Here is a 271,420-nt window from a genome sequence, read left to right on the forward strand (position 1 = left end):
CTGCCAATAAGCTCATCAAAGAGATGGTGCAGGAGGTGATGGCTGGCCTGGTGTACAGGGGTAGAAGGGATGGGGTGTGGAGCTAGGCCACCACACAGGAGCTGTGCGTGTGTGTACATATGATGTCCTATAGTGGCCCAGCAGGACAGCTGCCACAGTAAAGAATTGACAGGTGCTCAGAGGCTGATATTTAGAGGGAAGTAGCCTGGGAGAACCTGCTATCTATGCATGAGTTTCTGAGGGGCTGTTATTTGTTAGTAATGAGGCCCAAGAATTAGTGGCATGTATCTGTAATCTTGGAACTCCAGAGGCTGAAGCAGGAGGATCCTGAGGTTGAGGCTAGTCTGGCCCACATAGCAAGACCCTGTCAGAAAAAAAAAGGGAGGGAAGAAAAAAGAAATGTAAGAGCCAGCAAGATGGCTCTACAGGTATAGATATCCGCTGCTAACCTGAGCTGGATCCCGGAGAACCCACATGGTGGAAGGGAAGAATCAGTTTTCACAAGTGCCCTTACTTCCAAGTGCACACCATGGCACATGTACACACACACACACACACACACACACACACACACACGTAAACATTTTTCAAAAGTACTTTGGGAATGTATTGGGGCTTGAGACCAAAACTTAGTGTAGAATGCTTGCCAGCATGCATGAGGTCCTGGTGGCTGTCCTCTGTATCCCCCAAACATATGTAAGTATGGGTGTGTATGTTTAAATGTGCATACACAGAGAGCAAAACACAGATGTTAATATGTTTGTTTTTTTGTTTTTTTTTGAGACAGGGTTTCTCTGTGTAGCCCTGGCTGTCCTGGAACTCACCCTGTAGATCAGGCTGGCCTCGAACTCAGAAATCTGCCTGCCTCTGCCTCCCAAAGTGCTGGGATTAAAGGCGTGCGCCACCACGCCCGGCTCTGTTAATATGTTTAATGTGTAAGCTAGCATATGTTAGAAGTGTATACTGAAACTTAATAAGGCCAAGGCTGGCTCACCTTCGATCCCAGCACTTGGGAGGCTGAGGCAGGAGGAATTCCCGTGAGTTTAGGCTGGCCTGGTCTACAGCGAGTTCCGAGACAGAGCTATGTAGAAAGAGACTGTCTCAAGACAGAAAAATTTCAAAAGGTGTTGAGGATGGGCAAGGTGGCTCACACCTCTAATCCCAACACTGGGGAGGCTAAGACAGGGGGATGGCCTTGATTTGAACTCCAGGCCAGCCTGAGCTACAGAATGAAACTTTGTCAGAAACCAAACCCCGATCTCTGGTTAGCACTCAGATGCACAGGCAGAAGCAGCCAAATGTAACAGCTCTCTAGGCTAAGGATTGACCGCAGGAAAAGAAACGATCAAGGCCACATGGCAGGTTCCTCTGAGGCAGGAGACTGCCCACCTGTAACCCTGTGTAGCAGGATCATCAGGTGATGGGTTTTTCCTTGAAAATGATCCAGAAATGTGAACGTTTACATGAAATCTCCCAGCTCGCTAATGACAGCAGCAAAGAAACTTTCCACGTTTTAATAGTGTGTGCCCCACCGAGACTGCTAGCTCATCTTCCTCGGAGGCAAGATCTAGTTGTGCTGGTTGGTGGGGCTCAGCCTGGGCCCAGCTTGACTGTCAGGGCCTTCTCTGCATCCTGTGCAGCAGGAGAGGGCGTGTCACGGCCTGGACTGCTCATTTCAGGGAGGTCTTAAAGGGCTAAGCGATGTGAGGCTGCCAAGCACAAGCCTACCTCCTGCAGCACAAGGACACTGGGGAGCAGAAAGAACGGGGCTGCCTCCTACAGATGCCTTTAAAGGCCTGGACCCACACACTGGCCAGGCAGGCACCTGCAGACAAGGAGGGACTCCATACTTGTTTCTGGGTTGTGAGTGCTGACCGAGGATGGGCAAGTGTCTTCAGGAGTCAGAAACTAGGAGGGGAGAAATGCGAGCCATGGTCACGAGTCTAGAAGCTGGTGATGTGACTGAGGACCACCTCTAGAGACTTGAGCCTGTGCAGTGGCCTAGACTGAGGACTCTGGCAGAAGTTCGGTAGGGAGTGGCATAATAGTGAGACACTGCTTCCTGAAGAGTACTTGTCCTGCATGGCAAGCTATCAGCAGGACTTGGCCAAACAGAGCTGCCCATCCAGCCCTCTTCCCAGACTCGGGTGCCATTACCTCCCGAGGTCTGAGACGGCCTTTGGCCATCTGCTGCTCTATAGGACCAGAAGCGGATGGAAAAGATCTCCAAGCGGGTGAATGCCATCGAGGAGGTCAACAACAATGTGAAGTTGCTGACAGAGATGGTGATGAGCCACAGCCAGGGTGCTGCATCCAGCAGCAGTGAGGACCTCATGAAGGTGCTCCTGCTCCCACCCACCCCAGCTCACTCCCAGCTCACTCCCAGCCCACCCCATCTTACCCCCGGCCCACCCCAGCTCACACCCAGCCCATCCAACCCACCCCAGCCCACCCCAACCCACTCATAACCCACTCATAACCCTTGTCTACTCATCCTGTTCCACCCAGGAACTGTACCAGCGCTGTGAGCGCATGCGACCCACACTCTTCCGACTGGCCAGTGACACGGAAGACAATGATGAGGCCTTAGGTGAGCCCCAGGCAACTGCCAAGATGAGGCCCAGCCCTGTCTTACCTCCTCCCACTTCCAGGCCCCGCTAGACACCCACATGGAAGGAACTACCATGAGGTGCCCCCCTTTCTCCGGCTCTCATCTGAGAAGGCCACAGAAAGCAGACTGCTCTTGGAAACCCCTGAACAGGTCCTGTGCAGGCATCTTATCTGCCCAGGAGGGAGAACTCTCCCCCCATCTCCTAAGCAGAATGACGAGCTCAGGTCACAGCCCCAGTGTATCACATCACCCCTTCCCAGTCACTCAGGCCTCTCTGTCTCTACTCCCTGCCTGGCTCTCCCTGGACATTCTGGGTACATTTCCACCTCCAAGCCTTTACAGCAGCCTGGCTGTCTGGACCCACATTTGGAGTGGGATGCCTGACCCCTTTACATACTTTTGGGTCGGGTGTGGAGGGCTCCTCTGCCCTATCCGGAGGCCCCGCCACTTCTAACCCCCCTCTCCTCGCCTTCCTGTTCCAGCTGAGATCCTGCAGGCTAATGACAATCTCACCCAGGTGATCAACCTGTACAAGCAGCTGGTCCGGGGCGAGGAGGTCAACGGTGATGCCACAGCCAGCTCCATTCCTGGTATGGAGAGAGCAGGAGGGCTCTGGGGGGCCCAGGTGCGGGGCGGCATGACCTTCAGTGTGACCACGAAGGTCAAGCCTGAAGCTGTGGGGAAGGGAGCCCAAGTTTGTCATGAAATAGAAGGAAGACACTTCCTCGCATGAATCTGGACCCAGATGTGTGGGGCTGGGTCATCCCCTAGGCCTCATTAGACTTCCAGAAAAAAGGACAGAGCTTTAGATGCAAACTTGGCTCTTCTCAGGGGACTGTGGCAGGGTGGGGTGGGGAGGAGGGGCGTCACAGAAAAGGCTAGCAGCGAGGGAGTCTTGGCAGGTCGGGAGGAGCCAAGCCTTTGGGTATGAGAGCGGCAGCCATATCTTAAAGCTGTGTCCCAGAGTAACACCTTAGGTGCTTGGTTGGTATCGCCCTGTGTTGACACTAAGGTCACATTCCTGACCCTAAGCAAAGCTGGTTTATTGTGAACAAAAGAAAGGGCTTGGCGGGCTGGAGTGGCTCTGAGGGGCTAGGAGACCTGTAATGAGATGGGAGGAGGAGGAGGAGGAGGAGTGCTGTGCTCACCGCTGCTCCCAGTGCCCCCCAGGACCTGCCGGCTCTCTTCCTCTCAGGAAGCACGTCAGCCCTGCTGGACCTCTCAGGCCTGGACCTCCCTCCCCCGGGCACCACCCAGCCAGCCACGCCCACCCGCCCTGGCAACCAGAGCAGTCCTGAGCAGCTCAGTGCCTCGGTGTCCCTGCTTGATGACGAGCTCATGTCTCTGGGTAAGGAAGAGGACAGTGCAGGGCAGCCTGCTGGCACCAGCGTTCTGCTGGCACACAGCAATGGCCCTGTGCTCCTTTGGGAAGCCAGTGGAGGCCATGGCGAGCAGCATGGCTTCCCTATTCTGGGTGAAGCCCTGGCTCGAAGAGACTGAGAACAAGATCAGCGTGGCAGAAGGTAGGGCTGGCCAGCTCAGCCTGCCTGGGAGAGATGGGGTGATTCCAGGAGTGGAGTTGCCCTGGTGAAGGATCAGTGGGCTCTCCCTCCCTAAGTTCTGCAGACAGGAAGGACAGGATTTATTTAGTAAGCCCCACTTCTAGTCAGCCCGGTCCCTGAGAAGATTGAAAGTGAAGAAGTGAACTCTGATCTCTTTGGCCTTTTTTTTTTTTTTTAAGATATTTTCTTTATTTAGATTTCAAATGATATCCCCTTTCCTAGTTTCCCCTCCGAAAACTCCCATTTCCTCCCCCCATCCCCTTGCTCACTAACCCACCCACCCCTGTTTTCTGGTCCTGGCATTGCCCTACACTGGGGCATAAATCCTTCACAGGACCAAGGGCTTCTCATTGATGATTGACAAGGCCATATATGTGGCTGGAGCCATGGGTCCCTCCATGTGTACTCTTTGGTTGGTGGTTTAGCTCCTGGGAGCTTTGGGGGTACTGGTTGGTTCTTATTGTTGATCCTCCTATGGGGCTGCAGACCCCTTCAGCTCTTTGGGTCCCTTCTCTAGCTCCTCCATTGGGGATCCTGTGCTCAGGCCAATGGTTGTCTGAGTCTCTGGCCTTTTTTGTTTGGGGATTTTTGCTTGTTTGTTTTCTGAGACATGGTTTCTGTGTGGCCCTGGCTGTCTTGGAACTTACCCTGTAGACCAAGCTAGCCTTAAACTCAGAGATCCACCTGCCTCTGCCTACCAAGTGCTGAGATTAAAAGTGTGTGCCACCCTGTACCATAGCGGAGAGCTGGCAGCTGCTGCCTGCCCGCTGAAGAGCACTTGCTAAGAAACAGGGTCACTTGTCTTTTCTAAGACAAATACAGGGCGAGCTTGGCTGAGGTGTTCAGGATAGACAGGGGTCGTGCTGACTCTCCTGCCAGCCAGCAGGCCGTCCCCAGGGCCCTCAGCACCAGTTAGCTGGCCTTACTGACCTATGCCAGTGCCTTTAGAGTCTGCCTATTCCACCTCCCCACTGTCCACCTGGGGACACGGAGGCTCACCCAGGATAACACCCTGCCCACAGATACTCACCTGACACACGAGGTCAGACTCTCCTTCCCTCCTCACCACCTCGGCTCCTGCTCTTAGCTGCCGAGGGCCCAAGGTGAAAGTTCCAACTCCTGCCAAGCTGGCTTCTGTGGGGCCTTGCTGGACGGAGAGGAAGTTAATGTGGGCTGCAAGGTGGCTGCCGGGATGATGCTTTCTATTTCTGTGCTGCTGCTGGTCCCCTCTGAAACTGTGGATTTCACTCATGAGCCTCTAAAGGGAGGAATCCAGGGAGGCCCTAGCGCCACACTGGTGGCTATTCGCCTCATCTGCCCACCAGTCCAGCCACCTGTCCTGCTTTCTCTACAGGCCTAAGTGACCCGACACCACCTTCAGGCACCAGCTCAGATAGTGTGGGGTGGGACAACTTCCAGGTAAGAGGGCTAAAGCTGGCTCTGCCTGTGGCAGCCCAGCCCCAGGGAAGGGAGGCTGGAGCCAGTAGCCTGAGAGGTGACAGGCAGGTGGGTCCTGGGACATGGCAGTACCATCCCAGCGAAGAGCCCAACAGTCTTTTCTAACCTCCAGCAGAGGTGCCTGGGCGTCAGCTTAGGGTCCTGATAGGACCACAGTTCCACCTTCAAGGTTCAGCTCTTCTTCCCTTAAACTTAAGGTCCCCCCAGTGTGGAGATCCATTTAGGTCCAGTGTTTTGCCTCATGGACAGGGAGTCTATTATCCTCTCTACTGTACCTCTCTCAGATGTCACCTGCAGGGAAGGGAGGGCCTCAGGACTCAGGAGGTGACCCTAACACTTTGGAGAGTCTCACACCTGTCTCCTTTGCCCACAGTCATCAGATGGCACTGAATCCTCAGTCCCTCCTCCAGCCCAGGCCCCCAGCATGGACTGCCGACCCCCAGCCCAGGCCCCTCCACCAACGAGCAGCGGCCTGGACGACCTGGACCTCTTGGGGAAAACCCTTATGCAGCAGGCTCTGCCTCCGGAAGCCCAGCAAGTGCGGTGGTGAGGGCTGCCACTGCCATGGCCCTCCCTGTCCCAGCAAGTCAGCGCTTCTGGGCCCAGCAGGGAATTGCCCATCACTGTAACTCCTGGGAGTCCAGCAAGTTTGATCACCCACTGTGACAAGGGTGTGCCCAGGGATGGCCCCACACTACATGCATTCATGAGAATGGGCCACATCCACTGACCTGCATGCCCCTCGAGTTCCCAGTGCCCTAGGAAAAGATAGAAGGGGGTTCAGCATGGGAGGATGCTGAGGCAAGGAGTGGGGGGGCTCCCCCTGCGGATGGGGGTTCTCAAAGCTACCCACAGGTACAGAGCTGGGTAGCCCACTACAAAATCACGTGCTAATACACTGTCCCAATTAAGGGAGAAGCAGCAGCCAGCCCCCCGGCTCACCCTCCGTGACCTGCAGAGTAAGAGCAGCTCGCCCAGCCCAGGAGCCGCCAGCCTCCTCCACACCACGTCCCCAGAGCCCCCTGGGCCTCCACCTCAGGCCACACCCACTGAGTTCTCCCTAACCAGCATCACTGTGCCCCTGGAGTCTATCAAACCCAGTGAGTGGGGAGGGGTGGGAAGGGCCAGGCCAGGCCAGCTCTTGTCCCCAGAGCCTGATGACTCCGATGTTACCCTGCAGTAGGGCCTCCCCATCCTAGAGTGATGAAAGGCTGCTTTCTAATCTCTGGGTTGCACAGGAGAGGGCTTCTTAGAATTGAACCCTGACCCCCTCGTTCCCAGGGAGGGCAGGGGCCAGAACTAGAAGGCTCCTTATGATTATAAAATAGAGCCTCAAAGAAGGATCCAGGAGGAAGCCCCAGGTATTACCCAGGAGCAGTAGGTAGCAGTAGGTAACATTGGCTGACTGACTTAGAAACTGTGACCAAGAAGCTCAAGTCTTCCCTGTCCTCCTTAGCACTAGAACTGACTCTGACCCCAAAGAATGCATGACCCACACTTTGAACAGAGCCTGGGAAGGGCCTGGCTGTGACTTGGCTCCAGGGTGGGCATCCTGCCTCTAAGAGGCCAGCGCCTGGTATGATCTGACTCCACCCACTGACCGACCTCCTACCCGTCCTCCCACAGGCAGCATCTTGCCAGTGACCGTTTATGACCAGCATGGCTTCCGTGTCCTCTTCCATTTTGCTCGGGACCCACTGCCAGGGCGCTCCGATGTGCTGGTGGTGGTGGTCTCTATGCTGAGCACGGCGCCCCAGCCCATCCGGAACATCGTTTTCCAGTCAGCCGTCCCCAAGGTGAAGGGCAGACCAGGCAGGCCTTCCTCCCTCAAGGCAGGGGGACTTTAGACCTGGTGGGCAGCCTGCTGCCTGGGCATGGTATCTCCTTCCCTGGGGAGCTGGGGAAGGGGTGGGGAGCCAGAGAGACCCCTGAGACTCTGGGAAGGGAGCTGCCTCTGCTGTGGTGGCTGCCTGACCAGCAGTCACCTCCTGCCCCCAGGTCATGAAGGTGAGGCTGCAGCCACCTTCCGGCACAGAGCTGCCAGCGTTCAACCCCATCGTCCACCCCTCAGCCATCACCCAGGTCCTGCTCCTTGCTAACCCCCAGAAGGTGAGGGCCCAGCTCTGACGTGGCAGTGCCCCAGGGTGGCGCTAACCTCCCTTCCCCACTCTGACTGCTGTGCTTGTGCCTCAGGAGAAGGTTCGCCTCCGCTACAAGCTCATCTTCACTATGGGCGACCAGACCTACAATGAGATGGGAGATGTGGATCAGTTCCCCCCACCAGAGACCTGGGGGAGCCTCTAGGACAGAGGGGCTGGAGAGAGGAGGGGCAGCAGGACCTGGACCTGTTCATCCTGTGCTTCTCTCCCTCCTGTGGCCCCCAGTGACTCTTCCCCCTCCCTCTTCCCCTGCTGAGCCAAACCCAGCAGGAGGCTGCGCCTGGGTCTGCCATAGCTGCTGGGACCTCCATCACCAGTGGGAGCCTGGAGCAGGGAGGGGCCGTATGCCCTGGAAGGACTCTGGGGTGAGGGAAGGAGGGGGGCTGTGAGGCCCAGCCCTGAACCCCAGCCTGAGGTGGGGTCGTCCTCACCTGTCTTTTATGCCTTATGGAAAGGCCCAGCCATAACTTGGAGGCCATGCTGGAAACTGGGACCAGCCCAGGCCTCCTCTGCGGGGACCCAGTGACTGGGTGGGGGTGACGCCCGCGCCCTAGCTGTGTGCACTTGGTGTGTGGTCTGGCTCGTTGCTTTTCTTTTGGAATGGCCCTGTGGTCACAGAGCTGAAGGAGCTCTCCACTCAGCCCCCGGGGCCTCCAGAGGCCTCCCTTTGCTCTCAGGCTCCCACGGGCCATGGAAACTTGAAAGCAGAGCCAGAGGACATGCCCCCTGGAGGGCCATGGAACTCCCAGAGTTCCATGCTCCATTATCACCTTCTGCTGGGGCCTCCCGGGAGCACCTCACATCTGCCCACCCTCCTGTGGTCAAGTAGGGTCAGGATGGGTGGCAGTGGGAGTATTTATGAAAATAAAGTGACTTTTTTCCTGGATTAGCTGCTCTTGTCACCCTTGTGGGTTAAGGGAGGTAGGGAAGGTTCGGGAGGTGGGGGCCTAGGGACTGCCCTATAGATCCATGCCCAGCTCCCACCCATCCCAGCCCCTCAGCCCTGGGCCAGAAGAGGCCCTACTGGGGGCCTGTGGCTGCTACTGAGTCACTCAGGAAACACTGGTCTGTGGTGCCCAGAGCTGTTTTCGCTGAGGATGAAGGGGCCACCAGGAGGTCTGGCTGCTGCAGAAGTCAAGGGGAAGGTCCCAGCTGCTCGCTTCCTCCTGCACTCTGCAGCCGGTCTTGTGTTTCTCCCTGCCCGACACACGGCTTTCTCCAAAGCCCTGCGCTCTGCCTACTCTTCACCCGGCGTGGTAAAAGGCTGGTCCCAAGCAGGGTGCAGAAACCACCCAGCGAGGACAACCTGCCAGTGGGGTGCGGTGAGGAGCTGCCTTAGAGCCCCATACTGCAGGAAGACAGCCCCCGCAGTTAGAGGCACAGGCTGCCCACTCTCCCGTGAGCCGCTGACCTGCTACAGGCTCCAGGAAGTCCCACATCTCAGGAACCACTTTCACTTTGTCTCATCTGGCAGTTCCTAAACCAAGGTTGGCTACTAAAACCCTTTCCTTAAATCCTGTGGACACCTGGATATGACACAGCTCTCCCAGTCCCACAGGACTGACACCCTGTCAGGCCTACATTGGACAGTGACGGAATCTCAGCGTGGACTGTAAAGCAAAAAGACGGGAGGCCCCACTCCTTCCAACCAGACCCTGCGCATGCTCCCCCCTGAAAGCTGATGGCCTGTCCTAGCAACCATCCTTCCTCAAAATGGCCTCTACTTCCCACCTGGGACCTCAGAAATGTGTTTCCAGTAGAATCTCGTTAGATGGCCAGTGGATAGAGGAGGTTTGCCATGGGGTTGTGGGACTGTGACTTGGAGAAGTCCCATGAACTGGGTGTTCTGGTTCCAAAGTCACTGGCTAGCTCTCCCTTTCTAGGAGCCTCCTTTGAAAAGGCCACAGGGTTGGGACCCAGGGAGCCACCCCTCCTCTGGCTTTGTCCTCATCCATCTCTACATCTCCTGAGCCAGATATGGCCTGTCTCAGAACCTGGTAGGAACCTGGGAGACTGGAGCCCCAGTACGGCACTCCGGAGAGCTGGGGGACAAGGGGGTGTCCCTGGAGTCTGCATCTGCCTTAGCATGGATACCCCGGGAAGTACTGTCTCTGTCTTAAAAGATGAACTCCATGACCACACCAGAGCAGTGGGACTTCCCAGACCTCAAAGCCACACTTCCACTTCTGGGACACTGACCAGAGCCAGCAGATCATTCTGCAGTAACCACAGGGCAGGCTGCTCATCTGCGATGAAACCAAGGTGACAGAGGCCTCTGCTGCCCTGGCACACCTTCTGTGGCCTCTGCTACCCCATAGGGCAGCTGAAGGGAGCCACCCACCCTGGCATGCTGCCTGCAGTCTCCCCCTCTAGTCCTCAGAACTGCCCTGAGAGCAGGAGACTGGACCAGCTCCATCAAGATGGTAGACTGTTCTAGGCACCTGAGCCAGCTCTCCTCCAGTTTTAACACCAGTCCTGCCTTGCTCCCAGCTGGGACCAAGCACACATTTCCCCCAGGGCTAGCAGCAGAAGGGAGGAGTCCTGCCTCAGCCCCACCCCAGGGTTCCTGGAAAGGCCTTTTGAACTGTGGAAGTGGGGGTGGGCAAGGGAGTTACCAAAGCCCAAGGAAAACATACCTTGCTGGCTGCTGTGGGCAGAAACCACTTGGAGGCTTTCTAGTATTGCCACAGTCAAGCCATGTGGCAGCGTCTCAACTGGTAGGATGAAGCCAACAACCTCCACCCTAGCCTGCCTATGGCTGCCCTGACCACATCCGCTCAAGTCTCATTAGCAGATGCCACCCAGACTGTCATTGGGATTGCAGGCCAATCTGTGTGGAGACCGGTCAGTCCCTCAGCGGCCATCGTGAAGGCAGAGCAAAGGCCAGCCTTGAAGGAGTTTCCAGGCAATGCCATGTACACAGCAGAAAGACAGCAGTAACGGCTCTTAGGAGTTAGGTCTGCTCTGACCTGGCCCCTACCACACATCTGTGCACATCTGGGCCAAGAGCCAGGGTCTGCACATCTGCCAAATGGAGGCATAGATACCCACCTTAGGGAAGGATGACCCACGGGACCCACCAGTAAATTCTACTGTCCTAAGGCAGCCATACATATTACAAGGGCACTAAGGCAGGGGTAGTCAAGGCTCTTCTCTCCCAAACTTTTGGTGTTTGAATAAGAACAGCAGACAACACCAGGCACTTTTCTAAGAATTTTACATGCTAATTCATGTAATCCAATTAAGCCTGTAGCTTGTGGCTGAGGGGTGAGCGATCTTATCTAAGGTCATTCAGTTTGTGTGCAGAGACACCCCCCACCCCCCACCCCCAAGCCAAATGGCTGTTCTTTGGGGAATGTAGGGAATCACAGATCTGATATCCTCTAAGTCAGTCCCAACAGACTTAGTACTGAGCTACTTAGCCCCAGAGGGCTGAGCCATGCGATAGATAAGGTGAACCTGGGTGATACTCCAGCCCGGGCAACCAACTATTAGTTTAGGGAAGGGCCCAGGGAGAGGTTGGCTCTGAGTGACCTCTGAGATACTTCTGTGCAGTTCTAAAGTCCATGATCCTTCGAGCAAGCACTTCTCGGTTGCATATGCCTGTAATATCTACTACTGGAGAGGCAAGAGTGTCACAAGTTCGAGACCAGTTGGGCACAATTATGGTGGAAGGAGAGAACCGACTCCCAGGTATTGTCCTCCGGCTGCCCGGAGAACAGGGGCTGGTGGCAGAGCGCTTGGCAAGCAAGCATGCACAAAGCCCTGGATTCATCTCTAGTACATGACCAAAAGACACATCCCCACCAAGAGAGCCTGACCCAGCCATGACCCCAGCATTTACTAAGCAAAAACTTGGGATTACAACATCTTTTGAAGGAATAGCGTATGGTTCAAGCTTCAGGGCTTTCCACCTTCAATGATTCAACACCAAGGTCACCCAGCCTGGAAGTATAGCAGCTTTATCTGGTCAGATCCAGAAGGCCCCAGGTCTGGCTGCAGGAACAGCAAGAGCCAAGACAGGAGGAAGGGGCGGGGCAAGAGCTTGGATGGGTTGATAATACACTCTAGTCATTTCTTAACAAAAAAACAAAAAAGAAACCTGCTATTTCAGCCAAGGGAGCTGTCCCCTCCCCAGGCTAGTTAGGGCTAGGCCGGGACAAGCCAAGAAGGCGTAGGGTATAAGCCAGGACTGCCTTGAAGTACCTTTCAGACCAACCCTGGACATGAAGGCAGAAGCACCGTAGAGATCAGAGACTTCCCTGGAGGCATGAAGGTGCTAGCCTGGAGCGGGAATCGTCCTAAGGCTCATCCGGTAGAATGTACCCACTGCCAAATCAGGGAAAACTGAAACGCAAAAATGTTCTGGGTAGGACCGGGAGGATGGAGAAAAAAAGGGCCAGGACTAGAAGCAAGATGTTGTCTTACCCATTAGGAGGCCAGGTCTATACCACTCTAGTATCTCCCCAAGGCTGACACCTCTCTAGAATCTTTTTTTTTTTTTAAAGATTTTTATTTATTTACTAAGTATACAGTGTTCTGCCTGTATGCATGCCTGCAGGCCAGAAGGGAACACCAGATCCCATTACAGATGGTTGGGAGCCACCATGTGGTTGCTGGGAGTTGAACTCAGGACCACTGAAGAGCAGTCAGTGCTCTTAACTGCTGCGCCATCTCTCCAGCCCCCTCTTTAGAATCTTTTGCCATCTCTTCTCCAAACACTGGGCAGCAGCCTTCCTTCCCATCGGAAAAAGAAAGACAAGGAAGCTGCTCTGCCTTCTCAACTCCCCATCAGAGAGCCAGGATTCCACTGATGAGAGGCTGTGGCTGTTCCTGGCCAGTATGTTCTGGCTGCAGCAGCTGCTGGGACCCCTCTGGGCTCCTCCCACACTCGATAGGACTTCTTAAATGGGGAAAGCGGCTGAGTGAACACCATGTGCCAGACCTGTGCTGGGTACACAGAGATGTCTGGAGCAAAGGGAAGTCTTTGAGGAGCACACCAACTCTCTACCCCCACACAGTAGGTGCTCAAGTGGTATGGCTCTGAACTGAAACTAAGAGAGCAAAGCTTGGTGTGGTGCACAGGGCTTCCTGTAGTCACCCTTCCCCCTCCCAAGCCTGAAGGGTGCATACTGAAGTCAGCTTGCAGTTGCCCACCGGCTCTCTTGCTCTGTAGCTATGAACACCTATTGTATGCTCAGGCTGGTGTTCAGCGGAACATTTCAAAGAGAAAATCGGGTTTGGGGGTTCAGAGCAGCACCCATACATATCAAGGCCTGACAAGAAGGAAGGGCAGGCGCCTGGGACATTTGCTAAAAGAAATGAGAAAGAGTTTTACAAATAGGGGAAGCGGTCAAAGCTTGGGACTCTTTAAAGTGTAGAGTGACAGGACCTCAAGGGCTGACGAGCAGACCAAGCAGACCAGGGTATCTTGTTTACCCTGTGGCATAGACTGGACAAGGACAGTTGTCCTACCAAGCTACTATACACAATGAATGCAGAATTTTGGGGACTGATCCAAGGACATTAGTATCTGGTAGTCCCAGGTACCCCAAGTTCTGAGCCAGTGGTCCAGCAGGCAAGGGGGATGGTCAGGGAATAGTATGGTGGAGAAGAAGTCCCCAGGCAGCATCCCCTAGTGACTGGCCTGCACAGGTCCTGAAGGCCTGTCCCTTCTAGGCAGCCTTCCTTTCCCTCTAAGAGAGCAAAGGTTGTTTATACCCAGGGCGGTGATGGCAGGAGCAGCTTACCTGCTTCCCGCCACCCGCCGCGGTGACAGGACAGGCTGCGGGAAGGAAGAGCCCGCACTCAACTGCGGACCTCAGAGAGACAGACCGACGGACACTCGGCAGGCGGGTCGGACAACCCGGGGGTCGTTGAGGCCCGGAAGCAGAGAGAGAGAGAGAGAGAGAGAGAGAGAGAGAGAGAGAGAGAGAGAGAGAGAGAGAGAGAGACTCCAAACTTGAGAGAGAGAGAGACTCCAAACTTGGAGAAAGGAGTGACCTGGGGGCCGGGGGCGGAGTCGTGAGCGGGGGAGGAGAGCGCCCGCGCCAGCGCCAGCACCAGCCAGAGGAGCGCGCCGGCCCAGGAAGCCAGAGCGCCGCCCACCCATCCGGGGCGAAGCGCGCGGGGAAGCAGGCTGGGCCGGGGGCTGCCAGCCTCAACCCCCAAGGTGACTCCTCGGCCCCCTGCCCGGACCCAAGATGATGAAGAGGCAGTTGCACCGCATGCGGCAGCTGGCCCACACGGGCAGCTCGGGACGGTGAGTGTCACCCGCTTCTAGCCGTGCTATCGTTTCGCAGGACCTGAGCGAGCGCAGGAGAGTGGGGAACTGGTCACAGAGGTCGAAGATATCTAGGCAGCGGCCCTCTGGCATGCCAGAGCCCTGACCTCGTTTCCTGGGGTCTGAAGTCACTGTGGTCGCACAAGCATAGCTGGCTTTTGCGGGCGGTGGAGGGGGAGCGGGGGAAGGCACCTCCATTCCCGGTTGGAGAGGCTGCTGCAGAGAGCAGAATGCGTCCTGAGCCAAGACGCTGCCTGGAACCTCATTTGTCCCCTCCGGACAATGGGAACAGTTAGCCACCTCTAACTGGAGGGAAGGGGAGGAACGGAGCCGATCGGGGGCCCCAGACCCTGGGGGAAGGGACTGGCAGTGTTCTGGCCTGGGGAGGAGGGGCCTGCTCTGCTCTGGGTGTCCGTCCCCTCCCCCAACCCAGGGGCCTCCTGCCATTTGGTCCTGCTTCTGCTTTTCGTAGGCTCAGGTAGAGACACCCCTTGGTCTCCTCGGTTCCCAGCCCCAAAACTATGGGAGCGGAAGTTTGGGGAGTTTCTCGGAGCCTTTCTTTCTGTCCCTCTTCCCCAGCCTGGGAGTTCCCCATTCTTTGGGCCCAGAGAGGTGACCGTGTATCCAGAAACTTGATCCAGACCTTGCAGTGACACAAACACTTATATGTACCTACGAAGCCAAGCCACTCTGCCCTGAACCCATGTCCCTATGTATCCTTGGGCAGAGTCCCCAGACCTGCCCACAGCTGCAGTCCAATGTCGTATGCCTGTGGGCCTGGCCACCCCGGAGACCAGCTTCCACACTTCCCGTTCTGGGGGCCAGCTTAGGCCTCCTCTTTCCGGGCCAGGCAAACTATTTAGGGGGATGGGGAGATGAGAAACTTTTCCTCTGTCCCGAAGTTGGGCCCTGGGTAGCTCCCTCCTGCTTTTTTCGGTGTCATGGGTCCACCCTCTCCCAGGACACAGCCCTGGGTGGAGGAGGAAGCAGGCATGCATCCTCTTAACTACCATGGAATGTGCTCCAGCTACGATGTGGACGGGCCACCCAGGCTTGGTGGGTCCTGGAAGCATCTTGGGTTCAGGTTCCATGTGCAGGGGTTAGAGGGAGGCAGTGGGTTCCCTAACCCAGACTGACTCATCCAAAGCCCCCTTCCCCCACAGCACCCCGGAGACTGCCGAGTTTTTGGGTGAGGACCTGCTGCAGGTACGTGCCTGGGCCTGGGCGGGCTGGGCTGGGAGGCAGGCCCATGCAGGCTGTCAGTATAGAGGCTGGCAGGCGGGGACAGCAGTCAAGGGCCTGGTTGTGTCATTCCCTGCTGGCCAGGGAAGGCCCAGGAGGGAAGAGAAAAGTGATTCTTGTTCTAGGGGAGACACAGTATACAGTCCTCACACGCCCCGCCCCTGTACCTCCCAGGTAGAGCAACGGCTGGAGCCAGCTAAACGAGCAGCCCACAATGTTCACAAACGGCTGCAGGCCTGTCTGCAGGGCCAAAGCGGGGCTGACATGGACAAGCGGGTGGTAAGTGGGGTCTCTGGGAGGAGAGACCTGTGTGGTGAAGGATGGGGTGGGAATGACCCCCCCCTGGGTGGGCTGCAGCTTCTGAGCTTTGCTCTGAGCTAGTAGGCCCCCAAGCGGTCTAGGTGGGCGGAACACCTTGGGAGCTGAATGGAGGAGGATGCTCTGTTACTCAACTGGGCGGCTATTGACTCCTGCTACTCTGTTGCTAAGACGGCTTGCTGATGCATTGTCTCCCCACTGCTGGCAACAGCCCCTTGTACAGTCTACTGGTGTATAATGGGAAACCGGGACCTAAATTTACTAGCCCAAGATCACCCAGGTAACGAGTGACAAAAGTGGACCCGGGGGTCCCTGTGATTGTAAATGCAGGAAGTATGCGGATGGTTCAAACATTCACCTGGCTGGAGCTGGAGGGTCCGCTCAGCATAGCACTTGCTCTTACACAGACCTGGCTTCGGTTCCTACCACCCACACACTTCACCACTCTCAGTCCCAGGGCACCTTCTTCAGTCCGCTGAGGGCACCTAGCATATACCACCCACCCACCCCCACCCCCTTAGAGGAGAGTCTGGATGTGAGGCAATGGGAAACCCTGGAGAACTTGAGCTAGAGACTGACCAGATTAACCACCTGTGCCATGAGACAGGGAAGGAGTTCAGGCCATCTCACCCCCTACCCCAGCCACAAGGCCAGCTCTTTGAAATGGCTCCCTCCCTCTCCACAGTAGTTTCCTAGACTCTCTTGGGTTGATCATTCCTTCTTGTCTGGTCAAATAAGGGAGGGAGGGAGGGATCCCAGGTCTGTGAGAGGTTGTACACAAGTGTGCATGCATGGAGGGGGGATGGGGGCCACGCACTGTCATCGTCATCCAGTTTCCACACTTACCTATGATTGTGGATCTATTGAGTTGACTCTTCCCTCTGCTGGGGCGTGAGTTTGGCTAGATGCTCTGGGCTCCAGTAAAGTGTAGGAAACTGGTAAAGTCAGGCTCACTCACCCCCCTCCTCTCACCACCCCCCCATCCCACCCCCCACCCCACCCCTCCCCGCAGAAGAAGCTTCCTCTCATGGCTCTTTCTACCACGATGGCAGAGAGCTTCAAGGAACTGGATCCTGATTCCAGCATGGGGTGAGCATGGTTGGGACCTGGCTCTTCGATAGAGGGGACAGTGGGGGGGGGGTCAGATCAGCCAGGGTGTCTACCTCGAAAGGATGACCCGAGCTGGGAGAAATGTCCAGATCACTAAGGCCCAAGAAAGCGGGAAACAGAGAGGCTGGGACCTTCAGGTGTTTCTAGGTGGAGGTGAAGGGACCAAGGCAGCCTTGGCCCACTGGGAATCTCGGCCCACAGGAAGGCCTTGGAGATGACCTGCGCCATCCAGAACCAGCTGGCCCGAATCCTAGCCGAGTTTGAGATGACCCTGGAGAGGGATGTCCTGCAGCCGCTCAGCAGGCTGAGCGAGGTGACTGTGTACCCCAAACCCCAGCCCTAGCCTCCCCCCACCGCCGTCCCTGCTCCCACCAGACCCCTGAGCCCTCCCTGCGCCTGCCCTCAGGAGGAGCTGCCTGCCATCCTGAAGCACAAGAAAAGCCTTCAGAAGCTGGTGTCTGACTGGAACACCCTCAAAAGCAGGTGGGCAGGGCACCTGAGCCTAGGTTAAGTCATAGTAGGGCTCTGCAGGCCCTACTTGAGGCCATGTTGGTCCTTGAGAACACTTGAGGTAAAGGCATATATGTGTGACAGTGTGCATGTGTGCTCTTGTACCACAGGTGACCCCAAACTAGGAAAACCAGTAGTCTCCAAGATCCCTAGATGGTTCTAGGGCTCCTTCCTATCTGCTGTATTCTGGAGCTGAGTAGTTGTAATTACCAGGAACCACCACCAGAGGGAGGCCTAGAGCACTTTGGGCCTAGTCCCGGTAGAGGCCCAAGGAGTTTCTATTTTGCCTCTGTAAACCCTAGAGTCCTGTGTGATTACGTGTATGGAGGGGACACTTAGCTCTGGCCATGCAATGGGGCCAGTGACCACCCACCTTGGGATCCTCCCCAGGCTCAGCCAGGCAGCCAAGAACTCAGGAAGCAACCAAGGCCTGGGTGGTGCCTCAGGCAGTCACACCCACACCACCACTGCCAACAAGGTAGAGATGCTGAAGGAGGAAGAGGAGGAGCTCAAGAAGAAGGTGGAACAGTGCAAGGTGAGGTGATTCGAGATGCCTGCATAGACGATAGGCGTGGGCCCATTTCACAGATGGGAACGATTGAGGTGCCGGGGCAGCACTGAGATTTAAACCCAGGCAGAATCTACTTAGTGGGGCACCGCCCAGGACCTCTGCTGTACTTATGTGCATTAACAGCTGGGATGTGGTTGTTTACTGGATGCTCAATGTTTGATGGATGAATGAGTGAGTAATGTTTAATGAGTGAATAGTATTTGCATGATGAATGATTTGAGAGTTTTTGCTGGGTAAGAAGAATGAATGATGAATGAATGAATGAATGAGTGGTGTTGGCTGAGAAATGAGTGAATGATGTTCCCAGAGAGAGTAAAGCAAGAATGAATGAAAGAATGACTGCATAGTGAGCAAGAACACACGGTACTAAGGATCCGAGGACCCAGCATAAAGACCTGGAAGCCTCAAATTTAAGAGGCCCCCTGTGGGCGGACCCCAAGTATAGACCCTGGCCTGGGTGTGTTTCTATCCCTACCATCTGTTATCTTCTCTGGGGGATCCCCAGCCTCATGTGTCCCCTCCCTACTGTCCCTAAGGACGAGTACCTGGCCGATCTCTACCACTTCTCCACCAAGGAGGATTCTTATGCCAACTACTTTATTCATGTGAGTCCACTGCCCAGCCTCAGCCACCTGAAACTCGGGTGGAAGCCACGAGGAAGCATCTCTGGGGACACTGGGGAAGTCTCCACTTCTCTCACTTCTCCTGGGGGATGGCTTTGTCCCCACAGCTCTTGGAGATTCAGGCTGACTACCACCGCAAGTCACTGACCTCACTCGACACGGCCCTAGCTGAGCTGAGGGACAACCACAGCCAAGCAGGTAGAGACATGAGTGAACCAGCTTCACACTGCTGACCCTACTAGGCTGAAAGCTCTGTAAAAGTTGGCTCCTTAGCTGGGCAGAGTGGCAAACACCTTTAATCTGGGCAACCGGGTGGCAGAGGCAGGTGGATTTCTGAGTTTGAAGGCAGCCTAGTCTCCATAGAGAGTTCCTGGACTCTCTTATCCCGAGGGGCAGTAGGGAGCTATGGTTGAATTGGGAGCTGGGAGAGGGCTGGATTAGGTCTCCGTGGGCTGGCTTTCTGCTGCTATGGAGAATGGAGAAGGAACAGAACAGGAACCTTCTAGAAGGTTGGGATCTGGACTAAGCAGAGCAGTGGAAGTGGGCTGATCCAAGATGGTTTGTATGGTACTGACACAGGGAGGAAGGTGGAATCCTGGAGGTGCCCTGTCTGCCCTAACCTTACTGCCTGGGGCAGAAAGAACCAGGCTACTGATGTGTCTCATTCCCACAGACCACTCCCCCTTGACGACGGCTGCCCCCTTCTCCAGGGTATATGGGGTATCTTTGAGAACCCACCTACAAGACCTAGGCCGTGACATTGCCCTGCCCATCGAGGCCTGCGTCCTGTTGCTGCTGTCAGAGGGCATGCAGGAGGAGGTGGGAGCTGAGGCGTGAGGGGTTGGGGGGGGGAGAGACAGGACCCCGTGCCACCCCCATGCTGGTACTCATAGTTCCCTTCTCTGAGAGAATTACCCTCTCATTGCTGAACTGGACTCTGCCTCACTGAATAGCATTTCAGGGACCTGGCACTGTCCCACAGATAATAAGCAGTCTTTGCTCCAAGATCCTCTTGGGCTCTGTTTGGCAAGGGGGAGAAAGTCAAAGATTAAATGAATCCAGAATCACCCGAGGAATCCAGGGCCCTCGGACCAGTCTTTGGGCATTTCTGGAAAAAAACAAAAAGCACCCTTAGGTGAAAATGACCCAACCTTGAGTGGATTGCAGGCTCCCCACCAACAATGCTGAGCCTTCCCTCCCCTTCCATCCCTAACAAGACTACTGTCCCCACTGATCTCCCAGCCCCAACACTTTCCATTCCTGGCCTGAGCTCAGAATTCCAGACCTTGGGAGTCGGGAGGGTCCATAGACACCATCCTGACTACTGACCACCACCGGTGGGGACACTGAGGCTCGGCAACCTGCTCCTGCCCTGCTCTCTGTGATGCACAGTGTGTTCTTTCCTGCACCCTAGGGCCTCTTCCGTCTGGCTGCTGGGGCCTCTGTGCTGAAGCGCCTTAAGCAGACCATGGCCTCAGATCCCCACAGCCTAGAGGAATTCTGCTCAGACCCCCATGCTGTAGCAGGTACCTGATCCCCTGGACCTCTAGGCAGACGGGGGTGGCGGGGGTAGGGGGGTGGAGCCATCTAAGGTAATCTTAAGGTATCTAAGGTATCTAAAGTTTGGCTTTAGGCCTGATAATGCTACCAAAGAAAAAAAAACACTATAGGGCACTCAGAAGTTCCTAATGGAGATCTGTGATGAACCCTCTGAAATGTATATGCATTGTTTTGAAAATAAGCTTGCTAAATATTATGTTGAAAGGGCCCATAGCCCAAAGAAACGGTCAGACTAAGACATGAAGACTTAACCCCAGCATGAGTACGACTAGAGGTGCCTTCTAAGTGGAGAGAGCTGGGTCCTTAGGCTGCCCAAGACCTTCCCCTGCCTTGTTTCAGGTGCCCTCAAGTCCTATCTCCGGGAGCTGCCGGAGCCCCTGATGACCTCTGACCTCTACGATGACTGGATGAGAGCAGCCAGGTGAGGAGGTGGTGGGGTGGGGAGGGGAGCGAAAGCTCTGGAAACATGGTCCTGGATTGGTGCATTGATGATTGTCCCTCCTCAGCCTGAAGGAGCCAGGAGCCCGCCTGGAAGCCCTCCATGATGTTTGCAGCCGTCTACCCCAAGAGAACTTCAACAACCTCAGGTGAGCCTTGCCCCCGCCTCCACCCCCACCAACACACAAACAAAGCTTAGGGGTTCGCTTTATGCTGTGCACAGAACCTTAGCTGTGATGTCCTGTTCCTGTCTTTTACACTAGACCAGATACCAGAGCAGACAAACCCAATCATGTGCAGTAGCTCATGCCTACCGTGCCAGCACTCTGGAGGCAGAGGCAGGTGGATCTCTGAGTTCAAGGCTAGCCAGATCTATAGAGTGAGTTCCAGGATAGCCAGGGCTATACAAACTCTGCCTTGAAAAAAAAACAAAAAAGGAAGAAACCCTGGTTTTGGTCCTCAGCAGGCCGTGAACTGGTGCATCCCTGCAGTCACACAGGCATGAGGATCAGAGCTTCAGGCTCATCCTTGGCTCTATAGAGTTCGAGGCCAAGCTGGGCTATGAGACTTTGTCTTAAAAAACAAGCAGAAACCCCTACTGAGCCTGTGAATCCATATTACCTGGCTGCAGACCCAGACCCCTGCCATTCTGGGACCCTGGGCAGGCAGTTCTCTGGCTCAAAAAAACAGATCGGGGGAAACTTCACTAGTAAAAATGTAATCATGCTGAGTGGTAAAAATGTAATCAATCATGCTGAGTGATAAAAATGTAACCATGCCGAGTGCAGCCCTAGGGTAGGGAGTTCGTGGGCCTTTAAGGACGCCGTGAGCATTTGTGATGCTCTCCCACCCCACCCAGGTACCTGATGAAGTTCCTGGCTCTGCTGGCAGAGGAGCAGGATGTAAACAAGATGACACCCAGCAACATCGCCATTGTCCTAGGACCCAACCTGCTGTGGCCTCCCGAGAAAGAAGGGTGAGGGCCATGAGTCCAGGGAGCCTGTCCCCAGCTAGTCCCCAGCTGCTGATTTGCCCAGACCTCCGTTCTCTGTCCTTGCAGTGGGCTGAGTAGTTCTTAAATCTGAAGCTCCCATGAGGAGCAGCCTGAGGGACCAGGGTAAAGTGAGGGGGCGGGCACATGTGTGGTGACCTGGTGCAGGTACTCAAAACCACCACTGAGGAGTGATTGAAGCCTCACTCTCAACCTTCAGGTGTGGGCCTTGGAGAGTCACTTCCGCATCTGTCAGTTGGGGAGACACGATATAAATTCTAAGGGGGAGGGGGTAGGTGTTACTTTAGGAATTAGATGGGAAATGGTTTACAAACTGTGAAGTTCAATGATACATGAAAAGTCACCCCTACTTTTCAGGCCACAGATGTACAACGAGGATCCCATGTGCTGAATTGTAATTGTTTGGGGGCAGGGGGAGAGGCAGTCAATCCAAGACCTGGGAAAAACGATAGCCCAGAATCGATTAGTGATATCTGTCATAGGTGAAGGAATGGGAGATGGGGTATGTGAGCTACACGCGTGCCATCAACCACGCCCAGCAGGGTCGCACAATGTTAGTGTGTCACTAAAACTCTTGCTTCTCTTTTGTGCCAGGGACCAGGCCCAACTGGACGCTGCCTCTGTGTCCTCCATTCAGGTGGTGGGTGTTGTCGAGGCGCTGATACAGAACGCAGACACCCTCTTCCCTGGAGGTGATGTCCTTTATTGTCATCTCTAGTCCCCACTTCCACCAACTCCTGGACTACAGCCCAGCCTCAGTCCTTGATTGCCCCCAAAACTCTCCATGTGGCTTAGAGGAAACTGTTTTTTCTATACTGAGCCTCAGTTTCTCATCTGTGAAATGAGAACGGTTCTGTCTTACCCATGGAAAAAGGAAGCAAAGAGAAGTCCCATCCTTTCAGGGAAAGAGAGTAGCCCTGGCTCTGGCCAGGCCAGGCAGGCTTGGCCAAGGCTCTGAACTTGACCCCTGTTCATACCATCTCTAGATATCAACTTCAATGTATCAGGCATCTTCCCAGGCCTGGCCCCCCAGGAGAAGGTCAGTAGCCAACAGGTCTCAGAGGAGTTGCCACCTGTTACTGTGCCTGCCCCAGCCACGACCCCAGCTCCCACCCCGGCTCCAGCCTCAATGGCTGTCAGAGAAAGGTAAGAGCTTAAACATCGTGAATAATCTACTCCTGGCCTGGGGCGTTCTCTCTGAGGATTTAGGAATGCAATCTGCGCTATTTGTCCTGTAGATCAGGTCCCACAGGTTGGAGTAGGCGGGAGGAGCCTGCTCTCAGCCTTAAACGTGTTCCTTTCTGTATTGTACAGCTATTTCTACAGCACCTACTATGTGCCCCAGGCATTGTTCATTTCCTGAGAATTTAGAGAATTGGGAGGGGACAGTGGGATTTACAACTATCCTGTCTCCAATCCTGTAAGTCTGAAAGGTTTTGTGGCAGACGGGTGTTTCTCAGTGGCCCACAACCATGGCTGTCTGTGGACTTCCTCAGATGAGGCGGGTATATGCCACCCTCAACCCCTGCCTTGGGTGAGGCAGGGAGAATGGCCATGTCCCATCTACATTCCTGTGATGTCAGGATGCGCTGTGCTGGAGGGTTAAGCATTATATGGGCAGCGTAGAGGGCTCTACCAGCTGGGGAGGAAAGGAAGGCCTCTCTGGGGAAATGGCCAAATGGAAGTTTAGGAAGCCAGACTCTCTCAACGGCTGCTCACAAACTCTCTGACTTGTGTTGGCAGAACATCTACAGATCCCATGGGGGTGTAAGGGTGTAGTTCAACTGGTTGCCTAGCACATGGGAAGGCTGGGTTCTAGCCCCAGCATGACAGGAAATGGGTGTGATGGCACTTATCTGCACTGGAGAGGTGGAAGCAGAAGGATCAGGAGTTCAGTATCGTCGTTCCCTACGTCGAAACTTCAAGGCCAGCCTAGGCTTTGTGAGAATGAGACGGTCTCAAAAAAGAAAAAAGATCACCTGGAAAGGCCAGGCAGAGGCTTGCTTCCCGCCTCTTTGGGACCGCCCCACAGGTTATATCCCAAGCCTAGGCTTTCTACTAATTTACTCCCTGTTGCTCTGATAAACACTGTGACCAAAACAACTTGGGAGGGAAAGGGTTGGCTTATACTTTACGTAGCAGTCAATCAGGGAGGCAGGGTCACAAGCAGAAGCAGAGGCCAGAGCCCTGGAGGTCGTCTGCCCTGGCTGGTCCTCAGCCAGCTTTCTTATACAACATAGGATGGTTGTCTGAAAACAGTGTGGCCCACGGTGAGCTGGGTCCTCTCACATCAATCAGCAGGGCAGTCAAGACAGTCCCACATCAATAGTGTCCACACACACACACACACACACTGACATAGCCTCAGGCCAGTCTGATGTGGATGATCCCTCAGTCGAGACTTCCTCTTCCCATGTGACTCTGAGTTGTGTCAAGTTAACAATTAAAGTTAACACAAGCCCCACCGACACCTGAAGTATCTAGTCAAGAGACTAAGACCGAGGACACACACGTTCTTGGTGCAGCCATCCGGTGGTGGGAAGCAAGACCTCCCACTCAACGGTTTGGAGTCACGTGGGATCCTAGGAGATGTCCAGGAAATGGCCAAACTTGATTCTTGAACGTCTCTTTCCCTTGACAGGACAGAGGCTGACTTGCCCAAACCAACTTCTCCCAAGGTCAGCAGGAACCCCACCGAAACAGCTGCTTCGGCGGAGGACATGACCCGTAAGAGTAAGTTGGCTGTTGGCTGCGGGAGAGAAGAGTTGGAGAGTGGGAACTCCCTCCCTTCCTGGCTCTTCACATCACCAGAGAGGCCGACATAAGACATAGTGAGAAGCTCTGGGCTTTGCTGCCCGGCACCTGGACCCAGCTTATTCCTTGGGCGGGTGGTGCAGCCGGTGAGCCTCAACACTCCGCTCTGTGCGGCAAAACTATGATTGCCCTGACCTTGGAGAGCTGGGACGTCAGGCAGTGTGCAGGGCTCTGGAACACAGGAAGTGCTAGAGAAAGGAAGCCAGTGGGAGCGTGGTGGGTGTTCTAGCACCCCCAGTCCCCCCGGAAGCACAAGGACTATGAAGGACAGGACCAGAACTGTATTTAAGGTAGAGGGAAGAGAGCGGTTTGGGAGGGGTCGGAGGTTCCTGAGCCCATGGCACACTCCTGCCAACCTGGCCCGAGATGGCCCGGGATGGATAAGTAAGAGGCCAGGGATTCTGATGGGGACTAGGTCACTGGGGAGCCCGTCCCCCCTCCCACCCCCCAGTTCTGACAAGGGGCTTTAGAGCTGGGTGCATCATGCCAAGCTAAGGGAACAGCCACACAGGGACCTGGAAGCCAGGGTAGCAGGTGACTTCTCAGTGAGGAAATAGGTCCCCAGAGAACAAATGAGCCACTCCAGATGCCTGAGCCCCCAGAGCCATGGAGAGTTTTGATCTTAGCTCCACCTAGCCTCCCCCCAACCCCCCCCCAACTTGCCTGAGGACCTGGGGCTTCTGAGAGGCAAGCAGGACCCATGTGTCAACAGGAACAGGAGGCATTTATATAACTAAAACATGTGTAGCCTCTCGTGCTTGAAGCCTAGACTGACCTAGCTAGTGGCCATGTTGGGTTTATGTTCTAGGGAGAGATGCAAGAAAGATGGACAAGATAGTTGAGAGGGCAGGTTCTCTGAGGAAGGTGACTTGACAGCATAACTAGGGTGGGGTCTGGGGGATCGACTGAAGCTGAGAGGATCACAGAGGAGGACTGCTAGGGAGCACTTGAACCATAGAGGAGGACCACTAGGGAACACTTCAACTGCAGAGGAGGACCACCAGGGAGTACCTCAATGTTGAGGACCCACTGTGGAAAGTGAAACTCCATCCCACCAACCCCCAGAAGGAAGATACAAAGGCCCAGATGCAGGAATCTGAACATGTCATGTGCACAGACACGCAAACCCTTAACTTTCCTGTTTTGTTGCCTTCACAGCCAAGCGCCCAGCCCCAGCCCGGCCTACCATGCCACCTCCCCAGCCCTCCAGCACCCGCTCATCCCCTCCAGCTCCATCCCTGCCCCCTGGCTCTGTCAGCCCTGGTACTCCCCAAGCTCTGCCTCGCCGTCTGGTGGGCACCAGCCTCCGGGCCCCTACCATGCCTCCCCCGTTACCCCCTGTTCCTCCACAGCCTGCCCGGCGTCAGAGCCGGCGTTTACCAGCCTCCCCTGTCATCTCAAATATGCCTGCTCAGGTGGACCAGGGAGTAGCTACAGAGGACAGAGGAGGCCCTGAGGCTGTGGGTGGGCATCCCCCTCCACCAGCTCTGCCACCCCAGCCCCGGCCCAGGGGCCTCATTTCAGAGACAGAGTAAGCAGGCCCTCCTACCTGGCAGGTCCTCATTGTCCCTTTCTCTCTCCTGCCATCCTCCCTCCCTTGTCCTCCCAGGATGGCCCTTGTCCAGTGCCTGGGTGCCTGCTGGGCCGGCCCCTATGGCCAGGAGGGCTCAGGCCAGCCCTCTCATTTCTAACCTTTTCCTCTTCCACTTTGAGCTTGGGGTTCCCACCTGACTCCCCACTCTCCGGCAGGGTCTCAAGGGAGCTACCAGAAGGAAGAACAGACTTGCCTGTTCCTAGAGGACTTTTATTTTTTTTCTCTTGCCAATGTATTTTTGTAAGGCTCGTAAATAAATTATTTTGAACAAAACAGGAGTAACTGGCCAAACGAAAACTTCCTCTCCTGGGGATACAGAATCTGCCCCCCATAAGGAGGAAAGGGGACCAGTGGGGTATCTGTTGCCTTCCTGATTTGAAGAGCCCTGTGCTTGGCGGTTTCTCGGAGCTGCTTGTCTTGAGTATGGTTCCCACATGCTAGTTTCTCACCCAGATAAGAGTGCCACCTGCAGGTGAAGTTTCCGAAGCCATGAGAAGGGACTGGCCAGCGATGCCTGGGCCTGAGATGAAGTGTTTGAGATTAGCGTTCGCCTAGGTCTTCCTCCCACCCAGGGCCCCGTTTGCACAGCCTCTCAGGATCATGGGTTTCTCTTCTGAGACAGTCTAGCAGTTCCACCCAGTCTGTGTTCTGAAGACCAACACGCCCGTGTGTGTGCGCACACACACATAAACACACAGTTTTCTCGAGAGCAGGGATTGAGCTATCCATGGCCTTCCCTGAGTTGCTCTGTGTAGTCCCAGGCTAACGCTCCTTTCAGCTCTACACCTGAGGGTCTTTTGGGAGTGGGCTGGCAGAAGTGGGTCAGTGCATCTGGAAGCCCAATTTAGTAACCGAGTGGAGGCAGGGGCATGCTGTCTATGGTCTTCTAGGCTAAGAAACCCATTACAAAAGGCACAAAGAACAGAAAATAGTTGGGCCTCAAAGGCACGGTTTTTCTTCGGTCTCTTCCCTTCAGTTGCTCTGGGTTAGACAGCTACAGTTCTGCTTAGAACCAAAATATTGTGACAGTACAGATCCCTGTTCATCCCTGGTCCCCATACTTTGAATTACTGGTTATTCAAAGGCTTGACAGATTAAAAGGTTTCCGTCTACAAAATGGAGACCTAGGCAGTTGGGATCACCCCATCAATAAAATGGGTTACCAATTGGGCCTGGCCATCAAAATAGTGCCTAGTGCCCCCACACACATAAAACATGAAATCAGATCTCTGGGTTCCTGTCTTACAGCCATGTGTTTGATTATCTATTTATTTATTTATTGGGTTTTTTTTTTGTTTTGTTTTTTTGTTTTTTGAGACAGGGTTCTCTGAATACCCTTGGTCCTAGTACTTGCTCTGTAGACTAGGCTGGCTTGGAAATCAGAGCTCTTCCTACCTCTGATTCTGAGTGCTGGGATTAAATGTATGTGTTCGCATCGCCCGGCTAGAACGTTTTAACATTCATCTGTGTGGATGTGTGTGTGGAGGTCAGAAAACAACTGGAAGGAGTATGTTCTCTCCACCGTGAGGTTTCTGAAGAAGGAACTCGGGTCCTCAGCCTTGACAGCAAACTGCCATCATCTGCTGAACCATTCCACTGACCTGTACCTGTGTTTTAAAAATCATTTATCTAAAGCCATCGAACTATAAAGTATACATCTTACTAAACGGAAATTATACAACAACAACAACAAAAAAAAAAAACAAGTTCCCCAGGAGACTCCACAGCACAGTCAGATGACCAGAAGGATCACTGACCAGGTCTAAGAGCCCAGGCCAGCTTGCGAAGTCACGGGTGATGGAGCCCTGGCTCCATCACATCCACATGTTTCTAATGAGCCTCAATGGTTCCGAGGGCAACAAGATGTGGCCCGAAGACAACATCTCTCTCAGCCTCTGTTTTTCTCCTAGCAACCATCTGGCCTACGTTTTTAATTGGCTGGGAAGCGCACGGCGATTCGCTGCAGACCAGGCTGTCTCTTCATTGGTCGCCTCCTTCTAGTGGCGCCCGCGGTCCCGCCCCTTTCTCCGAGCTCCTTCGGGATCGGCCAGCACCTTCGACTAAATTCTAGTCGCTATTGGCTGAAGCCTGTGTTCGTAGCCCCGCCTCCTCCCCGTTCTGCGCGCCAATTGGTGAAGCTGCCCCTTGTCCACGGAGGGAGCGCAGCGCGCGCGTGCGAGCGGCCAGCCGGCTGCATGGCGCGCTGCGAGCGGCTGCGCGGCGCGGCCCTGCGCGACGTGCTGGGCCAGGCGCAGGGAGTCCTGTTCGACTGCGACGGAGTGCTGTGGAACGGCGAACGCATCGTGCCGGGCGCCCCTGAGCTGCTGCAGCGGCTGGCGCGGGCCGGCAAGAACACGCTGTTCGTGAGCAACAACAGCCGGCGCGCGCGGCCCGAGCTGGCGCTGCGCTTCGCCCGCCTGGGCTTCGCGGGGCTGCGCGCCGAGCAGCTCTTCAGCTCCGCGCTGTGTGCCGCGCGCCTCCTGCGCCAGCGGCTGTCCGGGCCGCCCGACGCATCGGGCGCAGTGTTCGTGCTGGGAGGCGAGGGGCTGCGCGCTGAGCTGCGCGCCGCGGGGCTGCGCCTGGCGGGGGACCCCGGCGAGGACCCGCGCGTGCGCGCCGTGCTCGTAGGCTACGACGAGCAGTTTTCCTTCTCCAGGTTGACCGAGGCGTGCGCGCACCTGCGCGACCCCGACTGCCTGCTCGTGGCCACCGATCGCGACCCTTGGCACCCGCTCAGCGACGGAAGCCGGACCCCCGGTGAGCACGGGACTGGGCGCGGGGATGTGTGCTGGGACCTGACGCGCTTTTCGGAATTCCTGCAGCTGCCGCCTGTCGGATAGTGGCCGAGGACCAGTTTGACACACGAGCCACCTTAGGCTCACTGTAGCTCAGGGAATTGCAGGTGGGATACAGATTTGGAACCGGCCTCTTGGGCTTTTGTCATTGGCCCCACCCACTTTGCAGGAGGGTTTGTCGAAGCGGTCTGGAAGGATGATGCCGGTGGAGAGCTGGATCCGCGCATCCAGAATCAGGGTAGTGGGGAAACTAGGGGGTAGTGGAGCTTGACCTTAGGCCAGTGGGGAGACTGGAAGGTAGTGGAGCTTGACCTCAGTTCCAGTTCTGGCCCTGTTTGGTTAACCCTGTGAGTTACATAACCTCGGAACCTGGTTTCCAGTGGGGTTCTTTACCATGTCGGTTATCCCCAGGCTTTTGAACCCAGCCCTCTAGTTTATTAATAGCTTCCTGAAGCTCCTTAATGGTGCCTTCATTTCCTTTCCAGATTAGTTCAAAAATAAGAGTTTTGGCCCATTTCACAGTTAAAGAAATTGGTACTTAAGGGAGGTGAGCTGCCAGGGAACACACAGCATAGAGCAGGGGAACCTGACTTGGCCTTTGGGGACCCCCCATCCATCCATCCACCCATCCAAGAGCAGTCCAGGCTGTTCAGGCCTGTACCTAAACAGAAGCGCTGACCTCTGGCATGAGCCCCAAGAGATGGAGGGATCAGAGACTTACCAGATAGTGATGAATGGCTATAGACAGGTTTGGTTCCTCCAGATGAGACATGGACATATCTCTGCCACTCTCTTCTGCTAGCCTTTGGCTCACATAGTCCTTGATACCAAATTCAGGGGTTCTGCAGGGTGGTATTGCAGGAAGTGAGGGAGTCACGGGTTCGAGATGGGGCAGTGAAATGGATGCCTGTGGAGAGGATCTGGGAAGCCTTCCCGGAGGAGGCATACCGTCAGGCTGGTGTAGCCGAAAAAGGAAGTTACTGTCTGGGCCTTTCCTGGCTCTGCCTGAGACCTACCCTCACCTCATACATGAACCTTCTCCCCACAAATCTAGAGGTCACAGCTGTAGCAGCCTTTTTTCCCCCATCTTGTTACTATCGAGTCCGATTTCCCAAAAAGCTTGGGTTGAAGCTCTGGGGCAAGGGCTTCTCCAGGGTCCCTTGAAGGGTGGTCTGAGGAGCTTGGGAGAGACAGGACCTAGCCCCTGACCTCTGCAGGAACCCTCCTGGCTTCTCCTGTCTGCTTACCCATCTATTCAACCTGCCAGTTCCTCCTACTGCCTAGAGGGGGAGACAGAGCTTTACACAACAGGCTTGCAGCCGCGTTTGCGAGTGATGAGTGATGTAGCTTCCTCGCATTGATTAACAAATGCCTGGTAGCTGTGCGCAGTAGCCCAGGAGCAGGGGGGGGGGGGTAGATAAACAGTCATTAAAGGACTCGATTATGTATTGGATCTGAAATAACGTGGAGACACACACACACACACACATGCCCACCTCCCGGTCATCACAGGCCTGTGAAACTGTGCTTGTTTGTCACAGGGCGGCCACTTGAGCTGGCAGGTAGACGGGGCCACCCTGCAGGAATATGCCATGACACACAGCAGCCTTGAGTTAGGTGTTACATTCATGGGCTCCCCTACTGGGATCATGTTGACTGTTAGGCACGTAGCTGGACTGGCAGGAGGCATGGGGCCAAGAGGAACCAGCTCTGCCCACCCAGGGAGCTGGGAAATGAACAGACTGAAGAGCTGGGGGGGACAATCCTTTTGTTTACTTTTGTGTTTTTGAGGCAGGGTCTCAGCCTCCCCCCACCCCCTGCTGGGATTAAAGGTTCACTGCCACCTCCCAGGATGAGGCTCGGATTCTCTGCCTGTGTCCTGGTGGATGGAGCAACTCCTCCCTGCCGGCCCTGCCTGCTCTGCTGCTGTAGCCCAGTGATGTACCTATGAGAGTGGAAAGAGGAGGCACAGAGTGTTTGGGTCAGGCTGGGTTATAGTAAGAAATGTCCATGGAGAGGGAAGGCCTTGTCTTGTATCCCCAGATGGTGTTTGGTGGCTGGAGTGCTGCCAGCAGCCTGGGAAACATTGGTATGGAATTGCCACAGCCACCTCAAGAACGCAGCAAACTTAGTGGGCGTGGCGAGTTTTCGGAGCATGGTACTTGTGAATAATTCATTAGTGGTGGTGGTGGTGGTCATTTCGAGACAGGATCTCACTGTGTAGCCCGGGGAGGCCTCTCACTGAGCCTCCTTGGTGTGGGTCTTTATGCCGCTCTCAATGTTAGTTCCTTCTCTGTGATAAAGCACCATGACCAGGGCAGCTTACAGAAAGAAGGGTTTACTGGGAGCTTATGGTTCCAGAGGGAGAGGACTCAGTGGCGGGGAACAGAAGTGGTGGCCTCGGTGGCTGGGACAGCAAGTTGGAAGCTCGAATTGTGAACGACCAGCAGGAAGCTGAGAGCAAACCCTGGGGATGGTGGGAAGCTTTGAAACTTCAAAGCTTGTCTCTACTAGTGCACTTCCTCTGGCAGAGCGAAGTCTCTTACACTGTCCAAACCACCACCACCAACTGAGGACCATATATTCAAGTGATCAAGACTATGTGGATAAACACATTCAAACCAACACGCCAAGGAAGCTCAGCTCTCGGAAGATTTTTTTTTTTGTTTTGTTTTAGGTTTTTTTGAGACAGGGTTTCTCTGTGCAGCCCTGGCTGTCCTGGAACTCACTTTGTAGACCAGGCTGGCCTCGAACTCAGAAATCTACCTGCCTCTGCTTCCCAAGTGCTGGGATTAAAGGCGTGCGCCACCACTGCCCGGCTCTGGGCAGATTTCTTAATGTCACAGGGCCTCAGCTTTCTCATCTGTGAAATGGGCTTCTTAGTACACTTGCGTAAATGGTGCCGCTTCTCTTCGTTTAGTTGTGGGTGTTGGTGTAAAGGCAGAATGCACTGGCACGCGGTCACGCCAGTGGGCAGGAATAGGAGACGCATTGTGCCAGGAGATCGGTGCTGGCTGGGAGACAGCACCTTAACAGGCCTCTTGTTGTTAGACTCCCTGGCTTCTTCCCCAGCTCTCCTTACGTCCTGCGCTTACTGTGGCCGCCGACATCTTTGAGGGTGTAGCTTTTTGTCTGTCTGGAGTTTTCTCTGGGGGATCATTTTCCCCTGCAAGGCTGACTAGGTCAGAGGTGTGGACATTTCTGTGCCCTGCTGCATTCCAGGCAGCGGGCTGTGCCAGTTTTCCCATGCCACAAGCATGGCTTCTTGGAGCACTGACCACCACTGCTAAGTGCCCTTCCCAGCGAGTCTCACAGTGTCCCTTCCAGGACGATCCCGTCTTACCACAGTAGAGAGAGAAAGTCAGAGAGGCTGGAGGGCTTATGTACACACAGGAGGTGAGGGCCATTGCCAGCTTCATGTCAGATTGAGAAACTAAGGCAGAGAGTGTGCCCAGAGCACCAGTGATTCTGAATTCAGTTGTCTGGGACAGGCAGTGCCCAGCCTTTAGGTCTGGCCCAGCTGCCGCCCTCTTGCTGACCTAGTATTCCCCTCTCCACAGGTACTGGAAGCCTGGCTGCCGCGGTGGAGACAGCCTCGGGACGCCAGGCCCTGGTGGTGGGCAAGCCCAGCCCTTACATGTTCCAGTGCATCACAGAAGACTTCAGCGTGGACCCCGCCCGCACGCTGATGGTGGGGGACCGCCTGGAGACCGACATACTCTTTGGCCACCGCTGCGGCATGACCACCGTGCTCACGCTCACGGGCGTCTCCAGCCTCGAAGAAGCCCAGGCCTACCTGACGGCTGGCCAGCGTGACCTTGTGCCTCACTACTATGTGGAGAGCATTGCGGACTTGATGGAGGGGCTGGAGGACTGAGCCCACCTCCCCTGTTGTTCCCTGATCCCACAGATGGAGGCGACGGGCCATGAGTCACATTCGGGACCATGAGCTTTCTGGAGTGGGTGTCTGTACCCCAGTGAAGGGAGGCTGGGATCCAGGAAGGTTTGTGGGCTTTCACACCCCCCTCCTAGCCGTGGCTGGACACTCTGCTCTTCAGAAGCTGTCCCCCCACATCTTGAAGGTTCACCCTGGCCTGACCCCACCAGGTGGCCTTATTTCCTGCCCTGTCACCTCCCTTCCTTGGGCCCCGAAGCCAAATGAAGATTTTTTTTTTTCCAACCTTTTAAGTTCCTCCCACTCTCTGGGATCTCTAGTGCTCTGTCCCTAGAGATTGTTGGCCAATCAGAGATCTAGGGAACTCCAGCCCGTTCCTGGCCTGACCAGGCCTCTGGGAAGAGCTGCTGGCACTGCCGGCCTATGTCTCAGAGTGGGCCTTTAGTGGAGCAAGTAGGAGCTTAAAGAATGCCTTGCATATCCTGGAACCCCAGAGCACCAGTCAGAGGCTATGCGTCCATCAGGACAATTAACGATCCCACTGGCCTCTTAGATGCCAATTAGAACAATTTCCAAGTCCAAGAGACTTGTGAACTTTTGACAATCCTAGCCTGACTGGATCCTGGGACCAGATGCTGGTAGCACAGGGTGATGAATGCCGGTATGTATAGCACTCGGGAGGTTGAAGCAAGAGGATTGCTGAGTCTGGTGACCGGGATGGCAGAGTCAGACCTCATCTCAGACAGAGGGTCATCCTTCAAGTCACCCCACTCCACAGACTGCTCAGTGGGGCACCTCTGTGGCCCTGGGGTAGTGTGGAGAGGTTCCCACTCATACCTTAGCACCGTCCAGTGTTGATGGCTTTTTCGGCTTGGAGGGGGCCCTCCTTTTGTCCCCACCTGCAGTCAGTGTTTGCAGTGCCACCCTCACCTGCCCATTCCCAGCTATTTATTTATTTATTGTGTGCCAGTGAAGGTGGGGGTAGGGACCTTCCCACCCCCTCCACCTGTTGTAACCGGTCCTTGAACTTAATAAAATGTGAATTGAAGTGTCTCTCTTTGTGTGTGTGTGCCTAAGCCTGTCTCCCTGAAGCACCGCCTCCTATACCCATAGCCCACAAGAAAGGATGCCTCCCATCTCTGTGTCCTCAGCCTCAGCGCAGATACATTTTGCCCATTGAGCTTTTAGCATCTCTGAGGCCTTTCCCTGTAGGTTGGTTTCAGTCCCTTAAAAACCCAGGAGTGGTGGCCTTTGATTTCAGTAGTGAGGAGGTAGAGGCAGGTGGATCTCTGTGAGTTTGCAACCAGCCTGGTCTACAAAGTGAGTTCCAGGACAACCAGGGCTACACAGAGAAACCCTGTTTGAAAAAGAAGGGGGGGTGTTGCTGGAGCAGGGACACTTGAAGTCCTTTGGCCTCCACAGAGACATGCATCCACATAACCCAGGACTCTATTACTCTTAGGAAGCAGTAGCTATGTGGTGCCCTGGTCAGGTGTGTAGTAGCTCAATGGTAGATGAGCTGCCGCCTGTGCTTCAAGTCCCAGCAGCGAACTGAAAGAAGAAATGGGATGTGACTCAGACCAGAACTGACAGCTAATCTTTCCTTTGAACTGTAGATAGACATTTGCCCAGAATGCTGCAGCCCTCTGGAGAGGGTAGGATGGAGGACTCGGATGAGCGTCCTAACCTCACTCCGTCTCGCCATCCCCCTCCTTAAGTTTTAGATAACGTGCCATTATGCACTCCTTAAAAAATCTCTCAGGCTGCGGTTTCTTCAAAGGGTGATTCATCCCCGACTCCCTCTCCCGCACCTCTATCGAGGCAATTTATCAGAATAGGCGCAATCCATTTACTTCTCTGCCACGTAGGATACATTTCACACACATCACAGGACACAGCATTCCGCAGGGCGGTGACCTACAGCAGTCTTCATCCTTCAATGCGAAGTGCAGGGCCCTGTCTCAACAAAGCCACGAGAGAGGCCCAGTTAAGAGCACAGCCTGCTCTTGCCCTCAGATTGGCAGCTCAAAACCACCTGTAGCAGCCGAGCATGGTGGCACACGCTGGAGGCAGAGGCAGGTGGACTTTCTGAGTTCCAGTACAGCTAGAGCTACACAAAGAAACTGTCTCAAAAACAAACAAAAACCAGTCATCTATGAAGCTAAATGAAGTCCCAAGCAGAGAGTGATGTAAAACCCAGGGAAGTCCAGCATGGACACCTTTATAATCGTGTGTACATACTGTTTAGAGAATGAAAGACACTGGCCCTCCAGATTCAATTGGCTAACTCGTCCCTAGGAATACCTGGAAATTCAGAGGAAGAAAAGCCCAGGGCTGGAGAGGTGGCTCAGTGGTTAAGAGCACTGACTGCTCTTCCAGAGGTCCTGAGTTCAAATCCCAGCAACCACAGGGTGGCTCACAGCCATCTGTAATGGGATCCAATGCCCCCTTCTGGTGTGTCTGAAGAGAGCAACGATGTACTTAATCATATAATATACATAAAATAAATAAATAAATCTGAAAGAAGAAAGAAAGAAAGAGAAAAGGAAGGAAAAGCCCAGTCTTCAAAGTCATTCAAAAGTAACAGAAGGCTTGAGGCTAATCCAGTTAATATTTCCTTTGAGCTTCAACACAGTAGACATTCATTTCAGCATTGCATTAAATTTGCTTTTTTTTTTTTTTTTTTTTTTTTTTTTTGGTTTTTCGAGACAGGGTTTCTCTGTGTAGCCCTGGCTGTCCTGGAGCTCACTTTGTAGACCAGGCTGGCCTCGAACTCAGAAATCCGCCTGCCTCTGCCTCCCGAGTGCTGGGATTAAAGGCGTGCGCCACCACGCCCGGCTTAAATTTGCTTTTTAAAAAAGAAACGACCAAAGTTTATAAGCATTTGCTTGCATGTATATATTTGCATGATGTGCATGCCTGATGCCCATGGAAGTGAGAAAAACAGTACTGGACCTCCCTGGAACTGGAGTTACAGGAGGTTGTGAGCCACCCCGAGTGGGTGCTGGGGAGGAGACAGGCCTTCCTTTAGCATGTCTGTGCTGATGTTTTAACTAAAGAAGGAAAGCCAGCCCTGAGAGTGGGGGGTGGCATCCCACAGGCTGGGGACCCAGGCTGGAACAGTGAAGACAGAATATGGGCTGGGGCTGGCATTCATCTTCGTCTCTGCTTGCTTGCTGGTGCCAAGCACAGTGTGACCACCTCTCCCACATTTCTGCCACCATGTCTTCCTCACCGCGACGGACTGTTTCCCTTCGAACCGTGAGCCGAAATACTCCCTTCCTTCCTGTGGTTACTTACCAAGCAGTCACAGCAATTGGAAGCAATTGGAATCAGTAGAGAAAATTGCTGTCAGAAGAGGGGCCGCTGTTGTGAGGAGCCTGTGCGTGAAGTTCATAGGCCTCCTGAGCTGGTTTCTAGGAGTAACAATGGGAGAGCCCAGAGCTGCTGGCTAGAGAGGCTCGGATACTATAAGCAGAGCATCATGGGCCATTCCGCTGAGAGTTTGGGAGGCCAAGATGCAGAGAAGGGTGAGCGGTGAGTACCGTGCTTATGAGGTTTTCAGAGGACTCTGTGGACTCCATCAGGACCTTGTGTCATACTCTAGCCAAGGACCTAGCTGCATTCTGCCAGATATCCAGAAAAGCTGATTGAGGCTGAATTCAAAAGCAATGGACTGAGCTGTTTAGAATTTTCAAGACAGCACAACAGCCAAGCCGGGGAGGTCAAAGCTGCCCTTCTACACTTCATAAAAGGCTCTCCTCAGCCCCAGCTCCCTGAGAGAGCACAGCCAAGTACCCTCCCTCTCTGGTTTCCACATCCTTAAAGTGCATCAGAAGATATGGGGGAGCAGGCCATGGCATCTCTGGGGTCCCTCCCTGCTCTGACTTCAAGAACTCTGTGTTGGAGCCAGCTTGGTGGGTGCTGTGCATGGTACCCATGAGCTCCGTGGCTCCCTCCCAGGGCTGGCCGCAAGCAGTACAGACTGTCAGGGAGGGGTAGGAGTTGGAGGGTCAGGAAGGACCTTGCTGGCTGGGACCTGTATGGAAAAGCTAAGGCCAGATCCAAGGGCTGGGCTTCTGAACAGAATTCCAGAGGACTCCAATGGCTACTGTGGGAGCCTGAGGGAGAATCATCAGGGGCCCCACCTTTGGCCTTAGGAAACAAGGAAGGAAAAAGGCATACCTCAATACCTGCAATCCTCAACTCACCCTGAAATGATCGGCATACTGCTACCTTCTAGAATGTGGACATTATTCAGAATAACCAACGCCCAGGACTACACCCTGCCCCCCCCAAATCCATGCTCGTCTCTGTTCCCCATCCTGCCTCTGTTTGGGATCTGACCACAGCGGCTATTCACCAGGTGGGCAGAGACTGATATGCTCAAATGAGATAGGCTTTGAAAGCAAGGCGCCGGGCACTGGGCCTGACAGATAAGTGGGTGCCACCACCAGGAGGCCCTGAGCACTTTGTGGGTGTGGGGCAAGGAAGGGACCTTATTTCTGACAACCCTGCCTTAAAAACCATAGTGCCGGTTACAGGGGCTATTGGCATCTGGCAAATCCATACCACAGCTCGGGTGGGAGAGGACCAGAAGAGGGTCTGCCAAACACCAGGGAAGGTAACCTTGGAAGAGGCGACAAGGAGACTGTAAATCTTGAGCTCAGCTAGGTATGGTGAACTCATACCTGTTATCCCAGGCAGGACTGCTTCGAACTCCAAACCAGCCCGGGCTACAGAGCAGGACTGTCTCAAGGCAAAGGTCACCTATGAAGAGCCACAGACCTGAGTCCCACCTTACGTGACCCTCAGGAAGGAAAGAGGGACTTCACACGTACAGTTGCAAATGGAGAAAATGAATAAACAGGTAAACAGGGTTGGAAGCATAAACCAGAATCTCCAGGCCATGGTCAGGAGACTAGTCCTTATACCATGCTCTTCCATGGCCGGCCTGCTCAGACAGCACCTACAGAGAAGTGCACACACACACACTTCCTGGTGTAGGTCTTCTATTCCAGTCATGACCTGGCAGGAACAGCTCCCAGAGCCCTGAGCTCCCAGCCCGTGGATTTGCCTGGCAATTGACTGCCTCATCTCTGGTCTTCTACCTGGAACTCTGCCTGATGTCTTTGTCCTGTTCCTGATGTGGGAGAGGGGCACACACAGTTGGAATAGTAGAGGAACTAACCGGCCAGGGCCCCAACAGTCCCGCCCTGTAACTGAAGTCTGGGGAGGCCTCAGAGGAAAGATTGAAGCTGCTGCGGTTGGGTTCTCTGGTGGTGACTTGAGGGCGGGGCTGGAGATGATGGGGCAGGCCAACCTCACTCCAGATGTGATAGCATCTCCCCTGTGCCCTGCGGGTTTCCCTCTCCTCACATCCTGGGTGGGCTTTCCACATCTGGAGGGAGGAGCTAGAGATGAGCCTGGGAGGAAGAGGCTGGGTAGGGCAAGAGGATTGCTGGCCTGGCCTCCAGATGTGACTCAATGACCCCTTATCGTCACAACTCTTCCAAGATGGTAGCTTCGGAAGGGGAACGGCTACACGGACCCCCTGTTGCCCCGACACCTGATTCCCAGCGTGAGCCAAATACCCCTCTAACTAACCAGAGGTTTTAGGGCAGGAGAGGGGGCTCTGGCAGCCAACCAATGGAGCTGGGCCTCTACACCAATTAAAGAGATAACTAGTTGGTAGAATGCTCACTTAGCACGAGTGAAGGTCTGGTTTAATCCCCAACAAGTCAGTTGTCACAGGCCTGAAATCCCAGAACTTGAGAGGCAGGAGCAGGGGGGTCAGAGGTTTAAGGTCAGCCTTAGCCCAGCAAGCTTGAGGCCGGGCTGTACTGCGTAAGACTCCTGCCTAAAAAGAGGCTAAGGGGACATCAGGTTAACAAACACAAAAGGATTTATTCAATGTGGCCACACTGGGAAAGGGAACAGATCAAGAGTCTCAGTAACCCCAAGTTTGTTTTGGGGTACTAATGTGAGTTGGCTTTTGGAGAGGCCGTTGTTGCTGTTTTAGCTGCTAATTTTTGTTTGGTTATTTGGTTGGTTTGGTTTGGTTTGGTTTGGTTTGGTTTGGTTTGGTTTGGTTTTTAAGACAGGGTTTCTCTCTGTACTCCTGACTATCCAGGAACTTCAATCTGTAAGCCAGACTGTCTTTGAACTCACAGAGAGCTGCCTCTGTCTACATCCTGAATGCTGGGGTCAGAGGTGTGTACCACCACTGCCTGGATAGCTGCTAATTTGTTTTTTTGTTTTTGTGTTTTTGTTTTTGTTTTCCGAGACAGGGTTTCTCTGTGTAGCCCTGGCTGTCCCGGAACTCACTCTGTAGACCAGGCTGGCCTCGAACTCAGAAATCCACCTGCCTCTGCCTCCCAAGTGCTGGGATTAAAGGCATGCACCGCCACTGCCCGTTTTTTGTTTTTTGTTGTTGTTTTGTTTTTTGTTTTGTTTTTTGTTTTTGTTTTTTTTTTGTTTTTTGTTTTTTAGCCAGGGTCTCATGTAGCAGATGAGAATTCCTAATCCTCCTGCCTCATTTTCCCAAGTGCTGGTGTTACAGGCATGAGCCACCATGTAGTTTAAGTTTAAATATTGAAAGAATCAGCACAGATAACAAGAGGTATGCATACCTGGGCTGACTGACTGGCTCTGTACGATGGCTTAAAGAAGTCATATTGCTTAAGGGGATGTGTAAGTTCTAGGGAGAGGGTCACTCCTTCTCCCGGGTGTGCAGTTACCTCAGGAACACTCCGGTGGGGGAGGGGTTGTCCTGCAAGGCTTGGCTCGGCATTTTTGAGACAGTGACTAGTCTTCGTGCCTTTGGCTTAGAAGGGTGATGGTCAGGTCAGGAAGGCGGAGGGAAGCGAGAGCCTGAGCCAAAGGAAGGAGACAGAGATACAAAGACAAAGGCAGAGAGGGCAGACTCACCCTTTCAGTAACCTTCCAGGGCACGGGAGGAATCCAGGCTTTTTGGCAAGAGCAGCTTTGAAGTGCCTGTATTATCACACACCCTCCGCTCTGCTCAGTGAACCTCCCTAAGTCTCTCATGTCACCCCATGACCCTCTGTAGCTCCCCAAGACCCTCAGGTAAAAGACACTGAAACCCTTTACCTGGCCCACAAGACCCTTCATGATCTTTAACGCCCAGCTTTCTCCTACATGGTAAGCAGCTCGTTCCCCAGGCACGGGCTTCTCATCTCCAAGCCTTTGCCCAGTTGGAATGCTGGGTCCTTTCAAATCCCTGCTTCATATGTCAGTCTCTACCCCACCATGGTGAGTGTTTGCCCTGCTCAGTGCCAGTGCGGTGTTATTTCTTAATTCAACGCATAGTCACATTCTATCCAAACCGTGAATTCTGAGAGCAGGGCCTGGGAGGGGCTCATCTTCATGCCCTCTGAGGCCAGCACGGAGCTAGACACACAGTAGGGGCTCAGGAAAATAACTGCTAAATGAATGGGAAGGGATGGCCAAGTCTCTTCTCTAAAAGTGGGAATGAGACCAAGGGGGCACATCTGGCACACCCTGGACTGCCCCGAGGCTTGCCTCTCAGGCCCCGGGGATGTCACAGCCAAGGCACTCAGAACTCTCTGCAGGCCCTGCAGTGGGGTGAAGTCCAAGGTATGAGCCAAGGACACCAGCCTCAGGCCTGGCGCCCAGCCCAGGCTTTCTTTAGCCCTAGTGAGCTGCACTGAGCCGTAGCCACAGTCCTCTGCTTCCGGGGAAAGCCCTGGTGGGGCCTGTGCTTTGTGGTCCTCCTCAGTCCTCCCGCAGAAGCCCACAGTGGGAGTCACAGCGAGAGCCACACCCTGGCCTGCCAGGCGGCAGCCTCTTCAGAGAGCCTTGCTCTAATTCTCTGCAGGCATCTATACACACATCCCCCTCCCCCACCAGCTGCGCTGGGACCTAGGGGCTTTCTCCCTGCTGGCCCCAGGCCCTATCCCGCCAACTCTTAGGTTTAACTCATCCTTAAACTATTTTCCATTGGCTCCCCCAATCTCTGCCACAGCACAAATCTTTTTTTAGTGGAAAGAGGGATGGAGAAGAATAAGAGGCGGCGCCAGGACCCTGAGGGAGGGGCTAGGAGGGGGGGTCTCCTCTCTGACTGGTCACCTCTGCTCCAAAATTGACTTTATAATCCATAGACTCCACTTCTGGTGGCCCCCATCCTTGTCCTGACATGCAATTGGCTGAACTCCCGGGGAGGGGCGGGACTCACCGGGTCTGATCCAGTTAAAAAGGTCGGAGCGGGCCTGGGGCCCGTCTCTCGGGTGGAGTCTTCTGACTGCTGGTGGAGCAGGTCTCAGGAATCTCTTCGCTTCAGCTTCAATCATGGCCTGTGTGAGTGCGGGACCCTCTGTTCCAAGGTCTAGGGGACTGAGCAGAAGCAGATGGGCACAGGAGAGTAGACAATTGGGGACTTGCTTCTGGTCCCAGCTGTGCTGCCTTGGACAGGTGTTTTCTCTGGTCCTCAGTGGCTACATCTGTAAAATGGGGGTGGCTGTCACTGTTCCCCCCTGAAACCTTAAGCGTCTCTGGCTTAAGAATGTTCTGGACTTCTCGTAGTTCTGGCCGCATACCTGCCTTGCAAAGTCCAGTATTCTGCTGCTTTGCCGTTTTCTGAGAAGTGGGAGTGGGAAGGGTGTGGCCACCCGGGGAAAAGGGAGGCAGGGGGACATTTTGGCCAAGGCCATTCCCTGTTCACTCTTCCTCTCCACTCTAGAGTCTCCTGACCCCTCCCCCGCTGCAGCTGTCCCCAGTCACAGGGCCAGGGCTCAGTTGGTCACCCTCTGCTCCAGAAAACTAAAAAAAAAAAAAAAAAAACCCTCCCGGGCCTAAGATAGGCTCCAGGCTGGTCAGTGGAGGCGGGTCAGGGCTGGGCGGAGGAAACTGCATGCATTTGCACAGACAGGCAAGCCCTCAGGTATAGGGTTCAAATGTCAAAGAAACCCCTTGCCCAAATGAACTCCTGTCAACTCACCCAGGTAGGTGCACAGCAGTGCCCTGATATGTACTGGGCTCTCTAGCGTGCTAAGTCCACATTGCCACTCTCGGGCTGCCCAGTCCCACCGCCCCTCAGCCTCTCCGCTCCCTCCCGATGGTGTGCATCTAAGCAGAGAGCCTTGAAGCCGATTGGGGAGGCAAAGGCTGTTTTCTCTATCTCAGAGAAGCAAGGCCTTAGGCTAGTGGTCGCCTAATCCTTCCATCAGCAAAATGAGGATTTAGGAAGTCACACTCCATCTCCCCTCCACTCTAAGTCCAGGTCTCCAAGCTGATGTCTTTTAGGGCTTGTTCTGTAGGACAGTCACAAGTTTGACACCCTGCTGGGAATGAAGTCGTTCCCCATCAACTTACACCCTATCCTGACCAGCCCATCCCACCTCGGGCTTCCCCTAGGGCTGGTCAGGGTACTCCAGGGTGGGAATGACCCCATCCCTACACCCCAGCCCAATGCAGGTAGGTCTAACTCCAACCTAAACACAGCTCGGTGCTCTTGTCTACACAGGGTCTGGTCGCCAGCAACCTGAATCTCAAACCTGGGGAATGTCTCAAAGTTCGGGGAGAGGTGGCCTCGGACGCCAAGAGGTGAGACTGGAGAAAAGAATGGAGCGGGCAGGGGGCCAGGTTCGCAGATTTAGGTTGCGATGGGCGTGGCCGGCCGGAACCGCTCATTCCCCAGCCCGCAGCTGGTTAACGGGCAGCTGCAGATGCTGCGTTTTCTGGGTGAGTCACTTCCTCGCTGGGTCTAGTCGACGTCGCCGTGGTCTCCCCCTCCCTCCCGCCTCCTTTCTCCCGGCTGAAGTTTCTTAAACTAAAGCAGCTGCTGCTTCAACGACTCCGGCTTGCCCCTCCCCTTCCGCGGGGGGGGGGGCGGGGGTGGCGCGAGGGAGCGGGGGAGAGGCGTTGAGGGAGTGGTCACCCACGTGCCTGCTGCCTGAGGGTGCCCTGCAGGGGCTCAATCTTTTTTCCAGAGCTTCCTCCTCATTCATACCGCCCCACCGCCCCCCCCCCCCCGCCCCCAGCAGCCATGTGAGTTTGGACCAGTCACCCAAGCTCACGAGGCCTCGACTTTTTTTTTTCTTTTCTTTTCTTCTCCGAAGACAGGGTCTCCTTATATAGCCCTGGCTAGCATGGAATCTGTGTTGACCAGGCTGGCCTCCACGAAGACCCACATGTCTCGTCTCCCCAGAGCTGGGATAGAAAGTGTGTACTTCCATATTCCACACCCCTAAGAGCCTGGGGTTCCTAATAAAGCCAGAGGGAAAGTGGTGGAGGGGAGAGAGCCAGGGCCAGTTCCATCAAGCAGGCAGCTGCTGCTGTCTGTTGTCTGTTGTTAGTAAGTTCCTGAGCCCTTTCGCCTCTTCCTACCATACCTCCACGGTGAACACCGCTACCAGGCTCCGTGCAACAAACTCCGTATTCTTTTTGTTAGTTTGTTTGTTTTTTTGGTTTTTCAAGACAGGGTTTCTCTGTATAGTCCTGGCTGTCCTGGAACTCACTTTGTAGACCAGGCTGGCCTCGAACTCAGAAATCCACCTGCCTCTGCCTCCCAAGTGCTGGGATTAAAGGCGTGCACCACCACAGCCAGCCAAACTCCATTTTTTTTTTTTTTTTTTTTTGGTTTTTCAAGACAGGGTTTCTCTGTATAGCCCTGGCTGTCCTGGAACTCACTTTGTAGACCAGGCTGGCCTCGAACTCAGAAATCCGCCTGCCTTTGCCTCCCGAGTGCTGGGATTAAAGGCTCAAACTCCGTATTCTTATTTACGCTTCTTCTCCACAGTGAGGGAAAATCTATGGTGTGCCCTGCGCTGTACTCGGCACCAGGGACTCAGATACACAAGACAGATAGGACACCATCTGGAGAATCTCCCCTCTTGACCAAAGGGGTTGACAACTATCAATGTCTGGGAGAGAGCTCCCCTAGTGCGCACACACACACCACCACCACCACCACCACCACCACCACTGTACAGTCAGAGAGAATCTGCAGGGTCTAGCTCAGTTCACATGGTGAGACCAGAAGTAGAATCGAAGTTCCTGGCCTTCCTGTTGCTTGAGTTTCAACATGGCATGTCCATAGCCAGCTGCTGATGTTGCATTTTCTCAGTGAGCTGGGGTCTAGCACCATCCAACATGGCTGAAAGCCCACCTGTCCCCCCCCCCCCTAGCTTTGTGCTGAACCTGGGAAAAGACAGCAACAACCTGTGCCTACACTTCAATCCTCGCTTCAATGCCCATGGAGACGCCAACACCATTGTGTGTAACACCAAGGAAGATGGGACCTGGGGAACCGAACACCGGGAACCTGCCTTCCCCTTCCAGCCCGGGAGCATCACAGAGGTGGGTGGCGCTGGGCAGGGCCCTGGGTGTGCTGGGCAATATGGTCAGAGCCAGAGGCTGACCATTCCCTGCTGTGTGATTACCCTTGAATGGCATCACTCTCTCAACATAATAGACCTCACCTATACAGAACCTGTCCCCGGGGCTCTGAGCTGGTCCAAGGCCCAGCTCACTGCCCTTCTCCATCCACCAGGTGTGCATCACCTTTGACCAGGCTGACCTGACCATCAAGCTGCCAGACGGACATGAATTCAAGTTCCCCAACCGCCTCAACATGGAGGCCATCAACTACATGGCGGCGGATGGAGACTTCAAGATTAAGTGCGTGGCCTTTGAGTGAAGCCAGCCAGCCTGTAGCCCTCAATAAAGGCAGCTGCCTCTGCTCCCCATAATCCAGCCCTTTCATGGGAGAGTGTTTGTGTGTGTCTATGTGAGGGGCCCCGCCCAACCTGGTCCATCTTCACTTCCATTCATGCCTCCATGTGTTCTTGGTCTCAGTGACCTCTCTTGTGCTTTCCAGGCCAAAGAGAGCCCAGCACAGAGAGGGCTTAAGTGACCACAGAGGGTGAGCCAGTGTCCCACTGTGACAGGGACAGAGCAGTGGGAGGTGGATGGATGAACAGCCGGACCGCATTTGTCTTAATAAAAGCCAGAAACCACTGAGCATGATGACACATACTTGAAATTAAGGAGGCTAGACCAGGCACATCGGCATGTGTTCCAGAGCAGTCTGGATAGCCTGGGCGACATAGTGGAGACAGCTTGGGCTAGCTTTATAGTCCTATACCACTAACTTCTTAGGAGACTGAAGCAAGAGGACCACTTAGGACTAGCTCGGCAATATAGTATGACCTCATATAGGTAAGGACTAAAAACTGTTGTATAGCCTTGTGCTTGTTAGCTGGTCTCTCTGAGCCTTAGTTTATCGTTTTATGCATGAGGGATAATATTCAGTTCTCATGAGGGTTGTTGTGGAGTTAAATGAGATTTTGGTGGAGGACTCCAAGTTCTGCTGTGGGTACGTCATGACCAATGCCATTTGGGTAGCTTCTGGTCTTCCTTACACTACTAACTTTTTATGCCTGCAAATGCAAAATGCGTAGGGAGGAAACAGTCTCTGAGGGACAAAATGATCCCTTAGCAGTTGAGCCCAGAGGAAGCAGGCTTACCCTCCTGGAATCAGTGGGCAGCTAGAGGACTAGGCTAGAAGGCGCTAACTCTGTGGCACTCAACAGGTCCCCTCCCTAACAATGGGAATCTGGCATGAGGTCACACTCCTGTAATGTGATTGGGGATTCTGAGTGGGCCCTTTCAGAGACATAAGATGAGGAGTGGGGTGGGAAGGCTGATGGGAGGGCCCAGACGCAGGTCTTCCAGAGGGCAGGTGGCTCACTGGGCTGGCAGAGATGGACGTGCCTGCCTACCACTGCGTGCTTATTCCTGGCTTCCAGGAGGAGGTGTCTTCCAGATCTCAGCTCAGGATCTGCTGCCTTGGGATGGGATGCTGTTCTCAGCTGAAGCCTGTCCCACCCAGCGCAAGCAACTCATGGGCCACCATTGTTCATCTGTACCAGTGTCCCCACTTTACATAAAACAGCTGCAGGAACTGAGCCAAGGTTCTGGAAGGCTTCAGCTATAAGCCTCACTAGGCTCTCCCTCCAACTCTCAAATCTGGGGCATAATATCTTGAGGCTGGGAGGCAGGTGCCTGCAAGATCTCATTTTCTAGGATAGACTGGCACCCTCCTGGTAGGGTCTCTTGCACCCCCGGCCCCCAGCCTCAGTTTTCCCATCCATAGCAGGGTGAAGACTTCATGTTGGTGAGTCCAGGAAGCAGGGGTACCCGTAGGAGAAGGCCAAAGAGAATGGAATACACAAGCCTTGGCCTCCCATGGAAACACACCCCATCACTGCACTTTTCTGAGTCACCCAAGGGTGGCTATGGAGGAGACGCCCTCTGCTGGCCTCAAAGGAAATGTCCCTCAGACTGTCTTCCTGTGTTACCCTACGGGAGCTAAGCACTTGATCTTGAACAAGAAAGGGATGACCTCACAGAGAGGTTGTAAGGCTCACCACAGGGTGGGGCTGGGAGATGCTCAGTGGTAGGAGCATTGACTGCCCTTCCAGAGGACCAGAGTTCAATTCCCAGCACCCACATGGCAGCTTACAGCCATCTTCAATTGTCTCTAACTCCAGTTTCAGATGATGAAACGCTTTCTTCGGACCTGAGGCAAAACACCTATATACATAAAATGAATTACAAATAATAATAGTTAAAAAAAAAAAGCCGGGCAGTGGTGGCATGCGCCTTTAATCCCAGCACTTTGGAGGCAGAGGCAGATGGATTTCTGAGTTCGAGGGTAGCCTGGTCTACAGAGTGAGTTCCAGGACAGCCAGAGCTATACAGAGAAACCCTGTCTCGAAAACCAAAACAACAACAAAAAAACCCAAACAAACAAAAAAGAATTGTACTGGTTGCCAGCTTGATCGTGCACTGTTTTAATCCCTCACTCAGCTGGCAGGGCTCTGTGAGTTCAAGGCCAGTCTGGTCTACATAGTGAGTTCCAGGACACCCAGGGATATGTAGGGAGACTCTGTTGCAAAACAAAACAAACAAACAAAAACAAAACAAAACAAACAAACAAACAAAACCCCGGGAAACTGGAGAGATGGCTCAGCGGTTTAGAGCACTGACTGCTCTTCCAGAGGTCCTGAGTTCAATCCCCAGCAACCACATGGTGGCTCACAACCATCTGTAATGGGATCCAATGCCCTCTTCTGGTGTGTCTGAAGACAGCTACAGTGTGCTCATATACATTAAATAAATAAATAAATAAATCTTAAAAGAAAAGGAAAAGAAAAAAATGGTCCTGGGGTGGGGGTGGGAGATGCACAGGCCACAGCTTTGGCTAAGAAGGCATCCAGTGACCCACAAAGAGGAAGGAGTCTGGGAAGGGGCTGAAGACCAAAGGCGGGCTCTGACTTACTAAGTCAGACCACAGAACTTCTGTTTAGTCCACAGAGAGGAGGGGATAGCATAGCAGCGGGTGACAGCCCAGTAGCAGAAGGGAAGGCAGCTCTCAGCTCTCTAGGCTTCTTCAGGGGGCACAGTGTGGCCAGGACAGTGCCTCTACCCAGAAGGGAGATGACAAAGGATGTAGGAGGGCTTGGTTCTAGGGGAACAGAAGTGACCACTCGGAGACGCATGTGTCTAGTAACCCTTTTCTTAAGATAGGGTCTCTAGCCCAGGCTGGACTCCAATTTTCTGCGTATCAGGATGATTTCAAACTCCTGACCCTCCTGTCTCTACTTGCTAGGATAACAGGCTGTGTCACCATGCCCAGTTTGGGGACCCACACTTTTTTTTTTAATGTGTTCATTTATTATATGTGAGTACACTGTTGCTATCTTCAGACATACCAGAAAAGGGCACTAATCTCATTACAGATGGTTGTGAGCCACCATGTGGTTGCTTGGATTTGAACTCAGGATCTCCAGAAGAGTAGTCAGTGCTCTTAACCACTGAGCCATCTCTCCAGCCCCGACCCACACTTTAAAGATAACTTCTTCTCAGCATCCAGCATAGAATCTCCGAGTGGGGGACCCGTGTGGGAGGAATCAGACATTCATGGAGTGCCACACCTACGTGGAAGTGAGGCTCATTATCACAGCCTGCTTCCCACCTCTCTGAGCAGACATATTAGCTTCTGAGGGAGTGGCCAGGAAGCTGGGAAGGGAGACCAAACACCAAAGCTCAGACAATCTAGCTCACATTTGATCACTGGCACAATCCCTGCTCTCCCCCCACCCCGTTTGGCTTTGGTTTTTTGAGACAGGATTTCTCTGTGTAGCCCTGGCTGTCGTGGAACTTACTCTGTAGACCAGGCTGGCCTCGAACTCAGAGATTTCCCTCTGCACCAACTGAGTCTGGGAGAATATTGTGTTATGCACTTCTGACCCGACACACTTGTCCCACCACAGTCACGGCTCTCAGTTTGCTGCACGCAGGAGCAATATTCAGGGTCACCAGAGAATGTTCTAGAAATGGACATTCTGGGGCCCTGCCAAGTGTGTTGAACCCTGAACCCTCAATTTGGATTTCAGCAAGCCTTTAAGTGCATGCCAGAGTTCCAGGGCCACCTCTTTACAGCCTTACAAAGTCACTACAATGATCTCTATTTTATAAATAGGAAAGTGAGACACAAAGAAAAAGGCAATTTGGGGGCTGGAGAGATGACTCCAATGGTTAACAGTGCCTACTTGTCTTATAGAGGACCAAGGTTTGATTCTCAGTACCCACATGACTCACACACCATCTGTAACTCTAAGATTTATTTATTTATTATATGTAAGTCACTGTAGCTGTCTTCAGACACACCAGAAGAGGGAGTCAGATCTCATTAGGGATGGTTGTAAGCCACCATGTGGTTGCTGGGATTTGAACTCAGGACCTTCGGAAGCAGTCGGGTGCTCTTACCTGCTGAGCCATCTCACCAGCCCCCATCTGTAACTCTAGTTGCAGGGGATTTCATACCGTCTTCTGGCCTTGTAGGTCCTCATACAGTAGACCTAAACTCACTTAGGCACAGTATTTTTTTAATCTTACTTATTTATTTATAGACAGGGTCTCTTTATTGTCTAGCTCTGCTCTGGTTGTCCTGGAACTCACTGTGTAGCTTAGGCTGACTTTGATCCACCTGCCTCTGCCTCTCAGGTACTGGGATAAAGATGTATGCCACCTCCCCTAGCCCATAATTTATGATTTAATCTTTTTTTTTTAAAGGGGGGCAATTGCTTTTGAGTCACATACTTTGTAAAGGAATACCAGTGTTTGCATCTAGGCAGTTTCCCTCGCTCAAGGAAATCATGAAAGAGTTGACATCTGAATTCAATTAAGTTCAGTAATTCTTAGCGGTTTATAAATAACTCCAGATTGAGCGCTTGTTCGAGGCAGGTCAGATGATGGAATCGGGGAGCCTAGTTCTCACCGAAGCCATTCTGGGAGGATTGTTCAGAAGACCTGAACCAAAGCTGAGGCAGGACGGGAGGCTCCTTTAAAAGGTGGAGCCAAATCTGCGGAACTGTGGAACAAGGCCACGAAGAGCGCCCTACCGGAAATCTGAAACTGCTACACCCGGAAGTGTTTTAAAGTCAGAAGCGGCCACGCTGCCGGAAGCTTCACTGCAATGGGCCGCAACAAGAAGAAGAAGAAAAGAGATGGAGACGACCGGCGGCCCCGGCTCGTTCTCAACTTTGATGAAGAGAAGCGGCGGTGAGTGGCAGGGTGGAAAGAGACTCCCGTCGGGCTGCCGGGGGAAGCGCGCCAGGCACAGGGCGCGCACGCCCACGCGGAGGGTTCTTCCGGCCCCGCCCCTGGATGTAGCTGGAGCTCGCCTTCCTCTTTCCCCACCTCGGGGGATGGAGTCGCCCGCTCCTCCCTCGCTGTTTACGGCTCTCAGCGCTGCGCCTTGGACCACCGGAGTGCCGCGCCGTCTATTGTCACAGCCCATAGCTGGCTCCCAGTCGTTGTTGACGAAGGACGAGCCGATGGGATGAGAGAGGTTTAGTTCATTGATTCACGCACCAGACTGCGTGCCAGCCAAGCCTGAGACCAGAGGCTGAACTGCTTTTTAGTGTCACCGTAAATAGCACCTTGTGGTCTGATGGCTCTCAACCTGTGGGTCGCGACCCCCTTAAACCCATCGGAAAAGAGATAATATTTACATTACGATCCATAACAGTAGCAAAATACAGTTAAAACCCCTGGTGTAGTGTACCAACGGAAACCGTAATTGCAAAGCCTGGTAGTGCAGACCTATAATCCTAGCCATCCCGGATGCTGAGGCAGGAGGATTGCAAAGTAAAACCCTGTGCGGGAAAGTTCAAGAACGGTATGGGCATTTGGACAATTTGTCCCTGTCTCCAAGACAATATAAACGAATTAATTTATTAGACCATTTGCCTAGCTCGAATAAGGTACTAAGCGTAATTAACTTCCAATACAGCAAACTCAGGAACAGCAGAGATTAGACAGGAAGAAGGAAGCACGAGTCAGGAAGGTGGGGGCACTCCTAGGACCCGCCACACAGGACCCAGGTGGGTTCAGGAGTCAGGTGGCCTTGAGGACTGGTTGTTGGTTGGTTCAGTGAAAGAGTTTTGGGGTCTGGGTGAAGGCATTATTAGAAAGCCTTACTAGAAGTGACTCCTATGAAATAAAGTTTGCCAGTGTGGGAACAGTGACCACCAGCTCTGTGTATTGACCACCTGGCCTTTTGTGTACTTAGCAAGGGGCAGGAAGGCCAGGTGAGCTAGGTGACGTTTGGTTAGTGATGGAGCGCGTACTGAGACTATAGCTTCCAGCATAGGTGTGTGGTAGGTTATACCACCCAGGATTATTATGTAAGTACACTCTGATGGTCCAGCAAGGACTCACAACTCATTTCTCGAAGGTACCTTTGTCATTGAATGACTTGTGACTGCATTGTCTGTGACCTTGGATGAGTATCCTAGTCTCTTCCTCAGAGTCCCCATCTATAAATTAAGGGTTGGCTGTGAGAGGGTAAAATGGGTTGGTGGGTAGGAGAGAGTCAGGCAACTTATGGAGCTCTGTAGAGCCCTGCTTTCCTCCTGGCTCCTCCTGACTCCCCTGGCTTCTCCCCTTCTTCCTTCTTGCAGGGAGTACCTGACAGGCTTCCACAAGCGGAAGGTAGAGCGCAAGAAGGCAGCCATTGAAGAGATAAAGCAGCGGCTTAAGCAAGAGCAGAAGAAACTTCGGGAAGAGGTGTGGTTGAGGGTGGGGTAGGGTTTCACCTCCCAGGGGAGGGCCAGCCTTGGCTAGGTCTGCTAGAGGCAGCTATGGGACCGCAGTGTGAGTGTGACGGGAGCAGCGTATAGAGACGCTGGGGATCCGCGTGTGAGGGATGAGTCTCCTCTAGAATTTGCTCCGTGAACCATGCTCTCATACGATGGGAGTACACAGGGCTGTCCCATGTGTGGACCGAAAGGCCATTCTCGCTGTGTTTATTTCCGTTTTAGTGGCTTTTTCTGTGACTGTGGTAAAATACTCTTGAAAAAAAGGCAGCATAAGGGAGGAAAGGTTTACTCTGAGTTCAAGCACCCAGTTCATCCTGGCAGGAGAGTCAGGGTGGCAGGAGCTTGAAGCAGCTGGTTCTTCACTGAATGGCACCACCCATAGTGAGCAGGTCTTCCCATCTCAGTAAACAAAATCACGATAATAACGCATAGTATGCTCAGAGGCCCATCTCCCAGGCCATCTTAGATTTGGTCAGGTTAACAGTTAACACCTTCACCTCTTCCCTTTGGGCTTCAGCGCCACCAGGAGTACCTGAAGATGCTGGCAGAAAGAGAGGAAGCACTGGGTAAGTCTCTATCTAGGCTTCACGTGGTGAGCACCCAGTGAGCCTGGGCTTCTGTGTCCCCTAAGTGGGAATATGTGAGGGTGGGAGAGTGAGTTTCTTAGCTGTGGAGATTTTGGTGGTGGTGTGGGGGCAAGGGTGGTCTAAGTACAAGCGGATCAGAGAGCTGGACACCCAATCCATATGGTAAACTGAGACTGAGCAGAGAGCCAGGGATGGGACAGCTCATGCCCTCGCGCAGTTTCTCCAAAGCAGGGACAAGCAGGAGCACAAAGGGATGAGAGGTTCATCTCCCATGGTTACCCGTGGGCGGGGCTCTGGGCCACTCTGTAGATTAGGGAAGAAAGGGAGAGGCAGGGAGATACAAGGAGAGCCGGACTGGCTCTGGAGAAGCTCGCCACGTGCCAGTCCCCTACCCTCCAGGGCTAGGAGGGAGGCTAGACTGAGCCAGGCCTGAGGACCGCTCACTGTGTGCCAGTCCCATCCCGCCAGGGCTAGGAGGGAGGATGGAGCCTGGACTGAAACAGGCCTGAGGACCGCTCGCCGTGTGCTAGTCCCCGGCCCACCAGGGCCAGGAAAGAGGCTGGACTAAGCCAGGCCTGACGACTGCTTTGTGCCCACCTTGCAGAGGAGGCAGATGAGCTGGAGCGGCTAGTGACAGCGAAGACAGAGTCGGTGCAGTATGACCACCCCAATCACACAGTCACTGTGACCACCATCAGTGACCTGGACCTCTCAGGGGCCCGGCTGCTAGGTCTGCCCCTGCCTGAGGTAGGTCCCAGGACAGACCTGGGGAAGCAAGGTTTGGGGGTAGGTGGGTTTGTGAGGGCTGCTCAGTGCTGGTTCATCTCAAGGGTCTCATATGGGAAGTGTGCTCCAGGCAGCTTTCGTACCTGGCTCAGCTCATCTGTCAGTTGAGGGTTGCCATGGTAGCCTTGACTGGGCATGGAGGTGGGTAACCATGAGGATGCAGGGATGAGGCCCTTGGCACTGAGCCCAGTGCTGAGCACTGAGTAAGCTCAGCAGGCTTAGAGGGACTGTAACCCTTGTGTGACAAGCAGTACCCAGTGGCATGCGTGTACAGGGGCAGTGGGTTTGTAGCATGGGTTGTACACTCTCAATAACAAAACATCTGTGCCACTTAAAGCTGTACCTGTGGCTTGTGCAGGAATTTCTATGTCAGGGTCCCTTCAGGTCTACAAATGCTCAATTCTTTTGAATATGATGGTATTATGTTTACATAGAAATTATGAATGTCTTCCCTTATCCTTTAAATCATCTCTCAGTTACTTAGAAAACTGCATGCTAAGCCAGGCAGTGGTGGTACCCACCTATAATCCCAGCACTCAGGAGGCAGAAGCAGGCGGGTCTCTGAATTCAAGGCCAGCCTGGTTTACAGAGTGAGTTCCAGGACAGCCAAGGCTACACAGAGAAACTCTGTTTGAAAAAACAAAAACAAACAAACAAAAAAGAAAGAAAGAAAAAGCAAGCAAGCTGAATGCCAGGCCATCGAGATAGCTTAGGGGTAAATCACTCTGGAACACCATGTGTTGGAGGGTTATTCTCTGACCTCCTGCACCCACAGTTTGGTATGCATGTCACACACACACACACACACACACACACACACACACACACACACACACACACACAAAACAAAATCTGAATATCCTGTGTTCCTTAAATTGTTACACTGCAGTGTTCAAAGAATAGCATAAGTCTGGAGCCTGGAGAGACGGCTCAGAGGATAAGAATGCTTTCTGCTCTTCAGAAGATCCAGGGTCAGTTGCCGTGTAGTCTCACAAACACCTATAACTCCAGTTCTGAGCATCTGACACCTCTTCTGGCCTCTGCAAGCACCAAGCATGCATGTTGTACACAGGCATGCAAGCAATATAAAACAGTTTTTAATAAGACAAGACGTCTGTTCTCAGCATAGACACTGTATTTCCTTCCAGATGTTACATTTCTCTTCATCCAGCTGCCCAGGCAGTTAACAGTATAAAGGACATTTTTGGGCTGAGGTTGCAGCCTGCCTAGCATATGAGACCCCAGGTCCAATCTCCAACACCACAAAACCAACAAAGCAAAATCCTTCACATTTCCAAGGGCCAGGCCCGGAAGCATACGAGGGAGGTGAAGGCAGGGGATCATTAGTTCAAGATCAACCTGGGCTACATACTGAGCCCTGTCTCGAAAAAAGTTCCTGCCCTGAGTTGTGTGTGTACATCTGAAGAGGCACGCCTGACTGACGGTTTGCCCTTCTCTGCTTTATGTGTGTCTTCCTGTAGGGCCTGGCAGTGTGTGTTTTGCTGCCATTTTGCTGATGTTGCTATTGGCGAATTTTGGAAACAGGCTGTCCTTTGTCATTCTGGTTCTCACACAGTGTCCTAGGTTCTTTTTCTGCCAGTATGACAAATACTATAACCAAAAACAACTTAGGGAGGAAAAGGTTTAATTCCTCTTACACTTCCAGGTCACAGTTCATCATAGAAGGGAGTCAGGGCAGAAGCTTAGCCCAGGAACCTGAGGCAGAAACCATGGAGAAGTCCTGCTTGCTCACTCTGACTTGTTCACTCGCCTATGCTCAGCTAGCTTTGTTTTCCAGCCCAGGCCCACCTTCCCGAGGAAGGGTGTCACTCAGTGCGTGCTAGGCCTTGCCCATAGACCAACTTGATCTAGGCAGTTTCTCAGTTGAGACTTCTCTCAGATGATCTGGGATGCATCAGATTGACAATTAAGGCTAAGCAGGCCAGATACAGATAGTGCGCTTCTGCCCAGAGCCTTCTCTGAGCCCTACTCAGGCCTTTAATGTAACTGGTTGGACGGACTTCTTTCTGTGTGAAAGCCAGAACTGCTCAGGGTGCCTGTCCTTTGTTTCTCTAGCAAGGGGACCAGGATGGGTCCCAGGAAGAGGAGATGTCATCCCTGGAAAAGCCAACAAAAGCCTTGCCCAGGAAGTCCAAAGATCCCCTGCTCTCTCAGCGGTGAGTTTTGGCTTGTAGTTCTTGGGTCCGAGCCTCCCTGGCACTAGTGGCTGGGCATGTGGAACCACCCTAGCCTGAGGGGAGAGGGCAGGAGGGGATGCTGGCAGGCTTGTGGGGCCAGGCCAGGCCGAGTGTGACATGTGTTTGGAGCTTGTTGCAGCTTCCAATCCACAAGTCAAATGATTACACTCGTCCATGACTAAAGATCACTACCCAGCCTCCCACCCCACCATTGCCTGAGTCTCGAGGGGAAGCCATGGTCCTGGCCTCACCAGCCTCCACTCTCCCCACAGCATCTCCTCCCTCACAGCTACACTGCACGCACACAGTCGGAAGAAGGTCAAGAGGAAACACCCTCGGCGGGCACAGGACTCCACCAAGAAACCTCCAAGTGCCACACGTACCAGCAAGACCCAGCGCCGCCGTCGGATGACTGGAAAAGCCAGGCACAACGGGGAGTGAGCCCTCAAACCTGGGGGTCCCAGCTTGAGTCCTTGGCTGTCCCTGTAACCCAGCTACACCGAGGGTTACCTGCAGCCTAAGCCTGAAAATCAGGACTTTGCCATCCAGGGTCATCCTTGCTTTGAACCCAGAAGGAACGGACTTCTGAGAGCCCGGGTTCCCGGAGCCTGCAGAACCGTGCTGGGGCTCGTTCACAAGTGTACATCCACCTGGGACTGAAGAGAAGTGTGAAACTCCTCCAGTCTGTGCTTGTGCTTTGTCCTGGCTTGGATCCCATGCACCAAAGGCTGACCTCTGGGGTGGTGAGAATGGTCAGGGGTCCATCTACCTCCAGGTTTTCCTGAAGGTATTACAAGGTCATATCATATCTGGGCCCGCTCATCCTAGCTGAAGACCAGAATGTAGAATCCAGAGCTGTGGCCAGCTTTGGTGGTATATGGTAAAACCACACCAAAGAGGCTGAGACAGGAGACTCAATTCAAGGTCATCCGTCTTCAGCTACATAGGGAGTTTCAGGCTGGTGGGCTGTCAGGAGATAGCTGAAGACTTGAGTGCCAGCATCAGAAGGCCACACTCAGGGACGGAAAGCTTATCTCCGGGCCTTTCCTGGGAGCTGGCTTGGCCTGACCTCAGCCCTTCTCCCCATTCCCTGCCCTCTGCTCCAAGAGCAGTGACTACCTGATACCTGTCTGAGATGGGCCTGCCTCTCCTGGAGGTTCTAGTGTTCAACCCAGTGAAGGGGACCTGGGCCTCACTGTCTAGACCACTGATCAGGACAGTAAGCCAGGAAATAGAGGGATTTGGTACCCATGTGAGCCTCAAGCAGTGCTGTTCTACTGGGTGTTTCCCTTTATGAATCTCCAGGGCTACCCTGAGGCTGGAGTGGGTATTACAGGATGCTCTGCACAACACTAGGCTCACACACCTCACCGCTCACAGCATGTCCCTGTCCCCTCAGTGGAGATTTCTGCCTCTGGAGACATGAAGTCATTTCCAGTGTACACAAGAGGACACAGGAGACCCTCCATACACACATACATAGGAGACCACAAACACACCCTACACACTGTTTCTCTAATCACGAACTCCTTCCCTGTCTCCCCAGCTGCCCAGAGTCGCATCTGTTTGGACTTCAGGAGCAGCAGCGAGGGGAGCTGCCATGGTGGCACACACTAGTCCTAGCACTTAGAAGCCTGGGGGGTGTGGGGGAGGGTATGGGGGACTTTTGGGATAGCATTGGAAATGTAATTGAGGAAAAGACATAATAAAAAAAATAGAGCCTAGGAGGAAGGATGGCTGAAGTTCAGGCATCTAGACAGGCCTACAAAGAGCCAGCCTCACACCAGCAAGCACAAGAGGGCATGATGGGGTTGCTAGGCTGTGTTCACACATGTCGCTAGTGCCAGCAGCTCAAGGGGCTGAGAGAGGAGACCCCAAGTTCTAGGCCAGCTTGGGCTGTGTGGCAGGTTCAGGTCCACACAACAGCAAAAGATCACAACTAGTTTGTGTAGTGAGACCTCTAAGGCTGACAAGGTTACCAGCCTGGAGCTGGGAAAGCCAGAAGCCTGGGGTGGTGGGCTTTTATGTCTTTCTTTTTGGCAACTTGGCCTCACATCGCAAGATAGCTGCTTGAGCTGTAGCCATCATATTTGTATTTCAGCTAGCAGAGAAGAGGAGGGAATGCAAAAGGACATGATCTTTCTTAGAAACCTTGACCCTTGTGTTCTGTTGGCCAAAAAGAAGGCAAAGGCCGTGCTGGGCAAGTTGGTGCACGCCTTTAATCCCAGCACTTGGGAGGCAGAGGCAGGCGGATTTCTGAGTTCTACGCCAGCCTGGTCTACAAAGTGAGTTCCAGGACAGCCAGGGCTACACAGAGAAACCCTGTCTCAAAAAAAAAAAAAAAATTGGGGGGGAGGGGGACTACTCACTGCCAACCCAGGCCTGTTCTAGGAAGGCAGGTTCACGGAGCAGAACTGGGGTTGATCTGCTAACGGGGAGAAGAAGGATAAAGCTAGCAGACTGTTCCCCAGGAAAAGCTGTGGGGAGAGCATCCGACAGCAGAGGGTTAAAAGGCTCCCGGCAGGCCCTGGGCGGGGACAGCAATGGACAGTGTCCCGGTGCCGGTGGGTGCTGCAGACAGCTGAGGGACTCCAGAGCAGGACAAGAGCACCTGAGAAGGCTTCTGATCAAAGATGCCCTTTGACCCGTGTGGAGAGGCTCTTCCTGAGCTGGGTGACAGGAGCGGATGGAGAGCAAGGGATGGTGGGTCAGAGGAGAGGAGGAAGCTCTGGCCCGGCTGAATGAGGACAGGGTCAGGCCTTTATTTTTAAAGAGGCCCCCTGGTGGCGGTGAGGGTGACTGCAGGCAGATCAGGAATTCTGAAATCCAGGGAGAGGAGGGAGGGCCTCCTGCAGCCCTTCACTCTGGAAGCATTAAAAGGGCACTTGCCAAGCACAGGACACTACAGACCAAGTGGAGAGCAAGACAGATCAAGTGCAATGAGTATGTGGCAGGGACTCTAAGAAGGGAACCGAGGAGAGATAGTAACTCTAACATCAAAAATTAAGTCCACTAAGCTGGCTGTCCGTACCCAAAGAGACAAAGGCCAACAAGGCACAGGACCTCGCCCCGCACAGGGGTTCCTGAGGCAAAAGACAACCCATGAAGATTGTAAGTCCTGCCCAGACTCTCAGCTGAGAGCACGTGCTTTGGGTTGGGGTGGCAGAAAAGGCTGTCAGGAGGGAGTGGGATTCAAGCCATCACAAGGCAATGAAGGTTTGCTGGGCTCACCACTTCAGAGATGGCACAGGAGAGGCCTCAAGGTAAGAGCAGCAAAAGCCAACCTGACTTCATAGCTCTGCTTGTGTTCCTCAGATATTACAAGCTTCTGCCACCACAGTCAGGGGCTGACTCTGCCACTCTGCCTTGGACTGTATCCCCCTTGAAAGCCAAAATCAGTGTTTATTAATGTTAACTGTATGTTTTCCTGTGGAAGTAAAGAAGATGAAAACAAGCCTGGCCACGTGTGACCATCACAGGACAGCCCTGTCCACAGCCAGCTCTGATGACTCCCATAAAACCTCATGGGTCCTGGTCTGCCCTCTGCCTTGCCCACCCAGGCTCTGAACCCTCCATAGCCTGTGGGAGAAAAGGCTGGGTGAAGACACTGGTTCTGGAGTAGAACAGAGAGTCCTGGCACTCTGCAGATCTCTGAGGGGATCTCAACTAGGGCGGCCACGACCTGAGCAAGTGTGTGGAGCAGAGGCTTAGTGAAGTGACTGCCAGTGGATGCTTGTCTTAGTTTCGTTTCTGTTGCTGTGATGGAATACCCTGAGAAAAAGCAATTTATGGGAGAAAGAGTTTAGTTTACTAAATTCCAGATTATAGTCCCTCATAGCAGGGAAGTCAAGGCAGGGACTTGAAACAGCTAGTCACATCACAACCAGGCAAGAGCAGAGAGAACAAATATATCCATGCTTCTCTGTACTCATTTCTGCATCCTCCCTCGATTTCTGCAGTTCAGGACCCTCTGCCTAAGGGATGGTACTGCCCACAATGGGTGAGTTTTTCCAGCTCAACATTAATCAAGGCAACCCCCCCACACACAGCTATGCCCGCAAGCCCTCCTGATCTAGGCATCCATCATTGAGACTTTACACATGATTTCAGATTGTGAAAAGTTGATAATTAAAATTGACTATCACATCACTTAAGTCTGAGGACCTGAGTTTGATCCCCAGAACCCACAGAACCGTGGAAGGAAAGAACCAATGGTTGTACAGGACTATCCTCTGAACCAAACTGAGGATGTCTTGTTTGTTTGTTTGTTTTTTTGTTTGTTTGTTTGAGACAGGGTTTCTCTGTGTAGCCCTGGCTGTCCTGGAACTCACTCTGTAGACCAGGCTGGCCTCTAACTCAGAAATCTGCCTGCCTCTGCCTCCCGAGTGCTAGGATTAAAGGCGTGTGCCACCACGCCCGGCAAAACCTTTCTTCTTCTTCTTCTTCTTCTTCTTCTTCTTCTTCTTCTTCTTCTTCTTCTTCTTCTTCTTCTTCTTCTTCTTCTTCTTCTTCTTCCCCTTCCCCTTCCCCTTCCCCTTCCCCTTCCCCTTCCCCTTCCCCTTCCCCTTCCCCTTCCCCTTCCCCTTCCCCTTCCCCTTCCCCTCCTCCTCCTCCTCCTCCTCCTCCTTCTCCTTCTCTTTCTTCTTCTTCCTCTCTTCCTCCTCCTCCTCCTCCTTCTCATTATTATTATTATTATTATTATTATTATTATTATTATTATTATCATCGGTGGTGGTGTGGTGGTGGCTTTTTGAGAGAGTTTTCTCTGTGTAGCCTTAGCTATCCTGGAACTCACTATATAGACCAGGGTAGCCTCAAACTCACAGAGATTCATCTGCCTCTGCCTCTCAAGTGCTGAGATTAAAGGCATGCGCCACCATGCCTGGCATGTATGTAAATGCACCAATATGTTCGGTGCCATTGGAGGTCAGAAGAGGGCGCTCGATCCTTGGAAAGAAAATTAAAGGTGGTCGTGAGCTACCACATGGGTGCTGGGAACCAAACCCAGGTCCTCAGCAAGAGCAGCAAGTGCTGCTAACTGTTCTCATCTTTCAAGCTCATAGGAGTTCTTCTAGATCTGTTTATAAAAGATTACCCTTTAACCCCAGCACTCAGGAGGCAGAGGCAGGTGGATTTCTGAGTTCGAGGCCAGCCTGGTCTACAGAGTGAGTTCCAGGACAGCCGAGGCTATACAGAGAAACCCTGTCTCAAAAACCAAAACCAAAACCAAAACCAAAAACAAAAAAAAAGAAAGAAAGAAGAAAGAAAAAAGAAAAGAAAAGAAAAGAAAGGAAAAGAAAAGAAAAGAAGAGAAAAGAAAAGAAGAGAAAGGATTACCACAACAACTGGGCCTGTTGACTCTTTACTTTCCTCCTAGGAGGAGACAGAGAATCACCATGGAACCCTCCTTGCCTGAGTAGCCACTCCTCCCAACAAACTTCTTCTCTAATAGCATGTGGCTTCAGTCTCGTAGGGGGACAGCCTAGAGGCTATAGGTGGAGGAAGGGCTGAGGAAGGGGGTTGGGCTCCATCCATGCAGCTCTGGGGAAGCCATAATCCCTGCTGGGTAGACACTTCACAGTGTAGCCTTTGTGAAGGAACACCGACATTTCTGTAAGTAACCCCTTCACTTAAGTTTCATAAAGAAGTCCAATAAAATCACTGGTTCCCCCAAGGTGGGATAGTACCTTGGCTTGTCATTGGAAGGATGGGTAGACACTGTTTCTACCTCCTTCTAAAGAGGAATACTTAGCAACACTCACAAGTGTGCCCTTCATATGTCACACTGATAAAACAATACAATTTAAAAGACATGATGCGGACAAGTCCAAGCTGGAGCAGGAGACAGGAGGAGGAATAGCGACAGTGGTGACTGGCCTGGCTGCCGCCACAGTACCCTCAACTGAGTCCACTCAACAGTTCACAGGGCTCTGGGACACAGTTCCCAGACAGACGCCCTCATGGATCCAGAGTGGAAGTTAGGGGACTTTGGGCATCTCACTAGAGTGTGACATCCTTCTGATAGGATGGTGATGAGGAGGGCTGTGTGGTTCCTGTCCCCCTAGATGGCATGGGAGGAACAAACATGGCCATGTGGCAGAGGCAAGAGCAACTTTCTTATATTTTCGGTTGTGAGCCTAGCCTTTAATGGCTGAGCCATCTCTCCAGCCCAAGAACAACTTTCTTAAGATCACGGACAACCTCTTGGAAACATGCCAGCTACCCTATGCCTGCCACTCTCTGCTCTGCCCTCTTTTCTCTTAGCTAAGCACCGGCGAACTCAGTCATGTCTTGCTTCTTTCTCTTGCCCTGGGTCTGTTTTCCTCCACCACACAAACACACAAAGCAGTGCACAGGTCTCTTGTTCTCCGATGAACCCTTGGCAAACATGACTGACAAAGGGCTCCATACATTTTTAACGAACCGCACTGTCAGGAGTGCCAGCCTCAGTTGGCTCTCGGTGGATTAGCCTGGTAGGGGCAGAGGGCTGGGTCCGTGTCAGTTCCAACCCAGTGGAAACACCCATTCCACTCCAGGCTCAGAAAGGCCAAGTAATTGGCTCAAGATCACCCAGCCAAGAAGTGCTAGACGCTGATGCAGAACCCAGGTCTCACTAGCCCCTTTCTTACTTAGAGCTAGCCAGACCAGGGAGGAAGCCCATTGTGCTTATCAGCCAGCTCCACTCGGGGTCAGGATGCCCTCACATTGGAAGCAACTACATTTTATTCCTGTTTACTTTTCTGGCCACATCACCAGATCCAAGTGAATGAGAGAATATGTGAATGGAGGGCACTCCACAGTGGCCTGCAGAGTCAGACATTCCGAGATTTTAGTTTGGTTTTTGCCCTTTATTAGCTGTGTGACCCTGGCAAGTCTATTAGCATCTCTGATCCTTGTTGCTATACGTAAAGGCTTGGCATAGGAGCTGGGGTTTAACCAATGTACAACAGAGCTTAACTTGAAAAGTTGGGGTGGGGCTGCTGGTTTTGTGGCTGAGCCCAGGTCAATGTTCAAATGGAGGTGAAGATATCCCTGGGCAGGGATGCTCTGTGCTACTGAGACCCTGACTACAGTAACTTAGAGCGGTATGAGTTTGGTACCGTGTTCCACTAGTGTTTACTAGCTGTCTGGTACTGTTCTGCCTGAACAATTTATTTGGTTGGTTGATTTCGGTTTTTGGTGGTTTTGCTTTTGTTTGACAGGGTCTCATGTAGACTAGGCAGGGTTCCAACTGTCTCTGGCCATAACCTTCTGATTGTCTTCCCCTCACTTCTAGATACCCACTAACCTCATCTCCCAATTTCTGGGGTTAGAGGTGTACATCACCAGCCCTCTGGGTTTGCTTGGAACTGTGGGAGATCCATCATCCTGCTTCAGTTTTTAAAGTGCTGTGTCCCCACGCCCGGGAAGCCACATTTTGTACTTTCCACACATGCATTAGTATCTTTTGAGGGACCTTAGCTAGAGAGAGCCAACAGGAAAAGAGACAAGCCCTTAAGTCCAGTCCTCAGGCCCCATGGGGACATGACTGGACCAAGATGCTGGTAGCGCGGGCGAAACGTGCTGTGCATCCCGCGCGGCAAGGCGCCTGGGCACCGCCCGCCTCTGCCCCGCCCCTAGTCCTCGGTGTGTCCAGTCGCACACTGACCATGCAAATGAAGCTCTTAGGGAGAGCCTATTGGAGTGAGGGAGGGGCGTGGTCTATCACGCAAGTCCTGGGCCGCGTTTTGATTCATTGTTAAAATAGAGGCTGTGACTCTGGCACCAGTTCCTCCGCCGCCCGGAGAGTGGAAACCCGAGTCCAGGTCAGAACCCCGCGGCTAGCGGAACTAAGCTGGCTGGAAAGGGGAGGCCAGAGGAGGTAAGCTGAGAGACCCCGAGGAGCTGGTCGGCCGGCTTTGGGAAGAGGGGACTCAGGGTCCATTCTCCGGGTGGGGCGTGCAAATGCACGAAGGCTTTTTGTAGTTAAATTCTTATCTAATGTGCATTTTAGGGAAGATTTCTGCCAGTTGGCTGGGGGGAGTCGTGAAGGAAACTGGAGTCATAAGGGGCACACGAAGAGCCCCCGTTTAGCTTCCCTGGAAAAGGAGCTACGTTCTCTATCCAAGAGGATGCTCTTCTCGGTGGCTGGACCAGAAAAGAACAGCCCAGGTTTGTGCAGCGCATCCACCCACCCATCCATCCATCTATACATCCATTATACAAAACGGGAACTAAGCAGAGCAGGTAAGTGGTCGCCCTAGGAGGAACTCAAGCTCCGTGGATCCTCCCGTGGGGCTTCCACTCTCCAAGGGACCGACCTAGAGCCCCAGGGGAGAACCCTAAATTCCTCAGCTCAGCTGAAATTGCCAACAAAGGCTTGACCCTCCCCCCACCCCCAGCTCTATCATCACCAAGTAGGTCAGGCATGAGGTGACCCAATGGTGCTATGAGGTACTTGAGCTCTAGGGCATGCTGGCTATCTCCTGCTAATACCCCTCCCTGCCTGTGGATGAGTGAGATGAATCTTCTCTCCCAGAGTCACTCTTAGGGTGTGGACATTGTAGCCTCCAGAACAGAGAAGACTGGACCGGTAGGCTAGGCTGGGTGTGTAGCTCAATGGTACAGCAATTTTCTAATGCCTGCCCCAACTTGGGTCTGATCTTTAGAACAGGGAAAACAAAACAAAATAAAACAAAAAAAAAAAAAAACGCAGTGGTTCTCTTTTGGCTAAACTCAGTCACAGAGGAGTTTTGTGACCTTAGGCGGTGTTCACTTTTGTGTAACACTTTGTCCTCAAGTATGGAAATACCTAGCCAGCCCTTTGCATCCCTCTGTGTTTGCCAAGGGACCCAGGTGACTTGGCAGTGTGATCCAGCCCCCACAGGGTCACCTCTGAGCTGTAGGAGACAGACCTGAGCCTTCAGCTGGACCAGTGCCACCTCTGTTGGGGAACCTCTCTGAGCTTTGATGGCCTCCTCTAAAGCTGGTGTTAACTTGAGCAGAATAAGAGAGGAGGTATAAGTTTATAAAGCTAGACACTTGGGGATGACCGGGGCGACTGCCTAACATGGTGTACCCTGGGATGGATCAACAAAACAAAATTGGGGGGCTGGGGGAGTTGTCTTCTTTATTTGGTGTGTGTGTGTGCACATGGAGGAAAGAGGTTGGTCACAGGCCACACTACTTTTGGAGATAGGGTCTCACTGAGCCTGGAGTGGGCTGATTCAGCTAGACTGGCTGGCCCAGTGAGCAACAGGGATTCCTCGGTGCTCATCCCCCATCTTGGAAAATTGTGCTTGTGTCCTGGGCTTTCAGATGCAAGTCCTCATGCTTGTTGGCAGCTCTTCCTTTTTAAGAGATGGAGACCCGGTGTGTGGCCTGTGCACTCTGACCCCAAACTTGCACCCTCACAAGATCCTCTGCCTCATGCTGGGAGCAGGGAGCCACCTATGGCTGGGAACTTGAGGAACTTGGTTTTTGGGGTTGTTGTTTTGTTTTGTTTTTTTGAGACAGAGTTTCTCTGTGTAACAGTCCTAGATGTCCTTCAACTGGATTTGTAGACCAGGCTGGCCTAAAGCTGGGTGGGTTCCACCACACCCAACTTTTTCAAACATACCTTTCTTTCTCTCTCTCTCTCTCTCATTCTTTCTTCCCTTGGTAAAAATTTGGATTTTATGAACAGCACAAGGAAAATTATACATTCAGGGTCCTTGGAACATTGTTCAACACTATACATTAAAAGTCATGTGTAGGGAGCTGGTGAGATGACTCAGCAGGTAAGAGCACTGACTGCTCTTCCGAAGGTCCTGAGTTCAAATCCCAGCAACTACATGTTCAAATCCCAGCTCACAACCACCCATAATGAGATCTGACGCTCTCTTCTGGTGCATCTGAAGACAGCTACAGTGTACTTATGTATAATAATAAATAAATCTTTGAGCCGGAGCGGGCAGAGACTGAGCGAGAGGGCTGACCAGAGCAAGCAGAGGTCCTAAATATAGTTCTCAACAACCACATAATAAATAAATAAATAAATAAATAAATCTTTAGCCGGGCAGTGGTGGCACACGTCTTTAATCCCAACACTTAGGAGGCAGAAGCAGGCGGATTTCTGAGTTCGAGGCCAGCCTGGTCTACAGAGTGAGTTCCAGGAGAGCCAGGACTATACAGAGAAACCCTGTCTTGAAAAACCAAAATCAATCAACCACATCTAGGGCACTGACTGCTCTTTTTTTTTAAAGATTTATTTATTTATTTATTTATTTATTTATTGTATACAACTACACTGTTGCTGTCTTCAGACACACCAGAAGAGGGTGTCAGATCCCATTACAGATGGCTGTGAGCCACCATGTGGTTGCTGGGAATTGAACTCAGGACCTCTGGAAGAGCAGTCAGGGCTCTTAACCCCTGAGCCATTTCTCCAGCCCTGACTGCTCTCCAATACTCAGCAACCACATGGTGGCTCACAACCATCTGTAATGAGATCTGATGCCCTCTTCTGGTGTGTCTGAAGACAGCTACATGGTACTCATACACATAAAATAAATTAATAATTCTTTTTTTTTTTTAAGAACATGCAGTATGTTTGGGCACTTAGCCGATGTTACTGTTTGTTGAGTGAATACATGAAAAGAAAAATGGGTAGACAGCTTTGTCTGGCTTGGACACATCAGGGGTAGGATCTACACAGTGGCCCACCAGTTATCAGGTTTCTGTCCCAATCTTTCCCAGGCCCCACCTAGAGAACCAGCCACTGTGGCTTCCCTGCTATGGAGGAAGTGGCTATGAATATCCCAAGTATACAACCTGAAGCCAGTGTATCTGCCAAGAACCACTGTCTGAGCTGCTGTCACCCTGGGGATGTCCATGGAGCAAGACACCAGGTAGGCCGGCTTTGTCTTGTGATGGGTGGTTTGGAATGCAGTCAGTGTTGGGCTGATCTGTGATCATGCAGTTGCCGGAGGTGCTTCCTGTTGAGCCGAGTGTGCTTGGGCTATGTTAATATTGTTATATGTTGTCCACTTTCCAAGGACATTATTTGTATTTATTTTTATTCTTTGGTTGTCCTGGAATTCATTATGTAGACTAGGCTGGCCTTGAAGTCACAGAGATCTGCTTGACTCTGCCTTTTTCCTCGTAAAGACAGACACTATCTTATTATGTAGCCCTAGCTGGCTGTCCTGGAGCTTGCTATATAAACCAGACTGGCCCTGAACACAAAGATCCAGCCGTCTCTGCTTCTCAAATACTGGGATTAAAGGTGCACATGGTCATGACTGGTTGTTTTGTTTTGATTTTGAGACAGGGTTTCTCTGTACAGCTCCAGCTGCCCTGGAGTTCACTCTGCAGACCAGGCTGGCCTCAAGCTCAGAGATCCACTTGCCTCTGCCTCCCAAGTGTTGGGATTAAAGGCATGTGCCACCACTGCCTGACATGCCTGGCTCATTTAAAGAAAATTTTAAATTATATTTATTTACTTAAGTGTGTGTAAGCGCCGTGATCACTCGTAGAGATCAGAGGACAATTAGTGGAAGTCACTTTTCTCCTTCCACCCTGTGCATCCCGGGGATCAAACTCAGACCATGAGACTTAGAGACAAGTGTGGTTGCCCAGTGAGCCATCTTACCAGCCCATGCTTTTATGATCTTTTTGAACTGTAGGCTCATCTAATCTATTCCTTGCTCAGCTGATCTTTTGTCTAGTTTTGTGACAGGGTTACACTTTGTAGCCCTGGTTGGCCTGGAACTTACTGTGTAGATCAGGCTAGCCCCAAACTCACAAAGAATCCTATGCCTCTGCTTTCCAAGCGCTAGGATTAAAGGCACGAGCTGCTGTATGATTATGGTTTCTCAATTATAATGCAATAAATGCAATAATGCAATAAAGCTTCCAGGGGAGGGGAGATTAAAAAATAAATGAAGAAAGGCCAGGTGTGAGGATGCACGCCTATAATCCCAGCAATTGGAGGCCGATGCCGGAGGATTTGCATAGTATGACCAACACGAGCTGCCTAGTGAACTCTAGGCAAGCCTGAGCTACAGAGTGAGACCCTCTCTCAAAACCCAAAGGAAAGCAAAGTACAAAAGCGACTGAAAGAGACCGTCATTAGACTGTTGTCTGTCCAAGGCTTGGCCCTTAAATTCCCACCTCTGTGTGAGAGCTATCCTTGGCAGGTAGGAGAGACATTACCAATGCCTGGAGCTCACCAGCGACTCGTCTCCTCATATGTGGTGTGAAAAAGGAGTCATTCTCTCACTCTGCCGTCCGTGTGGGCAGATGCCAAGCTGCAGTTACACACAAGCCCAGAGTGCCCAGGCACACACCTTGAAAAGCACGGAACCTGTGACCTCCAAGGCCCCTTCAGCCTCGACCTCCTGTGTACCTGTCATTCCCAGCAGAGCCTGAGAGTCATCCTCTTAGCCTGGCAGCCAGCTTGCCATTGTAAGGGTCTCCATTTGTGTGGAGCAGGCAGGCCTGTACTGTAACCTCTGCTGGCTCGTTAGTTCCTTACAACATGATCTGGGGCCACCTAAGTTCTGCTGTCAGAGCTGTGGAGAGCACAGCAGTCTCTTTGCTCTGGGTGCAGGGCATGGCTTAGCCCACGGTGTTCGGAGCCCTTGTAGGATGTTTGCTTCCTGCCCAGAAGCTATGCTTGGGGAGTTCTGTCTCCTGGAGCAGAGCCCTCTACGAAAATGAACTTCTCCTGGCTGAAGGGGGGATGGCAGGCCTGCATCAGAGTTATGGATTCAGTCAGATCTGAGGTGTAGCCTCAGGACCACAATTCCCCAACAAAGATTCTGGCCAACTCATGTAGTCATTTGGAATGAATAGTTGCTTGAACTGAGCCAGTATTATATCGAACGAATGTCCTAGCTCTGCTATGTTAAGGGACCCTGTGACATCACTGGCTCCAGGGGGCTGGCTGGTGGCCTAGTCAAAGACATGGAGAGGAAGAAAGGGTCACTGGAAGTGGCTGTTTTATCATGGTTGTGATCTGGGCTATGAAATTGTCAGGCCACGGGGCTGAGGCTCTGAGGACCTTTGGCAGCTTGTGAAGTTCGGGAGAAGAGAAGAGAAGAGAAGAGAAGAGAAGAGAAGAGAAGAGAAGAGAAGAGAAGGGGATAGTACGGAACGCGCAAAGGTTTTTGAGGCAGAATGGATGAGGGACATGGGAGGCTGGAGACTAGCCACTGAAGGGGAGAGCTACCCAGATACCGGAAGGAGAACTGGGTGGGGCCTGGCTCTCCCTGGCTCCGTGAGCTTTGGCTTTGTGGACACGCTGAGGACCTTAGGTTCCACCTCAGGGGTCAGGGGCCACACTGAGGATTTTACACAAGAGAGTGAACGACTAAAGTGATCCGGGTTTCATTTTCAGTGTTGCTGTGGTTGCTGGGCAAAGTGTGGAATGCAAGGGGAGAGAGGGAAATGGGGAGATGCTACAAGTATGCATTTGGTCCGGAGAGGATGCTGGCCTTGAGAGGGGGACACAGGACTGTCCAGACCCCCAGAGTCCGGGTTTAGTCTCACGTCCCATGCAGAGTGATTTGTCCTTCTTGGAGTTGGGTCCCAGGACTTCCTCAGTGACCTTCCTGGGACTTCGGAACTGAGCAGTTTTAAAGCTGAGGTCACCACTGAAACAAATAGAATGCGACCCCCCCAGGAGGGGTCTTTAAGCGGTGAAGAATCTCAACCTCCTGGGGGAGGAGGGTCACAGGTTGGTGTGTGCCCCCAGCCCTCTGGCTGCTCATCTCTGTCTTAGAGGCCACCTCTGCCTCCTGTTACTTGAAATTAGAAACTGGCTGGGGGCTTGCAAAATAATTCAGTGAGGGCGGTGGTGCCAGGTCTGACGACCTGACTTCAATCCCTGGGACCCACGTGGTAAAAGGTGAGATCTGACTCACACACACACACACACACACACACACACACACACACACACACGAGAATGTTTTTAAAAAAGAAGCTGGGGCTGAGAGGTGGGTAGGTAAGTCAGTGGGCCAGTGGGTCAATGGGTCAGTGGTTAGTAACACTTGCTGCTTTTACAGACTTGGCTTAGTTCCCAGCCCCATGTCAGGCAGCTTATAACAGCCTAGAACTCCAGTTCTAAGGACTCTAGGGCCCTCTTCTGGCCTCCATGGGCCCCTGCACACAGGTGATGTACATATGTACACCCAGATGCACACACCCATATATATAAACTAGGAAGTATTTTAAAAGGCTGACCAGGAGCCAGTTGGTGCCACTGGTGTTAAAGTGGTGAAACAGTGAAGGACACTTGGCCTAAAACATGATGCTCTAGATTCCATCCCAAAGGCAAGCTGACTCCAGCCTCTATCCAGACCCTTTTCTCACTCCACTCTGCTCTGTGGATATAGGCTTGTTTGTGGTATCAGATCCCAAGCCTGTGTCTCCTGCTATGGTCCAGCCACTGAGCTACAGCTCTGGACCACTGCCAGTGTGTCCTATGGGTGGTCATACTCACTGTGCCCCAAACAAGTACATAGCTTAGGAGTCAGCCACAGGCTTCTCCTCTACATGAAAAAATTATAAATAATTTTTAAAAGGTAGAGCTGTGCATGGTGGTGCACAGCTTTTAAATGTCAGAACTCGGGAGGCAGAGGCAGGTATATCTCTTTGCATTCAGAGCCAGCCTGGGCTACATAGTGAGTTTCAGGCCAACCAGGTCTATAGAGTCTGCTTTAAAAAAAAATTGCCAGGCTGTAGTGGTGCATGTCTTTAATCCCAGCACTCGGGAGGCAGAGGCAGGCGGATCTCTGTGAATTCAAGGCTGGCTTGGTCTACAGAACGAGCTCTAGGACAGCCAGGGCTGTTACATAGCAAAACCCTGACTCAAAAAACCAAAACAAAACAAAAATTTAAAAGGGAAAAACAATGTCACTCTCTGGCCTTCACATGCCCCTGACTTCATCCTCAACATTGCATAAAATGAGTCAGGTTTTTTTCTAACCCTATCAAGTCACCTCTTCTGGGACTTTCTGGCTGCCTCCCTGGACTCCATTCCATAGCATGTCTCCAAGGAACCAAATGTGGCCAATGCCCCACCTTGCCCCAAAGGACTCTGGACTCTTGGCCCCGTTTGCCCCTATTTTCCAATCCAGACGTTTTGGACACACGGAGCACACAAAGTCTGTATTTAAAAGCATCACTGGTGGAGCTGGAGAGGTGGCTCAGTGCTCAAGAGCATTGGCTGCTCATTCAGAAGACCCAGGTTCAATTCCCAGCACCTACATGGCAGCTCACACCTGTCCTTAACTCCAATTCCAGGGGATCTGACACCCTCACACAGACATATGTGCGGGGCAAAACTTATCAATGAATCAATGAACACTAAGTTTTATATACATATACATATATAGATATGTGTGTGTATGTGTATATATATGCATACACATATATCTATATATCTATATGTATGTAAGCAATACTGGCTGAGTGGGTCAACATGACCCCAGTTAGGTCCTCCCCACCTGCTACAGGGGACGGCTTAAGCCTCCCTGTTCATGGCTTCAGCTGCTCTAGAAAATGTAGAAATGGCAGGCTGGAGAGATGGCTCAGAGGGTAAGAGCACTGTCTGCTCTTCTAGAGGTCCTGAGTTCAATTCCCAGCAACATGGTGGCTCATAACCATCTAGAGAGACATGGTGCCCTCTTCTGGCCTGCAAGCATACATGCAGAATGCTGTATACATAATAAATTAATAAATCTAAAAAAAAAAAAAAAAAAGAAATGGCTCTGATCACAAGATGTCCCCTACGACCCAAAGTGGAGCCCCAGAAAGTCACATGGTACTGAGCAGACCATGGCCCGGTTTGGGGAGGGGGAATAGGTTGTGTGAGAAAGCCTTGCTTTATGCTAGGGCCACACATACCTTCATGACTTATTTGTTGTCATTCCTTGCTGATCCCCCTTTAGACAGGGTCTTTCTATGTAGCCCAGGCTGGTGTTGAACTCATGACCCTCCTGTCTTAGTGCTTCTGTTGCAGGTGTTCATCACCATGTCTGGTTAATTTATTGATGTCTTTTTTGTTTGTTTGTTTGTTTTTTGTTTTTGTTTTTGTTTTTGTTTTTTTGAGACAGGGTTTCTCTGTGTAGCCCTGGCTGTCCTGGAACTCACTCTGTAGACCAGGCTAGCCTCGAACTCAGAAATCCGCCTGCCTCCTGAGTGCTGGGATTAAAGGCGTGCGCCACCACTGCCTGGTTTATTCTAACAACTTAACATTTGTAAGATTTTACTTAATGCTCTCCATCAGGATTTGTACTTGTGATAGACAAGTGTCACATCATGTAATTCTCCTCATGTCCCCTAGGGGGTGGCTGTGGTTATCAGGACAATTTTATAGATGAAGTAATTGAGGACAAGTCACCTCCCCAAGGTCTTGATCACACCTCTGCCTCCTTCCCATAGATAAGAAGGCCCAGAGAGGGGATGCCACCAAGTGAGATCACCCAGATGGGGTAGGACCTGGGTCTGTCTATAGCCAGAGACGGTGGCGCTGACTAGGCAGGAAATCAGAGCTGTGGACTGACAGACAACTGGACATGTTCTTGTGAATGGGGGAGGGGTGGAGACTAAGGATGAAAGCAAGACCCAGGTGCCATGTCAGCCACCCCCCACCCCCCACCCCTCACCCCCAGGTTCATGCTGGGTGGAGCCTTGGGAAGTGCACAAGTTAGGAGCAAGTCTACTCTCTGCTGTCCTTCATGCTGTGCTGTCCCCTGGGTGGCCAAGGCGCCAGGCCGGGCTGTAGATCTGACACCTCCTGCTGCCTGGCTCTGATCAGATTCTGGCTGTGGGGCAGGTGTGAAACTGAATGCTGGAGGAGGGTTGTTCTTTGGCCTGGATATAGCTGCCGACCCTAGCCCTTCCTTAGCGCAGGCTGGCCTTGCTCATGGTGACTTTCTTGAATCCTAGAGCACTGCTGCCCACCCAGGGCACTGCCTGGGCTACAGCCTCTGCCCCAGTCGCCAGACTCCAGGGTCCCCAGGGAGACTCCCACCAGGCCTGCTCTCAGGTGAGCCGACCGGATCGGATCGGGTTCCTTCGGTTTCATGTCCCGCATTGTTCTTGGCTGGGCCCTGGCTTATGAAACAGTAATGAGGGGCCCTGCTCCCGAGGCTGGCCCCTCTAAGGTTTCTGCTGCCTGGAACACTGCAGCCACCGCGGCCCAGAGTCGGGGCCTGGGAGGGTGGCAGCGTGGGGGCCTGAGTTGGAGCCCCCCGGGAAAGAGGGTGCTGACAGCCGCCAGCTGCCACTGCCGGAGCCCGCTGCCCAGGTAACCTGAGAGGAGGCGGGGCACAAGGTGCCATGGCCTTGTCTCCCACCACCAGGGGAGGGCCCTGCCGTTCTGGGAGGTGGAGGAAATAGGGGGGCCTTCTTGGAGGGGAGCAGCCATTCCTCTTGGCTGAGACCAGTACCAGTCTTTCCAGGCGGGGTCCTGCTGTTAGCAGTGCCAAGGGCTTGTGACCCTCTGTTTTTGACTTTGCCTCTCCTGTAGAGGAAGAGAGCCCTTCATTTCTTCTGGATCTCCCTAGCCCCTCTACCTTCAGACTTCCTCAGGCCAATCCCCTCTTTCCCTCTTGTCTTCTGGATGCAAGAGTGTCCTGGGGCCTCTAAGTTCCAGTTCTCAGGAATGCACACATAGATATTCGTCTACATGATCTTGCATACATATATGCATTAGTGTAGCTGACAGATCTGCACACATGCAATTGGGCACATATCACTCAACTATGACGTATGCATGGGTGCCCCAAACAACAGGTATTTATAAACAGATGTACCTGTTCCTAGACCTGTGCATGTATGTGTACATATATGTATATGTACTCCACTTGCTTGCTTGCCCACTTGCTCTGACCTGGGTCCCCAGGGCACCTCCAGCTGATGGGATGGTAGGTCTCCTTGAGCAGGGAGATCCCAGGAGGTGACTTCTGGAGACATCCGCCAGTCTGAGCTGGGAGGGGCTGTCTGGGTGAGGGGGAGGGGGAGTCCCACGTGGGACTGAGCTGTCTCCTCTCTCCAACTCGGGCCCAGGAGCCTCACAGCCCTTCCAGTGCTGAGGCACCCTACTGCGACCTGCCTCGCTGCCCACCGGCCCTGCAGAACCCACTCCGCACCACCACCTGTGTCGGCCAGTCTGTGCACAGCCTTGGTCTCGGCCTTGGGCAGGAGCCTCAGAGGTGGGTAGAGCCCCAGGCTTCAGGAATGGGCTCCCAGGGTGGGTTTGGGGGGAGGAATGCCCACCCATCCCCCACTGTGCATCTCTTCTTGATGACAGTGTCCATCTACAGGAGCTGGCATGGTTCACGTGGTCAGCCCACAAAGGGCTTTAGACATGATTCCTGGGGTCCCTGGAAAGCTCACACTGATCTGTTCCTGTTTTACTTGGGTCTCTGACCCTGGCCCTGGCTGTCTTTTTTGGTGGTTCTGCCCATCCCATAATTCCATGGGGTAGGAAATAGCTATGTACTTCTCCTGGTCCTTGTATATGGCTTTAAATGATTGAAGGTGCCGGGTGCAGTGGTAGATGGACATAATGCCAGCACTCAGAGGTGAGAGGATTTGGAGCTCAAGGCTAGCTTGGGTTACATAGCTAGACTCTGTCTCTGTTTGCCTCCCAAAAGGCTGAATGGTCCTCTTAGCAAGGGCACCTCTTATCACCCCTGCTTGACTGGGTCCTCCAGGCCTAAACTAGCCCCAGGTTCCCTACTGGGATCATGAGACTTTGAGAGGCCATGGCTCGAGGGTCCAGAGAGCTGGATCCTGCCTTCACATCTGCTGTGATGGGCTGCGGGACCTTTGGTCTGAGATTGCATCTCTTTATGCCTTACTTTTCCTGTTTGTAAAATAAGAGGGGCTGAGACTTTAGCTCAATGTCAGGCGGGTTTGATTTCCCATACATCGGATATAAAACTTAAAAAGAAGAGAGACCATACCAAATCCTCATGTGTGACAGCAAGCCTCCACCTCAGGTGGGCATTATTTTAAGAGAAAAGGGTGGCTCTGGCAGTCGATGTATTTTAGGAAATCTGGGAACACATTCATTAGTAGAATCTTTGATGGGGGACTTGTCAGAGCATTTGATTTGCAACCCCGTGTCGTGTGGTTTAGGCGTGAGGGTCACACATGAATGTGCGTAGAATGTTCCCTTCTTCCCTTATGGGTAGACCCCCTTTACCGTGTTCTCGCTCCTGCCTGTTTTATATTTTGGATTGGGGGCTTAGCCTTCAACAGCGGAGCCACCTCTCCAGCCCTCCTTACTAGTTTATAGGCCTGAGTGTGGGTCACTTTGGGAATACCGTGAGCCGCAAGCCTCTTCAGCCAGGGTCACAGGACTTTGTAAGGCGCACTTATTTCCACAGCGCCTGCCCACAGAGCTTGCTTCACCTCACGCTGCTTAACTGCCTTCACCTGGGAGCTAAGCTTGGTGTACCCACGGCTGCCCAGTCCCATGGGAGGGTGCGACGATGGGTCTAGGAGGTGGCTGATATACAGCCCAGCCCAGACACCCTCAGCACTGACCTTCTGTTCAGCAGGTGCAGCATAGTTCCCACCCTGGCTCGGTGTGAACACGCCCACATGTAGTACCCGGGTGGGCGGGGCTCAGTCCTTGACTCTGTTACCTTTTGAAGGGAAAGTCATTGATCTCTCTCCTCTTCCAGGGTCTGGTCCCCAACAACAGCTCTCCCTGCAGAGGGCCCTGCAGCTGCCCCAAAGAACAGACACCAGGACTCCGAGGGGATACCCTATCTGGAGGGCCTGGCCCGTAGCAGCTGCACTGACGACAACGACAACAAGGACGAAGACGAGGACCCTAACTCCAACACCAGCTCCAGCCAAGACAGCAATACCCCTCATGATACCAGCAATTCCTCTTCTGTGGTGAGCTGAGGGCAGGCATCTGGGGACAAGAACAGGGTCACCTGCTGTCCTCAGCCCTGGTGACAGGAGGAGCTTGAGGAAGGCTGAGCTTTTCACAGCAGAAACACTAGGCTAAGCTTAGCCATTGCTTTCCCTGCTGGGAGGGCAGGGCTGCTGGGCTGGCTCAGGGAGGAGGTGGGCGTGGGGCTCAGTGCATAGGGACTTTGGTTGAGTCACCAGCTGGCTCAGGTCTCAGGACTGAGAAGTAGGCGTGGTGTCCAGGGCAAGCACGAGACTGGCCCCAGCTCTGCCCTGGCCATGTGTTTCTGAGTCCATAACCAGTCCTAGTGTCCACTTCCAAAGGTGGAGGGAAGGGACTGGGCTTCGGAGCTGGCAGGGGCTGGCAGGAGACAGGAGCCTAGGGGTTGACCCTTTGCCTGCACACTCAGATTCATCCCATGAGACATCCCCACCCCACCAAAAGGGAAACTACAGAAAAGCAACAGCCTAGCCTGTTCACACACGTGGCAGGTGCCACGCAAAGGTCTCAGTGGACCTGAGCCCAAGAAAGGTTCTCCAGCACCCTCTAAGCTAGAGACTGCTGTGGCCCTGTTTGGATCTGAGGCCCAGAGACTGGAAGCACTTCACCTGAGATCACACAGCTGGGAAGCGGTGTGCCTGGGATGTGAACCTATTTCTCCCATCTGTGTGACTTTGGTCCAGCTTTTGGCTTTAATGGCTGTGTTTCCTCAAGCCTGACCGATGATCCACTGTGGCTGAGAGCCTCACATAGGCAGCAGGTGCCCTTAGAATCCTGTTATTCTGCCCTTCGTGCTGGGAGAACAGACCCAGGGGCCCTCTTCTCCTCGCCAACAAACTCTTTTCTCTTTAGCAGGATTGGGACACTACTGAGAGACCAGGGGTGGTCCCCAGCAGGAACAGACTCACAGAGATGATCCCAAGGAGGCCTCAGGAGGGACTGAGAGCTGACAGTGCTCGAAAGGCCACCAGGTCCCCAGCCCGAGGAGACACAGCAGGCCAGAGGAAGGAGAGTGAGTCCTTCCTGGTCTCATTACCATGAAGTGGTGATGGCCAAGGGCCCCTGTCTTCCTTGGAGGGACCACGTTTTTTTAATTGATTTATTTTTATTTTATGTGCATTGGTGTTTAGGCTTCATGTACTGACAAGTGGTTGCTGGAATTGAACCCAGGTCCTCTGGAGAGCAACCAGTACTCTTAACAGCTGAGCCATCTCTCCAGCCTTGAGGGCTCAAATCTTTTGTTTGTTTGTTTGTTTGTTTCTTTCTTTCTTTCTTTCTTTCTTTCTTTCTTTCTTTCTTTCTTTCTTTTGTGAGACAAGATTTCTTTGTGTTGTCCTGTCTGTCCTGGAACTCGCTCTGTAGATCAGGCTGGCCTTGAACTCTCAGAGATCCTACCTGCCTCTGCCTCCTGAGTGCTGGGGTTAAAGGTGTGCGCCACCATTACCGCCCAGCCAAGGGCTTGACTCTTAATAATAGACATTCCTTTATGGTGTGCCATACTGATCTCTCTAGAAAGATTGGAGCCTCTAAGTTCTCAGAGTCTGAAGCAGGCTGAACACAAATGGAATACCTGCCATAAATAGAACGATCAGGTGGGACTTCAGGTATGGCCGGGCCCAAGTGTTCAGACAATACTGCTGAAGTGGCTCTGTTCTTTGCTAAACCCTTCTCCAAATGATAGCATGATGTCCACCAGACGGACCAATCTGTGTCCCCCAGAAAAAGGGCTTGTCTTTCTCGTGACTACAGTTAAAGTCTCGGGAAGAGCTTGCACAGGGACCACTGTGTGTCATTTCAATGACCAGGTCTGGCCTCCTGTACAAACAACCTCATGGCCTGAGCTAGGAGGAGGAAGAGTCCCCAGAGGCAGTTGGGGTGCTGTTCTGAGAGAGGGGAGTGGGGACCTCTGTTGTGCCAAGTCTATAGAGGTTGGCGAGGTTAGCCAGCATCTTGCTGGGATGTGAGCCCAGTGTGGTGGGCACCATATTCTGTCCCTGGTATCTTTCCTCAGTATGGTCAGGAGTTGGAGATAGGATGCCTGCTACCTCCCACCCCCTTTCCTGATGGCAGTCCTGGCTTTTCCTGGTCCCTGCAGAAGTCTCATTAATATATACGAATGAAGTTGGGGTCTTGATGCTCTGGGGTCTCATGGGGAGTTAGCATGGACGCTTGCCCTAGAAAGCTCACCATTCAGCAAAGCAAACCGACAGGAGCCAGCTGTAGAGACCCAGAGCAGAGCAAGAGAATACACAGGAATAAGGGAAGACATGGGTACAGGCCTAGCACAGGACAGCTGTGTACCTTGGCTATTTAGACCAAGGAGAGCAGGGCCGGGAGGCAGAACTCTGTGACCCATTGGCAGCTGCAGTTTAAATGTGGGTAGGGGCGCACAGTAGGGGTGGGCTATGCCGGGGCCTCCTCAGCCTTGCCAAGCAGTTGGGAGTCTCTTCTCTAAGCATGGTTTGGGCAGCATGCAATCAGAATGCAGTGAGACAGGAGGATTAGAAGACAGGTAAATTCGTGGCCGCCACCTAGTAACATCTGGTTCAGTCCAGAGCTGATGCTGATGCTGAATTCCAGGGTGAGAGGTTGCTTGGCAACCAGGATGTTTCAGGGTACTCACAATGTCCCCTCAGACCACACTTGACCTACAGGGAAGGATTCCCTGAGGCCAGGGATACTGCAGCAACCAAGAAGCCACTCAGTGTCAGACAAACTGCCCTCCCTGATGTGACTTCTGGGGACAGGGTCGCACACAGGACCTTGGTGTGTGGGGGTGCATGCCTGTGACCTGGTGCAAGTGAGCTTTGGACTATATGTAGCTGAGGCTGGTCCAGAATTCCTGATCCTCCTGTCTCCACCTCCTCCATGCTGGGATTACTGATGGGGCCCTACCCAGTCAGGCTTTGTTTTGTGGCTCTTGAAAGTGGGTGGTACCCTCTCGGTGACCTACTTAGCCAGAATCTGTGGCCACTGTCCACCTGGTGGCCACTTGCTACATTGCAGTCAGGGGCTAACTAGGCACATCCCAGCTGGCACAGCTCACTAGGGAGGGTGAGGGGGGTGCAGGACACAGATTGCCCAAGCACAGCTGTGTACCTGCCCTGTGTGGAGGCCTCATCCTGTGAGAACCAGGCTCCTAGAGGATCTTAATGGGTGGGGCGGCAGGAAGCAGATCATCCAGTATGTGGCACAAAGGGAGGAGAGGCCGAACCAGAACCAGGGGTGGGAGCATTTTGTTTACTGTATACTTACTGTGTGCTGCATCCCTACTGTGTGCTGCACACCTCTGCAAGTCCCAGAGGCACCGTGGGACTGCAAGGCCCTTCCACACAGAGCTGCCAGGGAACAGGTCCTCAAGGAAAAAGTCATGAAGAAGGGCACGAGAGGCAGCCCCTGGGCAGGGACCCTAAGTACCAGAAGGCAATAGTTAGGCAAAGATGGAAGGCTGCTTCCGACACACATCAGCAAGAGAAACAGCCCTGGGGTTGTGAGGCTCCTGTGTGGTGTTGGAGGACCTCAAAGCGTGGGTGCTGAGCCTCAGAGAGTGGGCAAGGCGTGGAGAGGGGAAGGAGACCATTCCTGCACAGTCAGAGTCTTATTCCAAATCCAGCAGGGAGCCCCGGGATGGAACAGGACAGTATTTTCCTTCTTTTCATTTAGAAATAATCGTAGATTGGCTGGGATGGTAGCTATAGTGGCTACTGGACCCTTTGTCCAGGTGCCGCTGATGTTAGCTTCACGCCCAGCACAGAACATGTGCAGAGGGTGGAGTTAAGCAGTTCACATTGGCAGGGGCTGGGGTTTGTCTCTCAGCACAACACTTGCCTGGCAGTGTGAGACCCTAAGCCCCCGCCCCCGCCCCAGACCCAGACCCAGACCCAGAAAGAAAACTAAGACCATTAACCCAGCACTATAAACTACATATTAACCAGATCCACCAGTTTCCCTTCTACGATCCCTTTGGGCTTGTTTGTTCGTTACAAGATCTGGTTAAGGTATCCCTGGCCAGCGTCAACTTCTAAACCCCTAGGTGGCCACAACTTTACAGCAATCCTCCTGCATCATCCATCTCTCAAGTACTGAGATTACAGTCCCCACCAACCCAATATCCTTTTTCCTTTTATTCATTTATTTTGTTTATTTTTTTTTTAAAGATTTATTTATTTATTACATGTAAGTACACTGTAGCTATCCTCAGATACTCCAGAAGAGGGAGTCAGATCTCCTTACGGATGGTTGTAAGCCACCATGTGGTTGCTGGGATTTGAACTTCAGACCTTCGGAAGAGCAGTCTGGTGCTCTTACCCACTGAGCCATCTCACCAGCCCCCTATTTTGTTTATTTTATGTACACGAGTACACTGTCGCTGTCTTCAGACTGAGTCAGAATCCCATTACAGATGGCTGTGAGCCACCATGTGGTTGCTGGGAATTGAACTCAGGACCTCTGGGGGAGCAGTCAGTGCTCCCTGTGAGCCATCTCTCCAGACCAAAATCCTTTTACTAATCCTGGACATAATGCAGGCTCTCTGACTGCATTTAGTCACCTGGTCTCTGGTCCTTCCTCCTATGTCACCTTGCTGGCCTCTCCTTACCTGCCTGCCCCTCAAGGGTTGTGAGCAGGGCAGCCCAAGTCACCTTAGTTTGTCGGGAGGGTGGGGGTGGGGAATGATGACACTTGACACAGAGCACTCATGCCAGCATCCTCCTGAGATTGTCCTAACAAATGACAGTGACAGTGACATGAGTGGGGACCGGAGATGACAGAAGCAGGTGGATTTAGATGACATCATGTGGGGCCCAGGGTCACTCATGTGCAGAGAGTGACTTCAGGGACACCGGCTACCAGTGTAGCAGGTTGGAGGGGATGGGGCTGCGTGTAAAAAGAAAAGTGTCCTCATGAAGGCAGCCACGGTCACTACTTCACAGGGAGGAAAAGGACACACAGCTGGTGGCTAAGGGATTGAGAAGGGTGGTGGTTGACCCCAAGTCACGGTCGAGGGCAGTTCATTCATCCTTCAGAACAGCACCCCTGTGTTACGCCGCCGAATGTGTTAGTTATTTTATATCTGCCAGAAGAAATTTAAGGAAGGAAGGGTAAAGGATACAAATCAGCCAGGCACGGTGGCATGGTGGCAGTAGTGTGACAACCGGGCACAATGGATCTGTGGTCAGGAAGCACCTACGCCAGTGGTGTTCATCCTCCCTGATGCTGCGACCCTTTAATACAGTTCCTCATTGCGTGGTGGTGACCCCAACCCTACCATCATTTTCACTGCTACTTCATAACTGTGATTTTGCTACTGTTTATGAATAGGAATGTAAATATCAGTGCTTTCCGATGGTGCTAGGGAGACCCTGTGAAAGGGTGATTCTACCCACCCAGGTTGTAACCCCCAGGTAGAAAAACGCTGATCTAGATATTCAGAGCCACACCACGCCCCACCGACCCTGTGTCTTCTCTTTTTAAAAGTTCATTTATTTATCTGTACGTGGGTGTGAATTTACACACATGTATACATACACGTGCCAAGGTGCTTGTGTGGAGGTCAGAAGACAACTTCTCCACCATGTGGGTCCTGGGAATCAAACTTAGATCCTGAGCCTTAGCCGCAGGCAGGCACATACACCTGCTGAGCCATCTCACCAGCCCTCCCCTGCTCTCTCCTAATTAGTCACTCTGGGGGGCAGGGGTGGGATATAATACTCCCCATATTTCATCCGGCCCTTTCTTCTTCCGTTAACCCAAACTAGAAGCACCCTCACAGACATGCTCAGAGGTTTGTCCCCTGGGTGAGTATGTCTTGTTGACAATATCAACTGTCACAGGCCGTAACCTGCTCTGTGCGAGACCTGGCATTCTGCATCTTTTGCAGACATGCAGGTGCCCATTTAACCAGCAGCTGCACTAGCCTTGAGCATTTCCAGCCTCTGGGATAAGTGTCTGGGACAGGAGGGTAGGAAGAGTGAGTCCTTTGGTGTAGGCATAGGTACAGGCAACAATGTCTTGGCGCTCATGAAAGAGGGTTCTTAGAAGTCATTGTGTATCCATGGCCTGGCAGTATTGGGGTACCTATACTAGTCTCAGTCTCTTTGGAACAGACACTGAAGCCTATTAGAAATAGGTTGGGGGCTGCACTAGCTTTCTGTCCTGCCTGGGCTACTCTCCTCACCTTAAACGTCTTCATTTCTCTCCAGATTCTGGCAGTGGTGGACAGAGCGCTGGCCAGCACTGGGCAAAGCTGCGATCAGAAAGCGGCTACTTCTCTCTGGAGCGACAGCGCTCAGGGCAAACCCAGGCTTCCTCCGGGACACCACCGAGCGGACCTCGGGGCACCACCCAGGCTTCTTCTGCCCAAAGGGATGTTTTCCAGGCTGCTCCTGCACAAGAAGCTCCCCAAACCTCCTCTCTGCCCCGAAACACCCAAAGGGACACACAGCGGAGCACCCCTAGAACCTCCTCTCCTTCCAGAGTATCCCAGCGGGACACTCCCAGAGTCATGTCCACCCAGCGGAAGAATACTCCTCTTTCCTCTCCCCTCAGAGCCACTCCAGAGACCCTAAAGATCTCTGCACCAGAAGATGGCACCCATGTTACACCATCTCCATGTGTCCAAGACTCCTCTCTCAACAGAACCAGCCAGCGGGACAGCTCTAGAACTCCCTGTATCCAGTGGGACAATCCCAGGGCCTCCTCTCCCAACAGAACTACTCAGCGGGACAACCCTAGGACTCCCTGTACCCAGAGGGACAATCCCAGGGCCTCCTCTCCCAACAGAACTACTCAGCGGGACAACCCTAGGACTCCCTGTACCCAGAGGGACAATCCCAGGGCCTCCTCTCCCAACAGAACTACTCAGAGGGACAACCCCAGGACTCCCTGTGCCCAGAGGGACAATCCCAGGGCTGCTTCTCCCAACAGAAGTACTCAGCGGGACAGCCCCAGGACTCCCTGTGCCCAACGGGACAATCCCAGGGCCTCCTCTCCCAACAGAACTGCCCAGCGAGACAACCCCAGGACTCCCTGTGCCCAGCGGGACAACCCCAGGACCTCCTGCACATCACAGAATACCCCCAGGACCCCTTCTACCCAAGCAGATAAGACTACAGCTTCCTGCAGCAAATGGGAGCATCTGCGAAGCGCCTGCACCCAGCGAGACAACCCCAGGACCTTCTCTCAAGGCTGCACCCAAAAGGACAATCCAGGACCACCCTCGCCCCGCCGTGCCACTCAGGGGAGTAATTCCAGGAACCCTTCCCCCCACCGTACCAACAAAGATATCCCTTGGGCTTCCTTTCCCCTTCGGCCAACACAGAGTGACAGTCCCCGAACCTCATCTCCATCGCGCACCAAACAAAACCAGGTGCCTTGGGCATCCATTTCTCTCCGGCCAACCCAAGGGGACAAGCCTCAGACCTCAGCTCCTACCAGGCTAGCTCACAATGACCCTCCCCAGCAGTATTCGCCATCCCTGGCCACCACCTCCTCCTCCTCTCATAACCCTGGCCATTCCAGTGCCTCTAGGACTTCATCGCCTCTTCACGCAGCACCTCGAGGGGCTCCCCAGACCTCTTTGGAGTCCTCTCAGCCACCCTGCACTGTGTGCATCGGGCACCGGGACGCACCTCGCGCCTCTTCCCCACCTCGCTATTTTCAGTACGACCCTTTCCCCTTCTTCCCAGATCCCCGCTCGTCTGAGAGTGAATCGCCCCACCACGAACCCCCCTACATGCCGCCTGCAGTGTGTATTGGGCACCGTGATGCCCCCCGGGCCACTTCGCCACCTCGTCACACCCAGTTCGATCCCTTCCCCTTCCTCCCAGACACATCAGATGCTGATAATGAGTCCCCGCAGCACGACCCCCCTCAGTTTCCCCCACCAGTGTGCATCGGGTACCGCGACGCTCCGCGGGCCTCTTCCCCACCACGCCAGTTCCCAGAGCCCTCCTTCTTCCAAGATCTCCCCAGGGCCAGCACAGAGAGCCTTGTCCCTTCCACAGACTCTATGCATGAGCCGCCCCACATTCCCACTCCTGTATGTATCGGACACAGAGACGCTCCCTCCTTCTCCTCCCCGCCACGCCAGGCCCCCGAGCCTTCCCTCTTCTTCCAGGATCCTCCTGGGACCAGTATGGAGAGTCTTGCTCCTTCCATTGACTCTCTGCATGGCTGCCCACTGCTGCCCCCCCAAGTTTGCATCGGCCATCGGGATGCACCCAGAGCCTCCTCTCCTCCCCGCCACCCACCTAGTGACATAGGTCTCCTGGCACCCTCACCTCCACCAGGTAGCTCGGGCTCCCGGGGCTCAGCACCCCCAGGGGAGACCAGACACAACTTGGAGAGGGAGGAGTACACCATGCTGGCTGACCTGCCCCCACCCAGGAGGCTGGCTCAGAGGGGGCCAGAGCCCCAGGCACAGGGCAGCAACGAGGGCCGTACCCGCAGCCCTGGCCGAGCAGAGGTGGAGCGCCTCTTCGGGCAAGAGCGCAGGTGAGCCAGGGCAGGGGCAGCCAGGTGGGCTGGGGAGGAGAACAGTTGGAAAGTTCCAGAAGCAAGAGTTCAAGCCCTGCTGCCCACTGGCTGTACAGTCTTGGGCAAGTCACTATCTATATATTAGGTGTTCCCCCCCCCCCCAAGGTTGAAGTAATACTATGGGTAGCCAGGTAGTCAAAAACACAGGAGCCTAACAGTCTAAAGCTACCCTATATCCTGTGATACCTGATTAAAGCAATTTAACTTCCCTTAAGTCTCAGTTTCCTCATCTGTCAAATGAGGAGAGACTATTACTAGCACATTGATTTTTATTGAGGGGAAACTCCAGAAGGGTTTGATCCGGAGTGGTGGTGGGTTTTAGTGTTTCTTCCCTGCATGAGGGAGAAAAAGAAAGTACCTGTGACTGGTTCTCTGTGCCTTGTGGGAAGACAGGCACGCTGTTTTCCATGTATGGTCCGGGGCTGGGGCTGTAGCTCAGTGGAGGAGTGTCGGTAGCATGCACAGACCCTCTGCTTGATCCACGGCTCTGAGTGGATCAACGCCTTGGGTTTTATTCCTCTGGGTGCTGGGGATGGATCCCAAAATGTACATCTGCCAAGGAGATACTCACCCCGGAGGGGCTCCCAGAATTGCAGACTTTCAAAGGTTAGGCATTACCTTCCAGGGACAGGGCCACAGAGTCTGTGAATGTCCTAAGGCACCAGAAGCATGCTACTGTTGGGACCCCTCCCGTCCTCCTGCTTGGCTGGCTGGGATTTCTCTCTTCAGCAGGGCCAGCCCCTGAGGTTTTTGTTTTTTAAGAGATGCAGTTCCACTAATTAGAGACAAGAGAAATAAGGTAGGGCATGACTAGAAGTCTGGAAGCATTGTGAGTATTATCTAGTGGGTTTTCGTATATGACTGAGTGGGACACCCCCCCATGGTAACGTTAGAACATTCCCAGCACCCTCTTTCGTTGAGACAGGGTTTCTCTGTGTAGCCCTGGCTGTCCTGGAACTCACTCTGTAGCCCAGGCTGGCCTCGAACTCAGAAACCCGCCTGCCTCTGCCTCCCGAGTGCTGGGATTAAAGGCGAGCGGCACCACTGCCCAGGTCTGGCACCCTAAGATCCTTTTCTTTGCTGGCCCTCATTTCTGTAAGATCAGAATTTGGACAAGAAGTTTTATCTCTTCTTCGAATGCCCGTCCCCTTAAATTGGATCCATTTCCTATCCAAAAGAGAAGCTTTGTTGACCCTGGCACTCATGTGTTTATTTTCTTTGGTCTTTAAAAAAAGGAAACCCAATTTTGGAGAAGGAGTGGGTTGGAGACAGGGTCCCTTTGCAGCCCAGGTTGTCGCTGAACTCACCGTGTAGCCAAGTGTTGGGTGTACACAACTTCACTGCCGTGTTGGCTCCGAGATAGAAATCACAGATGTGTTTACACATTTATTAGGTATTCTCTCTCAGAGTTACTTCGTTTTGAGATAGGGCTTTGCTGTGTAGCCCAGGCTGGCCTTGGACTCTCGGTCCTCCTGCCTAAGGTTCCTGAGTGCTTATATTTTAGGTGTGAAGAACCGCAGCTGACTCACAGTTACTTCTGTCCTTTATTCTCCTCCCCATCCTGGTATATTGTCTTCCCATGTCAGTCGTGTACCTCTGGCGTATTTACTCTATCTAGTACGTTTCCGGGTGGAGTACCACTTGCCCTCCATGGACAACATGCATTTGTGTGAGAGGCAGAAGTTATGAGGCAGCGGTTGGGATGTGTGTACAGGGTTGTATTTTGATTGTCTTCCATTTACTCCTCGGGCATGTATTTATTGAGCATCTACTTTGCCCAAACTTTATTCTGAGCCTGGAACATTTTCCTGGAAGAGTCATATCATTAGGCATTTGGCTTGATGTTTTAGCCTTCTCCCCCCAACCCCACTAGATGCCTGAATTTTAAAACATCTTCCTTGAGTCACCTAGACCCACTTGGTGTCTTTGGTTATTTTAAAAACAAACAAACAAACAAACAATATATAGCTTTATTTTGTCTGGAATATGCTATGTTGCCAGGCTAGCCTGGAACTCATAGTTGCCTCTGCTCTGCCTCCCAGTGCTGGGATTACAGGTGCCCTGCCCTGTACCATTTGGAGGCCCATAGGCCCATCTGAGTATCCAGAAGAAACTTATTTCCTTGGTCAGCCACATCAACCCCTGGGAACAGGTTGCCCTGGGCAGGTTCTGTAGCAGAAGAGCTGGGTTACCATGGTGTGTGTGTGTGTGTGTGTGTGTGTGTGTGTCTTCTAGGGCTTTCAGTCCTCCTGTCTCTCAAAGCGTCATAAGGGATAAGGGAAGACATATTGGAAGGAATGACCATTGAGCAAGCTGGAGTTTATATGGAAAATGCATGTTGGTAAGAGGCCAAACATTTGCACCTTCTTATGAGGTCCCATCATGTTCGAGACTTTGAAGCTCCTAGACGTCAGTTCTGGGGGAAACTTGCTCAAAGGCCTCAAAATTGATTAAAAATGGAGCCCCATCAGGGAGCCCTCAAGCTTAGAGTCCAGGGACCTCAGGACCCCTAAGGATTCCATCAGCCGCCAGAACTAGTTCTAGTGACATCGGCAAAAGCCACAGGACAATAGCAAAGCCTGAAGCCACACTTCTGGTTGGTTTGAGACAGGGTCTCACATCGCCCAGCTGGCCTCCAACTTCCTTCGGAGTCAGTAATGAACTTGAACACTTGGTCTCCCTGCTCTACCTCCTGAGCACCGGGGGCTCAGTTGTCATCACTGCCCATGGTCCCCGTTCCTTCTGTTTGCATGCAGTGTTCTGCATGGCTCTTCAACTGTGTAGACTTGGGAGAGACAGTCCCCACAGCCCCCTGCTCATCTCCTTTTGGGACTCACTCTGGACTCACTGAAAGCTCCTTTTCTACCTGGTATCCCTTGTAGTTTTGCTCAGCCGCCTGTCATGGCTCCGCTGACTTTACTGGGATGGACCCTAGGACCTCGCACATGCCTTTTTTCCATTACCAGTTTAGATGCAGTCCAATAGTCAGACCCCACAGAAGGGACATGTTCATGGAGACCTTCGAGCAAGTTTCCCCCAGAGTCCTTTGTGATAACTTCCTTATTAGGAGAGGGACCAGACTGTCTGTCCCGAGTCTGTTAGCTTTACAATGGTGGTGCCATGTGGAATCTAACCGTGGCCACTCATTGTTAACCCACACAAGTATCTGGAACTGAGGATTTTGGCACAGGCTGAAGGTCATCTCATGGTGACATTTGCTAGTGACCTTTCTGGGATTCTTGTGTCGGAGAGAAACGTTTCTTCCTAGTCATCCAGCCAGGAGCTGTTTTGCCTGTGGTTATGAAGGGGCCAGCATTCTCAAAACTGGGGGACAGAGTTCGGTTTAGCTCTAAGAGAAGCACAGAATGCAACTGGCTTGAGGAATCCTCAATTTGCATCTGGATGGGGGAAGGGCAGAAAGAATGGAAAACGGGGTACCCAACATTCACCCCTCTTGTTCTCTCAAAGTAGTTGTACTAAGTTAAGTGGGGCTTCTTGGCACACAAGCACCCGGCATCTAGAATGTAGGAAGTGCTCAATAAATATTCTTTTTAAACATTGTGATTATTTTTGCTCAGTGCCTGGTCCATAATAGATGCTCAATAAATCTGACTTCCCACAAGGTCTAGTCTAACCTTTGTTGGGGGTGGCTGGCTACTGGGTGGCTCGTGGCTGAATGAGGTGGGTAAGAGCCATGGGCTCCTCCCCGCCCTCACTCCTGAGTCTTCTTCATGGCTTTATGAGTCAGATTACATGTCCCCATTTCCCAGAAGGGGAAACTGAGACCCTTAGAGGGTAATCCTCACTTTGGGCTTTCAACGAGTCTTTTTATCAGGGATGGTTGGGAATGCGGGGTGCTGGAGTGGAGTCCCCAAGGCCCTCTGGAACAGCTACGTTTCCTCACAGGAAATCGGAGGCACCGGGGGCCTTCCAGACTCGGGATGAGGGACGGTCACAGCGGCCCAGCCAAGCTCAGAGCCAACTTCGAAGACAGTCCAGCCCTGCCCCCAGCAGGCAGGTGAGCACTGTTAGCCACCAGCCCTGATGAGTGGTCACTGCCTCTCCCAATACCCTCAGTTCCGGGCACGTGTCCTGGGTGGGGAGGTCCTCTCTGAGAAGGGCAGGGCCCCAGTATGGGATTGAACTCCACTCTCTTCCGTGGGCTCTTGACAAGATGTGAAGGACTCCATACAAATCCTTTGAAGCCAGCCCCTCAGAGCTGTCCCCTTGGAGACATTTGCTATCTTGCTATCTCTGAGAGCCACAGGTGCACCCGGCAAGCTCTCGGGGCTCCCTCATCCAGCCTCGAGATTGGATCTCAAATGAAACTTAGAGGGCAAGGCACACCCCAATGGCACAGTTACCCTCGGTGGAAATTCGGGCACCTGATAGCTTAGGGAGGGGAGTTCGGAAAGTGAGCAGCTCTCTGCAGATCTCTTTCTGGAGCAGAGGAAAGTGGGTGAGAGGGGCGAGCTGCATGCCACAGAAGCGAGCCGTGGCTTCCCACCCACTTTGAGCCAGACTTCTAGGAAGACACAGCCGCACTTCTGGGGCTTGGCTAAGACAGACAGCGACTACCCGGTGCAGCCAGGAGCCTCACTCATCCCTTCACCTCATCCGCAGGTGACCAAGCCCTCTGCCAAGCAGGCAGAGCCAACCCGGCAGAGCCGAACAGGACCGCCACATCCTAAGAGTCCTGACAAGCGGCCTGAGGGAGACCGGCAGCTCCAGAGGACCTCACCACCTGCCAGGACACCAGCCAGGCCCCCTGAGAGAAAGGCTCAGATAGAGAGGCATCTGGAGAGTGGCCACACTGGCCCGAGGCAGTCTCTGGGAGGGTGGCAGAGCCAGGAGAGGCTGTCAGGACCTCAAAGTCCTAACAGACACCCAGAGAAGAGCTGGGGCAGCCAGAAAGAGGGCCCAAGCCTGGGGGGTTGGCCGGAACTTGAGGGTCCCAGCCTGGAGGGGATATGGAGGGGTCCTCCCCAGGAGCACAGGGAACAGTGGGGACATTCAGAGGCCTGGGAGGAGCCTCCCAGTAATGGGATACAGGGGGCTCCCCCAAGGGGCCAAGGTAGACTTCAGGAGCTGTCCAGACCCCACCAGCCTACGCCTTCCTCAGAGAACTCCTGGGCAGGCCCAGCAGAGTGTTCGTGTGCCCTGCAGCCTGAGGCCAGCACTGCTGTGGGCTGGAGGGCCGAGGGAACATCCCCACATCAGCGTAGTGCTGAGAGGCCACCCGACCTAGATTGGAGGGACCTGCTAGGCCTTCTCCGGGCACCTGAGGATGGGGCCTGGACCCGGCTCCCAAGGCTGGACTGGGAAGGCCTCCTGGAGCTCCTGCAGGCTCGGCTGCCCCAAAAGGACCCGGCTAGGCACTGGCATGACCCAGCCAAGGCTTCAGGACCAGAGCAGGGTTCCTCAGGCACAGAGGATACCCTGAAGACAGAGCCGCAGACCCAGCCTGAAGGACGGGCCAAGGCCACCCTAGCCAATGGACACAGGCCTGGTCAGCAGTCTGAGAGCCCAGCACAGCTACCCAGCCCTGCCTGTACCTCCACCCAGTGGCCAACCACCAAAGTGACAAGCGGACCAGAAACGTCACCTCTGGCTGCTCTGGAGCAGATAGATCACCTAGAGAGCCACAGCCCACCGGACCTGGAGGTAAGTCTGCCCTGTATCTGAAGGGTATTCAGCAAAGGCCATTGTTTCAAACTGTGCCCCCCCACTGCCCCCTGCCATGGGACAGCAAGGCACCTGGTAGTTCTGTCACCAGCTGACAAGCAGTGTGCTAGGTCACATATACCATGCACAGAGAAGAAGCACCTACCACTGTCCCCAGTTTACAGATGATGAAACTGAGGTCTATACTCATTAGAATTCCCCAGGGGTCATACCTGCAGGAGTTTTACTAAAGTATCCCACTCCAAAGGCCCTGCTCACTACACTATCAGCCCCTCTCCCACCCCATCCTGTCGACTGTCTAATTCAGTACAGAGACACCAGGGGTGCAGGGTCAGATGGCACGGCCTCACGTTGCCATCAGGCTAGGGGGAGCCGGTTGTAGGATGCTCGGGGGCCAGGGTGGGAGGTGAGGGTGGGGATTCAAAGATGCCTCCCAGTGGTCTCTGGCTTGCTTCAGTCTGACTTCTCACAGGGGAGGCGGGAGGTCAGAAAGATTGGGGTGCCTCTAACTTGAGGCTCAGGATCCTTGGGAGACTAAGGGATGGTGAGCAGGGTGGGGCTGGGGGTGGAGAGCCCTTAGCCTTTTCAGTAGCTCACACAGGGAGAAGAGACTGGAGTGCTCACTGGGTAGGGATAGTAGTCAGGATGGATCCAGCACTGGACCTGGTGATGCCTCCAAGCCCAGAGCACACTAGTGTGTGTGTGTGTGTGTGTGTGTGTGTGTGTGTTGGGGGTGGCTGCACCCTGGCTGCGGTTCTGTAGGAACACATGTATCATATATGTGCCATACATGTGTCATACATGTGCTATACATGTGTCAATCCAGCATGAAGGAGTCTCATGGATGACAAAGCAGAGAACTCCCCAGATCCTTCTTTAATGAAGATGCTTGCCCCGTGTCATCCAAGGTCCCTTTCTCTGCCTTCCTCCCCTTTGTGCTCAATGTGCTGGACTGGCTGGAGGACTCTGCACATCATGTTTTTGCACATGCCATTCCCATCGCTGCTGCTGCTGCTTCCGTCTTCCCTTGTCGCCTGCCAATTGTCTGTTCACTGTCTAAGTCTTAGATCTAGTGTTCTGTCCTCCAGTGCTGACCCCACCTTGGGGCTGGCGACATTCCCCTTCTGGCCTTCACAGTTATGCTTCCATCATCCGTCACATCGGATATGTGTTTCCCTCTGAATCACGGGCACAGGTCAGCGATGCTGCTCAGTGGTAGGGCACTGACGCAGCATGCTCAAAGCCCTGGGTTCAATTTCCAGCACCATAAAACAATCAAGTACAAGCTCGATGGGGTCAAGTGCTGTGAGTACTTTATCTCTGTGCCTCTGGCTCTCAGTCCAAGGCCTGATGGAGAGAATGTGGCTGGTAGATCAGTGAATCCGTGGATGCTTCGTGGCACACAGAGAGCAAGTGGCTGGGAGAGTAGCTAGGTGATTGATGAACAAGTGAAGGATGACCGAATGGATGATGGTCAGATGGGCGGGTGGGAGATGGGCAGTGGTGGTTGTTCAGTGATGGCTGGTTGGGTAAACATTAAGTGGAGTATGATGGATAGGTATGGCTTGGATGGATACATGTCTAATCAGTGATGAGTGACTGCTGGAAGATGGGTAGATGGGTGAGTGGGTTGGGGGGGAGGCTACATGATGGTAGATGGCTGGCTGGGTGGCGACCAAATGAAAGGTGCATGTAGAATGGCTGACAGACAGTGATGGGCAGTAAGTGACAGGAGAGTAATGTGGGACACATGCGGGATAGCTGGATGGACCCTGTGGGTCTAGTAATGTTGGATGTACAGAAAATAGCTGGAAAATTTAGAAGGTAGATGGATGGGTGAATCATGGGGACAACTGAGGCTAAGCTGTGGTTTTTCTTTTCTTCCTTTCTTCCTTCTTTCCTTCTTTCTTAATTGTGTGTGTGCACACGCGTGCGCATGTGAGTGCGCGAGTCCACATGCCTCATGTGTTTCCTCTTTTAAATTTTTATGTGCATTGGTGTTTTGCCTACATGTATGTCTGTGTGAGGTGTCTGATCTCGGAGTCACAGTTGTGGGTATTGGGATTTGAACCTGGGTCCTCTGGGAGACCGGACAGTGCTCTTAAATGCTGAGCCATCTCTCCAGCCCCAGCTGTGTCCTTTCTTATCTCCAGTTCCAGCCAGAGGAACCTGAGGCATCAGAACCAAGCCGAGGCGAAGACTCACGGGCTGTCCAGAAGCAGGCTGACTCGGTAGTTGGGTCCTAGGCTTGGGCACAAGGGGCGGGGAAAGGAAAGAAAATCAGGTTTGAGGTGGTGGGATGAGCTCCTCCAAAGAGCTCTGGGACCATCATGACCCAGATTGGCTCTGCTATGAGGTCTGGAGAAGAGGAGCTTTGGGGGAGGTGGTCAGCCAAGCCACCATCAAGTGGGGACCTGGGTGGGGACGGTCCTGGGGTCAGAAGCCGAGGGCTCTGCTTCTGACTTACTGGCACACTGTCCTTCCCTAAGCAAATGACAGCTTGGTCCCAATAGTTCCTGAGAGCAATGTTCTTTTGGGTCTAGAGGGTTTGGCCATGCTTCCTAGAGCTGGGATCTGGAGTAGAAGGGTAAGTTAAAGGAGGTGCTGCAGCATCCTGGAGGAGACCTGAAGCTCTGCAGGGCCCTGGGGGCCAGAGCTCTATGCAGGGCGTGGCCATGGAGGTGTCCTGGGCCTGACTGTAGAAGCATAGCTGTGCCCTGCTCCTCCTTCATACCTGCAAACAGACTGTTCTCACCAGAAATCTCTGAAGGGCAGAGGCAGAGGCAGAGGCAGTCAGCCGGGGGGGCAGTGTGAGGGAGGACGATGTGGCTAAGCTTTTTCTATCGCCCGTGTTCCCCTGCTGCCTCCTGAAAAGGCAGAGGTGACCAGTAGCTGAGTCTGTCCCGCCACTGATCAGAGCTGGGGACAGGCATATGCTGTCCAACCCATCTGTACAGACAAGGGAACAGCCACCATGTGGCTGGACCCAAAGTAAAACCCGGGACTCTGCTTCCCTACCCAGGGCTCCCTCTGTTCCCCCCACCCCCATTGTCTTCCTGCTTCCTGGCTCTGATGAGTCTATGTGCCTGCATCTGCTTGGTGGCCAGTCTTTTCTTCTGTGAAATGGGAAGGGGCGCAAACAGCTTCACTCTTCCTCCTTTGGGGTGATTTCTTCATGCTTCCTGGAGCTTTGGGCTTTGTGAGCTAAGAGGAAATTAGCAATGTGGAAAGCCCCCATCCCCACCCCAGGCCACCTCTACTGGACAGAAGTGTTAACTACTTCATTCATTCATTCATTCATTCATTCATTCATTCACCTGTTCTTACTCATAACATGTAATGAGCATCTTCTCCGTGTGCTGGTGCTAGTTGAGGAGAGGGAGCATGGTGGTGCCATGTGACGGTCAGGGCTGTGGGCTGTGACAGGAGCGTGGCCAGGGGGAACACTCCTTTTCCCAAAGCTCCCTGGCACCTGTGCTTTGATACTTCAAACGCCACTCCAGAGACTTAGAGGTTCAGTCAGAGGACAGGAAAGTTCTGCCCCCTCTCCTCAACCTGTAACCTGCGGTGTGGCTTTGGGCCAGTCTGTCTGCTTTGCTGGTGGCTCTGTTGCCCCAAGAGAGGTGACGTCATGATGGGCAAACTAGGGCTCTGCCATAGGCATTTGTATTAAGTCGGTGATCCATTCCTTTCAAGGCCATGCCCCAAAGGCCAGGCAGATTAAGAGGCAGATGAGAGCAGGAGCTGGGGTCACATGTGCGACCCCCTTGTCACTAGATGGTAGCTGCTGAGAGGAGGGTGGACCTAGACCTCCATGTCTTTTAGACATTTCGAGAGAAATCAGAAATACGTATTTAATGTTTCTTTAAATGTGATTTTAATTTGGGCTTCACATAGCCCAGGTAGACGTCAAACTTGCTATGTTGCTGAGGCCAGTCATGAATTTCTGACAGGTGTGCATGACCACACCTAGCTCAGATTCCTTGGTTTTTAATGTTAGAACCAGATTGGCACACGCCATACAAGCTAAATGTCTGTGACCCCGCTCCTTGGCAGTCTGCGGTTTGACCTTAGGTTTTTGGATACAAAGCCCAAGGGGGTGTGGAGTCCTAGAGCCCCTGTTGGCCAAACACCATGTAGTACAAGCAAGGTAACACTTTTTTTCCTTTGCAGCCGTGATGAGGGAGGGAGGTGGGAGCCCCGGGCCTTGGCAGTAGCATAATGGTCAGGGGAGGCTGTGGCCAGGGATGCCCTATCCCACCAAAGGGACCTACAGCCAACACCGGACCCTGTTTGACAGGCAGACAAGAGGCCGGCAGAGGGCAAGGCTGGGAGCCCACTCAAGGGCCGACTGGTGACTTCATGGCGGATGCCCGGGGACCGGCCCGCGCTGTTCAATCCATACCTGCTGTCTCTGGGGGTCCTCAGGTGGCAAAGGGTAGGCTGGCTCCTGAGGGGTTGGAGGGTGAGGGTGGATAGAGAAGGGAAGGGGGAGGAGGCTGGGGCTAAGAGAGAAGGGGGGCTAAAAGGGAGGAGTGAGGGACTCTCACAGAAGGAGAGCCTGCTGCAAACGAGCTGGCAGGCTCTGGGAGATGGTCTTTCCTGCCTCGGTGCAGGCCACAGACCCTGCAAGCTTTTAGGATGAAGAGTGTTTAGGTAATATGCAATCAGCAACTACTAGCCTGGGCCAGTGAGCCAGGTGGGGGGAGGGGAGAAGGAGGAGGGCCTCCAGGGGCTCTGAGATTACAGAGTGTGTCTCAGACTTGGGCCTGGGCCAGTTTCACAAACATCTGGCCTTACGTAACCCATCTCCTGCCTAGAGAGGCCTGTAAACACTGGGGCCTCTGGTCGGGGCTTCCTCCAGGGCAAGGGAAGGAGATAGCTATGACAGTGTCCTCTCCTGCCCCTTCACAGCAGGCAAGAAGCAACCAAGGGCTGGCTTTTGGGGGGTGGGGGGTAAGTTGTGTCAGTGACTGGCTGGTTCCTAGACTTTCTTGTTGGTGCTGGGCCACTGTGACGCTGCAGGGCCCTTGGAGTCGGACACCAAATTTTACAAAGTGGGCACTGGGGCTCAAAGAAATGAGCTGATGGTTAGGATATCACCAGGCTGGTTTTGCACAGTCCCCAGTGAGAGCATTACAGAGGATGTCAGAGCACTGAATGTCACATCTGTCACACCTGTTAGCCGGGGTGGTTCATGGAGCTGCCTAGGATTAAGGGGAAGAAGCCCAGGATGCCCAGAGGCTGTGGAGGGATGTAGGGGGTGGTGCTGTCCCCGAGGTTTCCCATCTCCATCAAGGATTCTGCCCGGTTGTTCTTTGTGGGCAGAGAAACCCATGATAGCCAAGCAAACATGGCTAACTAGGTATAGTGGTCCTTCAAGCCATGCATGGGCAGGATTTGCCTTATCAAAATAGCTAATGGTCACCAACACAGGCCACCAACACCCGGCAGGACTGGGAGGAGCGGCGGGGAAGGCCTTGGTGGAGAGAGGTGTGAGATAAGTGTGGGACTGCTGTACATTGTCTGTATGCCACCCAGTAATTATTGTTGCCTTCTATGCTCCCAGCCCCACGTCCCATGCAGGGTGTGCCTGACTCTGTTTGGTCGTCATCTCAAGGACAATTAGATTCACGCTTTCCACACACTGACGTGTGAAGTCTCTTGTTCCACATCACACGTGGATGTATCATAGATGCTCTGGCTTGCTCTAGGCAATCTGAGCTTCAAATGCTTACAAACCCACCCTTGTGGTGCTGACTTCCCGTAGCCCTCTGGCTTAGTCACCCAGCATGTTCCCTACCAGACTGTGTCGGCTGAGGCTGAGTGAGTCTGGGGGCAATGATGTTTTTATCTGGGGGCTAGAATTGTAAGTACCAGAGACCTGGGGCCTCCTGGAGGATTGCTGAGGGGCCAGAAAGCTGCCTGGAATTCTATCCCTGCCCATACCTGGCTGTGTGCCCTTGGGCCATTGTCTCTTTCCCTGAGCCATATGCTCAGGCAAGAGGATGGGCATGAGGAGCACTGGGCAAGGATGCAGGGAGCACGGAATGAAGGGTCAGATGCTGGGCAAGGATGCAGGGAGCACAGGATGAAGGGTCAGATGCAGGCATGAGGAGCACTGGGCAAGGATGCAGGGAGCACGGGACGAAGGGTCAGCTGTAGAGAGTACAGGGCAAAGATTTTTTTCCCCCAATATTGAGGATAGAACCCAGAGCTTTGTGTGTGCGAGGCTGTATCATGTAACTATGTCCCTGGGCAAGGTACTTGAATGAAGGGATCACTAGATGAGGAATGGGAGCACTGTGCAGTGAGTTTCTAAGTTTGGCTGGAACATGTTTAGACTGAGGCTCGAAGGGTGAAGAGAATTTTCCAGCCATCTTTCATCTTTTTACAGGGTAGCAGGAAAGAGAAAACTCTCTTCCTCTCCCTCTCTTTCCCCACACCGTGTGTGTGTGTGTGTGTGTGTGCGTGTGTGTATGTGTGTGTGTGTGTGTGTATGTGTGTGTGTATGTGTGTGTGTATGTGTGTGTGTATGTGTGTGTGTATGTGTGTGTGTGTATGTGTGTGTGTATGTGTGTGTGTATGTGTGTGTATGTGTGTGTATGTGTGTGTGTATGTGTGTGTGTGTATGTGTATGTGTGTGTGTATGTGTGTGTGTAAATGTGTGTGTGTGTATGTGTGTGTATATGTGTGTGTGTGTATGTGTGTGTATGTGTGTGTGTGTGTGTGTGTGTGTGTGTATGCATATACAGAAGGCAGGAAGGGAAGTGTTCCATACACAGTAGTCTAGAGTTCAAAGGTCTGCCTTTACAGGGGATTCTAGAAGTCCAGCATTGTGACCTTCATATGGAAGAGGCACGTATAAAAATTAGCATAGTCAGCCGGGCGGTGGTGGCGCACGCCTTTAATCCCAGCACTTGGGAGACAGAGGCAGGCCAATTTCTGAGTTTGAGGCCAGCCTGGTGTACAAAGTGAGTTCCAGGACAGCCATTGCTATACAGAGAAACCTTGTCTCAAAAGAAAGAAACAAACAAACAAAAACAAAAAAACAAAAAAATTTAGCACAGTCCAAGGCAGGTTATAGAGGATTCTGACTGGGCTAAATCCAGTGTGTTGAGCTCATCACGATAACTGCAGTCCCTGGTGGAGGCTACCAGAAGGTGAACCCCCAAGGACAGGAGTCAGGGCAGGGGGCCGGTGCTTTCTGAGCCCAGGCCCCTGGTTGTAGGAGGTTTCCTCTTCTTACTCACTTGCTAAGGGCTAACAACCTCTGAGGAATGCAGGCAAGGATGGGAAGCATATGGGTATCAAACGGCCAGTGTCTAGAGTAAATGAACGTAATATATACATCTGTGGGCTGTGATGAGGAGACTTCAACAGAGATACCATGAAAAGAACTCAGCTCGCTGGGCCTCTGAATCCTCATCTGTGAAATGGGCCAAGATTCAGAGTACCATAGTAATTACAATATCCAATATACATTTATTTCTTTAGTTTTGAGGCAGGGTCTTGATATGAAACTCAGTCTACCCTTCAAGTCACTATTTTCAGTGATCCTCCTGCTTCTGTCTCCCAATGGCCGGGATTGCAGGTGTGCACCTCCATATTTCTTTGTTTGACAGAATATTGCTATGTAGCCCAGGCTAGCCTAGAACTGCATCTGTTGCTCATGCTGGATTGGAACTCTTGATCCTCCTGTCTCTGCCTTCTCCTCAGCCTATACCAGCATGGCCAGCAAGAGCAATGCCTCTCTGAATCAAGATGGCACAGTATCTGAAACTGCAAGTGATTCTCAGATTTACTGGTCCACACCTAAGCTAACTAGAGACAGAGAAGTTGTTTTAATTACTTGACTTAGTTAACATTCATGGGTAATCCATCGTGTGTGAGATTCAGTCACAGCATATTCAAGTTCCTTGCTTAAACTAACAGGGTTGAGTGGCTACTGCCACCCAAGCTTCCAGGGCATTCAGCAACTAATTCCACCAACGTCCCTCCTTAGCTGCAGGACCACAGTTAAGCTTCCACGGGCAAAGAAAATACAACACATTGATAAGGGAACTGGGAACAGGAGCAACAGGTGTACACCCACATCCAGGAACCCACTTAGCAAAAAGTTCCCCCTGGGAAACTTCCAGAAAGTTTTATGTGTCTATGTGCCATTCCAGAACTCATGTGGCGCGCAGTTTACTTGCTAGAATTCTCTCCCCTCCCTTCTCCCATCCTCCCCAATCCTCCCAGTCCGGGAGACCTCGGCAGCCAAGAGAGTAAATCCAATGTTTGAACCACTGCGTTCTCATGGGTAAAATAGAACAAATTCTCAGGGAAGTACGAATGCCAACTCCACGGGTAACTAGTGGGGTTTGCTGAGTCTTTAGTACAGTGCTGAACTGCGTTCGCCTTGCAACACAGTCGCCTTGGCCAGATGCAACCGTCACTCTGGCAGGGGAGAACTCAGGCTCTCCGATTCGGCCGTGAGACCGGACTGCCCCGCCCCTACGCAGTCTCCAGCGGAGTCACCTGCACGCAGGCCCTTCCTTCCTGCGAACCGCCGGCCGGAGAGCCCGGCCCGCCCTGCCCGCCGCCCCATCCGCCCGCCCCGTCGTACAGGCCCCGCCCCCGACCCGGCCCTCGCTCCCATTGGTCCTCCCGCCACCCCCGCCGCTGTTTGCCCCGGCTTCTAAGCTGTCCATTGGTCCGCCCGGGTCCTCCCAGGAAGTTTGAAAAAAAAAAAAAAAAAGTTTTATGGGCGGATGGAAGGGGCCGGGGCAGCTCCGGGGAAGGGAAGGGCTGGAGCTACGGCGTCCGGCGGCCGAGAGGGGCGGTGGGCTGGGTGCGCCGCGGAGCCCGGCCCGAGTGTCCCGTGCAGCGTCCCCGGGTGCCGCCATGACGGTGAGTGGACCCGGCTGGGACCCGGCGAGGCTGGAAGCCGAGTGCCCGGGCAGCTCGGTCCAGACTTGCCCTCTTGGTGCCCTGCCCTCCTCGCCCCGCGGAGCCCGTGCCGTGGAGGGCACTAGTCACTAACAGACTAGGGCGACACTTTCCCCTGCCCACCAGATCTCCTGGTGGAAGCCCGAGTTCCCTCAAGCTGCTTGGCTTGGGCCTGGGAAGAGGTGTTCCCGGCCTTGGACCGGTCGCGCTGACCTGACCTGGACTGGGTTGGCTGTCCAGCCCATGTGGGTTCTGCCAGAGGTTGGGGGGATCCGGCCCCGCCCACCCCATAGCTGGGAGACCGCTCTAGGGCAGCGCTAAGAGCTGGGGCCTTGGGCGGGGTCAGAGGTTTCAGTTTCTCTTAGAGGTCGGCTCTACCAAGACTTGTCAATCAGCAGCTGTGCTCTGATCGTCCTATCGAATCTCACAGTTGAGAGCACTGCTCTCCCCATTTCACAGCCAAGTGAATTGAGACTTGGGGAGGGGCGCTAGCGAGGTGTCCTGAATGTAAAAGAAGAAACAGCCTCATTTCCAGGTCGGTCTGACCACCTGGCCATGAAGTTCTGGAACAGAGGGGTGGGGCAGTTTTGATTTCTGGCTAGTGCCCCAGACAGGCTCTGGGAGTCTGGTGGCCCTCCTGGGGTTGGGAGGAGGATGAACAGGGTGTGTATGCACATGCGCAAGTCTGCTTTCTACTGAGGGTAGGCCTACTGAGGGGTGGGCTATGCTGCTGGGGGCGTGGTCTGTGGGGCCCCTGCTGTGGTGTGTGTGTGTGTGTGTGTGTGTGTGTGTGAGTGAGATGACCTGGCTCTGTTGCCTGGGGGTGTGGTCTGTGGGGCCCCTGCTGTGGTGTGTGTGTGTGTGTGTGTGTGTGTGTGTGAGTGTGTGATGACCTGGCTCTGTTGCCTGGGCTTCCACGGCCTCCGCACATCCTGCCACCTCCCTACCGGCCTTTCCTGGCGTCAGCAGCCTCCCCTTCCCTGTTAGGGAACAGAGGGATGTTGGGGGAGGAGTTGAGGCAGTGTCCTGGTGTTGGGGGGGAGGTGGTTGCCTGGCTCAGTGGACGCCTACCAGATGCTAAACTGGGTGCTTTCATAGTACCAGATATAAAGTTGAATGAGCATCCCCACTGGACGGTTGGGGAAACTGAGTGCAGAAATGAAGTATAGCCTTGGCTAGGCCAAAATTTATGTCTCAGTCAGTCTCAGTTTGCTTTCTAAGGAGAGATAAGAAATGTACACAGTTGCCACTCCCAGGAAGCACACACTAAGCAAGGGTGAGTCTACTAAGCACCTCATGTGTGCCTGTATCCTGAGCGAGGGGTGGCCAGGAGGAGGGATAGCACATCCCTGCTGGTGGGAGGAGAGCTTCCTGAGGGAGTTATCCTCTGCTCGCAGGACTTGGTCAGATGGTGGTGGGTTGTGGAGGAAGGGGTGTGTATGTAGATCAAGGCTAGTGGGCAAATCATGGATGCTGAAAGCTTAGTGTCTGGGGAAGGACCAGACCACGAGCTGTGGGTACTCCTGAGTGGCTTGAAGCAGGGAAGAGGCTTGTGGTCACCCTTCACGGTGCGCACTGGGCTTTTCCTGGGTACCATTCAGACTTGGGCCTGTTTCAGGTCCTCCCAGTCTTCACACTCTGTTCATGTCTGCCATCCGTCTCTCTCTCTCTCTCTCTCTCTCTCACACACACACACACACACATACACACACACATGTGTGCACGCATGCACACACAGCTCCTAGCTGAGTAGTGTTCTGTACAGAGCAAGTGGCGCAGGGCTGGGCTGGGTAAGAAGGCCTTCGGGGAGCCAGTGGATCTCGGTTGACCTAGAATCCAGAGCCTCTTTCTCTTGAGCCTGGCCAAACTGTGTTAAGGAGCCTCGTTCTGCAGCCACTGCTGGGCATCAAATTATATCCTTGTTCTGCTTGTCTACTGTCTGTCTTCTAAGTACCTGGTGCTTTTAGGACTGCTGGGGACTCTGACCCTCTGTCTTGTAAGGAGTCAGCCCACCTGGAAGAAAAAAAAAAGTGAAAGTGTTTAAGGCAGCAGGGGGCCTCGGCTAGGGGCAGCAGGCAAGGCAGAGGGTCCAATGGGTAAGTTCTGAGAAGAAGCCTCAGAGATGCAGTTAAGCAGGTCTGGACGCATGAGCAGGGACTTGGCTTAGTCAGCCGAGGAGGATGCCTGGTATTTCATGTTAAGGACATGGCAGATGTAAAGGACTCAGAGGGAGGTGTCCTTGTGTGTTGGGGATCTGTGAGCACCGTGTGTCGAAAGGCAGACTTGCAGGAGAGATTTTGATGACCCCACAGAAAGGGTCCTCTTGGTTGTCCGGGCGTAGAAGGGGCTGCAGCTAGGGCTGAGGTGACAGGCAGGCATGACCTGTGATACTGGTTGAGGAGAGGGTGTTCCTCATCCTGGGCTTGCTGGTGGAGAATGGGCCTCTGAGCCTGAGGAGCTGCGGAGGTGGTGGCCCTCCGGATGCAGCTCGTCCGTGTTTTTCCAATTGTACCTGAGTGCATGCGAGTGTGTGTGTTTCTGTCTGTCTGTCTGTGGATGCACACTTCTGGAGGAAGCTAGAGGTTGGCTTTGGGTATGTCTTTCTCTTCACTGTATTTTTAAAGACAGGATCTCTCTGTGCATCTTTAGCTTTCCAGTTTAGTTTGGCCAACAGCAAACCGAATGGCTCCTGAGTCTGCGTTTCTGCACTGGGATCATAGGCATGTCCCATCGAATCCAGCTTTTGATATGGGTGCTAGGGGGTCGTAGCTTGGGTCCACGTGCTTGTGTGGAGTATGCTTTGCTGGCTGAACCACCTCCCTGGTTCTTGTGAGATATTTTAACCCTGCCCCTAGGTTCCCCTCCCAGAAGGATGGGACACTCACTCTGCTGGTCTTCTTTCCCTCAAGTTGCTAGCTAGGTCACACCAGATCTGACATGCCTTCGTTGTTACTGGTCTTGAGTCACCTGGCTGCCCAGACTGTGGTACATTCTATCCCTCTGGAAGACTGAGGCTGGGGCAGAACCCGTGGTCATCTGCCACATATGATCCAGAAGCTGGAGGGGGCCACACATGTCACAAAGGGAGATGGTTGTTGCTATTATGTATACTTGGTATGCAGCATTCTGCATCCCTGTCACTGTGCCTGGTGACCTTCTCCTTCGGATTAGCCCCATGGTGCCGGCTTTTGGCTGTTTGGAGTCAGTGTGGGGGTCAGGGGATCTGCCCCAAAGCACAGGAATGTTTATAAAGGAGGTTAAAAAAACCTCTTCCTACACAGCCTCTCCTGATACCTGTTGTGGTTAGGCCTTTCCTCCAGGTCCTGAGGCTGTGTTTGTGGGAGGTCCGAGATGAAGGGAAATGGAGCCAGATATGGGTGGTTACAGCCTTCAGTTTTAGCCAGGGATCATCCTGGGTCGCCTTGTCACAGATGGGAGACGGTCTGACAGAAGAGAAAGCAAACAGGACGATCACAGCCTCAGGGTTTCCGGGCTTGGAGCACAGCCCACCTTCTCCCTCAGACAGGTATACAGGATGAGGGAGCCCCAACTCTGGCTGTGGATAGCTCTAGGTGTTTAGGCTACTGGCTGGGGTATGCTTTCAGCACACTGACTCTGCCTGAGGAAATCGGGGTTCTCTAAAGGAGTGCAGGCCCACAGAGGTGGCTGGGTCAGGTGGCTCTGGTTCCCAGCTGCCACCTGCACCCTGCTACACTGTCCCACTGACTCTCTTCATGCAACCAGACACCTTGGCCTGGTGAGGCTCACTCGATGCACACTCTGATAGGTGGGCTCAGAGCCATGGCAACAGGTGGCCACCTCCTCCCCGCCAGCCTGTTTGGCCTGCCCTGTTCTCCCTGCCAGCGAGCAGGAGCTGAGGCTACTAAAGGATAAGAGACCTAGATAGGAGAGGGGCCCCAGTGGTCAGAGAGGGTCTGGTGGATGATATCCACCAGATGAGCGGGTCGGGAAACTGCCAGGATGATCCCCCACATGTAGGCCCGGGCAGAGAGAGCTAGCTCACAGCCTCCCTGTGGAACATGCTACAGCTGGGGCCTCCCAGACTTCAGGGCTATGCATCTCTGGGTAGGACCCGCCAGGTAGGGCTTGCCAGGATTGAGGTGCTATGGCCTGTCTAAGGAGACGTAAGGGGAAGAGGCCTTAGAATATCTGCCCTCAGCCTGGCCTGGCTCAACCTTTCAGGGTCTCTAGGAGATGAGGGAAGGGTAGGAGTGGTGGCCTGGACAGAACATTGGGTTGTGTTCCGCGTGGCCCACCTAGATCTTACCGAAGAGGACTAGGCTATTTCTCGAGGCTGCTCTCTGGATTCCCTGGGGCTCTCTTTATAGGAAAAGTTCCTTTTGTCTCTCCCTCTCCCCATCTTGGGTAGGGCCGGGGAGCTTGGACACCTGGGGAGGGGGAGATGCTGGGGGAAAGGTCTAAGGCTGTCTCAGTGGCGGGGAGTCTGCTTGGTTTGGGGGTAGGTGAGGAGAGTTAAGTTCTCTGGGTCCTTTGCCCTCGCCGTTGGTCTCCCAGGACCTCAGTGTCACCAGGACTACGACAGGATGACTGTCGCATTCCCTTCTAGCAGCCCCGTCGGCTTTCACACTGAGTCTGACCATTTGCCTTCTCATCTTCCTGTAGCCCGATCTGCTCAACTTCAAGAAAGGATGGATGTCAATCTTGGATGAGCCTGGAGAGGTAGGAGACTGGAGGGGAGGGACTGGCCGGGCTGATGCAGGGCTTCCGTGGAGAGGCTCTTGGGGTGGGTAAAGGGGTCCGATGGGAGGGCCAGTGAAAACCCTAATGGAGTTGAATTTCTGGTCGAGGGAGAGGCTTAGTGAATGCTTAGGAGGGACAGGTTGCTGGCTCTAGGCTTCCTCATGAGTCTTAACATGTGAGGCACAGGGTGGAGCCTCCCTGCCATGCACGCTCCAGATCCCATCTTTAGCTCTCGACAGGAGTATCTTGGCTCTCCTTCCTCATGACAATGCTTGACAGGAGTCTGAGGGTCTGGGGTGAAGGCTTCCCGAGTTGTACCTGAGTTGTACCAACTTCCAGACAGTACAGAGTAGGGCACAGGACACAGGCCAGACCTGTCGGTGGAACCACAGCCTCAGTCAGCAGATCTGTGACATGGGTATGATGGAGAACAGAGTCACTCACAGAGGTGACTGCGTGAGGAGCCGGAAGCTTCTAAGCTTAGTTCATCACCCCTCCGTCTTTCCAGTCTACTGTGACTGGCCTTGGAAATAGCTGAGGTGGTGCCGTTCACCAGCTCTGCTCTTTCAGCGGCCAGGCAAAGCCGGAGGCTGGGAGCTAAACTGGCTTTCCGCCTACTCTGCCTGCATGTGCCCATGGCTCGGATCTGCATCAGATCTGCATGCGGTCCGCATGCTGGGCAGGGCTCAGAGCCAAGGGGAATCGCATTGTGTTTCCTGCCCACGCGCTTTAATTCCCCGCAGCCTTCTGTCCCCGCTGCCTGCTTGCCATCCCTTAGTGGCTGCTGGCCAGGCTCACACAAGGCCTGGCGCCCTGCCAGTGACCCCTTTCTGGCCTCCCTACCCCAAGTCCCTGGAGGGCAGAGGGATTATGGGCACCACCCAGAACTGGCCATTACTCATGCTCTTTCACTGGGTTTTGGAATGTCCAAACTGGAAGGGCCTTGGGAGGGCAGCCAGCCCCAGCCCCTCATGTACAGATGGGAGTCGGAGCCACAAGAGTGAGCTCTCTTCCAGGCTGAGTGATACCCTGGGCAGCCCAGGCCTAGAACCTGGGGCCCTCAGAGCTTCATCCATCTTCTGTTACAATTAGGGACAGAGCTGACCTAGACAACCAAGAAACCATTATCCATAGAACCCTCCTCACTTCACAGAGACACTTGAGTTCCCAAGTGGTACCTTAGTCCACTCCAGGAGCAAGATTGTTTTAAGAGTGCCAGGCAGTGGTGGCACACGCCTTTAATCCCAGCACTTGGGAGACAGAGGCAGGCGGATTTCTGAGTTCAAGGCCAGCCTGGTCTACAAAGTGAGTTCCAGAACAGCCAGGGCTACACAGAGAAACCCTGTCTCGGGCGGGGAGGAGGGAGCAGGTTGGGTGGGGGGAACGACAGATAACCTGTAGCCTGACCCAAAATCTAGACTTCTTGCCATTCCCAGTGTAGAGTCAGAACAGTGAAGGCTGGGGAGGTGGTGACCCTTGCTGAGAGACACATGGCAAGGCAACACTCACACTCTGGGCATTTGGTGCTTAAACCCTGTTTCTCAGGGGAGACCCCTGGGAAGAAGTAGAAAGCATCACCCTCAAATGCTAGAAACCGTATCATGTCCCTATGGGATAAAAATAGGAAATAGCCTAGGCAGGGTTGTGGTGTTGGGGGAGCCCCAAGAGGGCTGCACCAGGACACACTGATCCAGCAGTGGGCTGATGGCAACTAGGATCCCAGGAAAGTGGCCAGCAGTCGTCTGAGACACACATGAGATGCTCGGCTGCCTGTCCCTTTCCCATGTGGCTTCCCAGCCTAAAAGAGGTACTGCAGGGACTCACACTGCGGAATCACAAATGTGAGGGTTAACCAATGCACTCTCACACCGGAACATGTGTGTAACCAGCCCGCAGCACAGATGGGGGAGCAACACTCAGTTGCCTGCCCCAGGCCTCTTTCTAGTCCTTCTGTCTGAGAGGCCTTTGTCCTTGACCCTGTGTCAGGCCAGCACGCAGAGAAAGACTTGCAGAGGTCTGGCCCCACTTAGTCACTGCCCCTGTAGGCATTTAACTTCACAGAGCCTGTACCTTCCTTCATCGGCACTGGAGAAAGGCACGTGCTATGCTGAGCTCTGATATCTTGAGTGGTCCTGAATGAGCTTCAAATACTTCAGTTGATAGAATGGTTGCCTACCAGGCAAGACTCTGGCCTTGATGCCCAGCATCATATAATACAGGCATGATGGTGCATGCCTGTAATTCTAGTGCCCAGGAGGTTGAAGGCTGGATGATCAGAAGAAGTTCAGGGTCAAGGCAGAAAGACAGCCGCTAAAGCGCTTGCCGTGGCGAGCTTGGTGGCCTGAGTTGATTCCAGGAATCTAAGAAGGGTAAAGGTGAAGGGAAGAGAACGGTCTCCACAGAGTTGTCCTCTAACACACACTCGAACATGCCATACATGTACCCACCCATATGCTTACATGCGCGCGGGCACACATACACACACACACACACACACACACTACCACACAATACCCATCCACACACTCTGACCCACACGTGCACTGCCGCACACGTACCCACCCACAACCTGATCATCCTGGCTCTATTACAAGTTGAAAGCCAGCCTGAGCTACATGCAACCCTGTATCAAAGAACAGTCAGCCAGCCAGAGAAAAGCTGCGCACTGGGGCCACAGAAGGCCTGGTTACCGAGGAGGGAACAATCCATTTCCCAGCCTCCGTCTGCTTGGCTTCAGATCTGATCTGCCCTTCACATCCTTAGCTATAAGAACGGGCAAAGGGTGGACAAGCACACACAGGCTCCTTCCTTCCCTAAACCTTTCCCTCACTGTCTCCTCTTCCACAGTGGAAAAAGCATTGGTTTGTGCTGACGGATTCAAGCCTCAAATATTACAGAGACTCCACGGCTGAGGAGGTAAGGTGCCTGGGTGGGCAGGCCCGGGGAAGGGCGGGGAGCCGTGGCTGTGGCTGGGGTTCGTGGAGTGGGGACCCACGGTGGATCTTGTTGCTCCAGGCAGATGAGCTGGACGGTGAGATCGACCTGCGGTCCTGTACTGACGTCACAGAGTATGCGGTCCAGCGCAACTATGGCTTCCAGATCCACGTGAGACTGCGGGTAGACCCGGGAGGCAGGGGGTGTAACTCGAGGCCCTGGGCAGGTGGCGGCCTGACTCACTCACTCATTTAGTCTCAGACTGCCCTCTGCCAGTCAGCAGTTCTGATGCCCATACTTAACATACCTAGAGAGTCCTGGAGTGAGGCACTTTCCACGCCCACTCGACCCTATACCCCTTCCTGGGAGGGGGAGGGAACACAGGGCTGGCCGTGTGGCGAGCTACACATAGGATGTCCCTGCAGACCAAGGACGCCGTTTATACCCTGTCGGCCATGACCTCGGGCATCCGGCGGAACTGGATTGAGGCTCTCAGGAAAACTGTGCGGCCAACTTCAGCCCCAGATGTCACCAAGTATGTGTCGGGCTGGGCTGGGACCCTCGTGGGGGGGATGAGGATGTTGTGTCCCTGAGTGGGGTTCTGTGCACTCGCCTGAGGGCCTGGTGGCTGTACCTTCTGGGGCTCAGTTAATCTAGTGACACATTGCAGAAAGAGCAGCACGTGTCCTTGGCCATCCAGAGATGAGAGCTGAGGGTTTGACCCGCTGTCTCATTCCGTCCTCCTACATTCTAAGAGCTGGAAGGGGTCCTGGGGATGTAGAGAGGAGGCTTGAGAGCTCTTCTGTCTGCTAGCTCGGCACCGACCCCGGCCCCGGTCCCGGCCCCGGCCCACGGCTGCCTCTAGCTGCCTCAGTTAAAGGGATAAGTCCCCAAACCTGACTAGACCCTGATCACGCAGCCGGAGGCTGGTGGCTTTTCCATTGTCTCAGATTCCTCACTTGTTGTGTTCGCCATTGTGTCTGCACCCACGAAGGCATGTGTCCAGGGCCCTTGGTGAATTCTGCAGACCTGCACTGTCAGGCTGCTGCCCAGTTGCAGACTAAAGCGCTCTGCAAGAATGACCCAGAGGTGTGCAGTGCAGGTCTCATGTACAGCCCAGCAGCTTGATCATCAGGTCAGAGGGCACAGCTGAACTGCAGAGAAGGCCCTTTAGAGGGAGTTGCTTCTACCCACCCCCTAGAAAGCAGTCCTGTAATCACATTGCTTCAGGGAATGCTGGGAAATATAGTTTGGAGCTGAATGACAGTGAACACAGCTGAGCTGCCGCTGTCACTCAACATCTCAACAACTACTCGCTGTCCACTCAGGTTACAGTGTGTCTCCTCGTCAGCAGTGCCTACCCTGTGCCCTAAACCCAGGGTCTGGCCTTACGCATTTTTAAGGTTTCTTTTGGGGTGTGTGTGTGTGTGTGTGTGTGTCTACCTGCCTGGGTGTATCTGTATGTGTTACCTGTGTATATGTCTGTGCACCATGTGCATGCAGTACCCATGAAGGTCAGAAGAGGGCGTCAGATCCCCCTAGTTGTGAACTGCCATGCCAGTGCTGGGTACCAAACCCAGATCTTCTGCAAGAGTAGCCAGTGCTCTTAACTGCTGAGCCATCACTTCAGCGCTTCGTGCATTTGTTGTTGCTACTGTTGTTCTACGGCTTTCATAACACACACACCAGCATTTGCAAAGGCTCTCCCATTTGCTTTGCACGCTGAGCCCCCGCATCCATGCCTCATGAGGCATTGCGGTCCCTTGTTCCTCATACAGTAACTGGGACTGCAAGAGGGAATCCGCTGGCACATGATCTTGCTAGGGTCTTCCCGGAGTCTGATAATGAGGAGGTATGAGTTCTCAACCTCTAGGCTGGACTGCTTGCTCGCTGGAGTCCATGTCCAGCCGCTGGCTTATGAGTAAACCCCTCTGCAAGTGCTTCTATGAGACTGAATAGACAAAATTACCCCCACTGACGAGGTTCTGCTGATGTCCTAGGCTCTCCGACTGCAATAAAGAAAACACGCTGCATGGCTATGGCACCCAGAAGAGCTCCCTGAAGATAGGGGAGCAGCGGACAGGCTCTGAGGTTATCGGCCGGGGTGGTCCTCGCAAGGCGGATGGACCACGGCCGTCACTGGACTACGTGGAGCTCTCTCCATTAGCGCCAAGCTCCCCACAGCGCATGCGCACTCTCTCCCGCTCCACTCCCGAGCGCCCCACCAAGCAGGAGGATCTGGAGCGGGACTTGGCCCAACGCTCTGAGGAAAGACGCAAGTGGTTCGAGTCCACGGACGGCAGGACCCCAGAGACGCCCAGTGGCGATGGGTCTCGAAGGGGCCTGGGTGCCCCCCTGACTGATGACCAGCAGAGCAGGCTCAGTGAGGAGATTGAGAAGAAGTGGCAGGAGTTGGAAAAGCTGCCCCTGCGGGAGAACAAGCGAGTGCCACTCACCGCCCTGCTCAACCAAGCCCACAACGATCGTCGGGGACCTACAAGTGACAGCCATGAGGCCCTGGAGAAGGAGGTAGGGTTCTCTCCCCATCTCCTGTCTGTATCAGTGGGCAAGGCCTGACATTGATCCTACAGCCCCTTATTTGACCTGCCAACTGGCACCTCAGGCTTCCTCACAGGGACTGAAGCTTTGCACTGCCTCTGTTTTGTATGGCTTTGTTCTGCCCTTAACCACAGGCAAGAGACATGAGGAACGGTGAAGAACAGACCCATTGGCTGTGGTACTGTGACATCCTGAGCCGTGTTAGGTGCCTCTTTGCCCTCCTTGTCATCTGATCTGCTGGGTCCCACTACAGTTTTTACCAGTGGGAAGTGAGGCGCAGGGATGTCGCCCCGTTCCCTCACAGGATGATATAGATACAGTGACGACAGTGTACTCTTCTCAAGTTTGTCTTTTCTCTGGGCCAAAGCTCACCCAGGTCATTGACCTAACTAACCATCCTGAATCGAGACACAAAGTTCCTTGTCGGTCCCTCTCAGGACTGCTGCCCTTCTCCAAACCAGAGCTGTTACTACACAACCTGGGGAAGCTGGGCTTGTGGCGTATGGAGCTGTGGGCTCCTCCCCCCAGCCCCCTTCCCCATTTCAGGACACCCAGTGATCTGGGCTTCCTGTGTCCTAGGTCCAGTCTCTCCGTGCCCAGCTGGAGGCTTGGCGTCTCCGAGGGGAAGCTCCTCAGAATGCACCGAGACTCCAGGAGGACAGCCATATCCCCCCAGGCTACATCTCGCAGGTAAGGCTGAAGAACTGCTCTGTGGGCGGGGAACAAGCTCCTGGTTGCTGTGTTGTCAAAGAGCACCCATGTTTGGGGAGCCCTCTCTGTGTGTGACTCATTGCCAGGCATTTGCTACACATCATGTTGTCTAATCTCCCCACAGCTGGTGGGCATGATCACTGTGCCCATTTTACAGACAAGGCCACTGAGCTCTGAGAGGGTATGTGACCCGCCCGAGGTTCCCCAGCCTGCAGGTGTCAGAGGTGGGATTTGAGAATGGGTCCAACTGACTGCAGAGCCTGTGTGTGAGTCCCCGTGTGACTAGTCTGCACTTGGACCTCTTCCTTGCATCCCTGTGGGGAAGTGGAGGACCCAGTGGTCCTGGGAGTCCCTCTCCTAATCCAGGGAGAGGCTTTCCCTGCCTCTCAAGGAGGTCCTCGGGACTTGGGGGCCTCCAGTTTGCCCTCAGGAGTTTGCTTAAGACAGCAATTCTCCACAAGGGAGGGTGACTTTCTCCCTCTAGGGCAACCTTGTCTGCCCCTGGGAAATGACTTTGTCCCCTGGGGACATCTGTCTCTGTCTGGGAATGATTTTGATTCTCACAACTGGATAACTAGCTCACCAGAAGAAAACTCTGTGTGTGTGTGCTTATATTTATTATAACTTATAAGAGGTTGTTTAGTATATAATGTATAAATAAAGCATACAACCCTTTTTATTGTGAACTCCATACAGAAATGGATTCTTCTCAGACTGCTTTAATGAGTTCTCCATATTCTTGTGGCCACAGCTGATTAACAAACACGGGCAGTTCTCATATGCGTATTGGTCAATATTTTTATACTAATGAGTAACTTCTCAAGATCAACGCTGTAAGCAAATTCTTCGCTGGGCTGAAGGACAGCTTTCTGTGGAGACGGAGAACATTCTGATCAGAGTAGTTCACCTTTTTGTTGTTCTACACAAGTGTAGTTCTAGACATGACACAGTGTAACACACGTGACACAGTGTAAGCGGGGTCTGCATTGCTATCGTTCTCGCCGCTTCCAGACCGCGTGGAAGATAATAAGCCGAGTCCCAGTGTGTGACATGGAACAGTTACCGTGGTGTGAACCTCCCCGTGCGATGGACCAGCACTGCTGCGTAGGGTTTCTGCCATCTGTCCGTCTGTCCGTCCGGGTGCAGTAGCCATAAGCAAGCCTAGGGCCACACTCGATAGAAAGGCTTTGTAGCGGTGGGATGGACAAGTTTTGAGCATCAGCCATGATGTCTCTGTCTTTGTTGCTTTTGTGTTGCTGTGATAAAGTATCCTGATACAAGCGCCCTAAGGGAGAGAGGGTTTATTTGGGCTCAGGGTCTGTGGTAGGGGGAAGACTTGGCTGGCACCAGGAGCCTGAGGCACCCGAGCCAGGAGATAGAGGTGAATGTGTCCACTGACTCTTCACCCCTCTGTGAAGGCCTGGCAGGAGGGCGGGGGGCGGGGGGCATGACGGTACATCTCTCCTGTATGGTGGTCTCTCCCCCCAGTTAAACTACAGAAGACAGTTCCTCACAGGCATGGCCCGAGGCTAGCCATAGGTAATTTCTCACAGGTGTGTCGGAGGCTTGTTGCCTAGGTGACTCCACAGTCTGTCTAGTTGGTAATTCACACTGATACATTTAATGTTTAAAACGTAGTTTTGCTTAACAGTAGAGTCACAGTTCTGAGTAATTGGAAAGTCAGCTGCCCATAGTCTACCATGCATGCCAGTGCCAGGAAGAGCAAAGGGTGCTGGGGGTGGGGTGGAAAGTCCCCTGAGGGCCACACTTGGAGCTCCTGGTGGCCAGTGGGTGGGGATCCTGCTACACAGAAGGTAGAAGGCCAGTTGGTGCCAAGAGTAGGACCTCCAAGAACAAGCTGGAGTTAGTCTCCTGCAGATGTTGCGAGTTCTCCAGTGACACACAAGGAGATCTTGGAGTGCAGTAGATAAGAGGACAGGGCCCAAGCTTGGGGAGCTAGGACAAGGCTGACTGGGAACAGATTAGCTGAAGGGAGATTTTGGTCCCTGGTAACTAGGGCCCGGGAGGGCAGGGGAGCCCTGGTGGTTCTGGGGCTGGGCTAACGCGTTAGCCAGGGCTGGCTACTGCTGAGTTGTGGGGAGGGGAGGGGAACCAAAGGAACAAAAGGTGAGGAGGCTATCCTGGGGTTACCTGGGCTAAGGGAGGGTGGAAGTGGCCCATGAAGGGTGGGCTCCAGCTTGGGGTCATTGAGTGGAACTCGGAGATCCTCTCTGGAAGGGTCCGTTCACTGGGGTCGGAGCTACTGTATGTATTCACGGTTCTATTGGAACCAGCTTGAGAGTTCATTGAAGAAAAAGCTTGTTTTACTCAACTGAACTTTTAGAGGCACTACAGTAAGCTCCAAAGCCATCAAAAGGAAATGGAGGCCCAGAAGTTTGGTGTGACCTTTGAACTCTAGGCAGCCCCAGAGCCCTTGCTTCCTGGTCCTTTTTTGCCCCACGGGGCACTTCAAAAGCTGCCAGCACTCCATCTTAGGAAGTTGGTGCAGGCTCAGGGCAGGTGGGACTAGGGTGCTAAGAGGTGAGGGGGAAGCGCTTGGGAAACAATGACAACTGGGACAGCAGGCACTAGAGAGAAGAGGAACCTTGTAAGTCACATGTTCCTCAGGCCAGGGAGGAGGTGGTTGGAAACTCAGCTGATCCTGGAGAGGTGGCCCTCTTGCAGGCATGAAGGGCTCAACCTGCAGAACAGCTGTGCAGGAAGCAGGGCCTTCAGCACGGGCCTATCGTGGCCCTGGGGGAGCTAAAGGAGGAGGGCTCTGGAGCTGAGGCCACCAGGGCTTCTTCCTCTGTTTTGATATTATGGCAGAGAGGTGGCCACCAGTGTCACTAAGGAAAGTGGGTCACAGGTCACCTGGCTGGCCCTCACCCGGCTTTTATTTATTTTTTGGTTTTTGAGACAGGGTTTCTCTGTGTAGCCCTGGCTGTCCTGGAACTCACTTTGTAGACCAGGCTGGCTTCAAACTCAGAAATCCACCTGCCTCTGCCTCCCGAGTGCTGGGATCAAAGACGTGCACCACCACTGCCTGGCAGCCACACCATTTTTTAATCAAACAAGAAACAGTCCAGCCTGATGGCACTTTAATGATGGCTGGCCTTTAATCCCAGCTTTTGGGAGGCAGAGGCGGAGGCAGAGGCAGGCAGATCTCTGTGAGTTCGAGGCCAGCCTGGTCTACATAGGGCAGCCAGAGATACATAGTGTGAGACCTTGATTTAAAAAAACAAACAAGAAATTAATAAAAAATAAATAAATTATATAAGAACCACATTTACTTTTTTGTTGTTAGTTTTTTGAGGCAGGGTTTTTTTTGTGTGTGTGTGTGTAGCTCTGGCTGTCCTGGATCTAGCATCTAGTTCTCTGTGGACCAGGCTGGCCTTGAATTCACAGAGATCTACCTGCCTCTGCCTGAGTCCTGGGATTATAGGCATGGCAGTGCATAATCCCAGCCCTTGAGAAGGTAAAGCAGGCTCCTAAATCCAAGGCCAGCCTAGCTAGAGGCTAAGGCCTTTAAAATCCCTGTCTTTAAAAAACACAAACAAAGTCACGAGTTGGGTATAGTTCAGTAGTAAGTAGAGCACTCACCTCGAATGCTCAAATCTCTGGGTTCTACTGCAAAAATGTATCTAAATTAAAAGTTAGAAATGAGCCCATGAGGGCCACAGAGGTGGCTCAGTGGGTGAAGTTACTTGCCTCCAAGCCTGGTGGCCTGAGTTCCATCCCAGAAACCCCCTTAGTAAAGAAAGAACCTTTGACTTCCATATGTGCCTTGTGGCATGCATGCACCCCCCCCCCCTAAAGTCAATGTAAAAGGCAGTGAGCCCCTGACGTTTGCCCCCAGTCCTGTGCCTCCCTCTCCCACCCTTGCTTTGTCTGGATCAGCGTCCAGGCCAAGGTGACAAGTCACCACCCACAGCTGACTGGATGACACACTTGCTCAAGGCCTGCACAGGCTGAGGAGGGGGCTGGACAACCCTTTCTTGGCGGGCTGTAGGTGGGGCCGTGGGATCCATGTCTTTGCCACCATGCTTGCTTTCCTGGCTCATGGTCCCTTCCTTCCTTTCAAGGCCTTTCACTCACTCTCATCCTCTGCCCTTCTGTCTTGGTCAGATTTCTAGATTCTTGTCTTGTGCCCTCCTCATCCCTCAGCCTTCCAGACTCTCTAGGACAGCCTTCTGCTTCTAGGGACAGCTGGTTGGAAGCCCTAGTTCCTTTGTTGGGTCCCAGATCATATATGGATATCTTTGGAGGGCTGCTGTTCTTCGGGCCACAATAGCCTTCCAGTGTTTTCTTTCTTTCTGCATACCTAGATTAGGGCAGGCTGCGGCCTGTTTTGCCCCACCCCCACCCCGTGAGTATTGTCAGGAGTCAGCTTTCATTCCATAGCAGTCCACGTGGCATCCCTGTCCTCCAACAGCTGCCTATTGTGCTTTCTGGGTTTAGACCCCATCGCTGCATCAGGGGCCTCCGAGTGATCATGTGGGTCACCTTCAGTTTTCGTATCCTCAGCGTTGCTGTGGGAACCCTCTTGTCCCCATCCTGTGGGATGTTCCTAGGAGTGAACCTGCCCAAGCAAGGGTGAGAGTTGCAAAAAGGCATCGATGCCTGAAATCCCAAGCACTCAGGAGCCTGAGGCAGGAATGCCAAGAGTTCAAGGCCAGCCTGGCTATATAGCCAGACCTCAAAAAGATTATGATGGCCGGGCGGTAGTGGCACACATTTTTAATCCCACCACTCAGGAGGCAGAGACAGGTGGATCTGTGATTTCCTGGACAACCTGGGCTAGACAGAGAAACCCCACCTCAGAAAAAAAAAACAATCAATCAATCAATCAATAATAAATAAATGACAGTGACAACATCAAGCTACCCATACACATTTGTCACAGTAGATGTGGGTGGAACTGCTATCTTACCTACAAAACCATTTGTGTGCTGTCAACTGTTCCGGCTCATTGACTAAGCCCCTGCCACGTGACTTACCCTGGCCTCTAACCCAGGCCTAAGCTGGGTCAGGTGTATGGTGTCACCAGGCTATTATGTTCCTGAAGAAGCAGGACCTGGGGAGGGAGGGCAGAGGCTGCCCAGAGGCAGAACTAGGAAAGGTGTTTAAGATGGGCTGTGGGGAAAAGAGAGCGTTCACACTGCAGGCAGAGGAATAGCCTTGGTTTCTAAATTGTTATGCAGGGGATGGGTGGGCACACGCATGTCAGAGCGTGCACGTGGACCTCGGAAGACAGCTTTGAGGAGTCGGTGCTCTCTTTCCATTCTTGAGCGTGCTCTGGGGATTGAACTGCAGGCTTATACCTGATGAGCCCTTTCACCATCCCAAGAGCTGGTTTCATAACTGTGAGGTGGCTTGGCAGTGCCAGGCCAGGCAGACATGGGGCTGTGGGAGCCAGACTTAGTCCTGTAAATGGGGAGTCACTGCAGGGCGTAAAGCTGAAGAGGGGCTGGTGAAGTCCGTGAGTGAGGAGAGGTGGGTGGAGGTGGAAGCAGGTATGGAATCCTGGTGCAGCATTTCAGAGCGTGGTCATGAGCCCAGCTCCAGACAAGCCTACAAGGGGGGGTGCAGCCTCATGACCTCCCTGGCCTCTGGCCCACAGGAAGCCTGTGAGCGCAGCCTGGCAGAGATGGAGTCCTCACACCAGCAGGTGATGGAGCAGCTGCAGCGGCACCATGAGCGAGAGCTGCAGCGGCTGCAGCAGGAGAAGGAGTGGCTCCTGGCCGAGGAGACGGCTGCCACGGCCTCAGGTGAGGACCAAGGATGAGCCATGAGCAGCGCCTGCTGCCTCCACTTTTGAACTGGGAAACCCCTTAAGCAAGGACGTGGGGGAAGGAACCAGTATTGGTTGGAAGCCCCAGAACTAATCTGTGGTCCAGCTTGCCAAGGGGAAAGTGAAGCAGTAAGAGACCACCCTTCCTCCCATGGGTAGTGACTGCTCTTTTTTTAGTTCTGTAGACATTGTGGGGGCAGGGCTACCACAAGCCACATATTACCTCCATGCTAGGGGAGAGACACCCATCAGCCACACGCTGTTCTGGTAGAATGTCACCTGCCTAGGTACTAGGGTCAGACCCTGAGATGCTCAAGGGACGGTTGTGAACCTCGCTGTAGCTTGGTAGTGTGTGCCTCTCTGTGCCCCGCACATATGGGGCAACCTGAGTGTTTACAGTATCCAGCAGGGAGGAAGCTGGACCTCAGAGAGGTTAGCGAGCTGTCCCAGGTGGCATAAGTTGGGAATGGCAGAGCTGGGCTTTGAGCCCAGAGCAGACACTCTGATTGCAAAGCTGGGCTCTGAACTGCCTCACTCTCCCCAAGCCAGAGACAGGAAACACCTGAGACAGACAAACTACTTCCTCTTCCTCCTCTGTCCGGTGCACACCTGCTGTGTGTGCCTGGACCATCCTGGGCAGCCCCTCTGGTCATGAATGGGGTTGTGTGACCCGGGGCTTGCATCCTGCTGATACAGGCTGAGTATTCCCTGGGCTCAAGTCCCCGTGGTCCCGCCAAACCTTGGCTGTGTTCACATGTTTAGGGCAGGCCCACCCGGCAGGCAGCCTAGAGCAGCTGCTCCTCCCTGGCAGGATGCAGGCTTCGCCCAGTGGTCCAGCATCAAAGTCTTTCCAGTGAACTTGAACTTGATGGTAGTGACACTGTGTTGAATAACAGACCAGCAGCAGCCTGTGTCCCTGTATGTCAGTGTCTGCCACCCAGGAGGGATAAGATCCACCTAGTGTTCAGAAGTGTTACATTTTAGAATCATGGCTAGATCTAAAGCTAATAATAAGTCTTTGTAATCCTTAGACTGCCCTGTGCAGTATGGGAAAAATACTGGGTTCTTGGGAGCTCGCCGTAGGAAACCACCAGCAGGAGCCAGTGTTTGGGCTTCTTCTCTGTGTCAGGAGGAGAAGCTGTGTTTAGCACCTCCAGGAAGGGTCCTGTGACAGAGGCATTGAGTCACCCGTACACAGCATCACCAGGGTTTGTAGTGACTGCAGAGTTTGCCATCTGGACCACAGGCCAGGCAGGGCAGACAGGCTGTGATGGACAGTCCTCCAGACACTGCAGAGATGGTGTGAGGCACTGTGCGAGGCTAGCCAGAAGCCACTAAGAGAAGATACTGACGTATCTCCGCATGGGAGTCTGCCACACAGGATTGCCTCAAAGGGGACCCAGAGAGGTTGACCAGCTCTCACAAAGCCACTGGGTTCAGGACACAGCTTTGACCGTGTTCTTTGTGCACCTCCGCCCTATCTGCACCAGTACAAGCGGGGTTGTGATGAACCCTCTTCCAACTTGTCCTCTGCCTGTCTGTCCTACTCCTAGCTATTGAAGCCATGAAGAAGGCGTATCAAGAAGAGCTAAGCCGGGAGCTGAGCAAAACCCGGAGTCTCCAGCAGGGCCCAGAGAGCCTTCGGAAGCAACACCAGTAAGATGGTGGCAGGGTCTGGGGTCTGGGGTGGGTGTGACTCCACTCACCCTGATAGATGTGCCTGGGGCTTTGCTGAGGGCCTTGGCAGAGATCACATGAGTCAACAGTGCCCAAGGCCTGGCCTCTGTGCCCCTTTAGTGTCTCCCAGAGCTGGGTGGCAGTGTTGCTCTTGACCGCTAGGAGAGTCTCCCTGCCCCGACACAGTTCTGAGTGCTGGGGCTGAGGCAGTGTAAGAGGTAGCCCCTAAGCTACCTGTCAGAGGATACCCCAGCAGACCAGAGAGTGTCACCAACCCACAGCCACTGTAGCCTGGGTTCAAAACCACCATGTATCTAAACCCAGTAATGTTGCGATGGGACTCTGGGCCAAGCCGTGGCATGAGCGCCCCATGGTTATCTCTGCCCTGTCCCCGGCTGGCTAGGCTGGACATGGAGGCGCTAAAGCAGGAGCTGCAGGTGCTATCTGAGAGGTACTCGCAGAAGTGCCTGGAGATCGGGGCCCTGACAAGGCAGGCAGAAGAGCGTGAGCACACCCTGCGGCGCTGCCAGCAAGAGGGCCAGGAGCTGCTGCGCCACAACCAGGTAGGCGGGGCCCTGGCAGGCAGTGAGTGGGTGGGACTGGCCTGGAGTCAGTCACCCTGACCGGCCTATCCTCTCAGGAGCTGCACTCCCACCTGTCCGAGGAGATCGACCGTCTGCGCAGCTTCATCGCCTCGCAGGGCACAGGCAACAGCTGCGGGCGCAGCAATGAGAGGAGTTCCTGTGAGCTGGAGGTAAACGTCCTCCCTCCCCCTCCTCCCTCATGCCAGGCGACCCCTGGCTTGAAGACCTGTGAGGTAGCTCTCTAGAAGGCTGGCTGTCACCAAAAGGTGTCACTCAAAACCCTGAGGTCTTCCAGGCTAAGCCTTCTAGCCTTTGATCCCGCTCTGTCATCTGCTTGCGGAGTGTCGTGCTCAGTCTCTGCCTCTGTGAATAGTCACGTATATAAAATGAATGTGAAATGTATATAAAACAGCTAGCATTGCTGGGTATGGTGTGCACAGCTGTAATCCCAGACTCCAGAGGCAGAGGCAGAGGCAGGCAGATCTCTGTGAGTTCCAGGATAGTCTGACCTGTATACCAAGTTCCAGGACAGCCAGACTCCATAGAGAAACTCTTGTCTCAAGGAATAAAAAAATAGATAAAATTAAGGGGCTGCTATCGCCCTGCTTAGGGAAGGAGGGGGGTTGAAGGTAGAACGCGTGAGTCATTCCAGGGCCACCCAGCTTTTTGTTTCATTCATTAGCAAAGATAGAAGGCAGTGGGTCTCAGCCTTCCTAATACAGTTCTTCATGGTGTGGTGACCCCCAACATAGAATTATTTTTGTTGCTACTTCATAACTGTAATTTTGCTACTGTTATGAATCATAAGGTAAATATCTGATATGTTGGACGGTCCTAGACAACCCTGTGAAAGGTCATCCAACGCCCCCCAAAGGGGTCACGGCCCACAGGTTGAGAACCACACTGACATGCACCTTGCTTCTGTGCCCAGAGGCTCTAAGCCTTTTGTTCCCTTATCTTCCATCAAGCCCATTAGTCAAGCTCTGTTCCTGTGTTCCTGTCTGCTTTGAACCAGTGGAGAAACTGAGAAAGAAGTTCATGGCCTTTTTAAAGGTCACACAGCTATCTGTGTGGGAGCTGGGGCTGGAACCAGGCAGTAGATTGCTAGTCTGAAGTTTCAGGGCTTTCCTGCCAGCCTGAGTTTATGTCTGCCACACACAAACAGCACTGCTCCTTAGAATTCAGCGAGCTCAGTGGGAGGAGGCCCACCACATTGATAGAGCTACAGTTCACAGTAGAGCCACAATACAGCCTGTGCTAGCCCCCTTGATGCTAGCACCTGACCGTCTAGGAGGGGCGAGAGAAGAGGAATGCAGAAGCAGTGGCCTGGGGGAGCAGGCTGTGCCATGCGGGGGCTTTCCGTGCAGGTTGGGGTTGTGCACAGGGGTTTGAGTCTGGGAGGTCCTAGGCTTCGGGGAACTGAATCTGTGTAGCCTCGGCCTCTGGTCCTGCCTCAGCCCAGCACTCGTGTCCCTAGGTGCTGCTGCGAGTGAAGGAGAATGAACTCCAGTACCTGAAGAAGGAGGTGCAGTGTCTCCGAGATGAGCTCCAGGTGATACAGAAGGTAGGCTGTGCCAGCGCGGGGTCGGGTGTGCTCCGCGGGTGCTGGCCTGAGCCGGCTGCCATTGGCATAGCCTCGCCTTAGGCCTCCCACTGCCCCAGTACAGACAAGGTAACAGCATGAGAAGAGAGAGGGGTGTGACTCACCCAAGGCCATGCCCTTTTTCAGTCTCTCAAGGTCATTTGATTTTGTTACTATTGAGCACCTACTAGGTGCTACGGATATACCTGAAAACAGAACAGACTGCTACCCTGGCAGTGGGTCGATTCCAAGTGTAGCTGGGAATTGGAAAAGCCTCCCCGTTCTGTATAGGGTGTCTGGCCACCATTGACTTGTTCTGCCTTCATGGCGTTCTGAGAGTGTGAGCCAGCGCTGCCCTGACTGTGCTTGGAAGATGGGCAGAGAACTCGGTATAGGACCGGAGCCCGTGACCATGCCTTCCCGGCTCATCCTACCACTCCTTGTGACCCTGGCAAAGGCTTCACCTCCTCAGGCCCGAGCTGCCACTCCTCTAATGGGACAAGGAAGGACAATGAAATCTCCATCACTGGGGGAACCTGGCCCTCTGGGCTACCAGCAGGGGCAAAGTGGGTGTGTGGCAGGCAGGGAGTGGGTGTGGCGGGCTCCAGCCCTCAGTGTCCCTCTGTGGCCCTAGGACAAGCGCTTCACGGGGAAGTACCAGGATGTGTACGTGGAGCTGAACCACATCAAGACTCGGTCGGAGCGTGAGATCGAGCAGCTGAAGGAGCACCTGCGCCTGGCCATGGCTGCCCTGCAGGAGAAGGAGGCTGTGAGGAACAGCTTGGCTGAGTAGAGGTGGGTGAGGACTCTGCAGGGCACATCCTTGCCCTCGCTCATTTCTCTGTCTGTCAGTGGCATCGTTGTGCTAGCTACAAAGGGTTGTTATGGCCATAGGACAGTCCAAGTCTGTTCTGTCAACCTGTGCATGTTTGTCCCCAGGTGATGACACGTGGCTGGGTCGGGACCCCCAAGGCCTGCATCTTAGCCACTGTCATGGCCACTTCCCTAGTAGTCTGACCCTCCACAGGCTGGTGGTGGCCCCTGGAACAGTCCAAACTTGCTTTCAGTCTTCTCCCAGCCCCCAAGCTTCATGCTGCAGCCAGCACAGAGCACAGAGGCCCTTCCTGCAGAGGGCTTGATATGATATGATATGATATGATATGATATGATATGATATGATATGATATGATACAACACGGCCTGTCTACCTTCTCATGTGGCTCAATACTAAGCCACATGAGTCAGGCCACTCCAGGTCGCATGCACAGCCCAGAAGAATGGTTCTGGCCCAGCCTTGAGGCCAGCAGTCATGGACAGCCTTGCTGTGTACTTCGGCCTGGCCCACACAAGCCTGAGGCCGGGCCTTGCCAATGCTCACCCTTCCTTTCCAGGTCCCTGTGGTTCCGATCAGCTGAGGACCCTCCAGCCCCAGGGGACCAGCCACCCTCCTTCTCTGGCAGAAGTCAGAAGCCAAGCTTTCTCCCCACCCTGGGTCACATGTGCACTCACACCACACACACCCACACACACACGCACACATACACACACACACACACACACACGCATATGCACACACATGCACACACACATACACGCACACACATGCACAGACACTGCGGATCTGAGCTCGTCCCTTGCACAGGGTCTTTACCTTGCACCTTCTTCAGGATTTTATATGTGAAGAGATTTTTATATAGATTTTTTTTTTTGCCTTTTTTTTTTTCTAAAACATTTAAACTTTTTAAAAAGGCAATTTCTTGGTGGCGTGTGCCTCAAGCACTGGCTTCTCTCCCTCTTGTCCCCTGCTTGGCCCTCCTTCCTACCTGGGTGTCTCACAAAGGCCCAAGGAGAGCCAGGGTGAGTCAACCAGAGGGAAAAGGCAGCCCTCAGTTCCCTGCCCTGGCCTCTGGGCAGAGGGAGGAGCCAGTGGCTGGCCCCATATCCACTCCTCTGAGGGGCGCTGGGCGTGGGCCACCAGCGCCACCAGCGCCACCCATGAAGACACTTCTCTTCTGTTCCGTGAGTCACCCTAACTTAATAAAACCTTCCGGCAACTCTGGCTCTGTGGATGCTGGGCTTCCAGGGTAGGGAGTGGGAATCGGGTTGTTAAAGTGGCTTTCTGTGTCCCACCTCAGCAGAAGCAGGGTCTGTGGGCTCCCGAGGGCCACGCTGAGGCCAGTTCACCCCCTGGACCAGGGACTTAGACATTTGAGTGATTTGAAGGTTAGCAGCTATAGCAGCAGCGGCAGCAGAGCCCAGTCTCTACCCTCACAACAATCAAAAATCGGCGCACTCTGACCTGGTTCCCTGGTGAATCCAGTGGCTCCGCCTCAGACTCATTCAAATCATCAACTCATTGTCTGAGAAGCTGAGGAGCTGCAGAGAGGGCTAGAGCTGAGACTGCCCTCCCCTGCACCTCAGTTTGCCTCTCCAGAAAATGGGTGTTTTCGCCAGGCAGTGGTGGTGCACACCTTTGATCCCAGCACTTGGGAGGCAGAGGCACGTAGATTTCTGAGTTCGAGGCCAGCCTGGTCTACAGAGTGAGTTCCAGGACAGCCAGGGCTACACAGAGAAACCCTGTCTCTGGGAAAAAAAAAAAAAGTTAATGAAAATGGGTGTTTTCTATTATTCCCAGCGCTGGGCTGAGATTATGCCCAGAGATTCTCTACCCCTGGATGGAAGCAGGAGTGGGAACAGTGGATGCGACCATCATGGCAGGCTGTACCCATAGTCACTTTCCCAAGATACAGAAACCACATTGGGTTGAGTCCCAGGAGACTGGAATCCCACAGGAGACACCAGCTCGGATTGCTGCTAGCTTGAGAGCAGCTTCAAGATCAGTTTTCCCAAATGGAAAATTCAAGAAGGGGCCTTCCAAGCAGAGCCATCAGCAGGAGGAATCTCACTGTGAATATCTCTGGTGTGTTCAGGGGAAGACCCAGGACCCCCTCAGAGAGTATAGCAGTCAGTGTCTGTCTACATCCCTTCCTGTGATTGGTTCAAGAATGGCATGAGTGGCAGGCAGTTTCACCAATGAGATACAAGGGATGCTCCACCATCCACATACTCCTTCCCCTGTCTCGGACTAGCTCAAAAGACCAAGTGTTTGCCATGATTGAGACACCAGGGATTGTCATGCTCTGCTGGCAGAAGCGTACTTGACACATGGTGGGGAGTTTTTTGGCAGTTTCTTTCTGAGAAAAAACGGGCATCTCCCTTCTGACCCAGCCCCTCCCTTCCTGTACAGGCACATATAGCATCAAGGGTCATCCCACTTCACAGCTAGCCCTATTCAAGGTTGCCCAAACCTCACTGCCAGTCAATAATAGAATAAGTGGCCGGGGTTGTATGGCTTAGTTGGTACAATGCCCTCCAGCAGGCTTGAAGCACTGGGTCCAATTCATAATCCTGAGTAAGCCAGGGGCGGTAGTACTTAGCTGTTAATCCTAGCACTTGGGAAATGGAGACAGGAAAATCAGAGATTCAGTCTCACCCTCAGCTATATAGCAAGCTCCAGGACAGCCTGGACGGCATGTGACCCAATTCCCTAATCCCAGCAAAAGAGCAATTGCGGTATATATGGTGATATGATATGGCAATAAACCATAGCTGCTATGTGCAAAAGCACAGTAAGATCGTCCAGACTTAATGGTTTAGAAGAAGCCATGAAAATCACATGCTGGAGGGGTTCATTCATATGAAGTTCAAAAGCAAAACAATGAGGCCCTGAGCTGGAGAAGGAGGGACACTACCTGGCAGTGGGCATAGGGATCTTGAAGTTGCAGGTGTGTTCTGCCTCAGTCTAGGTGGTGGTGACAGGGCACATACCCGTGTAAGAGGTACCAAGCTGCACTTTTATGGTCTGGGCATTTTATTGGGTACAAATCTTGTCAGTAAACTTTAAAAAAATTTTTTTTTTTAATGTATGTGTATGGGTGTTTTGCCTGTATGCAGTCTGGGTGCTTGGTCCTCATAGAAGAGGGAATTGGATCCCCTGGATTTGGACTTACAGATGGTTGTTAGCTGCCATCAGGGTGCCAAGGATTGAACCCAGTCCTCTGGGAGAGCAGCCGGTGCTCTAAGCAATCTCTTCAGCCCAGTAAACTGACTTTTAAAGGAACAAACCAGGGCTGGAGAGATGGCTCAGTGGTTAAGAGCACTGACTGTTCTCCCAGAGGTTCTGAGTTCAATTTTCTAGCAACCACATGGTGGCTCACAACCATCTGTAATGGCGTCTGATGCCCTCTTGTGGTGTGTCTAAATGGTGTACTCATATACATAAGAAAAATAAATCTTTTAAAAAGAAAAAGAGCCAGGCGGTGGTGGCGCATGCCTTTAATCCCAGCACTCGGGAGGCAGAGGCAGGCGGATTTCTGAGTTCAAGGCCAGCCTGGTCTACAAAGTGAGTTCCAGGACAGCCAGGGCTATACAGAGAAAACCTGTCTTAAAAAAAAAAAGAAGAAGAAGAAGAAGAAGAAAAGAAAAAGAAAACGAAAAAAAAAAAAAAAACAAGATTTCCAGCAGGTGTCAGGTCAGGTACCTGGGAGAGGAGTCCAACCCCCTTCATCATTGGCCTTTTGGCCAGAAACACTGTGGTCTGGCTGTTCAGTCTGTTTGTATCCTCAGGCACCCAGCCATTGCTATGTAAATAGCCTGGACCAGCCTCCCCTACTGCTTCTTGAACTCACTTCCCTCTCAGGCCTTGGTTTCTTCTTCTTTTAAATAGTAGAGAAATCAATACAAACATTCAGTTATCTATTGCCAGTCTCTTGTGCCTCTCCTGTAGCTCTAGCCAAAGTAGCTCTGGCCAAAGTGCAGGTCACTCAAGGCTCTCTGTGGATGTGGATGTGTGTGTGGAAGGAAGGATAGCTTCTTCCTTCCCAGATCTGCCATCTTACTGGGAGGGATGTCAGCTTCTCCGTGGCTCTCTGCTCATGGTTCCTGAATGCATAGTGGTCTCACAACATCTGTCACCTGCCTACCACCCTGCTGGCAGACCCAAATAAAAAGAGCTTCCGATGTGGAATCCATGGAGTTTATGAGCATCGTTTGGATGCTGTGACATCACTTCCCCTTGTTAATCAAAAACAAGTTAGGGTTAGTCCAGGCTCACAGGGATAGGAGAGTAGCAGGGCCTGATCGCCAGGGGTGGCTCCTTCAGACCAGATTTCTTCCCAGCCTCCTGTTCCTCTAAGGTGGGATTCTCTGCAGGGCTCTCTTCAGGGTCTGCCCTCAGTTCTTCCACGGCTGAGTGTTTCTTTGTCCTGACCTTGGCCGCTTGTCTTTGGCTTGTTAGCATCTAACCACCAATCTGTGCCCACTCTGTTCTCAGGAACTCAGAGGATCCTCCATCCCAAGGCCTACCTAACAGGGTGTTGGCCCTCTAACCCAGTGACCCTCAACCTACCGGTCATGACCGCTTTGAGAATTTAATGACCCTTTCACAGGGCCTCATATCTGATATCCTGAATATCAGATATTTTTATTATGATTCATAACAGTAGCAAAATTAGTTATGAAGTAGCAATGAAAATAATTTTATGGTTGGGGGGTCACCACAACATGAGGAACTGTATTAAAGGGTTGCAGCATTAGGAAGGTTGAGAACCAATGACCTGGGCTTTAGATCCTCCCTGTCCTGGGAGCCAGGTTCTGGGTGAGGCTCCATGAACCCAGCCTTCCATCATGAGGCTGCCTTGGCCTATGAAGAGGTTTGGAAGTTAGAGGCAGTCAGCTCATCCGAAAGGCCACAATCAGCACAGAGCGGCTGGGGAGATCTGGAGAGGCTTCTTGGTGAGAGAGACGCTGGAACTAAGCAGGAATTAGCTAAGCCAGGGCTTGGAAATGGGTCTGAGCATGGCATTCAAGGCTCTGAGTCTGGAGAGTTCGCCATCCTAGGAATGTGTCTGTGGAAGGGCAGCAGGGGAGGCTGGAGTGACAAACTGTACAAGGGAAAGCGGGGTCACTCTCCTGAATGGGCTTCAGGACTTGGGGAGCCTCTGAGGTACATAAAACATCCTGGCTCAGGTCAGAGGTCTGGGTAAAGATGCTGGAGCTTGGAGCCCGGTCAGCACTGAAACCCTAGTTAAGGCTGACGTCAGCCCAGACGTGGAGCAGAGAGGCTCCAGGCACACCAGATACCAGGGCACTGTGGAGCACACAGGCTCCCAGCAGCCAGAGTGATGTGGGGAGCAGGTGGCCAGCAGGGCTGGGACTAAAAGGCCACAGAGGGCTATTGGACTTGCTAGGGTCCCCAGGGTTGTTTCCACCCATTCCCCCCTCCCGTGATCCCTGGAGGTTCTTGCCCAAGGGCCCTCCTTGAAATGACAGTTTCTATTACCAGAGACAGGCCCCTCCCGCTCTGTGCTTCTCTGGAGCAGCCCAGTCCTCCTCCCTTCCACAGAGACTCTGCGACTTTACTCTTGCCTTCTGAGACCTGCAGAGAAGGAGAGATCTTGTACTTGGCCTACTGAAGATGCTCTAAAGAGACACCATGTCCCTCAGAGGGCTGAAACAATGGGCCCCAGAGAAATGGGGATTTCCTCTGGAGTCTCGTGCTGGGAGAACGAAGGCCACAGCCAGAGGGGCATCTCAGTCCTAACATCTTGTCAGACCCCCCTATGGAAAGCACAGACAATGGCCAGTTAGTGTTGAGCTGGGCTGCCCCTTGACCCTTAAGACTGCTTTAAAATGCAGTCCTTGACCCTCTATCTAAACCTACCTCACTTCAGGACCCAGAAAATGGACTTGTTCCTCTTCCCATTGTAGCCACATTGAACGAATCTTTTTCTGCATCCCAGTATTTATATATTAGGTTAGTTGGTTGGTTTTGGGTTTGGGTTTTGTTTTGTTTTTTTGAGACAGGGTTTCTTTCAGTAGCCTTGGCTGCCCTGGAACTAGCTCTGTAGACTAGGCTGGCTTAGAACTCAGCGATCCTCCTGCCTCCTGAGTGCTACGATTAAAGGCTTGCACTACCACCACCTACCTGGCTGCTTTCAATTATTAATTTGGCTCTTTTAATTGTCTTATTGAAGATGGTGTATTAGTCAGGGTTCTCTAGAGTCACAGAACTTATGGATAGTCTCTAGATAGTAAAGGAATTTATTGATGACTTACAGTCGGCAGCCCAATTCCCAACAATGATTCAGGAGCAGCTGTGAATGGAAGTCCAAGGATCTAGCAGTTACTCAGTCTCACACAGCAAGCAGGCGAAGGAGCAAGAGCAAGAGCTAGACTCCCTTCTTCCAATGTCCTTATATTGTCTCCAGCAGAAGGTGTAGCCCAGATTAAAGGTGTGTTCCTTAAACTCGGAGATTCAATCTTCTGGAATCCATAGCCACTATGGCTCAAGATCTCCAAACCAAGATCCAGATAAGGATCTCCAAGCCTCCAGATAAGGGTCACTGGTGAGCCTTCCAATTCCGGATTGTAGTTCATTCCAAATATTGTCAAGTTGACAACCAGGAATAGCCACTACAGATGGGTATCTGAGCCTGAACCAATAGCAAGCTTACCCGGGGGAAGAAGCAGTCCCCGCCCCTCTTCCCCTGGGCATACCCCTCTGTCTTGGACACCTCTCCCCTCACCAAGCACAGATGCTGTGGGAGGTTTACTGATGGAAAAAGGTAAGGTCTGAGAGTCAAGGCACCCTCCCTCATATGTCTGACCCTAGCTGTGCAACCCTGGGCAGGCTATACAGTGCCTCTGAGCCTCCTGGTTCCTCATCTGTACATTAGAGTGAGTGGCCGCTCCGCTGAGTGTTACAACGACGAAGATGGCTAATGACAACAGATGGGACATGCTGAAGAGAGCGACTGCCTCGTGGAACAACATGCAAACACTGGCTGTCACCACTGATTCCACTGGCATTCTCCTTCACATCAGTAGGGGCTCACAGGCCAGCTGGAGGCCTCCTCTCCCCAGCCCTGGGGTCAGCGCTGAGACTCCAGACCCGCCCTTCCATTCAGACAGCTCTCCATGAATCACGTCTCAGCCGTTCCTGGGGCTTCATTAAAGTTGTGAGGCTGACAACAGCTGCTAAGCACAAAGCCAAATGGTCCCTCTTTGTGAGGGTTGAACTTAGGGTACTTTGCTATCCAGAGAGGGTCTGTTGGAGGGATCATGCTGGCCTGGACAGGGATCCAAAGTCACAGCCTTAGTCACTTGCCTCATTGTAAGGTCTAAGTACCCTAAGTTCTCTCTGGATAGCAAAGTATGATCTTGAGCCAGCCTCGGGGTCAAAGGGACACCTTGACAGTGAAGTGGGCCATGTCTGGTGGGGGTAGGGGGGAGGGGAGGGTGGTTCTACAGGACCTGGTACATTTCTGGAATCGACACAGGTCTTTCAGGACACAAGCCGAGGAGCCTCTGAAAGTCCCTTGTGGAGGAACCCACGAAAGGACTCTTCTGTCAGAGCTCTGGGAACGGCGGTGACAGTTGTGAACTGCCAAGTGGTTGCTGGGGATCGAGGATGGGGGCTTCTCAAGGGCAACAAATGCTCTCAAGCACTGAGCTATCTCCCCTGCCCCACACGAGAAAGCATCATTCTGTCTGTGTACTTATGTATGTACTGGCATATGCATGTCATGGTGTGTGAGTGTGTGTGTGAGTGTGTATGTATGTGAGTGTGTGTGTATGTGAGTGTGTGTGTGTGTGTGTATGTGAGTGTGTGTATGTGTGTGTATGTGTGTGTATGTGAGTGTGTGTGTGAATGTGTGTGTGTATGTATGTGTGAGTGTGTGTATGAGTGTGTGTCTTTGTGAGTGTGTGTCTATGTGTGTGTGTGTATGTGAGTGTGTGTGAGTGTGTGTGTCGTTGGTTCTCTCCTCCTCCTACCGTTGGTTGACTCACGTTGTCAGGCTTTCACAGCAAGCGCTTCCAATACACTTGCTTTTCTTTTTTCTTTTTTTCTTTTTGGATTTTTGAGACAGGGTTTCTCTGTGTAGCCCTGGCTGTCCTGGAACTCACTTTGTAGACCAGGCTGGCCTCGAACTCAGAAATCCGCCTGCCTCTGCCTCCCAAGTGCCAGGATTAAAGGTGTGCGCCACCACTGCCTGGCCCACACTTGCTTTTCAAAGCAATGCTGTTCATTCCGTTTCCTCTCCTAAAGCCCCGCGCTGCCCTCCATGGCCTTTGTGTTGACTCTTGGCACAGGAGCCCCCCCTGCCTGCCTGCCTCACTCCCTGCCAGCCTTTGACCCCAGCAGGCAGACTGTGCTTCTACAGGGCATGGCCTGTCTTGCCTGTCCCGACTGCTATCCTCCCACCCCCTGGTCCATGCCCTCCCCAATGGCAAACCCCTCTCAGGCAACCTCAAGGCTCAGCTACCACCTGCCATCCCTAGAATTCCCTCTCAGATGTAGACGTCCCAGACAGAGTTAGATGCCTGCTAGGATCCCCACAGTCCCTCCACGGGGCGGGATCTTTCCATGAGCTTCTTCCAGACATGAAAGCCCGGGAGCTAGATTTACTCACTTTGCTAACTACCCAGCACCTGATATCTCAGCTGGGTGAGTATTTGTTGATGGACCGCCTGGAAATGAACGGTCAAGCCAAGCACCCTATAAACAGGTCACAGCCCCAGCCTCGCGCCAAGCAGCAAGAGGTGGTTGTCCCCCACACCCTGCCCCACCCCCAGGACGCCCAGAAGCTAATCTGAAGGGCTGCAAGCTAATAGCAGTTTCTGAACATGAAAGGGCTCAGCTGTGACTGTGGCTCATTTTCAGCCATCCTGGCGTCCCATCTGGATGTCACAAGGGCTGGGTGGGTTCTGAGGGCCTGGGAGGGAGGGGTTCGCTTTGATGGGCATCTGTGCCAAGCACACTTCATACACAGCATCTCTCCTAACAAGAAGCCACCGAGTACCAACAGCGCTCTCATTTTACAGGGGTGGGAGGGGGGACCCCATGATTAGAGAATAGCATGACTCATTGAAGGACAAGAAGGTGCATAGTAACTCACACTCAGCCACTATGGCTCCCAAGCCCTGATCCTATCCTCACTGGAAATGATCCTTTGAGTTGACTATTGACAGAGGCAGGCTCTGTAAGAGCATTTCACGGCCATCCCAACACTCCAGTCCCTACAGTGTATAGGCTGTGGGTGAGAGGCACACTCGCCATGTGTGCAGAAGGGCCAGGGTTCAGACAAGGGCAAAGCAAAGGTCTTTTCATTGGAAATCAGGCACCTGAGGTCCCTCCACTTGGGAGGAGAGCATGGGGGCAGATCTGGGGTACTGCTGTAGGTCAGACCTGCGGTTTCCCTAAGGAATCACAGCAAATTTCCTCTCTAAGGGCTAGGAAAGTTGGGGTCCCCTGGAAGGGCATGAGGGTGGACCAGGTACGATGTTACTCCTGGTCCTGGCAGCCAGCTTCACCATGTATATCACAGCAGTGTCAGCCACTTGTGTGTGTGTGTGTGTGTGTGTGTGTGTGTGTATCACATATTTCCTAAATTTGAAAATATTATTTGTGTGAGTTGGGGTGGGTGGGTGGTGTTCACACCTGTTAATGTCTTCAACAAGCCTGCTGCAGGCATTACAGTGACCCAACTGTGAAGAATCCTGTGCTGTACCCTGCCCTCACCCCCACAGGAGTGAGAAGAAATAAGGAAGGAAAAGCCATGGAGCGCTAACGGTGGTACTCCCTCATCCTGAGGAACCAGGGAAGGCTGCCTGGCAGTGGGGACACCCAGTCTCTTCAAAGACCAACCAGAGCTGAAAAATGGGAAAATGCCTACAGGAAGGGCTACAAAGCAAGCCATGACTCGGGTGCTGGGGGACTCCTGCGGGACACACCCACACCCCAGGAACAGGGTTGCGGGGACATTTGAACAGGAACATCCATCTGCCTATGCCTGATCCATCCTACGCGCACCTGCTTACACATGACCATGCCCGTGCTTCCAGAGGGCCCTTTCCTGGCCCATCTGACCCCAGAGGAAAAGCCCCATCTCTCTGGGCTTGGCTCTGCTGCCTCTAGCAGGGTACGGACAATGCTGTCTTCACAGGGGTGTGACACACCTGAGAGAGTGTCTGTAACGTGCTGAGGGTGATACTGCGTGAGTCTGGCTATTGTTGAGGTAAACACACAGTTCCTGTCCGGGAGGCTGAGATACCAGCACAAAGGCCACCAGCAAACCCTGCTCCTGTCCTGCCTCAGGTCATCTGGGATGTGTTGATACACAAATGGCAGGCTCATTATTGTGAACATATTACCCATATGCATGCATATTTATAATTTAAAGTACAAACATATTTAGGTCTCATGAAAAGCGTATCTGGAAGGTACCATCACCTTCCATCATATCCATAATGAGTAATCCCCAGGGGAAGAAACCGAGGCTCAGAAAAGTGAGCTGGCTGGCAGCCTCCTACCCCTCTCTAACTACTGGGGCTAGGGTTTGAATCCAGACAGTGTGGTTTTACACAAGTTCACCCCAAGCCTTTAGCTCCGTACAGGAGAGCAGGTGGGGCCCAGAGACTGGGAGTCCCTTCTTTTTTTTTTTTTTTTTTTTTTTTTCAAGACAGGGTTTCTCTGTTTAGCCCTGGCTGTCCTGGAACTCACTTTGTAGACCAGGCTGGCCTCGAACTCAGAAATCTGCCTGCCTCTGCCTCCCAAGTGCTGGGATTAAAGGCATGCGCCACCACCGCCCAGCTTGGGAGTCCCATCTATCCACCAGTATTACATCCTCAGGTTTGTTCTGAGGCCTTCAAGGCCAGCAGGGAAAGAGCCCTGAACCTTTGCAAAGAAGCCCTGGTGAATGGGGTCCATTCTTACACACCCGCCCCCTTACCCCACAGCACCCAGGGCCAGCACCAAGCATCTCTGGGACGCCTACAGGGAGTGACACCATCTGTGTTTGGGGACCAAGTAGACCTGTCTCTTGACAGCAGCCAGGCCCAGTGTGTGGCCTAGAGCATCCCAGTCCTGCTGTGGATCGGGCTGCCTGCTCCTGCAGGTGCTCACACTAGGAGAGGCCTTGCTCTACTTAACTGCTTCTAGCTGGAGGACAGTGGTAACAGTTGCGTTTCTGAATTCTCTCTCTCTTTTTCTTTTTGGGTTCTCTGTGTAGCACTGCCTGTCCCCAAACTCACTCCAAAGACTAGGCTGGCCTCAAACTCAAAGATCTTTCTGCCTCTCTGACTCCCATATGCTGGGATTAAAGGTGTGTGCCACCACTGCCCAGCGTCAGAATTCTCTTTATTATTTATTTCTCCATAAAATTCATTTCCTTGCCAGGTGTGGTGGCGCACGCCTTTAATCCCTGCACTGGGGAGGCAGAGGCAGGCGGATTTCTGAGTTCGAGGCCAGCCTGGTCTACAAAGTGAGCTCCAAGACAGCCAGAGCTATAAAGAGAAACCCTGTCTCGAAAAACCAACAAAACAAAACAAAACAAAACAAAACAAAACAAAACAAAAATTCATTTCCTTGGGGAAAAGGCCACTGTGATGATCATATGTGATGGGGAGATGGGAAAGACAGAAAACAGCGGTGTGTGCTCTATGGAGGGAGGCAGAACTGGAGACGTGGTGATAGGGAAGAGAGAGGGTTAACCTGCCGTCATAGCGCAGTAAGGTGTGCAGGGTGCTGTGCAGCATCCTGGAGCTTGTGCAGCTGCAGACTCAGGTCCCGAACCTGCCACCCAGTCAGGTCACAGGATCATCCTGGCTCTGTTCAATGATGGAGGCCTGAGATGAGGAAAAGTTCAATGTCTGGATTGGACCTCCTGGAAGGACCACCATGGTCCATGATGTCACCAGAGGCCATGCTGGTGTCTGTGGTCCATGCTGCTGCCCCAGGCCAGGATGAAGTCTGAGGTCCACGGGGATGTAAGCTCTGTGCCTCTGACTGAAGATGTGGTGATGTCCTCAGGCTTTGCTGCCTCAGGGGGGCCACGCTGATGCTTGTGTAGCCATCTGAAACCACGATGAGGCTTAAAGTCCTGCTGAGGGCTGTGAGTGGGTCAGTGGTCCAGATCCAGACAGAGGCGGTGGTGATGTCTGTGGCTCACGTTACCATGGAAGGCTACACGGATGTCCGTGGGCCGTGCTGAGCTGCCCCACAACTCCACTCGGCTGCCACTACACCAACTCAGCTACCACCCACCCAGGCCCAGATCCTTGGAGTTGGCTCGCCCTAACATTTGAGAGCCGCTGGAGAATGCGAAGTGGTCAGTCCCGCGGAACCATACCTGCAGGGTCTCCATGACTCTGGGCTACAACCAAATATCTGAGAGGAGTCTCCACAAGAGTTCAATATTGATGGTGTAGCAGAAACTAGAGGCCTCAACAAGACTCATCACAATAAACATTCGCAAGTAAACCTGTTTGGGCATAAAGATATACCACATGACACACTGCAGCTACAAATACTACTACAATGATTTTTTTCTTTAATTTTAATTTATTTTTTAAAATTTTCTTTTGTGTGTGGTTGTGTGTGTGGGTGGGGGTGGGGCAGACATGGAAGGGCTAGGAAATGAGTGGAGTTGGGTACATGATGTGAAACTCCAGAGAATCAATTAGAAATGTTCCGATGAGAAAACAAGATTGTTTTCATGCAAGTGTGTTTGTGCGCCTGTGCGTCTTTAGGCTTGCCACCTGCCTGCAGTGCCCTCGGAGGCCAGAAGTGAGAGCCAGATCCCCCAGAACTGAGGTTACAGGCAGAACACCCCTCATACACGATGGTGTGGTATGTGCACGTTGACAGTGTACAGCCTTCTAAAGACCTTAAATCATTTCTCTATGATCTCTGGCCAGTCCCTAATACAATGCAATTACTGTGTGCACAGCTGTTCCGTGGCCTTCCAGACCCAGTCTGGGAAGGCCTGTGCCTGTTCATCACAGGTAAAGCCTGAGAATGGAATCTTAGGATCTTACAAGTGCTGGGTGCTCAACCACTGAGCCACACCCCAGCCCATTTGTGTCGTTGTTGTGATGATGATGATGGGTGTGTGTGTGTGAGTGTGTGTGTGTGAGTGTGTGTATGTGTGTGTGTGTGTGTGTGTGAGTGTGTGTGTGTGTGTGTGTGTGTGTATGTGTGTGTGTGTGTGTGTGTGTGTGTGTGTGTGTGTGTGTGTGTGTGATTATGAAAGTGCAGGCACAGATGTTCCAGGATGTCCTTGGGAGATCAGAAGACAACTTTTAGGGTTAGTTCTCTCCTTCCACCATGGGTTCTGGGGATCAAACCCAGGTTGTCAGGCTTGGGATGAAAGAACATGTGCTAGTCAAATGTCCTTCCATTCCTGAGCCTCCCCAAGCTGTTTTCTTCTCTTTTTTGGAGAATTGTTTATTTTATGTATATGAGTACACTGTTGCTGTCTTCAGACACACCAGAAGAGAGCATCAGATCCCATTACAGATGGTTGTGAGCCACCATGTGGTTGCTGGGATTTGAACTCAGGACCTCTGGGAGAGCAGTCAGTGCTCTTAACCGCTGAGCCATCATCTCTCCAGCCCCTCTATCTTTCTTTCAGCAGTAACATAGGAGGAGAAGACACTGTCTGCTGGCTGTGACACGGTCATTGCACTCATGAATGCAGAAGCTGTGGCTATGGTAACAAGTCCTGTAGAGGATGAAGGCTATCAACATTCCATTGTGGATGAAGGAGGGGCCCTACCCTTAGCTGAGGAGTCGTTGGTAATTAATGGCTGCTGGGAAGGGGAAGTCATTTTTCTTCATTGATGTAGGGAATGCTAAGTTGCCCTAGGCTCCAAAATAACCCACCTACCAGTGTGCCTGCAACCCCGACTCATTCCAGTGGATCACACATCCATCATTACATACATGTATGGAATTGTCAGAGAATAAGTTTAAAAATGCAATAGGGAAAGTAGTACGTGCTGGCTGTTTATAGAGAATTACAACAGTATAGGAGCGCATGAAGTGAAAAATAAAAGCCAATGAACTGGGGCTGGAGAGATGGCTCTGTGGTTAGGAGCACTGATGGCTCTTCCAGAGGTCACGAGTTCAAATCCCAGCAACCACATGATGGCTCACAGCTGTGTTATCTCCAGGTCTAGGGGATCTGACACCTTCACATAGATACTCATCAGGCAAAACACCAATGAACATAAAGAATAAATAAATTATCAATGTAACCACAGCATTGGGGTGCTTGTTTGTTTGTTTGTTGTTTGTTTGAGATGGGGTCTCATTTCTCAGGCTGGCCTGGAATTCATGACCCTCCTGCCCCAGGCTTCCCTTGTGGTCATTTATTGAACAAAATTCTGCTGAGCATCCCTGAATTAAATAGTTAAAAGACCACCATCTCCCTCTTGAGGTCTCTTACAGAATAGCCGGGAATCCTGCTAGGTCCAAAGGAGGCAGGCCTCTGGTGGGCCTCATGGCCTCCCCACTTCCCACTTCCTGTGCTCACCCTGGGCTCCTGGAAATGGGAATGAATGCAGTTTGTGGGTTCACTGTGGCCACTAGCCTAAGGCACATGCGTCATCGCATGCCCCATGCCTGGCCTCCAGATCTAAGTGTATATAGGTCACCAGCGGCCCACACCTTGCCCACATCGTGAGGCATCTCCTTTGAAGTCTAAGTGTCCTCTCTGCCGGCTGACCTGGGACAGGACTATCCTGATGAGTCAGATGACAGCCAATCCCATGGAACCTCACAGGACAAGGGAGGAACCTGGAACTCTTTCCTACCGGGGCTCTCCAGTCATCTACAAATTTGACCCCTTTGTCCCCGGTTATGGGAGAAGCAGTTTTGAGAGTGGGTGAAGCATGGGAGTCAGACTGTTTAACTCAGTCCCCATCTGGCCATAGACTCGATCATAGCCAAGGTCTGAGGGTGCTGGGACTTGGTAACTGCTCAATCGACATAAACTATCTCTGTGTGAGCTCCAGGTTCCCTTGCTTTGACAAAATGAGGTGTGGCAGCCTGCAGCCCTGAGGCTGCACTCTCATTAATCTCCTTTCCTTCCTGGGCAGAGCTTGGATCCTCTGGAGTAAGGTGTGGAAGATGATGAGCCCTGAAGGGTCAGGACTAAGTCTTTGCCTTGGTGATGTTTTCCAAAGCGACCTGAGGATGTGAGTTCTGGCCAACTCCCATTAGACCAGTTAGAACTGCACCAAGAAACTGTAGCCTGCATGGTCCTGACTTTGAGAGGGTGTATCTGTCTTTCTGTCCACTGACTCTCAATCTGAGTGGGCTGACAATTGATTGACTAACTGGGCAGGAGTGGGTGAAAGATTAGTTTCCCCAGAGTGAGGCTGAAGGGAAGGTGTGAAGGGCCCAGGAACTCTGCCACTGCTGATGGGCACAGATAGGGAAGGCCTGCCAGAGGAAAGATCTGGAGTCAGACCCCAGCTGTCACATCTCTAACCCACCCATTTTGCTTCTGCTCCTGAAAGCAGGGAGTCCTCCCCACTCCTCCTTCACCATCCCCAGCCAGCCTGGTTGTGGGTTTTTCCTCAAAAACATGGCCTTCCAGTTGCCTTGCTCTGGGGCAATAGAGAAATTTAAAGACATCTGTGGTTGCAGCCCTTTTTTTCCTTCCTTTCCTTCCTCCCTCCCTCCCTCTCTTTCCCTCCCTCCCTCTTCTTTCTTTCTTTCTTTCTTTCTCTCTCTCTCTCTCTCTCTCTCTCTCTCTCTCTCTCTCTCTCTCTCTCTCTCCTCTTTGGTTTTTTTTTGTTTTTTGTTTTTGTTTGAGACAGGGTTTCTCTATTAGCCCTGGCTGTCCTGGAACTTGATCTGTAGACCAGGCTGGCCTCAAACTCAGAAATCTTCCTGCCTCTGCCTCCTGAGCATGCTCCACTGCTGCCCTGGCTACTCCCTGTCTTGGTCTCACACATACAAATGTATCACTCTATGTATCAGGATGTTAAAAGTCTGAAGTGGGCTGGGATTACTGAGCCAGCTAGGTCACATCCCTTCTGGAGGCTCCAGTGGAGAAGCCTCTCTGTTACTGTCACCTTGCCCAGCTCCCCCAGCTGCCTGCTTCCAACTCCTACTTAGGTGAAAGATCTTTTTCAGGGCTAGGGAAAGAAATTCATTTCAAAAAGAGGTCTTTAGGGCCTTGATGGCAGGGAGACACTTGAAACAGTCTCTCGATGTAGCCTTGGCTGTCCAGGACTTGATGTGCACACCAAGTTGGCCTTGAATTCACAGAGATCCACCTGCCTCTGCCTCTCTGGTGCGGGATTAAAGGGGTCTACCGTGCCTGGCTGCAAGGGCTTTTATCTGCTGAGAGCCCCCCCCCCCCCGCCCGCCCGCAATAGTGCATGAGACCTGCTTCCTTCTTCTTCCATTTTCTCTCCTCCACCACCACATTTCTTACATAGACTACAGAGACAGAACACAGCTGTCTAGTTTCACAGTAGTTTCAGAATTGTACAAATGTGACCTACTTTTACAGTATATGCTATAATTTTATATGTCATAATTTAACATATTTACTTTAAAATATCTGTATTATTTTATAAAGCATGATACCTTTTTAAAAAAAGATTTATTTTATATGTAGGTACACTGTAGCTGTCTTCAGATGCACCAGAAGAGGGTGTCAGATCTCATTACATTACGGATGGTTGTGAGCCACCATGTGGTTTCTGGGATTTGAACTCAGGGCCTTCGGAAGAGCAGTTGGTGCTCTTAACCACTAAGCTATCTCTCCATCCCCAGCATGATACTTCTATTGTAGATTCTCCAGTGTTTTCTGACTGTTCCATGAACAAATTCTAACTTAAAGTCCATATGCCCTGGCCAGTGCGCCTCTGTGCCCACATTCTACTTTGATGTCCTCAAACCACACAGCCTTCCCTGGCACCTGTCACACACACACACACACACACACACACACGAGAGAGAGAGAGAGAGAGAGAGAGAGAGAGAGAGACAGACAGACAGAGAGACACAGAGAGACACAGAGAGAGACAGGTTCTGTTCAGTTTGAGCACTGTCACAGAGCACTAAGAGCACCCACCTACTCCTTTGGCACCTGATCCAGGAAGGTCAGCATGGAGTGAGCCTGGTCACCTAGTGGCCACACTTGCTGGAGCCTTTGCCCACCTTTCTTTCTTTCTTTTTTTTTTTTTTTTTTTTTTTTAGGTTTTTTAAGACAGGGTTTCTCTTTGTATCCCTGGCTGTCCTGGAACTCACTCTGTAGACCAGGCTGGCCTCGAACTCAAAAATCTGCCTGCCTCTGCCTCTCAAGTGCTGGGATTAAAGGCGTGCACCACTATACCCTGCTACCTTGTCCCTTCCTTAGACCTGATTTGCACCTTGACAGAGACACGCTGAGTGACAGGTGAGGCAGAGGGGAGAGTGGAGGCTCCTTGGCAAACAGGATCAAGACTGAGACAGAGCCAAGGAGATGAGGAAGAAGGAGCGGCCAATGGAAGAGGTCTCCTCGCTCCAGGGAGCCTTCTGTGCTCTGCATTTTTTAATTATTATTTTTATTTATTTATTCCATGTATGTAAGTGTTTTGCCTGTGTCTATGTCGGTGTGCCGTGTGTATGCAGTGCCTGCAGAGGCCAGAACAACATCTGGGACTGGAGTTACAGGGGTTGTGAGCCAGCACTCGAGTGACCCTCTGAAAGAGCAGCCTGTGCCCCTAACAACTGAGCAACCACTCCGGCCCCGGTGGCCACCATTTTAAACAGCTCAGTGGAAGGAAGGTGCTGGGCTTTGGCAGACCAGAGAAAGGCTTCCATAGAGTCGTGTGGGCAAGGATAATGGGCAGGAATGCCCAGGACCTCAATCTTGAGTGCCCCCTGCCTCTGCATTTGTAGTTATTGAGGAAGCCCAGGGGCAAAACCAATGAGCATTTAGATGTCTGGTCAGTCTGGCTTAGGAGTCCCGCTGTGTGGCTTTGGGCCATTACTTCACCTCTCTGTTTCAGGCGTTGCCAAACCCTCCTTGGGGATGCAAAGGCAACCCAGTGACAACCAGTGAGGACTCCGCAAGGCACAGGCTAGCTCACTGGCTGGGCCAGGCAGGGAGGAGGGCAGGGCTTCCCCAATGGAGGTTCCAGGCTAGGCAGCAAGGGACGTCTGTCTCTCTTCCTGTCCCTCACCTTTGTCCTCTCTGATGGACTCCTCTGCCTTTGTCTGCCCCTGAGATTGGAGGTCATAGTGACTGTGTCCACACGTCCCTGGAGAGTTCACTTTGCTGCAGACCTTTGCAGTTCCAGCCCTTCCAGGCCTCCCTGAGGAACCTTGCCTTGGGTCTCCCGAGATTCCTCCCTGAGCTGCCTTCCGGCGTGTTCCCTACCCCACAGTCTACATCCTGACACTGGGTCGCACCTGGCAATCTGCCAGATTACCCTCCCCCACCTTACAGATTTACCACTTCGCCCTCTTACATGACTCCCTGGACATGACTTACATGACTCTCCTCTGCAGCCCTGCTCCTCACAGCAGCCAGCGATCCCTACAGAGCACCTTCACGGCACACACACTCCTCCCATTGTACCCTGCTCCCTCTTTCTGCTGGATCTCCTCTCTTTCAGGCCCCCTACTATCTATAGTCCCCCATTTTCCAGCTGACAGACTCTACCCAAGTTGTCCCACCAGGCTGGAGTTGCCTGCATGGCTCTATGGAAACCTCACTCTGGTCCTCCAAAGCCCAGCACCTTCCTTCCACAGAGCTGTCTCTCCTTCAGCCCTTCTGTCCCCCCCACTCCCACCCCCACCCCCACCCCCACCCCTGCATTACCCTCAGCAAGGCCTTGCTTCTTATCCACGAAAGACAGGCATGTGCAGTTAGAGACTGAACTTTGACCCCCCCCCACACACAGAGGTTTGCAGACTCTGGGGATCCTTTGTCAGAACTTTCATCTCCTAAAGGGTAGCAGCCTTACCACAGGGTGGACTATGTCCTTGCCACCCTAGTTGGTGGCATCTGATATGACTGGCCTCTTTTCCTGCCTGTCACTTTCCTTCCTCATGGGCCACCCCTGCTCCCTGTGTTCTATCCACTCACCTTGGCCTGTCTGTGTCTCTTTCATGGTATCTGATGTCAGCTTCTACACACGTGGACACACGGACACACGGACACACTCACTCCACTCTGTCCATTTGGATGCCTTCCACCTCCTCATCCTGCTTCTGTCTCTGCATCTGGGGTTGACTGTGGGTGAGGTCATGTCCCTCCAGTGGCCCCCACCTCAGTGACTGAAATCCAAAGCCTCTATTTGTACACACAAACCCCAACCCCAGGCGTGCCTCCTTCCTCAGCCACGTCCTCGTGTCACTTAAGCTCACCTGTGCCCGCCCACTGTGCCTGTTTTAGACATCGTGCACATCCCTGCCCTGTCCCTCGTGCCAGCTGTTTCTTCTGCACGGGAGTCTTCCTCTTGTGATAGGAATGGCTCCTTGCCTCCCCTCCTTCAAATCATTGCTTAAATGTTGGCTGCTTTAAAAAATGGTTACACCAGCCGGGCAGTGTTGGCGCATTCCTTTAATCCCAGCACTCAGGAGGCAGAGGCAGGTAGATCTTTGTGAGTTTGAGTTCAGCCAGATCTATGGAGTGAGTTCCAGGACAGACAAGGCTACACAGAGAAACTCTTAGAAACACAAAACAAAACAAAAAAAGTTACTCTTTTTTTTTTTTTTCCCCGAGACAGGGTTTCTCTGTGTAGCCCTGGCTGTCCTGGAACTCACTTTGTAGACCAGGCTGGTCTCGAACTCAGAAATCTGCCTGCCTCTGCCTCCCAAGTTCTGGGATTAAAGGTGTGCACCACCACTGCCCAGCTAAAAGTTACACTTCTTGTGTGTGCACACTCATGCACTTATCACAAGCCATGTGCTGGGGTCAGGGGAAAAAACATCTGGAAGGCTCCCACTGTGTGGGTTTGGGTAACTGACCTGAGGTGCTTAGGTCTGGTTGTAAGCACCTTCATCTACTGAGCCATGTCACCTGCCCAATGTTGGCACCTTTTATTTTTATTCTTGTATGTCTGTGTGTGTATGAGGGTGTCCGTAGAGGTACCAGAAATGGGCATGGAATCCCCTGGAAGTGGAGTAACAGGCTGTGAGCCTGATGTCGTGGGTGCTGGGAATGAAACTTAGATCTTCTGGGACAGTAGCAAGTGCTCTTAGCCACGGAGCCAGCTCTCCAGGTCTCTCTTTTGGTCTACTTTTGTGAAAATACAATTTTAATTTTGTGTGTCTGAGAGTTTTTCATGCATGTATGTCTGCACACCACATATGTGCACATATGTAAAGGTGGAGGCCTGAAGAGGGGGTCAGATTCCCTAGAACTGGAGATATAGATGGTCCGGAGCCACCACGTGGGTGCTGGGAATTGAATCCACGGCCTCTGGAAGAGCAGCTCTTAGCCTCTGAGCCATCTCTCCTGCCCCCATGTAGGTTCTGACTGGAGCTTCAGTCTCTCTGAGGACCTCGACTTGTCTGTCTGTAATCATCCCTTTCCAACAAATACATTCTCTTTTCTTTTTTGAAAGCAGGATCTAGGTAGCCCAGGCTGATCTCAAACTCTCCAGTCTTCCTGCCTCAACCTCCCCTGTGCTGGGATTACAGGTGGGCATCACTATGCCCACCGAATATAATGGTTACTGTTCATTTTCTTCTTTTTTCCTTCTATTTTCCACTGAAGTTTCATCCCTACACAGGCAGGCATCTCTTTTCTGCTCCTGGCTTTACACTCAGTGCCTGACACATACTAAACACAATAGGAGTCTTGAACTCAGAATGAGCCAGGGGTCTTACCGGGAGACAGAAGCAAAGGACAGTGGCTGAAGAGTCATCCTCCCTGTAGAGACACCAGGCCTTTCAGGGCTCCCGTGTGTCCCTTGCAGATGTTACAGTCAAGAGCATTGTAAGCCGGATAAGATCCTGGTTCCCACTCTGATGCGATGGATACGTTTTTCACACAAGGTTTCGTTTCTCTGTCACAGTAATCCAAGGTGGTAGCAAAGCCCCTTTTTGGCCAGTAGCAAAACAGCCCGGGGAAGCTGCGAAGCTTCACTCAGGAGACTACATTTCCCAGGAAGGCTGCCCGCAGCGAGGCAGCTGTGAGGCTTTTAAAGGGCCTCAACTGCTAAATCTGGAGCGGTCCGGTCTAGAGTCTGGGGTGGAGTGGGGGCTAGCCTATGGAAGCCGGCAACAGAGAGCCACCTGCGAGAGGAATTGTGTGGGCAGGCAGGAGTCACCCAGGCTCTTGGCTCTGTAGTGTCCCGGAAGTAAGACTAGGCTATGCCAGCAGGGGGGAGGGGCTGACAGACCCTCTCATTTTACCCAACTCCGCATCTCCCAGAAAACCCCGTTTCTCCCCTTGCCCCCCCTCCCCCCCCCCCCCCGCCAGAACGGTAAGGAGGTGGAGCTGTTTAATCTTGTGTCTCAGCGGGGGGTGCCTCCCCTACTTTCCTGCATGGCCCCTGCTGGTCCCAACCCAAGGCGTCCTGGGCCACAATTCTGTCTTCAGGAGATGGACTGTTTTGGGATTTGGGGGTAGGGGGTAATAGATGTTAAAGGATTGTGGGAGCGGTAAAAATGGTCGAGCTGCAAGACTAAATGTGCGGAGCTGTCGCCTCTCCTTCCAAGCCCCAAGACCTCCGGGTAAATGTGGGTCCTGATCATAATTCATACCCTCCCTGCCAAAGAATCGAACTGCTGTAGAGCTCCTTGCAAACTGTAACGGACTATGAGAAAAAGAAATTTCAACATCCTGTGATCCGTTTCATTTGTATTCGCGGGGGAGGGCATTGTACAGTAGTATCTCAGAGGTGCATTTGGGTACCTTCTCCATAAAATCTTTGTGGAAACCAGGAGAATCTGTTTTCAAAATATCCCAAACAAACCTACTAGAATGTGTTTTCAAATTAGGAAACTTCAGGGTCACTGAAAGCACCAGAGTTAAAAACCTCGACCTTTGAACTAACCTGGCCTCAAACAGCAATCCCTTCACCCAGATAAGCTAGTAATGAAGGCACCTGGCCTTCCCCTCCAATCATTTGGATTAACCTATAGTGTGTGTGTGTGCCTGGTCTCAGGGACTCCCAAGCCCAGTAACCCTTTCCCCACATCTCCCCCAAATTCAAAGCTCCCTCATCTAAGCTGCTCCTTCTGGTGTGACAAACAGCCCCAGGCCTTAGCAGAGGTTAGTTCATCTTGATCAGCTACAATTCCCCACTCCCAGGTTAATGTTTAATTAAACACTTTCGTGCCTTTTTGCTAGGGAATAAAAACACCAGGGTCCGGGGATCCAGCTCAGGTAGGCAATACCACCAGAACCCTACGGAGCCGCTGCCAAGAGGTCCTAACATTGTGAGTAGGATGTCTGCAGCAGACAAGAGGTTCTGGGCTCTCTGGGGGTCTCTTCGGCAAATCTCGGAGCCTCTAAACTCTCTCGGAGCCTAGGACTCCCAACAGCCCCAGGTCGGACTACAGATGGTGGCGCCCCTTGCTCACTTGGTGGATTTTTGCCAAGCAGGGCGGGAAAGATGGATACATTTTAACAAAGACATGGCATCTTCCCAGCAAAATGGCGGTGGTCGGGACCACGGCTCCCTGGTGGACTGCAAACCTCCTACACCTAAGTCACGACCAGGGAAAGGAGAACTCTCTCCTCGGCTTCTCCCGCTGCGCCCCATTTTTCCAAGTCTCTAAAAGCACAAGGAGCCTCTGCGCATCCTAAGGGTCCCCAGGATGTCTGATCAGAGCCATTGGACAGCACCTATGATAGAGACTGCACACACATCAAGCCACACCCCACCTTGAAGAGGCCAGTGGGAGAGGGGACCTTCACCCCTAGGGTGGGCCTGGGGGGTGGTGGTCCTGCTTCTTACATCCCCAAAACTCCCTAGCTAACAAGGCAGGCATGTAAATGAACTCATACTCAGATACATGGGAGATGTGGGGGGTCTTTGAGGAGAGCAGGCCGCCCGGGAGGCTTGTCCGCATCTTCCAGGGGTCCCAGGAAGCTTTGGGGGGCTCGGGCTCAGAGAGCAATCAACTCGCCGAGGTCCGGGGGTGCATCGAGGGGAGAAGGCGACTCAAGAGGGGGAAGGGACAAAGTTTGAAAGTGCCCTTCCAACTCTTTCAGGGAAAGTTTCCTTGAGGGCCTCGCAGGCAGAGAGGGGGTAGGGGTGTCAGAGGAGCTGTGGTCGGGTGACCCCCGAGAGGTGACCGGACCCTGGGGAGGCGACCCCTCCCCCCTTGTCCCGACTCGGCCCGGCTGGGAGTCGCCCAGCTCAGGGCCGCGTGTGTTAGTTGGGGCCGCTTCTGAGCCGCTCCGCCAGGTTGGGGGACCCCGCAGGCATCCGGGAGTGGGGCTCCTGGTAGTCCCAGGGGGGAGCTTTCCGACGGGGGGTCTCAAGCCCCGGGGCTCCCCGGCTCCGCAGAGCCAGCCCCCCGCAAAGGGGAAATGTGCCGGCGCCCCAGCGCTCCTCGGCGCCGTTTGAGGCTCGTGGCGGGCGCGGGGGGCGGCGGCCGGGGCGCCAGGGTCCCCAGAAGGGAAGCCTAGGGAGCCGGGCAGAGACCTCGAGAGACGGCGGGCAGCGGGAAGGCCCGGGCCGCCGGGAAAGGTCGAGTTTGCTCGGCGGAAGAAACACAGATGGCGGCAGCGCGGCGCCATTCCGGGCCGGGAGCAGGCAGCCAGCAGCCCAGTCCTCACCGCGGTCCGCCCGCCGCCGCTAAATACCCGGATGCGCCGCCCGAGCGCCAGACGCAGAGCTGGGAAAAGGGAGGCTGTGGAGGCGGAGGCAGCGCCAGGCGCCGGGCGAGCGACCGAACGGTGGGGGCTGGGAGCGCAGAGCAGCTCGCGACCCGCGCCGGGAGGACAGGAGCCACGCGTAGCCCGCGTCCCCGGCAGCCGCACTTGCGTCTGGCCTGCTAGTGGAGCGGGAGAGCAGATCGCGAGTCAGGTTCTGCACAGCCTCCGGCGAGGGCTGGCCCATCGGAAGGCTCCTTGAACAGTGGGAGCAGGCCGGCCACCATGACCGAGAACTCCACCTCCGCCCCGGCGGCGAAGCCCAAACGGGCCAAGGCTTCCAAGAAGTCCACGGACCACCCCAAGTATTCAGACATGATCGTGGCTGCTATCCAGGCAGAGAAGAACCGTGCCGGCTCCTCGCGCCAGTCCATCCAAAAGTATATCAAGAGCCACTACAAGGTGGGTGAGAACGCCGACTCCCAGATCAAGTTGTCCATCAAGCGCCTAGTGACCACCGGTGTTCTCAAGCAAACCAAAGGGGTGGGCGCCTCGGGGTCCTTCAGGCTGGCCAAGGGCGATGAGCCCAAAAGGTCGGTGGCTTTCAAGAAGACCAAGAAGGAAGTCAAGAAAGTGGCCACTCCAAAGAAGGCAGCCAAGCCCAAGAAGGCTGCCTCCAAAGCCCCAAGCAAGAAACCCAAAGCCACCCCTGTCAAGAAGGCCAAGAAGAAGCCGGCTGCCACGCCCAAGAAAGCCAAAAAGCCCAAGGTTGTCAAAGTCAAACCAGTCAAGGCCTCCAAACCCAAGAAGGCCAAAACCGTGAAGCCCAAAGCCAAGTCGAGTGCCAAGAGGGCCAGCAAGAAGAAGTGAAGACTTTGCTTGGGGACACTCCTTCCTCCCTCCTGTTTTCTGTAAATACATTTCCTCACTTGATTCCATCTGCAACCCTTTGCCCATTCTATTCTGACTTTATTAAAGAGGACAGAGTTTGGATCCCTCATACAGACATTGTGGAATGACTCCTTTTTCCTTAACCTATTGTGCAAGGACAGCAAACAGACCTCATCTTTGTAATGATGGAGACGTACTTTTTTCTTGATTTGATATTAACCTTCTTACGGGGTTAGGGATGGGAGGGGGGAGGATGTGTGTTTCAGTCGGTGGTTTGTTTACTATGAAGGAACTGGCAAAGTTCTGGCTAGGTGAGGGGACCCAGGAACTAAGGTTTGTCTTCCAAGACTTTCTTAGACTGCTTGTCCCTCGTGAGCTTTTCAAAACCTTTGATGGGGAGCAGGTGACACCCCACCTAGCTGGCCAAGGAGGGAGGGAAAATTCCCTGGGGCTGCCCTACCAACGGTGGTAAGTTGGAGACCTGGTTGCTTTTTCTCTTCTGCCCTAGTGCCTCCCCATTGTCTAAAGGGGCAAAGGGGTCCAAGTGACAGCTGGTTAGAGAAGCCATAGCTTCTCACAACCAGGATCTAGCCATTGGGAAGGAGGGGTCTTTTTCAGTAGTCTCTGGTTAAATGCGAGTGGACTTAGGGGGAGGGGTGGGTAATCAGCCAAGTGCCTCAGTGTGCCTATGGAAACTTGGGTTTTTTCCACACGATTGATGGATTGCGTCCTAGCAGGACTTTGTACGTTTCCTTTCTTCCCTTTCCTGTGTAAGATGTGGCTTTGCTTGGTGCCGCTTCAGGTCTACCAGCTGCCACTTAAAACCCTCCAACCTCTTTTACTCTTTGAGTTTTTTTTCTAAGTAGCGGAGGAGGGGGAGAGGCAGGGAGTGGACTGTAAGACATACTCCAGTTGATTCGAATTTGCTAGGTAGCTTTAGAGAGGCAGGATTGTGTGCATGTGTGTATATGTATATATCCATATCTAAGACTAGGACTTAGTCTCACTTCGGGAGCTGGGAGAAAAAAATCTGTACAGTTGTCTTTCTCTTATTTTAATAAAATTAGAAACTCGCGCACCCTACCCCACCCCTTTTTAAACAAGTGTAACTAGTGCCCGGGAGAAATTACTGTGGTTGTAATTTTAAAACTTTAAAATAAAACTGGAAAGGAAAAAATCTGAGTGGTGCGTTTTTCTTTAACTGGAGGAGAGAGGAGCGATCTGACGGGCAATGTGGGGACGCCACGTTCGCGCCAGAGAATAGCAAAGCTTTGGAGTGACAGGGACGCTCCAACAGGAGGGTCAGCTGGGCACGTAGGTGGGTCTTCGGGAGAGGTAGGTGTGTAGGCAAGGTCTCGGGAGGAGAGGCGTTGAAGTCGCTTTCTCCGCCTACTCAGCTTCCCCATCGCGGACCTCCCGGGTGTCGACTTACAAATCAATCCTTTCTTGGCGGGCCGACGCTGTCAGGCTCCGCCCGCGGGTGGAGTCTCCCATCCTTTTAAAGTGAGCTCCTGTTGTTCTGATTTGCTGCCGGGGCCCTGCCCACGTCACGTGACGGGGAGCACTAGACTTCAGGCTGGCCAGCGCACTTTAGCCTGTGGGCGCGATGTGGGCCAGCTTCATGTGGCACGGGGCGCTGTCCCCTGGCCGCCGCGCACATTCAGCGCTGGCTCAGTTGCGCTGCATCCTGGACAGCGAACTGGAAGGGATCCGCGGAGCCGGCACCTGGAAGAGTGAGCGTGTGATCACGTCCCGCCAGGGACCGAGCATCCGCGTGGACGGCATCTCGGGAGGTAACTTCCCCTCCTGAGAGTCCTCGTACCTGGTCAGGAGGCCAAGAGCCCTTCCAAGGCTTGCATGTGAATGGAGGCCCTAGGGTGGGTGTGGGAGAGGCACGTGCACTCTTAGCTGCTGGTCTGTCTGGGGCACACTATGGCCTCCTTGTGTTAACTCCACCTGTTTAAACCTGTTTCAAAGGAGGGAGGTGATTTTAATCCGTCAGCACCTTTTGGGTGAGAGAGCTAGGCTGCACTGAGACCCCACCCTATGAGAAAAAGAGAGCGATATCCAGCTGCCTCAGCTCCCTACACCTAGTTTCCAGGAGGAGTGACTGGAACAAAACTTTCCTTGAGCAGATGTGTGTGAAGGGCTCCAGTTGCTGCACCTTTACTCATGATGGCATCTGTATGCAAGAGGGACCATTCCCCCCCCCCCCCTTGGTTTTTTGAGACAGGGTTTCTCTGTGTAGTCCTGGCTGTCCTGGAACCTGCTCTGTAGACCAGGCTAGCCTCAGCCTCCAAATTGATCTCAGCATCCAAATTGCTGAGATCAAAGACATACAGCACCAAGCCTGGTTTGAGAGACCAATTTTTAGGGAAAGGAAATATGCTGTTATCCCAGCATTCAGGTCTATACAGAGAAACCCTGTCTCAAAAAACATAAATAAATAAGAAAGGAAGAAGGTGAAATACAAGTAGATTTCCCCAGACCCTTCACTGGTCAGCTCCAGTGTCCCAGGATATTGGAGTGGAAGACCAGCTTCCTCCCAAGAGGCTAAAGTCTTTTTTTTTTTAAGATTTATTTATTATTATATGTAAATACACTGTAGCTGTCTTCAGACACTCCAGAAGAGGGAGTCAGATTTTGTTACAGATGGTTGTGAGCCACCATGTGGTTGCTGGGATTTGAACTCTGGACCTTCGGAAGAGCAGTCGGGTGCTCTTACCCACTGAGCCATCTCACCAGCCATGAGGCTAAAGTCTTAAGCAAGTAAGGGGACTAAGGCTGCAGAAGTTCTCATGCCTGTACCTGTCTTTCCCTAAAGAGAACCATAAAATGAACCTCTTGTCTTCTAACAATACCTTCAGCCGGACCAAACAGCTCTCCCGGAGTGATTTCAGAGAGATATATAATCAGTAGGTTGGGGATGTGGCTCAGTGGCAGAGCGCTTACCCAGCTCACATGAGGCTGTGGGTTCAATTCCCAGCACTCACACCACACACAAATGATGAGACATTGGGAGAATCAAGTTCGTAGGCTATGTGTTTACTTTTACTTTATGTGCATTGGTGTGTTTGTCTACATGTATGTCTTTGTGAGGGTGTCAGATATTGGAGTTAAAGACATTTGTGAGCTGTCGTGTACGTGCTGGGAATTAAACCCCGGTCCTCTGGAAGAGCACTCAGTGCTCTTAACCGATGAGCCATCTCTCCAGCCCCACCTTATTAGCTTTTTAAGCCATGGATAGCTGAGGTCTCTGGGACACCCCTCTGGAGATGCAGTGCTATGGCAGCAGATGTATGGTCATTGGAACTGGAGGACCCAGGCCCCTTTGACAATCAAGAAAAGGAAAACCGAGATGATCATAGTCCTGAGGCTGCAGAAATGTGAGGAAGGTCTGGGATCCCCTTAGATGGAATGTCATTCAAAGCCAGGGTTTAAACTTCTCATCCTTCAAGGTACAAAGCAGAGAGGGACAAACCTCTTATAATCCTCCTGTGTACATGTATAATCCATGTACTGTGGCAGTGGATTCAAAGCCTGGCCTCTCCCTAGAATGGGATCTTTTGTGCAGCTGTTGCCTCTCAAGGACAAATCCAAGTAGACTTCCTCTGGCCCTGTCCCAGGACCTAGCGTATGGTCTTTGCAGGTTCTTCCTATTCTTTTTTTTCTTCTTCTTCCTCCTCCTTCTCCCCCCCCCCCCCCCCCCCGTTTACTCTGTCCAGAGATCCACCTGCCTCTGTCTCCTGTGTGCTGGGATTAAAGGGGTGTGTCTTAGTCAGGGTTTCTATTCCTATTCCTGCACAAACATCATGACCAAGAAGCAAGTTGGGGAGGAAAGGGTTTATTCAGCTTACACTTCCATACTGCTGTTCATCACCAAGGAAGTCAGGACTGGAACTCAAGCAGGTCAGGAAGCAGGAGCTGATGCAGAGGCGATGGAGGGATATTCTTTACTGGCTTGCTTCCCCTGGCTTACTTAGCCTGCTCTCTTATAGAACCAAGACTACCAGCCCAGAGATGGTCCCACCCACAAGGGGCCTTTCCCCCTTGATCACTAATTGAGAAAATGCCTTACAGTTGGATCTCATGGAGGCATTTCCTCAACTGAAGCTCCTTTCTCTGTGATAACTCCAGCTGTGTCAAGTTGACACAAAACTAGCCAGGACAGGGTGCATCACCAAGTCTGGTTTTCCTTCCTTGCATTTCTTCTTCCTTTTCATCTCTTCTCTCTCTCTTTCTTTCTTTCTTCCTTTCTTTCTTTCTTTCTTTCTTTCTTTCTTTCTTTCTTTCTTTCTTTCTTTCTTTCTGTCTCTCTCTCTCTCCCTTCCTTCCTTCCTTCCTGTCTTTCTTTCTTCCTTCCTTTCTTTTTTGAGTCAGGGTTTTTCTGTGTAGCCCTGGCTGTCCTAGAACTTGCTCTGTAGACCAGGCTAGCCTCAAAATCAGAGGGATGCCTCTGCCTCTGCCTCTGCCTCTGCCTCTGCCTCCCAGTTACAGAGATGTGCCTGCCTCTGCCCTCTGAGTGCTGGGATTAAGGCCACGGGCCACTATGCCCAGCCCTCTTTGCATTTCTAAGCTGCATGCTTGGTCTTCTCCACCTTAGGAATCCTCAACTTCTGTGCCAATAACTACCTGGGCCTGAGCAGCCACCCTGCAGTGATCCAGGCAGGTCTGCAGACTCTGGAGGAGTTTGGAGCTGGACTCAGTTCTACTCGATTTATCTGTGGGACCCAGGTATACATAGGGTGTTGGGTGGGCACTGGCTTCGACTGTCTGTGTGTTCAGCCAATGTAACTAGTCCCAAGGCAGGGCCCACTGTCAGCCCCAGAGTTTCAGTGCTACCAGGCTGGGGCAGGCCTATTCTGAGAAGCCTGGGACCAGGAATGTGACCTCTGAGCTTCCGTTTCCCCACCTGTCCCCACCTGTAGGACAGACAGAGCGCCTGCAATGGCCATGCTGCAGGAAAGGGACAAAAGGTAGAGCTGGAGCTCTGTCTGCAGAATGTCTAGTAGTCGCTGTGCCTCCGAAGGTGGTAGCCTTCTTTTTGGTTCTTTGAGAGAGGGTTTCTCTGTGCAACAACCCGTGGCTAACCAGGAACTCACTCTGTAGACCAGGCTGGCCTCGAATTCCTGGACTTCCACCTGCCTCTGCCTTCTAAGTGCTGTGTGCTGTGCCGGCATTAAAGGTGTGGGCCACCATGCCTGGCCATATATTTTCTAACAAAACTCTTGTGTTGAACCAAACAGCTCCCAAATCTCAGTGGTGGAGCCCCAGATAAGCATAAGCTCACTTCGTGTGATCCTCTTGTTTGCTGTGGAGAAACCAAAGACAGTCTGATGTGAAGGCATGTCTTCTGTCCCCAGCATCACTCAGAATCCTAATACTAGACAGACCTCCACTGCAGGCAAAGGTCCGCTCGGGATCGGACCTGCCAGATCCCAGCCTCCAAAGTGGAAGTAGCTGCGACAGTCCAAGGCTCCCAAGAGTCATCTGTGCCAAGAGCAATGCAATGTGTGGCTGAGGCTATAGGCTTCCTTCATGGGGTCTGGTGATGGCCATCTAAGCCTCTGTCCTCTAGGACTTGTCCCGCAAAGCCTGCTGGCACTGATTTTAACCTGCCTGTGTCCTTTAGAGCATCCATAAGAATCTAGAAGCCAAGATAGCCCACTTCCACCAGCGTGAGGACGCCATCCTCTATCCCAGCTGTTTCGATGCCAACGCTGGCCTATTTGAGGTGTGTAGAGGCTGTGGGCAGCTTGGAGTTGGGCATCTGGGAGAGCTAACCTATGTAAACTGGAAGGCAGGGGTGACAGGAGCCTGGTACTTTTTCATCTGGCCCTAGGCACCTGGTAGAGGTAGAGTTTTGCCTCGAGGGGAGTTATGAGGGAAGGGATACTTCTGGGGGCTATATAAGAACTCCTCCCCATAGGCTTTGCTGACCCCAGAGGATGCGGTTCTGTCAGATGAGCTGAACCATGCTTCCATCATTGACGGCATCCGACTGTGCAAGGCCCACAAGTACCGTTACCGCCACCTGGACATGGCTGACCTGGAAGCCAAGCTGAAGGAGGCTCAGGTGGGGTGAGGCCCTGGGGCTCCAGAGAAAGGCCTACATTTCCCTGCTCGAGGAAACGAAACTTGGAAGCATTACCCCTTTTCCAAAGAGCTGGAAGAGCAGAGGGAGCCATTTTGACTTCCTCATCCCTTATGCCCAAGACTTGTCTGTCGCTCCATTTCACCTGAGGTCAGGAAGCATCTTTTAAGCAGGTGTGTCTAGGACCTGTCCCCACTCCAGCTTGTCCACTTGAGGTCTGAGCCCTTTCTCAGGGACAGGCCTAAAGTGGCTAAGCCTAGCAGAGATGAGCAAGGCCCAGGACAGGGCCTCAAGGCTGCCAAAGAGCAGGTGCTCTGGTCCTACACCGTATCATCTGCCCTTCTCTGTCCCACAGAAGCACAGGCTGCGCCTGGTGGCCACAGATGGAGCTTTCTCCATGGATGGTGACATCGCTCCCCTACAGGACATCTGCCGCCTTGCCGCCCAATATGGTGCCCTGGTCTTTGTGGATGAATGCCATGCCACTGGCTTTCTTGGGCCCACAGGACGGTGGGAACATTTGAGGGCTGGGTGGGGGCTTCTGCAGGTGGGTGGGAAGTCCGGTGGCCAGTGACAACAGTGGTTACTTTCTTTGCAGGGGCACAGATGAGCTGCTAGGTGTCATGGACCAGGTCACCATCATCAACTCCACCCTGGGGAAGGCGCTGGGTGGAGCATCAGGTGCCTACAGAATCCTATCTATGGGCTCTCCTTCCCCACACGCAGGGCCTGCCTCATCGCTGTAGAGAAAGTAGGGACAGGAGTCAGAGAGGAGGACGGTATGAACTATAGGGGTTCAGGCGGTTCCTGGCCTCTCTTCAACTTTTTTTTCTTTCTGTTTTCAGGGGGATATACCACCGGGCCTGAGCCACTGGTGTCCCTGCTACGGCAGCGTTCTCGGCCCTACCTCTTCTCCAACAGCCTGCCCCCTGCTGTAGTCGGCTGTGCTTCTAAGGCCCTGGACCTGCTCATGGAGAGCAATGCCATCATCCAGTCTATGGCTGCCAAGACCCGGCGGTATGGTGCCCACAGGGTTGGATCAGAGAGAGGGAGAGATGGTAGCCACGCACCTTTCTGCCTCCTCCTGTCTGCTTCCTTTCCTTCCCACCCTCTCTGCCAGAGCATCCTCCTTCAGTCTCTAATGCCCTCTCTTGATACAGCTACTTCCCCACCTCCCTTTGTCCTTCCAGCCCCTGCTTGTGCCTCACCTGCTCTTTGGGCCTGTATGTCTATCTTTTTTTTCCTTCCTCTAACCAGTGGGCATAGACCCTGAGCCTCTTCCTCAGGCTCTATGGCCTTCAGCTCCCTGTGACACTCAGCTGTGTCCCCAGGTTCCGCAGTAAGATGGAAGCTGCTGGTTTTACTGTCTCAGGAGCCGATCACCCCATCTGCCCTGTGATGCTGGGAGATGCACGGTTGTCTTCTCAAATGGCAGATGACATGTTAAAGAAAGGTAAGAGGATTGGGGGCAGAGTTGTCCTCAGAGAAAAGAACACCTGTAAACTGTAGCTCCTCCCTACATCCACGCCCTGCTCCTTGCTGCCCACATCTCCTTAGATCAGCCATCATCCAGACTTAACAAACCACAGGCTATGAGGTGGTCTCATGCCTGTCAGCTTAGGCATCCCTTGTTCTTGCGGGTGGACCATGGGACAGCAGGCCCTTATATGTCATAGCCCCAAAGCCTGTCTGCCTCTGGTGTACCCCTGCTGTTTTCCCAGGTATCTTTGTCATCGGATTTAGCTACCCTGTGGTCCCTAAGGGCAAGGCCCGGATCCGGGTGCAGATCTCAGCTGTACACAGTGAGGAAGACATTGACCGCTGTGTGGAAGCCTTCGTGGAGGTGGGGCGGCTGCATGGAGCTCTGCCCTAAGCTCTTGGTAGGGACCTGCAGAGCCAAAGTTCCTCCACTGCCGCTGACATAGGGCTCCTCTGGTCAGCCCAGATCAGAGGCTGTGACTCAACCCAGACTTCTAGAGCCTGGTTGAAAATGGGCCTGTACTTGTCATCAGAGAGACAACAATGTGGAATTTGGCTATGACACTTCAGTCTGCTTTATTCTGGGTAGGCGTACCTCTGGCTACCTGAAGAACCAGGCAGGGGCTGGATCTCGCATGAGGTGCATCTTCCCCCAAACTAAGTCGGGATGCTGTGTCTGGGAGCCACCGTTTCGTACATAAAGCATTCTGTGCTGCTGTGCAGGGCAGTGGAGAACCAGCCCTGTGGACCCTTTCTGCAGCCTAAGCTGGGTGGGCACCTTGTCTCCTGTGCCCTAGCAGAAGGATAAAATGTAACTGCCAAATGAGAATTGTTCCTAGACCTGTGTTCCCTAGGAGAGGGCAGAGGTTCAGGCCCCAGAAAGAAGAAAGCAGATCACCCCTGAAGGACATCGAATCCTTGTTTTCCAGAGCTCTTTGTCCTTAACCCCGTGGCCTTAGGCCCCTGTGCAGGTCCCAGTTTCCCCCCACTTTAGAGAGCTGATGTTCCATAGGGACACCTTTCTGTCTCTGATTCAAAAGCCGATAGTCTGTCTGATGGTTCAGCCGCCAGGGGGCGCAGCGCGTTCACGCTGCCGCCGCTGGCTACTTGGGGGCCTTGGATCAGGCTGTTGGGCAGCCCTCAAGCCAGGCCAGAAGGGCTGGTTTGCTGCTACGAAGGCCCTGTCCTTCTACCCTGTCTTCCTACCGGCAACCATCACACCTGCTGCTCCATTACCATAGGTGTGGCCTCCTTCCCATTTTGCTGACCTTGCTTTACTGTGGGAAAGGAGGGGTGGAATCTCGCAGGCTCAGCCCCGCAGGCTTATGACTGCTGCTGTAGGCTCAGTGTGGGGGTGTGGCCTTGGGTAGCTCCCTAGCTATCTAGAAGTAGAACGTGGCAGGCAAGTAGGACTTACGGTTTCATTAAAAAAACAACAATGCAAAACCAAAAACAGAAAGTGAGGCACCTGCCTCTTCCTCCAGCTCACTTGCCTAGTATCTGAACAGCTTGGGACGGTCAGAGCAAGCTCCAACCTAACCTTGCAGATTCTTAAAGCTGGGGTTCCGAGAATCCTCCTTTGCAACCCGGTAGTGCTGAAAGGGTCGCAGCCTGGCAGGAGGCAGCTGTGGCTACGTCGTTCTGAAATACAAAGCGATGGTGGTGGTAGTTAGGGAGTCCCCGGTGGGCCCATGCCAAAGTGTCCCCCTGAGAAATCACAGCACGCAACAGACCTGATATAAGAAAGTTTATTGTGGAGGAAGGGAGCCTCAGAAACCTGGAAAAGGGATAGAGGCAGAGAAAGGGGGAACAGAATGAGAGAGGCCGGCTAGGAACACATGGAAACAGAGAAAAAGAAATTGGGGGATAAAGAGAAGGAGGGGCTGGGTGGGGAGCCATCCTCCTTATACCCTGCCACATCTGGCAGGCTATGGTGGCAGGTGATGATGCAAGCCTTCGCTAGGTCGCTGTTGGGAGGAGCCTAATGGAACTGTAAGCCAATAACATCAAGAGCAGAAACACCTGCAGGCTACCCCAGCAAGTCGGGCACCTGATGCCAGGTACCCCAGTTTGATGTATGTGTCCTGTGCAGGCTGATAGCTCATGCCCAGGGACCAAGAGCAGCCACTAGGTGGTGTGGGTGGCATACCCAGCCAGGTCCAGAATACCAGGCCTGGGGCCCACCCACACCTACGCTAGACTGCCACCCAGCGGCACAGTGGGAGAGCCACCTCCTGCAGCTCCCAGGCACTGCTGCAGGCATTGTCTGTCAGGAGGCGGTTCCTGTAGCAGTTGCACCATGACCTCCCAGGCCAGTTGGCCTCAGTGTTAACTCCATGCTGTCATGCAGCGTGGGGCTCAGCAAGCCCGCTGATCCAGGATCGGTTCTCTCACCTTGCAACTCGTCTGCCATCCAGAAGGGGTCCTAGAAGGTGCCCAGTAGGCACAGCATGTGATCCAGAGTGGGCATATACCAATAGTCTTTGGGCTTCTGTGGCAAGCCAAAAGGCATTGGAAGACCAGAAGACCAGCTTCGGATCAACCCTAAGGGAAGGGAGGAGGTGGTGGTAAGGACACCCCGAGGCTCCAGCCATGATGGTCTGTCCTCCCTGCCCCACAGCCAGGCTCTCTGATTGCCTCCCTTCCCTTCTCTCCTCCACTACTGTACCAGCTCAGCCCTGCTGCTTCTCAGAACCCTCTACACGGGTACTTTGAGCCCAACCCCAGCAGGGAAGGAGAGAGTTATAGAGGCCGGGCCAGTGGGGGTGTTCCAAGAGGTAATAGAATCCACCTACGTCTGGGACTCTAGGTATGGATATGTGGATTCACACTTCTGGAAGTCTACTGCGTTGCCGCCCTTGATTTTCAAAATCTCACATCAAGTCTAGAGACCTACAAGGGATCTAAAGAGCCCTCCTTTCTGATCACCGGCGCCAGAGGTTGTGAAAGTCAGCTTTGCGGCTTCTAGGTCTGATTCCTAATAGCTCCATCCAGTGAGCCTCTTGTGAGTGGGGTTGGTGACACTAGAGAGGCCCCGCAAGCACTGGTAACTGCATAGGGGGGCTTCCCACAGGAACTGGTCTTGAGTGTTGCCCAGATCTTCCAGTCCTAGCTCCATGGGGCACTCGTCTCTGATGTGCCCTCCACCTTCCGGTTCTGGAAGGATTCTTCTCCTCCCCAGCTCTCTGCCCTTGATACATACGGTTGTCCAATATCCAGTCTCTTGGTTGGCAAGTCTAGTGCCCCTCCCTCCCCAAGTGGCAGCTGCTCTACCCCTGGAAGCCCATAGGCCACTCCTCCCAGGGCTCATGCCTACCATTCAGCAACATCTGGTTTGTGCCTGGGCAAGAGGCCCTCAGGTGAATTAAGTGCAAATCCTCTCTCCTTTCTCATCTCAGCCATAACAAACTTCTTACAAGATGGAAAGGCACAGGTCATGTTCTCCCTCTGGAACCTTCCTAGCTTCCCTGTGGCTTTCAGGCTAAATCAAGACCTGGCTTCCAGTCGATGAAGCCCCTTAAACTAGCTTAGGGAATGAAATGGGTCTTGTGATTCCTACCTGAAGTCCACAACAAAGAGCTTTTGGTCCTGGTTTCCCAGCCTTGGAAACTCCATTTAAAAATAGAAATCCTTTCTGAGCTTAGATCAGAGTTCTACTTGGAGCCAAGGAAGCTAAGGCACTAGGGGGGAGGAGTCACAGGCCACAGGAGGTGGGAGGTGCCAGGAATGGGCTGAGCCCTGGGCAGGAAAGGGTTAACCACGGAAGCCAATCTCCTAGAGCGGAGATCAGTGGGTTACTGCCCGTGAAAGCGAGAATGAGGTGGCAACAACGCAGACAGGCAGAGAAGAGCGGCGCTGAAGAGCATGCCACCCCGGGGAAATCGGGGGTCTGAGGAGGAGGTGGCCAGTCCACTCCGGAGCAGTAGCGAGTGCCCAACATCCAACTCAGCGGACAGCTGAGGGCAGGGGAGAGGAGAGGAGGGGCCTTGAAAATGAAGAGAGAGAAATAGGAAGCAGAGGCGTACCTGCATGGAGGCAATCAAGGGCTGAAACAAGAAGCTCCAGCCTGGCCGTTCTACCAGGAAGCATGCAGGGGCCCAGTGCCTAGGGCTGAGGTGGGTGCCGCCTATCCTGGGCTTGGGGGCTTACTGCTTGTAGGTGCTGTGTAGGGGCAGATGTCCCCCTTCTTCTGTCCTCCCTGCCTCCTGAACCCCTGCTCCTAAGTCATCTCACTGCTGCACTGGGTCCCTGAGCACAAGGGGACCCACAGGTTGTAAACTGCGGCTCAGGGTAGGGTTGACACCAGGCAATGTGCGCACAGGCACGTGCATGGGGACACATGTGAACAGTCGGGTAGCACCTGTTGCAGTTTTTCCGATGCGCATTCCAGCCTAGGAGTCAGGATCCCAGCAGCCCCAGAGCTGTCACTCAGGTTGTGATATTAGCCACTTGTGTCACCTCTCTAGGCCTCAGTTTCCCTACGTGCAGAGCGGAGGCGGTGACTTCTGTGGTCTTCCTAGCTCTGCTGCTGTAGTGCTCTCATGAGGAAGGACTCTTCATTGACTCAGGGGTGTTACCGGTGCCGCCTGTTGCCACAAAAATGCCCCTAAATTCAAAGGTCTCCCCTGAGCGTCCAATGTGGTTGAAAAAGAAAATATAGCCAGTTTGTGTTGCCTCTCAGCGGCCTCGGCATCTTCTTATTCTGCCTGTGTCTTCATGTGCCTTATAAATCTAGAATAACCCAAACAGCCTTCCAGGTTCTGGGTTAAAGAGGTGTTCCCTAGGAAACCAAGGATCAGCGTGTGTGTGTGTGTGTGTGTGTGTGTGTGTGTGTGTGTGTGACACACACAACCAATGTGACTGTCTCACATGCTGACTTTGGCTTTGTTCTACCCTCTTCTGTCCTTCATGAACTTCTAGCCCAGATACCTGGTCAGATCCAGGCTGAAAGAACCAGATTCCTGGGTCAAGTGCCTTGAGACCTGGCCTCCTGTCTGAAGACCCGTTTTCTCTTCCTCGTTTGCTAGGAAAATGGCTGACATCCAGAACATTTCGCTGGACAGCCCAGGGAGCGTAGGGGCTGTGGCAGTGCCGGTGGTCTTTGCCCTCATCTTCCTGTTGGGCATGGTGGGTAATGGGCTGGTGTTGGCCGTGCTTCTGCAGCCTGGCCCAAGTGCCTGGCAGGAACCGGGCAGTACCACGGATCTCTTCATCCTCAACTTGGCGGTGGCCGACCTTTGCTTCATCCTGTGCTGCGTGCCCTTCCAGGCGGCCATCTACACACTGGATGCCTGGCTCTTTGGGGCTTTCGTGTGCAAGACGGTACATCTGCTCATCTACCTCACCATGTATGCCAGCAGCTTCACCCTGGCGGCCGTCTCAGTGGATAGGTGAGCTGTACCTGGGTCAGGCCAGAGAGGGACCTGGACAGATTCTTATTAGCTAGCGGAATATAACTAGGGACCAGACTTTGGTGGGAGGAAAGGAAGGCCTTAGTGGCACCTGCCCTTCCGGCCTCCAGTGTGGACTTCCAGAGGGCATTTCTAAGCCCCAAAGTGTCAGCGCAGGGGGCCAGGTATAAATTGGAATTGTGTAGTAACAAAAGAAACTCCCAATACACTCGTCAGATGCTAAGGTACCTATACCTGACTCACATTGCCTCACATTTATCCATGGCTTGAAATTCCCTAGACGATGAGTCTCTTCTCTTTGAGCCCTTGCTAAATGGCAGGCAAAGGGATTGGATGGGGAAATTAAGGCAGGCACGGGGGCGGGCTCTCAGGAGGCCCCGCCCCTGACCTCCCCGCCCTCACCCGCAGGTACCTGGCGGTGCGACACCCGCTGCGCTCCCGGGCCCTCCGCACCCCGCGCAACGCGCGCGCCGCCGTGGGGCTCGTGTGGCTGCTGGCGGCGCTCTTTTCCGCGCCCTACCTAAGCTACTACGGCACGGTGCGCTACGGCGCGCTCGAGCTCTGCGTGCCCGCCTGGGAGGACGCGCGGCGGCGCGCGCTGGACGTGGCCACCTTCGCCGCAGGCTACCTGCTGCCGGTGACCGTGGTGAGCCTGGCCTACGGACGCACGCTGTGCTTCCTGTGGGCCGCCGTGGGTCCCGCGGGTGCGGCGGCGGCAGAGGCACGCAGACGGGCAACCGGCCGCGCGGGGCGCGCCATGCTGACGGTGGCCGCGCTCTACGCACTCTGCTGGGGCCCGCACCACGCGCTCATCCTCTGCTTCTGGTACGGCCGCTTCGCCTTCAGCCCGGCCACCTACGCCTGTCGTCTGGCTTCGCACTGCCTCGCCTACGCCAACTCCTGCCTCAACCCGCTCGTCTATTCCCTTGCCTCCCGCCACTTCCGCGCGCGCTTCCGCCGCCTGTGGCCCTGCGGCCACCGCCGCCACCGCCACCACCACCACCGCCTTCATCGAGCCCTCCGTCGTGTCCAGCCGGCGTCTTCGGGCCCCGCCGGCTATCCCGGCGACGCCAGACCTCGCGGTTGGAGTATGGAGCCCAGAGGGGATGCCTTGCGCGGTGGAGAGACTAGACTAACCCTGTCCGCCAGGGGACCGCAATAACCCTGCCTGCTTAGACTCTGACAGCTGTCGGTCTGTCTTCTTCCCTGGGCAGTAGAATGTCACCAAGGAGCATCTAGGGCATGGCAGCCTCTCCAAGCTCCACCGAAAAGCAGAGGCAAAGTTACAGGGACACATGGATGATTAAAATTGATCCACCCAACTAAACACAGGGTCTCAAAGCAGGCAGCCCCTATCCAGAGCCAGTCTAGCAGAACAACAGTCCATTCACCTTGCTGTACCTTCCATGCCCAGTTTCTTCTGTCACCTCTGACTAGACCCTTTTGGTCCCAAGCCCTGACCTAATTTAAGGAATTTGCACGGAGGGGGCAGAGACTAATTCAAGCACACCAGGCTGGCCTAGAACTGGCGACTGTAGCCAAGGATGACCCTGAACTTCTGATCCTTCTGTTTAGATGACCCAAGTGCTGGGGTGCCCCCAGACTCCTGACTTATTCAAGCAGGGAATTAGCTTTAGCCCTTTAGCTCTTACAGTGTACCTCACAGAATGCTATGTTCTTCACGTGTCAAGCGAGCATTGGAAGGTAGATAGGATTACCCTTCTTTCACAAGTTCAGAAATCAAGGGTCAGGGAGGCTGGATCCAAACGCATGGCTGGCTAACATGTTATGATCCCTGGCCATTTCTTTTTTTAAAGATTTATTTATTATATGTAAGTACACTGTAGTTGTCTTCAGACACACCAGAAGAGGGCGTCAGATCTCACTACTGATGGTTGTGAGCCATCATGTGGTTGCTGGGATTTGAACTAGGGACCTTTGGAAGAGCAGTCAGAGCTCTTTTTTTGTTTTTGTTTTGTTTGTTTGTTTGTTTTTCGAGACAGGGTTTCTCTGTATAGTCTTGGCTGTCCTGGAACTCACTTTGTAGACCAGGCTGGCCTCGAACTCAGAAATCCGCCTGTCTCTGCCTCCCAAGTGCTGGGATTAAAGGCGTGCACCACCACCACCCGGCGCAATCAGTGCTCTTAACCACTGAGCCATCTCACCAGCCCCCCCTCCCTGGCCATTTTTGTTGTTGTTGTTCCTTGAGGTTTCTTTGGTTTCCACTGGTTTATATTTTTATCTTTTGTTTGTTTTTTTATGATGCTTTTTATGGAACCCAAGCCTTTGTGAATGATAGGCAGGTGCTCTACCACTGAGCTATAGCCCCAGCCCGGGTTGGCCTCTAACTTGCAGCTCTTCTGCACCCCACATCCGATTCCATGTACCGAGGCAGTGTGTGGCCAGTAGGCTTCCTGTAGTCCTGTGGTCTTAGGTCAGTAGCCCAGACACTTGTATTATTCCCTGAGCTCCGTGGTGTTCCTGGCTAACAAGAGACACTGGGCCTCACTTTGGCTGCAGCTGGCCTCCTTTGGGCCGTGATTACCCTACCCCCATCCCCCCACCCCTCCACCCCCACACACAGCTGAGGAAGCCCCGTGGCTGTAGAAAAGACTAATTAACCAATAAATCAGTCCTGCTGGGTCCCAAGCAGCCTGCTTCCGCCCTCCCTTCCCACAGGTCAATAATGCTGATTAGCTTCGGGGCTGAAGTCTGCACACCCTGACACACCTCCTGCCTGCTGGATAGAGCACCCAGTGAAGGGCTCTCCCTGTGAGGAGGCAGCTGTTTGCTGGTCATTATGACCTGCCACCTGCTGCTGATCCACAAGTCAGTAGTGAGAGGAAGGACATTAGCCAGGGAAGCAGCTGCTTCCAGGGCCCAGCCAGACCCCCACACCAAGCCTAGTGTCTTCTCCCACCCATCTGCCAAGGTCCAAGGCTCAGTGAGAAAGTTCACTGGACGTAGGGACTGTATCTTTATCTCCGAGTAGCGTCCCTGGTGGCTGACACCACTTCTGTGCCTCACCCAACACTGGTAAGCAGAGGGGAATGTCTCCATTTTCAGAAGAGACACTTTTGGCACAGCAAGGCAGGTTAACAGGACCAGAGAAAAACAGAAATAAGAGGTGGATGGTAGCGTCATTTAAGCAAATATGGAAACACCCCAAGTGTTTGCCAGCCTCTGAGTGAAACGTGGAATCCACACACTGGCATTTCATTCCATACATAAATAGGAACATCACTCACAGGGGACAGGACTTGAAAATAGGCAACGGTAAAGTTATATATATTATACCTCTGTTTATATAAAATGCCAGGAATCAACAAATTTATAAAGACAAAGCACAGCTCGCTGTTTGCTTAGGTCTAAGGGTGGTGGAGAGACAGAGACGAGAACACTAATAGGTGGTACCGAGTTTCTTCTGGGGTTGATGAGAAGTTCTAAAATCAGGTTACTAGGGCTGCGTGCAGCTCATGTGGCAGAGTGCGAAGCAGTGTGCAGCAAGCACTGGGTTCAGTCAAGCTTTGAAGGTGGTCCCCATTGAAGGTGGTCCCCATTGAAGGCGGTCCCCATTGAAGGCGGTCCCCAGAAGGCAGCAGCCTACACGTGCCTGTAATCTCAGCACTCGGCAGCTGGATGCAAGAGAACCAGAAGTTGAAGATCAGTGGCCTAGACCTGGTGGCACACACCTTTAACTCTAGCAAAGAGGAGGCAGAGGCAGCAGGATCTGATTTTGAGACTGACTTGATTTATATAGTGAGTTACAGGCCAGCTATCTCAAAAAAATAAATAAATAAAAATAAAATAAATAAATAAAAAACCAAAACCGGCCGGTAGTGCACACCTTTAATCCCAGCACTTGGGAGGCAGAGGCAGGTGGATTTCTGAGTTCAAGGCCAGCCTCGTCTACAAAGTAAGTTCCAGGACAGCCAAGGCTATACAGAGAAACCCTGTCTCAAAAAAAAAGAAAAGAAAAGAAAAAAAAGAAAAGAAAGAAAGGAAGAAAGAAAGAAAGAAAGAAAGAGAAAGGAAAAGAAAAGAAACATAGGGCTGGTGAGATGGCTCAGTGGGTAAGAGCACCCGACTGCTCTTCCGAAGGTCCGAAGTTCAAATCCCAGCAACCACATGGTGGCTCACAACCATCAGTAACGAGATCAGACTCCCTCTTCTGGTGTGTCTGAAGACAGCTACAGTGTACTTACATATAATAAATAAATAAATCTTTAAAGATAAATAAATAAAATAAAATAAAGAAACATAAACTAAAGTGGGTCTGGGACCCACTCTAGACCCAGGGGACACTTTCAGGGCAGCCCAGCATCATCGTATAAATATGAAAGTGTGGCTCAGAAAGCTGTCAGAGATAGTGCATACCTGCAAAGTAGAAATGAACACAGAATACCCCAGCTGCCTTAGAGGAAGTGAGTCTAGACACCCGGTTGGGATGTTTCTCGAGTTCTCTGCAGGTGACCCAACCTTTGTGAACCAGAGAAGAGGATCATCTATGGGACCCTTCACCGTGGTCTGAGACTGGTACACCAGCGCTGGACAGCCAGGTCCCTAGCTGGTTCTCTTAGACCTCCTGTTTTTCAAACAGGGATGACAAATGGAAGCCCAGGAAGCAGCCTACAGTTGCCTGCAGATGGATCCTCAGGTTACCAGGGAGGAAAAGACTGAGCCCTGACCGTTTTTCTCTTCTTTACCCGCAAAGCATCTACCCCTATGCTTGGCTTTCAGAGAAGCCAGGGGTGGCCTGAGTTCATCCTGGCCCTGTCTGCTGCGAAGACTCTGCCCAACTCCGAAGTTAACTCCCAGAAAAGGGACAGCACAGAGACAGAAGTGTCATCCTAGCAGGGTCTGGTGGGACAAGCCTGTTCTGGGGGAACTGAAACAGAAGGTTCTCAAGTTCAATGTCTGTCTAGGCTATAGAGGGAGTTCAAGGCCAGCCTGGGTGTTTTAGGGAGCCCTCTCTCAAAAAGTAAGGAGATACCCAGTCAGGGATGGTGTACCCTTTGATCTCAGCACTGGGGAGGCAGAGGCAGGAGGATCTCTGAGTGTTTAAGGCCAACCTGGTCTACAGAACAAGTTCCAAGACAGCTATGGCTACCACTCAGTGGGAGACTGCTTGCATAGATATGCATGAAGCCCTGAGTTCAATCCCCAGTACAGCCAGAAAGTGAAAGAGGCCCTAACAAAAGAACACGCTGTCCTGAAGTGACCCACAGAGGGAAGCTCCTGCCTTGCCTCCCTGGGCAATGCAAACAAGGATTCGGGGTGTGTGTGTGTGTGTGTGTGTGGTGTAAGCCAGAGGTCCTAATTGGGCGGCTCAACCATATTTTCTGTCACTGAATCTGAAGCTCCCCACTTTGGCTAGAAAACCCCTGTGTGTCTCTTGTCCCCGCTTCCTCTGCACATGGCTTCTGTTTTGTTTAGATAGGCTCTCACTATGTAGCCCTGACCAGCCTGGAATTCTGATCAGCCTCTGCCTCCAGAATGCTGGGAATAAAGTCACGTGTGGTCCAGCTGTGGCTTTATCCGTGGTAGCCAGAGATCAAACTCAGGTCCCTAGGTTTGCAGACCTGAACTATCTTCTGACCCATCTTTTGTTGTTCTAGAGCCCTGCTGTGTAGCCTGGCTGACTTGGTGTATTTATATAGCCCAGGCTAGCCCCAAAGTCACAGCCATTCTCTTTCCTCAGTCTCCTGAGTACTGCGATTCCAGGCCCGCACCACCATGCCTGACTCCTGAGGGGACACGGTTTTCTGAAGGAAGGCAACCCATAAGAGGCAGGGGTGAGGCAGGGAAAGCAAGCATATACAACTCACGTGGCCTTCCATGTGGTCAGCTCAGTGAGGACAGCAGGGGATTCATCTCTCAGGCAGACCAGGCTGGGCAAACCATGGTTTCCCAGAGGGAAGAGGTGAAGAAGGGCTCCCTCTGAGGCACTGCTCAGAAAGCCGCAGGGTTGCTGTGTACAGGCAGGAAGCCCCAGAGAGGAAAGTCCTCCAGGCCTGGACCGGAGCTAGGAAATGGTTTTTACACAGACAAGACAACTTGCTGGCCTGCTGCTAGGTTTGGACCTGGCTGCCAGGACTCTGGGGTTTGTTTTAGGACTAATGAAGTGCTCGGAAGAGCAGGTGGTTGCAATAAATAACTTGGTTAGGAGAAAAACGAGTGTCCTGTGGAGCCCAAGGCAGACAGTGGGGGCTGAGTGAGGCCAGGTTGCTGCCCTCAGAGCCCAGGAAGAAGCCACTGACCTGAGGGCCCAGCAACCCTTAGATAAGGCTGGGATAGGGAAGCCCTTCTTAGCTGGAGCAAGGTTTGGATTCTGTAGCCCTTGCCTTCTTCCCCCCCCCCCAAAGATTTATCTATTATTATAAATAAGTACACTGTCACTGTCTTCAGGCAGATCAGAAGAGGGTGTCAGATCTCATTACGGGTGGTTGTCAGCCACCATGTAGTTGCTGGAATTTGAACTCAGGACCTTCGGAAGAGTAGTCAGTGCTCTTACTTGTTGAGCCATCTCACCAGCTCCCAGCCCTTGCATTCTTGTTGGTAAAAAGTCTGCCTCTTTTTGCAACATGGTCTCACTAGACCAGACTGGCCTTGAGTTCACAGAACCACTTGCTTCTGCCTCCCGAGTGTTGGGATGAAAGGCATGTGCTGGTGCAAAACTTTTTTTTTTTTTTTTTTTTAAAGATTTATTTATTATATGTAAGTACACTGTAGCTGTCTTCAGACACACCAGAAAAGGGAGTCAGATCTCATTACAGATGGTTGTGAGCCACCATGTGGTTGCTGGGATTTGAACTCAGGACCTTTGGAAGAGCAGTCGGGTGCTCTTACCTGCTGAACCATCTCACCAGCCCTGGTGCAAAACTTTTAAGGAGCAATGTGCAGCAGTCATATGAGTACCTACTATGCACAACGGAAAAGCCAGCCAGGCCTGTGGAACCAGAAAAGAACCCATCAGTATGGAACCCCAGAAAAAAGCTTCCTGGGGAAGCTTGTGACCAGTGCCAGTCATTAAACGTCCATTCACCTTGGCACAAAGAGGAAGACCATTTGCAGGGGCTACTGATGGCAGGGGCCTGCGATGGCACAGGGTTCCCCCCAGGAAGGGAGGCAAAGGTGCTGGGGGACACCCTGTGAAGGCAGCTCTGGCTTTCCTCTCAGATTCTTCCCAGGGGACAACGAGGAACCGTTGCACCTGTTCTGAAACCAGAGTGATTTGGTGAGGTTTCAGGGGCTCTCTGTTGCTGCCAACTCTGATGGCAAGTGTGGTGGGGGAAAAAAAAAAAAACCAAGGGAGATAGGGATAGGGACACTGGTCAGGCTGCTGAAAATTCAGGGCTGAAGACATTCAGAACAAAGACAATGGAGACCTAACTAGTCAACCACGTGGGAGGTACAACTGTCAAGGTTGATGACAGTGGAGAAGGAAAAGGAAAGAGGTACCTAGGCTTCTAGTTTGAGAGCTGGGATGGCAGCAGGGACAACGAAGGGGACAGATTCAAAGGAAGGTGATGAGCTGGATCGGGACATATTTGACTACAGGATCTACGGGGGGGGGGGGGGGCTTCCTCAGGGGACGCTACAGCTTCCGTGTTTTATTTAGTTCTTGTCCTTGACTCTGGAACTTGTATCTCATCTGGATTAAAAAGAGTGAACCAGAAAGGTTGAGTGCCTTGCTCTAGAGCAGAGCTCAAGGTTGGTCTGACTTGGTTTCACAGACATACAAGTGGCAAGATGGAGCTGATTGATTCCGGGTGAGATGAACTAGAATATGCAAAGAACGTGGTCTCCCTGAGCCCCAAACCCTATGCCCTGGCAGGGCTGCCTGGCCCTGGCTAAAGTGAGGGCTCTGGCGCAGACCCTCTCGTCAGCCCCCCTCCTGCCTTGGGCTGGCAGGGACACAGCATCATCTATCAACTTCAAGGCGTGGACCTGGGGAAAAAACACCAATTAGCCACCCCAGCTTTCCTGTTGATGAACATCACCTCCCGGTGCAGGGCTCATTTGTGAGCTGCTGATGTAAGATGGTGGGAGGCTGAGACTGATTATGGAGACATCTGCTCGGCAACAGGCTAAGTGGCTTGTTGTGGGGGTGGGGCTGGAATGGGAAGGACGGGGCCAGGACAGGGGAGATGGGGTCCACGGAGGATCCCTCAGCATCCCTGGCTCTGGATGGCTGTGGAGCTGGGGCAGGCCAGCACTGGCCTCAGCCACTAGGCCAACACAGAGAAGTAACACAGGGGAAAGGGGGTGGGTTTCAAACTCTGTTGAACCTCAGCTGCTGTACTGAAGCAGGGAGGCCTCTGGGTAGAACTGGGCTGTCTAGCTGGGCCCCCACTCCAAGGCACTACCCTATGGTCCTGGCCTGATGCACCTCCTAGGGGCCCTCCCTTTGTAGCCTACCCCTCACCCTTTGGGGGGATATCCTCCCCAAAGATCAGCCAAAATACCTAGGCTTCTGATACCCCATGACCTCTGACCATCGTCTTGGTACCAGGAGCATGTCTTACTCACCGTCCACACTGTACTGTGAGCTCGGGTAAGAAAGAAGAGAATGAGCCCTCTGCTTCTGAGAACACTGACCTGGCACAGAACTGGCATTCACTCCATGTGCCCATCCTAGCAAGCACATCCCAGCAGCACTGCAGACACCAGGTTTTTGGTGGGAAGAATGCTAGGCTAGAGTCTGACACTTGGCTTATTTCAAGCAAGTCACCTCCTAAGCCTCAGTTTCCCCAGTTTGTAGACTAGGAGAGATAGTATAGTATACATAAGGTGACAACTTTATCACAGACTCTAAAGCTATCCAGAACACATTGGCACACAGTAGGCACGCAACACATAGCACCTCCCCCTGTGAGGAAATGGATTGTGAAGAGGCTGTTTTTCTGGCATGGAAGAAACGAGGGTCCTCCAGGTGGAGGTAGCTAGCTTGTTCAGGTGTGGGTGGCAAGCAGGAACAGGCTCACCTCAAACCTGTGAACTTGTGTGACCTGTGGTCTGAGTAAGTGCTCAGTAAGGACTGTTTGTGTTAAGAGTGGGGCCCAGGTGAATCGAGAGCTTCCCCTCCCGCCCTGCCCACGGCTCTCTCCCCATCAGGGGCTTCCAGGCAGCCAGCTGCAGAAGCCAGCCCAGAGGGCTCCTTCAGTCATGTTCTTTCCTGCCCCCTGCCCAGTCCAGCACCCAGGGCCCACTTGTGTTTTCTGACTCACTCAAGTGTCTGAGACAAGTCGATCTGGCTGGCTCTTCAGACTGATTCAGGGTTACAGGAAAGATTCTGGCTGGGGAATGGGACAAGGCAGATTGCCTGACCGCCTGACCAGTGTTGATGATTAACCTAGAAGCCAACTTCCTGCCTCAAGCCTGTGTCTGCATGGCCACAGAGGGAGTTAGCAACAGAGGCTATGCTAGGACCAACGGTGCTCTTGTGGCCTAGACGGTGGTTAACAGGGAAGCGGGGCCTCCTAGTTCCTGGAGGCCCAGGCTTCAGGAATTGATTGGTCCCTGTATCTTAGAAATTCTGGGTTACCTCAGACAATTTTGAAGTCCCAGCACACCCCACTATGCATATTCAAAGCAGCAGCCTGGGGCAAGGTGTCCTTGGCATGCCCAGGCAGCCTGAGTACCCTGGCGGCTCTTGATGCTTCTGCTTCCAGGGCACCGAAGCTGGAATTCCCAATTTCTCTTAATGTGGAGTTTTTCTCAGGAGACCAGTGCATGCGTCACACAAACCTTCCTCTGTTCTGAGGTTCGTGTCCCTTCCCTAACAGCCAGAGGGCTGGTAACCAGGCCTCAACTCCTTCCAGGATGTTTTGGGTGGGGAGCCCAGTGATGCAGTGGCTGAGAGGGGCGGGCTGGTTCCTTCAAGCCCCGCCTCTTTTTTTGTTTGTTGGTTGTTTTTCAAAGAGACAGGGTTTCTCTGTGTAGCCCTGGCTGTCCTGGAACTCACTTTTTAGACCAGGCTGGCCTTGAACTCAGAAATCCATCCGCCTGCCTCTGCCTCCCAAGTGCTGGGATTTGCGCCACCACTGCCCTGTTCAACCTTGCCTCTTTTATGTCTTGGTCTCCAGCCTTCCCAGTAATGGCCCCTGCCGCAGTGGAGCCCCAAGGAGAGAGCAAGATCAAGTGCACCCCTAGGCCCCAAGAAGTGAGGGTCACCTGGAGCGCTGGCCACTCAGGCAGAGGAGAAAGTCTGCATCATACAGCCTGCCCCTTCTGTTCTTGTCACTCAGCAGGGACAGTGGCTGCCCCTCCCAGACCTTGAGGTTGCTGAAGCACTTTGCCCTCCCAAGCCTACTAACATAGGAGATTTGGGGTTTTCCTCCCTGCAGAGAGCTAGGGGTAGAAATGTCACCCAATTCTTCCTCCAGGGTCTGGGGAGTGGCTGAGTGTCAGTTCAGTACCAAGCTGGCATTTGAAGACAGGCTCTCCTCTGCCAGTAGCCAGGGCTTCCAGCTTGGAGAGAAAGTGGGACAATGCCAGGCCAGTCATGGACTGGGAGCCTAGAAGCTGTTGGCCAAATGAATCCCTGTCTAGAGGGAGCACCTCGTAGGTGAAGATTTGTGCTGCCCTCCACCCCCGAATATACCCCAGGTATGTCTCCTTTGGGATAGGCTAGGTCAGACAGGTTCAGTAGACCTGAGACCTCTGCAATGAATCTGGGCCCCACTTTCTCATTTCCTGTTGCTACTACAAGAAGCCAATGCTCACCCCTCACCCCCCAAAAAACCAAACCAAACGGAAACAAAAACACAAAAAACAACAACCAGCTTAACCAACAGATTTCTTTTCACAATTGTGGAGGCCAGAAATAAAAACATGTCTGGCTGGGCTCTGGTGTATCTGTCAGCAGAGCCAGTCCCTGCTGGAGGTTCCGAGGGACCCACTGCCTGTCCTCTGCCGGCTCCCAGCTTCTTTCTCAACATCTCACATCCACATGGTGCCAGTCACCTCCTGCCTCCTCCTCCAGGGCTCCCTGGAGTGATACCCAGCTCACCTAGGTGATCCAGGACCCTCTCAGCTGAATACCTCTAGTTATATATCTGTACAGACTCTTGCCACAACACCTAAGGCTTAGAGGATCCTGGGATAAGGACCTGAGCCCATGACCCACTATCAATCACTGAGAACTGGGCTGCAAAACGGACGCCCATTCGTAGTGTTTCAGTGATTGCGGGGGAAGGAGCTGCAGAGCTTTCTTTGGGCTAAACCAGGTCCTTCCTAATCTTGAGCAATGTCCCTCTTCTGCTCAGAGACAGTGCAGTGTTTCCTTGGAAGGAAGGAGCAGGGCTACACTGAAGTGCTGGTGTAAGGGGCAGGACAAGCTTAGAGACCCAAAGCAGCCCGGGTGGCCTCAGAGTGTCAGCCAGATGACAGGAACAGAGCCCATGGCTGGGAAGAACTAGAGGGCTCTGAGGTGTGCTGTGGGCACAGGGAGGCCACGGGAGGAGTGGTGTCTGCTACAACAGCACGTGTGGGCCTGGAATGTGGCTACAGAGGCTGGCATTATGCAGCAGGAGCAGGGGCTGTGGTCCCGACCCAGAGAGATGACGCAGACTGTCAGTTCTGCCCTCGGCATCTAAGGGCAAGGGCAAGGTGAACTCCAGAGTTCCCTGGGCTTTCCCGGTAGCGAGCTCAGAGGGCAGGAGGGCGGCGGCAAAGCAAGGAGCAGCCTCCCTTGCTACCTCTTCTCCATACTCTGCATCTGCAGACTGAGGGAGGTGAAGCTGGCCAAGAGGTCCGTCACTTCATCCACCTGCAGGGAGATAGCCAGGCTGATCCACGGGTATCACACTGGGCAGGGAGCACGGGCATTGCCCCTCTTCAGGGCATGCAAGTGCTTCCCCTTGTGATATTTTGATGAGCAGGATGGGGGTCGGAGACTTCTATGTTGTGCTCAGCAGAGTCCTTGACCAGTGAAGGGCCCTGATACCAACCTTTCTCTCTATGGGTTCATCCTGGACATCACGTGGTCTGGCACTGCCCCTGAGAATAGAGACTTGAGCACCCACCAGCCACTTCAGCTTCAAGGATGTAAGCAGAGGCTGGGAGGGTCACGGTGGTGGCAACACCCTAGGTCCTGTCTTTTTTGATACATGGGTCTGGCTGCACTGGAGCAGGGCTGGACTGGCTGAGGTCCCTGCCTGGTCCTGTGGCTGCAGCTCACCTGTTCTTTGGTACTTGTCATCTGGAGGCGGGTGCAGAGGTCATCTAGCCGTTCTCGCTGCTCATGCCGCCCCAGGCGCTCCAGGTACTCGCGTAGCATGTGGATGATCTGGAAGGAGGTAGGGGCCGCAGGCTAGCGGGCAGGCGCAGGTAAGGCGCCACTGGTACTGTAACTACATCGGTTCTAATGCTTTGTCTTATTTCGGCTCCCAAATGCTGTGCTTCCAGACCCGAGGGTCCCTGCCCCCAGCTACCTTTGATTGATAGTAAGGAATTGCCATACAGCCAATGGCAGGGCAGGGGGATGGGGCAAGGGACTAAGAGAGAGGAAAGGAGGGGGAGAACTGCCATGACCTGGAGGGAGAAGGGTTAGACTTGAGAGCTGCAGATGAAAACTCATCTAGCACAAAGGTGGAAATGGAAAATAGTCCTATGGGGGTTGGGGGTGGGACTGCCCAGAAAGTAACAGGGCAGCAAAGACAAAAAAACAGATTTCGGAGGTGTTAGGTGGGGAGGATTACAAATGCTCAGCCATTGAGCTAGTCAACGCATATCAAAATTAGCTGGCATGTGTATAGTGTGTGTGTGTGTGTGTGTGTATGTTTCATTTGCAGATGCAGAGTTCTTGGGTGGGTGCATTGGGGGTGCACCCCCACCCTGAGCCAAAGTGGTTTAACTAGTTCACCACAACACACAACGGAGGAGCAGGGATAATGGGGGTCAGTGGCTTAGACTGGGAGCCCTAGCAGAGACAGGCTGTCTGCTAAGCCTGGTGCCCACCAGGAGGAATCACTCACCTGCTTCACCTCCAGGCGGACGGCCTCCAGACACTGGGAATGACCCTCCTGTAGGATGTTCAGCTTCGACTTGGCCAGGTGTAGGGGTGTGCGGCCAGCTCTGTCTAGGGCATCTACACGGGCCCCTGTGGGAACAGGCAGTGGAGGCATGCTGGCGATGAGATGGAGAAACAGGCAAGCAGGGGACGGGGAAGGGCACATACCTCCTCGAAGCAGTGTGGTGATGACAGGAACATGGTTGGTGCAGGCCGCTGTGAAAGGAGAGAGACTTAAGGACCACTTCAGGGATCAAGGGAAGAACAGCCGAGTCTCTGAGTGGGGCTGTGCCGTGTTACCTCCTGGGACCATGTCACCAGGGCAGGATGCCCTACTGAGTAGGACTCAGACCAAGTCCAGCTTTCCCCCTGGGCAGCTGGGGAAACTGAGGCATGGAGCTAGGACTCACTATAATTGATAGGGCAAGTGAGCAGCAAGGCTGGGGCAGCTAAAGGGCTCACAACCCACTGCCTAGCAGAGCTGTCTGCAGCCAGTCCAGGGTGCACAACAGCCCTGACAAGTACACACACATCCTGGGAAAGGATGGTCCATGGGACAGAGGCTGTGGGGAGTGCATACTTATGGCGCAGGCCAGGCCAGGATGCTAGGAGACCCTGCAGAGAGCCTGTCGTGACCTAGGCTTCACATGTTAGAAGTCTTGCTGGTGGCGGCTTTGGAGGACTTACCCAGGTGCAATGGCGTGTTGCCCAGACCATCCTGTTGGTTGGGGTCAGCCCCATGGTCCAGGAGCAGCTGCACTGAAGATACAAAAACCCACAATATACTGTTAGAGGTTCCCCCCAACTAGCCTCACCCCGAAGCCAGGAGAGATTTGCTTGGAATGTGGAGTAAAGTGGAAATTTCTGGCTTCTTCCCTGTCCTGTCACTAGTGTCACCTTAGCTATACACGGCCTTGGATGTCCCCACTCCTCAGGGACAGACCTCATCTCATCCCATCACTCCCAACTACAGGGCCACCTGGAACACAGTACCAGGTTGAAGAGCTTCATGTCACCTTTTCTTTGGGGGCTCAGAGTCGCTTTGCTGGCCAGTATCTGTAGGATCATCCTTGCTCTAATGACTATAAATGTTCCTAAGTCTGAGGATGAGGCCAGGGTGTTCCGTGGTAATGTGGACATCAGGGCTCAGAGGTTAGGGACCACAAGCTGAGCCAACAGTCTCACTGATGACTGTGCCTTTCTGTCTTCAAAGAAACCAGCCATCTCCATTGCAGTGGAGTGCAGAGTCCAGACATGGCCCACATGTTGTGGCATATAGGGTGCAGGACGCGGGGGTCAGGAACCAAGGACTCTAGGAGGGTCTCCTGGCCTCTCGGTCCTATCTGACTGAGGAGAGGTCTCCTGAAGGCATTTCCTATTCCCCCTGCAGTGGCGAGCTGCCGTGAGAGCCAGGCAGAGATGACGCTGCACTCCAGGAACAAGCTCCTCTTTAGCAGCCCCAGGCTACCTCACGGTTCCAGGGCTTGCCAATCACCAGCTAGAATCACCTTGGAATAAGGACATTGTACAGGGAGGCCAGGCTAAGGCTCACAAAACAAAAGCTAATTCCAGAGGGACTGGTCATAGATGAAATGTAAAGAGTAACCTTTCTAGAAGGAGATGGCTATCTTTGTGGGGTAGACAAAAAGTTATAAAGAGTCACACATAGAAAAACCCACTAACAATAGGAAAGAGCCGCATGGAGCCGTAGCTGGGCCGTAGTGGCTCAGGTCTGTGATTCTAGCTATTCAGGGGACTAAGGCTAGAGGGTTTCAAGCTCAAGGCCACCTGGACAACTTACTAAGATCCTTTCTTAAAATAAAAAGTAAAGCTGAGCAGTGGTGGCACACAGCATTAATCTCAGCACTAAGGAGGCAGAGGCAGAAGGATCTCTGATTTTAAGGCCAGTCTGATCTACAGAGGGAGTTCTAGGACAGCCAGGGCTACACAGAGAAACCCTGTCTTGAAAACAAAACAAGGAGCTGGTGAGATGGCTCAGCAGTTAAGAGCACTGACTGCTCTTTCAAAGGTGCTGAGTTCAAATCCCAGCAACCACATGGTGGCTCACAACCACCCGTAATGAGATCTGACACCTCCTTCTGGTGTGTCTGAAGTCAGCTACAGTGTACTTATGTGTAATAATCAATCAATCAATCAATCAATCTTTGGGCCAGAGAGACCAGGGACTGAGTCAGGAGAGTTGACCAGAGCAAGCAGGTTTGACCAGAGCTAGCAGAGGTTCTAAAAATTCAATTCCCAACAATCACATGAAGGCTCACAACAGCTACAGTGTACTCACATACATAAAATAATAAATAAACCTTTTAAAAAAAAGAAAGAAAAAACAAAACAAAACCAAAAGAGGGCTAGTGTGGTGGTTTGAATATGCTTGACCCAGGGAGTGGCACTATTAGGAGCTGTGGCCTTGTTGGAGTAGGTGTGGCCTTGTTGGAAAAAGTGTGTCACTATGGGGATGAGCTTTGAGACCCTCCTCCTAGCTGCCCATGAGACAGTCTTCTATTTTCTTTTGGTACAGGATATAGAACTCAGTTTCTCCAGCACTTCCTCCCCTACTGCTTAGAAACTGTTACTGCCTGTGACCTGCTCCTGTTGCCTCCCAGGACTCACCAATCTGGTCATTGCCATTGCAGGAAGCAAAATGGAGGGCAGTTCTGCCTTTATCATCCGCTGCGCAGGGATCCGCCCCATCTTCCAGCAGCTGCTGCACTGACAACCAGGATGGGGGAGGGAGGAGAAGGGTGATAAAGCAGGCGTGTTAGCTATGCTGCAGTCCTTAGGGATGGACGATGCTCAAGGGCCCCTCCAGATGAGCCATCCACAGTTCACAGGAAGGTTGGTCCCTCCTGGATGCTGGCCCTTCTAGCCCTGTGAGGAACTCTCATATGGGAATGGCCGTGGACTCTGGTTTTCTGTTTTGTTTTGCTTTTTCGAGACAGGGTTTCTCTGTGTAGTCCTGGCTGTCCTCGAACTCAGAAATCCATCTGCCTCTGCCTCCCAAGAGCTGGGATTAAAGTCGTGCATCACCACTGCCCGGCAGACCCTGTGTTTAAGCTCTGTCTCTAGGCATCAGAAGGGGTTATCTCCATGGTGGGACATGAAGAGTCACAGTAATTCTGTATAGGCTGTGACTCCATCCCTTTGTCTCTGCTCAGATACATATGCATCCCATCTGGACACAGCTGTCCAAGCCACTGGCTGGGACTTGCCTGGTTGTCAAGAAGCAGCAGCACTTTGAAGGGGAAAGAGCACAAGCCCTGGGGACACACAGAATCCCAGGCTAAGGTAAGCAAGAAAGAACTGCACAGCCTACAGTGTGAGGCGGTAGGAGGGGATGCGCTGGGAAGGCATGAAAGCCTGGACTTGCAGTCACCAGAAAATGGGCAGCAGCGTCCTGCCCTGCCTATCTGCGGCACTGCCATGATGGGATAATGGATGTGGTACTTCATCCCTAACAGCGAGAGGCCCTGTAAAGGGGAAGACATTACACACTAATGACCGTGTTCACGCAAGTGGGGAAAATTGCTGCCAGTCATTTTTGAGTCAGTGACATTATAGGCTCTTTTTGTCAGGGATCTGAGTCCCTGCAGCCAGAAGAACTGCTTCCTGTCCACATGTCTCTCCCGAGCTGAGTCAGCCCCTTCTTTCTCTCCCACATCTCTCCCATGTTCATCCTGGTCCTGAACAGCAAGAGGCTGTGGTCCTCGCTGTACAGTATACTCAGAGTCCTGGCCAGGCATTAGCCTCACCGTAGCCCAGCGAGGTGTCACAGCCACATCACAGACCAGGACACTTTGCCCAGCGAGACAGCGTAAGGCTCAGGGGCCACAGTGAGCCAGGAGACATGAAACAAAGCCTCTCGCTGCTGTGGTTTGTGTTCAGTCTGGGTTCTGATCCGGTTGTTACTTTACAGTCTTCTTCCTCAGCTATTTCACAGGCAGAGAGCTTTGGTGCGAGGCGTGGTGCCCTCCCTGTAAGTGCCTGCTCAGTTAGTGTTGATGACTGGCTGAGACAGAGGGAGGAGAGTCACAAGTTCAAGGCTAAACGGATATCCACTAGCCAGAACCCTATTCTCTTGCCACGTACTAGAGACATTTAAAAAAGGAGGGGGGGGCACAGCTGGGTGAACAGGAAGGCTCAGTGGGTACTGATGTTCAATTGCACGTGGTAGAAGGAGGGTGTAAGTACCCACAAGCTGTCCTCTGACATCCATAAGCCCACCATGACACTTGCCCCCCAAATAAGAAACATTAAAAAATGTTTTTTTTTCTTTTTTGGTAAGACTTTCTAAGGTGATGTTCAAACATCCTAAACCATTAAACTTCATGGCCAACAGATAAAGCTGAGTAGTGGGGCAGCCCCCCCTCCCCCCAGGTCCTGGGCCTGCTGACAACTGCTGTACCAAAGGTAAGGGGACCATCTAGAAGCAGGTTCCTGAGGTAGCCCCACACCTGCCGGAAGCGGGTCCCATAACCACGGGCTTGCCATCAGTGGTGACAGCTTATATGTTCACGATGTGTGCATGCGGAGAGCAGAGGAGCACCAGAGGATGACATCAGGGATTATGAGCCACTTGCTATCTTTTTATAACTCAAGGTCTCTCTCCTTGAACCTGCAGCTTCCTCTTCCAGTTCATTTGCTGTCCTTCAAGCTCCTAGGAGCCACCTGTCTCCAGTCCCCTAAGGCTGGGGTTACAAGGACAGTGAGCCATAACTAAGTTTTTCACACAGGCCCTGGGGATTTGAACTCAGGTCCTATGGCTTTTACACTAAGTGTTCTTACCCACTGAGCCATTCCCCAGGCCAAACCTGCTATTTTTATCTCCCTCTCTATCCCAGGCCGACTTAGTGGTTGTTATGTAGACTCGACTGGCTTTAATTTATGATCCAACTATGTCTCCCTAGGGCTGGGATTGAGGGCATACTCCACCACACTGAGGTACGATTGGAGGAAAAAAATGTGAGGACTAAAGACCTGAAATTATGAGCCAAGAAAGAGCTCTCACAGTCTAAATAGTCTGTGACAGAAGTCTGACAATACAGCAGCCACAGTAAACTAGCACCCCATTTCCCCTGACACATGGGAGGTATTGTCAGTAGCAGTAGCACTAGTATTTGTCCTAGAAGTAGTCCTTGTACGTCTGATGCTGTACCTCAATTAGGGAATGCTTAGAAGCATCAATAGAAAGCCAGTCTCAGTGTCCTGAAGGGAGCCCCACCCATGATTCTCAGGTGCCCTGTTAATAACAGGTCTAAAACAGCACTCAGGAGGCAGGCAGATCTCTGAGTTCGAGGACAGCCTGGTCTACAGAGTGAGTTCCAGGACAGCCAGGGCTACACAAATAGACCCTATCTTGGGAAAACAAAACAAAACAAAACAAAACAAACAAAACAAAACCTAACAGGTCTAAGGACCAGCTACTGAGCAGCCAGGGTTGCCACTTGTCAGTCAAGGTGGCGTGTTCATTCCTGGGAGCCACAAGTTCCAAAATGGGCACTTGCTCTTTGCTGAGGGCTATGCTGAGTCCCAGGAGGTTAAAAAAACAAAAAACAAAAAAACAAAACAGACAGGCTGACATGGTTGCTAGGATCAGGAAGCACACAGAGTGATAAGCACTACGACCAGGAAAACCCCAAGTGATGGGGAGCATGGTGAAGGCTAGTACCATGCTTCCATTTTGCACGGTGACGTCAGAGTCAAGGAGTAAGTGTAGTGAGCCTGCTCCAGGGGAGTGAGGGCGAGCTGGCTGACAGCCCGGGGACGTAGGGCTTGGCTTTTTCCTTCCCCATCCACCCATAGGTCCGCCTGGGCACACTCACCTGTTTCTACGTCGTTGGCATTGGCAGAGTCCCTCAGCCTCTTCAGAGCTATAGAGAGAGAAATGACAGTTTAAAAAACAAAACAAAACAAAACAAAACAAAAACCAGAACAAAACAGAAGGTGCATGGCTCCCTAGCCTCTCCTCAGCTCCACCTTCAGTCCCGGCTGAAGCAAAGGCGTCTGGATAGAACACACTGGCCCAGCAACAAGGAGAAACTGGATCGGGGCCATGGAGAGGCCACTTTCTGTAGCAAATCTGACTTCTGGAGCCAGATCTAATTGCTGCCACTTGTGGTAGCTGGCGACCTTGAGCAAGCCAGGTACTTATCCTGGGTCTCAGTCTATTATCTATAATACAAAGCTGAACTGTCCTGTCAGCTCCAAGCTGTTATAACGAAATTTGAGATTAATTTTTTTTAAGACAGAAAGGGTGTGAGGGTTTATTTAGTCCTTTCTGAGCTGATCACAGTCAACCTCTATGATCTGACTTCAAAGCAGGTCACTCCTAAACAACTTACCAAACTTGATAATTCCTAACCAGAAACCTTCCCTCTTTCAAAGGCATCGCCTCTATTTGAGAACTAACAGGAAGCAATACCTTAGCTGTTAGAAAGTGACCCAAAAAGTTGCAAACTAGATATAACAATTGCATGTCCAATATACCACTGTTTTGTTTTGTTTCAAATTCTCTTTTAATTTTTATAACACCAGTATACCAGGTCAAACGATGTTAGGTGTAAAAAGAAACCTTAAAACTTTCCATTCTTGCCAAGCTGTGGTGGCGCACGCCTTTATTCCCAGCACTTGGGAGGCAGAGGCTGGCGGATTTCTGAGTTCGAGGCCAGCCTGGTCTACAGAGTGAGTTCCAGGACAGCCAGGGCTACACAGAGAAACCCTGTCTCGAAAGACCAATAAATAAATAAATGTATCAAACAAGTGTTTGGCCCCTCGAAAAAGAAGAATATATGTTCAGAACCCTGCCTAACTTTTAACACCCTAGTAAGGCTGGTAGTGTACCATTCTACAATAGAAAACCGAGACCCTAAGTGACTATAGGTTGCCTACGAGCCAAGTGTGGGGCAGTCTGATTCAGATCTGTGCATTCACACAAGTTGGCTCTGGGCTCCCTCCTCTACTTATAAAAGTATTCTCCATTGTCCCACATTATTGTCTAATAACCACCCTCGGGAGTGTAAAGTTTTTATTCAGGGATGAACAAGTGGATGAAGACACGGTCCTCCGCAGCTCGAACCACTACGATCACTGCGATCACTCACAAGCAACCCCAGGGTTCCTGGCTGAGCTCACCGTGTACCTCCTTGCCGGTGGGCCCGAGCCGACGGTGGGGCCTGGCGGCACGCCTCAACCGCCCGGCGGGAATCTTGCAACGCAGTTCGTCGCGAGGCTCGACGTCCTGCTGCCACAGGACCTGGAGGTAGCGCAGCGAGGACTGGGCCCTGCCCACCGACCGGCCCGGGAGGCCGGCGCCGCTGCCCAGCGAAACGCCGAAGTCCGCGAAAGACACCAGGCCTCCGGCTTCCGCCAAAGGCTCCGGCGCCACCGCGCACTCGCCGTCCGAGCTCGAGCGGCCGGATCGCGACTCGTCGTCCGCGCCCCCGCCGGTGGCTGCCATGGCAACGGCTAGGCGCGGGCCTGGCAGCGCCAGCCTCGCTCCGAACCGACCAACGGACCCGCTTCCCTCCAGGAGAAGCCTCGCTGTCAGCGAACGGACGGGCGGGGCCTGCAACCACAGCAACAGAGTGCGGGCGGGTCGGACCGCGCCAGAGCAACGGACCAATCAGAGTTCGCACAGCCTTCACAGCACAGCCAATCAGGTAAGGAAGGCAGACTACAAGGCGAACACTGGTTTTCGGTAGTATGACTGGCGGACAAAAGAGCCAATCACAAATTAGAGTTGCTTTTGCACTAAGCGGTGTTACTACCAGAGCCAATAAAATAGCTGCGTTCAGGACACTCCTTTCTTCCTTTTCTTCCTGTGATAGCTCCGGAAAGACGAATGGCAAATGCTTTAGCCAATCAAGGTAAGAAGGTCTCCAGCCAATCGGAAAGGAAAGTGAAAAAACCAGAACTACTCTCGTGTAGGTGTGTTTTGAGTCAATGAACTCAAAAAAAAAAAAAAAAAAAAAAAAAAAAAAAAATCCAAACACACTATGATTTGGAGATACCATCACGAAATAGGCGCTAATATCTTCTAACGTAATAGATTTTCCTTTGTCGCGTTCTCTTGCCCTCTCCGGAATCGCTGCTTTACCCAAAAAATTATATTCTATGTAATTATACAAGAGTAACCCTGCAGTAGGCAGATTAACGAAGAGCAATTCCTCAGCCCTGAAAGTCCTACGGATCACTGGCCTGAACTTGACCCAAGGGAGGTACAAGTACACACACACAGCGCATGCAAGTCATTTATACTCTATCAGCTGGTAAATAAAATAGAAAACACTTAGAGAGCAAATAAATACCTGTAACACTACCTTGTGCTAATTAAAGGCCTTGGGTTATAGTCCTGTTCTGCCTACCCCAAGTTTGTGATTTGAGGGCACCTTCTTGGAGTTGGTCTTCTGACCTCAAAGGGTTGGTTTCTCCGTGTAGCCCTGGCTGTACTGAAACTGATTGTGTAGTCCATTAGGTCCCCAGACTCAGAGGTTCACCTGCCTCTGCCTCCTGAGGGCAAGGATTACAGATAGATGGATGGATGGATGGATGGATGGATGGGTGGATTACAGATGGATGGATGGGTAGATACTTCTTTACCTTTTTGTTTGTTTGGGGTTGGTTTTTTTGTTTTGTTTTGTTTTGTTTTGTTTTCTGAAACAGGGTTTCTAAGTGCAGCCTGGCTGAGCCAAAATTTACTCTGTGGACCAGGCTAGCTTCCAACTTACAGAGATCCAACCGCCTCTGCTTCCTTAAAAAATATTTTTTGTTTGTTGTTTGTTTGTTTTGAGACAAGATTTCTCTGCATAGCCCTGGCTGTCCTGGAACTCATGCTGTAGACCAGTCTGGCCTCGAACTCAGAAATCCACCTGCCTCTGCCTCCCAAGTGCCGGGATTGAAGGCGTGAGTCACCATGTCCAGCCTAAAAATATTTTTAATTGAAAAAAATTTTCATACAATAGATTTTGGTCATGCTTTCCTCTTCTCCAACTCCTCTAAGACCCTCCACACCTCCTTACCCACCCACCTTCATGCCCTTCCTTCTCTCATAAAAAACAAAACAAAACAAAACAAACACACATAACAACAAGAACAACAACTCCACAAAATGGCAAAGGACCAATGATACAAAAAATGGCCAAACAACGCAATATAAAACAAAAGTTTGCAAAAACAAAGTTGAGTTCATTTTCTGTTTGTCAACCACTCCTGGGTATAGGGCCCACATGGAAGTATAGTTTATCTATTCCTGAGACATCATTGAAGAACCCAGCCTTTGTGAGTTCATTTGTGTATCAGTCCTTTGTTGGGTGTGGAGAACATTGTTTCCTTGGAGCTATCCATCTCCTCTGGTTCTTTTTATTGTTTTTGCTTTTCAAGATAGGGTTTCCCTGTGTAGCCTTGGCTGGCTTGGAACTCACTCTGTAGACCAGGCTGACCTTGACCTCAGTGATCTGCCTCCCTCTGCCTCTCTTAAGTGCTGGGATTGAGAGCATGTGCCACCACTGCCCAGCTTCTATTGCGTTTTTGGGGGCCTAGTGCTGTGAGGTTGCTGGGTTTTGGGTACAGGCACACTGTCTTGCCTGTTCATATTTTGTGTTTGTTGGTGAGGTCTAAGCTTCTGGAGGTGTACTTTGTGGTGTTTGTCTTGTCTTTCTCTTCTGCAGAGGGGTGCTGTGTTTTTTGGTTGTGGTTGTCCTCTCTGGATCCTAGGCAGGTTTGGTGGCTGCGAGGGGGTCCCAAATTCTGCATGTCAGTGTGTGGTAGAAAGGAGGCTGAGAGGTGCTATGGAAAGAGCTAGATGTTAGCTCTTCACGCAACTCAAGCTGCATTCTTGCAGTGGGCAGAAATTCACTTCCCAAACTTAAAAACCCTTAAGGCATGCGAGTGGCTGGGCTTCTGCTGGCCTGGCTTCGGCCTGATGAGCTCCAGCTGCTGAGGCCCGCCCCTAGACTTCCCTAATGGCAGGATAGGCTGTTTTCTAAGGGCTGTAATGGGCTTCCCAGGCCCTCAAAGCAGAAGAGTGGCCAGGCCCTGCCCTACAGGAAAACAAAATCCCATCAGCCCCTAAATTTGCCCCAAGATCAGGACACAAAATCCCTCCAATCCCGGGCCACACTGGAAAGCTCCATCCCTGCCCCTAAGACACCAACCATATAGAAACCCCGAACTCTGCTGAGGCCTCTTCTGATGCTCTCCGGAGCCCAGGCAGCCACCCTATTAGGGTTTTTCCCTCCTCTGCTAATTTGAATAGGAATGACCTCCACAGACTCTGGAGTTTAAATTCTTGGCTCATAGGGAGTGGCACTATTAGGGGGTGTGGCCTTGTTGGAGGAAGTGTGTCACTATGGGGCAAGCTTTGAGGTTTCTTATGCTCAAACGATGCCAGTATGGTACCCAGTCTCCTACTGCTGCCTGGTGATCAAGATGTAGAACTCTTCCCAAGAAGAGTTGCTACCGTGCTTCCCACCTTGATGATAATGGACTAAACCTCTGAAACTGTAAGCCCCTTCTAATTAAGTGTTTTCTTTCTAAGAGTTGCCATGGTCATGGTGTCTCTTCACAGCAATAAAACCCTAACTAAGACTCCTCCCAATAAATTTCTTGTGTGAGGTTTGTTGTACAGTTTGACTCCGTTGTGTTGTATTCTTTGGCTCCTGACTGCCAGGGTACTGGTCTGAGCTGTAACATTTACACTAGGGGTAATTGATGCGTTTATAAAAAGATAAGGAGAGGAGGGATATGTTTTGGTAAAGGTGTGGTGAGGTGTGGGGGGAAGGGATGCCTTGGCAGGCCCATGCTGAGGCACCCCTTCCCCGTGAGGGACCAGGCAGAAGATGGTATAGTATAGAATAGAGTTTATTTAGGGCATGGGGAGGGGAGCTAGGAGGGTGGTAGAGGCAGAGAAAAGCAGAGAGAAGAGAAGTAGAGGCTGGCCATGAGCACAAGGGGGGGGGGGAGTGGAATGGGTAGAGAAGGGGAAGGGGCAAGAGGACAGAGAGGAAGCAGGAAGGTAAGAGAGAAACAGAGAAAGAGGGAGAGAGAGAGGAAGAGGGAGGAGGAGGGAGGGGGAGAGAGGGAGAGAGAGGAGGGAGCAAACAGCCCCTGTAGCTGGGCATAAATGGCTGTTGCCAGGTAACTGTGGGGCGGAGCTTAGATGAAATCTGAACATCCTGAGAGTAGGAAGTCCTAGGGAATGGAAGTGTGGTGAGAGGAAGGGCTTCTGCAAGCAGGCTGAAGAAGGAAAAGGTGTAAGTCTGGAGAGAGATGAAAGGGCTACTGGGACAAATGGAGTCCCTAATGAATAGGTCTGGGGTGCGAGCAGAGGCTCCTGCAAGCAGGCTAAGAATAAACATATCTTAATGAGGGGCAGGTGTAAGCCCCTAGAGGCACATGAGAGACCAGTCCCTCCCCTGAGGACCTCTCTCAGTTTCATTGCTATGAAGAGACACCATGACAAGGCAACTCTTCTACAGGAAAACATTTACTTGGGCCTGGCTTATGGGTTCAGGGGTTCAGAGGTTCGCATCGCATCATGATGCAAAGCATAGCGGTGTGCAAGCAGGCATGTTACTGGAGAAGGAGCTGAGAGTTCTAGATCTTGATCTGCGGGCAACAAGGAGGAGACTGTGTACCACACTGAGTGTAGTTTGAGCATAGGAGACCTCAAAGCCCGCCCTCCACAGTGACACACTTCCTCCAACAAGGCCACACCTCCTCATAGTGCCACTTAATGTGGGTCAAGCATTTAAATAGGGGCTTCTCAACTTCCAACTGCCAGGTTCCATCCACAGAACCCTTCATTGGCTCTAATGGCTGGACCCAACCCCAATCCTGCAGAGCAAAAAGCCTAAACTCAGGACATGAAACCCCACCAATCTGTGAGGTGACCTCAAGTTCCGGACTTGAAATCCCACCAATCCCCACCCTGGGTATCTCCACCCTGGAAGGCTCCACTCCCCTTTTTTGCTCAGTTCTCTGCTGCAGCTTGCCTGAGCAGAGGCAGCCACCCTCCTGAGGTTTTACCTCCTAATAAATCTCTTGAGTGAGGCTTGTAGTCAGTATGACTTTGTAGTATCCCTTGGCTCTGGACTGCCAGGATACCTTTCCCCTTACAGCTGTTACATAACAGGAAGGGTAATGAGAATCTTTTTCCTGAGTCCGAGCCCAGTGTGGCTACTGGCAGGTCCTTGGTAGAAAATGTTTCTGGGTATCCGAGGTTAGCACAAAGGAATGGCGAGGGATTCAAAAGGGAAGGCTGAGAGAGGGTCAGGGGGTTTTAGGGCCAGTTATGTGAATAGGTTTTTGTTTTAATCCAAGATATGGGATACGGGACACAGCAGCAGATGATTTGCTTAGTGCTCTGGCAGGGGCGTGACTTTGTCAGCCAGCTACAGATGGTTTCTGCTGCTGCTGCTGTTGTCAGCTGGTTGTTGGTTTGCTGGTTGCTGATTAGCAAACTCCTGATAATGAAGAACAAAGTTGCCTCCCTCAACACCCCTAATCAGCAGGAAGTAGTCTAGTTAGTAATATTGACTCACCTTTTCCACTCTAGTCTGTCTCTCCTATCTACTGCTGGGGGTTGGAAGGGATAAAGTTGAAGTAGAAAAAGGTAACCCATAAAGTAGCTAAAACTTTGCCTACGGGAAGCTTCAAATCCATCCATCTGAAAAACCATGACAGGCTGGGGCATGACTAATAACCCAAAGCAGAGAATTTCCTACCTCAAACCCCAGGCAACAGATCAAGAGAAGAAGGCAGCCCCTTAGCTACGAGATCCTCTATTGCAGGAGCTCAGGGCTGCTCGCTTCTTTTGCCTTTGAAGTCCTACTTTTCCATTTGCGAAGGAGCCCTGCAAAATCAAACGCCCTGTGATGAAAGATTGCATGGTCCGTAAGGGCTTTCATCTGCTCACCAATGTAGCCTTTCTAAGCTGAGTATGTGCCGTCAATCAATGCACCTAGTCTCCACTCAAATGCAATTGTACAAAAATGGGCTTAAATGGAAGCCAGAGAGTGGAAGAAGCTATGACAGTATAGATGGGAGCTGGGACAAGAATGATGGAAACAAGGTGGCTAGATTCTAGCTTATAGGACTGTTTTTGGGAGTAGAGCCCGCAAGATTTTCAGATGCATTGAATATGGCAGATGAGAGGAGGGAGAGAAGGGAAGGATGGTGACAGAGGTTTTGAGATGAGTGACTGTGGAGGGCACAGTGTCCTTGTGCTCACAGATAAGCACTGGTGAAACCAGGAGTGTTGAGCACACAGCCTTCTCTCTTCAGGGGCTGTGCATACCTGTTTTCCACCCAGAAGGCTGGGGAGAGATAAGGTTAATAACCTAGTGAACTTTGCTCTCTGGAAGGCCAGGCCTCACTGGACTCCCCCAGACTCTCCTGCCCTAGACTTTTAGCTTTGTTTCTTTATCAATAGAACCCATCCGTAGGGGAGATTTTACACGCACCCTATAGCCTGGTGACCTCTATAAGACCTTGGTCAGAGACCACACCACATCCTAGGCTTCTAAACTGTGGAACTCATGCTCATGGTAGAGGTCACGTGTACTTTGCAAAAGAGTTCTGGTCTAATCATGCTAAGCTTTATTAACAGGAAGATTCTTTTCCAAAATTATATTGTACTTAAATATGTCTATAATAGCCGGGCGTGGTGGCGCACGCCTTTAATCCCAGCACTTGGGAGGCAGAGGCAGGCGGATTTCTGAGTTCGAGGCCAGCCTGGTCTACAAAGTGAGTTCCAGGACAGCCAGGGCTACACAGAGAAACCCTGTCTCGGAAAAAGAAAAGGAAAAAAAAAAAAAAAAAAAAAGAAGAAAAAGAAAAAGAAAAAAAAAAAACCAAAAACCCAGAAGTTTGAACAAACACCAGCTCACTAAGTCGTGGTGAGCCAGGTTTCCTTTCCTGACTTTCTCCTTCCACTTCCCTGCTGGCAGTAGCATTTGCGCAGGGATCCCCACAAGCAATCAAAACACTAAAGTTCTCCTTAAATGAGAAGGGGAAACTGCAGTCAAAATGGGGTTGAATCTGAAAGTCACAGGTCAGTTTGGAATTGTTGTTGTTTAATCCTGCCTGTTCTGGAACTCACTCTGTAGACCAGGCTGGCCTGAACTCAGAGAGCCATCTCCTCTTCCTCTGGGTGTTCCTAGGATTGAAGGCATGAGTCATTTTGATGGATGTTAGGGATCAAACCCACCGCCTTACACCTGCTATGAAGCCCTTTGCCACTAAGCTACAGCTCAAACCCTGTGCATGCTAATTTTGAGGTGCCTTTTAGATACCCAATTACATAACCCATGACCCAGCCTCAATAGTGGGGTCTGGGATGGAGGCAGAAATGGAAAGTGTACAGCATATTTGTGGTCCCTAAGCCTCCTGGGCTAGGTAAGCTACTGGGGAGTTAGATAGGTGGACAGAGAGAGGGGAGTTAGCGATTAAGCCATGGAATCTGTGACTGGAGAGAAAAGAAGCAAGCCAGCACAAAGGGAAATGAGAACGAGTAGCCAGTGAGGAAGGACCTTTCAGGGCTTTTAGGATTCTCTTAGGTTATGTAAGCTCTTGGGTGCTAGAGAGATGGCTCATTGGTTCAACATTGGCTTACAGACACTTCCACAAGGCTTCTCCCAGGAACCTAGGGACAGTGACCTAGCAACAGCTGACATTGCCTGCTGCCAAGTGTTAGCCAGGTGTGACAACTTATAAGACGACTGTTCACTACCCCACTCTCTCTTCTCTCTCTCTCTCTCTCTCTCTCTCTCTCTCTCTCTCTCTCTTCTCTCTGTGTGTGTGTGTGTGTGTTTCCATGTCTACCCCTTTCCAGGTCCCTGCTCCCCTCCCTCCCTTCTCTCCATAATAAATAGGTCTGTCCCATGGTGTGATTCCTCAGGAGGATACCTTGGCATGGGCCCACCAAGGTATTCCCTCCGCTGCCGTGTTGTGCCACAATTCTACCATGTTATAAAACATAACATTACGGGTACTTGGTCCTCTTGCAGTGAGTGTTTGGTTTCGGGACCCTGGGACTGAGGTGCATATTTTATATGTCAAAGTAGATCTGGCTTCCAGGTTCTCCCAGCATCCCTCAGTCCCTACCTGGAATACTCTGCCCCCAACCCTGAACTGCCCTTACCCCTATATAATCCAGACTTTGGAGGCTCGGCCCTATATAATCCAGACATTTCAGTCTTCTCTCTCTTGCTCTCTCTTGCTCTCTCTGTGTTCCTCCTCCTCTCTCTCCCTCTCTCTCTTCTCCCTCCCTCCCTCTCCTTCCTTCCTTCTCTCTCCCCATGGTAACTTCACTGGGCTTGTCCTTGGGGCCAGTTAACTTGTCCAATAGTAGCTTCCCTATAAACCTGCATTTAATATAATCTAATCTGTCTTGAATTGGCTCATTTCCTATAACTTAAAACAGTGGGCATGAGTTAGTTCCTGGACCCTGGGTAACTCACCACTGCCTGAAAGCCCAGCTCACTGACTAGCATCCTCTTCCAGCTTCCATAAGCCTGCATATAATGTGGTGTGAATGAACATGCATGTAAACACACATGCCTATTCTTAATTAAAAATAAAAGAAATGTCCTTTTAAATTGTGTGTTCTAGTGTAAGGATCCATGATTTGCCAAAGAATGATACCCTGGACTCAAAGAGTGTTTTACTCTGCAGAAGCCCATCATGCTGGGGTCTCCTATTAGCAGAATAGAGAGACAACCAAGTGAGCTCTCAGGCCTGATTTAAACCTTAGAGGATTCTGGGGGTCGGCAACCTTTATCTTACTCCATCTTTAAGACCATTCCATTACCAGGGCATGGGGGCTGGAAACTGAGGTCTGGAAACTGTTGCTGAGGAGCTGAAGGAGTCTGGAAACTGCTGCTGACCCACTGTCCTTGCCTCCGGCCAGGTGGCAGGGCAGCTTCTGACTAGCTGCCCGAAGCCTGGGTTTTTTTTTTCTAGTAACTGACTTGCCTGGACTTGCCCAGTTCTTAGTCCTTGTCTCTTGGACTGCCAATTTGAAGTCTGTCATGAAGTCAGCCTAGCCTTCTTCTAGAAGAGCTAAGAAGGGCTTCTGTTTTTTTTTTTTTTTTTTTTTAAAGATTTATATATTTTTATTATATGTAAGTACACTGTAGTTGTCTTCATTCACTCCAGAAGAGGGAGTCAGATCTCATTACGGATGGTTGTGAGCCACCATGTGGTTGCTGGGATTTGAACTTCGGACCTTCAGAAGAGCAGTTGGGTGCTCTTACCCACTGTGCTATCTCACCAGCCCCAAGAAGGGCTTCTTAATAAGTAACTGAAGTATATGCCTGCTAGTTATAAGCAGGGGATCCAAGTTTGTGATACAGAAGTTTGCATGAAGAATAAAAAATAAGCCAGGGCTGAAGAGATGGCTCAGAGGTTAGGAGCACCGGCCAGCCACTCTTCCAAAGGTCCTGAGTTCAATTTTGAGCAACCACATGGTGGCTCATGACCATCTATAATGAGATCTGGTGCCCTCTTCTGGCCTGCAGGCATACATGCAGAGAGAACACTGGGGATTTGTGAAGCTCTGACCACTGAAAGCTGGGAGCCAGTGAAACCTCATCTCAAAGAACAAGACAGAACAAAACAAAACTTTAAAGCTGGGTGTGTTGGTCCATAAGTCCATACCTGTAATCCTAGCACTAGAGAAGCTGAGGCAGGGGGAGTATCACAAGTTTGAGCCAGACAAGGCTATACAGCCAAAAACCAGGCCAGCCAGGCCTGCAGAATAAGAACCTGTCCCAAATCAAATCAAAGCAACACAAAGTTCTCAAAACCCAGGGAGCAAATGTACATCTCGATGTTCTGAAACGCATGCTTTCCTTTCCTGGTTGATGACTGAATATGCTGTAGTTCCTGGATCTGGATCAACGTTGTGTCCTTTCTCTCTCCCCTTCCCCCCATAGCATCTCCCACATGCTAGGAAAGTGCTCCAGGCCTGGGCTGTTTTCCCAGATTTTTTTTTTTTTTTACTTTTGAAGACAAGGTTTCACTAGGTTTGACCAGACTAACCTTAAAGTGTTTATATCCCAGTCAGGCCTTGAACTTGCCACTTGAGTAGCTGGGATTACAGGCTTGAAACCTTAGGCCCAACTTTAACATTTGTTTCAACTGAAAATGGTCATATAATTGCTTCCTCTAGAATCTACTTTAGATCGAAAAATTTTTTTTTCAGTATTAAACTTCGATTCCATTACTGGTGGTTGTGAGCCACCATGTGGTTGCTGGGAATTGAACTCAGGACCACTGGAAGAGCAGTCAGTGTTCTTAACTACTGAGCCATCTCTCCAGCCCCCTTGGCTTACATTTTTTAAAACATTTTTTCTTCCAATTTCACATCTCTTTTTTTTTAAAATGTCATTAAACATTTTGAGAAACATTGTCAATATTTGAGAAACTGTATGAAATTCCTGGCATTTAGAAGCACGGTGAGAAATCAGGCTAAGTTTAATTTTCTAATAGCCCAATTTACCTTCAAATCTATTCACATTGTGAGCACTCACTGCTAAACGTGGCTACTGCCATGTCCTGTATGTGGAATGCCAGCAATAACTGAAATCCCTACTGAAAGTCCACTGCATGCAGACATTCCCAGGTGGCTTTCCTTCTGCAGCATTCCAGATGCTACTAGACACAGGGGAACTACAGCATAAAGGGAAGCCAAGTGGAAAACGCTTCCTTGAACACGTGTAGCAAACGTATTATTGTGCAAGTTTTATAAAACATGAAACTATCTGAGCACCTTACCTCATCCCCTCGGGGCACTCAGAAATGGTCCCGGGGCTCTAAAGTTAGTCATTAGTCTCAGGCTGGAGAGATAGCTCAGTGGCTAAGAGTACTGACTGCTCCTCCAGAGGTCCTGAGTTCAAAGGCCAGCAGCCACAGGATGGCTCACAACCATCTGTAATGGGATCTGATGCCCTCTTCTGGTGTGTCTGGAGACAACTACAGTGTACTCATATACATAAAAATAAATAAATAAATCTAAAAAAAAAAAAAAAAGAAAACCTCATTAGTCTCATGACCATAGTCACCTCAGGTCATACTCTAGAGGAGACAAGGAAATGTGGCAAAGTTAACCCTCCCTTGAAGAACCACATTTATGTTCTTATCCATATTTACTTACCCATGTACTTTCTTTTTTTTTTTTTTTTTTTTTTTTTAAAGATTTATTTATTTATTTATTTATTATATGTAAGTACACTGTAGCTGTCCTCAGACACTCCAGAAGAGGGAGTCAGATCTCGTTACGGATGGTTGTGAGCCACCATGTGGTTGCTGGGATTTGAACTCCTGACCTTCGGAAGAGCAGTCGGGTGCTCTTACCCACTGAGCCATCTCACCAGCCCACCCATGTACTTTCTATGACTAGTTTGAGACACTCATTGCTCTGTTCTCAGGTGCATCTTACATTGTTCTGAGTACATCTATCCCCTAATGCTAGTGCTTAACCTATGGCAAAACATCTTGGGGTGTGGGTGTGGGGTGAGGGGTATGGGTGTGGTAGTACACACCTCTGATCCCAACACTCAGGAGGCAGAGGCAGGTGGATCTCTGAGTTTGAGGTCATCCTGGTCTACATAATAGACCCTAGGACACCCAGAATTACATAATAGAAAGATCCTGTCTAAAACCAAATGAGCAGGGAGGTAGCTATGCAAGCCTTTAATCCCAGTAAGCAGGGGGCAGAGGCAGGTGGATCTCTTGAGTTCAAGGGCAGTCTGGTCTACAGACTGAGTTCCAGGACAGCCAGGGGTACAGCTGGCTGATTTTTGAAAAATCAGCTGTAACTCCAGAGGATTGATGCCCTGTGTGCATAATTCACTCATACAGAGGAATAAATAATCTTAAAAGTAAGGTCTTTATTAAACCCTAATTCTTTCTTGCTTAAATAAACCAAAGCAACCAGACAGGCAAACAAAAGGAACGACTTTAAGGAGTCTAGGGCTTAAGGAGCCAGGGGGGAGAATGGCAGTTCTAAATAGGACGCTTTGAGTAGAGGGCGTTGATTAGCAACACTCGTCCAGCAAACTCCTGTCTTCAACAGAGAGCCAGGCAGTGATACCGGGGTCATTTGTACTAAAGTCTGGTCAGAGGTAAGCATGAGTGCCGAAGCCCAGAGTTGTGTACCTGGCTGTAATAAGCAGAGATTGTTGTGACCCGGAGACAAGGATGCAGGTGCCCAAAAGGTAAGGCAAATCAGCTGTTCAGGGATTGGTTCTCGCCTTCCACCATGTGGGTCTCCCACATCGAACTCAGGTCGTTAGGCTTGGTGTCAAGGGCCTTCACCAGTTTGGTCATCCTGAGTGTTCTCAGGTTGATTTTTTTTTTTTTTTTTTTTTTTTTTTTGGTGGTGGTGGTGTGGGGGAGAAATTTCTCGCTGCAGGCAAAACCGTTTACACCTAAATCTAAGGTCAGGAACGCTACATCTTAGCAGGTCACTTGTCATCGTCTCTGTACCGTTTTCTTCTGATTTCTCTTTATTTTTGTTGTTGTTGTTTTGGAGACCCCGCTTTATAATCAGATTGGCCTGGAAATAACTAACTTTGGTTATCCTCGAATTTGTTGCAGTCTCCTGCCTCCGCCATCCTTGAGATGGCAGATGTGAGTCAACAGGGTCTAGGCATTCTTCCCCTTTATCGCTTGCCCGCCCCTACTTCTGCGTGCACACCATACTCCACAATAATGTCCTTTGAAAAGCCCGTTTTGCAGGGAGGAAGGAACTCTGATAGTTTAGGAACTCCGTCCTTCCAATCAGAGCTACTTCGCTTCCCCGGCGACCCCGGAAAGGCTTTCGGGCAGGTTGGGCTGGGCGGGACTTCCGGTCCGGCCAAGCAGGCGCGGAGTTCTTCTTCCGCTCTCTCCCACGGGCTTCTGGAGCGCCGTAGCCATGTCTTACCCCGCTGATGACTACGAGTCTGAGGTAATGAAGCGGTGAGCGCGTGGCGGGGTCCGCGGTGGGCACCCGGTTCGGTGGGATCTGTCCCCGAGGTGAGGCGGCGTCCAGATCGGGCCGGAACAAGCGGACCTCGATCATTCCGGCCCTCCCGGCCCCGGGTCTCCTCCCCGGGTCCCTCCTCTGCCGGCCGTATGTCCCCGCGTGTAGTCGCAGTCAGTCGGAGGCGGGCTGAAGGGTGTTTAATGCTGAGTTCTTGGCTCTCATGGCGTCTGCTTCAGACGGGGCTATTACTGTGTTTTTCTTGTCTTGTTGCACCTGTAAGCGTGTTTTGTGCTTGCCCGGGGTCCCTTTTCTCTCACACATGTGAAGCCCTCCGAGGTAGCGACTGTCAGTCTTATCTGAGTAGTATGTTTTGCCTCCTGCTTGACATGGAGGCCCGAGGACGAGCATTTTTGGAGTCCCCATTTGGCGTGTCTCCCTAACTTTGTCTCTTTCCTTGCAGGCTGCTTATGATCCCTACGCCTACCCGGGCGACTATGATATGCACACAGGTGAGGCTCTCAGTTTGCCCGGCTGTCTCTTGCCTTCCAAGGATTGGCACTTTTTTCTTTGACCATCTCAGCGTTGACTCCCAACAGGGACCTGTTAAAAACTGCGTCCTAATGGAGTGGTGGAGTCGGCCATTAGGTCTGATTGGTAGGGTTGTGAAGAGTCTAATTAAACCAGGCCTTTTTTGTGGTCTACCTGCCCACGTCAGAAGAGGACCATCACTGACCCGGCTAGGTTTTTCTTACTTGGGGCAGATTTTATTTGTTATACTGGGGTGGAACCCAGAGCCCCATGCTTGTGGACGGTCTCTGAACCACACCCACAGCCCTCCTCCCTGAGCTGTCTGGCCAAGGTCAAAAAGCTTTGTGGCTTTGTTGTTTGGGTGCCGGAGATGAGATTAAACCACACACTCCAGCCCCAAAGAAGGAAATCTTGGTGTGAAAATCTTCCTTGATTCAAACCAAGTCTAAGTGAAATACTTTGGGGAGGCTTTTGAAGTTTACCGAAATGTTCTAGTCACTTTGAGATTAAGTAAGTACCAAGTGGCTTGCGATGCTCACAGCATGTATTTTATTGGCCCTTACAGTAGAGTAGTTTTACAAAGTAAGCATGTTAATGTGTCTTTAAAGGTGAAAGAAAATAGCGTACTATGCATCATTTGGTTAGAAAGTGAGTTTCCTTTCCTGTTTTTTAAAGATGGGGGTCTCGTTATGTAGCTCTGGCTATCCCGGAACTCACTATATAGAGCATGCTAGCCTCACAGATTCAGCTGTCTGAGGGTTGGGATTAGCAGTGTGCACCCACCTACCCAGCTGAGAAGTAACTTTAATGGTATGTCCTGAGGGACAAGGACAGTGGGCTGGGATTGAGGATGACGGCTGACCTTAGACCCTTGCCCATGCTGGGCAAGCAGTCTGGGACTGAGACTGAACTCTATCCCCGGCCCCTTGGGGTGGTCCTGCCCCGACGTGTCATCAGGAGCCTGGGAGCACTCTGTCGTGTCTCTCTCCTAGGAGATCCGAAGCAGGACCTTGCCTATGAGCGGCAGTATGAGCAGCAGACATATCAGGTGATACCGGAAGTGATCAAAAACTTCATCCAGTACTTCCACAAGACTGTCTCCGATTTGATTGACCAGAAGGTGTACGAGCTTCAGGCCAGCCGCGTCTCGAGTGATGTCATTGACCAGAAGGTGTACGAGATCCAGGACATTTACGAGAACAGGTGTGGATTGTAACATTGTCTTTCTGAGTGGAGCTGGCCTGGCGACGGGGGCCTGCAAGATGATGCAGCTCCTCCCTGTGTGTGCAAACATGTGCGTGTGTGCTGTGTGTGTGTGTGTGTGTGTGTGTGTTTTGGAGATGGTTTCACTATGTCTTTATGACTCCTTTGGGCCAGAGCGCTGGTTTATCCTTCCTAATGCTGGCACTTCTTCATACAGTTCCTCATGTTGTGATGCCCCCCTAATCATAAAACCATTTTTTTGTTGCTACTTCATAACTGTCATTTTGTCATTGTTGTGAATTATAATGTAAATATTTTCTGGAGGTAAAAGCTTGTCAAGGAAGTTGTAACCCACAGGTTGCAAACCACTGGCCTTGGAGCCATGTTAATTAACTGGACTTTGTATCCCAGAAACAAACAAGATCTAAAATAACATCATTACTAATAATGACAGAAGTACCAATTTGTACATGTTACCATGTGGATGAAGCAGGGTTGGCATGTGTGTTTATTGCTTTGCTCTTAACAGTAATCCCATGATGGGAGTTGTGTGATTTTTTTTTTTTCTTCTTTTCTCCTGTTGTAATAGAACTGAATTGCATAGCTAGCACTGTGCGTATGCCGAGTTCTGAACCTGTGTACTCTTGACACCGGAGTCTAATTTTGAACTATGTAACCATCCAATACATACCAGTGTGAACCAAGCTCCGGAGTAGTATTGAGGGATGCCCTGAAGGCAATGAATGCTAGCTATAGACAGGCCAGCTAGGGATGGGATAGGAGATATTTCAAGCAAGGATGGATGTGTGTGTGCAAATAACCAGCCGCCTATTGGATCAGTGAACAGGAGTTGACCGACCTCTGCTCCCACATTGCTGAGGGTCAGGAGAGGAGAGCTGGGTTGAGGCAAGGCTTATGGAAGCCTTAGGCTCTGTTTCTGTCTCTGTGCTGTCTCCCATGTCTCTGGATCGAGGGTTGGGTCTTGAGTCCTTCTTGTTCTGCAGTTGTGAATTGTTTACATTTGGCTTTCAGCTGGACCAAGCTAACTGAAAGGTTCTTCAAGAATACACCGTGGCCTGAGGCAGAAGCAATTGCACCCCAAGTTGGCAATGGTAGGTGTAACACTGTGTCTCGCGTGCTGGATAACAGATGTCAGGACTGGACTCATCAGAGAGGTCAAGAGGGCTTGCGAGGTTTTCTTTGGTTTTTTTTTTGTTTTTTTTTTCCCAAGACTAGGCTTCTCTGTACCTGGCGGCTGTCCTGGAACTTGCTCTATAGTCCAGGCTGGCCTCAAATTCAGATATCCTCCTGCCTCTGTCTCCTGAGAGGTAAAGATAAAGGCCTGTGCCACCTCGCCTGGCTTGCCTGTGTTTCACTTAGCATTTTGTTTCCCCGGAGCTTGGGGAATTACCCAGTGAGAGAGAGCTGTGTAATGTGAGCTTCCCCAGATCTGGAGTCTTGTCTTCCATGCGGGTGGGCTGATCCTTGAGTCCCTTTGCCTTCAGCTTCTTTGCCTCTCACCGCTCACTTTCATGGTCTGTGTGGATGAGGTCTGCAGATGTGGCTTCTCTTTGGCGTGTGGTGTGACCAGGACCTTAGGCATGCAAGACAGGCTCCCGTTGAGCTGTGGTCTGTGTTTGCCATGCACCGGTTTGCTTTTTCAGTTTTTTTGTTTGCTTTGTTTTTCTAGACTAGCCCTGACTAGCCCTAGCGCTATCTCTGTAGACCAGGCTGGCCTGAACTTCACAGAGCTCTCCCTGCCTAAGTCTCTCAAGTACGTGGCTCAAAGTCTTGAGTAAGCCATGTGTTGGGTACATAGTTTCTTGGGGCACAAGCTTAAGGATTTAAAAGTTTAACCTCTAAATCCCCTCTGTCTCTCCACCTGAAAGGCTGCAGAAGACAGCCAGTTGGTTTGTAGATTAACAAAGTACCCTTCAACCATGTCTTTCAGATGCCGTATTCCTAATTTTGTACAAAGAATTGTACTACAGGCATATTTACGCCAAAGTCAGTGTGAGTACTCTACGCTCGTGTTGGTATTATCAGTAGCTTTGTCAGATGCCTACGTCAGTTCCATCTCTAGCACAGTCTCTCGTCCACGTCTAAAGATGCTTTGTATGGGTTTTGTTGTTGTTTCTTTTTCCTTTTATTATACAAGTATGAGTGATTGGCCTGCATGTATGTCTGTGAGCCATGTGTGTGCCCGGTGCCCACAGAGGTCAGAAGAGGGCATCGGAACTGGGGTTCCAGACGGTTGTGGGCTGGCTGTAGATGTTGGGAATCTAACCCTGGCCCCGGCGAGAACAGTGTTCTTCACCATGAAGCATCTTGCCAGCCAGCCCCCCACCCCACACCCCATTGGTTTTTGTTCATTTTAACTTTCTCTGAAGAAAGGCAAAATGAATTGTTTGACCCAGAAAGTTGGTCTCTGTTGTGGACGCTTGAGCACTCAAGCTTGTCTGTCCTTAATGTCTCCATCATCTCAGGGGTACATATATCCCTACAGCCCATCACCATTAGCACATCCCAAGGCAGGTCCACAGCCCTGCTGGCTGACATATTTGCTAGTTTTATTTCTTTTTGCTTTTTTTTTTGGACAGGACTTCTCTGTATAATAGCCCTGGTGCTCACTCAGTACACCAGGCTGGCCTTGAATGCCGCACCTAGCTTTGATTGCTCATTCTCTGTTACTGGCCCGTTGTAAATATTAACCATTAGTGGCGGTTTCTACCGGACTTAGGTTGTTCAATCCCAATAAGCCGTAGGCAGCACTAGAGCTGGGCAGATACCTACCCTCCATGCTATTCTCTCTACTTCCCCGCTGATGACCCTTGAGATATGACTTGCCATGCGGTTCACTCTTACTTCTGCTGACCAGGCCTTGTGGTCAATTCTCATGATCTCTTACCCCATGGCACCTTCTACCTCCTCCACCTTTCTCTTCTATGGTCCTGCCTCAGACCTGAAGCCCAGGGACTGAAACTCCACCTACCTCTCTTTTGCCTGCTATAGGCTGTATGCTTATTTATTCAACCAATAGTTTTGAATTAAGGAGCAAGGTTACATAGCAGCACTTGGTGTGTGTGAAGGTCTCCTCATCCCTGAGGGCAGCCAGACCTGAAGGCCAGTATTTAGCATCACAATACATAGCAATGGACCAAACCTAAACAATTCCCCTTTTGTGTCTAAAAGGTTCTTTCTCTTAGACTAATAAATAAACAACATATAGTAGGAACAATTACAAAATAATTATGAAAATTATTAGGTAAGAGTTACGTTCAAAAAGTCCAGTTTGTATTTGTCAACGCAGAAGAAAGTATTTTATTATCTAGCCTGTCTTGGTGAGTTCAGAATCTAAATCAATTTCTATCCTACCATTATTAACTTAAAAATATTTTCTTATACCTAAAACATTTTCTTTTGTTTGTTTGTTTGTTTGTTTGTTTGTTTTTCGAGACAGGGTTTCTCTGTGTAGCCTTAGCTGTCCTGGAACTCACTCTGTAGACCAGGCTGGCCTTGAACTCAGAAATCTACCTGCCTCTGCCTCCCGAGTGCTGGGATTAAAGACGTGCACTGACAGCTCTTATGTGAAGCAGCAATTATGAAGGACTAGTTTACCATGTCTTGGCAGAGCTTGCCAGTGGACTATCCTGTGTCTATTTGTCCTTTCTGGATAGTGTTTTGTCTGCAAGTGAAGTTAGGACATTTTCTTGGCCCAGTGGCTAGCTTGCCACAGTTGGAACAACTTCATCTGGAAATGCTTGGTGCTCATTATCCTCTTCCAAGTAGGATGGGGTGTTGGCCAGGAGTCAACATGTCTCAATGTCAAAAAAGGTCTAAATTAATAGAATTATATCTAAAGGCCAACATTCTGTGAGTCTCTAAGGTTTTTGAAGACCATCCAAGGAGTTAAAGCGTGAGCTAAAATGCAGCTATGCCCCTTATACCAATTGCGTGCCAGGCGGCAGAGCCCATGAACGTAACAGCAAGTGTAAATGCTAGCCAGCCTAGGCTCTTCCTGGGCACCACGCTACACTTCCACTGAAGCACAGCTCTGGACGCTGGGGACAGATGCCAGCCTAGGTGCACAGGTGCAGACACAGGAGACAGAGACAGACAGACAGGCGGGTCTGAATCCTGGATCAGCCTGGTCTGCATAGTAAAGTCAGGGTAGGACCTTTTGCTGATAGATACATCTGTCTGCTTGCACACAACAGTCTGGCACTGGGAACTTGTGGTAGCCCAGTGCTGGGTTGTCTCTTAACTCTGGCCTTCAGGTACCCCAAGTGCTCCTTCCTCCCCTTTGTTAGTAGGGCCATAGCTCCAGAAGCACCTTCCCTTTCTCTCCTAGAGCTGCATGCTTGTTGTGTGAGTGTTGGTTGTGATCTGTGGCCATAAAACTTGGCCTTGTCCTGATGTTCACTCACTGTGGTACCCCAGTCTTCCCCTTCTTATGTACTTGAAGAAGACAGGCCTCATTCTCAGCCATGGCAGTGAGCTGCGAGGAAAGTACTTATGTGCCCTAACATCCTGTTCTCTTTCCAGGGGGGTCCCTCCTTAGAACAGAGGTTCGAATCTTATTACAACTACTGCAATCTCTTCAACTACATCCTCAGTAAGTCTCAGATTTGGCCAAAGGAGTGTATTTGAGCACCTAGCTTGCTCTTTTTTAGCCAGATTTCAATGTGCAAGTAGGAAGAAGCGGGGTTGGTGGTTTAGTCTTTGATGAGGGAGACTGTGATGGTTGCTCTGCAGCCCTGCTCCAGCGGTCGAGCTCCTGCCTGGACTCTGATCTCCTTGTTCTCTCTGTAGATGCGGATGGACCTGCGCCCCTTGAACTCCCCAACCAGTGGCTCTGGGACATCATCGATGAGTTCATCTACCAGGTGTTTGTCCAGCCTCAGCCATAGCCACAAAGAAGTAATTCCCACAGGCAGTGGCCGTGACCTTGGCCATGACCGGTGTGGTGTCTCCAGCGCACTGGGCTCTGGGTTAGAATGGTTTTCTGAAGAGAAGAGTGAAGCCTGGGAGAGAATTGCAGTTGCCAACAGGGAAGCGTTTGGCTTGAACTCTTCTCTTCTGCCTGGTACTTTTCTCACTTCAGGAGCAGAGCTGGCAGCTGCAGATTTTAGGGTCAGGAAGAAATGGCTTCTAGACTAGAGGCTGCCTAGGGTCTAGTAGCTGATATTGTTCAAGCCTTGCTAGTTTCTCTCATCCATCAAATAGAAACTTCTTGTATCTTTTTTGTTTGTCTTTGTAGACCAGGCTGGCCTTGAACTCAGAGACCTGCCTGCCTCTGCCTCTGCCTCTCAAGCGCTGGGATCAAAAGGCTGGGAGCCACCACTGCCAGGCTGTAAAGAGTTCTGTATTCTGATCCTGTGTTTCCCTGGCATGTGTTACATCAGAATGTGGTAGCACGTTGCTTATCTGGAAGGAAATGTCTCTTGCCTTGGGGTTCTCTTGTTGAAGCTGCACTGAGAATGTTGACCAGGTGTAAAGAGTGGTGACAGCTGTGTGGCCTGGAGGTAGAAGGTCAGTGGCTGTTGATTGGCCCTGGATGTCGGGTGTGTGACTTCACTGCCCGCTGTAGTTGCTTCCTGATCTCCATCCCACGGCTTGCTGGGAGATTCCTGAGGTTCTGCGCGCGCAGTCACAGAACAGCTCCTGAGTGCCCTTATGTGCTCAGTATGGCATGCTCCTTTTAGCTTTTTTCCAATCATCTTAGAAGCAGACTACACCACCGGCCATGGAGGCACAGAAGGGGGAAGCAGGATCATACCACGTTCCAGGCCAGCTAGGTCTACATAATGAGATCCTGTCTTTGAAAAAGTTTAGAATTTAGAAAAATCCAGGGGAATCGGTGTCTTTGTTTTAATTTGCTTTGATACAGTGGCTTCTATAACTCTGGCTGTCTTCGAACCTCTAATCCTCCTGCCTCGGCTCCCGTGTCCTGGGGTTACTGGCAAACAGCCAACAGAAAGGTTAGAAATCAGTAGTGAATGATGTTGTTTGAACGAAGTCACAAAGCGGGGAGCCTCAGTACAGAGTGTTGGTGAGTAGTGGCGGCTGGAAGCACCTTCACCATGCCCTAAAGGAGGCACCAGTACCTCTCTCATGGTGCAAATCTCAGGCCAGGGTCACCTTGCTCTGTCCCCCTGGCCCTGGCTTCTCAGATGTCAGCCTGTGGGCATGATGTGAGAATGTTGTCTGACCTGTTGACTCGGGAGAGAGGAGGAGACTCCTCTGGCCAAGCTGCATCCCTCTTAAGATAAGCATAATTCCTCAGCTTAGCTGCTGTTCTTTAGTTAAGGGCTTTCTAATTCCATAGAGCCCAGGATCAGTGAGAGACTGGGAGCCTTCAGGCCAGCACGCTAGACACAGTGGGAGTGGCTCCCTTCCTCAGCACGCTCTTTTTTTTTTTAAATTGAGATAGGGTTTTACTATGTGGAATTCACTTTGTGAACCAGACTGGCCTTGAACCCACAGACATCTGCCTTCTACCGCTTAAGGCATTTGCCACCATTTTGCGGAGGGTTAAGTGTTTTCAATCCTCAGATAACATGAAAGTGCCTATTTGTATCAGTTAATTTCAGGGGACATTGGTGCATAAGTGTTTCTTTGAATCTGTTCCTATAGCGCTGTCACTTAATATCATGCTTTTTCTCAAAGGTTTGTTTATTGAATGTACAAGTGCTCTGTCTGCATTTAGACCTTTGTGCCAGAAGAGGGCATGGGATCCCATTAGAGATGGTTGTGAGCCACCATGTAGTTGCTGGGGATTGAACTCAGGACCCCTGGAAGAGCAGTCGGGTGCTCTTAACCACTGAGCCATCTCTCCAGCCCTACAATATGAAGCTTTACTTTACCATTTGCTGTGACTTGAAGACACACGCTTTGTCTTCATCCGGTGCTTAGGGAAAAGCAGGATGAATGAGAGTTTGAGGCCACCTGAGCCATAGCTTTGTCATTTCTACCTCTAAAAAATTTAATAAAGCCCGTGTCACCTCATGCTCTGCATGTGACTGTCACTTGGATCTATGCCCCGGCAACATCTTTTCCTTCCTCACCAGTTCCAGTCATTCAGTCAGTACCGCTGCAAGACGGCCAAGAAGTCAGAGGGAGAGATGGACTTCCTTAGGTCCAACCCTAAAGTCTGGAACGTGCACAGCGTCCTCAACGTGCTGCACTCCCTGGTGGACAAGTCCAACATCAACCGGCAGCTGGAGGTCTACACCAGCGGAGGTGAGTGCGGCTGGGGTCTCCGTGGCCAGCTGCTTCCGCTGTGGCTTCTTCTGTGGGGTCTCGGGACCTTTCCATTAATACCTCAGACCGTGTGAGTGCGCGTGCGTGCGTGATGCTGTGCTTGTGGACACAGACAGAAGTTGATACCCTCTACCGTAAAATGGATTTTGGGATCGGAACTTAGGCCACTGGGCATACGTGGCCAGTGCCGAGCCCCTTCAGCTCTCCCGCGTACTTACATTATTAACAACTACAATGTTCTAATTATTTCTATGTCGCCACTCTAGTTGTGGGTGTGAACCTGGGATAATGGAACCTAAAAGTGAGGCAGACTAAAGTCTTATACGGTAGCCAGCGTTGTTTGGAGCATCAGACAATTTATCTTTCAAGACAGGGTTTTTCTCCTTGTAGACCAGGCTGTCCTTGAACTCAGAGATTTATCTGCCTCTGCCTTCTGGGTGCTGAGGCAACCACCGCCAGGCAGGAAACTTTTTTTTTTTTTTGAACAATTTTTTTTTACTTATTTTTTTTTTAAGATTTTATTTATTTATTTATTATTATATGTAAGTACACTGTCGCTGTCTTCAGACACTCCAGAAGAGGGAGTCAGATTTCGTTACAGATGGTTGTGAGCCACCATGTGGTTGCTGGGATTTGAACTCCGGACCTTTGGAAGAGCAGTCGGGTGCTCTTACCCACTGAGCCATCTCACCAGCCCACTTTTTTTTTTTTTTTTTTAAGATTTATTTATTTATTACATGTAAGTACACTGTAGCTGTCTTCAGACACTCCAGAAGAGGGAGTCAGATCTCATTACGGGTGGTTGTGAGCCACCATGTGATTGCTGGGATTTGAACTTCGGAAAAGCAGTCGGGTGCTCTTACCCACTGAGCCATCTCACCAGCCCCAGGAAACTTTAACAACAAAAAGTTTAACAAAAGTAAGATACTGGGTTATCTGAAGTAATAAACCCAGCCTATTCCCTATACCTGGGAGGAGCACAGAGGCTCATCTCAAGAACAAACCCAGGTTTAGAAGGAGCAGGAATGTGAGGATAGAAACAGAAACAAATAACAAATGAGCTGCCACTCTCAAAGCTGTTAGTCAGCAGGTGAGAACAGGTCCGGATGCTTGAGACTCCTGGGTAGGGGTAAAGTGTGTTCCGGTAGCTGTGGCAGCAGGTGGGAGAGACTCTTACTGAGCAGCATTCAGTGGTCAGGCCGGGCCTGTTTATCTTCCCCTGTGGAAGCATCATAGCGTCCGTCCTTCACAGGTGACCCGGAAAGTGTAGCTGGGGAGTATGGACGACACTCCCTCTACAAGATGCTCGGCTACTTCAGCCTGGTGGGGCTTCTGCGCCTGCATTCTCTACTGGGGGATTACTACCAGGCTATCAAGGTGCTGGAGAATATCGAGCTGAACAAGAAAGTAAGTACACCTGTCTGCTCTGCTCTGACTTCCAAGAACACAGACCTCCTGGGACGAGTGGCCAGGAAGCAGACAGGGTCGAGCTTGAGGAGTCTGCACAGGATGGCTGACAATACTGAAGTGTGAACTCTCAGAGTCTGTGTCCTGTCTGCAGAACACAAGAGTGAGAGCTCTTTACTCGTGTAGAGTTAAAAGCTGGGCATGGGGGCTGGAGAGGTGGCTCAGCAGTTGAGAGCACTGACTGCTCTTCCAGAGGTCCTGAGTTCAATTCCCAGCAGCCACATGGTGCCCCACAACCATCTGTAATAAGACCTGATACCCTCTTCCGGTGTGTCTGAAGCCAGCAACAGTGTACCCACATACATGAAATACATAGATTAAAAAAATCTGGGCATGGGTGATGCATGCACTGTGGGGAGACAAGGACAGCAGAAAAACCACAAATTCAAGGCCAGCCAGGGTTCTATATCATTAAGACCCTGTCTCCAAAAGCAAAAACAAATTCCTGAAAGACTTAGGTTTTTAATGTTTGTCTGTCTGTCTTTGGTTTTGTTTTTTGGAGACAGGTCTCACTGTATAGCTTTGACTGTCCTGGAACTTGATATAGACCAGCCTGTCTCAAACTCCCAGAAACTCTCTCTGCTGCCACTGAGCCCTGATGACTTTATCCTGTGTGGGATGAGTTGGGGACTCATGGCTACTGCTTTCACCTTCCTTTGCAGAGCATGTATTCCCGTGTGCCTGAGTGCCAGGTCACCACCTACTATTATGTTGGCTTTGCGTATTTAATGATGCGTCGATATCAGGATGCTATCCGAGTCTTTGCCAACATCCTCCTGTACATCCAGAGGACCAAGAGTATGTTCCAGAGGACCACATACAAATATGAAATGGTAAGAGAAGTCTACAGCCACTGTCTCAGCAGGCAGCCCACTTCTCAGCACCTGTGCCAACAGTCCTGCATGAACACCATCCAGACTTTACTGCTCTTAAAACCACTTCAGTACAAGTTAAATTGGGTGTATTTATGGGATATGTGGTAGTTAGATTTAATAAAGAGAGAGGGAAATCAGAGCTAGGTTTGCTGACACATATCTTACTATATATCTTAATCTTCGCACTTGGGAAGCAGAGACAGATGGATCTGAGTTAAAGGCTAACCTGGTCTACAGAGTGAGTTCCAGGACAGCCAGGGCAATGTAGAGAGACCCTGTCTCGAAAAGAAAATCAGAATATTTCTCATCCTTAACTATTTATCATTTGTTGTGCTGAAAACTTTCAAACTATGCTGCCAGTTCTTTGGTTTGGTTTTCAGTTTTTTGAGACAGATTGTGTGTGTGTGTGTGTGTGTGTGTGTGTGTGTGTGTGTGTGTGTGTGTGTGTGTTGCCCTGGCTCTCCTAGAACTTGTTCTATAGACCAGGCTTGGTTTGGTTTTCAGTTTTTTTGAGACAGATTTTGTGTGTGTGTGTGTGTGTGTGTGTGTGTGTGTGTGTGTGTGTGTTGCCCTGGTTCTCCTAGAACTTGTTCTATAGACCAGGCTGGCTTGAACTCAGATCCGCCTGCCTGTCTCCCCAGTGCTGAGATTAAAGGCGTGCTCGACCACCACCCAGGTCTTGTCTTTCTTTGTAGATATAAATTGATATAAAGTAGTGCCCTGCCATGCTGTAAATGGAGCTCATTGGTGCTTTTTCAACCTCTTACATGCTTGTTCTCTGAACTCCCTGTGTCTACCTTGCTCACTTCTCGGGCAATTATAGTGGCTGTTGTTTAGGAACTTTATTGATGGCTATAGCCTGCTACTGTTTTCCTGTTCATAGCTGTCTTCCTGCTTCAGCAGTTTGGGTTCTGGGATTACAGGCAACACCACCCCTGCCTGTCCTGCATTTTTAAAACAGTATAATTTTTTAATTATAAAAATTAAATTTTTCCTAATTACTTGAGTTCATACATGCATGCAATGTATCTTTATCATATTCACTCCTTTTTTTTTTTTTTTTTTTTTTTTTTAAAGATTTATTTATTATATGTAAGTACACTGTAGCTGTCTTCAGACACTCCAGAAGAGGGCGTCAGATCTTGTTACAGATGGTTGTGAGCCACCATGTGGTTGCTGGGATTTGAACTTCAGACCTCTGGAAGAGCAGTCGGGTGCTCTTACCCACTGAGCCATCTCACCAGCCCTCATATTCACTCCTTACTCCTCCCTCTAACTCCTCCCAGAGCCCCCAATCCTCTTCACTTGGTATGTTTTGTTTACTTAGTTTTATTTTATTATTTATTCATATTCAATAACCCGGGGCATAGTTGTGCTGCCCGTATGCTCAAGGGTGTGGAGTCATTGAACACTGACCCTCCCTCTCAGCCGGGGCGAGGGCTCTGGAGCTCCTCCCTGATCCGAGCTGGAATGTTGACTGGCAGCAGACTACGTTTGCTGTCAGTTCATGAGCACGTTGGATCCCGCCTTGTCCGGAGGACACTGTGGTGCTCCAGAGCCCTCCTCCATCTCTGACTCACAGTCTTTCTGGCCCTCCGTCTCCGTGATCTTGGATGCAGGGTGGGATGAAGATGCTGCATGTGTGGCTGAGCAGTGCACCGGCATGTCTCTGGACATGATTGCTTATGGGTTTCTTTGTTAACTTCCATCCATTCTACAATGGGACTTCTCTGATAAAGTTGGTTAGATACAGATTTAAAGGGCAGTTTTGGTTTTTTGAGACAGGGTTTCTCTGTATAGCCCTGGCTGTCCTGGAACTCACTCTATAGACCAGGTTGGACTTGAACTAAATAAACTAAATAAGCTAAATTAGGCAAAGAACCCACAGTAGGGAAGCCATTAGGTCCCAGCAGTGACCCAATTACTATTAATGTGCTAAGTGGGAACAGCATCAAAATGCCCTTTAAGCGGGCAATGGTAGCGCATGCATTTAATCCCGGCACTTGGGAGGCAGAGGCAGGTGGATTTCTGAGTTGGAGGCCAGCCTGGTCTACAGAGTGAGTTCCAAGACAGCCAGGGCTACACAGAGAAACCCTGTCTCAAAAAACAAACAAACAAACAAACAAAGCCTGTGTCATTAGATCACTTCTTTTCGACTAATCTATAAAATTTGTTTATTTAGTTTCTGCATGTGAGAGGCCATGGTATTGCATTCACTTGGATTTTTTTCCTTTTTGCATGGCACACGTCCTTCAGTGGGACTTTTTAGTACGGGCTGGCTAAGCATTTCCTATCATGACATTTATCTTAGATTACTAATAGTTTTGTGATACGGGCCATTTAGAGGGGTTTGGGGCTTAGCTTGATGGTAGAGCTTTGTCTGGCATTGGCATGATCAAAGTCTTGGATTCAGTCCTCAGCACTGAAAATAAACATCTGAAGCAGTGAGTTAGGCAGGATGGGCTCCAGGCCTGTGGCGTTGATGGGGGGGGGGGGCATTCCTAGGCAGCGTGGGTGACCTAAGAACACCGGCCCGGTAGATCTGAAGACCAGTGTAGGCCATGGGTGCTAACTTAAATCTTAGCAAGTGTTTAGGAATTGGCTTTCCAGTACTGTGAGGCCAACTGGGAAGGTCCTGGGGAGGGTTCTAGAGAAGAATCAAAGAACCCAAGAAGACTAAGCACTGAGTGGGAGCTTGGGGGTTGGTGTTGTAGACTGTCTAGGAGAATACACTTACTAGTTGGTGTGTGCGAGGCAACACGAGACACAGTGCTGTGTGCCAGTGGGGCTCACAGAGTATGTGTTACCTTCTCCCAGATTAACAAGCAGAACGAGCAGATGCATGCTCTGCTGGCCATTGCTCTCACCATGTACCCGATGCGGATCGACGAGAGCATACACCTCCAGCTGCGGGAGAAATACGGGGACAAGATGCTGCGCATGCAGAAGGGGGACCCCCAGGTCTATGAGGAACTTTTCAGCTATGCCTGCCCCAAGTTCCTGTCGCCTGTGGTGCCAAACTACGACAATGTCCATCCTAACTACCACAAAGAGCCCTTCCTGCAGCAGCTGAAGGTGTTTTCCGATGAGGTGCAGCAGCAGGCCCAGCTCTCCACCATCCGCAGCTTCCTCAAGCTCTACACCACCATGCCTGTGGCCAAGCTGGCCGGCTTCCTGGACCTCACCGAGCAGGAGTTCCGCATCCAGCTGCTCGTCTTCAAGCACAAGATGAAGAATCTGGTGTGGACCAGTGGCATTTCTGCCCTAGATGGCGAATTCCAGTCGGCCTCGGAGGTGGACTTCTATATTGATAAGGTATGGTATACCCGGAACCAGTCACTCCGCTTATCCTCTCAAAGGTGTGAACAATAGATGATAGCCTTGCATCAGATGCGTAGTAGGTTAGAAGTGTGAGTAGTGGGAACAGGGGAAGGGTGGTGGAGACAAGCACACGCAGGAGAAGTGGGGGATAAAATGCTGTGCATGCAGAAGTGGGACGTCCATGTCTACTAGGAACTATTCAGCTATGCCTGCCCCAAGTTCTTGTTGCCGTGGTGGTTTCAAACTGCAACAGTGTACATCCTACTGGTTACAGGCATAGGATGGTACAACGGATGGTACAACACTTTGTTTAGAAAGTGACCTGTAAGCTGAAACAGAGCTTAGCGTTAGCTGTGAGAGAATGGGCAACACTCTCACTGTGTATACTCAGTTTACCCATGCCTGCCCTGAGGTGTGTGACACATCACCGCCCCTCGCCTCCTGCCAAGATTGTTGTGCAGTTCACCTGCTCTCCTGTTGCTGGGTTTGTGCCTGACTTTGGATTGTTAAGTAAGGACACATGATGGGCTTTTTTTTTTTTTTTTTTTTTTTTGATTTTTCGAGACAGGGTTTCTCTGTAGCTCTGGCTGTCCTGGAACTCACTCTGTAGGCCAGGCTGGCCTCGAACTCAGAAATCCACCTGCCTCTGCCTCCCAAGTGCTGGGATTAAAGGCATGTGCCACCACGCCTGGCTCACATGGGCTTTTTTGAGAGATGGATGGGGCTTTGAATTTAGGATCCTCCTGCCTCAACTTCCCACCTGCCGGGATTGACTGCTTTATGGAAGGCTTTTTTTTTTTTTTTCTTTCGAGACAGGGTTTCTCTGTATAACCCCTGGCTGTCCTGGAACTCACTTTGTAGACCAGGCAGGCTTCGAACACAGAAAATCGCCTGTCTTTGCCTCCCAAGTGCTGGGATTAAAGGTGTGCGCCACCACGCCCAGTTTACGGAAGGCTTTTGTAGGTTAGCTAGCAATAATCTGTATGTAATTTGCACGTGTGTCTGGGTATATGCTGAGTTCTTTCTCAAGTATTAACCCAGCAGTGGCTTCCTTGGGATGAGACGTAGGCTGAAGACTAGCGTTTTCTTTCTGTGCCCCTCTGTCGAAGCTGGAGGCTTTAGTGTCCTATTTAATGAGAACATGAAGTGACTTTGTTGTTGTTTTGCCGGTGCTGGCTGCTGAGCTGAGCCTGTGTGTGTCAGGCAGGCACTCTGCACTCTGCCATCTTCCTGGCCCAGTTCTTCATTTCTTTTTGTGAAGTTGCCCAGGCAGGCAGGCAGGCAGGCAGGCGATGGATGGATGGATGGATGGATGGATGGATAGGGTTCTGAACTTTGATCCTCTTGCCTTGGCTTCCTAAGTAGTTGCGGTTACAGGTCTCTGCCACTGTAGCTATTGTTTTGGTTACTTTTCTATTGCTGTGACAACACCATCACATCACCAAGGCAGTTTATGAAAGACCCAGTGTTGAAGTATATGAGCCTATGCGGCCATTTTCCTTCAAACCACCACACCCAGTCATGTTTTTCATTCGCATTTTTCTCAGAAGCACATAACAGTGAACATTGTATATGTTGAGTACTGCATTCTCTTCCTCCAGCAGCTACTCACTTGATATGCCCTTGGTGTGTTTTATTTATGTGTGTGGAGAGACACATGCATGTGGAGAGCAGAGAACATTTTGTAGGAATCCGCTCTCATTCACTGTGGGATCCCAGTCATCCATCAGAGTTGCACAGAATGTGCTAGCACCCTCTGTCCCAGCTCTCTCTGACTCTTAAAAAGAATGGTTTTAGGCTTGGAGCACGTGCCTAATAGATCTCTCTTGGGCATGTGTGTAATTGTAGAATAAATGAATCTGCTTGGGTTATCTGTTTTTTAAATTATTATTATTATTATTAGTGTGTGTGTATAGACAAGCATATATATATATATATGCGCCATATGGTGGGGAGAGGAGGTTGGAGTCATTGTCAGGCATGTGTGGCAGGTGTCTTTAATCACTGAGCCATCTTGCTGTCCAGTAATTTGGTTTTAAGACCTTACTTGGAGCCAAGTGTGATGGCACATGCCTTTAATCCCAGCACTTGGGGGGTGCATCTCTGATTTTGAGGTCAGTCTGGTCTACAGAGCAAGTTACAGGATAGCCAGGGCTACACAGAGAAACCCTGTCTTTAAAAACAACAACAACAAAAGAGAACTTGCTGCTCTTCCAGAGGACTAGTGCTTACAGCAGGCTCTGTGGGATCAATGCCTCGAGCTTCCTTGGCACCAGCACTCGAAAGTGCTTACCCACATGCAGATACACATCCACTCATCATTTAAAATCGTTTTAAAAGGAGAGGGTGAGGCAGAGAGTAATAAAGACATTCTCTGTCGGCCCCTGGTCTCTGTGCAAAGTTGTACACATCCACTCAGACATGGACACACACATGCTCGCGCACACCCCCTTCTGTACACTGTCTAGCCAACTCCTTGCCTTCCTTTCTGGATTCACTCAGTGTGTGACATATGTGCTCTGAGAGTATCATTGACTGCTCTGCCCACTCGCTCATCTCTTGGTGACTCAGCAGCTAATCCCTTGGCATCAGTTTAATAAAACGCTTCTACTAATGTGGTCATTACAAGTCAGATGTTATTTTTATGTTTTGTTATTTGTATGTGTGATCTGTGTGCTGGGTGCATGTGGAGGTCAGAGACAACTTTAGGGAGTTGGTTCTCACCTTTCATGGGGATGAGACAGGGCCTGTCTTGTGTCTGCTCTCCTGGACTCTTGTGTCTCGACCTCCCATCCCGCTAGGAATGCTGGATTACAGATGGTCCCCATCTTAAGCCACCTCCATAGCCCACAAGTCAGGTTTTGCTGGGGTGCTGTACTCAGATTAAATCAATACTATGTTCATGGTTTACAGGCCCTATGCCGATCATGCCTGAGTGCTGGGGGAGTGCTGGGTCAGGGTGGTCCTCTCCCATCCGCCTCTCAAGTGTTAGGATTGCATGTGTGGGTGTGGATGTGGGTGCGGGTGTACTTACATGCTTTTGTTTCTCGCTGACTGCTAATGCTCCACTTCCCCAAATGTCCCTTTTGAAAATTAGTGTAGGAGCTGAGTTTGATAGTCCAGGCTCTGCATCTAAAGTTCAAGGCTAGCCTGGGCAATTTAGACCCTCTCATAATAAAAAGTAAAGAGGGCTAGGGGTAAAGCTAAGTAGTAGAGCCCCTACCCCCTGCCCCAGTGCTGAGGGGAGCGCTGTAGATGTTAGTAACACTTGACACAATTGTGCTTTGCAGTTAAGTGGCTCCACACTAGGTGGCCCTCTCCTCCATCCCTGCCCTCGCATCCACCACTTCTAACTGCTTTCTCCCATAGGACATGATCCATATTGCAGACACCAAAGTTGCCAGACGCTATGGGGATTTCTTTATCCGACAGATCCACAAGTTTGAAGAGGTAAGATGTCTGAGAGTTGGCTAATAAGCCTGTAGATTGAGAAGGTACTTTAAATTCTTCTTCATCTTTATTTTTAAGAAACTGGTGATTGGCCCTTTAACTTTCTAAGCTTGCCTGGCTAGCAGCTTGGGCCCAGGAACTGCTGTGTCAGCCCTTTCTAGGAGATCTCCTTCCAAGATCTTGGTCTGTGGGTGGCCCTTCGAGGGGTGCTGCTGTCCTTTCCCTTCCTGGTATTTCCTAATAAGGGTGGATTTGCTGCTGCACCCCTCCTTCCCACTTCTCCCGCTCAGACAGGTCTGGCCAGTGTCTGGATGCTAGAGAACTGGAAGCTGTGTTTGACAGGCCTGGTGCTCTCGTATCTTGTCCTAGGAATTGCCTTGTCTGTCAGGCCAAAGAACATAAAATTGTAAGGCCCTCTGTTGTCCACCTCTGAGCCACCTTGTCCTGGAGTCCTCTGACAGAAGCCATGCTCCTTCAGGATTTTAACAGTTGGGCATTGTTTTTAACCCTCTAGCTGCTAGGCAGCAAAAAGAGGTTGAAACTCAACTAATCTAGCCACACTAACCCTGTCCTGTCTATGAAATGGGCTAAGTGGTCTAGGATGTGGGTTTGCCAAGCAAGGACAAGGAAAAAGACCTATGACTGTTTTGGGGTCTAAGGCTTTCTGTGGCCCTCCAGGTCTCAGAGGGGTTGCTGGGTGGGTGTCAGGTTTCTTGATTGTGCACACTGTTGGGATAGGTCCCAAAAATTCCACATCTAATCTAGCTTTACTTTACCATGTAGCTTAATCGAACCCTGAAGAAGATGGGACAGAGGCCCTGAAGATACTCATCCACGAGTCAAGAACCTGTTTTGATATTATAGATGGGAAGCATTCTTGTCACCAAGAAGCCTTACCTAAGTCAGCCGTCAGCTGAATTGAAACTTGTTCAAATCAAGGACTGGATGTTTTAAGGCGCTCTCAGTAAAGGGTCTTTGTTGGAGCTGGGTTTGTGGTCTCATTATTATGGGCAGATCTGTGGCTCTGGCAGCGATGCATTGTTTCCTCTATATCCTGCTTTCCTGGTGCATCAGACAGTATGGAAGCCGAATTCTTTTATCCCTGTGTTCATAACATACTGCATGCTTTATAGAATAGTTCACATGTCTTGTGTCTGTCCGGTGCCCATGAGAACCCCATGAGATTTAAATGACCTGCCAGAATTTGCATAGCAAGTTAGTGGTGGGTGCTGTGCTCTTGGAAGAAACTATGGGGAATCTCTTACTGTCAGGAATTGTGCAGAAAGCACTCGGACACGAGTTACAGCTCAGGTTTTGTGCAGCTTCATTTTTTTTTTTTTGTTTAGAAAGTGTATCCTAAGCCAGGTGTGGTGGTGCACGCCTTTAATCCCAGCACTCAAGAGGCAGAGGCAGGTTTCCGAGTTCGAAGCTAGCCTGGTCTACAGAGTGAGGTCCAGGACAGCCAGGGCTATACAGAGATACTCTGTCTCTTTTGGTTTTTTTTTCGAGACAGGGTTTCTCTGTATAGCCCTGGCTGTCCTGGAACTCACTCTGTAGACCAGGCTGGCCTCGAACTCAGAAATCCGCCTGCCTCTGCCTCCCGAGTGCTGGGATTAAAGGCGTGCGCCACCACGCCCGGCTGATACTCTGTCTCGAGAAAAAAAAAAAAGTGTATCCTGAACTAATTTTATTAGTTGTTCTGCCCAGATTAGTACCTGCTGGCAGACAGAGTTGGGCCTCCTCTGCAGATCTGTTGTACAGTCCTCTGTATGTGGTGGAGGCAGTGTTTGAGACAGGGCTGTGTACCCCAGCATGACCTCACACATAATCCTGCTGCTGTTGCAGCTTTTCTACTAGGATTAGAGATTTTTCATTGTGGAATTTTTTTTTTTTTTTTTTTTTTTTTTGTGGGAAGCTTTATTTTATGAGTATGGGTGTTTGCATGTATGTCAGTGTATCATATGTGCAGTGCCTACAGATGCCAGAAAGGGTCATCAGATCCCTCTTCACTGCTGAGCCATCTCTCCAGACCCTTTCTGGCTTTTTGAGACGGGGTGCTGATATGTGGCTCGGGCTGACCTAGCTAGCAAAGTAGCCCAGAATGGTCTGACTTGAAGTCATGCTTCTTAGTCCTGATGGTTGGCAGTGACTTTCCTTTCCTGGGTGTTAATGGTCTATGTGTTACCTTGGTGCCTTGCCCGTAATCCGGTGCCTGAGCTTGGTGCCTAGTGCAGAAGGTGATTGTGGGACAACTTGTGCTCTCTGAGCCAAGGGTGGGAACGGGCGGGATGCTGTTTAAACCCATTGGTTGCCTGGTAACAGAGGATGCTCACTTGTTTATCCTCCCCCACATTTGGAATTCATAAGCACCTCTCTCTCTCCCACCAATTTGCCTAATTCCTGCAAGCTATTAATGTAGCCTTATGTGGAAGGAGGTCTATGTGGACAGGTGTTAGAATCTTGGTTATCCAGATGGGCTCTGATCCAGTGACGGGGATCTTGCAAGACGCACAGACATTGGAGTTCCCCAGCTGAGAGCTACAGAGGCTTTCTCTCCTGGAGAGCTGACCTCCATCTTGATTTCAGGGTTTTGGCTTTCTGAATAATGTGACTTCTGCTCTACAAGGGAACTGACTAGGCACCGCTAGGCAAGGAGGAGGTCCATGTATGGAGAAACCAGATCCTACCTGTGGAGCTTAAACTTTGACAGGGTGATAAATTATGCTTGCCAGGACGATGATAAAATCTATGGGGAATTACAATGCCACAAGGATAGTTTTGACCCAGGTATGCCTGTAATCCACACTCTAGGGAGGCTCAAAGTGGCAGGTCAGTGACAGTTCGAGACTACCTTGCATTTGTGACAAGATGAGGGGACACAGTAATAGGGGTCACTTTGAGCAGACTACTGAAGGCAGATATTACAGATAACCTGGGGAAGTGTTGACCTGCAGAGGAAACAGGCACTGAGGCCAGAGCACATAATTCTAAGGGATCACAGAAGACAGCAAGTTGGTGTGGGGATATGTGGGGAGCCAGAGACTGTGGGGTCTGTCGGTGGTGGTAAGGGGGTGAAGCCTTAGTGAGGCTGGACGGATACCATACCAGAGAGGTAACAGCTCTTTGCTAATTCCAGAGCTAAAGGGTGGAATTCAAAGATGAACCCAGGTCAGCCCAGTCTTAAAGACTTGTCCTGGGACTCAGCCCCACTTCCCGAAGGAAAAAGGCCAAGGGCATTCTCTGCCTTAACAGGGAAAGTATCCAAGCGCTTGTAAAACCCTTGGGAATTCTCCAGCCTCTTCATCTGTGACCTTGTAGTAGTGTCAGGCTGGAGTGAGGATCTGCCAGGCTCTGGACTCCCCATCTTCCTGTCCAGTGCTAGTTTCTGACTGGGGGAGGGGCTGTGCTCTGACTCCTTAGTATCTCCTGCTGTTCCTCCAGCAGCCCTGGCACTGGGCAAAGGTGACTCCCCTGGGCTAATCTTTTCCCCAACTGTTTTTAAAAATCAGTTTTTAGGGCTGGTCCTGGTGGCGGTATATCATTTGGGAGCCCCCCAAATTTTTAAAAATGTTTCTAAAGTTGCCAGGCATTGGTGGCACACACCTTTAGTCCCAACACTTGAGAGGCAGAGGCAGATGGATCTCTGAGTTTTAAGGTTAGTCTAGGTTACAGAGCAAGTTCCAAAACAGCCAGTGCTATATAGGGAAAACTTACTTCAAATAAAAATTGTTTTAAATTATCTCTGTTAGGGAAGCACCTTAGTAGGATGGTTTCTGGGAATCCTACCATATAGGTGCTGGGATTGAAGTTTTCAGGCAAGTACTTTTCACACAGTCCCTTGGGTCAGCCTGACAGCTAGAAACCCTGTCTTGCAAGCAACAAAAATAAACACAGTCCCTGGGCTAACACTGGAGTTGCAAGTTTTCTCTTTCCTTTCTCACGCTGGATCAGGGACCTGGAGAGATGGCTCAGTGATTAAGAGAAAATACTATCTTACAGAGAATCTAGGTTTATTTCCCAACACCCACATCTTGTGGCTCAAAACTCCCTCTAAGTCCAATTCCAGGGGACCCCTGGCCACCGGCAGGCATTAAAAACCAGCCTTTTATACATAAATAAAAATGAAAACAGTTGAGGTTTTTTTCCAGATCAGCAGTAGGCTGACTGACATGGCTTCCTTGCCCTCTCCTTGCCTTACCCAGGGTCACACACACAGTGTGTGTGTGTGTGTGTGTGTGTGTGTGTGTGTGTGTGTGTGTGTCTGGCTCCAGGTCATCCCTCAGCCCAGTGGCCGTCCGCACTTGGCAGCCAGCAGCCGTGGTGTGGGGCAGGCACAGCTGAACTCTGCCTGGCACAGTGAGGAATGCAAAGCTGAGCAGCTGCACCCAACATGCAGGGGCTTGGTTCTGCCTTGCCCGGAGCAGAGCAAGCTGGCTCAGAAGCCTTCCATACATGGCCAGAGCGAGCGCTTTGTTATCAGGGAATGAGAGTTCTGGGTGGAGCTGGTTACCAGAAGGTTCTAAATCAGTAAGAGAAGGCAGCCTAGCAGAGTGTGGTGGTGGCCAGGTTTAAGCCCTGCCTGTCACTCACTAGTTGTGTGATTACAACCCAAGTTACTGCTCACTGCTATAGTGTCTCGTCTATAAAATGGGAACGGCACCACCTGCCTCACGATTGTGCTGATGAGCCAATCACATAAAGTTCTTAGAAGGGCCCTCACTGTGTAATTAGGGAATGAAAACCATTATTAGCGTCTCGTGAACTTGACAGTGGTCATAGACTAGGCGGAAAGGTCATGTGTGCAACAGCCCACCAATGTCATGGTAGAGCAGGGACCTGAGCCCTCCAAACACCACCTAAGGGCTTTTCCCAGTCTGTTTTTCTGAGGACCAAATGGAGGACCAGGGCGTGAGCGTAGCACATGAGGAGCCTCTGGGAGCCTCTGGGTTCCACTTCCTGAAGTCAAGCAATAGCCAGTGCAGAGGCCAGTTCACCAAGAGGCTGCGGCACTCGCTGGAGCACTTGCTGGAGCAAGCCCAGCAACAGGCACTGAGAAATTCAGGGAATTCAGGTGGTGCAGGGGACAGGATTTAACTCTAGGGACTGCAGGGTGGGAGAAGCCCAGTTTCCTGACTCTCAGTGAGGCTGAGGCGACAAAGCAGGGATAGCCAGAGGGAAAGTGGGGGAAAGAGCCTGTGTGAGCCTAACAAGGTGCTGAGAGTATAACAAAATGGAAAGAAGAAGCCAATAGCTGGGATTAGGATCCAGAGCTCTAAACACACACACACACACACACACACTCACACTAGAGACTCCTCAGCAGCCTCTGAAGGCCTCCTCTCCATTTTTCTTTCCTCGCTCTTTGCCTCTTCCACACTATACTGTGAACCTAAAATAGGAGTTAACTCATTCTTATCAGTCTGAGTGATGCCGCGTGTGCATAGATGGTGGTGCATAGAATGGAAAGCCATAGAGCGAGAGCCATAAAGCCCTGGATAGTGGGATGTACTCGGAAACCAAGCCTGCCTGCCTGATCGGTGTCAGTGACTGCTCATTTCCACCCAGCCTGTGCTGCAGACAGGTCAGAGCTGGCCTTCCGGGACTAGGAGAGGTTCCAGGAAGCAGCTGAGATGGGGACAGAAGATCTGCCAATGTCAAGACCCAACGCCTGACCGGCAGTTTCCTGAGGTTTTGCAGAAGGAGGTGGGGATGGGAACCCAGTAGAGTCTCCCAGCAGGCTCTATATTCCTCTCAGCCTGTTGTAAGGCCGGCAGGGCTTTTGTTCATTTCTGGCTCCACCCTACCCCTGGCCAGGCTCTTCCCTCCTGAATCCATCACCCAACCTCCACAACTGGAGGTGGTGAATCCTGAGAGGTGGCTTCCTCCTCTGATCAGAGCTGGGGACTCAGGGAACCTCCAGGGTCCCCATCCAGATACAGCCCCTTCAAGCTAGGAGACTTGTACGCTGACTTTGCAGAGCCCCTGTCCTCTCTACCCAGGCAGTCAGTTGAGCCTCTTGCTCCCCAACCCTTGTCCTTTCTCTTAGCTCCTACCACCAGGGAAGGTGACATAGCTCTGTGTCTCCTTTCATAGCGTGCCAGTTAACTGGTGTCCTGGGTAACCTGGGGCTGAAACCCATCCCAATTCTTGGATCTCGGACAGAAAAGTGTCACTTTTTGTTTGTGACAGGAAGAGCTACTGGCTCTCTGGCCATTGGGAAGCATACAAACCCTTTCCTGTGTGTGACAGCCCTTTCCTTGTCACCTAGTCCTCAGAGAGGCCACCTTCCTGTGTCAGGAATGCTCGGGGACCATTTCCGTTCTGCCCAACTTTGACTTACAGAGGGGCCAGGTTGTACAGAGAGGGAGAGGGCTCCCCTGTCCAGCTGGAGCAGAATGAGGGAACTTGCAGTGCAGACAATGCTAAGTCAAGCCCTTCGGCTCATTCTCCTCCAGGTAAACGTTGTAATGTACTGCACACACAAGTCTGTCTCCTAGGGCCATACTGGCCCTAAGGGCAAATAGTGCCATTAGCAGATATTACTGCTGGAAGGGGGGAAGAGAAGCTACCGAAAGGCCTTGCTTGGAGGTTAAGGGATGCCTGTCCAGGCTTGGCCTTTGACATCTTAAGACAGAGCCTTGGTGTAAATGGAGCATCCCAGGGTGCTCTTGTTCAGCAGCCTCTGGAAGCTAAATCTGAATGGTGATCACCAGCTGTGCAGCTCTGCAGTAGGGACTTGGATACAATGTCTGCTGTGGCTTACCAGGAGTACCTTTTTTTTTTTTTTTTTTTGAGACAGAGTTTCTCTGGGTAGCCCTGGCTATCCTAAAACTCTCTCTGTAGACCAGGCTAGCCTCAAGCTCACAGATCTCTTGCCTCTGCCTCCCAAGTGCTGGGGTTAAAGGCGCGTGTGCCACCACCACCCAGCTTCAGTGCATTTCATGATGATGTTATTATGGTTGTATGTGTGTGTTCTGATCACGTTCACCCTCATCACCCTGCCTTGTCCCCCATCCGACTCCTGGTCACCTTCCCAGCTCCCTCCTTGTCCCCTTCTCTTTTATGTATGTGTCTGTAACCCTGTGAGCTTGAGTAGGGTTATTTACACAAGCGATTGTATGGGGTTCCAACCCAGAACATGGGCCCCTCACCAATGACTACATCTCTGAAAACTTCCACTAACTCCCCAGGGGTGCATCTGATGACAGGTCTCTAAGCCCAGAGTTATTATAAAGTGCGGTAATAATGCATGCCAGTGACAGACAGAAATAAGCACAATGTCTGGACTACACTATAAAGTTGATGCCCTATAAAGTTTAGCAGCTTGAATTATTTAGCATCTCTGTCCAATGGGCAAAACAAAACAAAACAAAAAACCCAAAACCCAAAAACCAAAAAACCAAAAAACAAAACCAACCCAGTGTGGGTAACGACTGAAATGCACCTTTAGGGCTGACCCTTAGTCTCCTGCAGAAGTGAGAGGACCCTCAGGTTCTTCACCCATTTTCTCATCATATCCCTCATCATCTTTGTGTGACAGTTGTCTGTGACTGCTTACAGATCTATCTTCCATACCACGGGCTGTCAGGTCCTCCAGGGTAGGCATGTGGAAATTCCTGTCTGATCTCAGCATGAACGTTCCCCTTTGGGGCCCTTCTCATTCCGAGGGTAAGTTCTGTGAGAAGACCTGAAGGCCTGGCTTTAGTTTGGGCCTGTCAGAAAGAGCTTCAGGGAGAGGTGGCATCTGGGGCCAGATCTCAGAGACCAGACAGAGTTTGGGAGAGCAGCAATAGGCATCTCAGAACAACCTGCAACCTCAACTGCAGTCTGCTGCATGGGAGAGGGGGTTGGGCTCCCGTCATGAGCACCCCTGCTCTTCTGAACAAACCTCTTCTCCCTTTGCTCTGTTCAGTATGTTGGGGGGAGTTTGCTAAATTAGTGTGTTGCTAAATTAGTGTGCCTGTTGGGTCTTTCAGTAGGTTCTTTGACTCAGGACAGTCCCAAAGAACAAAGCATGCTTAGTGACAGACAGCACAGGGTCCTCTCTTCTTCCTAGAGCTTAGTTCAAGGGTACCTCCGCTTGCCCAGTCCTGGGAAGAATTTCTAGAATGTGGTAGGTAGGGGCAGGATGGTCTGGGAGGCCAGACCTATCTGGCATTCCAGGCCTCAGGCTTCCTCAGGGCAGGCTAGCAAGTGTCCCAGCAAATCCTGGGCTGTATCCCAGGAGGATGGAGAAGAGGGAGGAAGCTGCCATCCTACTCCCTGGGCATCCCCCATGCCTGCTGCTGGCCCTGGCCCTAGCCCTGCCCTGCCCCAGGCTCTACAAGGCTCCCATTGTCTATTGCTTTGCCAGGCTGACTCCCAGGGAGCTTAGAGTCCAGGGGAGAGCTTGGGTGGAAAAACTGAGGATCACACCAGAAGAAGCTATGGAACTTGGGGAATCCTAGGCTAAGACCTGGAATCTGAGGGTCAGGGCCCCTTAGAAAGTGCAGTACAGATTAGGCACAGGTGGTCTGGCTCCAGTCTGTCCAGCCCATAGGGATGGTTGTATGCACACAGCCTGCTCTCTCCTCTCCTCTCCCTTTACCCTCCTCTCTCTTTCTTTCTCTGTCTGTTTCTCTGCCTCTCTCTGAATCTATCAGTCTCTCTGTCTATGTGTGGTTCTCTCTCTCTTTGAATCTCTCTGTCTCTCTGTGTGTCTCTGTCTATCTCTCTGTTTCTCTTTCTGAATCCTCCCTCCCTCATCTCTTTTTCTTATAAAGCTGTGTTTGCTCCTGAGTTTCCTGTCTTTCCAGTGATTTGCCTGAGGCCCTGGGTTGTTGAGTGGTGCTGAGTGCTTCCTTGTTTGGGGCTGGCTTTATTTTCCAATGAGAGCCCAAGCATTGGGAGTGTGTTTTAGTAGTGTTGTGCCTGAGTAGAGCGAGGTCCAGGGTGAATTTCAGCTCTGCAGTAATAGTAACAGTAACAGTAATAGAAATAGTAATAGCAACTATATAAGCATACCTGCTTCCCTCCCAGTCATGTTTAACCAAAAGCAGTGCTGTGCTGATAGAAAAAAGTTAAAATGGCATTTCCGTGTGTGTGTGTGTGTGTGTGTGTGTGTGTGTGCGCACTGAGTCCATGTGGGTTTTGTGTGTATTGGAGGGTGCTCATTCACATGGGTGCAAGGCCAGAGGTTGATACTGAATATCTTCCTTGGCCACTCTCTATGTTGTTTGTTGTTGTTGTTGTATTTATTCATTTATTTTGTGTGCAGAGTGGGTGTGCACGCTACAGCACAGGTGTGGAAACCAGGACAACTCAAGAGAGTCACTTCACACCTTCCACTGTGTGGGGCTCAAGGATTGAACTCGGGTCACCAGGCTTGGTAGCAAGTGCTTTTATTCACAGAGTCATCTCCCTGTCTCTACCCTCTACCGTCTCTGTCTGCCTGCCTGCCTGCCTGTCTGTCTGTCTGTCTGTCTGTCTATCATTCTATGTCTGCCTGTCTGTCTGTCTATCTATCTATCTATCTATCTATCTATCTATCTATTATTCTATGTCTGTCTGTTTGTTTATCTATCTATCTATCTATCTATCTATCTATCTATCTATCTATCTATCTATTATTCTATGTCTGTCTGTTTGTCTATCTATCTATCTATCTATCTATCTATCTATCTATCTATCTATCTATCTATCTGAGATGCGGTATCTACATAGTTCTGGCTGTTCTATAACTTGTAGAGATCCTCCTACTCCTGCCTCCTGAGTGCTGGGTCTTATTTTACTTCCTGACTTTGGGTAAACTGGCTGACCTATGAGCTCTAGGGACTCTCCCTGTCTCTGCCCACATCAGTGTTGATGCTATGGGCACTGGCTTTGGTTGTTACGTTAGGAGATGTGAGCACAGGCCCTCAGGCTTCGGTACCCAGCACTTTACCTAGCCTGAGTCTCAGGATGCAGCTCAGGCTGACCGTGAATTTGCAGTCCTCCAACCCACACCTCCCACAGAGCTACAACTGTGCCCGGCTTCCCATGGCATCTTTAGAAGCCGCTGTGTGTTTTGTATCAGCCAGCTGGGCTGAAACGTCATCTGAACAACAATCAGCTCCTTTCCAGAGCTTTGCTTTAGCCAGTAGTGACGATCAGTGTTCACACGGGAGCGCCTGGGGTATCACATTTGGAAGTCAGTCCTAGAAGTCCGCCTGCTGTCTCACTGGTGGAGTGTCCTTCCCTTTTACACAAGCTGATGTCCAGCCTTACACAGGTGACATTTCATCCAAGGTCTCCCAGGAAGTCACAGCCAAGAGAGCAGTTGGTATATGGCTGTGCCAGACATGTACCTATTCCTATACCTAGGAACACAACATACAAATCTACCTTTGGCTCTAAGATGGAAGAACCATGGGCCTCTGAGTGGCTGCATCATCATGTGGCTAGGTTCAGAGACCAGAGGCGCCTGGGTAGCAATAGTGTTTTTGTTTTTTGTTTGTTTGTTTGTTTGTTTGTTAGGGTTTTAATTTTTAGACAAGGTCTCACAGTATAGCCACAGGTAGCCTGGAATTCACAGAGATCTGCCTGCCTCTCCTCCCAGGTGTTGAGACTAAAGGCCACAATAGTATTCTTTGCCCCTAAGCCCTCTCTAAGATCTAACGTGTGCTTCCTTCTTGGGAGGATGCAGGACCAGCATTGAGCCTAAGGCCTTCTGATGGCTAGGCAAACGATCCACCTTTGACTTACCATCTGCAGTCCGTTCCTCTCCTTTTTATCTCTCTGAAACTTACCTTAGTGTGTGAAAATAAATGTGAGCCCTGGGAGCTAGGTTATTAGTCCATTCCTTCTCACAGGCGTGAATTAAATGCTCCCCTCTCCCATGCTCAGTGGGGTTTTGGCTGTTGTTTCTTGTTTTGTTTTGTTTTTTGTTTTGTTTGAGACAGGGTTTCTCTGTATAGCCCTGGCTGTCCTGGACTCAGGCTGGCCTCAAACTCTGAAATCCTCCTGCCTCTGCCTCCCAAGTGTTGGGATTAAAGGCGTGTGCCACCACACCCGGCTTGGCTGTTGTTTCTGATGGTTGGTTTTCATTGCCAACACACAAATATCTGGTAGACATACATCTGAGTCCATCTGTGAGTTGGAAGGAGAAGACATGCCTCAAATGCAGGTGATACCACATCTCTTAGTCATTCTACCACTGAAGAGACACCATGACCTAGACAACTGACAGAAGCAAGCATTTAATTGGGGGTTTGCCATTTCAGAGGATTTTTACATGATTATCACAGCACTAGAACAGTAGCTAAGCGCTTACATCTGATCCACAAGTAGGGGACAGAGAAAACGAGTGTTTGGGCCTGGCATGGCCTCAAAGCCAACCCTTGATGACACACTTCCTCCAACCAGGCCACATCTCTAAATCCTTCCTAAATAGTTCTACTAACTAAGAACCAAACATTCCAATATATGAGGGACTAAGGGAACCATTCTCATTAAAATTACCATGCCATCCCATACAGTCCAGGACTGCATGAAAAGGGAGAAGTGAGGCTGGGGAGATGGTTCCGTGGGTAAGAGCATGGCCTGTACTACACGAGGCCTTGGATCTGAATCACCAGCCGACTCACCATAACCATAGTGCTATGAGGACATAGATGGAGACAGGAAGATGACTGGAGTTTTCTGGCCGCCAGCTTAGCTCGAGAATAAGGAAAAGACCTTGTCTCCAAGGATTACAGTGGAAAAGGATAGAGCAGGGCACCGACAGCCTCCCCTGGCCTCTGTGTGCATATGTTCACACACACCCATGCATTACAATCACACATAGACAAAAGAGAAAAGCGCCCTGTCATCACTGTCAGCCTCTTGCTCAGGAGCATGCTCTCCTGCTCCTCCTCCTCATGCTCTGCAGCCATGCCTCCCCTGCAGTGATGGGCTGTCCCATCACACTGGGAACCAAGGGACCAACAAATGTCTGCCCTTCCTTCCTCATGCTGCTGAAGGAGAAAGTAACTAATACATTGTTGTAGCTATATATATTTTATATTATCTACATATATATAATTATTTATTTTATGAGTATAAGTACGTTGTAGCCTTATTAAACACACCAGACAGAAGAGGGCATGGTTGTGAGCCACCATGTGGTTGCTGGGAATTGAACTCAGGACCTTTGGAAGAACAGTCAGTGTTCCTAACCGCTGAGCCATCTCTCCAGCCCCTAAAGATAGATTTATTTTGTGTATGTGAGTACACTGTTGCTGTCTTCAGACTCATCCTCGTTCTCATCACCCTTCTCAGTCCTTCTGCTAAGCAGGTTGGCTGGCAGAGTGGCAAGTGGAAGGCACAGCCCCCAGGTCCTGCCCAGGGCAGCCAGAAACCGGCTCGGGTCCTAGTCGCTCTACCCGCATGGCTCACTCTCTCTCTTAAAGCCCCACCCCCCCCCCTTTCTGAGTCTGGGAACGTAACTCATTGTCTTGCACATGCTGGGCAAACATGATAGCACTGAGCTGCATTCCCAGGCTCAGTGATTGACATGAAAAATAAGATGACATAGCTCATCTGGTAGCGTGCTTGGATAGCAAAGACACAGGGCTCTGGATTCAGTTTCCAGTATGGCAGAAATAGAATTAAACATGTGCATACATAGATATCAAAAGTGCTAGCTGGGTGTGGTGGCTCATGCTTTAAACCTGATGCTCAGAGGGCAGAGGCAGTCAGAGCTCTGAGTCTGAGGCCAGCCTGGTTGATAGAGCAACTTCCAGGACAGCTAGGAACATTCAGAGACCCTGTCCAAAAAAAAAAAAAAAAAAAAAAGCGCTAAAGACCCCAAGTCCTAATCCTGAAATAGTGGCTTCACCTTGACTTTGGCAGGGAGGCCAACCCTGCCCATCTGTCTGTATGTGGCTCCTGCATCTCACCTGCAGACAGGGACTCAGCCTCTACCCACACGATGATTGACTGTCTACACTGCATTTTTACCACCGTTATCACACATGGTTACCCACAAACCTGGGATGCAGGCAGAGCAAAGATTACTGTCCCCACCTTATGGGGAGGAAATTGGGGCTCACTGGGTGAGGTATCTGGCCTGCAGTCATACAGCTCTGGTTGAGTTGGTCCATCCTTCATGACACAGCAAGCTGACTCAGGCAATGGGGTTTATGAAACCCACAGATGGCTGTTGGGGGCCAAGGGCTGAGCGGTGTAAGCTATCATTAAAGCAATGGAGAGATCGAGGTTGTGGGTGACCTAAAGGCAGCCCTTTAGGCCAGTGGTACAACCATTTCTGGGATTTTTAAATACTTTGCATAGGGTTTTGCCACATAGCTCAGGCTGACCCCCAGAATCAAGGTCCTTCTGGGTTTTTAGGGAGAATCCTGGGTGATGTTTGAGGCTGAAGTTTCAAGATCCAATTCCAAGTCGTTGATTGAATGGAAGTGCCTGGGACCCTGATTCCACTGGGACCTGGCAGGAGGTGTCAGGGAAGGCCAAAGGTTGGCCTTTTAGCTACAGGCATACTCAGAGATGTGAAGCTGGCCCATGTGCCTTCAGACCCTGTATTGTGAAATTCGATTCTGTGGGCTTTGAGAAAGCAGAATTCAACCTCTTTCTTTTGTAATTGACCCCAGAGGCCCAAGTGACAAGTTAGGTATAAAAGTTTCAATCCCTCTCATAGAGTGCTAGTATCAGTTATTTAACTCACGGGGCTCAAGCATACATACATTACTTTTTTAAAGATTAATTTTGTATGTGTGTTTTGCCTGTATGTATACCACATGCAGACAGTGCTTGTAGAATCAGGGTGTCAGGTCCCCAGAACTGGAGTTACTGTGGTTAGCTAGGTCCAGACTGAAAATGCAACCCAGCAGACAGAAGAGCAGCAAGTGCTCTCAACAGTTTCCATACGTTTATTCTTGTGTCCATTATGTGTGTTTATGGTTATGGAAGCCTTGTGTGCCATGACATCTGCATGGAGGTCAGAGTTCAACTTCTGGAAGTTGGCTCTCTCTTTCCATCGTGTGGGTGTAGACAATTGAATTCAGATCAACAGTTTGGCCTTTACCTGATGAGCCATTTTACTGGCCCTATTATTTATTTGGAGACAGGGTTTCTATAACTCTGGTTGTCCTGGAACTCACTCTATATCCAGCTTACCTTCAACATCCAGAGACCCACCTGACTCTTGATTGTTGGGATAAAGGTAGCCACCATATCAGGCTCCAATTTATTTTTGAGACAGTTTTATATTGTAACCTCAGGATTCCTTCAAGCCATGTATGAACACTTGAGCCATTCTGCCCAGTTTTTTTTTTTGGGGGGGGGGCGGTTTCAAGACAGGGTTTCTCTGTGTAGCCCTGGCTGTCCTGGAACTCACTCTGTAGACCAGGTTGGCCTCGAACTCAGAAATCCACCTGCCTCTGCCTCCGAGTGCTGGGCTTACAGGCATGCACCACCAATGCCCAGCTTCTGCCCAGTTTTTAAGTTTTGAAACAAGTCTCTTGTAGCCCAGGCTGGCAAGCACCTCTCGGGCATAAACTACAAGGCTCTATCTTCATTTTCAAGATATGAAACTATAATTCAAGGTGACACAAGATCACGTTGCTGGGGAGGGAGGGAACCAGGATTTGAGCCTGGGTTAACAGAACTCCAAAATCCTGTTTCAGATGACTAAAACCCTGTTCATTCCCTCAGAAGGGAGCAGCAGACTCATTCCTACAAGCTACACATAGGTCAGAGTGATGTCACCATCTCTGCGGGGCTGATTCATCAGCCTGGGTTTATTTAGGAGGCGCCTCTGGGGGAGGGGTCTCCTGGTGGGGTCTTGAAGAAACTATCAAACCAGGCGTTGGAAGCAGAGGTTTTCCTCTGTGTCGGTTTCTAGGTCCTTTCAGCAAGAGCCCAGCCATTCTAAAAGTTGAAGAGACAGAGCCCCGGAAGGATCTATGATCCCCTAGTTTACACGGAGAGAGGGAACCAGAAAGGACCAACTTGGTTGTGGGGTCCCCAGCCTGTCATACTACATAGCTCTCTGGCCTGGTGGTAGTAAAGGTGTTTGGATCCCCTAGGCAGGCCGTGGGGGGAGGGGCGGGCGTTCGAAGTGTTGTAGCGCGGTGGGGTATGGAAGAAAGCTGGTGGCCATCTGGAGGTCTGGGATCTGTGGGGAAAGTGCCTCGACTTTCAGACCAGTCGTGGGTGTGGTTCAGAGAAGTCAGTGAGGAGAATCTGAAGGTTCCTAAGGGTGAGCTTGAGGCAGGCTAGCAGCAAAGCCAGAGTGTCCCACCTCTTGGGGTAGGAGGGCCTGGGGAGACTGCGGGGTGGCGTTGGGGAGGGGCTAGCCAGCGAGGAGTTGTCCCTTCTTCCAGGAGGGGCTCCCCAAGGGAAGGGTTGACTCGATCTGGAGGAGAGGGGCTATGTGGGGCGTCCGCCCTTCCGGGGAAGGGGCTCGACGGCGGGGGCGGGGCCGCAGGGTGGGGCCCCATCCTCCTCGCGCTCCCCCGCGACGCGGGCGGGCAGGGGCGGGGACGGAGGCGGTGGGCGCCCGCGGCCGGCCCACAATGAGGACAGCGGGCCGCGGTGAGTAAGCGGCGGCCGCCCGGGCCGGGCCACGCGGGGCGGAGGCTTCGCGGGCAGGTCGGGGCAGGCTGGCCGGGCGGGGTCGGGAGCCGAGTCCGCAGCCCTAGCCGCGCCAGAGCGGAGCGAAGACACCGAGGCCCCGCCCCGGCCGCCGGTGGCGCCCCGACCTCCGAGCCGCGCCGCAGACACAGCCGGAAACTGGCCCTGCCGGAGCGCAAGCGGCAGCCCAGTGCCACCTGACCCCGAGTCGGAGCCACACGAACCGGAGCCCAAGTCCGAGCCCCAGTCCGGGCCGTCTCCGAGCCGGGCCTGCCATGGCGGGGCCGCGGGGCGCTCTCCTGGCCTGGTGTCGCCGCCAGTGCGAGGGCTACCGCGGCGTGGACATCCGCGACCTGAGCAGCTCCTTCCGGGACGGCCTGGCTTTCTGCGCCATCCTGCACCGGCACCGGCCCGACCTGCTGTGAGTGCCCGGGGTGCGCGAGCGAGCACGCGGGGCTGGGGACCGCCGCTCCCCTCAATGACGCGGTGGCACGCGCCGCCCTGAGAGGTCCGGGACCTCACACCCGCCGCTTCTGAACGCGGAGCAGGGCCACCCGAGACCCCAAGACCGTGCACCCCCTCCCCCACCTCGGGCCACTGGTGTCAGGCTCTGACCTCTAAGAGGGAACTCTGACCCGTCCTTCGGGACGTCGTTACTCTAGGCTCCAGCAGAAATACTGAGCCTCGCTTCCTCCATTGGCGTCAGAGCATAGTAACCCCAAACTTGACTGTAGGAGATGAGAATATGCCACTCCCCCAGTTAGGCTTCCTTTAAGTTCGAGCTGGTCCCCGGGTGCTCTGGGAGGCTGACTTCTTTCTAATAGAAATTTACATCTTTGTAAGGGCACCTACCGGAAAGGGTCTTCAGAAAGAATGCGGCCCCAGATCACTTCCTACCTGGGAGAAGCTGCCGGGCTTCGGCTTTACTCACTTCCCCATCCTTCCCTCCCCTAGAAGACAAACCCCATTCCTTTCTATAGATAAGCGGCTATCATCCGGCACAGCAAGTCCCATATTTTGTGGGACTTCCGTGGGAATGTAGGTCATTAGTTTTAATTCTCTCTTCAGCTAGTTTGCCATTTACATTTAAGGCGCAAAGAACCTAGAGGGATGGAGGAGAAAGCTTTTGTAAGGCACTTTGGGCAGATACTCTGTAGGGCACTAACCCCGTTTCTGGCACAGGGTTCCTAGCTAAATGGCTGTCAGGTGACTGCGGGTACACTACTTCCCCAAACCACCTCGATAGGAATCTGTCTAGGTGTATGGTCCCGCGGCTCTGCTGGTTACAGTGGGGAACAAAGATGGAGCAGAAATTAGGAGCCAGGCAGGGGAGGTCTCTAGTGCAGCTGACAACTGCCAATCTGAAGCTTCCGGCTGGAATGTGGATCCCTCCTACCTGAGCTTCTCAGAAGGGTCTCCCCGGAAAATATAATCAGACCCACAGGACAACCAACCGAGGCGGCCTTCTACTCAGCTTTCTTCCCTTAGCCCTGGGATCTCTTTCTTTCATTCGTTCATTTAATGTGTTCATAAAGCCGAGAGTGGCAGTTCATCTGGTGCCCGTCTTTCTCCTGCTCCAGGTTTCAGTAGCCAATCTCATAACTAGAACAGTTGGTCCTGTTTTGTTGACAGACTCCTGGGAGGGCTTCTCCAGCTTCCAGAACCTTCTCTCTCTCCCCTCTCAGGCTTATGTCTTATGTTTCCATAAGACAGGGTGTGGGAGGGCCCTGAAAGGATTGCCCAACTCTAACTTGCTTTGCTGTCTTCAGTGGTACAAGTGTCCCAGGGCCTTGGAAGATAGGGTTTTAGGCCTGTGGATGCAGAAGGGAGCTGGGTTTTAGAGCTATGGGACCCTGTGCTAACAGACTAGGGTAGTAGTGGGGCTTGGACCTTGGACTTACAGGAATGGAGGAGGAGGATGCTGGACTTGACCCTGCCTTGGAGCTGAGGCTCTGCTCTCACCTGCTTTTGTTGGGGGCTAACCCTGGGGGGGTGGTGTCAGGATGAGGCTCAAGGGAGGGGAGTTGGTGTCAGGCTGCTTGGTGCTGAACCCCAGGCTCTAAGTGCTAGCTGCCTGGTTAAGCCCTGGAGAAAATCATTGCTTCTCTGGGCATCTGGAAGGTGGAGTTGATCAGAAGACCTACCTCACAGCCCTGTGGTGAGGATTTGAACTGGGATAATAAGCATGCAGTTACCTGTAACCACGAAGAGAGGTGCTATTAGGCAGTGGGGGCTGGGCATGACTGTTTAACCCCTTTAGCTAGTAAACAGGTATGTTTATAGAGTCACTGCTTCCACGCACTGGACTGGGCAGTGGAGATCTCAGCCAAGAAGGCACAAATCTACAATCTAGCAAGGTGGTGGTGCAGGCCTTTAATCCTGAACCTTGTGGGGCAGAGGCAGGCAGATCTCTGTGATCCAGTAGCCTGCCTGGTCTACAGAGAGAGTTCCAGGACAGCCAGGGCGACACAGAGAAACCCTGTCTTGAAAAAACAACAACAACAACAAAACACCAGCTTACTGTAACACAAGTGGGCCTAATTGGAGGCTTCCAGGGGACACTTCCTGGACAAAAGGCAAAAGAGAAGGCGCCAAGGCCCCACCTGAGGACTTTCAAAGCCTGCAGGTGTCCAAAGAGGCAGGTGTGAAGGGTGTTCCCTCCCAAGCAGACTTCTAGACTAAAATCCAGTTGTTCATTTGCTTAGGGAGGCTGGGGCCTGGACCATGCTAATTGCATGAGCGGCCAGGTCCCTCATGAAGCACCGAGAAGGATAGAGAATCGTCTGTCCTCTGTTCATGTATTTATCTGTTAGAGACTGAACCCAAATCCATGTGCATGCTAGGCAAACTCTCATCCCCTGATTTATACCCTCAGCACTTATGGGCAGATCTGTGTAAGAGCAGCAGTTGGGTGACTGCCAAAGCCATTTGATAAAGTGGTTCAGGTCTTTGAGGCTGCCAGTGCTGGCCCAGACCACAGTGTGTGTGTGTGTGTGTGTGTGTGTGTGTGTGTGTGTGTGTGTGTGTTGGGGGGCCGGCCCATGTATGCCCTTCTCTGTCCTCCAGACCGTTCTGAATCCCTGAGATCAGATCCTACGTGGCATTCATTCCTGTCCTTTCCTTTCCTCCAGAGACAAATGGAACTTTCTCAGCCTCTGAAAGTTCTCCGAAAAGAAGGATCTGTGTTATCCAAACCCAGGTGATATTTAGGGACAGGGGTGGGGTGGAAGGAATTGAGGGAAAAGAAAGTGTAGTAGTGTGTATGTGTGTGTGTGTGTGTGTGAGTATGTGTGTGTGTGTGTGTGTGTGTGTGTGTGTGTGTGTGAGTGTATATGTGTGTGTATGAGTGTGTGTATGTGTGTGTATGAGTGTGTGTATGTGTGTGTATGAGTATGTGTATGTGTGTGTGTGTGTATGTGTGTGTGTGTGTGTGTAGGCTAAAGATTAGCCCCAGATGATATCCTACCTTTGTTTTTTAATATTGAGACCAGGGGCTTGCTAGCCTGGCTATGTTGACTGTCCACCCAGCCTCAGGCATCCAGATTATTAGCATACACCTTTATGCCTGCTCCCCCCCCCCCCCCCCGGGGTTTGAACTCAGGTCCTTGAACTTAGGCAAGCGCTTCACACACCTCACCAGTGAGCTGCCTTCCCAGTCCCAGTTACCGCAGTTTTACAGTTTTTACTTTGTATTCTTTCAACAAGCATTGTACAAGATCACTTCCTAAATACCCAGAAGCAATGGGGACCTGCTATGACCCTGCTTTCTAGGGACAGGACACTGCTGAGGAAACCAAATTGAGATGTCCAGACAAGTTACCCTGATCTCATTGGGTTTGGAGTATCCCCCTCTCCCTCCTCCATGTTGGGCACCCGTGAATGGAGGTACAAGGAGGCTAAAGTAGCTGACGAAAGGTCATCGTTAAGCAGTGACAGAGCTTGTACACTCCGCTGTATCTAGGAGGCCTTTGCCACTCTCAGATCCTGCTGGCCTTCACGCCAACCGGGGAGCAGGGGCTGACGCTCCCTTGAGTTTCCAGGGCAGCGGAGGCTGGTAGGGTTCCTGACCTGCCCTCAGACACACGGCCTACCAGAAAGAGCAGATCCACAGGTGACCTACCTGCGCATGGCCCAGTCCACTGGTTTCCACAGATGGATGACGCCAGCAGGCACCCGTGTTTCCCACACCAGTCTGTAGATCTGTAGATCTGTCTTGCCATCAGTCACCTGGCCCACTTCAGAAGCTGAGATCCCTCTTACTAGGGAAGTAAGGTGTCTACTCCAGGGAAGCTATCCCCAAGAGCAGCTCACTGAGCCGGGCGTGGTGGCTCACGCCTTTAATCCCAGCACTTGGGAGGCAGAGGCAGGCGGATTTCTGAGTTCCAGGTCAGCCTGGTCTACAAAGTGAGTGCCAGGACAGCCAGGGCTACACAGAGAAACCCTGTCTCAAAAAAACAAAACAAAGCAAAACAAAACAAAACAAAAGAGCAGCTCACTACCAGCTCTGGACTATGTTCCTTTCCACACTACTTCTAACTTCTTTTCTTTGGGCCCCATTAAGAAACACATGGGCCTGGGGGTCGGTAGCGGTGCATGCCTTTAATCCCAGCACTCTGATGGCAGTTCGAGGCCAGCCTGGTCTGCAGAGTAAGTTCCAGGACAGCCAGGGCTACACAGAGAGACCCTGCCTCAAAACAAACAAACAAAACCCCCCACATGTAGGGGCTAAAGTGTTTGCTCAATTCTTAGTACCCATGTGTCTGTAACTCTAGTCCTAAGGATCCAATGCCCTCTTCTGGCCTTCTTGAACACCAGGCATGCACAGGGACACAGACATACGTGCTGGGAAAACTCATACATTAGGTAATAAACAAGACGATACATCAGCACACATACACACAAAATAAGCAAATACTATAAGCTTAATGAAACAAGAAAACAGAGAAGGAAACATTCCTCTTGGAGTTAGATGGGGTTTCGGATTCTGTGCGAGGTGTGGGATGTGTGTCTGTGACGCTCAATGGAAGTTCCCTCTTGAATCTCAGCACCTTCTGTAAAGTGGGGTGAGCATCTGCCAGATGGGCTGCTGTGACCTTCAGGCTCCCATACATGGGGATTCCCACATTGCAGGTCGGCACTCTTGGTTGGTCCTCTTAGCCACTGACTGAGAAAGCCTCCTGGGGAAGAAGTGGGAAGCCAGGCAGGGAAGCCATCCATGACTCAGAAGCTTAGCCTGAGCCCACCCCTTCTCAGTGACTTCCCAGGCCTTGCTTGGGTGCTGCCAAGGGCTGTAGGCTCTCTCTCTGCTTCAGGTTGGCAGCCATAGTTTTCCAGGAACTTGTAGGCTCCCTCCCCAGATTTGCAGAGCTGGGGTCAATCTCCTCACTCCTTCCTGACTCTGCCCCCATGTCTATCACATCGCTCTCTCTCTTTTTTAAAGATTTGTTTATGTATGTGAGTACAATGTCGCTGTCTTCAGACACACCAGAAGAGGGCATCAGATCCCATTACAGATGGTTGTGAGCCACCATGTGGTTGCTGGGAATTGAACTCAGGACCCCTAGAAGAGCAGTCAGTGCTCTTAACCACTGAGCTATCTCTCCAGCCCCCATCAAATCTCTTGATACATCCTCCTGTCTCTTGCAGCGACTTCCAATCTCTCTCCAAGGAAAATGTCTTCGAGAATAATCGATTGGTGAGTGCTCACACAGATGGCAGCATCTGTGGTGTGGTGGGAGAGGGCAGGGGTCACACGGGGGCCACTGCATTTGGTGAGGGGGCTGGTGCAGGTATCAGAGAAGGCCTTGGTTCTCCTCTCTCCTCCGCTCATCCCATGGATGTCCTTCCCGGGAGGAGCAGAGCTACTCCTTCAGCCCACCATGTGGGGATGGTACTCTGACACCCTGTCCCCATTCTAATGAGCCAGGACCAGTCTGTGAAGTGTTCACTCACCCTGCCAATTCTGTCTTCTCTTCCGGGTGGCTGCTCCTGTTCCCACCTTTGCATCTGCCTGCACCCTAGGCCTTTGAAGTGGCTGAAAAGGAACTGGGCATCCCTGCTCTCTTGGACCCCAATGACATGGTCTCCATGAGTGTCCCTGACTGTCTCAGCATCATGACCTATGTGTCCCAGTACTACAACCACTTCACCAGTTCTGGCCAAGGTGAGAGGGGACCCAGCCCTTCAGGGAGGCTGCCTTGGGCTGTTTACTTCTTTGCTGAGCAGTAGAACAGCCAGGAAACAGCCTGTCATCCAGTCACTGACTGTGGAGTCCCTAGTTCATACATTTATTGTGTTAAAGGATTCGTGGCTTAGGTAAGATGCTCACACCTGTAATCTCCACACTCAGGAGGCAGAGGCAGAAGGATTACTTCAAGTTTGGAGTCAGCCAGGGCCACAGAATCAGACCCTGTCTGCTTTGCCTTGGTAGGGAGGTGGCAACATGCCCAGGTGAGCTCACCAGTGAGTTCACCTCCCCTCACCCACTGCACTTCCTGGCTGCTGTTTCCTGTGCTCACACTTCCCGGGGCTTTTTCTTCCTGCAATGTCTCTTCTGGGCTGTCGGCACAGCAGCCTCGTTGCAGGTCGTAGAGCCTACCTCCTTAGCCTGAGAATAGAGACACTGGAGAAAGGTGTGTCCTGCAGAGGAAGGCTTCCTTTCTGTTCCCATCAGGTTGCTGAGTACCCCAGGACAGCCTGGGGCTCCCCACTGCATAGGGGAAGTGAGTCCAAAGAAGGGGCATCGAGGAGGTCAGGTCAAGAACCCAGCACAAAAGCTGAGGGGTGGGGTTGGGGATCTGGGCATCCCGAGACCTGCACTGGGCGGCGCTGCTGCTGGGCTCTCAGTAGCCTCACACGGGTCATGTTTTCTGCATCTGCTCCGTATGGGGAGAATCTAGTCTGTCTCTTTAAATGGGGTGGGATGGGGCTTCAGAGATGGCTCAGTGGTTAATAGCATTGTCTGCTTTCAGAGGACCCAGCACTCACGTGCACATGGAGGCCCACAACTCTGTGTGGATGCTCTCTTTTGACCTCTGCAAGCGTCAGGCATGAACAGACACAAAGGTGTACATAATAAAACCGTAATAAACATTTTATTTTAAAAGCCTGAGGATGGTGACACATGCTTGTGTACCAGCTCCTAGGTGGCAGTGACAGGCTGATCTCTGTGAGTTCAAGGCCAACTTGGTCTGCAAAAAGAGTTCTGGGCCAGCGAGGGCTGCACTGTGAGACCTTGTCTCAAAAAAATGAAAGAACTAAAAAACAAAAACAAATGAAAAAACAAAGGAAAATGTTGTAGGGGCTGGGAATGTACCTTAGTTGTGGATGCTGGCTCCTGTGCATGAAGCTCTGGCTGGGTTCAGTCCGCAGTACCACATAAAGTAGTGATGGCGGCTCACACAGCAGAAGCCACGGCATTTGGAGATGGATGCAGGAAGCTCCGAATTTCAAAATCCTGTCAGCTACACAGCCTGAGAGACACAAGATCTTGCATTTAAAAAAATAAAATTAAATCAGGTTTTTGAGATGGAATCCACACGGTGGAAGGAGAGGATTGACTCCCAACTTTCCCTTCTGATCTTCACTTGTACGCCATAGTGCTTTCAAGTCCTGTCCACCCACCCGCCCCAAGTAAATAAATATAAAAGTATTAGTGGAAAAAATAAATTAGGGGTTGAAGAGATGTCTCAGCTGTTAACAAAGACTGGGTTCAGTTCCCAGCACCTAGGCCTGGCAGCTCACAAGTGCCTGTAACTCTAGCTCCAGAGGGGGTGTCCACTGCCATTGTACTCAATGTGCACAGATCAGCAGGTCGGCAGGCACGCATACACATAAGCAAAGCGTAAGAGAGAACCTTAAAGTCTTAAACAATTAAGCATGAACCTGCACGCGCCACAGACAACTGCGTTGGAGGTAATGGGTGGGAGGGAAGGAGTCTTACTTCGGTAGAGATATGCTTGTGGGCTCAGAATTTTCCCTTCACTTTTTCAGTCTGAGTTACTTGAGCCCATTCCTTAACCTGCCGCCTCAGTTTCCTCTTTGCGACAGGGTTGCACACAGAGCCCACCTCTCAAGGCTGCTCTGCGGCGTGAAAGGGGTTTGTGCAGAGCGTGTTTGCCCTTGTTGGTTTAGGACTCAGTGTACTTGTTATTGACTTGTCTCCAGCTCGGGTGGCACGGTTTCGTGACTGTGACTTTCACTGCCTAGGAGACGACAGCAGTGTACTACGCGTTGGTTTATAGAGATGAGCTTCAGCCTGGGGGTGTTTCAGCTGATGGTTGTGTTGGACAGAAGCCATTGTCATAGAGGAGCATCCTCTGGTGTCTGGACACACAGCTGCACAATAGTCAGGAAAGGACTGTGACCCTGATCACAATTCTGTTTCCTAGGCTGCACTGCTCTGCTCTGCTTTGTCGCCCCACCCCTTTCAGCTGGTCTCCTCATGTAGCCTAGGCTAGCCTGAAACTTCGTCTGCTTCTTTCTCAGTCTTCTGAGGCAGGGCTACAGATGTGTGTGGTCATGTTGCTCACTTTATTTGCCAGTGGTCTTTGTGGATCATCATGGCTCTCTTGTACGCCCTTCCTTCCTGGAAGGCCCTTCCTAGACCTGTCTGCAAGGTGTGGGTGTGCAGTGGGGTTTCATTGATAAAGGTAACGTTTGAATCTTTTATGTCAGTCAACCCCTAGACAATAGCCATTTTTATCCCATTTGCCTCTGCCATGGTGTTTTCCAGCCCTGGGGGCTGTTCCCTCCCCAAGATGATCCTGTGTTGTACTGTGTGTGTGTCTGTGTGTGTCCGTGTGTCTGTGTGGTGTATGGCCAGTTCTTTCCTGTCTGTACAGTAGCTGCTGCCATGTGTTCCAGTAGCCTCTTTCTCCCGGGGAACACACAGAATATACTATGTATGTACAACCCCCGGCCTTACACAATGTAAGCATGCACCCTAGTACTGAGTCCTTGTCGCAGCCGCCATCTTCCTCCTTTCCCTGCAGACCATCTCTGTCTGCACCACTGTTGATCCAGCACCTGGCCCTTTCTCATGCTTTAGCAAGTGCTTTTAGAGTCCTTGCTGTGTGACAGGCACTGTGTTGACTTTTGGGAAGAGAGAAAGTTTCAGAGACTGTTGTATCATGCTGGAGGATGGGAACGAAAGCATTTAACAGTACATTTCTCAGGAACTGAGTGGAGGGCAGAGTGTACCGGGGAGAGCAAGGAGCGGCCATTCTCCTCTGGTCTGGGAGGGCCTCTGTGGTGGGGTTTGAAGTGAGCAGCAGACAGCCTAGGCAGCTGTGAAGTTCTGGGCAGGCCCATGGCAGGCCCCTCTCCCAGAGAACCTTGGCAGGGAGTTGCCTAGGCTGCTAAGTTTCCAAACTCTGTCACATGACCCACAATAAGCCGTGTATTTCAGCCAGGCATGCTGGACCAAGCCTTTAATCCCAGCATGAAAGGGGCAGAGGCAGGCAGATCTCTGGGAGTTCAAGGCCAGGTTGGTCTACAGAGTGAAGGCAAGGACGGCCAGAGTTATATACTGAGACCGTATCTCAATAAAATGAAACAAAACAAAAAATAGATGCACTCTCCACAGTACTCCCAAGGTCGCGCACGCGTGTGTAGGTGACACGAGCACACAGGTGTTAGGAGTGGCTGCTTCCCTATCTGACATGATGGCCTTTGCATTGAGCAGGTGTTTCTCTCCTGTTCCTTTGCTCAGCTGAATGTCACCTGCTTGTCCTCGAAGGGTGCCATTAAGGCCTGGGATTAGAGGTTTGCTGAATGGTTACTGCAGACCTCCATATGGAACTTGTATTCAGTTGAATTGTATTATCACCATTATAAATATGTTTTGTATGTATATGTATGTGTTTACCTGAGTGTATATCTGTGCATCTGTGTGTTTAGTAGCCTGCAGGAGACCAGAAGGGCATTGGATCCCTTAAAACTGGAGTTACAGGTAGTTGTCAGCTGACATGTGGATGCAGAAAACTCAAGCCAGGTCTTCTATAAGAGCATCTTTTAACCACTGAGTCATCTCTCTAGCCGTTATCATCACAATCATTATCATCATCCTCATTATTTATTTATTTATTTATTTGGTTTTTTTGAGACAGGGTTTCTCTGTATAGCCCTGACTGTTCTGGAACTCACTTAGTAGACCAGGCTGGCTTTGAACTTGGAGATTTGCCTGCCTCTGCCTCCAGAATGCTGGGATTAAAAGCGTGCGCCACCACCACAGTTGGCTATTAAAATGACCACACGGGGACTATTCTGTGATACACAGTTCTCAAGAAATTAGAAGTTGGATTTTGCGTCACTCCTTGGGTGCAGGAGGTTCTCAACTGACACAGCTAATGGAGGAGGGAGATGGTTTGGGGGAAGCCCTGGTGTGTATGTGGGGCTTTCCACTGACTCCAGGCCATATCTCTCACATGGAGACAGGCAGGTGACCTCTGGGAGTAGGCCACCTCCTTCAGGTCAGGCTTCATCCTTCTGCCTCAGTAGGAAGGAAGCTGGGACCTGGCCTGCTGCATCTGTGCCCTGAGCAGTGTGACTCTCTGGCTCCGGTTTAGGGAGGCTTCACAGTGAAAGTGTTCCCTGCTCTGTGTCACGTGGAGTCCCGTTGCAGCCAGCGTTCTGCCCAGAGGTGGTGGCTGTGGAGCTCCGGGTGGGTTGGCTCCTCCCCGGGGCTCTGCTTCTGTGCCTGCCTCAGGGTCTTCCCTGTCTTGTAGCTGCTGCCTCACCACCCAAACCAGGAAAGGACCCAGCACCCCCCTCCCCCACATCCACATCACCCGCTGTGCAGCCAGGAGAGGAGGCTCAGGTAGGCAGACTTCTTGGGTGGAAGAGTAGGTGAGGGGCACAGGGTCCCGACAGCGACCATTGTGGGGGGAAGTTGGTTGGCTCTGCCGATATTCAGAGGGTGTTCTCTGTTCTTGTCCTGTTGGTTCTCAGGGCCAGGGTGCCAGCCTGCCAGCCCCATTTTGTAGCAGGGAGCCCAAATGTTTTCCCCAGCGTTTGAGTGAGTCAGATCTATTACTGTGACTGAATGGACAAAGCTCATGCCGTCCTTGCCATCATGAGACTGTCAGGAGATTCATGCATAATGACACATAATGATGTGAATATTCCCTTTACTCCGTGGAGTCCGCCGAGGTTTGAACCACTCAGGGTGATTTCACAGAGACCCTCTGCAGCAGCATCTCTTAGGCCCTGTTGTCCAGATAGGAAACATTGGCTCAGGGAGGTGTGGTCCTTTGTCCAAGGTTACTCAGTAAAATAGTAGCGTCACCTTGCTAGTCCCACCTCCATCCAAAGGACGTCAGTTTCTCACAAGCTTTAGAGAGAATGCCCAGAGAGGGTATGTGGGCTGAGACTGATGGGCAAGCTGATAGAGAACCAAGGGCCAGAGACCACCCAGAGGGAAGGAGGGTTGGCTAGAGCAGCTACCAGAAGGAGCCGTATGCTGAGAGTTGCCTTCCATAAGGCAGGGGCCCTTCCTTGGAGGCCGGAAGTCTGGTCTTCACTGTTTCCATACTGGCTTGGGATGGTAAACAAGTCACCCTTCTCTGGGCGTTGGCTTCCTCTTGTGGGAGAAGGCGACAGTGTCTTGTCCTCCACTTCTCCTAGGACCCTGGTCTTCCTGGGTTAGCACAGTGGGGCTTGATGTACATTTGAGGGACATGGCAGTGATGGGAGGGGAAGGGGGACAACCAGGAGCAACATGGCCGGTAACTGTACCCCGTTCCCTGCAGGGTGACGACCTCTCCCCAGACAGCCTGTCCGAGCAGGGCAAACAGCAGCCCCCGAGCAGCGCATGCGCAGCCTGTGGGCAGCGGGTGCACCTGGTGCAGCGGTACTTGGCGGAGGGCAGACTCTACCACCGGCACTGCTTCCGGTGAGTGCTATGGGCAGGGGCAGGGCAGGGCAGGGCGGATCTCCCCAGCTCCTGGGACCGAGCCCCCTTGGGGTCAGCACCCACTGAGCCCAAGCTTCTGGCTGAGAGCTCAGCTTACCCTCCCTTTCTAGAGGAACAAACTATGTCTCAGAAGAAAAAGGCCTGCCCAGTCACAGGGTCTCCCTCCAGTTCTCATTTTTGAAGACTTACTTATTTTTATGTATGCATATATGACTATGGGAGCTGGTGCCATGTGTGGGGATGCCCTTCGAGGCCAGCTGGAGTTACAGGCAGTTGTGAGCTGCCCGATGTGGGTGCTCAGGACCAAACTGGTCCTCACTGCAAGAGCAACAGGTGCCCGCAAATGCTGAGTCTCCTCTCCAGCCTCAGCCTCAGCCTTTTCTTTTCTGAAGTCCTGAGGCTTGAACCCAGGCCCAGGCATGTGCTAGGCAAACATCCCACCACTGTCCTTTGTGCCCAGGCCCCACTCGCCTTTGGAGCTCGGGGCTCAGGGCTTGTGCTACATCTTCAAGCTCCTGAACACAACTACCTGGTGCTCACAAAAGGAAACAAGAGACTTTTCTTAATTTAAGTGTGATTTAACTTCAGCTGGGGATTTAACATCCTGGAGATGCCGGTTTGTTTGGTTTCATAGTGCTAGGACTTGAACCCAGTCTCTTGTCTCAAAAAACAAAACAAAACAAAAAGCAAAACAAAAAACAATGCCACCACCAAAAGTGTGCATCACCAAACCTGACTTTTCAAGAATGCATTTGAGGGGCTGGCGAGAGGGGCCGGAGGTTAAGATAGTGGCTGCTCTTTCAGTGGACCCAGGTTCCACGCCAGCATCCACAGGGCCACTCGCAACCTTCTATAATCTAGTTCCAGGGGATCTGATGCCTTCTTCTGGCCTCCTCTGGGACCAGGCATACATGTGGTGTGTAGACATACATGTAAGCAAAACAGTCCTACACATAAAATAAATAAATCTTGATGTTAACTCTATGTAAATACATGGCAGGAAACTTGTGTCAGTAGACACAGAGCCTGTACAAGAGTTTCCTGTAGCCAGTGATACCGAGTCACTCTGATACATTGTATTTGATTCTATTATGTATGTATTCATTAAAAACATTCCAACCAAAGGCTGGGGAGTGACTTGATGGTAGAGTGCTTATCTAGTGTTTACAAGACACTGGGTTCCACCTCCAAACCAATAAACCTGAGCTGTGGCCCCAGGGTAGCACAAGGCTTTAGCAAGTTTTGAGGCCCTGGCCACAGTTCCCAGCCTTGAAAAACAAAATCAAGCAAAAACTTCAACAAAACAAATCTGGCAAGGTGGGAAGCCAGGGTGACTTCCTGAGTCACTGGCTGGTGGCCTTCTCCCCTGGGCCACCATCGCCTCTTGCCCTTGCAGCATGGGCGCGTTTCACAATTCCTGTTGCTAATTTGACATGGTTTATTGTTCCCCTCTGACTCCGACAGCTGCCATGTTCTTTCTTTTCTGGGAAGTGCAGGGTATGGAGCCAGGATGGGCCTGGTAGGTGAAGGAGGGAATGAGGGAGAAACTGGTCTCTGAAGGAGGGCTTACCCAGGGCCTAGCCAGCTTGCCCTGCTAAGGGAACACCTGCCTTGTCCTCTGCAGATGTCGGCAGTGTTCCAGCACGCTGGTCCCAGGCTCTTACAGTAGTGGGCCCGAAGAAGGCACCTTTGTGTGTGCAGAACGCTGCACCAGGCTGGGTCCGGGAAGTCGGTCAGGAACTAGGCTCCTTTCACAGCAAAGGCAGCAGCCAGCGGCGGCAGAAGCTAAAGATGCAGAGGATAATGACCCAAGCCTGAGTGTGGCTGCAGTGGCTGAGGCAGACAGGCTCCAGGCCAGCTCCGAGGTACAGTTCCACACCCCAACCAAGCCACCTCTTCCCAGCAAGCCCCAGGAACTGGCCAGTCCCCCTGGTGGCCGGCCCACACCTGCCCCCAGGAAGGCTTCCGAGAGTTCAGCCTTAACTCCCCCAACGCCAAGGCCTCGGTCTAGCCTGCAGCAAGATGGCACGGTGGAGCAGAGTGTCAGCAGTGGCCTTGTGAACGGTGAGTGAGGGTCCAGCTGGACGGGGCATGCTGGTTGGGTGTGTCCTCTCTCGTTGGCATGTAAATAGCCAGGAACATTGTCAGTTCCCTCCCCCTTTGTTAACGATTTATTTTAAACTCTGTGTGTGTGTGTGTGGGGGGGGGGGTGTTACTGTGTGCTTGTGAGTGTAGGTGCCTACCAAGTCCAGAAGAGCGAGAAGAGCGGTGCACATTGGGTCCCCTGAAGCTGGGGTTCTGGGTTGTTGTAAGCCACCCGTTATGGGTGTTGGGAACCGAACTCAGGTCCTCTGAAAAAGCAGCAAGTGATCTTAGCTGCTGAGGCATCTGCCAGCCCCGTGAACTGCTTTTTGAGCCAGTACCTGTATGTGCAGTGTGATGCTGTCACCTGTCAGCCACCTTGTGCCTTTTCATGCCACTTTCTCCAAACTGGCACAGCTCAAGCCACAGGCCGGCCCGAGCTGTCCATGTGCATGACATTTCTGTCTAGCAGATTGGAGTGTGGCAGTTGTACACACGTGTCCTGAGTGTCTCTGAGACTGCATATTGATGTCAGTTGTATGTTTCCTGGCTCGTCCCCAGGCACGCTCCAGGCAACCTCACACCCACATCATGTATGCCTGGTGTCTGTCCAGGGCAGTGGTTTTCAATCTGTGGGTGTCAAACCAACCCTGTCACGGGAGGGTCGCTTAAGACCATCAGAAAACACAGACAATTACACAATGATTTGTAATAGCAAAATTACAGTTATGAAATAGCAGCAAAAATAATTTTATACTTGGGGGGATCACCACAACATGAGGAATTGTATTAAAGAGTTGCAGCATTAGGAAGGCTGAGATCCACTGGTCTAGCCAGCTAGGGGCCTGGGGTCAGGTGGTTTCCTGGGCTTATCTGGACTGCAGTGGAGACTCGTGGCTTGCTGTTGGCAGCATATTCTTCGATGACCTCCATGTATGGTGTGAGCTAGTGGGATCATACTCTGGAAACCCGAGATACGTTGAGCATTCCATATCAGTCAGGGAAGGCAATGCAGGCCCAAGGGAGAGAGAGCGCCTGGGGACTTGCGCCAGAACATTCTGAGTGTTTGAATCCACTCAGCACTTCTGGAGGCTGACTTAGGTTTGGGCACTGGGGACACAGATCATATTTGGACCTTTTTATGTTTTCTTGGAGGAACCAGTGTCCGAGGGTGACAGGCACAGGAAGTCATACTGCTGGGGTGGATGGAAGTAGGAGTCAAGGGAAGCTTCCAGGAGAAGGTGGCACCTGGATAGATGCCCTAGAGCAAGTGACTGAGGGGATCTGGGTTGGGACTTAACTAACATGCAATTGGGCCCCGCCAGAGGCCTGGTCAGCCTCTGACTGACCATTCTCCCATTCACCTTTCCATCTCATCCAATCTCCTTGAGAGCTGGGCAGGGAGGGGCTGTGGTCACCCTGGTCTGTGACCCGCCACGTAGGTCATAGCACCCTAGCTGCCGTGAGGGCCTGGCTCACTGTCCTTTCATGTCTAGGAAGACTACAGGAACCGCCTGTTCCCAAGCCAAGAGGGACACCCAAGCTGTCAGAGAGGTATGCTGGCCCCCCTACAGGCCTCAGTGGGGGAGGGGGTATTTCTAGGGCCCACAAGGAGGCTCCTGTGTGGATGAGGAAGGACAGCCACATCCCTGACGTGTGCTCAGGTGGAGACGGCCTAGGGTTACTTCATCTCCACAAGCCTGCGCTTCCTGCATGACGTGGGAGTCCAGGCCTCGTTGATAGAGTGCAGAAAGGCCTGGAAAAGCTTAGCTTTGTGCCTGGATCTCTGCTCCCCATCTCTGGGGAGGACATGCTTCTGACTGAACTGTCCTCGTCAGGATGGCTGCCCTGTGAGGGGCTACAGCATCCTGCTGGGGAACATTTGTGCCGCTCCTAGTGTGTGGCCATACTCGGGCAGGATGTAGAACTCTAATCACGGCCCCATGAGACAGGGAATGTTAGTAACATCTCCATGGAGCTGATGAGCCTGAGGCATAGGGTGATGTCACACAGCCCCTTTTTGGGACTGGATTAACAGTGGCTGTGTGGTTGAAGGTTTTGTCTTCTCTGGACTTGAGGGTGCCCTATTGGGATGTGGGTGCTCTAACCCATTTCAGCTTTGTGCTTGACCTGACCCTGAGGCTGGGCTTGGGAAAATACAGGACTCAGTTTCTCCTCCTCCCCATTGGCACAGACCGAATCTTCCTAGAGGGAAGGCTGACCCCTTGCCTTGGCCTCCCTCTAGGATGGCAGCGCCAAGGAAGGATCCCCCATGGATCACATTGGTGCAGACAGAGCCAAAGAAGAAGCCAGCCCCCCAGCCGCCCAGCAGTGGTCCTGGGCCACTGAGTCAGGCCTATAGGCAGGTGGAGGACGGAGGCCTGGAGGAGCAGACCCAGAAAAGCTCGGGAACTGAGCCAGAGCCCAAGCCCTACAACCCCTTTGAGGAAGAAGAGGAAGAAGAAGGAGAGCCAGCCCCACCAGTACCCAGCCCATCTCTAGCCCCACCAGTACCCAGCCCATCTCCAGCCCCACCAGTACCCAGCCCTGCGCCTGCCCCGTCAGAGGCCACCCCCAAGTCCCTGCACCCCTGGTACGGCATCACTCCTACCAGCAGCCCCAAGACAAAGAAGCGCCCTGCCCCGAGAGCACCCAGTGCTTCCCCACTTGGTAAGTGCAGGGAGCAGAGCTTCCTTACCTGTTTGTACACTGTGGGGTGCATGGTCTCCCATCTCATCCCAGAGCAGGCTGGGAGTGGGCTGGCATTACTGAAGCTGAAGCACTGGAGGCAGAATTTGTACCCCAGCTTTTAACACTTCTTGTTAGGCTAAATCAGTTGGGGGCAGTCAGGGAGGTGCATGGCATGGCTCTGCACTGGGCTTCTGAAAGGTATGAGGAGGCTGGCATTAACTTGAACCCCTGCCTCCCTGTGTCTCTGTCTCTCCAGCCAGTGAGCAGCATGGCTCCTACTTGGCTATTTAGTCTCTTCATTGTGGGGTCAGCTCTGGGTGCTGTGCCTCTCCTGCCCAGTGGTCCCTTTGGCACAGCACACCATATATTTGGGCTTTACCTCAGATTTGTCTTAAACTCTTGGTCCCCTTCCCACCCCTAGGCTGTGGCTGCCTTTTAACACTCAGTGGGACCAAGTGCCTTTTAGGAACAATTACAGGCAAATGCTCTCATGGTCTGAGTCCCCTCGCCAGGTGGGTTTGGGGTCATGAGCTCTGAAGTTGGACAAAGACAGGGTCAAAGATGACCCTAGCTAGGGAGAATTCTTTCCTGAGTCCGTGGCTTCATCCGGAAAGTATGATGACAGGCTATGGAGGCGTGGTCCTCATCTGCAGGAGCATAAAGCTGCACCTGGCAGTGCTTGGCCCAGCACTGGCTGCAGCAAGTGTTAGCGCTTCCTCTGCTGGTGCCTTCCTTCCAGTCTCTGTTCCAGAGGCCGAGGCCACCCCACACTCTCCCTGCCTTCCTCGTTCTAGAGTCTCCACCTGCCCAGCAGCATGTGGGACAGGTTGAGGAGTGGAGACAGCTGTCTAGCCGGATGAGAAGTTAGGTTAGGGCCAAGCATGGCAGCCGTGGCGCACGCCTTTAATCCCAGCACTGGGAGGCAGAGGCAGGTGGATCTCTGAGTTCAAGGCCAGCCTAGTTTACAGAAGGAGTTCCAGGACAGCCAGGGCTATACATAGATGTGCCACAAGGTGGCACACTAGAGCATCGGGATACAAAGTGGGTCTGAAGGTGGATTCATTTGTAACACGGGTCCTTGCAGGAGTTTGGTGTTCTCTGGCCTCTTGCCCATCCAGATGGGGAAGAACTTGGTGTCCGGGGATCCCCTCAGCTCTGGGAGCAGGGTGTGTTGGGTCAGGACAGAAGTCCTTTCCACCTCTTGATTTTGCTGGTTTACTCATTTGAACAGCTATCCACGCCTCCCGCCTGTCACACTCAGAACCTCCTTCAGCTACGCCATCACCAGCCCTTAGCGTGGAGAGTCTGTCATCCGAGAGCTCCAGTCACACTGCCAATGCAGAGCCTTTGGAGCCGCCTGCCGTACCCAAGAGCTCCTCGGATCCTGCTGTGCACGTGCCTGGTACCCCTGGCACCTCTGGGAACTCTGTCACCCCCTCAGCCAACTCTTCCCTGTCGTCTTCTGGGGAGCTAGGGCAGCCTAGTGGTGAACAAATGCTGCAGGCCAGGACGAAGGGCAGCGCGGGTACCCATTCTACCAAGCCCTTCAGTGGTGCCACCCCCACCCCCTTCTTGTTGGCTGGAGACCGGAACCCTGCCCCTCCCGTGGGGAGCGCATCCCCACAGCTGCAAATCAAGGTGAGTGCTCCAGGGGTGCCAGAAGCTGTCTTCCTTCCAGCCAGTGGGTGCGCGTCTTGTCACAGGGCACAGACGCCCGACTCCAGCTTGAGTGGCCATACCTATCATTATCTGTGGGACACAGAACCATGCATCTCTACACCCTCTGCCCGTCACCTATACCTCATCTACCCCTGCACTCACTGGCTTCCTTGATAGCATGCCTTGGGCATGTTGCATTAAGATGCTGTCCTTGTCCTCTCTGGGCGCTCAGTGTACACGAGGAGACAGGCGTTTCATTGCTCTAGAGTGTAATCTCGAGTGAAGCTCAAATAGGAGCTTCATTGCTCTCCTTCAGGGGAGACTGCATGCACCTCTGGCTGACCAGCTCCTGTGTGCGTGTGACAGTGGGGCTCCTGAGGACACAGAGGTCTCTGTTCTTGAGCAGTCCATTGTCTGGTTAGCAGGTTCCGAAATGACTCCCATTTGTAGCCATACTGCTTTGTAGGAGCCCGGGTTAGCACCCGTCAGGCTCAAGAGCCCAGGACCCACCTCCTGGGTTCCTCTTTTGTGGGCTGTGGGGTGGGGGGTGCTTATGGAGGAGGCCAGACCAGGCCCAACCCTTGACCCTCGCTGGTCTCTGTCTCCTCTTAGAGGTGAAGAGGACATGAGGAGGGGAGGGTCTCTCTGGGCATCTGGCTTTCGACAGGTTCTATAGTTCTAGGCTCACTTGTTTCTCAGCCCCCGGGCTTGTCCAGTCTTACACATAGTGTGGCTCAACAACACATGTAAGGTGGCTGTCTTTGTAGCTGACATTGTTGGCCCAGACTACCTATGTGCCTGGCCCTCTGTGGGCCACATCCATCTACTTATGCAGGCTCTGTCACCTGCTGTGTGATGTTGAGAAGGCCTGCTTCTGACAGTAAGCCACTAGGTACTGCCGAGTTTCCGGACTGTTCTGAAAAGCCTCTTGGGTGTCTTGGTGGTGGCAAGTGGAGTGCTAGGGGGGCTTAAAGCTCCCTCCCAGGGCCATTATTCATACATTTCCTTGTTCATTTTAAATTCTGTGTGTCTCTGTGTGGGTTTGTGCATGAGAGTGCAGTGCTTGTTGTAGCCAGCAGAGGGCGGCATGTCAGATTCCCAAGAGCTAGCTAGAGTGACAGGTGTTTGGTAGCTGTCTGATGTGGGTGCTGGGACCCTGACTCTGGACTTCAGGAAGAGGAGTATCTGCTCTCACGCACTCTCGGCAGCCTGCCCAGCTCCATTTGTAATGCAAGCAAGGGTTGTGTGGGAGGCTGTCTTGAGTCTGTTCTGTGGTTTAACAAGCCTGAGAGGGCTCAGAGGCTTGGCTAGACTGGTGTTGGTATTATGGGAGGGAGGGCAGAAGCCCAGGGGTCTCCTAAGGAACCCAGTCCCACTACTGGGAGGAGGAGAGAAGCAGAAGCAGTTGGAGCTTTGTATTTGTTACACTAGCGCTCCCTTTTAAAGGAAGACTTACTTTATGTATATGAGTATACTAGCTGTCTCCAGACACCCCAGAAGAGAGCACAGGATCCCATTGCAGATGGTTGGGAGCCACCATGTGGTTGCTGGGAATTGAACTCAGGACCTCTGGAAGAGCAGTTGGTGCTCTTAACTGCTGAGCCATCTCTCCAGCTCTCTTTTCTTCTGGTTTTTGTTGTTGTTGTTTGTTTGTTTAAACTATTTAATCAGGTGGTGGTGTTGTACACCTTTAATCTTAGCAGTCCAGAGGCAGAGGCAGGTGATCTCTGAGTTCGAGGCCAGCCTGGTCTACACAGTGAGTTCCAGGACAGCCAGGGTTGCACCGAGAAACCCTGTCTCAAAAAAACAAAAAAGAAAGAGCAAAGGAAGGAAGGAAGGAAGGAAGGGAGGGAGGGAGGGAGGGAGGGAGGGAGGGAGGGAGGGAGGAAGAGAAAACAAAACAAAACAAAATCCTAAAAACCAACTTAAAAAACAACAACAACAATAAACTCCCTTTATTTAGCTTTGCTTTTTGGACAGTACCACAGACATATGAAATGCATTCTGTTTATTTTAATTTCCCACCCTCTAATCTCCTGCTCAACCCTTCAGCCCCGGCTCCTACATTCAGAAGAAGGTTTCTTTTTTTCCACCATGTAGGCCAGGTTGGCCTTGAACTCACAGTGATCTTCCTGCCTCTCTCTCTCCCTCCCCAGCTACACTCCCCCCCTCCCCCGCTCTGCACCACATCTGGCTCACACAGAGCCGTTTTCACCCAGCCGTAGCCTGAGCAGAAAGGCGTGTAAGGTGTGTAAGGCGTGTACTGTGTGAGAGCTGACTCTGGGAAGCAGTCTGGAAGTGTAACCATTTGCCGAATGAGTGTGGAGAGATGGAACTTGGGGGATTCTGTTCTTGCCTGGGCCCTCCTCTCCTCCTGCCACTTGGGACCTGGCCTGCTTTCCATAGTCCTATATGATCAGACTTCTCTGACTTAACTGTCTTGTCTACCTTCAGTCTTCCTGCAAGGAGAATCCTTTCAACCGGAAACCATCTCCCTCCGCGTCTCCAACTGTAAGGAAGGCCACCAAAGGAGCCAAGCCTGTGAGGCCACCTGCCCCCGGACACGGCTTTCCACTCATCAAACGCAAGGTGCCAGCAGAGACCCTGAAACTCAGCTGGCCTGGGCCCAGCACTCTCCCCTCAGCCTTCGGCTTCTGGGGCCCATGTATGGTCCTGTTGGACTTAGCCTAGGGATCCTGCATATCCAGGAGCAGTGGGTGGGTGTTGGGGTCTAACAGTTCAAGTGCAGAGAGTGAGCGTGGAGAAACTTGTGCTTCTCAGAAGGGAGCCCCCAGGGTTCTCTGTAACCTGTTCCACTAGCTCACTGCCCAACAGAGAACCCCTCCTGAGTGACAGGGCAGGGAGAGGTTTCTCTGTGGAGCAGGGACTTGGGCTTCTCTGGAGGAGTCTGTCAGATCTTGACATGAAGGGTTCCTGGCCATCCCCACTCTGGTCCCTTCCCTAAACCCACGGTGCTTTGTCAATCTCCTTGGGGGACAGGACCTGGGTTCCTAGAGTCTGCAATGGCTAGGGGACCCTGTGAGTCAGAGGAGAGCCGGTGCAGGGGAGGGCCACCGCTCTCTAGGTGACCGAAATATTGCTGGGCAGGTCCAGGCTGACCAGTACATTCCCGAGGAGGACATCTACGGTGAGATGGACAATATTGAGCGCCAGCTGGATGCCCTGGAACACAGTGGGGTTCTGTTGGAGGAGAAGCTGCGTGGCGGAGCAAATGGTGAGGGGGCTGCAGAGAGGAGCTGGCTGAGGGTTGTGGGTTGTGGGGGGCCCCTCAACCTGGGAATGCAGAGCTGGGAGCGGGGCGAGCTCTGGCCTTAGTGGAGATCTGGCTTCCAGAGGGCAGCGAGGACGACATGCTGGTGGACTGGTTCAAACTCATCCATGAGAAGCACCTACTAGTGCGGCGAGAGTCGGAGCTCATCTATGTGTGAGTCCTGCCTGCCCTACCTGCTTCCCGCTGGGGTCTGAGGAGAACCGGGAATTTGTGCAGTCTGCCATGATGGCACTGCCTGCAGCTGAGCACTTAGCAGAAGTGCTCACCTCCTCTCCCCCCCTCCCCCTTCAGCTTCAAGCAGCAGAACCTGGAGCAGCGCCAGGCTGATGTGGAGTTCGAGCTCCGGTGCCTTCTCAACAAGCCAGGTGAGCCTGGGACCCGGAGAGCTAGGAGCCTGGCCGACTCTGGCCAGCCCGGGCCATGGGAGCCTGTCATGAAAACGGAAAAATAGCAGTAGGGAGGTTGCTTAGTAAGGGCTCTGGAACTTGCTCTGTGGACCAGGCTGGCCTCAAACTGACAGAGATCCACCTGCCTTTGTTCCCGAGTGCTGGGATTAAAGGCATGCGCCACCACTGCCCAGCCTCCAAGTCTGATTTTTAGAACCCACATATTTGTTGACTCCGGGCATGGTGGGAACCTCGGGTGGGCTGAGGGCTGAGTTGGGGAATGGAGAAGAAAGAGTGCTCAGCTTAACTTGTCCACGGTTGTGGCATGTACTGATCCATCTCTGTTGATAGAAAGAGACCACAGAACCATGGGAGGGTGCAGGGCTCTGAACTCTCTCCTATGTGCTGACGTCATCACCCATCGCTGCCATTTTACAGCTGAGGTTATAGAAAACCAGGCCCAGAGGCTGGGGTTTCTTCCTTTGTGTAGGAGCTGCTAGCCCTGTCTCTGCCCCACGCCTGTCCTCAGACTGGTTCTTACCGTCTGTCTCTGTGACTGAAGTATTACCTCTTCATTCACCCGGGAACTTGGAAGGCTGGAATGGCCCCAAGTCACAGAATGTCCTTGGCTCCTTTTGCCAACTGTGAGTCACTTTCACCTCAGCAGGAGGCTGGGGGTGTGGCCACCTCTGAGGAGCCCAGTGTGACTAGAGCAGTATGGCCGGCTTTCTCCTTTGGCAGAAAAGGACTGGACAGATGAGGATCGGGCCAGAGAGAAGGTGCTGATGCAGGAACTCATGACCCTCATCGAGCAGCGAGATGCCATCGTGAACTGCCTGGACGAGGACCGGCAGAGGTGTCCTGCCTAGGACCCCGTGGGGGGAGCAACTTCCCGGCGGAGCCTGCAAGAGGGCTTGCCCTCATGCTTGCCCTGTCCTGTGGGGCCTGGAGGTTGGGAGGGACCCACAGGTTACCTGGTTCCTTCCTGCTGTGGACACTCAGCTTCTCTTTTTTACCCAGGGAAGAGGAGGAAGACAAGATGTTGGAAACTATGATCAAGAAGAAAGGTGAGGTGCATCCCGAGGGGGGCAGCACCTACCTGGGGGCTCCAGCCTGGGTTTGCAGCCTGAAATGGAAGGTTGAGCAGCCCCAAGGGGTGCTTGGCTGTAATACAAACTCCCAGTCTCTGAAGGGAGGGAGGCCAGGGACTTCTCTGTGCCCACAGGAGGACTGTGGTCTACGAGGGGGCCTAGGCCCTGGATGGTTTTGCCCTCTGCTCTGCAAGCTGGCTTGGGGGTCTGGGAACCTAGAGCCTGCTCAGGATCAGAGCACCTGTAGTGGCTAAAGGATGCAGCCCTGAGGGCTGGGGATTGGGGTGTGACCTCAGTTCCCCCGGTGGCTCACTGTGTGGCCATGTGGCCGAGGTTGGAGACAGACTGGCTTCTGGTCCCAGCTTGCGCACATGAGCTGAATACCTGGGCCAGTTTCTTCAGCCCTTACCTCACTCCTGTTTGTGATGGCGCCTCTTTCCGGTGTGGCTGAGGGTTACAGAACTGACTGTAAAGCACCAGCCTGAGGTTAGGCCCCTGGGCAGCACAGTTAGTGTTGGTTCTTTTCAACGGCACACGGTTTACTTGGGAAAGTTTGAGGTTGAGGCATATGGTTTCTGAGGTGTCCTCTGGTCCTGACAGTTGGTGTTTCTGTTGTAGCCTATAGAGCAATGCACCCCAGTACCGGTGACCTGAGCTATTAAGTAAAAAGTGGGCTACCCCTCAGAGGTCCCGGATTGTGCAGATGTGGATCTCAGGGGAAAAAGGGAGACTGGGTATAGTGAGTGACCTGACTCCGTGCACGGATCGACTGGAGCCCTTGATGGTTGCGCACCTGATCAGTGACCCTGACCACTGCCCCATCCTACCCAGGTGCTCCCTCCCTCCCTGGCTGAGTGTCTTTGTTCTTTGCTGCAGATTTCCAAAGAGAGGCCGAGTCTGACAGTAAGAAGAAAGGCAAGTTCAAGACCATAAAGGTGCTGAAGTTTCTGGGGAATAAACGAGAAGCCAAGAGCAAGGCCCCAGGGGACAAGAGCTGACAGCGAAGGAAGCCACCTTCCTTTCCTCTCCTGGAGCCTTGAGGCCACAGCAGCACTCTGCTGCCGGGGGACCTGCCAAGGGGGACGATGACCGTGGGAGGGAGTCTCTGGGTGACTTTTCCCCTCCTCCATGGTCTCCAGCTGGTCTGGGCTAAAGATTTTTCCTTCTTCCCTGTGTCCCAACCAGTTGTGACTTAGCCCTGCCCACTTGGATTCTGTCCCCAGATGCTGTGGCCAGCCTGGAGCAAGCAGGGATGCAGGCTCCAGGCAGAGGCCGTGGCTCTCCTTGTTCTCCCTGAACCAGGTCAGATGGGGTCCTCACCACAGTCCTTCTCACAGCAGGCCCTGGTTAAGGGCTCGAGTACTTTGCAGCAGGCCAGCAGCAAGGTTGGCTGCCTAGCTTCTGCCTTCCCAGCTCTGACCCCTAGTCCCTGCCTTCCTGTCTAGCGCATATGTCCTTGAAACTCATGTCACCTCACTCAGGAGCTGTATTTATGAGGGTTGCAAGTCCAGCCCCTCAGAGCGCTCTGTGCTGTGTCAGAAGGGAATGGGCTGAAGACAGTTCCGTTTCCTCTCCCTCATCTCCTTTGCTCTGTGGGAACCCAGGATTACCACACAGGGAGCTGCTGGCTGAGCTGGGGCACTGACTCAGGTCAGCCTGGAAGGGATGCTTTGGGTGGGTGTTCTCTCAGTCAGGCTTTCTGTCTTCCCCACGTCCGGGGATGATGGGCCCATTCCTTTTTGTGGTCTGGGCAGTCTGTCACTGGGGACTGTGCCAGGCAGCTTATGGTCTAAGCACTGTTCTTACACTCGGGGACTTCAGAGTCCCTCCCTTTGTGCATCCTGGGAAGGAACTCACTGTATCTCAGTTGCCAGTGCCCCTTGGTAGTCTCTCCAGATTCACTTGCTGTCCTGGAACCAGGGCCACCACCTCAGAGGTCTTTCAGAGGAGCCCTATGACCCAGTTGCTGTAACCCAGGAGAGGGCTCTACCAGGCTGTCTCTGTGTCAAGGAAAGTTTGTATCTCAGTGAACAGGACAACCTTTCTCATAGTCACCTGTGTCCTGTCAACATGGGCCCATCAGAAGACATCCAGAATCCAGTTCTCCTACAGGCACAAGTTGTAAATGCTGACATCAAAGTTGAGTTTGTCACAGTGGGCTACACTTGTCCTGGGTTTTCCATTGTGCTAGGCCTGCACATTAGAGGGCTTGCCCCGACTGATTGAACCCTTATCTGCTGGCTGCTGCAGAGTAGTCATGTTTATTCTATTAGGACAAGAACACAGGTCATATGTTCTAATAGAGTTATGGGAAACTTCCAGCAGGTGCAGGAAATATTTATGGGGACAGGGAAATGAAAATATTGGTGAAGGTCAGGCTGCTTAGTGTCAACAGCCCAAAGAAAGGACACTGATGTGCAGTGTACCAGGTGGGGTACCAGGTGGGGTCCAAGTTAGATTCTCATCTGTGCTGGACAAGTTCTGATTCCGAACACATAAGTGTTATCCCTGGGGAAACAAGGTGGCACATGTCAGGGGCAAGTGAAATGTGTTTTATTGGCCAGTTAATTGTTGTGGTTAAACATTTGCCCAAGGCTACAAGAAGGCAAAGACTTAGATCCTAAGGGAAAGATCTAAGGGAGGAAAGAGTCATGTTTAATTTTTGGTTCAGAAAGGCAAAACAGAGCACCTGAGGCCAGCTGTGACATCAGGAGAGCCACAGAGAGGGTGCCCTTAGGCACATGTCCAAGGTGGGTGAGCCTGGGCATCGCCATGGTGTGCCTGGGGCTTTTCCCTAGAGAAAGAAACACAGTAGCTATGACACTACTCTGCGGCTTCTGCATCCCCAGGCAGTGACTAGGACACTGTTTCATGCCACAGGACAAAGCCATGTCATGATCTGGCGTGGCCCAGCCCCCATGGGTGGGCAGGCCTGGGATGGGTGCTGTGTGGCAGAGTGAAGGGCACTGGTTCTGGCTGTTGTGCCGGGTTGGCAGTCTCACTGGGTGAGCCCGCCCTTGTCTTGGGTTAAGTGGTGGCGAGGGCTTTCCTCAGCTCCTTGCTCCTCCTGCGATCAATGTCCTCCATTTCCCGTAGTTTCTGCAGAGAGCCACCAGAAAGAGCTGCTGTCATGGCAGGCAGGACACCCTAGACATCTAGCTAACTGTCCTGGTGCTGGCTGGGGCTCCTCCCCTTTGCTTCCACCCTCCCCTTGGGTGGGCTCTCCTACCTGGGAGATCTCAGCCAGGATGATGCTGCGGTACTGCCTGCCCTGCCCCAGAGCCTCCATGGCAGCCAAGAATTCTTTCCTGTCTTGGATTTCTTTCACCACTGCACAGAGGAGAGGGGCTGTCAATGCACAGGGTAGGCGTGCATAGAGCCCCAGCCATGCATGGTCTCTGAGGGACACCGGTGGGACATGTCTATCAAGCCATGTCACTCTTGTTAGCCCCATCAGTTCTACACACACACACACACACACACACACACACACACACACACACGGTGGCTCACGTTCATCAAACCGGTCCAGCTCTGGAGCTGGGTCTTCTTGCCGCACGTGGGGAACCTTTTTCCGTTCCTCCTTGTCCTTCCCAGTGGCAAAGATATTTTGGAGTCTTCGTTTCTCTTTCTCCAGATCTCCTGTGGGGCCCAGAAATGATTTTGCTAATGTGTAGAGCAAGGCCTGTTCCCGTGTTCCCATCGGCTGTGTGCACTGCGGGTGTCTCGTTTATGAGGAGTGGGCCTCTGCAGATCCCACACTTCTTTGGCTGTTTCTGAGCAGAGCGTGTTAGGCTAGCAGTGGAAACAACCGAGAACAAGCACCAGTGCAGAACTAATGAGTAACCCAGAACCGCAGGCCACCCAAGTGGCCTGTGTGTAAGGAACTGGGGGGAGAGGAGGGTGTTAGTGGGTCTGGGCCAAAGGCAGTGTTAGAAGAGGAGGGGCTCCCAGATGTGGACTCAGATGCATAGGAGATGGACTTGAGGGAACAGGAGGATAAGCAGCTGACAGCCACATGTCCCTCTGAGATTGGGAAAACTGGATTAATTTGAAAAAAGTTATAGGAAGATAAAGAGGGCCACCTGACTGGTTTCCTGCCCGGGTTTGTTACCAGCTTGCTTGAATGATGCTGTCCCAGGCTGATGTGACCCCCGAAAAGAGCCCTAAGCCCAGCACTTACTGGTGGCCTGAGGCTTGAATTGTTCACGACTGTACGCCCCATTGGCTTGGCACAAGCTGGCAGGCCTGAGGTGAGAGTGGGTGGCCAGAATGGGAGGCAGGTAGATGGCTGAGGCTGCCTTCTTGGAGGGAGAGCCCCTCAGGCTGGATGTAGGGTTGCACTGCAGGGGCAGAGGGGCTCCTCCTGGGAACACAAGGAGCAAGTGGGGCCACCTGTTGGGCTTGCTTCTCAGAGGAAATAAGGTAGCTGCTTATTAGGTGGTTGCTCCTTGTTCTTGATGCTTCTAGAACATATCCAAGGGTGTTTTCCTTTGGTCTGCGCACACTCGGTTCTTACACTGGATCATACCATGTGGTCAATAACAGATCCTTTTCTCACCCGTTTATCAAGGCCAACTTCCTATAAGCACATTCATACGTAACTTATTTTTTGATAGCTATGTACTAGTGGTTAGAATGGTTACATTATTTATTCAGCTAGTGTACTTCTGGACAGTCTGATCGTCTCTGGGTATTTTGTTTCTTTTTTTGTTGTTGGCTGGATTTTTACTACTTCCGACAATGCTGCAATAAACAAACATTCTTATACACTGAATCTGCAGTGTGGGCCTTTGTTTTTTATTTAAAAACTTTTTTTGTGTATGTAATAAATATAAATGTGGACACATTTGATACAGCATTATTGTGGGGATCAGAGGACAACTTATGGGACTCAGTTCTCCAGCCATGTTTGTCCCAGGGATCAAACTCAGGGTTGTTAAACTTGGCACCTTTCCCTGTTTAACGGTCTCACCAGCCCAGGGTCTTGGGTCTTTCCTTTTGTTTAAGGTGGGGTCTCTGTCCAGAGTGGCCTCCCAACGCCCTAAGGATGAGCTCCCTGCCTCTGTCCTCCAAGTCCATGGATTACAGCTATGCGCCGCCACACCATTATGTGGGACAAAATCTACTGCCTTCTGCCTGGGAGGCAGAACGTCAGCCTAGATGTCAGTGTTTATCAGAGAAGGCTCCTGTGGGAGGATAACAAACAGAAAACAGTGAAGAGGTGCTGAGGGGGGGCCTGGGCAGCAGCCGAGAGGCTAATGGAGTAGAGGGTGGAGATCAGAACATAGGGAAGTTTCTGGAAAGATGATTTTATTCTGCAATGTAGGAATCCATTGTTGGAATGTTGGAAGTTCTGGGGAAGGGTTGCCTCTTTTGCTTGCTGTTGAAAGTCTCATTCATGGCCAAGGAAAACAGCTATTCGAATGGGACACAGCATCGGTGGGGAGCTGGGCCCAGGCAGTAACAGATGAGAAGAGTGGTTAGGGTTCCTTCACAGACCTGAGAGGATGCCCTTGTTCTCAGGATGATCCTGTGCTCCGGCTCTACCTCCTCTTCCCTGGGTGCATACACAGTAACTAGTTATGGCCGCCGCGCTGCTGGTGTTCAGGGGAAGGAGAGGGGTTGGTTGTTTGAACCAAGCTCAAAACAACTTAGGGGTTTTTTTTTGGTTTTGATTTGTTTTGTTTTGGTTTAGTTTAGTTTAGTTTTGTTTTTATTTTGTTTTATTTTGTTTTTGAGACTGGGTTTCTTTAACAACAGTAGATTTTAGTAAGACAGGCAGAGTGAATTCCCAGGGAAGCCGCCAAAGCCATGAAGCTTCAAGGAAGATTTGTCTTTTAAGTTTTGTTTTTATTTTATGTGTAGGAGAGCTTGCATATATGGATGTATACTGTGTGTGTGTCTGGTACCCATAGGGGGGTCTGAGACCAGCTTGTTCTACAGAGCAAGTCTCAGGAGAGCCAGAGCTACACAGAGAAGCCCTGTCTCAAAACAAAAACTTATTTTCTTAGTTATGTGTGTATACATCATACACACATATAAACACACACAGTGCCCAGTGAGGCTCTGGAACTGGAGTTTTAGGTGACTGTCAGCCCACGTGGGAACTGAGAACTGAACTCAGGTCATCTACAAGAGCCGCACCTGCTCTTAACCACTGAGCCTGAGCCAGCTAGAGAGCTAGAGAGCTAGAGAGCCTGCCTCACTCTCCCCCCTTTTTCATTTGGTTGTTTTTTGTTTGTTTTTGAGACAAGTTTGAGACAAACTTTTTTTTTTTCTTCGAGACAGGGTTTCTCTGTATAGCCCTGGCTGTCCTGGAACTCACTTTGTAGATCAGGCTGTCCTGGAACTCAGAAATCCTCCTGCCTCTGCCTCCCAAATGCTGGATTTAAACCTGTGTTCCACACCACCCCAGGAATTTTTTTTTTTTTTTAATGTATATGAGTACACTGTAGTTGTCCTAAGACACACCAGAAGAGGGCATCAGATTCCATTATAGAGCATCAGATGCCATTACAGATGGTTGGGAGCCACCATGTAGTTGCTGCGAATTGAACTCAGGACCTCTGGAAGAGCAGTCAGTGCTCTTACCCACTGAGCCATCTCTCCAGCCTTGTGTTTTGTTTTGTATTGGTTTTTTTGAGACAGGGTTTCTCTTTGTAGCCCTGGCTGTCCTGGAACTTACTCTATAGACCAGGCTGGCCTCAAACTCAGAAATCTGCCTGCCTCTGCCTCCCAAGTGCTGGGATTAAAGGCGTGCACCACCACTGCCCGGCTTACTGAACCCTTTTTAATGAGACGAGATCTCACTGTGTAGCCATGGCTGTCAAGAACTTGCGGTATGAACTCCCCATCCCTTTCATATAGAGCGACATTGAAAATGTATTTCTGAGCCAGGCATGGTGGCACTCATTGTCAAAACTAACACTTGGAAGGCAGAGGCAGGCAGACTTCTAATAGATCTGTTCGAGGCCAGCCTGGTTTACAAAGTTCCAGGTCAGCCAGGGCTACACAGAGAAACCCTGTCTCAAGAAAAAAAAAAAAAAAAAAAAAAAAGTATCCCTGGTTCCTTCGCCCAGAAAGTCTCTAGCGTCAGAGTGACTGCCCTTACTTTTCATGGTGTCCATGATGTGGCGTTGCTGGAAGTTTGTCAGTTTAGACTCCTTCATCATAACTGCAAAATAAAGCCGGGGCTGACGTCTGGAGCTTCAGCAGACACACCTCATCCCACCAGGTCCCGCCCTTGCCCGCCCCCCCCCTCCATTCTGCACTGAGCTCCTCCACTCCTCTGCCTACTCCATCTTCTTTAGAGTGCCTGTCACTTAAGGTTCTTTTCCTTTTCTTGTATTTATTCATTAATTTATCTTTTTTTATTTCTCTTTTTATTTATTTGTTTATTTATAGAAACGGTCTCACTTTGTAGCCTGGCTGTCCTGAAATTTGGTATGTACATTGGGCAAGCCTCTAACTCACAAAGACTCACCCACCTCTTTCTTCAGAGTGCTAGAATCAAAGACATGAGCCACTATATGCAGCTTTTCTCCCTTTAAGATTGTATGTGGGCTGGAGAGATGACTCACATATCAAGAGCATATATGATGCTCTTCCAGAGGTCCTGAGTTCAATTCCCAACAACCACGTGGAAGCTCACAACCATCTGTAATGGGATCTGGTGCCCTCTTCTGGCCTGCAGGCATACATGCAGGCCGAACACTATCCATAATAAATAAACAAACAAATCTTAAAAAATAAAAGGTCGTGTGTGTGTGTGTGTGTGTGTGTGTGTGTGCGCGCGCGCGTGCGTGAGTGTGTAGCTATGCGTGTATGGCTGCCTGTGGAGGGCAGGGAAAGGCACTGACTCATAGGAAGCTAGAGTTACACATTGCTTTGACCCACCTGATATGGTTGTGGGGGATTGAACTTGGGTCCTTGAGAATAGCCAGTGCTCTTAATCTCTGAGCCATCTTTCCAGTCCTTATTTTATTTCAAGGATAGGTTCTTACTATATTATCTAGGCTAGCTTTTCTTGGGCTCAGGCAATCCTCCCATTACATATGCCTAAGACACACACACTTTTTTGGTGACTGGCTAACATGGGTGCTGGGGAATGAGCTTTCAAAGGGCAGTACATGTTCCTAACCACTGAGCCAGCTCTCCAACTGTAACACACACAGACTTTTTTGTGTATGGTGTGCTGGGGCTGAAACCCAGACTCCACATCTGCCTAGAATATACTCTGTCACTGAGCAACACCTTCAGCTCTATAATTTTCTCCTGTTCATTTTTCTTGTTACCCTCCTGTGTTATCAGTTTTCTGAGAGCAAGAGTTGTCCTTTGCAATCCTCTCAACACTCTATTCCTAGTACCTAGGACAATATCCAAATCACACATTAGGTTTTTGTCGTTGAATAATTAAGTGCATACATGCTCATTCATGTAGCAGAGGCTGGAGCTACAGTTGTGAGCAGAAACAGGCACGTTTCTTTGCCTGGTGGTGTTCACCATTTAGAAGGTGACACTAAACACCTCTAAGACTGTATAATGTCTAAGCCTGGTGAAGGGAATTGAATTTGGTACTGTGAAGGTCCCACTGCAGTGAGGAGATAGGCTTCATTGAAAGTGCATGTAAAAGATGAACTAACCATTCCAAAATTCTCCATCTCTGGTCTTTGATTCTTCCCCGAACCTTTCAGAATCCCAAGCTCTTAAGGAAAAACCGCACCGCTCGGGTCGTTGATCCCCTAATGCACTGACCTCTGAGCAGCTCACAAGTCCCCGGCGTGTAACCTGCTTGCTTACGGCAGCGGCGGAACCCGGTTCCTTTGGTCACCGAGTCCACCCTTTCCTGGGAAGCCATGGGAGGGCCCTAGGAGGGAGAGAAGCAATGACTCGCCCTAGTTACGCTTCGCAATCCGGACCTCTCATCACGAGCAACCTGGGAGTCTGAGAAGCTGGTGCCCGACCCCTCGGCTCCGGACAGCGCAGTGACCACAGTCCCTATCGTGACGGTCCGGGGAGGAGCGCTCACCTTAGGCGATGACCTGGGCGTGACAGAGCCCTCCGCACGGAGAAACTCCAAGGAGCTAGAGTGTCAGCGTCCTCACTAATCGCTCCTTGTTACCATGGTAACTAGCGACACGCCTCCACGCACGCGCATTAGCGTCTGGTCGGCCGCTGCTTCCCGGAAGTAACTGCGCCTGGGTCACGGCGCAAGCGCAAACTACGCGTGGTGCGGCGAGGGGCAAAGGCGCGCGTTCTCTGCTCTGCGCCCCGGGCGGAGAAGGCATCATGTCAGACAACGAGGACAAGTGAGCACGGGCCACGGAAGGAGGGAGGTCGTGGTGCGAGCAGGGCTCTTGGAGCACAGGCTAGCCCAGCTGCTGGGTTGGTGGGGCGAAGTCTTCAGAACTTCCTACCTCGCGGAGCAATGGGGACAGTGGTCAGAGAGTTCAGTCCGTGTGGCCCCTGTCCTCTGAGCGCTCTCTTTCTGGAAGGGAATGCCAGAGGTGTGTAGCTTGTGTAGTCGTGGAAGTAGGAAGGAAAAAGCAACCCAGAGAATGGCCTGGAAGGCTGGGAGCAGACGCGGGCTTGGGCTAGGTGTGATAGTAGCAGAGGTGGCAGAAGTGGGGATAGACTCTAGAGAGCATGAAGTTTAGTGTTGTTTGAGGCAAGGCCTCACTCTGAAACCCAGGCTGCCCGGGAATTCACTATATAGCTAAGGCTGGCTTTGAATTCGACACAGTCCTCTGCTTCAGCTTCCCAAGTGTTGATATATCTGGCATGAACCACCAGACCCAGCTGGATTATGGACATTTTTTTTTTTTTTTTCCGAGACAGGGTTTCTCTGTATAGCCCAGGCTGTCCTGGAACTCACTTTTGTAGATCAGGCTGAACTCAGGAATTCACCCACCTCTGCCTCCCCAAGTGCTGGGATTAAAGGCGTGCGCCACCACCACCCGGCTGGACATATTTTTATTTTATTTATTTGGAGACCAAATATAACCTTATATCAGGTGGTTCGAACATAGAGATTCATCTACCTCTGCTTTCCAGGTGATTTTTGTTCTTTTTTTTTTTTTTTTTTCCTGAGACAGAGTCTTTCAACATAGTCCTAGCTGTGTCTGGAAGTCACTGTGTAGATTTGGCTGTCCTCAAACTTACAGAGATCTGCCTGCTTTCACCTCCTGAGCACTGGATTACAGGCGTGCGCCACCATGCCTGGATCCTGATATATTTTAAAGATAGAACCTAAAGGATTTCTTGATACGCTGTATATGTTAATCAAGAGAGAAGATGAACTATGGTAGTCCTGATAGATCAGTCAGAATTCAGAGTCTGGGCGTGGTGGTTCACACCTGTAATCCTAGCACTTGGGAGGCTACTGCAGGGGAATTGTCCTGAACTAGATGTCAACATAGTGAGTCTCAGGCCAGCCTGAGTTACATACTGTGCAGTAAGATTGACTTCAAAACAAGCATACAAAATACAGTCAAAAATGCAATGAAAGCAGAGATGACGGCGTTGACCAGGGCAGTGATTGCCACCAGAGAAGAGATGGTGAGTGAGTGACTTGGGGGGAAGAGAACCCAGAAAAGCATCCCCTCCCCCAGAGTGGGAGGCAGGAGGGAGGAGCCAGGTATGCTGGCTGTCCAGGGGAAGGGTTCAGCATTGTAAAGATCCTTAGTGAAGCTGGGGGTGGTGCAAGCCTTTGATTCCAGCACTCAGGGCAGAGACTTGGGGGGGGGGGGGGGAATCTCTCAGTTCCAGGCCAGCCTTGTCTGCAGAGTGAGTTCCAGGCCAGCCTTGTCTGCAGAGTGAGTTCCAGGACAGCCAGGCAGCACAAAGAGACACTTTTCTTTTTTTTTTTTTTTTTTTTTTTAAAGATTTATTTATTTATTACATGTAAGTACACTGTAGCTGTCTTCAGACACACCAGAAGAGGGCGTCAGATTTCGTTACAGATGGTTGTGAGCCACCATGTGGTTGCTGGGATTTGAACTCTGGACCTTTGGAAGAACAGTCGGGTGCTCTTACCCACTGAGCCATCTCACCAGCCCCTTTTTTTTTTAAAGATTTATTTATTTACTATATGTAAGTACACTGTAGTTGTCTTCAGATACACCAGAAGAGGGCACCAGATCTCATTACGGGTGGTTGTGAGCCACCATGTGGTTGCTGGGATTTGAACTTCAGACCTTCGGAAGAGCAGTCGGGTGCCCTTACCCACTGAGCCATCTCACCAGCCCAAAGAGACACTTTTCAATGGGGAGGTTGTGGGGTGCGATGATCAGTGAGCACAGGAAGGATGGCTGTGGAGCTTGAGGGTGTGGCGAAAGCCTTACTGAGGTGAGGCTCTGACTCGGGAAGTGAAGAATTGGAGACAGCGAGTTTGGGCAGCTCCCTCAGACATTGTGCACCACGGGAGGCTGATGAGATGGAGGAGGGGCTAAAGGTGAAAGTTTTGCTGCCCGAGCCTAACAACCTAGGTTTGATCCCTAGAGCCCCTGGTAGAAGGAGAGAACAGAAAAGGGAGTCTTGGTGGTGTATGTGGGCCTGTACGCGAGCACGCATCATGTGCACGTTAGCAATAAATAAGCATGTTTTTAGAAGCCTGGTGACCTTAGGCTATGAAAATGGCAATGTCACCTTGGTCTTATGTAGTTTTGTTTGTTTGTTTGTTTGTTTGTTTTCTCCACCATAAGGGAATATGGAATTAAGCTGTAGCAGGAGGGGAAAGAATAATGGTGTGTTGTTTGTTTGTTTTTAAGAGGGGGAGGTGATGCTGGTAGTGTGCTGGTGCTGTGAGTGCCAGCGGCTTCATGCATGCTGTCTACACACCCTACTTTTGAGTTACAGCTCCAGCCCTGAAGTACACTTCACTTGTTTTTGTTCTTGAGACAAAATCTCACTATGTAGCCCAGGCTGGGCTCAAACTCCTAGTTCTCTCACTTCCCATTTCCAAATGCTAGGAGTACAGGAGTGTGCTACCACCCTGGCACGTTTATATTTCTCTCCTTATGTCCTTATGAGAGGCTGAAACTGTCTTCATGACGAGGGGGATGGCGCAGAGGTTAACCACACTTGGCTGGTTTCCCAGGGAGTAAAACCAGGCAGACAACTCCGGCTTCGGGGGCTCCCACACCCTCTTCTGGCTTCCAGGCGCACTTGTATGTGTGTACATTTACATACACAAACACACAGATAAAATAAACCTTAAACACACAGTCCCCGGACCAGAACAGTCCATGTGTACATGTAACTGGCGTGGTTCACAGAGAAGGAAACCACAGTGAAGGTGTCCTAGCAAACTGTGGGGACACATGGCACATGATTGGAGGCACAGAGTGACCCTCCAGAGTTTGGTTCCCTTGTTGAGATTTGCCGGCCCCTTGTCCGACACTGCTGAGACATGGGCTGTATCTCTGGTTCTGGCCGGTGATGCTCTAACCACCAGTTTCTTCTGGCAGTTTCGACGGCGACGACTTTGATGACGTTGAGGAGGACGAAGGACTTGACGACTTGGAAAATGCTGAGGAGGTCAGTAGCCAGCCTCGGCCTCTGCCCTGCAGCCCGGACAAGGGACGGGCAGCGTTCACCAAGGGCTTTCCCTGTTCACTTTCCAGGAATGCAATTCCATGGATCTGCTCCGGGCCTTTGTCTGAGTGCCACCTCAACTAGGTCTTGGGATAATCGTGTCGTCTTATGTATGGTTTGGTGGTGGTGGATCTTAGTATAGAGCCTGGAACTTACTATTTAAGCCAGACTGGCTTGTAGCTCACGAGAAATCAGCCTTCCTCTGCCACCTGAGTGCTAGGATTAAAGGCACAGGTAGAAGTAACTTTGGTCCGTTTTATTCACTACTGTATCCTAAATACGGTTCAGCATGTAGTAAGCACACAGCAAACAATTACTTTTTTTTTTTTATGTATTTTTATGCATGTGCACGTGTGCTGTATGCAGGCGCACTTACCTGTGCAATGCATGTGGAGGTCAGAGGTCATCCTCTCTCCTTCTCCATCTTATTTTTCAAGACAGGGTCTCTCTAAACTTGAGGCTCAGTGCTTCAATTAGGCTGTCAGCCAGCAAGCCCCAGAAACCCTTCTGACTCTACCACTAGTTCTGTGGCTATGCCTGTAGCACACTGCTACAGACCCAGACTTCTACATGGAGGCTAAGACCCAAATTTAGGTTCTCCAGTTTAGGTAGCAAGCAGGTTACTCTATGAGGCAAACCCTAACCCTTAAGTCTTGGTTTTAGAATCATGTAAACGGATCATGAGCTGCGCAGTTCTCTGGCAGCCGCCATTGCTATCAGAAACTCTTTGCTTTGTGTCAGATCACCATTATTCCTGTGTGCGTTTGTGCATGCGTGCTGCAGGGGATGAAACCCATGGTCTCGTGTGTTCTCTCTCTCTCTCTCTCTCTCTCTCTCTCTCTCTCTCTCTCTCTCTCTCTCTCTCTCTCTCTCTCTCTCGCCTAAATAGAGCAGAGGACAGCAGGTTCTTGCTCAGTATGTGTTTGACTCTCATTTACCATGACTGTTCTAGTCACCTGACCCAGTGACTCATTTGCCATATGAAAGAGCAGGTGTTTGTCCTGAGCTTCCGGTTCAGGGTGTGCTCACCACTTACAGGGCCAGCTGTTTGGGCAAGGCGGCTGGCTCTAGAGTTCTGAACACCGTCATCTTTACTGCTAGCTTGGAGGTTTTGGTCAGGTTGGCTGACTCTTGAAGCCCCTGGATTGGGGACCACAATCCTTACCTTACAAGGTTGCATGCGGTTAAGGATTGCGTGGTGTCAGTGAGTGGTTGCACGGTCCATGACATCCAGAAAGGGTTGAGGGTGGTGGGAAGTCTCTGTGTCATCATCGTCCTACCTGATCCAAAACTTGCCCTGAGATTTCCCCTCTTTGTTTGCTTGCTATCCAGGAGGGCCAGGAAAATGTCGAGATTCTCCCATCTGGTGAGCGACCACAGGCCAACCAGAAGCGGATCACCACTCCTTACATGACCAAGTATGAGCGGGCCCGGGTGCTGGGCACCCGGGCTCTTCAGATCGCGTAAGTGCTGCCCTTTGGCCGTCGTGTCTGTCAGTTCACCACAGTGAGCCCAAGCTGCTGGTCCTGCCCAGCCCTGGTGTGTCAGGACTTGTGCAGTGCTTTAGGGCACCTGTGGGAAAATGTAAGAAGTGACATGAGAAGTGACAGTAAGAACCCTGGTCAGCCGGGCGTGGTGGCGCACGCCTTTAATCCCAGCACTCGGGAGGCAGGGGCAGGCGGGTTTCTGAGTTCAAGGCCAGCCTGGTCTACAAAGTGAGTTTTAGGACAGCCAGGGCTATACAGAGAAACCGTGTCTCGAAAAACAAAAAACAAACAACAACAAAACAAACAAACAAAAAAGACACAGGAGGATCATGGGTTCACGGGCCTACCTGGACTACCGAGTGAGTTCTAGGCTAGTCTGGGCAACTAGCAAGACGCTGCCCCAAGATAAAGAATGAAAAGAGGTCTGGGGTGGAGCCCAGTACATGTGATTACCTGAGTTCAGAGAATTCCTGTCAGTTGGTCAAACAAAATAAGAGTGAATTCAGGCAAGGCTGCAACAGCTCCTTCTAGCTTACGCTGATGGGAGGGAGGCTGGCCAGCCCAGCCCAGTAAGCAGGCCCCTCACTTGGGAAAGTCTGGAGCAACGGTGGCTCTGGGCGCTAGGAAACTGAAGAGCATGTTGTTTTTCTAAATTTGGATGGCCGGCCAGTGAGCTCAGCCCATCCAGAGGAGGCAGGGTGTTAGTGGAACTCTAGTGGGAGACCCAAGCCTAAGGGAAACTGTTGGTATGGGGCGCGTGGGTGCTGCAGGATGGACTAGGGAGAAGGAAAAACACAGCAACAGCAGAACATTCTCCCATGGGGCTGGGGAGGCCTGCATAGGGCTGTGAGCATCCCTACCACGGGTTCATACAGCCCTGGGTAAAGTTGACTGCAGTGTCTGCCTCGGTAAAGGGTCTTATGTACAGTCAAGGTTGACCTCAGCCATCCTCAGCTATAGACCTTTCTTCAGCCTGGCTGCACTCTTGGCTCCTTGAGTAAAGCCACCTTCAGGGGGATATGTGGTCCTAGTGGCCTAAGGATAGTCTCTGTTATGGCACTCATTGGCTACATGTGGCCATTAAATCAGCCCTGTGAGGCAGTGCACACCTTTAACCCCAGCACTCAGGAACCAGAGGTGTGTTGATCTCTGTGACTCCAAGGCCAACCTGGTCTACATAAGGAGTTCCAGGAGAGCCTTGACTACACAGTGAGGCACCATCTCAAAAACAATAACAGTAAACCCCAAACAACCACCACTACAACAAAAAACACCTACCCAAACAAAGGAAAAGAAAGCACGCACACATACATACACACACACACCAATACTAGAGATACCTCAGATGCTCAGGGGCCTGTCTGTGGCTCCCAGTTAGCACGGGGACATCACAGGTACAAGACATTTCCAGTTTGCTGAGTGTTCTGGGACACATGTTCCTTTAGCTAAGATTGCCCTGTAGCAGGAAGCCTTCATTGTGCAAATCTAGCAGTGCTCACCACTGCACCTGTCGAGGATGCAGAGGTGATGAAGACATCACCTCTAGCTCCCCAGGGAGCTTCTGATGTAAAGGCAGTGTGGGCAGTGCCCTGCAAAGGATACAGAAAAGCAGGCGCCTCGCGGAGGGGCTAGAGCTAGGAGGCAGATGCAGGGCAGTGGTTTTGCACGTGTCCCTGGTGCTGAAAGCTATGGGTGGGTACAGCCTAAAGGCAAGCTTGCAGCACAAAGAAGGCAAAAATGTTACTAAAGGGGACCAGCAAGATGGCTGAGCTGGTCGAGATGCCTCATTTACAGGAACCCGCGTGGTGGAAGCAGAGAACTGATTTCTTCATGCTATAGCATGCATGTGCTCACACATGTACAGACCTGAACACACAGAGTAGAGTCTGATGAAGTGGTTCATAGAGGGCTCGATGCTCTTTGGGGGCTCAGCACCCTCTTCTGGCCTCTGTGGGCATCCACACACATGTGGCAAAAGCTGCATAAACACAAACGCATATAAGTGAAAATAAAAACATTTCAAACTCTTCACACACTAAATAAATATATATTTTGTTTTGTTTTAAAGTATGTCCTGACCTTGTAGGGCAACCGAGTCACGGCCACCTGTAACTTTGGCTCCAGAGGGATCTGACACTTCTAGCCTCCATAGGCGCCTTCACTCCTGCACAAACCCTAACACAGACACATGAATACAAATAATTTTTTTAATATGATAAATAAAATAAACTTAGTAAAAGATGTCAGCAAACCTACAGGGACAGGTTCAAGTTGGCACACATCTGATAAGCCAGCATGGGACACTCACAGGAAGGGAGGCGTCCTGACAACCCCGACCTAAGCCAATGGAAGGGTCATATTCTGTGGGAGGAAGAGGGCTCCAGCTTAAGCCAGGCTCTAGTGGTCCTTCCCCTGAGAGGTCCCCTGCCCTCTGTCCAAGCACAGCCAGGCTGGATCCTGTACACCGAGGACTGGGCTGTGCCTTCGCTTAGCTGCTGAATGAAACACCAGCTTGGAGCTCTTTTGGTTGAGTCCAGTCTGGCTCGCTAGCACCACCTGCTGGCTGATGTCACTCACCTCTTCCTAACTGGGTGGGTGACAGGTTTATTTGTAGTGACTGCAGCACAGGACAGCCACTTCAAAGCCTGCACTTGCATGTCCACTGGGGCACTGATGGACGATGCCCTTCAGTTACTCCCATTATGTGTAGAGCGCGGACACAGGCAGATCAGGGCAGTGGGTACTCGGGTATAGCCGTGTGGATGGCAGACTAAACCCAGGACCTTACATGCTCTACTGCTTGAGCTACTCCTCAAGTTTTGGGGACATTTCATGATTCAGGAAAGACATTTGGTTTCTGCCCTTGGGAAAATTTCAGGCCTTTAGGATTAGCAGAGACCAGAATATTTAGTCATAAACTAATAAGTGTCAGTCTCAGGGTGGCTGGTCCCCAAAGTCACCCAGCACCTCTGAAGTTACAGTTCTCAGACCCCTTCGTGAGATGAAGGATTCTGTCTCATGGCTCTGGATCAGCAATTAAGAGCACTCAGTGTGCTTGCCAGGTTTGGTTCCTGCCATGAACACGGTGGCTTATAGCCCCCTTCCCTCTGGTACCAGTGTATCCAGTGTCCTCCAAAGGCATGGACCTCCATGTAAGCAAAACACCCACACACATAAGATAAAATATATTCAAACCCTTTCAAAAAAAATCTGTCCTGATGGTGTGGAGACGGCATCGGGCCTGGATTTCAGATGCTTGTTAGTCAGTCTGAGTCTGTTGGTGTGAGCCCGCCCAGGGTTATTGGAGGCGTCTGTCTGTGTGCAGGAAGTGAGCCTGGAGTGATGTGTCCTTGTTGCTGTTGGAGCTTTTGCTTGGAGCAAGCATTGGCTGGGGTCTGGACCCTCTTAGTGCACCATGTGTGGTCCTGGAGCACTGGACGCTCATGGGCTGCTGTGGATGGTGGTGCAGTCAGTGGCTTTGGTGCCCAGAAAGGCATATGTAACTCACCAGGGGCACAGCGGATGGAGATTCCCAAAGTGGCGACATCTGAGCCTCTCTCACGCTTGTAGCGACAGAGGGAGCACTGCGAGGACGGAGAGTAGAAGTGAAAGGACTCTGTACTGAGCCTGCTGTCTGCGCCGTGACAGGTCCCGAGGCCAGGCTTCTGGCTCAGCCCATCTGGCTCAGTCCTGGAGCTTGGAAGGTTCTAGAGCATGGCACCTCACCTGTGGGTCCTCAAGCTGCATCATAACATGGCAGGGTGTCATTTGGTGGGACTGAGCAACCCCGCTGGCTTGGGTTTCTCTTCCTTTAATAAACCCCCTTAGGGCATCATGGTGGTCACACCCTCATGGCTTTCCAAGGGCTCCTCCTCCAGTACCGTCATCATCTTAATTTGGGGGACACTTAAGAACCATGATACGGTTGGTTAGTTGTGGTGGCGCACACCAGTAGGATGTGCTGAAGGAGGCAGAGGGATCACGAGTTCAATGCCAGCCTGGGCTACACATTTGGGCTGGAGAGATGGCTCTGCCCTGGCCGCTCTTCCAGGTCCTGAGTTCCATTCCCAGCAACCACGTGGTAGCTCACATCCATCTGTAATGGAGTCCAATGCCCTCTTCTGGTGTGTCTGAAGATAGCTACAGTATACTCATATACATTAAATAATTTTTTTTAATTATTATTTTTTTTAATGTTTTTTTTTTTTTTTTTTTTGCTTGTTTGTTTGTTTGTTTGTTTGGTTTTTGGTTTTTGGTTTTTCGAGACAGGGTTTCTCTGTATGGTCTTGGCTGTCCTGGAACTCACTTTGTAGACCAGGCTGGCCTCGAACTCAGAAATCCGCCTGTCTCTGCCTCCCAAGTGCTGGGATTAAAGGCGTGCGCCACCACGCCCGGTATTATTATTTTTTTTGTTTGTTTTTTTCGAGACAGAGTTTCTCTGTGTAGCCCTGGCTGTCCTAGAACTTGTTCTGTAGACCAGGCTGGCCTTGAACTCAGAAATCCGCCTACCTCTGCCTCCCAAGTGCTGGGATTAAAGCCGTGTGCCACTACGCCCGACTTTTTTTTTTTATTTTTAAAGCCATAATACAGTGGAGGCATGGAAGTTTGTTGTGGCTGGAATGAAGGTGCCAGGCTGGAAGAGTGTGGCCCTGCTGGGGATGTTGCTGTGAATGCCTTTGCTGTTGGAGCATTACCCAGATGACTTCAGTATGTTACGTGAGACACATCCTAGCATAGTGGTTAGGTACAGATCTCGGCTCTGCCACTCTGCCTACGTGACCTTGGGCAGGACACTTACCTCTCTGTACCTCAGGTTCCTCAGTAGTAAAATGGAAGTCAGAGTAGGCCTCCCTCGCTGAAGCGGAGGATCACGGCAGAGGGACTAGCGTGCAGGGAGCAGTGAGGCAGGGGTCTCTTAGGCTAGGGGATGTGGAGAGAATTCAGGGACTTGTGCTTGGAGGCACATTTTAAATCCAGTCTGCGAGCCTTCCCCTGCGGTGGTGACTCCCTGAGCACCACTGCCGCCATGCCTGCCTGTCCAGGTGCCCTTGCGAGATGAGGAGCGGGACACCAGATCCACCTTCCATGGGCCTTGTCTGCTGACTCCAACCTCTCTGTGTCCCTGCAGGATGTGTGCCCCGGTGATGGTGGAGCTGGAGGGGGAGACAGACCCTTTGCTCATCGCCATGAAGGAACTCAAGTAAGGTCCTCCTCCAGAGCCCAGCAGGCCTCTCTTGGACCTCTGTAGACCTCTGGCTCATTCATGGTCAGCCCCTGGGAACCGAGGGAGGGTGTTGATGTGACCCGTGCTGCTGCCACCTGTCCTCTGCCGGGAGCCAGGGCACCAGCCCTCAACGTCGTGTGACTTCTCTCCACTACAGGGCGCGGAAGATCCCCATCATCATTCGCCGGTACCTGCCAGACGGCAGCTATGAGGACTGGGGCGTGGACGAGCTTATCATCAGCGACTGAGCCGGGCGCGCTCGGCCTGCACCAGCTCTGCTGGGCACCCTCTCTGTGCCCGTTTTATATGTGTAAATAATAAACCTCACCCTTTCCACCCCCTCTCCCCGTTACCTGCGTGCTGCCACCTGCCCTGCTGTAGGACTGGGCATACATCAAGGTGGCCCTGTGACTGTTAGCTCTTTCTAAGGCACCAGGGCCCTTAGCCCCGTGGGTAACACCCCCACCCCCCACCCCACCCCCGTCCCTCCATCCATCTCCCCATGCACCAGAGCAAAAGCTGCTGCAGGGGAGACACCTCAGCTGCCTTCTCAGCAGACAGATGAGTCTTTGTGCCCAGGGAGCTGGTTGCTACGGAAACCCCCAATTTCCTTTCCAGTGGGGACTGGCTGCAGGGGCTTCTCCCTTCTCAGGAGTATCACAGAGCAGGTTTCATCAAGCCAGCCATTGTTCCTAGGGACCTGCCTAGAGCTCTTATCGAGGACTCGGATCCCCTTTCAGGAGCGGTGCTTTAGCAGGAAGCGTGGGGGTGCAGTGATCCCCTACTGTCCCCAGGCAGAGCCCCGTTGGGCAAGTCAGCAACGGGAGCAAGGACCAAGTACCTTTCCAGCCCTGTCCCCACTCTGTCCCAGGCCAGTGCCACAAAGTGCCCCCATGGCCCGCTTCTCTGGTCTGCCATCTTGTGCCATCTCCTCTCCTGCCTCAGCAGGCCCTCTTGTGCGTCCTGCCTCCCACCCTAGGAAGCCCCTTTTATATCCTGAGGTAGAGAGCTGTGTAGAGCCAGGGATGGTAAGGCACGTCTATGTTTCCAGTACTGAGGAGGTGGAGGCAGGAGGTTTGCACAGTGAAGTGAGTTCAAGGTCAGCCTGGGCTACATGAGGCCTTGTCTAAGTTTTTTGTTTTTTTTTTTTTAAGAAAAGAAGGCAGCCATGGGCACTGGCATAGTTGGAAGAATGGCTTTTGAGTGGCCCAGCCTGACCTGGCCCACGGCAGCTCTCAGGAGTCATGGCGTGTCACATGGGATTGGGCACCCTGGTTAGGGTGGGAGGAAGAGTGGCCGCTGTGGTAGGAGGGGTGTTTACTGCTCTGGATAAGGGTTAATTCTGGGGGTCGGAGACTTCGCACCCCTGCCACCCTCCTCCAAGCCTTTGGAATCCTTTAATCAAGCTGGGTGCTGAAATTTCAGCCCTGAAATGCCGCCTTTGTGCTGGCATCCAGGCAGCCTCCCCAGAGTGCAGGGTCACTCTCTCGGCCCCATTTCTCTAAATGGTCCCTTTGTTCCCTGCTGGGCCGCTCAGTATCAGATGTGATTAAGGGGAGATGGGGCTTGGGTAGTAGGAGGGGGAGTTAACCCTTAGGGGATGGGTGTAAGGAGATGGGAGAAGTGGGTGCTCTTCCTCTGGCCTTCCTCTGAATTCTGCTGTTCTTGGGCAGCCCCTCGTTGCTCTGGCAGGCCTGGGGTTGTCCCCTGTGGAATATGCTGTCACCTCCCATCTCCTAAGGCTTACGGTCATCTTGTCAGTCATTTAAAAACACCTGACACCAGAGTGTCTGCTGTGCCGGAGCACATCCAAACCTGTGTTCCAGGGATGCACACAACCTGCTAACACTGGCTTCCGTTTTTGTCATCCCCCATGGCCATTTCCCTACAGCCTACACCAGTGGTGGTGACATGGGCACTCTAATGAGGTAGCAGGCCTCTCTTATGGGGCCCCACCATCTTGCCTGCTGTGTCTCCAGTTCCTCCTTGGAGCAGGAGATCCATAGACTGGAAATGGTAGAGAGGCAGTAAGAGTCAGCGTGTGAGGCTGCTTTATATCCGACAGTGCTGGTAGCATAGATAGAAACCTGCAGCCAGGAGCGGCTCTCAGGAGTCGCCAGTGTCAAATCAAATAATTAAAAGATGGTTTTTATGGTATCTGGTCTGGTAGGTCAAGGGAATACCTCTACCTCTGCCCTTGGATTTACCAGGGAATTGTACTCTCCTGACACCTGTGACGGGGAAGGACACAGTCCACGTGTGAGGAAGAGAGCTGATGTAGAGGGGCGTTCGGGGTAGTGGCTCCCCTTTCACTTATTAGTGACTTCAGTGAAGGTACTCAGATGCGTAGGTGGATCTACCTGGACCTAGCTCAGGGAAGGCTAGGCCCCAAGATTTAGCAGAGGTAGAGCAGTGGGCAGATTCAACAGATAATCTATTCAAGGTAAATAAAACACAGAAGCAGCTTCTCTATGGTCCGTGTGGTCCGATGCTCTTTTAGATACCGTTGAGAAGAGCAAGGGCTTCGGATACCAACCTTCAAGGCAGCCGGCAGCTGGGGCAGGTGGTCAGAAGGGCTTACCAGTTGCAGTTCCCATTGTAAAGCTGGGCTTGGCTCCTGGTACCCATCCTCCCTTGGGCTGATGGGGATGGAGGGATGGCGTGGCACCTGGAGCAGCTCAGGGGACGAGCTGTCAGCACCAGCTTCCCAGGGCTATTCCGTCAGAGCCCAAAAGGATGGATACCCCTGGCTAAGGGAACAAGCAGGAACACACTAGGAGCTTTGCCACTATGGGAATGCCCAGCTGTTGGCACTTCCTGTCAGAACAACTTGGTAGAGATTTCCCCTGATCTTGGTGACATGAGCTTGGCAGTGGCATAGGTCATGGTCCCTACTGAGGACAAACTGAGGGAGCTCAATGGATGGAGTTTGATGGCTTAGACTGAAACAGTCTGCTGGCTCAGCTAGATGCTGGCATAGGCGATCTCTCTCTCGATCTCTCTCCCTCTGTGTGTGTGTGTGTGTGACACGTTTGTCTGTGTTGGGGAAGGTGATGGATGGAGGTGTGTAGCCACAGAAGGTCTATTCACACCCATAAGTTCTATGGACCCAGGCCTGACTTCTCACCTGGGAGACAAGGGGGACTAGTCCACTGCTCCTTTTTGAAAAGCTGTCCCCTGAGTGTCTCACAGACTCCCCTCTGTCACACGACAGAGTGGCTACAGTGAGCCGAGCAGAAGGTTGGCGCTAGAGCTGGACCTGAGAGAGGTGGGTAGCCCCTCATGGGTGGCTTTCTTCTGAGGCTTAGATCCTGGACATAGGTCCACCCACCCATCAGGAGGCTGCCTGACTCACTCCACTGTCCACAGGTCCTTAGGGGGAAAGCGCCTAAGGAATCTCACTTTTGCACTGTGCTGGCTGCTTGTGGGGAACCTTCGAGGAAGCACAGGTAAGGGGTAAGAGACCAAGAGACAGGCCAGGTCAGGCCACCAAGCAGGCAACCAGAAGCATTGATTTTATTACTTGGAGTGCTTAATGCAAGTTAATCGGGGCTGGAGTAGCTAGAGGGATAGGAACATGGCGACTATGGAGATAAATAAAGGGGCAGCGATGTGTTACATGTGGACTGGGCTGCAGACAGGAGATGGGGAGACAGAGCTACGTACTTTATTAAGGTATCGCTGGAGCAAAGGGTGCAAGGCAAAGGTAGACTGTACATGGCAGGGGTTTAGTGTCCAGCCTGCTGCCAGCAACCCAGGGGCTAGGGCCGTGCCATGCTAACTCTGAGCCTGGGGGCTTGAGGCTGACAGAAGGCGAGAAGAAGGCTAGGTGGATTGCCTCTGACTCTTTCCTGGAGCCCCTGGCTCCTCACCTGGGGTGGGATGGGAAGAACATGGGGACTCTCCTCAGTTAGGCAAGGGATGAGGTTATTGACACGGAACTGGATCTGGGGACCTCGACCAGTTCCCACATTCAGGTGAAGAGGGGGCGGAGAAAGGATCAGAGTGTCCCACCCTGCTCTTTACAAAGCTGTTCAAAGCTGTCCTCAGTGCGTCCTTAGTGACAGGACAGAACCAGCTCCAGGCTTTGAGGCAGGTCCCTGGGCAGCTTAGCTCTTAGGCAATGACACAGTAGCACACGGGCCCCTTGCTCTCCAAGGAGATAACAGGAGCAGTGAGGCCTCCTACCCTAACCCTTCCTGCCTCCCTGAAGGACTGAGCAGGACTCTCAGGTCCTGGGATAGAGGGTCATTTCTGGGGAAGGGTGGCCCCTCACCCTCAGTCTGGGAGAGCCACCAAACTTCCTTTGCCAGCTCAGTCAGGGCTTGGCCTCCAGAGCCGGGGTGGGTGGAGGTCATCAGGGCAGGAGCTGGCAGAAGCCTTCCTGCTGCTGTCAGCCTCTGCAGCCTCCTCCACTGCCAAGCCTGAGGCTGATGAGGAGCAGGGCACACAGGCTGGGGGAAGGGGCCCCAAGGCCCTGTGGGCACTGGTGGTGACAGGGCCCCTCTAAGGTCGGGATAGAGTCGTATATACTGGCTGCTCCCAGTGTGTGGGACTGTGGGATTGGGGCCCTGAGGGGCTGGGGTCAGAGATGGCAGTGTAGAGGGGCCGCTGGGAGGGCCCCATGTAAGAAAAGGCTGAATAGAGGCCAGAGGCCTGGCCTGCATGGCCATAATAGGGTCCTGAGGGCTGATGGTCAGAATAGTCAAACTGGGGTCGTGAGATGGAGGGGAAGGCGGAGCCGTAGTGGGGCAGACTGAGGGAAGTGTAGGCGATCTGGGAAGTGGACGGCTGGTCGGTGTAGTGTGGGGGTCCCTGGGGGCCTGTGGTCTCTGTCTTCACCTGGGCTTTGGCATCCACACCAGGGGGCGAGACCGTGGGCAGAGCCACACCTGGTGGCTTGGAGATCCAGGCAGAGTGTCCACTGGCCACAGCCAGGGCACTGCCCAGCCCGTAGCCAGCTGCCGAGTAGCTACCCACATGGCCTGGGTGCCCGTTGGGTGGCAGGTATTGGTCCAGCTCAGTCACATCAAAGGTTTCCATGTTGGACATTACCTCGTGGCTGATCTCCCCGATGTCCACGTTGCCGAAGTCGATGTGGGGCTTCCCGCCCTCCCCCAAGGAGCGCCCATCCCTTTTGGGGTCTGCCTTGCCGGACTGCAGCTCTGTCTTTGGGGTGGTTGGAGGGGTTGGGGGGCCATGGCTCTGGCCTGGGTAGGAGAGAGGGGGGCAAGAGTGAGCATGTTAGAGGCAAGTGGGCCCTAGAAGATGGTCTAGGCAATAGGACCTCTGAGGTCGGTTTCCTGTCATACTACTTAACGTGCTGAGCCATGGTCCTGTGCCCCACCTGCTCTTCAGAATCCCCTTGACATCTGTTGGTGACTCTCCCTGCCTAGCCCTGCCTGTCCTGTCCACTTTGGACTGTTAATCTCTTACCATGTCCAAACAGCCCTGTGCCCTCCCTCTTCAGTGCAACCTCAAGCCTGCCGAATCCCTGCCCTGCCAGCCCTTGCTCAAGGGGGCACTTAGACTACTGCCCCCATTCCTTTGCCTGTTAACTTTCTCATCCACACAGCTCAGCAAATGCACAGGGCACTGCTAATTGTCAGGCAGTGTGCTAGATGCTGGAGATAACTGGAAATAAATTCGGATCCTGGCTCTAAAAGCCTTGCAGCCATGGAGAGACAAGAGGCCCACCAGGCTCTAGAGCAGAAGTGCTACGTGGGGTAACATGCAAAGGACTGGAAACTAGAGACAGAAGCCACCCACTATCCCATGAATTGGTGGTGGTGGTGGGGAGCCTCAATAGGTGCATCTGGATGTCGCAGAGGCTGTGAAGAAGGGATTAGGGATTATGTGCGAGGAAGGTGGTTAGACGGAGCATCCATCACAGAGACC

At 52.1% G+C, this 271,420-nt stretch overlaps 15 protein-coding genes, 4 long non-coding RNA genes and 2 other non-coding genes across 63 annotated transcripts in view, besides 9 other annotated features; 14 read left to right on the plus strand and 7 right to left on the minus strand.

Moving 5' to 3' along the window:
- Gga1 (golgi associated, gamma adaptin ear containing, ARF binding protein 1) overlaps positions 1-8,676 on the plus strand; it is a 17,419-nt gene extending 8,743 nt beyond the window's left edge. The window contains exons 7-17 of one of the 2 annotated variants that reach the window (XM_017316362.2): positions 1-35; positions 2,202-2,339; positions 2,509-2,590; positions 3,094-3,201; positions 3,807-3,959; positions 5,528-5,592; positions 6,005-6,177; positions 6,544-6,731; positions 7,258-7,443; positions 7,630-7,740; positions 7,825-8,676. The exon at positions 1-35 is cut by the window's left edge and continues 46 nt beyond it. In XM_017316362.2, the coding sequence (XP_017171851.1) occupies positions 1-35; positions 2,202-2,339; positions 2,509-2,590; positions 3,094-3,201; positions 3,807-3,959; positions 5,528-5,592; positions 6,005-6,177; positions 6,544-6,731; positions 7,258-7,443; positions 7,630-7,730 (1,229 nt within the window). In that variant the 3' untranslated portion in view covers positions 7,731-7,740; positions 7,825-8,676. The remainder of the gene's footprint in view (positions 36-2,201; positions 2,340-2,508; positions 2,591-3,093; positions 3,202-3,806; positions 3,960-5,527; positions 5,593-6,004; positions 6,178-6,543; positions 6,732-7,257; positions 7,444-7,629; positions 7,741-7,824) is intronic. The other variant, NM_145929.2, reaches the window with a different exon arrangement.
- Positions 5,931-6,004, plus strand: Mir6955 (microRNA 6955). Its single transcript, NR_105920.1, has one exon. It is a non-coding gene; the product is annotated as a microRNA 6955 (primary transcript).
- Positions 8,677-13,858: 5,182 nt separating the features above from the next.
- On the plus strand, positions 13,859-26,143 carry Sh3bp1 (SH3-domain binding protein 1). Of its 7 annotated transcripts, NR_133564.1 has the most exons (19): positions 13,859-14,052; positions 15,237-15,279; positions 15,490-15,594; positions 16,646-16,722; positions 16,945-17,056; positions 17,150-17,226; positions 17,644-17,788; positions 18,361-18,429; positions 18,555-18,645; positions 19,121-19,266; positions 19,862-19,973; positions 20,347-20,428; positions 20,514-20,594; positions 21,305-21,421; positions 22,052-22,149; positions 22,444-22,603; positions 24,099-24,184; positions 25,624-25,802; positions 26,021-26,143. NR_133564.1 is itself a non-coding variant. In NM_001316684.1 (18 exons), exons 1-18 carry the CDS (start codon positions 13,994-13,996, stop codon positions 25,804-25,806), a joined length of 2,043 nt encoding a protein of 680 aa, NP_001303613.1. In that variant the 5' UTR covers positions 13,859-13,993; the 3' UTR covers positions 25,807-26,143. The 7 variants fall into 7 exon arrangements, 6 of the variants coding, with proteins under 6 accessions (NP_001303613.1, NP_001303614.1, NP_033190.2 ...); NM_001316684.1 differs by having other exon boundaries at positions 24,099-24,190; positions 25,430-26,143; NM_001316685.1 differs by lacking the exon at positions 25,624-25,802 and having other exon boundaries at positions 24,099-24,190.
- A 107-nt stretch (positions 26,144-26,250) lies between these two features.
- On the plus strand, positions 26,251-33,608 carry Pdxp (pyridoxal (pyridoxine, vitamin B6) phosphatase). 2 transcript variants are annotated; one of them, XR_003951417.1, is made up of 2 exons: positions 26,251-28,767; positions 32,221-33,608. XR_003951417.1 is itself a non-coding variant. In NM_020271.3 (2 exons), exons 1-2 carry the CDS (start codon positions 28,061-28,063, stop codon positions 32,535-32,537), a joined length of 879 nt encoding a protein of 292 aa, NP_064667.2. In that variant the 5' UTR covers positions 28,010-28,060; the 3' UTR covers positions 32,538-33,608. The 2 variants fall into 2 exon arrangements, 1 of the variants encoding a protein (NP_064667.2); NM_020271.3 differs by having other exon boundaries at positions 28,010-28,622.
- Gm30368 lies at positions 26,295-42,086 on the minus strand. Of its 8 annotated transcripts, XR_003951546.1 has the most exons (6): positions 41,135-42,062; positions 40,774-41,038; positions 39,296-39,428; positions 34,409-34,511; positions 29,382-34,106; positions 26,295-26,385 (listed from the first exon to the last, which is right to left on the minus strand). It is a non-coding gene; the product is annotated as a predicted gene, 30368 (long non-coding RNA). The 8 variants fall into 8 exon arrangements; XR_003951545.1 differs by lacking the exon at positions 26,295-26,385 and having other exon boundaries at positions 28,766-34,106; XR_384240.4 differs by lacking the exon at positions 26,295-26,385 and having other exon boundaries at positions 33,677-34,106; positions 39,296-41,038.
- On the plus strand, positions 40,816-44,556 carry Lgals1 (lectin, galactose binding, soluble 1). The gene is made up of 4 exons (NM_008495.2): positions 40,816-40,895; positions 42,061-42,140; positions 43,724-43,895; positions 44,089-44,556. The coding sequence occupies exons 1-4, from the start codon at positions 40,887-40,889 to the stop codon at positions 44,233-44,235; spliced, it is 408 nt and encodes a 135-aa protein (NP_032521.1). The 5' UTR covers positions 40,816-40,886; the 3' UTR covers positions 44,236-44,556.
- A 4,467-nt stretch (positions 44,557-49,023) lies between these two features.
- Nol12 (nucleolar protein 12) lies at positions 49,024-56,001 on the plus strand. Of its 3 annotated transcripts, XM_006521605.4 has the most exons (7): positions 49,247-49,785; positions 49,900-49,990; positions 50,570-50,675; positions 51,225-51,273; positions 51,899-52,041; positions 54,157-54,257; positions 54,551-54,956. In XM_006521605.4, exons 1-7 carry the CDS (start codon positions 49,731-49,733, stop codon positions 54,717-54,719), a joined length of 714 nt encoding a protein of 237 aa, XP_006521668.1. In that variant the 5' UTR covers positions 49,247-49,730; the 3' UTR covers positions 54,720-54,956. The 3 variants fall into 3 exon arrangements, with proteins under 3 accessions (NP_598561.2, XP_006521668.1, XP_006521670.1); NM_133800.3 differs by lacking the exons at positions 49,247-49,785; positions 49,900-49,990 and adding an exon at positions 49,024-49,166 and having other exon boundaries at positions 54,551-56,001; XM_006521607.3 differs by lacking the exon at positions 49,900-49,990 and having other exon boundaries at positions 49,257-49,785.
- Positions 56,002-61,814: 5,813 nt separating this feature from the next.
- On the plus strand, positions 61,815-119,960 carry Triobp (TRIO and F-actin binding protein). 12 transcript variants are annotated; one of them, NM_001039156.1, is made up of 25 exons: positions 61,815-62,139; positions 62,272-62,429; positions 64,995-65,146; positions 71,196-71,295; positions 72,318-72,463; positions 73,946-74,165; positions 75,040-75,196; positions 80,385-82,677; positions 86,626-86,737; positions 87,343-88,383; positions 90,558-90,635; positions 92,705-92,842; positions 101,983-102,039; positions 104,908-104,976; positions 105,076-105,165; positions 105,420-105,529; positions 106,995-107,523; positions 108,133-108,243; positions 113,888-114,035; positions 115,612-115,714; positions 116,139-116,298; positions 116,376-116,489; positions 117,797-117,883; positions 118,536-118,696; positions 119,293-119,960. In NM_001039156.1, exons 3-24 carry the CDS (start codon positions 65,124-65,126, stop codon positions 118,692-118,694), a joined length of 6,045 nt encoding a protein of 2,014 aa, NP_001034245.1. In that variant the 5' UTR covers positions 61,815-62,139; positions 62,272-62,429; positions 64,995-65,123; the 3' UTR covers positions 118,695-118,696; positions 119,293-119,960. The 12 variants fall into 12 exon arrangements, with proteins under 12 accessions (NP_001034245.1, NP_613045.3, NP_001034244.1 ...); XM_006520284.1 differs by having other exon boundaries at positions 61,820-62,139; positions 75,037-75,196; XM_006520285.2 differs by having other exon boundaries at positions 61,981-62,139; positions 62,272-62,504; positions 75,037-75,196.
- On the minus strand, positions 109,046-125,132 carry Gm10865 (predicted gene 10865). The gene is made up of 3 exons (NR_045746.1): positions 125,018-125,132; positions 118,560-118,652; positions 109,046-109,549 (listed from the first exon to the last, which is right to left on the minus strand). It is a non-coding gene; the product is annotated as a predicted gene 10865 (long non-coding RNA).
- Mir6956 (microRNA 6956) lies at positions 116,314-116,375 on the plus strand. The gene has a single exon (NR_105921.1). It is a non-coding gene; the product is annotated as a microRNA 6956 (primary transcript).
- Positions 125,133-129,460: 4,328 nt separating the features above from the next.
- Gm17753 (predicted gene, 17753) lies at positions 129,461-140,045 on the minus strand. 2 transcript variants are annotated; one of them, NR_155267.1, is made up of 2 exons: positions 139,587-140,045; positions 129,461-131,223 (listed from the first exon to the last, which is right to left on the minus strand). It is a non-coding gene; the product is annotated as a predicted gene, 17753 (long non-coding RNA). The 2 variants fall into 2 exon arrangements; NR_155268.1 differs by lacking the exon at positions 139,587-140,045 and adding an exon at positions 137,572-137,620.
- A 2,257-nt stretch (positions 140,046-142,302) lies between these two features.
- H1f0 (H1.0 linker histone) lies at positions 142,303-144,595 on the plus strand. The gene has a single exon (NM_008197.3). The coding sequence runs from the start codon at positions 142,813-142,815 to the stop codon at positions 143,395-143,397; it is 585 nt and encodes a 194-aa protein (NP_032223.2). The 5' UTR covers positions 142,303-142,812; the 3' UTR covers positions 143,398-144,595.
- A 369-nt stretch (positions 144,596-144,964) lies between these two features.
- On the plus strand, positions 144,965-156,622 carry Gcat (glycine C-acetyltransferase (2-amino-3-ketobutyrate-coenzyme A ligase)). Of its 2 annotated transcripts, none has more exons than NM_001161712.1 (9): positions 144,965-145,211; positions 148,022-148,152; positions 149,051-149,152; positions 149,348-149,494; positions 149,868-150,022; positions 150,111-150,193; positions 150,358-150,529; positions 150,844-150,965; positions 156,019-156,622. In NM_001161712.1, exons 1-9 carry the CDS (start codon positions 145,025-145,027, stop codon positions 156,066-156,068), a joined length of 1,149 nt encoding a protein of 382 aa, NP_001155184.1. In that variant the 5' UTR covers positions 144,965-145,024; the 3' UTR covers positions 156,069-156,622. The 2 variants fall into 2 exon arrangements, with proteins under 2 accessions (NP_001155184.1, NP_038875.3); NM_013847.4 differs by lacking the exon at positions 156,019-156,622 and adding an exon at positions 151,234-152,447.
- On the plus strand, positions 155,976-157,649 carry Galr3 (galanin receptor 3). Its single transcript, NM_015738.2, has 2 exons — positions 155,976-156,381; positions 156,811-157,649. The coding sequence occupies exons 1-2, from the start codon at positions 156,023-156,025 to the stop codon at positions 157,562-157,564; spliced, it is 1,113 nt and encodes a 370-aa protein (NP_056553.2). The 5' UTR covers positions 155,976-156,022; the 3' UTR covers positions 157,565-157,649.
- A 2,013-nt stretch (positions 157,650-159,662) lies between these two features.
- Positions 159,663-166,350, minus strand: Gm3924. Its single transcript, XR_875477.2, has 2 exons — positions 165,633-166,350; positions 159,663-160,037 (listed from the first exon to the last, which is right to left on the minus strand). It is a non-coding gene; the product is annotated as a predicted gene 3924 (long non-coding RNA).
- An 834-nt stretch (positions 166,351-167,184) lies between these two features.
- On the minus strand, positions 167,185-177,018 carry Ankrd54 (ankyrin repeat domain 54). Of its 6 annotated transcripts, none has more exons than XM_030248498.1 (9): positions 176,564-177,017; positions 175,255-175,302; positions 172,046-172,144; positions 170,105-170,176; positions 169,586-169,633; positions 169,383-169,507; positions 168,587-168,718; positions 168,357-168,405; positions 167,187-168,175 (listed from the first exon to the last, which is right to left on the minus strand). In XM_030248498.1, the coding sequence occupies exons 1-8, from the start codon at positions 176,886-176,888 to the stop codon at positions 168,385-168,387; spliced, it is 870 nt and encodes a 289-aa protein (XP_030104358.1). In that variant the 5' UTR covers positions 176,889-177,017; the 3' UTR covers positions 167,187-168,175; positions 168,357-168,384. The 6 variants fall into 6 exon arrangements, with proteins under 6 accessions (NP_659098.1, XP_030104358.1, XP_011243886.1 ...); NM_001378989.1 differs by having other exon boundaries at positions 167,191-168,175; positions 168,587-168,694; positions 176,564-177,009; NM_144849.1 differs by lacking the exon at positions 168,357-168,405 and having other exon boundaries at positions 167,185-168,175; positions 168,587-168,694; positions 176,564-176,950.
- A 12,295-nt stretch (positions 177,019-189,313) lies between these two features.
- On the plus strand, positions 189,314-208,491 carry Eif3l (eukaryotic translation initiation factor 3, subunit L). The gene is made up of 13 exons (NM_145139.2): positions 189,314-189,383; positions 189,862-189,910; positions 190,922-191,132; positions 192,165-192,244; positions 193,084-193,145; positions 195,678-195,747; positions 195,945-196,018; positions 198,203-198,374; positions 199,648-199,802; positions 200,525-200,695; positions 203,555-204,052; positions 207,428-207,508; positions 208,292-208,491. The coding sequence occupies exons 1-13, from the start codon at positions 189,351-189,353 to the stop codon at positions 208,328-208,330; spliced, it is 1,695 nt and encodes a 564-aa protein (NP_660121.2). The 5' UTR covers positions 189,314-189,350; the 3' UTR covers positions 208,331-208,491.
- A 14,149-nt stretch (positions 208,492-222,640) lies between these two features.
- Positions 222,641-250,991, plus strand: Micall1 (microtubule associated monooxygenase, calponin and LIM domain containing -like 1). Of its 5 annotated transcripts, none has more exons than XR_384014.4 (17): positions 222,641-223,520; positions 228,746-228,794; positions 229,121-229,262; positions 233,827-233,918; positions 234,850-234,992; positions 236,638-237,077; positions 238,592-238,649; positions 239,341-239,765; positions 241,018-241,424; positions 243,900-244,034; positions 244,554-244,680; positions 244,800-244,890; positions 245,029-245,102; positions 245,614-245,767; positions 245,865-245,979; positions 246,144-246,190; positions 247,091-250,991. XR_384014.4 is itself a non-coding variant. In XM_006521021.2 (17 exons), the coding sequence occupies exons 2-17, from the start codon at positions 226,237-226,239 to the stop codon at positions 247,210-247,212; spliced, it is 2,529 nt and encodes an 842-aa protein (XP_006521084.1). In that variant the 5' UTR covers positions 223,262-223,520; positions 226,231-226,236; the 3' UTR covers positions 247,213-250,991. The 5 variants fall into 5 exon arrangements, 4 of the variants coding, with proteins under 4 accessions (XP_006521085.1, XP_006521087.1, NP_803412.1 ...); XM_006521021.2 differs by lacking the exon at positions 245,614-245,767 and adding an exon at positions 226,231-226,298 and having other exon boundaries at positions 223,262-223,520; NM_177461.1 differs by lacking the exon at positions 245,614-245,767 and having other exon boundaries at positions 223,074-223,520.
- Positions 248,746-255,342, minus strand: 1700088E04Rik (RIKEN cDNA 1700088E04 gene). 4 transcript variants are annotated; one of them, NM_138581.2, is made up of 7 exons: positions 255,246-255,342; positions 254,972-255,083; positions 253,329-253,391; positions 250,398-250,580; positions 249,728-249,856; positions 249,444-249,544; positions 248,746-249,313 (listed from the first exon to the last, which is right to left on the minus strand). In NM_138581.2, exons 2-7 carry the CDS (start codon positions 255,072-255,074, stop codon positions 249,242-249,244), a joined length of 651 nt encoding a protein of 216 aa, NP_613047.1. In that variant the 5' UTR covers positions 255,075-255,083; positions 255,246-255,342; the 3' UTR covers positions 248,746-249,241. The 4 variants fall into 4 exon arrangements, with proteins under 4 accessions (NP_613047.1, NP_001297505.1, NP_001297508.1 ...); NM_001310576.1 differs by lacking the exon at positions 253,329-253,391; NM_001310579.1 differs by lacking the exon at positions 250,398-250,580.
- Positions 255,343-255,415: 73 nt separating this feature from the next.
- Polr2f (polymerase (RNA) II (DNA directed) polypeptide F) lies at positions 255,416-265,865 on the plus strand. The gene is made up of 5 exons (NM_027231.2): positions 255,416-255,525; positions 258,685-258,754; positions 260,144-260,274; positions 265,427-265,498; positions 265,680-265,865. The coding sequence occupies exons 1-5, from the start codon at positions 255,506-255,508 to the stop codon at positions 265,768-265,770; spliced, it is 384 nt and encodes a 127-aa protein (NP_081507.1). The 5' UTR covers positions 255,416-255,505; the 3' UTR covers positions 265,771-265,865.
- Positions 266,695-267,276: an enhancer, noted in NCBI's record as "D6 fragment". NCBI's record gives its function as "enhancer in otic vesicle, trimgeminal, facial and acoustic ganglia" and the evidence as "EXISTENCE:transgenic organism evidence [ECO:0001131][PMID:17897962]".
- Positions 266,857-266,973: a protein binding site, noted in NCBI's record as "D6-1". NCBI's record gives the evidence for it as "EXISTENCE:protein binding evidence [ECO:0000024][PMID:17897962]".
- Positions 266,857-266,973: a protein binding site, noted in NCBI's record as "D6-1". NCBI's record gives the evidence for it as "EXISTENCE:protein binding evidence [ECO:0000024][PMID:17897962]".
- Positions 266,857-266,973: a protein binding site, noted in NCBI's record as "D6-1". NCBI's record gives the evidence for it as "EXISTENCE:protein binding evidence [ECO:0000024][PMID:17897962]".
- Positions 266,857-266,973: a protein binding site, noted in NCBI's record as "D6-1". NCBI's record gives the evidence for it as "EXISTENCE:protein binding evidence [ECO:0000024][PMID:17897962]".
- Positions 266,974-267,085: a protein binding site, noted in NCBI's record as "D6-2". NCBI's record gives the evidence for it as "EXISTENCE:protein binding evidence [ECO:0000024][PMID:17897962]".
- Positions 266,974-267,085: a protein binding site, noted in NCBI's record as "D6-2". NCBI's record gives the evidence for it as "EXISTENCE:protein binding evidence [ECO:0000024][PMID:17897962]".
- Positions 266,974-267,085: a protein binding site, noted in NCBI's record as "D6-2". NCBI's record gives the evidence for it as "EXISTENCE:protein binding evidence [ECO:0000024][PMID:17897962]".
- Positions 266,974-267,085: a protein binding site, noted in NCBI's record as "D6-2". NCBI's record gives the evidence for it as "EXISTENCE:protein binding evidence [ECO:0000024][PMID:17897962]".
- Sox10 (SRY (sex determining region Y)-box 10) overlaps positions 269,004-271,420 on the minus strand; it is a 9,578-nt gene continuing 7,161 nt past the window's right edge. The window contains exon 4 of the mRNA NM_011437.1: positions 269,004-270,732. Coding sequence (NP_035567.1) covers positions 270,029-270,732 — 704 coding nt within the window. The 3' untranslated portion in view covers positions 269,004-270,028. The remainder of the gene's footprint in view (positions 270,733-271,420) is intronic.

Source organism: Mus musculus, chromosome 15 (assembly GCF_000001635.26).
Source record: "Mus musculus strain C57BL/6J chromosome 15, GRCm38.p6 C57BL/6J".
NCBI classification, from domain to species: Eukaryota; Metazoa; Chordata; class Mammalia; order Rodentia; family Muridae; genus Mus; species Mus musculus.

Coding starts and splice junctions, on each gene's coding strand:
- Sh3bp1 (NM_001316684.1), top strand. CDS start 13,994: ATGATGAAGAGGCAGTTGCACCGCATGCGGCAGCTGGCCCACACGGGC. Junction 20,595..21,304: donor GAGAACTTCAACAACCTCAG/GTGAGCCTTGCC, acceptor CACCCCACCCAG/GTACCTGATGAAGTTCCTGG. Junction 22,150..22,443: donor AGACACCCTCTTCCCTGGAG/GTGATGTCCTTT, acceptor TACCATCTCTAG/ATATCAACTTCAATGTATCA.
- Pdxp (NM_020271.3), top strand. CDS start 28,061: ATGGCGCGCTGCGAGCGGCTGCGCGGCGCGGCCCTGCGCGACGTGCTG. Junction 28,623..32,220: donor CGACGGAAGCCGGACCCCCG/GTGAGCACGGGA, acceptor CCCTCTCCACAG/GTACTGGAAGCCTGGCTGCC.
- Lgals1 (NM_008495.2), top strand. Junction 42,141..43,723: donor GTGGCCTCGGACGCCAAGAG/GTGAGACTGGAG, acceptor CCCCCCCCCTAG/CTTTGTGCTGAACCTGGGAA. Junction 43,896..44,088: donor AGCCCGGGAGCATCACAGAG/GTGGGTGGCGCT, acceptor TCCATCCACCAG/GTGTGCATCACCTTTGACCA.
- Nol12 (XM_006521605.4), top strand. CDS start 49,731: ATGCTGAGGCAGGAGGATTGCAAAGTAAAACCCTGTGCGGGAAAGTTC. Junction 49,991..50,569: donor ACCCGCCACACAGGACCCAG/GTGGGTTCAGGA, acceptor TCCTTCTTGCAG/GGAGTACCTGACAGGCTTCC. Junction 50,676..51,224: donor AGAAGAAACTTCGGGAAGAG/GTGTGGTTGAGG, acceptor TTTGGGCTTCAG/CGCCACCAGGAGTACCTGAA.
- Triobp (XM_006520284.1), top strand. CDS start 65,124: ATGTCCATGGAGCAAGACACCAG. Junction 74,166..75,036: donor CCAGCAATTCCTCTTCTGTG/GTGAGCTGAGGG, acceptor TTTTCTCTTTAG/CAGGATTGGGACACTACTGA. Junction 75,197..80,384: donor AGCAGGCCAGAGGAAGGAGA/GTGAGTCCTTCC, acceptor ATTTCTCTCCAG/ATTCTGGCAGTGGTGGACAG.
- H1f0 (NM_008197.3), top strand. CDS start 142,813: ATGACCGAGAACTCCACCTCCGCCCCGGCGGCGAAGCCCAAACGGGCC.
- Gcat (NM_013847.4), top strand. CDS start 145,025: ATGTGGGCCAGCTTCATGTGGCACGGGGCGCTGTCCCCTGGCCGCCGC. Junction 149,153..149,347: donor CCAACGCTGGCCTATTTGAG/GTGTGTAGAGGC, acceptor TCCTCCCCATAG/GCTTTGCTGACCCCAGAGGA. Junction 149,495..149,867: donor CCAAGCTGAAGGAGGCTCAG/GTGGGGTGAGGC, acceptor TCTGTCCCACAG/AAGCACAGGCTGCGCCTGGT.
- Galr3 (NM_015738.2), top strand. CDS start 156,023: ATGGCTGACATCCAGAACATTTCGCTGGACAGCCCAGGGAGCGTAGGG. Junction 156,382..156,810: donor GCGGCCGTCTCAGTGGATAG/GTGAGCTGTACC, acceptor CCTCACCCGCAG/GTACCTGGCGGTGCGACACC.
- Ankrd54 (NM_001378988.1), bottom strand. CDS start 176,888: ATGGCAGCCACCGGCGGGGGCGCGGACGACGAGTCGCGATCCGGCCGC. Junction 175,303..176,563: donor CACCGGCAAGGAGGTACACG/GTGAGCTCAGCC, acceptor CTCTCTCTATAG/CTCTGAAGAGGCTGAGGGAC. Junction 169,508..169,585: donor CACCACACTGCTTCGAGGAG/GTATGTGCCCTT, acceptor CTGTTCCCACAG/GGGCCCGTGTAGATGCCCTA.
- Eif3l (NM_145139.2), top strand. CDS start 189,351: ATGTCTTACCCCGCTGATGACTACGAGTCTGAG. Junction 196,019..198,202: donor TCGATGAGTTCATCTACCAG/GTGTTTGTCCAG, acceptor CTTCCTCACCAG/TTCCAGTCATTCAGTCAGTA. Junction 207,509..208,291: donor AGATCCACAAGTTTGAAGAG/GTAAGATGTCTG, acceptor TTTACCATGTAG/CTTAATCGAACCCTGAAGAA.
- Micall1 (NM_177461.1), top strand. CDS start 223,375: ATGGCGGGGCCGCGGGGCGCTCTCCTGGCCTGGTGTCGCCGCCAGTGC. Junction 223,521..228,745: donor CGGCACCGGCCCGACCTGCT/GTGAGTGCCCGG, acceptor TGTCTCTTGCAG/CGACTTCCAATCTCTCTCCA. Junction 244,891..245,028: donor GAGTCGGAGCTCATCTATGT/GTGAGTCCTGCC, acceptor CTCCCCCTTCAG/CTTCAAGCAGCAGAACCTGG.
- 1700088E04Rik (NM_138581.2), bottom strand. CDS start 255,074: ATGGCTTCCCAGGAAAGGGTGGACTCGGTGACCAAAGGAACCGGGTTC. Junction 250,581..253,328: donor CATCATGGACACCATGAAAA/GTAAGGGCAGTC, acceptor TTGTGTTCCCAG/GAGGAGCCCCTCTGCCCCTG. Junction 249,545..249,727: donor GCTGGACCGGTTTGATGAAC/GTGAGCCACCGT, acceptor TCCTCTGTGCAG/TGGTGAAAGAAATCCAAGAC.
- Polr2f (NM_027231.2), top strand. CDS start 255,506: ATGTCAGACAACGAGGACAA. Junction 255,526..258,684: donor ATGTCAGACAACGAGGACAA/GTGAGCACGGGC, acceptor TTCTTCTGGCAG/TTTCGACGGCGACGACTTTG. Junction 265,499..265,679: donor ATCGCCATGAAGGAACTCAA/GTAAGGTCCTCC, acceptor TCTCCACTACAG/GGCGCGGAAGATCCCCATCA.